General features: G+C 41.1%; 16 protein-coding genes across 30 annotated transcripts; 9 read left to right on the top strand and 7 right to left on the bottom strand.

Annotated features, from left to right (window-relative positions):
- Positions 1-9,710: 9,710 nt before the first annotated feature.
- tyr (tyrosinase) lies at positions 9,711-14,635 on the top strand. The gene is made up of 5 exons (XM_068584785.1): positions 9,711-10,538; positions 10,959-11,175; positions 11,709-11,856; positions 12,858-13,039; positions 14,096-14,635. Exons 1-5 carry the CDS (start codon positions 9,711-9,713, stop codon positions 14,341-14,343), a joined length of 1,623 nt encoding a protein of 540 aa, XP_068440886.1. The 3' UTR covers positions 14,344-14,635.
- Positions 14,636-16,009: 1,374 nt separating this feature from the next.
- On the bottom strand, positions 16,010-36,802 carry LOC137790516 (NADPH oxidase 4). Its single transcript, XM_068584832.1, has 18 exons — positions 36,698-36,802; positions 36,222-36,317; positions 31,152-31,262; positions 30,824-30,908; positions 28,662-28,759; positions 28,357-28,384; positions 27,909-27,981; positions 26,204-26,284; positions 25,282-25,441; positions 23,924-24,088; positions 23,584-23,646; positions 22,736-22,796; positions 21,855-21,936; positions 20,589-20,708; positions 20,366-20,474; positions 19,653-19,721; positions 18,103-18,203; positions 16,010-17,571 (listed from the first exon to the last, which is right to left on the bottom strand). Exons 1-18 carry the CDS (start codon positions 36,752-36,754, stop codon positions 17,451-17,453), a joined length of 1,680 nt encoding a protein of 559 aa, XP_068440933.1. The 5' UTR covers positions 36,755-36,802; the 3' UTR covers positions 16,010-17,450.
- Positions 36,803-40,258: 3,456 nt separating this feature from the next.
- naalad2 (N-acetylated alpha-linked acidic dipeptidase 2) lies at positions 40,259-53,914 on the top strand. Its single transcript, XM_068585002.1, has 21 exons — positions 40,259-40,314; positions 40,552-40,694; positions 44,324-44,435; positions 45,243-45,429; positions 46,390-46,491; positions 46,688-46,813; positions 47,115-47,195; positions 47,665-47,770; positions 47,859-47,952; positions 48,426-48,521; positions 49,045-49,130; positions 49,504-49,623; positions 49,864-49,946; positions 50,025-50,088; positions 50,177-50,244; positions 50,424-50,515; positions 50,831-50,921; positions 51,394-51,658; positions 51,762-51,843; positions 52,116-52,208; positions 53,498-53,914. Exons 2-21 carry the CDS (start codon positions 40,613-40,615, stop codon positions 53,685-53,687), a joined length of 2,220 nt encoding a protein of 739 aa, XP_068441103.1. The 5' UTR covers positions 40,259-40,314; positions 40,552-40,612; the 3' UTR covers positions 53,688-53,914.
- Positions 53,915-56,045: 2,131 nt separating this feature from the next.
- nlrc3l (NLR family, CARD domain containing 3-like) lies at positions 56,046-62,669 on the bottom strand. The gene is made up of 12 exons (XM_068585927.1): positions 62,286-62,669; positions 61,678-61,863; positions 61,232-61,324; positions 60,741-60,921; positions 60,185-60,332; positions 59,879-59,971; positions 59,040-59,392; positions 58,747-58,956; positions 58,358-58,533; positions 57,869-58,142; positions 57,204-57,416; positions 56,046-56,800 (listed from the first exon to the last, which is right to left on the bottom strand). The coding sequence occupies exons 1-12, from the start codon at positions 62,309-62,311 to the stop codon at positions 56,408-56,410; spliced, it is 2,346 nt and encodes a 781-aa protein (XP_068442028.1). The 5' UTR covers positions 62,312-62,669; the 3' UTR covers positions 56,046-56,407.
- Positions 62,670-63,528: 859 nt separating this feature from the next.
- Positions 63,529-77,795, bottom strand: numa1 (nuclear mitotic apparatus protein 1). Of its 2 annotated transcripts, none has more exons than XM_068584688.1 (24): positions 77,658-77,795; positions 77,268-77,344; positions 77,042-77,127; positions 76,817-76,890; positions 76,521-76,609; positions 76,366-76,440; positions 76,158-76,251; positions 75,846-76,005; positions 75,366-75,505; positions 75,095-75,206; positions 74,648-74,765; positions 74,216-74,356; positions 73,903-74,013; positions 69,866-73,798; positions 69,497-69,706; positions 69,156-69,346; positions 68,332-68,469; positions 67,506-67,581; positions 66,880-67,075; positions 66,558-66,694; positions 65,761-66,045; positions 64,904-64,999; positions 64,468-64,755; positions 63,529-63,701 (listed from the first exon to the last, which is right to left on the bottom strand). In XM_068584688.1, exons 2-24 carry the CDS (start codon positions 77,304-77,306, stop codon positions 63,678-63,680), a joined length of 6,813 nt encoding a protein of 2,270 aa, XP_068440789.1. In that variant the 5' UTR covers positions 77,307-77,344; positions 77,658-77,795; the 3' UTR covers positions 63,529-63,677. The 2 variants fall into 2 exon arrangements, with proteins under 2 accessions (XP_068440789.1, XP_068440787.1); XM_068584686.1 differs by having other exon boundaries at positions 63,530-63,701; positions 67,482-67,581.
- Positions 77,796-78,377: 582 nt separating this feature from the next.
- Positions 78,378-81,030, top strand: lrrc51 (leucine rich repeat containing 51). 3 transcript variants are annotated; one of them, XM_068584827.1, is made up of 5 exons: positions 78,378-78,472; positions 78,813-78,891; positions 79,146-79,351; positions 79,434-79,582; positions 80,179-81,030. In XM_068584827.1, the coding sequence occupies exons 2-5, from the start codon at positions 78,840-78,842 to the stop codon at positions 80,312-80,314; spliced, it is 543 nt and encodes a 180-aa protein (XP_068440928.1). In that variant the 5' UTR covers positions 78,378-78,472; positions 78,813-78,839; the 3' UTR covers positions 80,315-81,030. The 3 variants fall into 3 exon arrangements, with proteins under 3 accessions (XP_068440928.1, XP_068440927.1, XP_068440929.1); XM_068584826.1 differs by having other exon boundaries at positions 78,406-78,472; positions 78,736-78,891; XM_068584828.1 differs by having other exon boundaries at positions 78,441-78,472; positions 78,771-78,891.
- Positions 81,031-82,462: 1,432 nt separating this feature from the next.
- On the bottom strand, positions 82,463-85,299 carry lamtor1 (late endosomal/lysosomal adaptor, MAPK and MTOR activator 1). The gene is made up of 5 exons (XM_068584829.1): positions 85,061-85,299; positions 83,910-84,055; positions 83,752-83,829; positions 83,021-83,144; positions 82,463-82,670 (listed from the first exon to the last, which is right to left on the bottom strand). The coding sequence occupies exons 1-5, from the start codon at positions 85,100-85,102 to the stop codon at positions 82,578-82,580; spliced, it is 483 nt and encodes a 160-aa protein (XP_068440930.1). The 5' UTR covers positions 85,103-85,299; the 3' UTR covers positions 82,463-82,577.
- A 1,501-nt stretch (positions 85,300-86,800) lies between these two features.
- On the top strand, positions 86,801-89,750 carry sfrp2l (secreted frizzled-related protein 2 like). Its single transcript, XM_068584825.1, has 3 exons — positions 86,801-87,405; positions 88,187-88,267; positions 88,479-89,750. Exons 1-3 carry the CDS (start codon positions 86,811-86,813, stop codon positions 88,895-88,897), a joined length of 1,095 nt encoding a protein of 364 aa, XP_068440926.1. The 5' UTR covers positions 86,801-86,810; the 3' UTR covers positions 88,898-89,750.
- Positions 89,751-91,110: 1,360 nt separating this feature from the next.
- Positions 91,111-93,510, top strand: tomt (transmembrane O-methyltransferase). 2 transcript variants are annotated; one of them, XM_068585538.1, is made up of 5 exons: positions 91,111-91,462; positions 92,116-92,378; positions 92,455-92,651; positions 92,833-92,955; positions 93,151-93,510. In XM_068585538.1, exons 2-5 carry the CDS (start codon positions 92,117-92,119, stop codon positions 93,346-93,348), a joined length of 780 nt encoding a protein of 259 aa, XP_068441639.1. In that variant the 5' UTR covers positions 91,111-91,462; position 92,116; the 3' UTR covers positions 93,349-93,510. The 2 variants fall into 2 exon arrangements, with proteins under 2 accessions (XP_068441639.1, XP_068441638.1); XM_068585537.1 differs by having other exon boundaries at positions 91,111-91,492.
- Positions 93,511-94,597: 1,087 nt separating this feature from the next.
- anapc15 (anaphase promoting complex subunit 15) lies at positions 94,598-95,915 on the bottom strand. The gene is made up of 5 exons (XM_068585221.1): positions 95,838-95,915; positions 95,353-95,474; positions 95,206-95,265; positions 94,935-95,075; positions 94,598-94,781 (listed from the first exon to the last, which is right to left on the bottom strand). Exons 1-5 carry the CDS (start codon positions 95,902-95,904, stop codon positions 94,734-94,736), a joined length of 438 nt encoding a protein of 145 aa, XP_068441322.1. The 5' UTR covers positions 95,905-95,915; the 3' UTR covers positions 94,598-94,733.
- An 849-nt stretch (positions 95,916-96,764) lies between these two features.
- Positions 96,765-100,067, top strand: folr (folate receptor). 2 transcript variants are annotated; one of them, XM_068585434.1, is made up of 5 exons: positions 96,765-96,953; positions 98,327-98,459; positions 98,598-98,786; positions 99,089-99,224; positions 99,573-100,067. In XM_068585434.1, exons 2-5 carry the CDS (start codon positions 98,331-98,333, stop codon positions 99,845-99,847), a joined length of 729 nt encoding a protein of 242 aa, XP_068441535.1. In that variant the 5' UTR covers positions 96,765-96,953; positions 98,327-98,330; the 3' UTR covers positions 99,848-100,067. The 2 variants fall into 2 exon arrangements, with proteins under 2 accessions (XP_068441535.1, XP_068441534.1); XM_068585433.1 differs by lacking the exon at positions 96,765-96,953 and having other exon boundaries at positions 98,304-98,459.
- Positions 100,068-103,332: 3,265 nt separating this feature from the next.
- Positions 103,333-124,159, top strand: inppl1a (inositol polyphosphate phosphatase-like 1a). Of its 2 annotated transcripts, XM_068585058.1 has the most exons (28): positions 103,333-103,841; positions 109,893-109,956; positions 110,818-110,965; positions 111,053-111,134; positions 112,385-112,531; positions 112,896-112,986; positions 114,180-114,269; positions 114,865-114,963; positions 116,158-116,308; positions 117,020-117,126; positions 117,525-117,627; positions 117,827-118,023; positions 118,165-118,282; positions 118,687-118,783; positions 118,954-119,092; positions 119,175-119,274; positions 119,772-119,860; positions 119,958-120,039; positions 120,182-120,271; positions 120,779-120,892; positions 121,252-121,428; positions 121,552-121,707; positions 121,941-122,025; positions 122,507-122,593; positions 122,787-122,937; positions 123,181-123,573; positions 123,746-123,879; positions 124,031-124,159. In XM_068585058.1, exons 1-28 carry the CDS (start codon positions 103,660-103,662, stop codon positions 124,143-124,145), a joined length of 3,588 nt encoding a protein of 1,195 aa, XP_068441159.1. In that variant the 5' UTR covers positions 103,333-103,659; the 3' UTR covers positions 124,146-124,159. The 2 variants fall into 2 exon arrangements, with proteins under 2 accessions (XP_068441159.1, XP_068441158.1); XM_068585057.1 differs by having other exon boundaries at positions 122,787-123,573.
- A 3,201-nt stretch (positions 124,160-127,360) lies between these two features.
- Positions 127,361-131,496, bottom strand: phox2a (paired like homeobox 2A). The gene is made up of 3 exons (XM_068585163.1): positions 130,847-131,496; positions 129,269-129,456; positions 127,361-129,102 (listed from the first exon to the last, which is right to left on the bottom strand). Exons 1-3 carry the CDS (start codon positions 131,067-131,069, stop codon positions 128,608-128,610), a joined length of 906 nt encoding a protein of 301 aa, XP_068441264.1. The 5' UTR covers positions 131,070-131,496; the 3' UTR covers positions 127,361-128,607.
- Positions 131,497-141,685: 10,189 nt separating this feature from the next.
- Positions 141,686-171,076, bottom strand: clpb (ClpB family mitochondrial disaggregase). The gene is made up of 16 exons (XM_068585140.1): positions 170,444-171,076; positions 170,155-170,206; positions 167,322-167,408; positions 160,476-160,579; positions 158,902-159,030; positions 154,551-154,648; positions 153,006-153,120; positions 148,180-148,257; positions 145,919-145,974; positions 145,604-145,648; positions 145,039-145,200; positions 144,743-144,899; positions 144,271-144,344; positions 143,982-144,101; positions 142,566-142,670; positions 141,686-142,038 (listed from the first exon to the last, which is right to left on the bottom strand). Exons 1-16 carry the CDS (start codon positions 170,898-170,900, stop codon positions 141,847-141,849), a joined length of 2,031 nt encoding a protein of 676 aa, XP_068441241.1. The 5' UTR covers positions 170,901-171,076; the 3' UTR covers positions 141,686-141,846.
- A 3,644-nt stretch (positions 171,077-174,720) lies between these two features.
- On the top strand, positions 174,721-187,588 carry stard10 (StAR related lipid transfer domain containing 10). Its single transcript, XM_068585929.1, has 6 exons — positions 174,721-175,555; positions 182,043-182,190; positions 182,553-182,656; positions 185,259-185,379; positions 185,759-185,811; positions 186,486-187,588. Exons 1-6 carry the CDS (start codon positions 175,397-175,399, stop codon positions 186,690-186,692), a joined length of 792 nt encoding a protein of 263 aa, XP_068442030.1. The 5' UTR covers positions 174,721-175,396; the 3' UTR covers positions 186,693-187,588.
- Positions 187,589-190,294: 2,706 nt separating this feature from the next.
- LOC137790320 (arf-GAP with Rho-GAP domain, ANK repeat and PH domain-containing protein 1) lies at positions 190,295-231,958 on the top strand. Of its 9 annotated transcripts, none has more exons than XM_068584453.1 (35): positions 190,295-190,516; positions 191,075-191,146; positions 199,203-200,335; positions 203,831-203,979; positions 205,175-205,263; positions 205,333-205,418; positions 206,025-206,177; positions 206,559-206,628; positions 207,350-207,470; positions 207,661-207,845; positions 208,306-208,412; positions 209,251-209,450; positions 209,744-209,829; positions 210,261-210,443; positions 217,351-217,525; positions 217,665-217,799; positions 218,037-218,172; positions 218,387-218,489; positions 219,198-219,390; positions 219,607-219,652; positions 219,916-220,079; positions 220,449-220,661; positions 221,379-221,484; positions 221,584-221,731; positions 222,278-222,361; positions 222,505-222,582; positions 223,057-223,174; positions 223,929-224,042; positions 224,122-224,267; positions 224,363-224,445; positions 224,946-225,005; positions 227,055-227,118; positions 227,513-227,671; positions 229,114-229,151; positions 229,873-231,958. In XM_068584453.1, the coding sequence occupies exons 3-34, from the start codon at positions 199,299-199,301 to the stop codon at positions 229,132-229,134; spliced, it is 4,812 nt and encodes a 1,603-aa protein (XP_068440554.1). In that variant the 5' UTR covers positions 190,295-190,516; positions 191,075-191,146; positions 199,203-199,298; the 3' UTR covers positions 229,135-229,151; positions 229,873-231,958. The 9 variants fall into 9 exon arrangements, with proteins under 9 accessions (XP_068440554.1, XP_068440556.1, XP_068440551.1 ...); XM_068584455.1 differs by having other exon boundaries at positions 191,072-191,146; positions 227,513-227,588; XM_068584450.1 differs by having other exon boundaries at positions 191,072-191,146.
- Positions 231,959-236,563: the final 4,605 nt, after the last annotated feature.

Raw genomic sequence — 236,563 nt, 5'->3', positions numbered from 1 at the left:
TCACTGAAGGCTTTTTGCTGAGTGGGCATGTGACAATGTGTCTCCATATGCCTCTTGTTCCCGGGTGGACAGAGATACTATTTTTTGCACCTGAGCCTCAGGAAACAGGGTTTTTTCCGCACGCTTAAAGTTTAAAGCTCTCTTTTGATCAGCACTATCTGCTGGCCTGTTTTTGGAATTCTCTAAGTGCTGTTCGTGGTTCCCAGATCACATCACTAAAGCCAGGAGACACCAACACTCACAACAATCAGATTTGTCTCTTGCGTATTCTCCCTGACTGCTACAGACAATTTCCTCTGCCATTCTACCTCGAGTCCTATTAAATAAATAAGGTATGATACACAATGACCTTATCAGACAATAAAGGGTAGGAGGCTGTCAAACACCATCAGAATGTCTCGAAACCAAATTTCTGTACATGATGAAAGCCAATACCTCCACCACGGAGCCAACAATGTGTCACTGTAAACGTGCAGCTGATAATTGTTGGCTATATTGCAACATATATGCCTTATGTCGTCAGAGAGCAACGATTTCACCTGCTGCAGTGGTGCAGACGAGTTGTGACACAGGCGCCTACTAACGCTCCCAAACGAGCTCTGACCTTAAATCACTTCTTACTGCCAATGTTTTCAACACGCACTTGCAGGCTCCTCTTCCTATCCTTCTCGGTTGTCGGTTTTCAGCGACCTCGTAGTATTTTATTTATGTTTTCCCCCCTATGGCGTCTCTAAATTTGAATTCATTGACTGATGTGATACATTTTTAGAAGTGATCTCTCTCAGTCACACACACAGACACAGACACAGACACACACACACACACACACAGACACAAACACACACACACACACAGATAGAGAGAGAGTCTGGTCGAACTGGTCTCTCTCTCCAAGGAGAAATACAATTCCAGAGATGACAACCCTTTGGCATCTCTATATGTGAATTAATTGACTGATGTGATACATTTTTAGAAGTGATCACACACGCGTGTAAACACACACACACACACACACACACACACACACACACACACACACACACACACACACACGAAGAGAGAGAGTCTGGTCAAACTGGTCTCTCTCTCCAAGGAGAAATACAAATCCAGAGACGACAACAACAATGACTGGCGCAGCGCTGCATTCGTCAAACCGCAATGGGAGATCATTTGCACCGAATCAAACACACAGATTTTTTTGTCCTCCTTTTTTTTTTTTTTACAAGCGAATGGTGCAAAGCATCACAGAGACACCGTCTGAAATGAACACAGCCACAGCATGCACAGATGAAACCCCGGGTTTCTGATCCCCCTCCGTCTTCTTGGCATGACTGTCTCTCCTACAGCCCACATCAGTGCAACTGGCTGCTCTTTTTTAACTAGGTTACACCGTTACAGGATATATAACCTTAGAATGAAAAAGCAAGGGTAACTAGTCCACATATTACTGCAGGCAAGTCTCTTCAATAATACTGCAAGAACAATAGCAAATATCAAAGTGCGACAAAATCACTCTGAGCAGAATATTGAGTGGCTAGAGAGGATAAGTCTGAGGAAACGCGGCGGTCGTTCATTATGGGTATATTTCCGTAAAGTCTCACTGTAAAGCTTACCTCGAATGAATCGGTGTCTCTCTGTGGTGTCACTCTTCCCGCTTGATAATTAGGTTGCAAGTTCCTACCGCAGAGGAAAAGATGCTGCCGATAACGTGGAGCCCAATGTCAACTGTCAAACACACCGGAGCCGTCTGAGTGCCGCGCAGCCTCCGAGCTCTCCTCCGTTTTCCAGTCACGCACACCTGAGCCTGTCTCCAAACACCTCTCTCCTTCATCCCGCCCCCTTTTCGTCTCCGCTGCTCCTCCTCTCCCACAGCCCCTCACCCCGCGTGCCCTCCGCTCATCCCTCTCTCCACGCGCGCGCACACACCATCCCACCTCGCTGTTGCTCGTTTTACCCTCTCTTCCGTCCCTGTATCTTTATTCATTTATCCTCCAGTCAAGTGTGCCCTAATGTTTCCTCTCTAATTTCACTAAAACACCCACCTTTTTATTTGAGCTAGGCTCCTCTCCTCTCTTCCCTTTGGATATCTTTTCGGTCTTTTAGTTTGGATTTTGAACATTTCTTTTATCTAATCATCTTGCCATCATCTCATGTCTTTCTCCGTGATGTGGCGTGAAAACCTCGCTTGTTGGACTATTCAAGCAGACGACTAACCTAATAATAAAAATAGACCAGTTCTCAGACAACGGCCTGTTGTGTGTCTGACGTTGGTTGTCTTGCCTTAAATGGAGCATATATCTTTCCCTCAATGGAGAGAATACGTTTTTCAAACTTATTTATGATACCAATACAAATGTTTAGCTTCGTCTGACTACTTTATGATACGCACATGTGGCAAATTGACGTCAGTTTACGTTAGCTTTCATTCTTACGCAGACGTTAGCATACATTCTTATGAAGAGGTTAGCTTCACGGCGGCTCAACTATCGTCGCGTTGCTAAAGTTTGTTTCTCCCTCGATTTATGATTTCCTTTAAACTCCACTTTTCTCCCATTTTACCATCAACAAGTCGTCCACCTTATCGTTACAACGACGCCGTGAACGAGACACGAATTGACGGGGTAACAGAATTTGACGTAACACCTGTTACCGGGGTTCGAGCGTGATTCAGCCAATCGGAACCGAGTTCCGGTATCTCGTCGCTCTCCTCTTTTGTTTAATTCTAACTAATTTAAATCGCGATTTTATAGCGCTCTAATTAGCCTCTTGCCAACACAAAGGCTCCCATTGTTTGTCTTTTCATTTCCCTTTATCATACTGTCCGTCAAGTGCTCTGTTGCTCCCGATATACTAAATACAAATAGACTGATGGACCAGGAATCTAGGCGCAATTTCAGCCTAAATAGCATACTGTGTCCATGGTTCTTCTTAAAGCCTAATTTGTAGTATTGGGTAGACTGTCTGTCTTCCCTCTCTGATCAAATAGACATAGAGGTGACACCGTTTGCTGCGATAACGACGCATTGGAGGAGATCGATAACATTTGAAGTTTCATAACCATCTCAGGAGTAAAGAGCAATTAACCTAGGCTATGGTTTTACAGCTTCGCCTGGCGTCCACTTAAAAGACCCACAGAGAATCGAATCATTAAAGATAAAAATAAAATAAAAAATCAATACAACTCTAATGGAAACATCCTGCTTCACCGCAAATGTCTCCAGTCGTATATATCTGCCGGTGACTGACTGACACTGCCAGCAATGACGGTCCATTCAGGTTTTCCACGAAAATAGACTCGTTTGTGTGGCCGGAAAAAATGACAAATTAATATGGTATCGGTTGGAAACACCTTTTAGCGCTCTCCTCAACTTTCGGGATTTGTTTTGGAAGCGTGAGCGGCAAATGGGCGACACAATATTCCATTTCGAAATAAAATAAAACGCTTTTTGATTGCCTAAAATGTCGCTGCCGTTACATAAAGCTTGCAGTAGAAGGAAGGAATTATAGGACATTTAAAACAAATATCATATGTCGCTGTCAGCTTCCCAGTGAGTAGCTAGATCCCTTATCTTGCGGTATTATTTTAAACGTGATTGTTTGTACAATATGTGTCATGCATCCTTGTAGTCGCCACTTTGAGATGCATCCCCATACATGAACTTGACTGCTTTAGGATCAATACAAGCGTAATATGTTCTCTGTACTCGGTCACGCCACTGTATCGTTTCCCTTCCGTGAATGGAAAGCAAGAGACGTTACATACCTTTGCTTGCAGGACAGGTGAATGCCCCTGGAGAAACACAGCATGCCTCACGCGTCCATCAGCGCATCATGCTGTCGGTGGGTAATCTACTTTTTCACTATGGCAACAAATGAACCCCCTTGTCCTCGCTATCTCTCCCCGCCTCCAATGAAGAGGCTCTGCTGGCGTCACAGGTCATCTCTCTCTCTCTCTCTCTCTCTCTCTCTCTCTCTCTCTCTCTCTCTCTCTCTCTCTCTCTCTCTCTCTCTTAAGTTATCCTTCGATATCACACCTACCTCCAAGATACCATCTGGAGATGCAGGCCTACTGATAGAGAGTAGCCGGGGAGAAAGAATGAGAGATCGAGGGAGAGACAGGGAAAGGGGGAGATAGAAAGAGCTTTAGAGCTTGGCTTCCACTAGCCTTGGATTAATTTGCCAGCCAAATGCATTTGGGATTAGCAGACCATTAAAAGAGCATAGATAGGCTACACAAGCACACACACACACACAAACACCCCCGCCCACATACACACACACACACACACACACACACACACACACACACACACACACACACACACACACACACACAACGACATGAATTCCCACACTGCCTTTCTCACACACACATGCAGGCTGGATGTGTCTTTAGCTGATGCAGTGATAGCCTTACTAACCCTGACCTCTCTCTCCCTCTCCCTGTGTGTGTGTGTGTGTGTGTGTGTGTGTGTGTGTGTGTGTGTGTGTGTGTGTGTGTGTGTGTGTGTGTGTGTGTGTGTGTGTGTGTTAAAGCTGGAGTCAAGAGCTGGATCCTCTGAAGGACATTGGGGACCGGAGGGCCAACCTGTACCTGGCCTTCCTCTTCAGACTGTATAATTTCACAGAGACTAAAGTTGATGATGCGTTCCAGCAGCTGTCTTATCATGAAGTCACATATTCAATCAAACAGCCAGTAAAGTGTTGCATATCAGTGAACTCTGGCAAGGTATAAATGACACCTGAGCTTTTACAGTACGTGTTGTAATGTTTAAGAGATAAGATAAGATCAAATAAAATAATCCTTTATTTGTTCCGCAGTTGGGAAATTGCAGGATTACAGCAGCAGACAGGTAAAGTGCACACAAGAGACACATAATACAATAAAGCAACAAAACAAGTAATACTAAACAGTAAAAACAGTAAAGAATCCACAATAGCAGTATTATATATCCAGACAGAATAAATTGTGTTTAAACATGTATTTATATTGCACCTGTTGAAGTGATTAAAGTGGCCAAAGTGATTGAAGTGTTTTTGTGGTCTATTGCAAGCTCAGCTGGTTGTGCAGGCTGACAGCAGCAGGAAGGAAGGACTTGGTATTGATGAATCAGCATGAATATGTCCATAGTTTCCACTTCTCTCATTAACGTCACAATCAGGCTGCTCACAAGAATGCTGGAATTTCCAATATGTACTCACGTTTATCAATCTGGATTATATCTGACAATAAAAAACTAAACTAAACTTTATTACATAGTCACATACGTTTTTAACACACATACGTGACATTTGCTCTTTGCGTGTAACCCAAAGAAGAAGAGATGAAGCGCCCGGTGAGTAGTAAGTAGTAAGTAAGGGGAGTCGTGAGCCCGGGGGTTCAGTGTCTTGCTCAAAGTCACCTTGACATGCAAACTATGGGGAGACTGGGGATCGCTCATGTCATATAATCTGATTCTTGATCACATCAACTGTGCAAAGAGACTCCGACGCAGTCGCTTTACAACGCGTCGTGTGTTTTTTTCCCCCAATAAAGATGTTTAAAACGGATGAAATGCCAGAATTATCTGGGGTCCCATTTCCATGGCAACCCTTCGGTGCTGTAGTTAAACAAGCAGCGAAACAGCGTGTGTTGAAACGTGAAGAATTAGATTGGAAGGTATGATGGATGAAAATCCTCCAGTTACCGCACCGTGTGAGCGTAATCTGACAACGCTAAACAGAGTGTGTGGGCAACGGTGGAGTACATGGCGACCCCTGGTTAGAGGAAATATGATTACAGTGACGCAACCAGGACACCGGATGAAACACACCTGCACTGTGGGTGTGTGGGTGTGTGTGTGTATGTGTGCTTGTGTAGAACCAGTGTGCAGCACATGCATTTAAACATCCATAGGGTAAAATTCCCTTTTTAATACACTCCTCTGCGAATCACAAGCACAACAGAGTCAGTGTCACAGTCAGCAAATCAATTATTCAATGGCATTTCAAAAATAACAGTGGATAACCACGGTTGCCATAGACACATAGCTGATTTACAGGGTTGTCACTTGTCTGTGATATTTCTACTCTAAGTAGGACAAATAGAGAAAAAAGAATGCCAATAGAGAAACGGGGACATCGGTTATGAAACATTCATTTTCGTTTAATGTGATTCCTGCATCACGTAAAGATTGGGGCTTTAATGTCACTTTAACACTCAGATTGTGACATGTGGAAATTCACCCTCTGACATAACATTTCTAATAAGCATCATTAATTTTCTCTTTTTAACAAATTTCCCCATAGGGATCTATCTATCTATCTATCTATCTATCTATCTATCTATCTATCTATCTATCTATCTATCTATCTATCTATCTTTTTGATCTACACTTACTAAATATTACTCATGCTTTACTTTACGGCCTTAAAATGCTTACGTCTCAATACGTTTTAATAACCTTTCCCACAAGGTCGAACCAATGTCAACAATTGTCATGGCAGTCGACAGTTTGACACTAAAAGCAGATCTGTCCACCTTCTTCAACATTATGCAACTCCACTCTGCTAAAATGTTGAAACGCTCTGTAATCAAGTGAAAATGTTTTACATCCTCAGTAGATTTATACCAAACTATACAATTATCGCAAGAAAAAAAACGACATCTCCTCTAAAAAGAGAAGCCTGTTGGAATCGATGTGTGTTTAGCATGTAGTATAACATAACACCGTGGTTAATGTTTATTTATGAAGGGGAAATGCAAAATGAACGCTCTTTAATAAAGGCCATGTGGCCACAGATCCGCTGGCAGGTGGTTCCAGAGTCTGGCTGCATACAAACTAAAAGCAGCCTGACTGTTGATTGTTAACTGTCAGCACAGGTTGACAAGCTGTCACAGTGTCTCTGACTACCAGCACACCCTGAGCACCGGGACAGCACACAAACTGTGAATTCCACCGCGCAGAAATGGAAAAAAGAAAATCTGCAAAGTGCCAGTAAAAACGGCCTCTCTTAAAAATCAGAAATACAATCTATTTTAAGGCTGCAATTAACAATTATGTTCATTATTGATGCGTAATTATTATTGTACTGTGTTTTTTGTTCATTGTTCTGCACCTCTCACCAAGTCAAATTCTGTGTATGTGTAACGTACTTGACAATAAGCAGTTCTCATAAAGTTACCTTAATTAATTGGCTACTCGTTTTGTCGACAGAATATGAAAAAATGCTCATTTCAATATTTTCAGCACTCAGAGTGACGGGTGTTGATTTGTCTGATCAAAAGTCGAAAACCCCAAAGATGAGTTTACTGTATTTCTGAGCCACAAACATGTTAAAAGATGTTTCATAGAGAACAAAACTATATTCTTCTTTTTTTAACATTGGATTGAAATTGGAGAGAAAAACAACTATCTTCTTGGACAACAAGGTGCAAGTTATAGTAATAGAAACCAGTAAAATGTATCTTCCTGTGCAGAGCCGCAGGGTGGATTTTAATATGAATAATCTTTGTGAACTAAAAAAAAAAAAGTCACATAAGCAAAAGAAACACCACCAGCTGGTCAGCTCATCAGAGTGCTGCCTTCCCTCCTGTCTAATTACAATTGATGGGGAGGAACCTAAAACCATGCTGTGAGAGGGAGTCGCCCTGTGGCTGTTCCTCCCTTTCAGGCAATAAACGTGTCATACTGCCCTCTTGTGTCTGGTTGGGACAAAATAATAAGATCATTATGAGAAAGCTTCACTTCATGTCACGTGGTTGTTCAAATATTCTGGAGTTAGTGGTGTGAACTGCTGCAACCTGAGCGCTTTAAAGAAGGAGCAATTCTCAGTACGAAAGAATATCTCTATCTCTCTCTCTTTTTCTCTCTCTCTCTCTCTCTCTCTCTCAGACACACACACACACACACACACACACACACACACACGCACACACACACACACACACACTGCCGGCTCACTTGTCAGAGCAGCCCTGCAGACAGGTTTATCCTGTGATGGTCATTCATGTGCGTACTGCTGCGTTCCAGCAGCGGGATAAGCTGCACCCCGTGCCTGGCAACGGCAGCATGTGACCGGCTTGTGATCCTGAGGTTTGCGCGGATGACTTTCTGCCCGGGGCCCCAACTGTAAACTACTATAGTCTGCGGAAGCAGTGGAGAAAACTCTCACTGTCGGTCTCCATCGTTATTTCCACATATTAAAGATTCTTGTGTTGTACGGGTGACCGTCGTGCTGTGGTGAGGACACTGTCAAAAGGCCTATTTTGTAATAGGATATCGAATGAAATGTTTCTTAAGGCATGCACAACTTGTGAATTTAATATTTCACGTCAATAATGTGATCATAAGCTGTACACACAAGTAAAGACCGTGTTCTATTGCAGTCTTAAATATAAGTTCTATCAAGGGTTTCTTTTGTTCCATTTATTTTACAGCTCTGTTGTGACAGATATTACCCCTTCGCAGATGCTTTTTGGAGCTTTGTTGTTCACACACAACTCTGGTGCCATAGAATAATTGTCATTTCTTTTATTGTGAAATATTGTGTTATATTAAGTGTTTTAAATACTTTGTGATCTGACTCACCTTTAAGAGCCACATAGAACACTTGACAAGCAAACTGAAGGTTAATATTGGATTTTGTACAGTAATGAATCATGCTTCTGATCAGAAGGTCTGGTCACAAGATATTTTTTTTTTACATTAGGTGTACGTGATCCTCACATGGCCTCCCATATCTGAATCCAACTGGAAATATTATTTTTTGCCGATATTTGAAATAAAAAAGAACAAAAAGTGCAACCTGAATATAAAGTTTGTTTCACTGACAAATACATTCCTTATTTCTCATGAATCACTTTGTCACGGCCAAATGGAGCCGAACCACTGAATACACTGATCAGCACTCCTTCAATCAGAGAAGAAACTAACCTTGGCTTGACTGAAAACCCGCAGAAGGTCACTTCTGAGGTCACTGTTGTAGATTCTCGTTGATAAATCGCAGAATATTTTCACATCTCACTTTTTTTGTGTTTTAACCGCACATTAACTGCACACTTGATTGTGCATGAACTCCGGCCCAATCTTTGCCAAGGGCAGAGGGTTGTGCGGAAACACACACACACACACACACACACCACATGAGTTTCTGCCTGAGGTACAGAGGATCAGGGGCCAGCTGGTCTCAAGACAAAATTTTAGAGGAATCAAGAATATTATCCTGAGCATGTGATAGTGTGAGTGCACATTCTTGAGGATGTGTTGTGGTGTGTGTGAGTGTGCATATGTGTGTGTGTGTGCGCGTGTGTGTCTGACAGAGTGCGTGAGATCACAATGAGATCACACACTTTTCCGGAGGACGGCCCCTAAAACAGCTCACTGAGGGGCAAGAGAACAGGACTTTCGGTGTAAGAGAGCGGAGGAAGGATGTTTGGCGGCGGGTTAGATTGTGGCATAGAGAGGTAGAACGTTTCTAAACCTGCAAGCTGCGAGTCAGTAAGTTAGTCATTTACCTGAAGAGTGTGTATATTTCTCGAGAAGCCATCTCTTAATCACACTTGGTCGTGTGAGATCTGGCCTGTAGCCGACTAACTAGCAGTAACTTTATGTCAGTGACTCTACTTCTCTGTGCCACAGTTGCGTCTCACCTTTCCAGCAGCCTGTGAGGGCCTCAGGTCCTGTTGTCTCCACCTCTACAGCAGGAGTTTGCACCGTCTGACTTTTAACATGAGGTGCTTGTACGTATCGGTCGTTCTGCTGCAGCTCATTGGGACATCTTTATGCCAATTCCCTCGCCTGTGTGCCAACTCGGAGGGACTCCGGACCAAAGAGTGTTGCCCAGCGTGGGATGGCGACGGCTCAGCCTGCGGTGCCTTGTCAGGCCGTGGATTTTGCACTGAGGTGGAGGTCTCAGAAGAGCCTCATGGGCCCCAGTACCCACACAGTGGGATTGATGACAGAGAGCGCTGGCCTTTAGCTTTCTTCAACCGGACGTGTCGTTGTGCTGGAAACTACGGAGGCGTTAACTGTGGTGAATGCAGGTTTGGCTACTGGGGTTCAAACTGTGCCGAGTACAGAGAGTCAGTGCGCCGGAACATCCTGACCATGTCCCCTGCTGAGCAACAGAAGTTTACCTCTTATCTGAACCTGGCAAAGAACACCATCAGCCGTGACTATGTGATCTCCACAGCAACAAGAGCAGAGATGGGTGCAAATGGTGAGAACCCCATGTTCTCTGATATCAACACCTATGACCTGTTTGTCTGGATGCACTACTACGTATCCCGGGACGCCTTCTTGGGAGGGCCAGGGAACGTGTGGCGAGACATCGACTTTGCCCACGAATCCGCAGCATTTCTGCCGTGGCACAGAATCTACCTGCTTCACTGGGAGAATGAGATAAGGAAGCTGACGGGAGATTTTAACTTCACCATCCCATACTGGGACTGGAGGGATGCCCAGTCCTGTGAGGTGTGCACCGATGCCCTGATGGGCGGACGCAGCCCCCTCAATCCAAACCTCATCAGCCCTGCTTCAGTCTTCTCCTCATGGAAGGTAAGGACATGTCTCTCTCTGACTCTCAGTGAGTGTGTCTGTGAGCACAAACTGCACGGATAACTATGTGTAGATCTATGATCTTTCTTATCCATTATTAAGAGGCTGAAAAATTCTTTCCCCACCAAAAAACAAAGACCTTTTATATTTCGATTCCATTCAGCAGATGTGTTGTTCCGAAGCTGGGTTAGTCTCTTAATCCATTGAAATGAATGAGTTGTTTGGAAACACTTTTTTTTTTTTTTTTTTTTTTAAAGAATTCACCCTCAAGTGGTCCAGTCAGCATAAAAGATCAGAGTGAACATCCTACTTCAGAGGCTTTGTGTTCACATCCCAGAAAATGTATCTCAGACTTTGTTCTGAAATCCGAGAAACTGTGTTTGTGCGTGCGTGCGTGTGTGTGTATGTGCGTGTGTGTAGGTGATATGCACCCAGCCAGAGGAGTACAACAGTCGAGAGGCATTGTGTAATGCCACTGGGGAGGGGCCACTGTTGCGTAACCCTGGCAACCATGATACCAACCGTACGCAGAGACTCCCCACAACAGCCGATGTGGACTTCACTGTCGGCCTCCCCGAGTACGAGACGGGACCCATGGACCGATTTGCCAATATGAGCTTTAGAAACGTCATCGAGGGTAGGAGTGGTTGAATCTCACCAACACACACACACACACACACACACACACACACACACACACACACACACACACACAGACACATAATTATTGTACTTCCATGCTTATGAACTTGAACCTAATCAACGGTCTAATCTGTCTAATGAGTTTTGTCTCTCTCAGTTTACACAATGTCAGCAATACAGTCACGTGTGTCATGTGTGTGTCTGTGTGTGTGCATCCATACTCATCTGCCTGGGTGAGACACCGGGCTGAAACGGCTCAAAATGCACCCTACGACAACTGAGTAATGACATTTTGTGTTCATAAAAACAGGTTTAATTTTTGCAAATGCTTTGCTGCTTGAGGCCAGTTGTAAGCTTGAAGTATTTTCCAAGATCATGTCTCAAAAGTCACTTCAGCTGGTATCTAAGCTCAATAAGCCATTTGCTTGTCGCAGTGAGCTTGACCCCATCTATCTAAGCCATAAGAAAAGTGACACAAATATATGTGAAAGAGCTCTTGAAATTCAATACTTTTCTTTCCTCCTGCAGGTTTCGCCAGTCCAACGTCAGGTATGGCCATGTCGGGCCGGAGCACCATGCACAACGCCCTGCACGTCTTCATGAACGGCTCCATGTCCTCAGTGCAGGGCTCAGCCAACGACCCCATATTCCTGCTGCACCATGCGTTCATCGACAGGTCTGAGGAAACACACCGACACTGTCATCTGGCCGATTGTTTCTATTTACTGCAGAGAATTGTTTGATGAACAATCATTCAGGTGTTGGAAATGAAAAAGGAGGGGACACAAGTGCAGGAATAAAAAGACAAAAGTGATACAAGGACAAAAGGTTTTTAGGGTAGTGAGACAGGAGGAGGATAAATAATAAAATAAATAATGGGGTCCTGCACATATTCAGGTAGAGTTATGTACATATGTCACAGTTATTTGTCTTTATATGAATGAATGAATGAATGAAAAGTACTTTATTAATCTCAAAGGAAAAAAAAATTGTCATACCAGCAGCATCCCACACTTACAGACATAAATGAAATAAGCTAAGCTAAACACACAGATAAAATAAAATTAAATAAATAATAACAGGAACAGGGGTAACAGATATATACATAAGTAAGAAATAAGTATAAATATATATATACATGCAAGCAAATAAAATGAATACATACATATATATATATATATATATATATATATATATATATATATATATATATATATATATATATATATATATATATATATATATATATATATATATATATATACACACACATACGTACACATATACATACACACATACATACATATATACATATATATATATACATATACACATATACATACACATACACACATACCCCTGGCCCACACACACATATATACATGAGAATATATAGATACATACATTTGTTTACAGAAAGATATTGACAAAACACATAAATAAATCATACCATTGAAGTATGATATGAAGCATATTTTAATGTATAATACCTGATTGCATCTTATTAAGGAAACCTTCATATTAATATTATTCACTTGATCCTTTTTCTTATGCGACCTCCTTGATACAACCATGATATGATTTCTTGATTCTTTTAATATCTTTATCATAACAATCTTGTTCCCTCTGTTTCTTTCACTCCTGTTGATCTCTCTGTTCCCTTCTTCTCTTCTCCAGCATCTTTGAGCGCTGGCTCAGAGCCCACCAGCCCGTCCGGACCAACTACCCACGAGCCAATGCTCCCATTGGCCACAATGATGGTTACTACATGGTGCCCTTCCTGCCTCTCTTCAGAAATGGAGACTACTTCCTGTCCAACAAGGCTCTGGGATTTGAGTATGCCTACCTGTTGGACCCTGGTCAGTAACACCACGTATTTAAACTCAGGTTTACTGAAGTTCTTGCTGTAGGATGTTTTGTTTTAAGGGTAACTCTCAACTGTATTGTGACCTTAATACACGTTTCTGAAAGGGGACAATTGTGTGCGTGTACAGCACATAAAACCGGGTCATGTTGCTGGTGCTGATAGGATTACGTTGTATTGAAAGGTTTTTTGTTTACGGTGGACAAAGGTAGCTTACAAAAAGATTTAAGCCACAATACACTTGTGTATTTCTGTGATACACTGTAGAATGAGAGGCAGCAACATGAATCAATTACCATGGGCACAGAAAGTGTGTGAAACTATCTTAAAGGGCGATTGTAAAAGGAATCACTGGATGCTTCATGATTTTACTGGAAAACTATGTCTGATTGGGCAAACAGCATTTATAATTTAATAATTCAAGCTGCTTTGGTTTCAGAGAGGCTTAGCGAATATATTGATATCTTTCACCAATAGGTGGCGATTGAGAGCACAAAATTATATATATATATATATATATATATATATATATATATATATATATATATATATATATATATATATATATATATATATATATATATTCATAATTTGTCTCTTTATTACCCTCAATGTCCGTGAAGTAAATACTAAATCGCTGAAGTGTGTGTGTGTGTGTGTGTGTGTGTGTGTGTGTGTGTGTGTGTGTGTGTGTGTGTGTGTGTGTGTGTGTTACTAAGTTTTCTTATCATTTTGGTTATGATCATTTTAAGTAATTACTTAAAATGATCATAACCAGAATGAGTAATTACTTAAAATAATCATAACCAAAATGATTAAAAAAAACTTAGTAAAAAGTATACTTAACCATATATATGTACAGTATATATTTTTATTTTGTGCTCTCATTTGCCACCTATTGGTGAAAGATATCAATATATTCAAGCCTCTCTGGAACCAAAGCAGCTTAAATTATTGAATTATAAATGCCCAATCAGACATAGTTTTCCAGAAAACTGGATATATTTAAAAGATATGTTTTTAAATGATCAACATCACATCTCCACTACAGGCCAGAGGTTTGTTCAGGAGTTCCTGACGCCGTACCTGGAGCAGGCCCAGCAGATCTGGCAGTGGCTCCTGGGAGCCGGGATCCTCGGGGCGTTGATCGCCGCAATCACCGCTGCAGTGCTCATAGTTGCAAGAAGGAAGTGGAAGCGAAACCAGAGAAGGAAGAGGGTGCCGAGCTACGGAGAGAGGCAGCCGTTACTGCACAGCAGCTCAGAGGAAGGCTCGTCTTCATATCAGACCACTCTGTAACCGGAGATGCTGTTGATAGAGCGTGAATAACGATTAAGGACACTCAGTGTTTTCATGTGGCAAACGCATGAGATGAATTCTGGTACAAAATACAATTTGCTATTGATTTTTCATATTAATAATACTTAAATTGTAAAGGTATCTGTCAGATAGTTGTGTGTGTTGTCTTTGCCTTTGACGAATTTTGAGAAATTTGGCCGCCAAACTCAGTGCAGGTGAAGTGGATTTCATTGTGGGGATTGCAGCGTTTAACAATGTCTGCAACATCACAGGTTTAAACTTCATCTTCTTCTTTTTTTAAACTTTTTATTATCTAGATTTCCAGTGTTTATCAAAGATTTTCTAGTAGTTTTTACGCTTTAAGCAATAACAAAAAACCTCAGAAAGATATCCCTCATATTTTATACATTCGTGTAAGGAATATAGATAAGGAATACTTTTGTGTGACACAGACACACAATGAAAAACAAACAGAGCCATTAAGTGTGGATTACTACAATGCAACGAGAATGAAAATGTAAAGTATACAGTGCACGACAGTATTGTCTTGTGATTACTTGTACTGTGCCTTTGAGTACATTGACTTACACAAAATACTCAGCAGTCAATGGCAGCAACAGTGATGTGGATATTCTTTCCATGGCAACTTGTTCTTGTTAATTCCTCACTGACATAAAATAGAGAACATCCTGATATATAATTTAAATGAATTCATAATTTATTATTTCATTGTGTTTTACTGTAGCAAATACTGTAAGAATACTTGTGTTGGCAGTCAGGTAAACCACACATGAAATGAAATGAATAATTTTGCAGTACTGTATTTGTAATGACTGCTCAGATCGTTGTTGTGACACGTTGTTTTCCCAATAATACTTTTCATTAAAAATGCATTGTAGTAACTGAGAGGCAAACTGCCTTTCAAGATGTAATATAAACATCAAGATTCCTTTGAGAAAGAGTCTGTGAGTATATTATGTACCCCCTCAGTTATTCATTTGTATCAGTAAGAATGAACATGTATGACCAGCCACAGATTTACCTCATACAGCTCATCATGCAGTTTAAGTGTCTTTGAGTGCAAGTGTTTTACAAAAGTGGAATCATTAAACAACTTTCCAACACGCTCTCTTGTGTGTTAGCGATGGTGCTAAAGGATCACAGCGTGCCAAGAGGACTGTGATCCTTCACAAGCAAAGAAAATGCTGGTGGCGTCATGAAAACAAAGATGAATCATAAGTTTGTACATGCTGCATTAAAATCAGACCATTAAGATCTAGTTTTCTTTATGATTTTTTTGTCATCTCTTTGTTTGCAGTTTGTATGTTGATGTAATATCTAATGTAGTTGCTTTTAGGAGTCATGTCAACGACATACCTTCTGGCTAATTTCAACAAAAAGCGACTCAGTTTCACAAGAGTAGAAGTAGCTTAGTGAGCAGATTACAGAACTAAACTCGGTCTAGTTAATACCACTAAACAGTCAAAGTTGTTTGCAAAAATGTAATTGTTTCTTAAGTATATGCTGGTGACTATGAGTTATATATTTGTGATAATGTAGATTTTTTTTTTTTTTTGCCAGGATTGGAAATAATACATAATTCCCACTTTGTGCAAATAATCAATATTTAATGAGTGGAAAATCTCTTTTATTTCAAGCTTTGCCTTGTTCCTAAAGATTAGGGACAATTCTAAAAATAGACATACTGTGCAACATGTAAATATATTCAAATTTCTAATTTGAAATAAATGGTTATTACACGCAATTTAGGAGAATACTGTTGTTTCAGTCACAAAAATGGAATTATAAAAATGTTGATTCTTTACAGAGAATTTGTGTTCCTGTGTTGCCAAATGTCTTTGTAAATAATAGTTTATACTAAAACATACTATTACAGATGTGATGTCAAACTTTCAAATAGATTGTTATCAACTCACCAGTGTCCTCTTTTATTTTTACAGTTCTTGACTTTCTGTTGATATCTAAAAAAAATAAAAAATAAGGACAAGACACTTACTTTGTTGAGAAATTGCCAAAGCCCGGCAGAATTATTATTTTTTTTTTTATCACATATAAAATAACTTTAAACAATATAAATAAATTGTAAAAACAACTAACTAGGAATACTGGCTTGAGGTGTAATGTAGGTTTGCTTTGTATAAACAGGTTTTTTACATGAACAGCGAACCGAACGATGAAATGAAAACAAAGACCAATTCAAGTGTTCATTGTCCATTTTGGCTCCACACCCCTTTCCTCTAATAGGTTTTCAATACTTATACTTCAATAATCACTGCAGATTTGGATGAGTGGCAGTCTCACAGACCAATCAAATACATGGTTACTGTTCGCAGCTCAGCTACAGGAAGTGATTGTTCTCTGAAGAGGGACTGTAAAGAGGCTGGCTATAAATCCTGCTTCCATGAGTGGGGTACAGATGCTTTTTGGTCATTCGAGCTTGTTTGGTGTCAAGTAAAGGTTAAATGGTGTTTGGCTGAAATTAAAATAGTTAATGGTCACCACAATTTATTTGCCATGTAGCTATTTAAGTAAACGTTTCTAAGATGTTTAGATAAAAAACAGTTTGTCCCTGTGGGATTTAGCCCCGGTGCCCTTTAAGATTAATACCCTCTTGTTTATATTGTTATCTCGTTGTGTATTCTATTGTGGAATTGCAGGTAGACATTTTCCTTTTGCACATTTACACGTGTTCGTGAGAAAACAAATTTACTCCACAGAAGGGTGTGTCAGGGAAAAGATGAAATCCAACAGCAACTTTAGAAACACAGCATCCTGAGTGGAGAATCTGAGCAGTGGGCGGGTCTCTTCAGCTTTTCTTAGAGGTTGATTGGATCAGATGTTGAAGCTGAAGGCTTTAGAGCCGTCACTTGGTGGTCGGGCTGGTCCGTAGAGAGGAACAGTCCTAAAGATGCATGTTACGGTCTTGTCCTGCTGGGCCTTTTTGTGACTATGGGTGGTGATGCATATGAAATAATAATACAGCCCATGAATTTTCAAGTTCTTTTGGCTAGTTTCATATTATGTCAAACTTCAACGTTGCTGTTTTCTCAGTGAGGTTGAAGTGTAGAACCAGCTCTGATGTCCGCTCAGCTGAAGGACTCCTTGTTGAACTCAAAGGTTGCTCCAGAGGATCGGGCTGAGTTACACAGTTTGTGGAGAGTTCTGGAGATTCCTTTTGGTCCACAGCAGAAAACCCCGACTCGCTTACTGAAACCACAGAGAGGAAGAGAGAGAGAGAAACAGATGATGGATGTAATAATTTTATATTCTACATGGATGCGTTACCTTGCAGAGCAGCTGGATTCTCGCAATGTCACAAGATCACATATCACAAGTGTTTTTTTGTAAAGTGTTTTGTTTAGTAAGCCAGAACACGGACCAATCAGCATCCTGTGCGGAGCTATTTGAAGCTCTGGGCGGGACTTAGGTGTGTGTGACGCAACACAAAGAGACTGTTTTGCTCCAAACAACAATGGCCGCTCCTAAATAGGTGAGCATAGATGCACCAATAGCAACAGTTTATCAGCTATTTCTTTAATGAAAGAAGAGCAAAGAACGACACTGGAGGCTTCCCCCGATGGGCAAGATGTCCTTGACTGACAACACAGTTCATCCAATCACCTGCCACATATTTATTTGAAAATGCCTTTTCTCACAGTTTTAAATGACGGCTTGACAAATGTTTCTGTGTAACAAACTTCACGATGTGTCAGATTAGGACATTCACACACTACTCACTGCTTATTGGTCTTCCCAATCTCATCAAACAGTAACTTCCACCTGGGTCGACCAACCAGAAGCCTTGAGGTGAGTGGACGGTACTTCTCCTCAGACATGCTCTGGAAAATAAGGTAGAGCTGTCAACACATCGCTGGCATATTATCACTTTTTTTTTTAAGTTGATTATGTTTTTGTAAAATATAAATCCATCCAGCAGTAATTTATAAATATTATCATTCAAGATACATTTCTTATCTTCTTTACAAGAGACATCTGGCCAATGCAGCAGCAGATTGATGACACATAAAATCATATTTTTATCAGAAAAGCAGTGTTGATGTAGGTTTAAAAATCTCCGTCTGTTATGACACCAGGTTCCCCATCTGCCTTTGCCTCCAGTTCCTCTTTCATGTCTTTCTCTCTACGGCTGAACAAAACTGTGACTACAAACTGGAGAACATCTTAGCCCCGAGGCCCATTGAACTTCGATGAGTTCTTGGTTTTTAGCAAAACAAAGCAAATTCAAATACTGATGTAAGTAAACATAATGAGCTGTATGGTTGCTTACGCATCAGCCAGAATGCTACTGATGTATTGCACTTTGTGACAGTTTCATATTGAGCTTTTACAGATCTAACCCATTTTTATCTGTCCTATAGACCCATCAGACACCCGCTCCATTACGTGTATCTGAGCTCCTATAAAAAGCAGACAAGCAAATTATGGTCCAACATGTTTAGCCTGCTGGTTCAGTTTGTGTGTGAGAGACTGAAAACCCGGTAAACTCACCGTCTCGAGACATTTCTAAAGGACACGGGTTTGAGAAAAAGGTCAGGCAAAGTATTATATCGCTGTCTTTTTGTGGTCAGCAAGTTAATCCCCTCGGTCAAACCTTTTTCACAGAGCAGCTCTGATAAGCGCCAGGATCTTTCTGTACACGTGTGAGGCAACACCGAATAGTGTGATATGATTTTACTACGGCCTATATTACACACTAAGCAGGTGAGGATACTCACTACTGTACTTATTGGGTTCTACATGATCCATGTATGTCTGACATTTTGAATAAATCTAGAAGAGTTTGGCTTGAGCTCAATGACACTGGAGGAAATATTAGCAGATGCTTACAGTAAGATCAAAAATAGGCCCAAACAATTGATACATTTTATTATTTTGTTATCTAAATTATGTTTTTTGTTTACAGAAACTGAGATGAGTAAGCATTTCTGTCAACATGAGCTCTCCGCTTCTTGGTCTCTGATGGCTGTTTGAAACAAATGGTTTACGATAGACGTGCTAATGCGAAAACAATCTGAAATAATAAATATTGTGTCGTTCAGAGAGAGAACTGACAGCGACAGATAGTAAACTTCTGCAGTTTCTCTTTCTGTCACATACTGCCCTCTAGTGGGTACATATGAAAGACTGACCAACAACTGATTAAGGGAAATAAAAAGATGAACACAAAAAGCTAGACCGTGTGTTTGTGTGTGTGTGTGTGTGTGTGTGTGTGTGTGTGTGTGTGTGTGTGTGTGTGTGTGTGTGTGTGTGTGTGTGTGTGTGGTTACCTGCAAGTTATCTGTCTGACTGACGTAAAGTTTCAGATTAAAGTAGTCCGGTCTGTTTTCCTGCCAAAGCTAAAAGACAAACACAGACATAGAAACTTTAGTGTGTTAGTAGTTCTGCGATGCATGATGTCTCATTCAACACATTGATATTCAGGATAACATTTTATATGTGTTCCTTTGGTTTCTCTGATATAGGAGTGTTACAGCCAGCCACAAGATGGCATGAAATACAAGAAAAGTCTGTTAATCAATATCATTAAAAAAAACATCAATTGGACATCAAACTCTGAGGTTGAGTTATGCAGAGGTTGATACCTTAGGAGTGCTTTTTATTTTATCAATCCATATTTCTATAAAAACTGCTAATCTGCAGACTTTTGCGCTTTTTAACCTCTGACCTTTCCCTTCAGCTTAAACCTAGCAAACACACATACCTCAAAAGTCTGTACCGAGTAGATTATCTTTGCTAGTAGACTGGTTTAATTCACAGTAAAAGCAGGCGCATTTTAAGAGCAGTGATTTAGTCAAAAAAGAATGAAAAAAATGCCAAATAAGTCCTTTGTGAAGTCTTTTGACACAATGATGACATTGAAGGACACAAGAAAACTGGTAAAAAAAACAATGATGAAACTTGATCATGAAGCACAGTTTAGCTCCCACATGTTTTAATCAATATAACTTGAAGGCGATAGCGTCTTAGATGTTGTCCTGACCTTGTGGTGGAGAGCACACAGCAGTTCAGCAAACCAGTAGAAGGACTGGAGCTCCCTGCAGACCCACACAAAGTACAACCTCTGCAACCTGAAACCTGTCCAGCCGTCACTGAGGTGTGAAGCACGGAGGGAGAAAGAGAGAAAGAAACAAATTATTGCCTGCTCCAATTCTTCATCATCTATCAGTCTGTGATGTTTGTGTGTTTTGTTTTCAAAAACTCACAGCAGAGCATGCAGCACGCAGGCGAACGGCGTGACTCCTATTCCACCGGCCACACAAACACTGACATCATAGTTAAATACTTCCTCTGATGGACTTCCAAATGGGCCATCAATGTAAAGCCTGAACACACAGTGTGGACAAAAACACAAACACTCATTTGCAAATAAACATCCTGCATTTGAAATCACATAGTCTGGGTGCAGCTTGTCTGACCCACAACACACACTCACACAACATCTCTACAACAGCTGCACAATTACTTGGCATCGAAATACACACAAACACACACACACATACATAAATATATATATATATATATATATATATATATATATATATATATATATATATATATATGTATATATATATATATATATATATATATATATATATATATATACCCCCACACACACACGCACACTCCAAACCAATGCTTCTCAATTGGGGTAACCCTGGGGCTATGTGAAGGCTCTCCTGGGGGTATGTGAGATTTAAAAAATATCTAAACTATTAAAGGGACCCTTTGAAAACGTGTCAGATCCCAATGTGGGGAAAAAATATGTTGGATATCTACACTGATATGGATAGTTTAATGTCTTGTCCACGGAAGGATCTTTTGATGGAAATGCAAGTTTCAGGCTACAGAGTGCTTGATTTCATAGACACCCCGAAAATCAAAGTGAAAAAATGATGTGGCAGACTAGTCTATTTTGCCGAAATTCTATTTCTGCAACTCAAAATGCTTCTCAATATCTTGTGTGGCCCCCACGTGCGTGTATGCATGGTTGACATCGTCGCGGCATGCACCTAATGAGACAACGGATGTGTCCGTGGAACGTCCTCCCAGAAATTTGACTCAATTCATTGAAATACATTTAGTGTTAGTGGCCCGTTGAGCAAAATATGCAGACCACACTAGTTTACTATACCAGTAAATAGAAATTAACCATAACCTTTTGTGAGCAAAAGTGGCCATTGCTGCACACTTCAGCCCGCTTTATAGGAGAGGGGGGGTTGATAGTTTGTTTAGCTCTGGTTTACTGTCACAAAACAAACTCATCTCCCTCTCCATCTCTGCCTATCTCTCTCTCCCTCAAACACAGAGCAGGAAGAGCACAGGGTCAGAGGTGTGGAGGTCAAAACCTCTGACCCCTCTGTGATTCTGAGCCTTCATGAGAAATCATGTCAGCCACATCACACACACACACACACACACACACACACACACACACACACACACACACACACACACACACACACACATACTTGGGGTATCTCCTTTGTTGCACCATGGGAAGGATCTCCAAGTCCATCCTTGGTTCAGGAAGTAACAGCTGTCTGAACCGCTCTGAGGAGAGGAGAGGTTTTGAATTTTGAGGATGCACATGGTCGTAAAGATTTTTTGATGCAAACATGACTGTACAAATATTGCCACATTTAGAGACATTGTGATCATAAAAGATTAAAGGGCCAACACAAACAAACCCATTTCCTTTCCTGTGTTCTGAAAGCCTTTGTGTGTGTCTGTGTGTATATATATACAGTAGCGGGTGTCCATGGTCTTTCGACGGCCACAGTTTCCTACAGAAGTGATTACCTTTGAGTCCACTGCATACCAATGCAACTGATGCAGTCACATAAAGAAGTGCAAGATACACTACTAGAGAGGTTAGTGACTTTTGTTATTAACACTTACTTTTCTCTAATATGCTGCATGAGTGTGTGAAGTCTTTGGGTCTTTAACACAGCAAAACGTTTTTAAAGTAAAAAATATCTAAAATGTTCCTAGCTCTTTTACTGCGTGTGTGCGTGTGTGTGTGTGTGTGTGCGTGTGTGTGTGTGTGCATGTATGGCGAATACTATTTTCAACCAGACAACAAAACTGTGGGAACCATAGACAAATCATAAGACAAAAATAAATATAAAAATGTTTCTATGTGTGTGATAGTTTTTCGGAAATGCTTCCTCCTCAGAGAGACGGACAAAAGGTCTTGCATCCTGTCAACTCTTATAGGGAACATAGTGTATGTGTGTCTTTACTGTTATCCAATGCAAGCATCCCAACGTCTTTGTGTGTGTGTGTGTGTGTGTGTGTGTGTGTGTGTGTGTGTGTGTGTGTGTGTGTGTGTGTGTATGCGCCGCCCCACCAGTCCAGTCTCCCACGACTCGAAGATGGATGCCAAAAGTGTCCTTGTTCTCTGTGGGACACTGCGAGGAGTTGGAAAGCGGACTGTTAGTCACAAAAAATATAAACCACACATGTATACAAGTACAAACACTCTCAGTTGTTGGAAAGTAAAAGAAAACACTCACCTACACGTGCAGCTAACACACAGACATCCGAACACACAACGCAATAGACATCCACAGTACACAGCTAAAACTCTTGTCAATAAATCTAACAATGCATACACACACACACACACACACACACACACACACACACACATACACACACTAAGCCTTCCTGTTGGCAGACTCGCCTCAGGGGTCTGTCTGCTCTCTGTCAGTGTAATTCCCTGCCCTCCTCCTCAAAGCTCCATAACACATCAGGTATAGGCATGCACACACTGAGAGAGAGAGTGTGTGTGTGTGTGTGTGTGTGTGTGTGTGTGTGTGTGTGTGTGTGTGTGTGTGTGTGTGTGTGTGTGTGTGTGTGCGTGTGTGTGTCCATTCCTGTATGCTGTGTTGCTGGTTAGTGTGTTGTCTTCTGCTTTTGTCTCATATAATCTGGACTACATCTGAAAACATAAACAAATAACGTGAAAGAGAATATTATTGGGCGAGCAGGCTGTCATTTAAGAGCCAGCCAGCAGCAGAGGAGGGCGGGACATTGGGAGAGACAAAGAACTGCATGTTCTTTGCCGGGGGGAAGAAAGTTAAGAAACTGTAAAAACATATGTATGCGTATAGACGTGTGTGTGTGCGTGCGCGTGTCTGTGTGTGTGTGTTTGCATTGTGTCATGAGTGAGGAATGTGCTGTATAAAGTCTCACCGTTGTGAGCGTGAAGGGATGGTTCTCAAATGAAGAGACACCTGGACAGTTAAGAACAACATACTAAGAAAGACAGGGAAGAGATGCGAGACAGCAGAACGACAGAGAGACAGGGTGAGAGGATTAGAAAGGGAGCACATGGAGAGAAAAAAAAGGGGAGAGACAAAGGTGAAAGAATCGGATTAACCTTTTTACTTAAGAAACTACACTTAGTTACAGCGGAGGAATTTATGTTTACCTCAAAAACATCATATGAGTAAATAAATAGTAAAGTGATGAATCAACTGAGATGTCACAAAAACACAATGTTTGGAGATTAGGACATTTCATGTCTTCTCACCTGTCCGGGACGAGCTTTGAAGTTCTTCTTGAGCATGCGCAATTCGATGACATCACAAGGGTGCCTGATGACTGTCACTATGGTAATGGGGTCGCTGCTGCGGATGTAGCGGTAGAAACGCTCGGCACAGTAAAGACAGAGAGGACCAGACACCCAAAGCCATGTCTACGAATAGACAAAGAGAACACACAGACTTTCTACACAATTATGTTCACAATCACAAAACGCTGATAGAGGCAGTCACTATATCGGCACGTTCAGAGATCTCAGCGGTTACTTTGGCGAGTCATCGTTAGCGTGTAGCACCGTAGCATGAACAAAACACCTGATGGGCACGGCTACAAAAATAAACCCCAAATCTAGTAAGAACTGAATTGTTCGGTCTGCACCTATGTCAACGTTCACGTGGTCTGTTTCTTTCATACATCTACAGATTTAGATCTGCAAGGAAGTGGAGGAACGCACAACATCTTCCTCTCTACAGGCCAACAGATAGGTTTACAGTGTACATTTCTGCTCAGGTCCTCTGAAGTAAAGAAGGATTCTTGCTATTCTTGGACTGAGCAGCTGATAATGATGAAGTTAGTATATTACAATCTATTTTTTGGATCATTTTAAATCAGAAAACTTTGTCGACAGTGGCTTTGCAGCCATTTTGACACTATTTTTTGCTCATTTAAGTCTTCTTCTTTTTACCGAGTGAACACATCGTAATAGTCAAATATTCTTACTAAACATACAACTGCAAACCAAAACATTTTTCCCACTAGGCGGGTCATAATTAAGATCTGCCGTATCAAAAGAATACAGCATTTTCCCCTGGAAGTGTAGCTATATGTTGTATTCTCCCAACTTGTTTCACAAAGAACACAAGTATATTCATGAGAACACATGCAAAACCTTTGGACCTTTCTTTCTCAGTGTGTGGTGTTTCTGTTTCTTTTTGTTGGCAGTTACCTGTAGCAGACTAATTGCTCACAACTCCAGTAAACGCTGCAGAGCACAATTGGGGTTTAAGGGGGATTTTATGGAACCAGTTAGTTGCTTAACGACCATGTGCAAACACATAATCACACACTCAGGAAGAAACGCACACAAACACAGACCTTGATGTAGAAAGAGGATACCTGCCCCTCCTCCTCGGCACTGTACCTCTAATAAACCAACTCCCTCCAACACCTCCCAAATACTCAACACAACACTTACACACCCTCCACAACACAGACACACACTTACAAACACAAACACTGCCTTCAAAAGGCACACAAATAAATCTAAATGCCAAGATACACACAAGAGACGTAAACCGGGCAACCACACACACACACACACACACACACACACACACACACACAGACCTGGGGGTAGTGTGGCTGGAAGTGAGCCTCCGCTCCGCATCTCCTCTCTTCGTCCTCGCCCTGCTCCAGCTCCTCGACACGCTGCTCTGTGCTGCTCTGATTGGCTCTGAGGCAGCCTGGAGGGTGGGCCTCGATGTTGGTCTGATACTTCAGTGCTCCTCTGGCAGGAAAGAAAAGTCACATGGTTTGCTTTTTTAGGATAACATTTTAGGATTTCTGAGGTGTGGTTATAGAAAAATAACATTAAGTAAAGTTGAATGTTCACATGCATGTTGATCCCCTTGTATATGCCATATTTAGACATCCTGATATAATAAAATACAGACTAACTTATGCAGTTTGAAATAATATGTTGGGATCAATCTATCAAAATGTCCAACACATGCAGATCATGTGTACTAGAAACACTCCTGTAAAGTAAGTGGGACTGTGTTTGTATATTTTTGTGTGTTCAGCCTTAAACAAGAAATTGTCATCACGGAAATATCAAAAACAAATACTGCTGTTTCACATCTTCAAAGAAAAGATGCAGGCTGTTGTATGTTTTGTTGTCAAAAATGACAACAAAACATTGCAATAACAAAAAAACAGTTAGTGGAGGTATGTAAAAAGATTTCTGCAAAAAGATTTCCCATGAAAAACTGAATGAAATGGCATTTTGTGTTGAGTAAGTGACATGATATTTCAAGTAAAATGAGTCAATGTCAGAGTCTGAAGTTGCTGATGGAAATGTCTCCAGCTGGTCAGTGGGAGTTTCTTTATTTGCTGACATTTATTTATGAAGCAAACTCTTATCTTGTCTTCAGGGGAAGTGGTTGAGAGGGAGACAAACTGTACCAACGGAAAAACTCCCTGATCATGCGGAGATAAAACCACATACACCAACACACACATAGGTTTAGTGCTAAGCTCGTAGACCTACCCGACCATATGCACCATGAGGATGACGTAGAAGACAATGAAGAGGTTGTGCGTGTACCAAAAGATCTCATAGTTGGACAACCTGGGGGGGGAATAACAACATGTTTGACTATTTTTAAAGTTCTTCTAAGTCACACCTGAGATGTTTTTTAAGAGCAATAATGACCCGAAACAGATGTAAATGAGGAATAATAACATTGTAACATGATATAAGGAAACAAGAGAGCAAGAGACACAAAAAGAGCAGAGGCAACAAAAGAAGAAAGCAAGGTCAGAGTTTGTTCAGGACCAGACGCACAGACTCCCAGCTCACAGCCTGAGTAAGCAGGACATCAGAGGTCAATATTAAAGGGGTCATTCCACACAACGACCACCCGCCGAATAAACATTGCAAATAGTAGACATCATCAAACCCTGTATTGATCCTGTTTTACTGCCACTTCTTTCATGTTTGTTTTCTTTACACAAGTTTCTGACTGAGCAGCTTGGTTCAATTTAAATCAAAATGTATTCGTTCAACCCAGTTAGGTGGTCATAAACCATTGACTTTGAGCGTATTACATTAGAAAAGGTGGAGGAAATCAGAAACAAGTTCAGGAAATCTTTTTTCTTTTGTCAATTAAGGGTTCACGTAATAAAAATACAATTTATGAAAAATGGAAAAAACTTTAATTAGGGCTGGGCAATATGGAGAAAAAGAAAATCAAATTTCAGGATATGTTTGACCAAAAATATTGATATTGCGACGATATTGTACCGTTGACCATTTTACACAATGAGTTTTTTATTATAAATTATCATCAGTAATGTGGATAGGATGACTATGGGGGTAAATACAAATAATAGAACATCTGAAACTGGTGAGTTCAGAAAATGAGCATTTTACTGTAATGCAACTTCAAAAACACGTATGCCATATATCAAAAAGCTTTAAGTCTCTTAAAATTATTTTCAAAATAGCTCAATTATATCCTAATTGACGAAGAGATTTTACAATATTGATCCCGTGCAAATGGCCGTGAGTTGGCTATCTTTCCCACACCTTTAAAAAAGGGCTCATTTCATCACCATTTCCTCTGGAAAGATGAGGGTAAAAATGTAGATCCTATTCACAGAATATGTTGAGAACCTTGTGAGCACTAATGTGGTTCATATCACTGGATCATCGTGCATCGCTAAACCCAACTCTTATCTAAAGCCTTGAGTGGTCTGGAGAAGCTTCTTTTCCTCGGTTCAATTACTGAAGATAGCGAGCACTGCACACGCACAGCCCTAGCTGGGAAGGACAGAAAGGGAGAAACACACACACACACACACACCTACCTGCATGGGGGTGCGCATGTGTGACTGTGAACTAGTGTGACCTGAGTAATGACAGAGATGCGAGTGGAGCACTTAGTTAGGATTTGCTCTGTAACAGATGTCTGTTAGCACGTCTCCTTCTGAGTTCCATCCTAAATGTCTCACTCTATCTCACGAGATAAACTCAGACGGAAAGAAATGAAAGACCTGACACAAAGAGATACACACAGAGAAAGAGATGCATATGTGTAAATACAAAAGCCAAAGCTCCGATATGACTCACACAGAGAACAAACCAAAAAAAAAGGTTTTCTCCCACGCATGCATTGAGAAGACGTCACACACATAAAACGTGACTTTTAAGCCGAAGGAAGCTTTTACAGATGGTGTTGTGTTTGACCTACCGTACGCAGTAGGAGGAGGATGTGAACATTAAGAAGAGGATGAGAACCAAGAGGACTCCTGTGACTCCTGGGACTAATGAGAATCAGCCAATTAGAGAATCAAATAAACATCCTAGGACACATGCACACGTGAGACGTTTTCTCACTATGATATTTCCACATCGTTTAATTTAAATTTAACAGTAAGAAAACTTTTTTTTTTTTTTACATTTTGGGTCTACTATAACGTATTTTACCCTCTTAAGACAGCAAAAATACAGAGAAGAGAAAGACAGGACTAAACGCAGCATGATCTCCTCTCCTCTTGGCATAAAGCCACTCTAATCTGCAACACATTTACCACCTACATTGCTTCACAAGAAAAGAAAAAAACATACCAGCATACACATGCATACACACATCTTTTGTCTTTATACAATACTGTATGAGAAAGAGTAGTTCTTCTTACTTGTGGTCAAAATGATGAGCTTGGGGTCCTGGGAAGGGAAAACATGGTCCACTTACTGTTTGGTCAGTTGTGAATTGCAGGATGGATATTTCCCTCTCAAGTTCCCCATTTTGTATTCATTCAATCTTCATACAACTACTTTCGTTAAATGTTATGTACACAACTGAGTGAAACGCCATTACTGTGTTTCAGCCTGAAGGTGAAGGTAAGGTCGGGGTTGTCGTGATGGTTCTGGTTAGAGGGCCATGGTGTATATTAAATCATTGAGGGTCCAAACAAGTATGAAGTGCAAATCGGTGCCTCACCTCTCCTTTGTAGCGAGCCAAATTGAGAGCCGGAAAGTCCTCAGAGTAGCTAACACTGAAGTTGACCACATTCACCAGGTGGGCAGACACGTGTACAACTACAGAAGAAGAGAGAAAGGGTCACACAATGCTGATTAAAAACACACATTTTGGTGCACAGACACCAGCAGATACACCCAACAGCTCCTCTGCTTCGTACACACACACACACACACACACACACACACATAAACACACACACACACACACATACACACACACAGACACTTACTTATAAAGGTCAAAATGAACTGTGAGTGGACACTCATAGAAACATCTCTTTGTCTATTCAGCAGAAAGTCAGCAAAATGCTCTTCCTGACTCACTGGCAAACACACACACACACACACACACACACACACACACACACACACACACACACACACACACACACGCACACACGCACACCTCCCTGACATCATAGACTAACCATGCAGCCGTTTGACAGCTGATGGAATTAGAGGGCGTAATCATGAGACACAAGGGTCCTTTTTTCTCACTCACATCCTTTCTCACTCCCACTGCTTCCCCTCACTCCCCTTCTCTTTCTTCTCTCAGAGTCTATGTCTCTCTCTCCCATCACTGCTGTCTCTCTGTCTTCATTGGCATTTGTTTGTTGTCTAAGAACATGAGATGAAATTTAAGCTAACAGATGATGATGCATAGTTCTATTGACTCTAAGGATGGAAATGTTATTTGGTCGGTCACTCTGCTCCAGCCGGAAATATCTCAACAATGTTTGCCATGATTGTTTGATTTTTTTTTATGCCTGCAACTATTAGATGGTTTGCAAGGAAATGTAGCACATAGGATGAATCCTAATTACTTTGGGTGGATTGGCACAAAATGTTCCTCTCACTCCATCATCAGGGAACAAGATGAGATACGAGTCTGAACATTGTGAGCAGTTAACCTGCAGTTAACATTAGCATGTGTTCACATGGTCATTATTAGCATGTTAGCATGATGATGTTAGCGTTCAGCTTACATGCAAGCACAGCCTCACAGAGCAACTAGCTTGGCTGTAGCGTGGTTTGACGGTCTAAACTGCCATTCACAAAAAGACGATAATGAGAACTGTGTTTTTTGTTTTCTAAAAAGGGAAGTCCACTCCCGGGTTGAGTACTACTGTTGTACTGTTTTATCAGGGTTTAACGCTCACCTTAGTTTGTTTTGCTCTGTTGGGCCGCACTGTTGAGCTTTCTGTTGTTTTATTGCCCAGCTTTTGTTGCTTTGTCTGTCAATGCACTTTGTAAACTCTGTCTTTAAAGGTGCCACATAAATAAAAGGTATTATTATCATTATTATTCAATTGTATATCTACTGTGGTTCTGGAGCTGCTGTGTCATCTCTACATTTAGAACATAAAGGCATTGTTACAAAGACATTTACATTTACCATGCAGACAGCACATGTTGCATCATGTGAAGGATCTAGTGTTACTGGAGTTTGACCCACACTAGAAACTAAAGTTATGCTAATTGGTGTTTTGATTTTAAATATAAATTACTATTATATATATATATATATATATATATATATATATATATATATATATATATATATATATATATATATATATATTCATAATTTGTCTCTTTATTACCCTCAATGTCCGTGAAGTAAATACTAAATCGCTGAAGTGTGTGTGTGTGTGTGTGTGTGTGTGTGTGTGTGTGTGTGTGTGTGTGTGTGTGTGTGGCTAGTGCTGACTAGGTCGCCTCTCTCGTGAGAACAAGGAGTCTCGTGTTACTGTACAGATATGAAGCCAACTTCTTCAGAAAACAGACAAATGAATAAGAGGAGGAAGCCTGTAAATTAGAGATCAGGAGGACAAACAGCTGCGAGAAGCTCCCATGATGTCATGAGAGGAGACTCACAAGAGCAACAACACACATACACACACACACACACACACACACACACAACTAGACAGCAAAAACACATGACTAGCTGAAGGGACATCACAGCTGGTACGCTGAGAATGCTGAGGCAGCCTGGGTCCATTTATCCACACTTCTCACACACACACACACACACACACACACACACACACACACACACACACACAAACACACACAGTGATGCATGAAGAAATATGAGCTGTGGTGATTAGTTTTTACCAGAGAAGATGCATATGGAAACACCACATGCCACATGAAAGGTCTTGCTCTTGTCCAGCAGTCTGCGAGTCTCTCTGCTCGATACCTACAGGAGCATATGGTGTTATAACACAGACAATAGCATTATCTTTGTGGCAGGGATTCAAGGAAAATACAACATGCATAACTTAATTTAAACTTATCATCTTCCCCTTACGACATTTTACATACGAATCCTTCAACTTTACATCTTTCAAAGTGACATAAGCTAAAACATGCTCTTTTTTTAACTCAATAAACCCTTTCTTCTCATCCCTCTTTCCTCACTCCATCCCCACCTCTTTCTTACCATGTGTGTTCCTCGGACAAAGGTGAGCAGGGAGCGACACATGGGCAACAGCACCAAGCTGCAGTTCAGGTTCAGCACGGATGCAGACGCCCTGCTGATGCACAGCCCGAGCTGGGAAAGACAGAAGGAGAGGCACACACACACACACACACACACACACACACACACACACACACACACACACTTTCGTTGAAATGGGGCCTGATGCAGCCTGATAAGGGTTTGGCGGATTAAGATTAAGACTCTTGAGCTGTTCCTATTAAGATTTGGACTATTCAACGTGCACACTGAGGGCTTGAGGCATGACTTCCACGCCCCAGAAGGTTATTAAAACCATCTTTGTCCTTCTCAGTATGAAGGCTAATAATCGTTTTCCTTCATCCGTCTCTCTTCTGAGGCACTGATTTAAATTTTGTTCGGATAACACACAAAGACTAATTGTATACAAGAAAATATTTGAAATATCCTGACAGACATGTAAATTGAGAGGGGTTGTTCTATTTTAAATGTTAATCAATGAAGAATAAAAATAAAATGTTACTTCAAAGATAAGTTCAAAAGACGAGTTAATCATCGTTTCTGCTTCCTACACAAGCAACTCTCCATTTGCACTATTAAATGCAATTAAACTGCTTACAAAGACAGATATTTGAAGTTAAGCTTAATTCTTTGTCGTTAGGTCTGTAGTTAGATTTTTTTTCTTAAATGTTCCGGGCAAATTAAAGGCACAATCGGCTAATCCTTTATGCAGTGTACTCACGGGAGTACAGACAACTGTCACTGAACTCATACCGAAGAAAACCTAAAAATGTCATGATTGTGAAGTTTTAGGAAACTTTTTTTTTTGAATGCAGATTCACAAACTTTTATATGAAACTATAATAACAATCCATGCAAGGTTTTGAATCACACTGAATCCAAAAATATGTATCAGATCACACTGGTTTGTGACTCCGAGAACAAATAGCTTAAGTCCTTTAGTTGCCTCCATGAGCTGTGTGTCACAGTCGCTGCTGCTGCTCAACCGCCGACTCAGTGGACCGCACTGCAGTAACTGACTTCCTGTGGTATTTAAAACACCAGCATACCTGTGCCTTCCACCTCACAGAGTGTGTTACCTATTTTGTAGTTCTTTCAGGTGGAACTGCGTATTGAGGCTTTGATCTGACGGGTGGGGGGGGGGGGGCTTGGGCTGCACCTCATTTGTACGTCACTTTGTGCAAAAACATCTGCCAAATAAACAACTGTTAAGCATTTTCACTACATCTCAGAACATCTAAGCTGATACAGCACCTGACCAATTTACCTGAAGTGACATGGGAGCGATGTCCGCCCTGTGATCTATCTTTACAAACCTCAAGTTACAGCTCAATATTCTCAGAGGTTTTCATGCGGAACACTGGATGTGCTTTGGCGTCTACTAACCTCAGCACATTTAAACCCTTTCTTGGCAGCCTCTTTGTGCGCCGCCGGTGCTGTCTCTTCTGATTATCCCGAAGAAACTCAAACAACTAGTGTGAGGGATGAAGGCGAGTGAGTTGATCAGAGATAGAGAGACACGCCATGTGTTAAACTGTAGTCCAACATTTTAGGAGAATCTCCATCCCCAAATCTTGTGACTATTCACCTTTAACTGAAAAGGTGGTTAGTTTAGCTTCACTAAGAACAGTGGATGTGAGCTGTTTGATTACGTTGATTCCAGTGGATTTAATGGCGTTGGATTTCATGACAGTGGAGAAGAAGAAGGATACATAATCTTCTCAAAGGACTTTAATAGCACTTCTCTGCTGTCCATCTTAAGACCATTATAATAGTTTATTATTATTACCGTGGTTAGTTGAAAGTGTTTATTTTTGGTGTAGAGACTGTAAGCAAGGAAAAGAGAGGGGTATTTTATGCAGCGAAGGTCCCATAGCTGAGATTGAACGAGGCATGTTGCGGTAACGCTCGCATTTGGCTACCAAGAATCTCAAATGACACTTGTGGTTATTTTTTAACGCAGTGATTAAACAACTAATATCAAAATTGCTGCTTTTAGAATTTATTTGTGTGCAGACTTTTTTTGACATTATGGATGACTCTATGTCATACTGCCTTTATGTATTATGACTCTACCCCACAGTAAGTACAGGATCATCAACTTCACAGTGGAAAGTAGACGGCAAATACATCATTCACACGTTGATGACGGTAACAGAGGTTGTGCTGCGTTTTACGTGAATTGCCTAAACCTGCAGCAATGGATATTTTTGGGGTCAGTGGAAACAATCTGTGATGAGGAAAAGTAATATATTATACAACTGACTGAACAACATATTATAAAACAGAGGTTTGTATCACATTTTATGATAAGGGATTTATTATTTTTCGCATGTTTTCCTGCAAATCTCAAGCAACTCAAGCAAGAGTCCATTTCCATGTGTTACATGCACACAGTCTTTGCAAAATTAACCTCCGTCTTCACAAGAAAAATTTTTTAGGTTTAGGTAACAAAACCACTCTGTTAAGTTTAGGAAAAGATTGTGGCATTGGTTAAAATAAGTATGGAAGTAGTGTTTAGTACATATGAAAGTTAATTTACAATTCACTCCACATTGTGACTTCAGGTTACACGCGGGATACAGACAGCCATTTCTTAGACAAAAGGTGTGGTGTTTATCTGCCTGTCCACATTGATCTCCCTCCTATATGGCATCTGTCGCTTTTAATATTTACTTGTTCAGGGTTGTGTGTGATATGTACATATCCAAATTTTAGTGCATTACTATTTGTAGTTACATCGACGAGCAGTGTTTGAGAACAACTTTGACTGAAACAGAGAGAGGTGCAAGGCATACTGCAAGGTCTCTGAAACATAGGGATGGAGCACACAAACAGGTCAAAGTGAAAATCTACATAGAGCAAGTCAAGGATGACGCTTAAAGTCTGATACCTTTACAATAGAAACGTAGCTGGTGGCAAAACCACAAGCAGGAGATCCGATATCCTGCTCCCTGTACATCCCAAACACAGTCACACACACACACAAACACACCACACACACACACAAATATAGAAAACAAACACTAAACCATACAGGTAAATGTGATAAGGGCCTTTTTGAAGATAAATCTAAATTCCTCCTTCAACTGCAATGAAGCTTAGAAATGCATCTGAATCTTGCATGTCTACAGACACACGTGCGTGCACACACACACACACACACACACACACACACACACACACACATATAAACTGAAGCCCTCCGGCAAGGCATTCAGTCTAAGCCAGTGGCGTGCCCACACTTGCCCCTCTCTCGTCGGTGCCTCCCACCGTAAAGACAGAACATGAATAGCTCGCACATGCTGCTTTCTAACAAATATGACCCTTTCTTGTATTCCATACTAGACACAACTTAGCTGCAAAACAACTTTTATTTTGTATTTTCTTCACTGCCTGAATAGGAACACAAGACTTGAAAATTAGGGAGCAAATAGCCGGTGAATAGCAACAAGCAGCATCTGGAGCTTAGTTGACTGGACAGTAATGTCAGTGACATTTGTAGGATTTTCTTACATGCTAATTGTTTGTAAAAGTTAACCATCCATCACAAAACCTGCTCTTGTGGTAGAAATAGAAGTCTCTGAAGGCCTTCAAAAGTGTCACAAGACTAATTTGGGGGGCCAACTTAGTTACTATTTATTCTCCTTGAGTGTCACTGTGGACACTGGAATTTGTGTGGCCTTTTCGCTTTTATTTGACAATGTTAGAGATGGAGACTCGAACTGACAGCGAGAGAGAGAGAGGTTTGACATGCGACAAAGGTATGAAGGCTGTAATCGAACTGCCGTAATGTGGTTTGCGCTGCAACCACAAGGCTACCGAGGCGCTCGCCTGAAATTTAGCTTTTAAAGAAGCTCTATGTTGATGTCCTCCATCTGAACTAATAATTAACCCTCGTTGTCAAAACCAAGAATCTCGATTCATACACAATCACACACTGTGTGCACCCAAACACAGTCCCGAGTATAAATCTAATCAAGCATAATAAGTGACAACACCTGCGTGAGTGGACTACTGCCAGGTGTGTCGGGGCTTTACGAAGTTAAAAAAAAAAAGAAGATCCTTCACTTGTGCACTGGCCCGTTGCTGCCTGGATAAGAAGTGTTAAATTATTCACTCAATAAATTGAGAACTGTAATTCTAGCATTTATAAAATGTGACATGTTGCATTGTGGGATTGTGAGCAGAAAGTAGTGAACCTATGTGGCGGAGGTGAAACATAGTAACTACATAGGAAGGGAGGGGGTGGGGGGGTGATTTCAGACACGGTGTTGGTCTTTTTCATAGAAACCCTTTCGACTTATCATTAGTGAGAAAAGCACAGGTGTTACTAATAACATTAACGATGGCGTGCCATGTCAGTGTGACGGTGAGCCGGCGTGCACGCAACCAGAACCCTGAATTCAGCCATCCTTAGTTTTATTGTTTACATCTGTGCTTTCCAAAACTGTGACAAGTCAAATGTCTGCCATAAAAACTACACCAGTGTATCTAGTGGGGGTGTGTATGATGTGTCAGTCGTTATGTCTCAGTAATGATGGGTGGGATTGCATCTAACAAGCTGAAGCAGAACACTACACTTCTTTGCGCATTAGTAAACTTGAGAGCCTTCTTCTAAGGCCACCGTGTGACTTTTGGAGAATAAATTAGCACAATAAACAATATGATAATATTTTATACCTCTAACCAAATCTTGTGTTATGTTCATAATAGTTATCTAATAGTCCAAGTAGTATTGTTTGAACCTTTTCACAATTATACAGTAAAGGAAGAGGTAAACTTGCAGATAAAGACAGCTTTTTTACAGCGTTTACAGAATCAGAAAAACTTAAATAACTCTGATATCCATAACTATTTAGCTCCTCAACTCCTGTGACAATAGAAGCTACAAACCCCCTTTGTTTGAATTTTGGTGGTTGGACAAACCTTTCATTTAAATTCTGATTACAGATGACAACTGTAAAAGCATTGGGTACTGGGCACAAATAATAAATGCAGTATGCCATATGTAAATGTGTCACGACTTACCCCGAGCATCTTGTAGAGGTAGTGATACTGCTGTCCAGTGAAGTACAGCAGGAAGGTCTTCAGGAAGAGCCAGGTGTTCGCTCCCAGCCACAGCATCTACACACACACACACACACAGCACAGGATGCACAGTTTAGTCTGAGCTACATCCTTGTGTGCATTACCAGTACATAGAGACACATAGAAATAAAATAAAATAAATTCCAAACAACATGTCTAATGTTTTCTGCTGTTTACATGTAATCTTTAACAAACAATACATCCATGGCATATTATGGTTCTAGTAGGCTGTATGGATGCACCACATACAAGGTAATAACTCACTGAAGAGCATTGACAAAATAAGAGTCAATTCACTAAGTGCCGCCTCAGGATTGCAAGTTGGTAGGAGACGTCGACATCGTTTGCACGTTTTAGTTGCAGGCAAAAACTACTCTTAAGAGAGGAGCTGAACAAAACAAAAAAAGTTTCCCCACCAGGACAAAGTGCTTCCCTCCCTCGTTGGCGACCCAGCTCCGCAACGACACAACCATGATGGACTTTCTCTGGCTCGGCAGCTGCCGCAAACGTCTCCACCAAAGCGTCGGTGACGGCTCGTCCTCCTTGCGGCTCCGCGTCCGTCTGACTGCCCGTGTGCAGCGTCCACAGACCGGCCGGTGTCCGCTGCGTCCCCCCCCGCACCCCCCACCACCCTGCGCCGCTGACTGTCTGTCTGCCTCGGAGCGCAGTTTGAATCCCCCCCTCCTCCCTCCTCTCTCTCTCTCTCTCTCTCACCCTCACCTCCTCCAACCCCGACAAGTCTCAGCGGTGAGGAGCTCCGTCTGAAACAATCATCGAGCCTTCATTTGGCTCCAGTCTGCTTTACGGCAGGCCTGAGCGCTGAGGTGAGCGGCGTCGTTACAACAGAAGAAGTGAGTGACTTTGTTGCTTCTCTTTATTCGTCCCAAACAGACAGAACAATACACATCACGCCGCACTGCTCCTCTCTGTCGCTAGAGGGCGCCATGGTCTTACAATGAAGTGCACTTGTGTCCCCACCTTTTGTAGGACGTTAATCAGCATTATTAAAGCGAAATAAAGCCTTTACAACGAATCATTAAGAACACATTTGAGTATGAGTACATGTTTTATTCAGTCAATCATTACATATAATACAACAAGTAAAGCCACAATGGAATGGTAGGTAGGTATAGGTAGAAGCATAATGTGTATATATTCCTATCCTAAATTCGTATCAATTAAATCAGATAATTACTTCGATATAAAGGAGGGGGAAAAAGAAAACTATATATATATATATATATATATATATATATATATATATATATATATATATATATATATATATATATATATATATATATATATATATATATATAATTTAACTCCTACAATAGAAATAGATATGTGGAGTGCTCAGGTTGTGAAAACTCTCATTGACAGGGGAGACCAACAATGATTACTTATTTCAGGTGTTATTTAAATTGTATTAAATAACACTTGGAATTGCAGATAGGATGCCTCAGTGTGACCTCAAAGTGGCAAACATAGTATAATCAATGCTTCAGAGGGGATGATGCTTATTTTCTGACCATTGTGTTCATCCCTGATATTGCTATATGGTTTATTGCTTCGTAGATTAATAGTTTGATTTTGCGGTGGAATGAGCTACATAGCTGCAAGTGTAAGTACCTGACAAGTGCACCAAGTAGCCTAAACTGTACATGCCTGATACTGTGGGCTGTCAGCGCCACCATGTGTCTGAAGTAAGAAATGCAGCTGAAGTTGTAACGATGGAAGATCTGTATGGGACCTGATTACAAACAGATTATAAACAGATGCACACGATGGCGGGGAAAAAAACATGAAAAAAATACAAAAAGGATGTAGACACTTGTGCCCACAATAGGCAAAACAAAGGGAACCCTCATACAGCATTCAACTATATTTTACACAATTACATAGCACATTTCAAAGTGTACCTTATGAACTGACAAGTCAATCTCCCTTGAGTCTGTTTAGTGGCTGTCTTTGATCACACAAGCAGGACCAACGAATGAATTAAGCTCCAGATCGGTTATTAAACTGAGATCTGGGATTATATCGTTTCTCCAGGCCCCCGAACCAGGTCCATAAAGAAATGTGTTTCTGCGGTTGGTTTGTCACCCCTCCTTACATCTTTAGGATGAAGTAGTACGCCAACTGCAGGTCAAATCAGCCGACATCAGTGGCGGTTCTGTTCAGGCTTAACTGAGGCAAATCCTTGCAGCCATGTTGCGAGAAAGCCTAACGAGTGGAGGCGATATTATTTTAAGGCCCATAGGCTTTAAATTAAAGGTTCAACAATCACACATGGGTGTAATCTTTTTGCCATTTAGTGTATAAAGTTAACAACAGGGGAAAGGGCCAATCATCTAATCACCATCAAAGTGCTTGGCCATGATCAGGGTTCTTTCATGCTCATCCAAGTTTTTCTTTGGGATATCTGTAAGTCCTCTGGTTTAAACATGTATAATATTTAATGATTGATTGTTGTCGATGCATTGGGTTTCTTCCCGGCTAACACTTGTTGTGATAGCTCCATCCACCAATTTCTTTTGGTGTGATGTGTTTTTTTTTTTTAATTTTATGAAGTAGCTGCAGAAGGATCTGCAACCCCACGAAAGACTAACCTCCGAATCTCGTCAAACAAAACAATATAAAAGTACCTTTACTGTACTTATAAATTGTTTTAGCGAAAATATTTTAGATATGATTACATGTAAGTTTTGTGCACTTCAAAAAATAACGTTATCTTTCCCAAAACATGTATCTGAGTTATGAAAACATCGATTGAAATCAATGTTAAAAAGTGTTTTTATATTGCCAAAGGAGTGGTCCCAACATTTTCTAAATAGTTATACTGTGTTGTTAGGTTCCCAAAGAACACAGTTCAAATTAAATGAAAACCCAACTCCCCATACGAGGTCGCGGGTTTAATGAATGTTGTCTTTCCAGATACACAGCGTGTGGACAATGAGGTGGAGCTGTGGTCTGCGTCCTCCCCACATTCCTGAGGGCAGAGAGCCTCCTCCCGGCTTCACGCTCCAACCCACCGCATTGGAGCGCCGCCCTCCACCCCACACAGCTGTTCACAGGACATGGAGGGGTCGAGCACGACCACGTCCCGTTCGTCTCATAGTGTGGGAAAATATGTATGGTGAGCTCCAGAAATATACACCAGAGCTTTAACTTTTAAAGTTTAAGAGATTAAGAGTTTAAATGGGTCCATTTTGACTAGTCAGAAGTTTTAACTTTCCAAATAGAGAGTATTTCTATGATGTTGTGTCTAACTTTGATGCCGGGCTTTTGTTGGCAGAAATGGGCGTCCACATATACAGTATGTGATGAGTTTAATTTGTTACTTTAATTTATGAATAAACGCATCCAGGGCAAGTGTTAATGTGCTACTTATATGTTAGTGCCAGTAAAAACATAACTAACGTGTTAACTTGTTATAGACTGTTGAGGTAATTGCAATGTGAAACGGCTCACAAAGTAGGATAAACCAACATAAAGTGTGTTATTAGGATGTTAATCCATCACAAGTCCTCGTGTCCGCGTCGGACACCAGATGATAACTCGTCACTTTATTCTTCACCTGTCACTTTCACACAATCAATAACTTCATTCTGTGAACTTTACTTTACTATTATTATTATTATTATTTTATTTCGTAGTTACTTTTTACTTACTTGTTGCATCTGTACTTATTTACTTGCTTGTTGTATCTAAATTTGTATACTTTCATGTTGTATTATTATTATTTATTTATTTTTAAATGTTCATTGTTATTGTTGTTGTTGTTAAATGTTGCGCACCTTTCGCCAGGACAAATTCCTTGTTTGTGCAAACTTACTTGTCAATAGAGGGTTCTGATTCTGATTCTATAAGCGTAGAGGTGTCTGCAGATTCAGTATCGTTTTTAAGAAACCTTCCTGACTCCTTCCTGCACTAAATTGTTACTTTTACAGCTCATCCTTGGCTGGATTCTCGAGTCTTGGCCGTCTTGTCTCGTGTTGAGTAATACTGAGTCAGCACATAAAGGACAAAGGTACAAAATACAGTCATTAGTCTACTGGTCCAACATACCACTAATGACCAGCTCCCTCTTTGTATTCCTCTGCGACCTGTCACTCACTGCCTCTGTCTTTGCTTGACACAGAAAGTCACCTAACCCCACTCCTTCCCTCCCTCCCTTTCTTTGTCTGTCCCTCACGCTCTCCCGTCCCTCCACTGCGCACTACTTCAACAAATAACTCTCTATCTCTACCGTCGTCTCTGCATGCAGGCGTGCTCTGCAGAAGCAGCCGTGTCAGTGTGTGCGAGCCTCTCGGACGTACGGCTTTACAATGAGAAAGGAGTCCAGGGTAATTCGGTGGATCAGGTGGATTGTGATTGTGACAGGTTCGTTGTTGCTGGGCTTCATCATAGGTAAGACATAAGACAGCTTACACTGGACAGCAATACAGTACTCTGCACGTTATATCTACTCTGCTCCGAGTGTTTGTTGATGATTAAAGGAATAAGTCCCTTTATGAAAATAATGGAGGGGAGTGGACCGTGACAAGTGTACAAATGGAAGTGAGGGCAATTGCTGAAATAGCATAAAAAAATACACATCATGAAGAAATACAAACCTCAGTTTTCTCTAAATGTCGTGGCTTGAATAATTATCATCAGCCATCAAATCTACTTTGTGCCATTGCAGGTGTGTGTGTTGTGTGAGAGTTTTTAGTTAAGTGTGGCTTCAGCCGCATGGGGTCATAGACCCCATGCTGCAAGCACACTTCATGTTCTCCTGCGGGCTTATTAGTTGGAATGCTGCAAGCATTCCAACTATTGTTCTTCAAATCTTTATTAAACTGTTTCTTCTTCTATTTCTTCCATCCGTATTTTGGACCGTAACTAGTCCTTCATATTTCCAGTTACAGAAAAAAGTTCAATTATTCAAATATTCAGCTAGTTAAGGAGACGATGGCTATGACTTTTCATATTTCTGACTTTTCAAATTTCCAAATTATTAAGCTTTTTATGATTTTTTTTATAATGGGACCCAATGGGGAAATCTTCAAATCATCTCCAACTTCAAACGTTTACAGTTTCTTCATACGTTGAGCTTGAGACAATATTTAAAATTTCACATGTTGACAAAACCTTTAGCTATTAATCTACGCTTTTACATTTTTCATATTTTCTCAATTTTCAAAATTATTCAGCTTTTTATAAAAAAAAAATGAATGGTTTCCAATGAAGAACATCTTCAAATCCGCTTTCAACTCTTCAACTTCAAAAAGGGAAAGGCTCTGTCATGCCTTCAACTAGAGACACCATTCCACCTTTAAAATGTTGGCAAAACGTTTAGCTGTTATTGTATTACTCATCTTTTTGATATCTCCTATAGTGTTTTAACTGTAGGCGTTTTCGTTTTATGTTTTTTCCGCACCTTTTCTGCCTTTCTCATTATTGTGTGTTGGGCAGCTCACAGCGGTGACGTCAGACTCCAGAGCGAGGGCACTTGGCGATACACATATTTTAAACTTGCTCTCTACTCGAAACCGTATACTCTTTGGACATAATTTATAGCTCAAAACGTTGGAAATCTTGTCTTCTGCCGTAAACTGCGGTCGATAGGAATCCAACAGATAAGACGTGTTGAGGTCCGACTGAATGGGAGAGCCGGTCCGTCCCCAGCAGCAGCCCTTTGGTCTGTGCATCTACAGGCAGCAGGCACGTAAGCGGCCGCACACGCGAACGGGTCGCGCACATGAACGGCCGTGCTCGCGCGTGAACGTGTTATTATGGTCGCGTGCACGTTCGTGTGTGTGTGCGCGCGCGCGTGTGTGCAGGTCACTTTGGTTATAGACGTCAGGATGAACAGCGTCACTGACGTTCACGTTCTGAGGTTTGACGGATGGTTTTGTAGACACTCAGTAATATCTGGTCTCTCACCAACTGCACCTGTAGATCAGTGGTTAGCAACTCCGCCTTAGGAGCAAAGGGTCAGTGGTTCAAACCCCACCTGTGACAGATTTTAATTTTTCAAAAAAACTTTTTTTTTTCTTCTGTTGGACTGGACACTGTGGCGGGCCGGGTCGTATGTTTGACACCCCTGATTTAGATGATGCAGTTTTCCTTTCAACTTTTCCAATTATACATTTAAACGACAAGAATTTTCAACAGTTCAATTAAATGACTTTGAACTGTAAAATTTTAGCAGGTATTTTGCCTTTTCTATATTTTCAATAATGATTTGCTATTTATTTATATATTCATCTATTCCGCTATTTTCAGCTATATTAATATATTCAGCTATTTTTACATATATTCAGCTATTTTTTCATTTTCAAATATATTTAGCTATATTTAGCTAATTTAAGCTATATTCCACTATGTTCAGCTATATTCAGCTATTTCTTTCAAATATTTCAGCTATAAGCTTCAGCTTTTTGCATTCCAACGCTTTTTCAGCAGGAAATGCTCTTTCTAGTTATTATTATTCTTCTTATAGTCAAACCACTACTCCTCCCAGAGCGTTGCCAGCACATGCGTAAAAAATACATCGAAACGTGCGGTTTGCGCGGGAATCGTGAGGTATGACTTTTCTAAGAGATTCGCCCGGCCGTTTTCCCGAAAAATGCAAAAAACGTCAAAAACTGTCAAAAAAATTTCACGAAATGTTCGTAGAGGGTGGCGCACCAATTAACAGAGTGAGAAGAAGCGACAGAAACTGCTAAAAAAATAAAACGTATTTTGTCTTTACTCCCACAATGTTCACTCTTCATACACCATTGTTGGATAGAAACGTTGGAAATCTTGTCTTCTGTCATAAACTGCGGTCGATAGGAATCCAACAGACTCAGACGTCTTGAAATCGGACTGAATGTGAGAGCGAGTCCACCTCGCTCTGCCATCCGCCGCCATGTTAAATCTCCCTCCAAAGCCACGTCTCCCCTGAAGCTCGTACCTGATTTGTAAATCGCCCGTACAGACACATGTTTTATCGTACAGACTCGCCAGTCACAGTATCTGTTCATCAGGTCTTCCTAACGCTCAATATGCGATATCGAAGCAATAGTGGCTTTTAAAGTACCATTTTTTTAAAATAGTTTGAAAGGAGTTCCACAGTATTTAGGTCTATTAAGCTCAGCGTAAGGAAGTCCCTTTGAAGTCATCACCATGGCAACCTTTGCTCTAGCGACCCACAGGTGTTCTCGTTAGGGCAGTTTAACAGACACACAGACACTTACACACGCACACACAACACAGATGACTTCTGTCTCTCTGTCTGTTTGTCTCACACACACACAGACACACATACACACATACACACACACAAACAAACAAACACATACACACACACAAACAAACAAACACATACACACACACACACACACAACACAGATGACTTCTGTCTCTCTGTCTGTTTGTCTCACACACACAGACACACATACATACACACACAAAGACGTTTACGTGTGTTTTATATTGTGTAGTTGTCAACACTGTGATCATTAATAAGGTCATATGATATTTCATATACGTTTGTGTGTGTTCAGGACGTTCAGTAGTTTATTTCCTTAAGTCCACAGTCCAGTCTGCCTCTAATCAGTCTGCAGGCGCTCACTTGGTCACCATGACGACGGCAGCACACAGGTGCTTCATATCAGCCAATCAGTTTAACACACAAACCAACTCAAGTGCTTTGGAGGAGAGACGGGCGTCATAAACAAAAGCTATATATTGCGACGTCTTACGGCAGTAGTAGCCACACTTTCAAAATTTCTTGCGAAATTTTCTAGTTTGTCACTATTCTGACACTTTTCACACCTGCCCGCTCACTGCAGGCTCACACATGCTGTCCACAACCACAACTCCATTTGAAATGTAATTTCCACCATCATGCAAAGCAAGCAGTGAGTGACACTTAGATGGGCTGTATGTTTACCCCTTCATTGTAATTTCATCTTTTTAATCAAGTCATGAAGTCATATGGTGGTGACAATGTTCTTAAGATGACTACTATGAAGCCGTCTATCCTGCTTTAATTGTCTGTTCTGTAGGCTGGTGTGCACGGCCCCCACTTCCAACCTCTGCAAATAAAAGCACTTCCAGCATGTACCTAAAGGAACTACTGCAGGGAATGCAGCTAGACCGGATCAGACACCACCTATGGTAAACACCCCCAAACTATCCCAATTCTTCTTTTCTTCTTTTTTCTTCTTCTTCTGGTTTAACGTTGGTCAACACAGTTCAGCTCTACTTCCTCCTCGTCAGTCTAACTTCCTTCACCTGTTTACTCACCTGCCTCTGATCATTAATCAAGTCCCCACTGGACCATGGAAACAGACATTCAGCCCCACAGGGATGCGTTCTGAAGACTAGAGCGATCCCATCATGTTTTATGTAACAACTCCACCAACAGGACAAACTTTTTACTTGCATGTTTTGTTGAATAAAAACTTTAATTATTTCTTAACTGAAGAAAAGTACTTAGACTAATAGCCTACACATGGTCTGAGGTGACCAAACGCAACCAAATTGTCAATTTTATTCTGTGCTTTCCTTGATAAAACAATTTACACTTCACTGTTACTTAAATGTGTCTTATTGTGACATGTCAAAGCAACAAAAGCACATGGTTTGTATCATCAAATGAATGTTGACTGAATTCTATGGAGCTGCTTCACTTTCAGGTTGTGCATATGGCTCACTGTCATGACTTATTGGGACACTTTGCCTGGCCGAGCCAAGCAAAGTCCAAATAACCTTTGTTAGAAATGCATTTTAGATATATGGATCCTGTTGCGTTTAAGTTAAGTCAAACAACAAGAACAACAGCGTTGTATGCACTGCATAAACAGTTCTTCTTCAAAGAAAAAGTGGAGACTCTCACTTTCCACCAGGCATTCTAAAGACCACATTTTTAATGATGTAAGCAACCGCTAGCCTCGTGACTAACTGTGTACATCCGCTCCGCAGGAAATTTACACGACTTCCCCACCTGGCTGGTACAGAGCAAAATCTCATATATGGAGAGCAGATCAGGAAAGAGTGGCTGGAGTTTGGACTGGACACAGTGGAGATGGTGCCCTATGACGTGCTGTTGTCCTATCCCAACAAATCACAGCCGAATTTCATCTCAATAGTTGATCAGTTTGGCAGTGAGGTATGGCACAGAACACGGACACATGTAGTCAAATACACTCAAACTGAAAAAGAAAAACTGTGACAAAAAAGCAAAGCATGTTTTGCCCACATATAATCATTTTAACCTCCCTATATATTAGTCTTGCGAAAACCTTTGTGCTTGTTTCTGGTGTATTGATGTTATAATTTGATACACAGCTACCACTTAAATTGATTGGAAACAACCATTTGCATGCCTTGTGTTCTCAATGAGAAACTCATTTAAATGTATTCTTAAAATCAAATGATTTACCAAACTTAGTGCGATATTATCTCATTTCACCACTTCAAGCTCTTTGGTGAAATACTTAATTCTCCACACTCACCCCCCTGCTGATACCAAGTTCTTAGGGATTGTGATTTTTCTCACGCACATGAACAACAACACTAAATCAGTCCAAACCCCAGGACTACTTCAGTCTGTTTGGGGAGATAACAAAGTTGCAGCGTGCAAGGAAAGATCGCACAGCCACACACTGCAAGACAGCTCATTCAAGTCCAAAGTCCTTTTATAGCCTTGTGGCGAGATAAACCTCCCTCAGTGTGTCTTATGAGTACAAATAATGATACAGCACAGAGGCAAACAAGAGAAACCAGACCAGGGCATACTGCACAGCATTTTCAGGATTCATGATTAACATTTAGGTTTAGAACTGGACAGTATATCAATAATATATTATATCTATATTGTAATATGAGACTAGATATTGTCTTATATAAGTGTTTCCTTGTTTTAAAGGCTGCATTAAAGTAAAGTGATGGAGCAGAAGTGCACAGTAGAATGAAAATATAATACTCAAGTCAGGTAAAACTAAAGTGCAGTACTTGTGTAAATATGTTCCACCTCTGCCTATTTCCCAGCGAGTTGACAGTGGAGACATTACATATTCCAAAGTGTGTATTAAAGAGAATAAAGGGCCATTTGGTCTTTCTTTTACAGGTTTTTAACACGTCTTTAGCTGAGCCCGTTCCAGAGGGTTATGAAGATGTTTCTAACATTGTGCCTCCATACAGTGCCTTCTCTGCCCAAGGACAACCTGAGGTACACACACACACACACACACACACACACACACGCACCCACACACCTACGCACGCACGCACACGCATGCACACACAGACACAGACAATCACGATCTGGTTCACACACACTAAAACAACATAATCATAATGACAGGGGTGTTCAAAAACTTTAAACATTACTCATCATCACCAATCTGTTCTTTCTCTCTCTCAAGGGGGATTTGGTGTATGTGAACTATGGTCGAACAGAAGACTTTTCCCAGTTAGAGAAGGAGATGGGCATCAATGTTACTGGGAAGATTGTCATTGTCAGATATGGAAAAATATTCAGAGGCAATAAGGTAAGAAAGTATTGGTCTTGATTCTACGTGAAACTGCAAGTTAAAAGGATTTCAGTCAGTCAAAAATACAAACCTGAGGTGAAATGTAATGGAAGTTAACATTTAAAAAAAAAACATCTAAATACAGCGAGACATGTACAAATATTTCCATGCACATCTTTTTAAAATTTTAAGCAATTTGTCAATGTCAAACCAATCACCACTATTTTGTGATCCACGAAGACAAAAATAAGGACAGCAATGAATAACATTTTGTAAGCCATCCAAATGACTCATGTCTCTCTCTGTCTTTCTCCACCAGGTGACAAACGCCATGTCAGCCGGAGCAAAGGGAATCATTTTGTTCTCAGACCCAGCAGATTACTGTGCTGCTGGAGTCCAGGTAAAGTATTCTGCTTCAGAGCCTTCCCCGCTTGCTCCCTCCCTACTTCCAGCACCCTCAAACTATACATCCATCTTCAACCTTGGTCTTCATATTGATCTCCACTGCACAGTGCACACCTTTAAAGTGTTGTGACTGCAAATTGCACGGTTGTGATGCTATCAAGGTGACTAAATCAGTCCAAACTACCTCTGAGGTAGTTCCTGCTACCGGCTCCGTGAATTCAGGTAGACACACAAAGACTCAAAATGATGACAACATCAGAGTCGCTTGTAACGAACAACAACTACAAATGTATGAACCAGATCATGATTTGAAACAGTCGTAGATGCTATGAGCGAGCCTTCAGCAATGCAGGCCGTGATACAATCTTGAAATATTTGAATTTAGGAGACAAATGTAATCTGTGGATTTAAGTAAAGCTTTTTAAAATTAAATGAAATTAATTAAGGTGTGTGTGTGTGTGTAGTCCTACCCTGATGGTTGGAACCTACCCGGCGGAGGAGCTCAGAGAGGAAATGTTCTCAACCTGAACGGAGCAGGAGACCCGCTCACACCCGGGTACCCCGCTAAGGGTGTGTATCTCTGTGTGCTTCTACATGCAAGCCTGTAAGTGTTAATGTTTGTGTTATGTTATTTAACATTTGGTCTGTTCTCTTACAGAATATACATATAGATCCAGCATTAAGGACGGAGTGGGTATTCCCAAGATTCCTGTTCATCCAATTGGCTACCATGATGCAATTCACCTGCTGAAGTAATAATATTTTTCTTTTTTTTCTTTCTCACTTTTCCAAAATTCACACATTCAATCATTCAGAGCAGTGCTGTTTGGTCAAAGTCTAGAGCTCGGCACACAATGGCAATGATAGGATGCAGATGATTGGATAGTGTTCCCCATAGTTTAGCCTGTTAGCATGCTAACATTTGGTAATCAACCAAAAACACAAAGTGCAACTGAAGCTGTCACAAGTTTTGAAGATGAAAACTGATGGTGGTGCTGGATGAAAAGCTAACACAATTTAATCAGCAAATATATTTGCTAAATTTCATAGCAATCGAACTAATGATTGTTGCGCTAAAACAGTCTTTACCACATTAGGTCTTAAAAAGCGCTTTCTTGATTTGAATCTTGAATTCAGTGCAAGAAACAAAAGGAGATCCTTAAATCAATTGAGTTGTTTATTTGTATTTTTACCCAGAACATGTGAACTGTTTGCCATTCAACAGGAACATGGGAGGAAAGATTCCACCCAACAACTGGAAAGGAACTCTGAATGTATCCTACAGGATTGGTCCAGGCTTCACGGAGGACTTCAAGAGCCAGTAAGTGCCTAAACATTGAGCTTTTATTCCAGTTAAACAATGATTACTTGGAGCCACTTCACCTTGTTCTACCCTGATTATCCCTTCAAACTACTTTTTTCACGGTAAAACTCCCCACAATAGTTGATGGTCTCTCTTCTCCTGCTTCACTGCTGTCTGTTTAAATTGCCTCTCCACTTTTGTTTTTCTCTTCAGCTTTAATGACCCAGTGGCAAGTAGCCAACTGGCATACAACAGAGGCCCTTGTACTTCCTGTGTGTGAAAGACATACTTAGAACATTCACACACAAACAAGCTGCACAAATTAAGGATGTAGAACAGTCATTGGGTCTTTTTGTACATTTTAACTGTGGTGAAGGTTTTGTGAATGTCTGGCGCCACCATCTCCATTTCATCAAATGTGTTATTCTAAACTTTGCCTTAATTATTTTCACTGTAGAACTGAATTTTGAATGCTTCCTGAAGAACTATTCCCTTTTTCTCCCCTGTGTGAATCACCCCTTTCTTAATCTGCCTGTCTCAGGAAGGTGCGTATGAACATCCACACTAACAACCAGGTAACCCGAATCTACAACGTCATTGGCAGGATTAGAGGAGCTCTGGAGCCAGGTACACTACCACAATCCGACCGGCTTCAATCCTTCATGAAAGCTTTAAGCAACATTGAACACACGACCAACACATGTGTGAAACACTTATAATGTTAGTCTGTACGCCAATACTGAGATAATCATAATAACAGGTTAAAATAGGATGATAAGCTAATTGTATGAACTGCAGCTTGGATCAAAAGAATATTTGTGTAGTGATAGATTACTGTATTTGGGAGCATTCGTTTAATAGAAAAAAACACATCCTGTGTTTAATACAGATTCAAAGACTAACTAGTGTAAAGTTAGGAAGGAAATTCTCATAGTGTAGCTCTCTTTGTCTAAATTATCCATCAATGTGTGCTGTCGTCTCTGTGTTTGTGTGTGTGTAGACAGGTATGTGATTCTGGGAGGGCACCGGGATGCCTGGGTGTTTGGAGGGATTGATCCCATGTCTGGTGCTGCCGTGGTCCACGAAACAGTCAGAAACTTTGGCTTGCTGCTTAGTAAAGGTACAATTGTGGTGTCAATTGTCACCCTGTGTGTGTGTGTGTGTGTGTGTCTGTGTGTGTGTGTGTGTTGTGAAATGACATCTCTGTTTATGTCCTCTCGAGGACATTGTCTGATGTTTAGTTTGTTTAACACTGTACAAACCACTGAAAGGGTTGGACCGGTACCAGAATGCATGTTCTGGTGGGGTGTCCTTACAATGCCACAAAGACAAGGAGGTGTGTATGTGTGTATGTATGTAGGCTGGAGGCCTAGGAGGACTATAGTATTTGCCAGCTGGGATGCAGAGGAGTTTGGACTGCAGGGATCTACAGAATGGGCAGAGGTACACATTCACTGACCAACACCCTTGTAACACACGCGCCCGTACGCACACACACGCTGACCACACCCTTCTCTACAGGATAATGCCAAGCTGCTGCAGGAGAGAGCTGTGGCCTACATCAATGCCGATTCTGCCATTGAGGGTGAGTGTGTTTAAGGGCGGAGCTGAATATTCTCACGAAGTAGTTAGTTTTGATGTAACACAACTGTGTGGATGTATTTGATTACCAGGCATGTACACACTGAGAGTTGACTGCACTCCTTCTCTACACACTTTGGTGTACGACCTCACTAAGCAGGTGAGTGGACATACACACACACGACATGGTGCATCTGAAATTGGCTTGAGCAAATGTATTTTGTTTTTTCATGCTCAGTCTTAAGCTGTATTTATGTATTTTCCTTCCCATCTTTCTCTCCGCCTCGCCACTCTCTTCTTTCTTTCTTTCTTTCTTTCTTTCTTTCTGTTTGCGTTTAGATAGTCAGTCCAGAAGAAGGAGAAGAGGGAGTTTCTCTGTACGAGAGTTGGCATAAGAGGGACAACTGGACCGATGACCGTGATGCACCCAGGTACAATAAAAGGAAGGAAAATATAATGTCAGCAACCACAAGAACCATGCTGCAATCAGTAGTTAGAAGACAAAACGACAAGATGATTACTAATTATTCAATGCAACTGTTTGAGAAATGTTGCGGTATTGATACACCATGCAATGATGTAAAGGGACTATTGAAAAGCTTTCACTCTACTCTCTCATGTCTGTGTGGCATTGTTTTTAAAACAAGTTTTTGACTGTAACATGTGTTAGTCAATCAGTCAAATGATCCAGATATGAATGAAACAAATCACAAAATCAATCTGTGCTCCGCTCTGGTGTGTTGTAGGATCAGTAAACTCGGTTCAGGCAGTGATTTTGAGGCCTATTTCATCCGTCTGGGGATTGCTGCAGGCAGAGCCAGATACACCAAAAACAAGGTGAGACACGCTGCACTCACAGAATATCATCATTAGATTATATTGCTGTGTGTGTGTTGAGTTATACAAGTGTGTGTGTGTTTGTAGTATGAGCATACGACGCGGTGCATCTGCATCTTATCAGTGTAAATGTTTATGATACTTGTGAATTTTATAATACTTATGCCAGTGTACATGTTTTCATATGTGAGCCTGTGCATATCAATAGAACATATTTGCTAGTTTGCAATATTTGCTGTCTCTTTTTCTCTTTGATAAAGGCTTGGTCTTTGTATTTGCAACTTCAGTGTGATAAATACTTAACTTTATCTGCATTTCTGCTTTAAAAATGTTTTCATTTCAGTTGCGCTGTGCATGATCTAAAGTGATTTATGTATAATTTAAGGGTTGAGTTGAAGTTAGAGAACCAGTAGATTACTGTGAGCCTCTGTGGTGTCAGTATAACTCAGTGAATTGTCCTTTGTTCCTTCAGGAAACAGAGCGGTACAGCAGTTATCCAGTCTATCACAGTGTGTATGAAACCTTTGAGTTAGTGGACAAGTTTTACGACCCCACCTTCAAGAGGCTTCGTGCGGTGGCCCAGGTGAGAGGTGGACTTATCTTCCAATTGGCCGATTCCCCGCTGCTCCCCCTGGACGTCAACCAGTATGCAGACTCACTGGAGAAGTATGTGCAGAGCATCGCCCAGCTGGCACAGAGGCACCCGGAGGAGATGAAGCTGTATGAAGTGTCGTTTGGTAAGTTGGTTTTGGTCACTGTGTGATCAGACTAGAATCATAAGGTTTAAATCATAAAGCCAACCCGCTGACTTTTCCAATCATTTTGTTCCTATATTTTCAGATTCCTTGTTTTCTGCTGTGGAAAACTTCAGTGTTGCAGCCAGGGACTTCCATGGGCGCCTGCAGACTCTCAACAGAAAAGAGTACGAGTGTATTTAACATTTCGCATGTTTTAGGTGTCCAAACAAATGCTGAAATATGTCTGTGTGTATTTTCTCGTTGATAAATGATTTGAAACGTGCGCTCAGTGTACTTTTCACTGTACATATCTGGACAAATGTCACCGGAGACGGACTAAAAAAAACACCTCTGTGGTAGTTCCTCCCACAGTACGTCTCTAGTATTGTTTGTGCATGTGTAATAATAACGTGGATATTAAAATATGTCTCTAATTGCATCTGTATGTGTGTAACAGTCCTCTGCAGTTACGTGTCATGAATGATCAGCTCATGTATCTGGAGAGAGCCTTCATTGACCCCATGGGCTTACCTGGCAGACCCTTCTACAGGTTAGTCTCTCTCTCACACACATGCACCTACACAAAATAAATATAGAAAACCAGACAACAGCAACAAAGCAAATGAAGTTGTTTGACTTCTGTGGGATGGGAAGTTCTATCAACCCCGTCAACATCAAACAAATGTGACAAAGAACCAGATGAACCTGTACAAAAAAAAGGACATCTTGGGAGGCAAAGTATCCTGCCATCTTTGATCTGAAAAGTTATACTGCAAAGAATGTACATCACCTCAATAAGTCAGACACATGTCCATTAGTTTGAGGTAGCACATCCTCCCACCACCAGCCTCTAAAGTAGCTCAACCATAAAATGAGGTGGAGGCTGCAAGAGCTGGCACATCCATTACACATTCATTGACGGGCTGATGAAAAACGCCATTCACAAGGTTTTCATTATAAAACTGACGTAAAACTGCATAGTATTTTAATTACTGAAAATATAAGTTGACTAAAAACAAAAAACATATTTTGTATCCTAGAAGCCTGGCAACCACTTTCAAAAGTTAGTGTTGAATATCATTATTAACAGGCCTTTTCCCAGCAGACATTGACAGTCAACTACGTCTACTGCTAACAGTGGCTCTGTTGAGTGTGTATTATCTCTCTCTCCCAGTCTCTCAACCACTTTTAACCACAGTTGAGCTCTTTTATATCGACACACCTAGTTTTTGCAGCTCACTCAAAGCCGACTGTGGGAAAGATTTGTTACCAGTGGCCTCATGGGAATCTGTGTTTTGCAGCATTACTCTTCCCAAGTTCACATTTTCTCCTACATTAAAGCCACGTTTACATTCCTGTATTCAACCTATGATACATATTCTACAATAAAGTCATGGCACTAAATTCCTTCTGTTGTCTTCTTCTGACTTCCTTTGAAGCTGCATATTTAAACCCTTTAGATCTGGGTTTCCCTTCTCTTCAGTGAGCCGGTTTCTTTGCCACAGATTACTTGCACCACATCTTAATTAAGTGGTGACTATTATAAGCTGCAGTGTCTTAATTTGGCTTTAACTAGCTGACTTTAGACATTGGCTGCGGATACACATCAAAGCAGACTTTTAGGGTTCTGCTCGTGACAGATTTCAATAGATTAGAATCATCCTGCATAACTGGTACTGATACTGTTGGCGCTGCACGTAAGCCGGTTTACGGGTTTCATTAAAAATGTTTTGTTTTTTTAAATGTTTATAACCATGCTGAAAACATGTGTAGTGCCTTTACTGCTAACACTTTTTAGCTTGTTTTAAAAAAGCACACACCACCTCTCCTCTGTTCCAGGCATGTGATTTTTGCTCCCAGCAGCCATAATAAATATGCCGGGGAGTCTTTCCCTGGGATCTATGACGCATTGTTTGACATCAAGAACTCAGCTGATCCGGCGAAGGCCTGGGAGCAAGTCAAGTATCAAATCAGCATCGCAGCATTCACCGTTCATGCTGCTGCCATGACACTAACACCACCTGCATGAAGCCTGAGATTGAGCCATCTATAGATAATTATGTCATAACGCCAGAATGGAAAGAGAGGGAACACACTCTCTGCAAGACACACACAGATGGACAATCCCTGCTTTCTTAATCAGTCTTGTTCCAAGATCGTACAGAACTCAGTGGCACTGACAATATCTTGGGGCCATTACCAGAATACTATTTTATAATTTTGAATTTGAATAAAGTAATAATTTATGTTTTACAATGTGTTGTTTTTTTAATAAGTCTCCAGAAGAAATCTATCCATTCTTTGCATGTGGGCAAAAAAAAACAAACTGAAATCCTGTGCATTACCCTCTAAAGCTGGCGTACTGACAATTTTCACGGCCCACCACTGCATTACATACATATTATGTTTTACGTTACAAATGAACTTCTCAGTGTGAGGGTACCGTACAATGTGCCCATATCCAAAAGTGTAAACACACTACACATGTCTTTAGGCGTTACACAAAAAAATACACTGATTGAAGGCAGAGGAGGTATAAACTCTCGGAATTGATGCACTACATGGTCACGTTTGCCTCTCCATCCTCCAAACAACAAGTCTTCATTTGTTGAGTAAGGTTTGAGTTGAGCAAGTGGAAATATGCTAATTGAAATCCCCATGAATAGATGAGATTAATCTGCCACTAAGGTGTGCTGTGTGCACTTCTCCCCCATTTGTAAACCATTTTAGAGGTCATAGCACACTTTATCTGTCCATCACTGCTGCTCGGTATTTTTAGAAAACCATAGTTGTTTTAAATAGTTTTCTTTACGTTCAACCAACATTTACTTTACTGCAGTCTTTTATCAGTACATAAGTGAATACAAAGATTATTCCTTTTGTTATTTTAAGGTTCTGAATAATAATTTAATGAGCCAGTCCAGTTTAATATTCGGTAACAATTATTTAAAAAAATGCAATTAGTTAAAAGAAAAATATATTTTCATCCTGTCCTGATAACAGCTTTTATAACAAATAATATCCTAATCAGATGTAGATATTATAAACTATCAATATAGAGGCCTTTGCTGCCATCTGATGGCCTTTTGCGGGAGTGCAGCTTTTGATGCCCTGCAGATTCTGAATAAAGACTAGATGTGGCTCTGGAAACTAAAAGGGTCCTTTACACTATTCCTTCAAATCAGTGGTGTACCCCATGTGAAATATTTTTTTCCAACCAAGGACCCCCTGACCAGTGCAAAGCATTATTGGTTAAAACAAATGTGTAATACATATAATAATCATGGCAAGTGCCAAAATGTACATAAACGTGTTAAGGATGACCCATGACTGTAAAAGACAATAGGTACCAAGGAAATTACTGAAACCACTTACATTGTTGTTAGTTGGAGTGCAGGAAATGTAAATTAAGCAAGAAATACATTGAGAAAATTATCAGAAGGTGAGTAAGTATCCACATCCACGTTATCAATGGTCCGTATTTACCTCAAAGTATTTGGATACTCTTAGGGACACGCAGACAGTCACACAACCAATGACTTAAACATTAAGTTCACAGGATCAACTTTTCACCAAGAAAACACAAGGAGTTGCAGGATTTCACCCTTTAGTTGGCTGAAATATTTTGTATTGATGCAGAAAAAAGAGAGGGAACAACAATTTTTTATTACAAAAAGCAAATATGCACCCACACACATGATTTCAGGTAGAACTTAAAGTTATTATAAGTTATTATAATTAATTTCAAGGGAAAGGATACTCTCAGCTGACCTGAGAAGAGAGGTCCAAAAGTAGCGAAGAGCAATTGACGACCCCTATTAATTTACTTTATTTGTTTGTTTGTTTATTTTTGTCCCTTTTTGCCATTCACAATGTTTTGTCAAGTTTTTTACTTTTTCTTGTGGTTATTTGAAAAAATGTGTAAATAAAAAGTTGTTTTTTTTAAAAAGTAAGTATAATAAGTAACTTTGAAGTGGATACACCTTTGCTGCGACTTATGACCTGCAGTCGGAGCTCCAGCAGCAGCTGCTACTCCTCTGACCAGGAGCCAACACAGACAGCGCTGCCCAGGCTGGATTCCTGGAGCCACTGGAAGGAAGAGAGGCACGGGAGAACCAGCACCAGGACTGGGCGGGGAAGATCGTCAAGACCATTCTGCAGTCAAGTTAGGTTTTCGAAAGAAACACTGCCGCTTTTTGTCCACAGCGCAAAATCCACACAAAATGAAAGTTTCTCGTAGTAGCTTTAAAAAGAGAAAGCCAATTATTCACCTATGCCATTACTTTTCACCCGGGAAGCCATTTGTAAACATGCAGCACTACCTTTCATTGACAAAATGTGAACTCTGAGCTCCTCTTTGTGGTCTTGCAGATCGTCAATCAAAATAGTAGAGTAATTATTTATTGCAAACACCTAACATGGCTTCACTTGGATACAAACAGATCAGGCACATTGGTTTCATATTGCAGTATGAGGGTCACTGTTTCTTCAAGTGTTTCTCCAATCTGTTCAGTTGACGAAAACAGACAAACATATCTACATTCTTTTTTCTTTTTTTTTAAATCACAGCTGGAGAAATTAAAATCCAGAATGCATTTTAATGTGTCTGATGCAGCAGTGACATCACTGACAATGTAAACGATCAAATCATTTTTAAATCACTTTACGAAGTCTTGGTAACAGTTCCTCTCTGTTATCCATCATATCTATAAAGTGAAACGGATTATCATGACGCAAGCGGAGCCCGACTCACTCATGTTCCTGGATCATTTCTCTAAGGCTCTCCTTCAGGTTTTCCACCCGGTCCCTTTGGTTTCCTTCAGCAGTCAGTATCGCTTGTTCTAGCAGCCGCTGTACATCATCCAGTCCGACCACTTTTGGCGATTTGTGGGGGTAAAGAAACCCCTCCAGCATGTTGACGTGACAGTCCGGGGACAACAGGCCGCACAGAAAGCGCAAGAACATTTCGTAGTGGCCCAGCGGGGAGGCGAGGGTCCGCGTCAACGCACACTGCATCAGGCTTGCTGCTGATTTGGTCTGATCCTTGAATTTGAAGATCTTGGGCTTGTGCAACGCGGTATCCAGAACGTTCCTGGATTCTGTGTGAAACATTGTGAAGACGTACATAGCGGCCATGAACTCCTGCAGGAGAGAAGACGTGGGGGAGAGTTTAGGGTGAATCCTTTATGCTATGCTGGAGGCCTGGCTGCCTGCGAGTGTCTGCCAGGTGGATTTCCAGCGGCAGCCGCCGGATTTCTCTAATGTTTTCAAAGACCGAGAGATTTTTTTTTTTCCTTCAAGTTCTTATGGCCGGTCCTTCTTTATTTTGTTACATTATCTCTTGGTATTCATTTACAACATTTAAAATGTTTTCTTTTGAAAGGTTAAAATACTTTTTATCACTTGTGGTGTACATTAGCTCATTTGTTGACTACCTCTAAAAACACAAAGTGATGCGAGTCGAGTGGTTTTCAGTGTATTATTACTACAATACAGAAGAGTAAAATATTGAAACGCAGGTACAGTGAGATGGAAAGCGTTTCACCTGTAAGCTGAAGTGTGTGAAGCAGAACGTCCTCTTCCCTGAGGCTGCAGCGGGGAGCTCAGTGCTCAGACCGGAACACACCGTCACATCCGTCAGCTTCAGATCGCACTCCTTCACGTCCTCTTCAAAGAACACGTTGGTGTTCTTCTCCAGCATCTTGAAGGCCATCTTCCCAATCTTTGTGAGCAGGTTCTTTTCATCACTAGACCATGTCTGAGTGCAAAGAGAAATGACAAAGCATGACATTGAAGATCAGCTGGTAATTAGCTTCTCGACAAATGACATTTTTTAGTCACTCAAGCTGTACTTTTTATTTTGTTGATACTAAAATGTTTTATGTTTATACAGTTTTAACAAATATTGAAAGGTACAAGCTTTATAAAATTAATATTCTTTTCAGGGCAATTGTATCAGCGTGCATCAGCAAGTACAAGAGTCAATGATGTTGTATTCCCCTATTTCAAATATTAACTATGGATGAGTAAATCTGCTTGTAAAAATGTAATTACTAAAATGTAATTACATTCTAGTACCAAATAAAATATGACTAATGAATGGTTGATAGAGAAAATGTGTTTTACTTTCATACATGGAAAGATTATTTTATGCCGATAAGTCACGAGGAACTATGACATCACAATCAAAGACAGACAAATGCGCGTTACCAGTTCATGGTCCATCTTTCCACAGTAGAACTCCAGCCTGCGATTGGTCTGGATCATCATAATGTGGACATAGAATGGCGTGAGCCTGGGGGGGTGCTCCCCATAGCCCTGATAACGGTAGCAGCGCGAGAACACTGTGGCCACAAACCAGGACATCAAGGGCTGTCGAGCTAATACAATGAGTGATGGGAGGCGTTTATAATGTCGTATGATCTTCGTTGATAGCGCTGCACTGCTAAAGCGCAAGGTCAGGAATTCCTCTACCTTCTCATCACTGGAGAAAAAAGAAGAAAAAACAGGACTGAAACAGTGAAGTTCAAATGAATTTGACTTATTCAATTACATTACTGAACATAATCAAACATATTAGCAAGAGGGTAGATAGTAAACACAATGCTAAAAACAGCAGAAAATACAATAAGATACACAAAAGAAAAGGAGATTAAAACTGATGAATACAAAACCAACAGAGTACATCTGCACACACACCTAAAGCCCTGTATTTCTGTGACAATGTCTATGTATTGAGATGGTATTTGTGAGACAGCAGCTCTTCTTCCCAGGATCCATAGACGAGCACCGCGGAGCACAGTACCTCGAATGATATTCACAATCAGGACGTCAGGGTGTGCTTTGGTGTAATTGTCATTTATCACTGGAGCATTCTGAAGAGAAAAGAGAAACACAGACATATAAATAAATGCATTACTTTCTGGTAAGGGTGCTCCGATCAGGATTTTTGGGGCAGATCACTGGAAGCAGTTTATAAAGAGATATTAAACGTCATATTGTTAAGAGTAGGTATAATTCTGGCTCTAGATTTCTTTTAGTGTTACAAATGTGTATGGGTCTCAGGTGTATGTGTGCAGATGGGATACCTGCCAGTCCAGAGAGGTTTGGTAACAATCAAATGATTCCAATATGATGACACATTCACAGTCCTCTTCCTCCATGTATTTCATGCCTTTGCACTCAGGGTGGTAATATTCTATCATTTCCATGGCCGACAGATTATGTGAAAGAGGAACCTCGTTGTTTCGCAGACGCCAGAGGTTTCCGAATGAAAGTTTGAAGACAAAATGCAGATCCTGAGAAACATGGAAAGGAAATTGGTGTCAGTCACAAAAAAAGTAGTCAAAACAAAAAACAAAAAAAAAGTTTGTTGATTCACCTTATTGGCACGCAGTTCTGCCCAGTCCAGGCAGAATTTCGCCACAGAGACCGACATACCAATTCCTGGAATCCCAGTGGTCACCAATGTCCTCACTGGCTTGCCATCATCCTTCTGGAGGCGGAACAGATTGTTCACGCCCACGAAGGTGTCGGCACTGGGGACCTGGATAGGTGACGGAAGGTGGGCTCGGAACTCATGAGCGGGGTCGACTCCTCCATAACCACAGGTTGAAATCAGTGGCTCAATGTAGACTTTATTTAAACGATTCTGCTTTCCGGGTTGAGGGACCCCTTCGTGGATGATTTTGTATTTTAACATTAAACTCTGCTGCAGGTGATAGCGTATCAACGCTGGTGGTAGAGAAAGATAATGAGGAAAGTAAAAAAAATGTGGCTTGGAATCTGGATCTCACACTGGAAGAACACACTTTATGCTACACCACCTCTCTGCCTAGTTATAATAGTCTCATGCTGCTGCGAACATTCCCACCAGAAAAGATATGCCTCAATCAACCCAAAACCCTGGGTCCTATTCCTATGTCTTTTTATCAAAGTAAGGTTTTAAAGCACATGGTCGACATTTTTATTGTTCCTTTTATTGTTGTTGAAAATAAAATAAACTGTTTTTTGAGAAACTTAGGACCTGTTACACACCTACACAAATTAATAATAAAAGCAGTCTGTGCAAAGTTAAATAAATTTGGTGAAAATAGTCTGTATAGCAAATAAAAGTAATGGCAAAAGTGCAGCCACAGCATCCTTAATTAAAATATCTGAGAACAAACCAATTGCACCAATATTAGATGATGTGTTGAGATAAAACCAGAGTGTACTTGCCTTTACTGCACTTATTCTTTAGTACATCTGCCTCTTGGTTCTTCTTGATAGCTTCAAGGGTACTTATTGTATGCATCAGGGCACGATCCTGGCCTGCAGAACAGAACAGAATTACTGACTGCATTCAGTCCCGGTGTACTTCCGCTGTATCATTATTTTTCTAACAGCACATTGTACTGTGAGTGAAACAATCATTATTCCAGCTCCTAGACTTTTTAAACAATCTAGTTCACAAAGTGCTCACTCTAAATTATGAGCTCCATTTGTACCGTTCACACGGTTTGTACTATAGCTGGGTTTTCTTACCAAGTATCTCCAAGATCTTGTCCACAAAATCCAAAAGGTCTCCCTCCATCACCTGTGGTAGAGATATCTTTGGCTCCCACTGGTAAAATGACACCTTAAATTTGAGTAGGTCTTCATAGGTGAGCTCTGTCACAGCATTCTGGATGCTCTGTAGGCAGAGATGGAGGTGTAAAAACACAAGGTGACATGTTGTCCCTCAGCAATGATCTGCATACCTTTAGGGCCACTTCAAAATGCCACAAATACATTTTTTAAATCACACATTGATGTAGCATATTGACTAAATAAAAAATAAAAAAATAGCAAAACATTTTTATTATTATTATTCAACGTCTACATTTTTTTAAATTATAATGTAATAAATGGGAACAGTAAAGTTGATTTTGTGACAAATACAGTAACACTTTTATAGGAAAATGTACTATATGTGTTAATAGGTTATATCACAATCAAACCAACAGCAAAGTTGAAATGCATTACCTGGTCAAAACAAAACAACGACTTCTGTTAAGAACGGAAAATATTAGGCCCTACAGACCAACTGTGATGCGCTCACCTTGAATATATGGGGCAAGGCCTGCTCTGGGTGAAGTCGACCTGGCTGGCTGTTCTCATCAGGCTGCGTTGTGTCTTCTGGTTCAACAGGCTCAGGTGGTTCTGGGGAATGAGTCATCAAAATTTCATCTGCCTCATCATCATCATCATCATTTTCTGAACAACCCTCCAGATCAGAAGACCTGAGAAACAACAGGAAGAACGGTAAGGAAGAGCACAACAACCAGTCCCCAAGGATGACCATGATGCTTTGTCACATTTTGATTCAGGACAAACAAAGGATTCACCCATTTTGGGGGAATAGATACATTTTAAAGATATGCAACACTTGTGTAAATAAACATACTACAACTTTGAAATGTTATTTAAGTAGTTTCAGTTCATTCAAATGTTTAAATTGATTCAAGTGGTGAATTTGAAAGCAATGGATACATTTCCACTGACTATTATCATTAGTGTGTGTGAGTGTGTGCGTGTGTACGTGTCTTCCACCTGGTGTCAATGACAACAGCTCCCGGTGGTTTGGTCTGCTGCGTGGTCATGGTGTAAAGGGTCTCTGGAGAACTGGAGCGAATCATCTGCAACCTAGCAAAAGATTTAGGACAACATCTCCATGGTAAGACCAAGTTATGTTTGGAGCAATAAAGAGCCAAACCTCTAACTTGACTAAAGATAATCATGTAGACTATTGACATTTCAAGTTGATTCTCGCACCAATCTACCATTCATGAAGTTGCCTGGTGTCACGGTGTATTTCCCAATACACTGAAACCCAATAAATGCTGACATCTTGGATTTTGAACTCACTAACACATTTCCATTTGCAGAATGTGGCGCTCTCTGCACAAATGCACACCTCTGGCAGCTGTACAACTCTACTGGAACATGTCCTATGGGAAGTGTGAATAGTTGTTGAATATTTAAGACACAAACTATACCCTGTCCCCTGGTGAGTAGTCGATTCAGGTAGTACCGCCGGAAACGGGAGCTGAAAGACTTGGTCAAGCTCTTCTTCTATTTGCTCCTCCATCAGATCACTCTTCATTGAACCATAGCTGGAGGGAGGCCTCTCCCGCTTCTTCTCCTCCTCCTTATCTGCCTCCTCATTTATCTGCGTAAAAATGCTGAAGGGATGAAAAATGGATGTTAATATGAAAGGTGTGACAATTAGTTCAATAGGTTATTAATTACCTTTTTTTTTTACTGGGATACATGTCAAAAAATACATATGGACAAAATCAAAAGTCATGTCACCAAAGACCAAGTAGTTTGACAAGATGTGAAACATGTGGGCCAAAAGTGTACTAACAACGCACGTGGGTGTGATAATATAAATACAGAAATACACCTGTATAGGTAGTCGATAACCACAAACGCTGACATCATACAACGTGAGGTTGATTAACAAACAAAAACATGGCTCGTTAGCTGATGTGATTTAACGTCAACCGACGGAAGTAAGTTAACGTCTTCAGAGAGAGACAGAGAATTAAACATGGCAGGTGAACTCGACTCCGTGGCCCAAAAGCTGTGCGACGACACCCACCTTTCCACTTCAGTGTCCGGGTCCATGTCTCTGGCCGCCCGAGACTCAAACACAGTGGATTTATGTAAACTAAATCCTACTTATCGCGATAACTTTAACGTTATATTAAGCAAAATACATACATACATTCAACGTACTAACGTTTCTTTAAGATAAAGGGCGTCCTTTACCGCCGAATTTGTGATGCTAACATTTAGTTATGCCATAAGATTACATCGTGTGTTTAGGAATAAATGGCCTTGATATTAATCAACTTTTACTAGCCAAAAATAAGTATAATTAAAACGATCTTCGGCCGTCGACATCAACTTATTTCCTCTTCGTTTTGTCAGCTTTAACTTTCGGTTTCTGGTCTTTTCCTGTACCGCCAACGGCAACAGCACGACTTCCGGTCCACTTCAAAATAAAAGCATTTCGATAAAACGTTAAACGGCTCAATAATGCACACATACATGTATCAAATTACTCATCAGTTTCTAATGTGTACATGAAATATATACTCATAATCGACTTTCCGTGAGGGAGGCATTTGAGCATTTTTTGAGCATCTTACACAGCTACAGAGTAAATATCAGTGTGCGGAAACAGTTTAAACCGACAGCTTGTGCAATAAATATGCATACATATTAATTGATGCTACATTGTGGGTCTCTTATTCAGTGCCCCTCATAAAAAAAGGTGCACGGAATCTCGAGTCTATTTACACCAATCAGTAGACTGTATTTTCCTAAACAAAGTATGACCAACCACAAAAACGAAAGTTTCCTTTTATTCTGAAGGTTTTAAATGGCATACCGGAAATTTAATAGTTTCTCAATAAAAGAAGATTAAAACTTTTAGAGCATATCTATGGCTGAAAGAAACAGCAATATTCTACAAAGGTTTGTATGAATCGTAATTGTTGAATTATGGATGACTGTGGGGATCTTCTATCATCACAGCATTTTCACAGACAACTCAATCATTATAACACAAATCTCTATTAATAAAAGATAACCTGACTAAAACCAAACTGTCAGAATTAACTCAAGAAGACACTTTCTTAACCATCGGTACCATAAATCTTGGATTTGTAGAGGTAGTTGTGGGACCGTAAGGGGGGCGAACGATAATAATAATCCATCTTTGTTACAAGTGGTGGTGTCTGCATGTTGATGCCCTGACAGATGTGTATATCAAATCATGAAGTGAAGCTCTGGACCAGGCAAAGGCTCAACATATTTTTATTGACAAACATGTAAATATAATACAGAAGAAATACAATCAGATTAAGACAAGATTATGAAAAGCCCTGAAGGTCAACAATAAAAATGACACCATAGGATTTAAAAAAATAAAAGTATAATCACGAAGAACTGTAGACAATTATGAATCCAATTTGGGAACCCGTCCTCACACCTTCAACCTGCTCATCATCTGTGGAATAGAAAATATGAAAAATTGGATTAAACCATGGCTCACAGAGAAACATTTTAACACAACAAAAAATGAGTGGAAGTGGAAATCACATGCGGTTTGTGTTGTGTGACAGATGCATGTGGACCCCACATAGGTTGTTATATAAATGAAAACACCGTGACTTTTTACGGCAAGACGTGAGAACAACCAGACAGTGTAAGGAAACAAACTGCCAGTCACAAAATTACTTTAATGACCTTTCCAGAGCTCCAGCAAGATTTTCTTCCTTGAAAGACACATGCGTCTGAAAACAATTACTGAGATGTAAAAACCGAACACATTTCTTTCACAATTATGTAGTTTTGTTTAATTGGTTAGATAATGAATGAGGGACAGCCACATATAATCCACCTCTATTAGATTTAACAAATGAATCAATGCAATGTTACCAGTTTATTAGGTACACCTGTATATGTGCAGACAAAAGAGTTGGTACCGTTACTGTAAAGTAACAACCAGGCAGTTAAAGAACAATTTCAACAAATCAGTAGCACAGCATCTTCACAACCTGCTGCCATTTGATTATGAGCTGATAGAGATTGTTCATCATACTTGCTGCCTCATATGCACTTCATTTAAACAGATTTCTCACCCCTGCCACTAAACAACAAGCGGCAGGCCGGCGTTGGGGAAATGAAATGCCGACAGAAACAACTCAACCTTAACAATTATTGTTAGTGTGGCCTGTAAAAGTCTGAATGCTTTTGTCCTTGTGTGTTTTTACCTTGCGAGCGCTAGACGTCAGAGGAGACTTTGCAGACCTGCTGGTAGCTTTCTGTGCTTTGGATGCCACCTGGGGCGACTTGGAGGAGCCAATCCTGCCTGCTCGGACCACTCCAGAGTGGATGTTCTCCTGGCACTTGCGCACAGATGTCTGAGCGGGAGACTTCTTTAAACTTTTGCCTGGGGATTTTCTGGTGGAGCTGCGCAGTTTGTTCAGCCCTTTCTTCAGGTAGTTGCTGTTTTTAGGGGTGTTGTCAATACTGAACGCCATAGACTGCCTCCGATCAGCCTGAGAGAACATTGTAGGTGGAACTTAGAAAAACATGCAAAACACTCTAGATTGTGTTCCATCATAAAAACACAAATAAAATAATTTTGTCATTGTCACGGCTTCCAATTATACCAAAATTATTGGTGCGTGTGTATAATAAACTCACTGGACTGAGGGCAGGGTGAAGGCGAGAGCTTGAAGGGCCACTGATCTGGTTTCTGGGACTGAGTGGACGTGGGAAGCAGCTGGCCTTCACCTTTTTCTGTCAGATGAAGAAGAAAAAAAAGGGAGACATGTTAACAAATAAGGTTTCAGGGAGTTCAATTTCCGATTCATGGTCATTTATATTAGCATTAAGAGTAAGCTTTCAGATTATTAAGGAAATAAGAAACCAATCCAAAAGCCAGACCACTGTTACTGGAGAACGCTAACAAAAAGTGCTAGTCCACTTTTCACATACTCCTGTAACAAACATTTTTAACACTGATCACTCAAACTTGATCTTTTGGGTAGTGCAAAAGTCATGGACTTTCTGACAGGATATGATTGTAGGACTTAAAAAGTCAATTTGTATTTCTAAACGTCAAGTAACTACATTGTCAATAAGTTGAAGGAAAATAATTATGTAAAATTGTAGGCTATGAAACATCAACTTTTCTTTAGTCAAGCTAAACCATTAAAGTTCATACACATTTTGATCAATGGATTTCCATGACTTTCAACCAAAGTTCTATGACTAAACATTTTGTGAAAGCATACACAGTATACATTAAATGACACAAATGAATAAGACAATAGTTTGATTAAAAGATTAAACATTTATATACATGCCTGTATGCATGCTTATATTTTTTGTGTCTTTCTTTTAAAAGCATATTAATTATTTAGAACTCAGTGTAAATGAACATAACAAATTTCCATGACATTTTTTCAAATCTTTTGGGAATAAATTTTTGTCTCAGACTTTTCCATGACCGTAAGACCCCTGAACAAATATTCCTGTAAGTTTGAATGGGAACAAACCTCAGGTGAAGTTTGATGCATCGACAAGGTCGATGAAGCACGCTTTGTGCCTTTCAGCTGAGAGGAGCCGACAGTTTTTGACGGCAGCTGGCCAGGCATCAAAGACAGGCGGTGTGAACGGGTACTGGCAGCGACACCTGAGTATCCCGGCATGAAGGAGTGCCGATGGGAGGCTAGAGAGTCGTGCAGCTGGCCAGGCATCATGGACGCCCGACGGATTGTGTCAGATGGTTCACCCATACGGAGTTCTTCGTCTGTGAAAACGAATGTACTGCTACGGCAAGTCTAAAAGAACAGAGACAGAGAGTTAATAAAAAACAAGTGGGAAGAGAAAAAAAACTTTCAGGAAGCGCAATCAATTGTAACACTAAGTTTCATTATATTATATTTCTGATTACGGCAATATGCTGGACCCGAGGGTTAGGCCTGCATCTTGTGTAGTACCTTACTGCATTGGTGTGTGTACGTTTGAATAAGAGGCACTACATAAATTCAGTCCATTTACAATGTTTAAACGAGGAATTTGCCCAACTACTCGCTTGCTCAAGTGGTCAACAACTAAAACCATTTGAAGTTGCTGAGGGAAGTAGTGACTACTGGTGGAGAATCTGGTTTTAGGCCAGTATCGTATTTACAGTAGTGACTTACTGTATGAGGAGCTCACTGTTCGTATGTATCTTTGGTGCCACAACAATCCCCTGTGCATTATTTCTCTATTTTTACACTGTTCTGACTCCTACTATGCAACTGTATTCCTGTCATGGTCAGTGTGCATGCAAGTGTCATTCTCTACTAACTTCGGACTCCACAGGGTAGCTGCTCTTTAGATGAGGAAGGCAGGCCTTGTTCCTGGCCTGGAGCTCAGCAATCCTCCGCCAATCATCAGGTGCCCCTTCGGGCTCGTTCTCTACCCCCGCACAGAACGTACTAGCAGCTGAAAACAACGGATGTAAAAGAAAAAAAGAAGAAAAAAAAGAGTTACGTACACACCAACTGTAATACCCATCTGGGTAAGTAAGTAATTACTAGTACATCTGCCTTCTAAATGTTCACAATTCAAAGTTTAATCTCAATTTTGTCCCTTTTTTAATTTTTTTAAAGATACATCATGAAACTTACGCTGTGAATGGATTGTGCTGCGTCTGTAACCTGGAAGACCGATGAGCTGGTCGCTGGCAGAGCTGGTCATTTTGGCAGGTGTGTCAAACGGCTCCAAAGGCACGGGCCGTGCAGAGTGAGCACTGGAGAGGTTTGGTTGGGAGCGAGCAGAGGGCAGACTGTAGAAGGTCTCATCTTCACTGCTGCCTGGTGTTTTCTACGATAGGAGTTCAACAATCACTTATGGCTACAATGATACTTGAGTTGAGGTGTGGAAATGTTTTCAAAAAGGGCAATTTTAAACATTTGGGTTCAGGCATTTAAATAAATCTTTACACTGCTAGAGTGTACTGGGACCAGTACTCCCAACAACATGAAGGGTACACAGAGTTCTTTAATTACAATTATAGTTATAGCAGGATGGTTCAAACCTTGCAATGTTAAATGTAACAAATTAAGAGTTGAAATAAAGTGGGCTGAACCTTTTAAAATGCACAAATAATCCAATGTCATCATAATGACTACATTTGAAAAATAGTGAGAAAGAACCCATTGTGATTATCCAAATGTAGCGTGTGCATTATTGTGAACATGCAGTAAGTGTGCTAGTGAGAATCTTCCACCTTGGTCATGGTGATGTTAATAACCTGTGTGGTCCTGCGTCGTTTTACAGATGAAGTTGGATTTTTACAGGTTGAATCCATCTCCATTCTTTGCTCTGTCCTGAAAACCAAAAGAACTCAATAGGAGCGTATGGAGAAAACACAATAATTCTGGTTTCACTAGAATCAGGAAATTGTCTGTATAAGCTCCGAAAATGGCCTCGAAATAAAATATAAAAACACATTTTAAATACCAGCAAAAAATGAACTCTAGGGGAGCTGCAGGTGGAGTATTAGTTTCTGCATGGTTATGACCTGGAGTCAGGACACCTTTTGGGTCTTGCATAACTCACATTATTATAAGCCATACTTAAAAAGTATTCAAACAATTGTAAATCATACGTTTACGTTGTATATTGAATTACTTCTACAGTCATATGCTTTAAAAGCTGTTGTCACTAACAACTGATTATAGTTTCAGCTAATCAAGATTTTTAACTGGTCTCAAAGAGACAAGTTAAATGCAATCATACAAGTGTTTCGTTAAGACAGGGCACTTTTACATTCAGTTTGAAATATGACTTTACTGATTAAAGGTTTTGATGTCTTGAAATAATAAAAAAATACAAGGAATACAAACAAGAAAAGGCTGCCATATATAAACCCAACAATATTTTCTAAACACATGTGAGCATACTTTTATAAAAAGGTAATGTAGTTCAAAGAAGGCTGAGTAAAGATAAGAAATTCCTAACTGCAGACATGAGTGTCTTTAAATTGAACAGCCACCACTCTCACTCACTCAATGAATGAAAACAGAAAAACCTCCTAAAAAAATAAGGTGGCTATTATGTGAAACTGTGTGACATACCTGTTGATCTGTCTAGTGTTTATAGGTGTAAAATACAGGGTTTCCAGTGAGTCCGCCTGTAGACCTCTGCGTTTGGCTGCCAAACGCTCTGAACTGCGAACAAGCGGTGTGCTTGATACATCAGGCGCTGAAAGTTTTCTGCAAAAGAGTAAGAAAGAGTATTGTAAAAGAGTGCAGTCACAATATAGTCACACTTGGCCTCCGGTTTAAGATTTGATGGCTCTTCAGTGTTTACTTTGTTGGGAGCACGGGAAACAAAATAATTATCAAGGCCAAAAGACAACCTTCAGGGACATTAGGACAATGGGAACATCTTGTGAGGCACAAAGTCAAGTTTATTTGACAAAAGTCAAAAATTGCACGATTAAACAGGTAAAAAAGTTGGTTTGGTTGAATTTGTTCAATGTGTCATATTTATGGCATGAATTGTTCATTTGTATTTACTTGAACCACTCTAGAGTGAAAAACTACAATCTTTTCCTAACCTCAAAACTACACTTTCGAGGCAAGTTGAACTTATAAATGTGGCTGAAACTGAATCAAAATTTGTTTTAACATAACGAAGATTTCCTCGCATATCTAGCTGTAGCATAAATACTGGATACCGCTATCGTTACAGCCGACATACCCGGAGAGCAAACAAATGACCAGAAAATAATCCATATACCATTTCTTTAAAAAAAAAAAAAGCACAAAAAAAAAGACTAGAAAGAAATAACATTTTGAATGGATGTTTTAGTAGTATTTTGGCTTTACTCACATGATTAACTAAAGTAGCTGCAGCCCTAAAAGATGGCATGCTACTTAACTGAGAGGTGTATTACCTTGTGTTGTTCAGAGAGTCTTCCAGAGAGCTCTGGTCCAAGCTGTCGGAGCTCTTGGTTCTCGTCACCTGTGCTCTTGTGTCAACACCTGAGTGTGCAAAGGGAACCTCCAAGTAACACGACCCTGCTGCACTTCTTTCGTAACCATGAATCTTATTCTGTTCCCGCAGGTTACGGTCCGCAAAAGCCAGCTAAAAAATAAAAAGAGAACAACATTTAAGATCAGCAGCAAATGTGCAATCAAAATTCCTTGAAATTTAAACGTTTCAATGTTGTTGTTTTTAACAGTATTTTAAAGAAACAGTGTCTCTGTTCTCACGTCTCAAAAAAACATTACCAACCTGTGCCTCCAAACTAGCCACCCTGCTTAAAAGTGCCTTCTCATTGGTTTGGGCCTTGTCCAAATCCAGTTGAAGCAGCTGGTTTTCCGTGGTAGTAGCCTTTACTTCTTGCTCTTTAACCACCAAGGAATGCTTGAGTTCAACCACCTCTCCATGGCTTTCCTGGAGAAGCTGTTTCTTTCCATTGTAATGACTCACTGCCTTCTCCATCTGCGGCATTGTGATAAGAAAACATATCTTCGCATGAATGTCTTAGTTCAAACTACTTGTCTGACAACACCAAACAGACAAACCAAACAAGTATACAAATGAAACTGCGGTGCAAAACAAGTAAGCACTAAAACCAAATTGTGTTACGTTATGACCAACCTGTGCCTTGTAGTGTTCCATAGCCACCGATTTCGCTGAGAGCTCTTCCTGCAGGTCTCGCGTCAGCGTTTCAATTTCCTCTGCTTTTTCTTTCGCTTTCAAGAGTTTCTCTTCTTTTTGTTCCATTTCCAAGATTTCTATTTTTTGCTGAAGCACAGATTCGTGTTGCTCTTTAATGTGGAGCTGCTCCTTTAGCCCTCTCACCTCCTCTTTGGACATTGTGATGATTTTTTTAAATTGTCCCTTTTCCTGAGCAATCTCCATTTCTTTCTGAGTCAACAGGTTTACTTTAGCCTGAATCTGTTTTTTTGTAGTCTTCAAGGATTCGTTCAAACTCTGGACTTGGTCCTTAAGAGTTTGGATTTCATTGTGTAGCACTTGTGATTCATTACAGCTCTCGATCTTAAGCAGGTCTACCTCGCCCTCTTTAGTTTGGATTTCTTCCCTCAGTCGATTGACCTCCTCCTGAAGAGCGGCACTTTGCTTTCCAAGTGTCTCAATCTTCAAAGTGCTGTCTTGCTCCTGCTTGGCCATCAAATCTTCTTTGGCTTGAATTTGGTTCTTGGAGACCTTGAGAGAATTAGTCAGACTTTCAATCTCTTGCTTAAGCAATTCAGAATGTGTAGTGTTCTCAGTCTTTAGCTGAATCAATTGCTCGTCCTTAGCATGAATCTCGGTATTCAGCATCTTCACCACATCTTGAGATGATACCATCTGCGTCTGGAGTGACTCCATATCCCGAGTGCTCTGCAGTTGCTGTTCAGCAAACAGATCGTCGTTGGATTGTAAATCGTTCTCTGCATTCTCCAGTGAGGAACGAAGACACTCAACCTGTTTCTTTAAATCTTGTATTTCTTGATGCAACAAAGCTGACTGTACTGAGCCGTCAGTCTTCAGTAGTCTCATCTGTTCCTCTTTAGCTTGGATCTGCTCTTTCATCTCTCTCACCTCTTCCTCAGAAGATGACAGTTGCTGCTGCAGAAGCTCCTTCTCACGAGCACCATCCTGCTCTTGTTTGGTGAGGGAGTCACCCATTTCAGCGAGGTGTGTTTTTAGACAATTGATTTCTTGCTGTAGCATGTCAGAATGTGTGGCGCCTTCTCTTTCTAGTGTGGCCAGTTGTTGCTCTTTAGTATGGATCTCCTCCCTTAGCCCTCTCACCTCCTCTTTAGATATTGTGATCAATTTTTCAAATTGTCCCTTTTCCTGAGAAATCTCCATTTCTTTCTGAGTAAGCAGATTTACTTTAGCCTGAACCTGCTCTTTTGTAGTCTTCAAGGATTCGTTCAAACTCTGGACTTGGTCCTTAAGAGTTTGGATTTCATTGTGTAGCACTTGTGACTCATTGCAGCTCTCGACTTGAAGCAGGTCTACCTCGCCCTCTTTAGTTTGGATTTCTTCCCTCAGTCGATTGACCTCCTCCTCAAGAGCGGCACTGTGCTTTCCAAGTGTCTCAATCTTCAAAGAGCTTTCTTGCTCCTGCTTGGCCATCAAATCTTCTTTGGCTTGAATTTGGTTTTTGGAGACCTCAAGAGAATTAGTCAGGCCTTTTATTTGTTCATTCAAACTTTCAATCTCTTGCTGGAGCAATTCAGAATGTGTAGTGTTCTCAGTCTTTAGTTGAATCAATTGCTCTTCCTTAGCATGAATCTCTGTATTCAGCATCTTCACCACATCTTGAGATGATACCATCTGCGTCTGGAGTGACTCCATATCCCGAGTTCTCTGTAGTTGCTGTTCAGCAAACAGATCGTCCTTGGATTGCAAATTGTTCTCTGCATTCTCCAGTGAGGAACGAAGACACTCAACCTGTTTCTTTAAATTTTGTATTTCTTGATGCAACAAAGCTGACTGTACTGAGCCGTCAGTCTTCAGTAGTCTCATCTGTTCCTCTTTAGCTTGGATCTCCTCTTTCATCTCTCTCACCTCTTCCTCAGAAGATGACAGTTGCTGCTGCAGAAGCTCCTTCTCACGAGCACCATCCTGCTCTTGTTTGGTGAGGGAGTCACCCATTTCAGCGAGGTGTGTTTTTAGACAATTGATTTCTTGCTGTAGCATGTCAGCATGTGTGGCGCCTTCTCTTTCTAGTGTGGCCAGTTGTTGCTCTTTAGTATGGATCTCCTCCTTTAGCCCGCTAACCTCCTCTTTAGATATTGTGATCAATTTTTCAAATTGTCCCTTTTCCTGAGAAATCTCCATTTCTTTCTGAGTAAGCAGATTTACTTTAGCCTGAACCTGCTCTTTTGTAGTCTTCAAGGATTCGTTCAAACTCTGGACTTGGTCCTTAAGAGTTTGGATTTCATTGAGTAGCACTTGTGACTCATTGCAGCTCTCGACCTTAAGCAGGTCTACCTCACCCTCTTTAGTTTGGATTTCTTCCCTCAGTCGATTGACCTCCTCCTCCAGAGCGGCACTTTGCTTTCCAAGTGTCTCAATCTTCAAAGAGCTTTCTTGCTCCTGCTTGGCCATCAAATCTTCTTTGGCCTGAGTTTGGTTCTTGGAGACCTCAAGAGAATTGGTCAGGCATTTTATTTGTTCATTCAGACTTTCAATCTCTTGCTTGAGCAATTCAGAACGTGTAGTGTTCTCAGTCTTTAGCTGAATTAATTGCTCCTCCTTAGCATGAATCTCTGTATTCAGCATCTTCACCACATCTTGAGATGATACCATCTGTGTCTGAAGTGACTCCATATCCCGAGTGCTCTGCAGTTGCTGTTCAGCAAACAGATCGTCCTTGGATTGCAAATCGTTCTCTGCATTCTTCAGTGAGGAACGAAGACACTCAACCTGTTTCTTTAACTCTTGTATCTCTTTATGTAGTAGTTCTGACTGCTGTGAACTTTCAGTTTTCAAAACGTTCATCTGTTCTTCTCTAGTTTGGATTTCCTCATTCATGCGCCTTACCATCTCTTCAGAAGCAAACAGTTGTTGCTGCAGGGCCTCTGTCTGATGAGCACTTTGCTGCTCCTGCTGTATAAGCATATCTTTATGAGTCTGAACTTGGTCTTCAGTCTTTCTGAGCGAGTTATTCAGATGTTCTAGTTGGCCTTTGAGACCTGTAATCTCTTGCGCCAGCAATTCAGACTGTTGAGAGCTTTCCTTCTTGAGAATATCAAGCTGTTTGTTTTTTATCTGTATTTCTTTGTTTAACTTCTGAATCTCCTCTTCGCAGGTTACAATCTGTTGTTGGAGTACCTCTCTTTGTTGGACATTCTCTTGTTGGGTTTTAGACAGTAGGTCTTGCTTGAGTTGAATTTCCTGCTCAGCTTGTTTGAGAAACGAGCTAAGGTCTTCCACTTGGGCGGTTAGGCTCTGGATTTTATTACAGAAAATGTCTTGGTCATTAGACTTCTCCAGGAGTAATTTGGCAAGCATTTCCTCCTTATTTTGAATTTCATTTTTGCTGTTTTGGGTTTTATCTGTAAGAATGGAAACTTCTTTTGTGAGATTATCAATTTGTTGGTCTTTATCAGCCAAGAGAGAACTGGCAGCAGACAACTTTGTCTCAAGATATTTCACATTTTCTTCAGTCTGGAGCAAAAAGCCTTCCTTCTCTTTCTTAATTTCCTTTAGTTTTTCAATTTCTTGTTCACACGCAGCAATTTGCTGTTGTAGTTTGGTCATCTGCTCAGTTTTCTGCTGCTCAACTTGCTCAAGTTGATTCTTGAGATCCTGGATCTCTTGCTGAATGACTGCTCTCTGCTCAGTGATCTCCTTTTTCAATTTGTCTAAAATGTCATCTTTGGCTTGAATAATTGCATCAGTTTGGGCTTCCTGTTTCTTTAGGAGCTCTTTTTGTTGATCAATTTCGTGCTGATACTCTGCCAGCTGCTGTGTTTTGGCCACAATCTCCACCTCAGCCTTTTTTAGGGAGCAAAATGTGCTCTCCAGCTCATTCTTTAAACCATCGAGTTCAAAGTCAAACATTTCTCTCTATAAATTAAAGAGGAGAACACAATTAGTAGCCATCTAATTCAAAATAGATTAATTATATTTGATGAACAAGCTTTTCTGAATTAAATATAGAATCACATTACCTTTACAGGCCCCATGTTTTCTCCCACTTCTTGCTCAGTGGCCCTCTTAAGTTCTTCCTCCAAACAAGAAATCTTTCCTTGCAGGATCTGAATTTGTTCAGTTAGTAGCTCCTGAGAAACAAAGAGGAGCATATTACATTATGAAACCCTTTGAGAAGAAAGACAATTCAATACAGTAATGGAAATGTAGAATATTGATTCTAATCACGACAAAACTTGGATGATTGTTTAATTTACTTCAAGCGGATACAACCGGAATCAGAGTCAAAGATAAAATAAAATCCGTTTCTAGCATTTCTTGTGACTGATTTACCTTTTCAGAGGTAGCGTGGGTAAGTTCAGCCTGTAGCTGGCCTGTTTTGCTTCTCCACTCTTCCTGAGCGGATGCTTGGGTTTCTGTCAGCCTGCCAACTTCTGCCTCAAATATGGCCAGCTGTGAACACACAGTTCTCACCTGCAAAAATATTAAAAGAAAGCCTTTACAATCTGTACCAAGTTAAAGTTTTGATGCCAACATTGACACATGTGACTGTGAAAGGGTTATTACTCGTGTTAACCCCACTCAGACTTGCATATTCCCCAAATGTACAAGCATGTTAGTTACATCTTAGTTTAGGAGATGTTTGCTAATGATGTTAACTATTTAAAGGATGTTCAACTGGCACATGACTATTACTGATTGTTTACTCACTTCAGATGAGATTGGAAAAGAGACTGCATTGAACAGAGAAAACTTTTTCCTTACCTGGGATGAGAGTACACCATTTTCGTCTGACAGCTCATCCACTTTGCGCTCCATAAGTGAGGAGTTACTCTTGAAGTCTTTATTTTGCTTTAACATGTCATTAAGACGAACTTGTAACCTAAGATAGAAAAACAGTTTCTTTAATTACTTTCATAACAAATTCTTACTGTTTTGGACAGATTATATAATTAAATAAATCATTTCTTCAGCAAAATGTGAGACTTGTGAAAGATTATCGTATTGCTTCGAGAACAATGTTATATTTTATCAAACCACCCTTAATTTATAAGTTCAGCAGAGCTGTTACGACTTGCATTACGAATAATAATATTCGCAAACGCAAGTTTAACAAACATATTTCATGCTGTTAGCTCTGTGAAGTTTTAATAAATAAGCCTTAATTACAGCTCGACAAAAAGAAAAGAATCACCACCCTTGGATACTTACATGTCGTTCTTGGTCTGAAGCTCATTGAGCTGTTCCCTGATAACGTTCTCCTGATCATCTTCCTCTTGTTTTATTTTATCCAGGTGATACTGCAACTGGTTAATATGGGACTCTGATGAAAACAAAGTACCGGTAAGTGTAAAACATCCTTTTATTTGAAGAGAAACAAAAAACATACACGAAAAGGCAGAAAACATTATAATGCACAGAACTTTTTTTTTAAATCAAACTAAATAACAATGTTTTTTATCCAAATACTTAAATGCAGTACCTCTCTGTGCAATGAGTGCAAGTTTGCTGGCCAGCTCCCTCTCCAACCCATCTCTGTAGTCTCTCTCCTTGATCATCTGCCGTTGAACCTTCCTCAATTGAAATTTCGGTGTGTTCATAATTTCCTGCAGAGGAGACTTGCTGTGGGAATAAAAACAGATCAGGCAAGGTTAAGAATAATAGTCAAATCACAATAACAGCCAATGGATTTACATAAATGGATATAAAATGACTACCATAGCATGTACAGTATGTTCAGTATATGTTGTCATGAAATGCAACTGCACAAAGTGAGCCATTTTGTCATAGTTAATGAAACATGAAAGAATAGAAACAATGTTTATGTGAAAAACGTCTCGGAAAGAGTTTCAATTGATCAATACCCACACCAATGTTTTGATTACTGTGTACTTAAAATTGCCTTCACATTTCATGTATATGATAAACACTGTGTTGAAAACCTTCAAATTGACACTGGTACCTGACTGAGGAAGAAGCCACAGTTTGCATGTCCAGAAATTGGATTGTTTGTGTGCGGTGGAAGACGGGGGACTCGTCATCTGAAAATGACGAGACGGTCGACACATTGGAGGACGAGGTGGTTTCCGATCTCGCAAATATTTCGCGGGGAACAGGCAAATCTGAAATTTATGAGGAAACACGATTTTATACATTTTACAGCTTGCATTCTAACAAGCAAGCTGGTTCTATACAGCAGAAGGTGTGTGACACTACTGTCTCTTACTATGGTATTGCATGAAGAAATGAATGATTCAACAAATATTTCACTTACATTTCTTTGACAAATGGGCGTCCAGTCCTTTGCCTAAATAAACGCAGCCGTCGCTCTCCATCACAAAGGAACCCGTTAGGTTTGCTATCTCTCGCTAACAGATGAGTGGGAATATATATAAATTAACACAGAATTATTGATAGCACAACATGTGATGCATCTCATTGGTACACACATGACAATTAATAACAAATCAGGGAACGCTTACCTCTACGTCGCATTCCAACATGCTCAGAGTCAAGCGTTCATTCATTATGTCATGGTATACAAGCAGCAAAAGCACCTGGTGGTAACACAAAGAATGGGTGAGAAGGTGCCTTTGTTTTTCTTAAGTATTTTTAGTATTTTTATTAAGTCTTGTACCTTTGCAATTTCGGTGGTTAGGTTGATACCACCTCTTATGTTGTCCCAAGACAATGAAGTTCCTTTGGTTGAACTAAATCTGCAATCCTCTAATAAATAAATTAAAAATACAAATAATTATTATCCAAGCAATATACAACATCCGTCTTAACTGTGAGACTTTAAGAGTAAATGAGAAAAAGTGATTCTCAAGGTTTGTCTTCTTTACACTGTCTGGCAGTTGTACAGGTGCAAGAGGACACATTCAGACCACACCCAATAGGCATATTTTAAAAAGGTTACATGAAGAAACTCACTTTCCACAAAGTCTGCAATAACCTTGAATCTATCCTCAATGGAATTGCTGAAACAGGAATTGGGTTCCTTTTTCCTGCGATGAAACAAAGGTGAAACTTGAATCAAATGGCGTTTTTTTCCCCAAAAAATAAACAATAATGCTAACAGGAGAAGCATGTTTCAACAGTCATTGGCCGTTCCCTGTTTACACAAGGCAAGCATTTCAACTCATTGCTTCTACTTACAGCTTAAAAATAACTTCCAGTAGGACTTCCCCATCTTTTAAATCGGAAATAGTTACCGGTATTTCAGACAGTTTTATGGTATTGACCTGCAAAAAGATAATTTGATAAATTGGTTAGATACAATCCATCCATCTACTTGATCAAACGCTAATACAATCCATCAGACTTCAAGCTTCGCTTGAGTCAATGCATTTACACAATAAAATGCACGTTACTATCTACTCACCCAGCTGAGAAGAGCCTTAACACCCAAGTTAATGGCCATCTTGGCTGAACCCTGAGCTATCTCAAAGAGATTTCAACCTGGAAGACAAAAAAAAGAGTCTAAACAAGCGTATTAGCTCTCTTGCGTTGTCAAGCAAACGAACGAGCACATATAACGCTACATTTAGCTGTGCTTAATCACATTCACATATTGATATCCACAACTAGCTAAGATAACTTTAATTAAGTTACGTTAGTTTAAAGTCAGACCGTCGCGTTGAGCTAAAGTTAGTATGCCCCTAACATTAACCAAAATTCGTTGGTTACAGTAACGTCAGCTGTAATTTATTAAAGGCTAGTTCATTCTTAAATAGATATTTTTACAACATGTTGCTTTCCAGCAGTGACTCACCTTTGAAGACGTTGGCCTTTTATCTGTATCGTATTTATCCGTCCTGTGAAAAGACATGCAGTCCCTGCGTCTTTCTCCACGAAGCTACAGCTACGAGATAAACACAGTCGCATGAGAATCCAGACAAAATTCAAAAACGGTGGCAGAAGATTAAACCAGCCAATCCGTGTTCAGCTAAAGACGCGTCTGAAAATAAGCCACGTTCATTGGTTTAAAAGCCGGAAGTAGAGTATACGTTGCACTTGTTTTTGCGTCAGCGTCAGTCTGATGCAGCGGGTCCAACCAGTTCTAAAACTGGTGCAGACTGCCGACTCCGCCCCCCCAAGTGGATTTCGGTGTACGCCGGAGTAGAAATAAAAAGTATTTCTATCAAACGAGAGAAACGTCATACACACCGTGATATAAACAAATGGTTTTGATTAAGAAATTATTAATATTCATAGTACAGTATACATAAATTAGTGGGGAAATGCATTTTTATTGTTATCTATTTACACACACACACACACACACACACACACACACACACACACACACACACACACAAACCTATATATATATATATATATATATATATATATATATATATATATATATATATATATATATATATATATATATATATATATATATATATATATATATATATATAAACCCTCACTACAAATCCCATAATCTACCTGTTCGTTTCCTTGGAAACGCATTGTTTTCTCTTCGCCAGGTAAATGTACGCGTAGCTTGCTACCTTGAGAACGGGTTTCTGGATAACCGGAGCTGAACAGCGTGTTGCCATTATAACGTTTCGTAGTTTAGTGGTACGTATATTTTCTTGATTTTTGTTGTTCTGAGTTTGTACTCACGGTTAAATGCACTTATTGTTAGTCGCTTTGGATAAAAGCGTCAGCTAAATTACATGTCATTTAATGTAATGTATATGATAATTCTGATTAATCAGTCTCATAGCATAATGATGCAGAACCCAATAACTGCAGATAGTGTATTGCAAATCCAGGATATAGCCAATAATGTCAGCAACTTAATTATAACCAAGCTATGCATGTTTTTTTTTTCCGAACAGTTTGATTAAATTAACTGTGTGTTATGATTACTCAGTCAGTTGACTCTACAGTGATTCATCATTACGTCCTCACACAGGTGAGTGAATCTATTCCAGGTGGGAATATGTACGGAGCTCCAGTGGATTTATCCTTCAAACACATCAGCAGTTTGGAAGGTAGCACAGGTTTTTTAGCTTTCCTAGAGTACTTTTTTTTTTTACTTCCTATATTTTTGCTATAACATTACTCTGTTTGGGACATATTGTACCTTAAAAGCTGTGCATTACAGTGAACTATAGTATACTTAACATAATCATATAGAATAACTGAAGAAGACATTTTAGTATATCTCTGTAAATAGTTTGTAATGTCTAAAAATACAAACCTAAGCATTTGATTCACCAAATGAATGCATAACCAAACTTCTCAGACGCATGGACAGAGGAACCCAGCAGCAGTCTGCGACCTTTAAAGAAAAATTCAAAGATGAAGTACCTAAGCTGCTCCCTTCGTCTCAATAACAACAACGTCGCTGACCTTCACAACCTCCAGAGGACTGTAAACCACTTCCTGGCTGAGCCGTCACAGCTCGCCTGGCTGGACCTTTCATTCAACAAGTTATCACACATAGATCAAGTAAGCGTGTTTTCCAGAAACAGTCGCTTAGCTGTTTTTTCTATCACAGTAAACCTGCAACGTGTGTGTGCTTGTGTTCCAGGCTTTGTGCGAGCTCCATGAACTGCGTGTCTTGTATCTCCACGGCAATAACATTTTTATTCTGTCAGAGGTGGACAAGCTGGAAGTGCTACCATATCTACATACAATCACTCTGCATGGAAATATTATCGATACCAACAAGGCTTACAGGTTGAGAATTACCTTCAAATTTGCCCCAGACACAAGTCTTGCTTAGCTGTAAGATGTTTGTATGTGAGATACTTTCACTACTCAGACATTGTGTGCTTCTTTATTAAAACTTAACGAGAATGTGCATGGTGACAATAAGCCTCCAGTAATAATCCACAACTGCTGACAAATTCAGCACTCCCTACTGTCATACAGTAGAGGGGCAGAATGAGTTTAATAACATTGTGTCTATGAGAGGCACAAATGCTTCGCAAACACGTAGGTGCATAACAGGTGCTTGAATGCAGATCAAGCTCATATTACAGTACACAACCTAGTCTGCACAGCAACACCGTTTACAACACACACACACACACACACACACACACACACACACACACACACACACACACACACACACACACAGTCAGAGGGGCTGCTGGTTAAATCTATTCAAATGACCTGGTTTCTCATGATTCGTGGGATTACAATATATAGTATACAGTGTAGCACCAGTAAAGTGAAGATATGGTCTGCTTTCAACATTTAGTTTCACATACAGATTGTATCTAAACTATCTAGTGCACAGGCATGATTATGTATTTTTGTGCATTCAGGAATCGTGTGATTTCTGCTCTGCCTCAATTGAAGACGATGGACTTCAGTGCCGTGACACTCCAGGAGCGAGTTATGGCAAAGATTTGGCATCTGGGCAACAAACGCTGCAGAGGCAGCAAGGGGACGCTACAGTGAACGCTGGCTCGACCCCATCGTGGTGTGTTGAGACCAGTTTCACCCAATTGCCCGCGGTCCACATCCACTGCTTGAAAACCTAACATTGTGTTTCTCTGTATATCTGTGGTGAAACCAGCACTGTATTTAACTTTGAGTCTACTATTTGCAGAAACTAACATTTTTTTTAAACCCCATTTTATCAAGTGATACATTTCACTGAACCATCCTGAGATACTGGCTGTGACATATTGTAAATGCCCACACATTCTATGAATATTGTTGCAATTCTGGAATATTTTAATGGATTATTCTTTTGTAACAAAGTGGCAGACCAGTTATTTATTTTTAATGACTTTCTCTGCAGCATTATCAAACAAGCATTTCCCGTGTGGACTTAAGACAAATGTATTATGTTGAAAATCTTTAATGAATTAATTAAACCAAAAGAAAATAAAAAAAACCTTAAAACTTTTTGGTACTAGCCTAAGATATTACAAACATATTTCAGGTAGTATAACACATTTGAGTAACAAACAAAACAGAAAAAAATGCCAAGAACCCATCGGAAAAAAGCTCAAATCAATTGCGTGGTTGAAATAATCACAGCCTTGCAGATTATCCCTTTAGAGACTCCAGAGCAGCTCACCCTGTTCCCTGCACACGCATAGTCATGTGCTCTCTGCCAAAGAGCAGATAAACATTTAAAAACACAAATAAATAATCACAAAAAGTTCTCAGATCATTTTATCTGCCGTGGTACATAGATTGTTAGCGCACCCCGACTCTGCTACAATGGTTAGTTTCTGATTAATATGAACAACTCAATCATATTACAATCGGCAGCGGAAAGCTTTGTTTAAAAGCCAACAGATGCAGTCCTTAAAAGTTTTCTCGTGTTTCATAAAAGCATGTATTTATCCCCACAAGATCTTAGCCAATCCTGATCATCATGAACTCTCTCACAAAACGAGGAACTTCATACAATCCGTCATCTGTTTTTATATTCAATCAGAAAATTCTGTACAAAAGGCGGCATGAATGCATGATACCCATCACTGCAACCTCTACACACCAACCCCCTTCATTTCTGTATGCCTCCACTGCTATCAAATGTGTTACGTTCTGGGATTGTATTTAAAGAGTCTGCTAGCTTTTTTTTTGTGCGAGAAAACTGCAAGAGGACACATTACTGTCTGTAAACTCGAGAACATGTGACCAAAGAAAGCTCATTTTCCTTCTTCTCTGTGACATTAGTAGGCCCACTCAGCACCCTCCTGCTTGTGTTTGCATCCTCACACACCAGAGGACACCAGTCAAATGTCAGGTCACTCATATTTTAGCCTCAACTGGAATAACAGATTACACACTGGACAACCAATCACCAATCCAACCCATCTCACTGTCCGTTTTTAAGCGTCATTACGGTGCAATGGCAGGTTGGTTTACTGGTTCATGTTTAGGTTGTAGTGAGACATGACTCTTGGTGCAGTGTGACTCCAGATTACTGTGGGATGTTTGATGGTCAAATCTCACTAGCACACATCAGATCTATAGCATTACAATCTTCTAAATTATAATGGCCTCTTAACCCATAGACTAATTTTTCTGGCTGCTCTTTTCTACATTTTTCCCTGGGACAAAAGAACAGAATTAAAGACATATGAATGGCAAACTTTGTGTTGGAAGTTTTCCTCCTGGTAAACGGTTAAAATATCCAACCATTGCACTTGCACCTATGGTACTTGTTCCTTGCCACAGAGATTCCTAATTTCTCCTGTTACAGTGAAGATCCTTTCAAGCATGTACACCAATAGCCTATGCATTGCATCAAAAACCATACAGCTCTGTCCCACGTGAATAAACTATGCACTGTTCCATGTCATCACAGTCTGGGGGTGCCAAGTTACCCTTGTTTGTCCAAGTATACAGGCTCGGGAAACTAACAAAATATAGATACTGAGACTGTCCTGTAACCTGTGATCCACGTACAGAGGAGGCCTTGTTGTTGTACATATGAGCGCACACCCCAATGGCCCATCTACAGTCGAACGGCTTCCATTGCCCATGCTGACAATTTGTAACTGACACATAATTAAGTACACTAAAAGACAGCCATAGGGTGCAGTCCTACATTGTCTCTGTCTTTATAGCAGTTAGAGGCATAGCTAAGGAGCACAAGAACCAAGATGCTTTAATAAAGGATGGGCTGGAGGGCGAGGATGCAGAAGTGACACAGAGAGAGCGGGGTGGGAGGAACAGCGTGGTTGCCAGGGTTGCAGAATCAGGGAATGGCAAACTGGACCACTAGTTCTTCTTTAGCATCCACTTTGATTTGAGAAATTGCACTGTAAGCATAAGCTGCTATTTTGGACACCTGTAAAGAAAGCAGAAAAGTTTGTTAAGTGTGCAAAATTAATCAAATTCGCAATTTACACAGTAAAACACGACTAGTCCGCTGTGTATGACCAACCGACTCTCTTTTGAATAGGTGGACAAAAATAGTAACGACAGAAATGCATTTGATATCTCTAAGATCTATTTTCAGCCACACATTTAGTGCCACCCCCACACACTCAAATACCACACACCTACACATGTTGCATACTGTTTCCAAGTAACTCTCTGATGTTATAGGTAGCCAAAAAAAGCAACCATGACAAGAAGGAATGTGGGTGCTGGAAACACATGCCAACATATCTTCCATGTGCGCTAGTGTATGATTACCTGCTGAACATCAGAGTATGGCACCAGGTCACTCGCAAGCACTTGGTGGGGCTGGCTGGTGAGGGACGGGAGCGCGAGGGACTTTTTCTGGGGCAGAGTGTTGCTCAACACAGCCAGCTTTGTACTGAGACAAAACACAATCTTTAAGTTTAAAACAGTTTGTCACCTTGACTGTTAAGCGTCATTGCTGTGTCCTGAGAACCTGCAGTTTAATATCTGCACCTGTATTTTAGACTAAACATAGCCGTTTGGTAGAAATCTAGCCACTAAGTGTCATTGTATCTAAAGTTTAAAAGGTGAAATTCAAGCGAATAGGTCCATGTTGTTGTAATTTCTTTCTTTTTTTTTTAACCCCCCCAAGAAAATCTGCTTTTTATTAGCATTCAAGTTATCCAAAAAAGAAATCTCCTTTTCATAGGCTTTAAATTAGTGAAACATAGTATTACCAGACGACACAACACTGTAAAGCTTGATAAGGGGTACATACAGTAAACAACACAAAAGTAAACACAACATCTTATAAATTAAGAATGGCATCATTAAAGATGACTCAACAACAAGTTTTCTTTATAGTTTATAGGATACCTACTTGCATAATTAAGCAGAGTATTGAGTATTGATAACTATCTTCAGATGAGACCTACAACTGTCACATACCCTTACACAGAATACAAAACAGAAAACGGCACCAGCCTTTCACAACATACATTACGTAACTGAACCCCACATACCTGTATTGCCGAGCTTTGTCCATGTATTCATGCTGCTCCATCATGACAGAGTCGGCTGCTGACACATCAATGATGTTCCTGACAGAGCAGAGATAAAATGAATTACTGCTTTAATATCAGGAAACAAGTGCAGGCTCATCTATGGTTGCATATCTTACTGTGCCGTCTTCGTGAGGATGGACGTAAGGAGGGCCTGTTCATCCGTCCTTGCTGAGGGAACACTGGTAGTGATCCAGTCGGTCCCATTTGGGGGTTTGCTGACAGGGTTCGGGTGGGGGATCAGCGGTTTACGTTCACCATTGTCCTAGAAGAGGTCGATCAAAATTAGATTAAGTGATTAAAAAAGGTGTTCAGTTCATGACAACAAAACAAATTATGTTACAGTTGTGTAGTTGTATCAGCTCAACAACCAACCATAGCAATGAATCAGTCAACAACACAATACTTGTGGTAACACATATAGTTACACTCCTCCATGCAGACTTGCACTAAACTCAGGTTTGCCATTCTTACACACACACACACCTAAAACATAAGGGGGAAGCATCAACAAATTCACACTGATCTGAACAACAGAACTAATTTAATTTGGGTTCATCTTATGACAAAGACAAGTTACATTTTAAGAATAATAAACATTCTGGAATAACACAGACAAAAGGGGCTAGTTGTGTATTCATACTGCAACTCGTTGTGCTACTATTACGATAAACTGCATTAGAGGGAAGATATTTTGCATCTAAGCAGAACTGACTAATTCCCGGAAACTAAAAATGGCTATGGTCATATGACATAGGAGACATCAAGACCACGGTATTCAGGTCATCAATCACTGCCTGTTCATGTAACAACTGAATATTTAGTATTTTAGTGGTAATTCTGTTTATTTTCTCGTCAAACTTTTTTTTTCCAGGTAGCACCGCCAATAAGCCACAAAGTCCTGCTGATCGTAAAAGTGACTGTCCATAAATGTACTTATGTAACGTTTCGGTTTTCTTCGAAACACGTTTCTTTGCCGTCAGATCGATCGAGTTCTTCAGATCTAGGATCGTTTTTTCATCTATGTGTGAACTTCACAGCCTGCCTCAAGTCAGGCCTTTACTCGAAGGCTTTAACTAGCAAGCTAAAGCTGCTACTGAGGCTTCATAACACTTTAACGATAAAGAAAATAACCGCTTGGGGAATTTTCACAAATCAAACAAATGCATACTTTTATGAAACATGGATACTATAGGATACAATCATGGTATTTAATATACAATATCATATTTATCGGTTTTACCCGGCTAGCGGCTCGCTAACTATCTACCTCCTCTGTGGTCTCGTTCTCGTTGCTGTAACAGCAACCCATGTCCGCGTCCAAGGGGCGAAACTACACAACCCCGGCTTCCCTGCTCTCCAGTCAGAAACGGCCCGTATTTATCGTCTCCAACAATCATAAAACTTTTCTCCCGCTTGGTTTACTTATGCTTCATCTAAAGGTAGGAAGCTACTGTCAACAGCAGCTCCTCGGACGAGCTATCACATGACAGTAGCTCGGGTGCGACAACACAGCCACCACTTCCGGTATATGAGAAGCAGCTGCGTTCATCACGTGAGGGGGGAATTTTCAAACGTGACTTATGTAAAAAGAAGAAGAAAAAAAGAAAAGCTGTACGAATATTGTGCAAACAATTTGCTTCCTAAAACATATTTTAAATAACGTGATAAACATGGGCCGATATACAACTAATATAAGAATGTAGAAAACGTTTTAAACTTTATATTTTGCAGTACTGAATTGTTGCATGTCAATGTGTTCAGTGCTTTAAGAGGAGCATACTATAAACAGCATGGTTGTAGTTTGTATTGTGCTCGTGCAGTGCATATTTCAGAATTAAATTGTGTTTCATTACACAATCACAAACTAACTAATAATATTATTTTAACATGGAAGTGGATGCAACTCTGGTTCAGTCATGTCTATTTTATTGTGTTCTGTGTAATCATTGCAAACTTGATGAGGGTAAATAACAGGTTAATTCAGCTATGCGTGTAAACATGCAAATGTTTTGGTATCATATTAGTGATCAATCTAGCTGCTTATCCATATTATTTCATGATCTTGAGATAAACATACAAAACATTCCTTACTCTGCAAATCACCAAGCTCCAGTTGTACATATGATTTGCAGTATTTATGCACTGCAGTACACTGCCGATTCCAACTGCATAAGCAGTATATTTTCTCTATTTTCCTGAGAAGAGGGTAGCAAATGTAGTGAAAAACAAACTTTAGAATGCGAAGTTTGGACGTTGAAAATCTCGATTCAGCGTCCAAACTCCAGCAAATATTTGTATCAACTTTCTAACTCTAAATTCTTAATAGGCTGAGGAAAATCAAAAAGACAGAAGCAACAGGACAAGGCATGTTGGTGCAGATGAGGAAGTCTCCCTGGAAAAAGATGAAAGGGTCTCTCACACCCTCTGCCTAATTACTACAACAGAGTACTGTAGGCAGTGCTTCTCTAACACACAACAGTTACATTTGATTTCCAGTACCAAATTCCACAATCCCGAGAATGTTTTTCAAATCTCTTTATGCACCAAGTCAGCTTTCTATTCTCACCGCTTATACAGTAAACTGTAGTCTAGTCTAGTCTATTAACGTTGATCTCTTCAATTGTATTTTTCTTCATTTGAAAGTCTGGTTTCACACAGTAAATCCTATGTCCTCCAAGGCAAACAGAAAATATAAGCTACTTCTTTCTTTATTATGTTATGTAATAGCTTGTTTATATTGTAATTGGTTTTATTGTTTCTTTTTTTTACCATGTAAAATGACTTGAGTACTTTTTTTCAAAGTGCTACAATAACGACAGGTACTATTATTATATAACTTCACTGTATTGGCTTACTTATATCGACCACAGATAGATCTAAAGAAACAAACGGTATGCAGCCTGACACTCTTAAATGTGGAGGCAGGAACCAGTCTGATGGGGTGGGATGATGACTGGGAGGCGCCTGCCCTCTCATTAACCCCCCGTTTCCTGCACACCTCCTTTGTTTACACCTACATGCCGGTCAAGTCCAGGCAGAAGATCCGCCGATCCCGCAGACTTCACGCTGTTCTCGTCGGGAACACAATGTTTGTTTCCGCGCTCGGCTTTCTTTTGCTGCTTGGAGTTTGTTATGCCTCTGACACCGCGGATCCTGCCCAGTTCGGGCCACCATCGCTCGGGTTCAGTTCCTCGGTCCGCTCGGTGTGCAAACCCATCCCGAGCACCCTGTCTCTGTGCCACGGGATCGGCTACAGGCACATGCGGGTCCCCAACTTGCTCGGCCATGACACACTGAGGGAGGCGCAGCAGCAGTCGGCGGCCTGGCTGCCCCTCATCTCCAAGCTGTGCCACCGGGACACCAAGAAGTTTCTGTGCTCGCTTTTCGCTCCGGTGTGTCTGCCGGAGCTCAGCGGGCCGGTCAGTCCTTGCAGGGGCCTGTGCGAGGTGGTGCGGGACGGCTGCGTGCCCGTGATGAGCGCCTTCGGGTTCCCCTGGCCGCAGATGTTCAACTGCACCCGGTTCCCGCGTGGGACCCAGCTCTGTATCCCGGCAACCGGAGAGCAGGAGGGGCGGACGCCGGAAGAGGTCGGGCACGAGGAGGCGCTGAAAGGTCAGTGGTCTGCGAAACCCTTTTAAACATCTGTGCATTTATCATCACACTATAAGAGTATGGTCGTCTACGCCTACAGTTAAACCAATCAACGGTCTCCTCGAAATATTTGTTATATTAATAACCCATGAGAACATATACATATATATATATATGCAAGAATATATATATATATAGTTGTATATGCTATATGCCTGTTGCCTGTAGTCATTTTTATTAGGCCTATTTTAAATAAGTATTATTTAAATCACTATTATTAGCCCTATAAATTCATGTCTCTGCTGCAGTCACTTTCTCCAAGACTCTCCAAGTGCACAATACCACAGGATATAGCCAAATGTTATTTCTATGCTATAATGTATATTTTTGCATTATGTACAAATTAGTCTGACCGATATCAGCATGTCGATATCATTAGCTAATACTAGTTTGTTACAAACATATTATCACACTCTGCAGTTAGCAATACTTTGTGGTCTAGTACAAATAATGTACAGTATCTATATGTATTCAAGCATATAGTTTTTGAAAGTCATTTCTTTATTATTTTCAAATTGATTGAAAACAGTTTTTCTGTTTCTTGTACTGCTGAAACAACGGAAACATTCCTACTGAAGATCTGTGAAGTTTTATTTCCCCCAAGCCTATCTAAAAGTTGTTTTAAATGCCTTGATCCTAGAGTTTCTGCTCAAAGACAACAGTCTCACCATCTTTATGATTATTTTTTACATCCCCACTGCAGACGCTTGCAGTTATCTAATCCCCTTTTTTAACCCCCCAGGGAGCGTCATTTGTGATGCCTGCAGTCTGGCTGCTGAAGGAGAAACTGACATCCAGGAGAACTTCTGCCAAAGTCCTTATGGTGAGCCTAAACTAATGTAGAGGATGTAAGCCACATAAAACACAATTGTTGTCTTTTGAGATTGGCGCAGAACATAGTATAACCCTTTGTAATATAACTCCAATTAAAAACAAAACAGGCCACAGAACAGATGATCTAATCAAGATAGAGAGGTCGTTTTACGATGTGTCTGAAATGGCACCTGTTAACTAGCATGCTGTCTCTGTTTCAGCGTTTAAGATGCGTCTGGGCAGTGTGTCGACGGTGGGAGGAGACCGTCAGCTGGTGCCTACGGCCCGCAGCCGCATCCTGAGGTGGGCAGGGGGAGGGGCGGAGAGGGCAGAAGGGATTGGAGGCGCAATGGCCCACAGCGCTTTGTGGCTGCAAGAAGGAGGCACCTGCACTTGTCTTGGCTTAGACTCTGCAGAGAGAAACGAAGACAGGGGGTTAGAGGAAGAACAGATGGATAGAAGACGAGCAAAAGAAGAGGGAAAGAGAGGGAAAGGGCTCCAGAGTGGATGGTATCTTGCTCTGGCCCAGGCTGAAGAGGGAAGGCTGGTGCTGACTCGACTGGTGAGGTGGACCAGAGGGGACAAAGAGCTGAAGAAGTTCCTCAGGGCTGTCCTTAAACAGTCTTGTCCAGAGCTGTAGACAGAGGGTTCTCAACCTGCTTTGTAGTGGTACGCAGTGTGTAACTGCATGCTGCTAATTGTTACATCATTGAATAATGAACAGTTAACAAATAGTTCCCAATTTACACTGAATAATTCCCTTGAGCACTGCTTGTTAGATACAATGTAAATTAACCAGATAATCTGAACACTTGCCCCTTTTTTGATGAATTGCTCCTGATTAACTCTGGAAAAAAGTGGTCAATAACCAATCAAGTCTTCCTTACATACATACTATTTTGAGTCCCATCAACTTTTGCAGTCTGATGAATTATGTTACGATTCAAGTAAAATCGAGTTTTACTAGAAAATTATAATTATTATTTTTTTGTCAGTGACTAAATCTAAGACAGAGAGCTGGTGTTTCTGTATCTGATTGTAGTTACCAAATTACACAATTATTCAGAAAACGTCTCGCCAGAAGTGATGAGGCATTATCACAAAATAGTGCAAACATGACTATACTTCCAACTGGGGCAATGTTATTATTTTTGTGTACATTTGTGTGTATATAGCGGCGAGTAACCATTTAATCAAAGTCAAAGTGTTTGGTATTGATTGCAGGGTTGAGACTGATGTCATCACAAGTTTTCTTTTGACACATTTGTGGGTTGAAGCAGTGTAATTGTTGTTATTCCTGTAATGATGAAACAAATTCTTATACTACCTATCCTATCATTTTATATACATGGAGTATACATAATAAATAGCCCTGCACGTTTTATATTGCCTTTTATATTTACCATGTTGTTTCACAGCAGTCTGCGTTGTTTTTATGAGACATTGCATGTTTGCAGTCACATCAAAAGAGAAGCACTGAAAAGAAAGGAAAGAAATATGAGGTGATTAATGAATCATTTAGATCTGGTTTGGTCTCTATTTTTGCATTATGACTACTGTATTTGGTTGATTATTTTGCTTTAAACAAATTTTAATAAAGAAAATGTACCATTTAATTACATTAGAATGATACTCCACTCCACTGTTTTTGTGTGCGTTTGTGTTTTCTTGACCTTTCCATCATTACTCAGTAAAGAAAGAAATAGGATGCCACACCTGTTGCTGTTAAGTTGATATATCAAATGTCTCACACTGCTTCTCTGTGTATCACTGTCTCTGCTCCTCTCCACAGTATCGCTATTGTAAACGGCACAAGAAGCTGCCTGTGTGTCTCACCTAAAATGACAAAAACTAGTGTTTACCAGCAAGTTAAACAGTTAGTGATGTTACTGTTAGCCGCCTGTCTGTTACCTGGAAATAATTACAGGACGTGTATTGACGAGCACGTGATACCTAAATTATTCACACCTCCAGGTCTCTTACCTTTTCTCTTACACACACACCTCCATCTTTCTAAAGTGACACATTCCTCTTTGTCTCCGGCGCTACTGCTCTGCGCTCGCAAAACATTTTCGCAAACAGGTGAGTTTTTTTTTTCATGGGACAGTAAGAGAGACTTATTTTTGATTCAATCACTTTGTTATAGCATCGGTTCTGTGTGGTGACGAAAGCCTGTGGAGTCTACGGTTACAGTAGACACAGGGAGAGAGGCAACAGCACTTTCTCTTACATCTTCCACAAGACTAAAGCATGAAATATCATTCCTGTGTAGATCTTAAATTGCATAATTTAAAAACAAAGAGTTTGTCTCAAACTGTGTTAAGTCTATTTAGAATGTCGGCATTTCAGGAAAAGATCATTTAATTAATACAATTGTTGTTTCAGTCCTTACCTTTTCTTCTTTCTGTGCATTAATTAGAGACCTTTTGTTAGTCGTAATTAACTGATGGCTCATTTAACACATGGTACATTAGAGAGCCTTGATACCACAGAACGAGTTGTGGAGTCACAATTCAGAATGACAGCTGCTATGTGTCTCTGACAATTAAATCAACATAACTGACTCAATAAAAGGAATTGGCTGGACGATCTTGCAGCACTAAATGGAAGGTTGAAGCAAGGTTTTATCTTTTTGGTTCCACCAAGGGAGGCTGATTGATCACCCCGGTGCATGCTGGTCCTATACCTGCTGGTTTGTACCTACAACCAAAAGGCGCAATCAGTGTTAGCTTATTCATAAACAAATAACATAAAAAAATAAAATAAAATAAAAAAACAAACAGAAAAAGCCATAAAAGTGTATCAAAAAGACCTCGACCAGAAGGACCAGATATTGGGAGTCCAGTAGAAAAACTTTTGCGACAACCAGCAAAGCTCTTGGCGAAAAGTTAAAGGAGGAACTGGACAAGAACACTCAGTTGGAGCCAACTTTGAAACAGGTGTTGACAATAAAAAGAGCCTGGCTGAGAGGCATCACAGCCAGCCGACAGAAGTCCAACTGCTGCACACAAGAGTCAAACAGATGTAAGATGAACTGGCTAATGAAAAGCTGATCTAGCAGACTAAAGTCCAACAGCTGAAGGACGACAACAAGGCTCTCGAAGACGTCCGGCTCCAAATGAAAAAGAAGAGAGGCGTCTTTGGAAATAAGATGGGCGACAGAAAGACTGACCTGGAGAAGACGATCAGCAAAAAGCAGGCAAAGGTGAAGAAAAAGAAGAAAAAAAAGGAGAAGGTGAAAAACAACCAAAGGGAGATTTTTCAGCCGAATGCACAAAAAGACAACATGTGTCGGGGCTGAAAGGCTAGAAGAGGCTGCAGCTGATGAGAATGAATGTTCTTTTTTATTAGTCAGTAGTGACCTCTTCCTCCAAATAAACAATATAATATTATTAACAAACAAATTAAAGGTGTTAAAGTGTCAAGTCTATGCACATAAGTGAAGAGTTGAGCTGGGATTTATGAATTATGTTAAACTTAGAAAACTTGAAACTTAGACACTTTTAGTGTTTTTCTATTTTTAAGTGTAGCTGAACATTAGTATTAAAACGTAAAATGGCACTGCGATGATGAGTATAATTGTTATACTTGTACTCAGAAATGAGGTAAAGTCAAAGCCATGTAGGCCATGAGTGTAAAAACAGAGAGTAGGCCGACTTTATCAGTGAATTTCTGGTAAAAACATTCATGTAAAGGTTAATTTAAAGGCGGACATAAAGACATGTCATCCTCCCCATTCAAACAGTAAAAATAAATCTTATAAATTGATATAAACAACACACTTAAAAAAAAACAAAAGAAACATAATATAGGTGTCTGATGATTCTACTTGTGTGTGCTTTTCCTTATACAATCTAGAATGGTGTCTCCCGCTATCGCTCTGGCCTTCATTCCGCTGCTGCTGACAGTTCTTATCAGGTGCCGCTTCTACTTTGTGCTGTTCTATCGGGCGGTCCTGGTCAGGATATGGAAGGACTGTGTAACTGGTCTGACACGCGAGGAGCGTGTTTACCAGTATGTTCTGACTCACGCCACCCCTGGAGACCCAGACAGCATCCTGGACGCCTTTGATGCCTGGTGCAGCAAAGTGGAGTTCATCAGCAACATTGGGCCTAAAAAAGGTGAGAAGATAGATACCTGACACAACAATTTACCATCTGTCTACAAGGATGATTTTACAGAGTGTTTGGTGTGCAGGGAAGATCCTGGACCGGCTGCTGATGGAGCAGAGCCCTTTGACGGTGCTGGAGCTGGGTGCCCACTGTGGGTACAGCACCGTGCGGATCGCCCGGTCTTTGCCCATGGGCGCCCGGATCTACAGCCTGGAGATGGACCAGAGGAATGCTGCCATCGCTGAGAAAATAATCCGCCTGGCAGGGTTTGACGATGATACGGTGAGAGAGCAGAAACATAAAAACACTGGACATCATTGCATTTTATATACAGACAGCTTTTTGACAAAAGTCCCAAATTACCATGACAGTATTTGTTTTCACATAAATTAAGGACATTTCTATTTCATATATTGAATATGGAGTGTTATACCTTTGAAAAATTAAAAGGTATGTTCTCCAGGTGGAGCTCATTGTAAATCCATCTGATGAGGTGATCCCTCGGCTGCGGTCTGACTATGGGTTGGAAAGGCTGGATTTCGTCTTCATGGACCACTGGAAGAAATGTTACCTACCTGATCTGCAGGTGACCTGAACAAATCATTAAAAAAGGACATTTACTTATGTTTCTATGAAGATAAATATGCGATCTGAGTGTGCAGAAGCCAGTTTAATGACAGCTGAACTTGTACTTAAATAAATGTGTTATAGTTGTGATTCGTCTCACTGTTACCGCGTCAACTCCCTCAGTTACATGACGCTTCCTCTGTGTGTGTTACAGATGCTGGAGGGCTCTGGTCTGCTGGGAAAAGGGTCCGTGATCATGGCCGACAACGTGCTGTTCCCTGGGGCTCCAAAGTTCCTCAGGCACATTCGCAAGAGCGGCCTCTATGAGTGGAAGGTCCACCGGGCCACACTAGAGTACAGCAAAGGCATCAGGGACGGGATGGCTGAGCTGGTGTACCAGGGAATCAAGTAGACTACACTATTAGTCAGATGTGCATGATGGAAGTGGCGAGGGGTGAAATGTTCAAATTGTTTAAAAAGAAAATTGTGATACATCCACCTGAAAAATTGGAGCATGTTATTTTGTACTTTCTGCATATTATCTCACTTTCAAAATAACTCACTGCCAGTGCTTTCTCCTAGGTAAAACATAGATAATTATTAGAATAATGTCCCCAGTCGCCACCATTTGTCCTTATATGTCACCTATCTAATAAAAACAGAAATATCAAGAAATATGTTCAAAAATGGCTTCTTTTTTTAACAAAAATGCCAAATTTGAGAGAAAAAAGCAACTTTTTATACGCAAATTAAACTTAATTACATGTCACTTTTAGTAAATTCAGAATAAATATCCTTTATGTAGAAGTTGATTACCAAACTTGCCCTTTGGATAGGAAAATTTCACAATTGACTGAAATTATAGTGAATTGTGGACAGCATCCCAAATCATACAAATCATGAACACCAAATTCACAAACATCTTCACTAGACTGATCTCAATGGACCACTCAATCTATTCAACACACACCTCTTACTCCCATGCCACATACTGTTTTGTTTACCAATAAGAAAGTAAAAAATAAAAAAAAACATGTTTTCATCAAAATGATTTAATTTCATACAAAATGTCAAGGCTTCTGCTAATTTCAGTACAAACTACCAAAGCTTTGTCAAGAAATCCTTTAAGATAACATGAGAGTATCTGGATGGACACTGCGAGTGTTTTCATGTTTCAGTTAGCATTCTTTAAAAGTAACGTCTGCTTGTTCCTTTGACATGGATAAAAAACATAAAAATGTATTTAAATAAGGACTGATGAATTGAATATAATACTGTTTTACAAGCGTTTATAAAGGTTCCACTGGGAATATGAGATCAGTACCAGCAGGTTAGCAGCATACACAACACTATGAAACAGAATCATACTGCATGGTGAGGTATCAGTCAGTGTCCTTCATAGGTAACAAATTATTTAGCTGACTGAACTGTTGTTTGTGCTCAGTCAGCTGTTTGAAGGCTCTACGAGAGAAGTGGCACCTGACTGAAGATATGACAAGGTCAAAGGTTAAATCAAAACTCACTGACGCAAACTGCTACCTCTGTGTATGTGTGTGTGTGTGTGTGTGTGTGTGTGTGTATACCAGGTAGAAGCACTCACAGTGATGTACAACGACGTCCAAAGCCTCCACAGGCCAACTGCAGTTTGAAACAAGACACTATATTCTTATACTGTTTTCATAAATTACATTTTTTTTTTATCTGTATAACAGATAAAAGGGGCAACAGTCATGTTTTAAGTGTGGAGTAGAAATCCAGTGCCAGACAGCTTAATGGAGAAAAAAATTGTCTTTTGTCTTAAATCATCCATTGGTCTTGGTCTTGGTCTGGTCCCTCCATGTCAACCTGACAGAATGAAACAGAGCCAGATTAAAGACAATGATTAATCTGCTCTGGGAAAATAAAGGTAGCTGAAAATAAAAACAACACTTATTGTAATAAGAGTAATTTCTGTTTGATAGCTAGAAACAAAAAGCTAAAAATCCTCAATTAAAGCACCTCATTGATCTCGCCATCATCAGGTGACTCATTGTAGTCATTCATCTCATCCATGTCCTGCATATCTTCTTCATCTTCCGAGTCTTCCTCACTGTCCTCCTCATCTTCGTCATCCTCCTCTTCCTCTTCGTCATATCCCGCCTGTGCCACAGTAAAGCCAGATGACACAAATGAAGTGAAGCATCTTCCCGTATGTTTCAGACGTAGTGAAACTCAAGAGCAGCATTTTCACTCGTTGATTATATCTCAAAAGGTAACACCAGCACATTACCTCAAAAATAGGTTTCCCAATGGGCATCAGGTTGTTGTCTTTCTCTGCAATGCTCTGCAGCTGAGGTAGAGACAGAGAGCACGTGTTACAACGCGAGCATGAGGGGAGTGAGTGTTTCAGTGAGTGTGTTGAAGCAGAGGTGTTCACCCAGGTTTGGTGCTGCTGCTCCTGCTGGTGCAGCTCGGTCTCGTCCACGCAGGGTCGGTCGAGGTTAAACCACAGGGACTCCGTTATCCGAGGGAAGAGCGAGGGGAACAGCGTGGACATGTCTATTACGCGTGGGACAATAACAACAACAACAAACACGACGTTAAAACATCAAGCCAGTGTGTGCCACCGTTACACAAACAAAGCGTTCAAACATGAGTCTAACGAAAAGACACGAAGCTATAAATCATGTGTGGGACACCAACACAGTATAAAACGACACAGGAGCGATGGAGGGACACGGTATGTGAACGTTACACATCGTTGACGTACTATCTAAAGTCTTCCTGTTATTCAACATTCAAACTCTAAAATGTAACGTTAGAGTTATTCCTGCTAGTCGTCTACCGTAAAATACACATTAATATAATACGCTATTTTAATTGTAAATCATGGCTGAAGTACAGATGGTGTAGCCGAAGTACCTGCCAATCTCTCGCTCCAGCTTTCAAATTTTTTCAAAACAAATTTAACCGGAAACCCGTGGTGCATTTCCGGTGTCCTCTATTCCAGTGTCCCTGCACAATGGTTCCGCCTGGGTTGCAGCGGTAGAGTCAGGAAACAAAACATGTACTTTGGTTAGTTTGTTGATATTGATGTTAATGGTCTGTATAGTAACACAACAACTTTTTGCCAGGTACGTATGATACATATTTAAATTAACAGCTAGTAATCAACCATGTTATTCAATATATTTATGGGGAAATTTTCTTTCATTTAAGAACCTGAATATTTATTTTTGCTAAATTAATTGCATTGTCAATAAATATAAAACACAAAGGCTGAAAGTAATCAATGTGCCTTTTTTTCTTTTTTTAAGTTTTTTTTTTGTTTACAAATTACAGGGACTGAAACACAAAAATTGGTATCAAAGTCGGGCTGATGGATTAATGGAAATACAGAACTTCAAAAATGAAAACCCTGATATAAATTAAATCAAACAGTACAATGACTGATCTTCTATTTAAAAAGAAGGCTGCTGAAACAATCTATTTTTGAAAAGTTTATTCTGAGGTTTTGTAACTTCTGAGATTAACACACAAACACACACATTTGTACATGTACAAATTAACCATCCACTTTATAGTGCTTGTTATGTGTAAAGTTTTAGTTAAATCAGGAGACCTTCAACACAGATCAAGGAAAAGTTTATATTAACTACCTACTTTGTCCTGCCTTCCCGGAGGTCATAATGCCATTTTAGGCCAAATGTTAACCACATGCGTGCATGTAAGAGGGAGCAGGGTAGACCTTGAGATAAGAGAAACCTTCCTCACAGTAAGATGTAATAAAATTCAGACTATTACGCACTTCCTCTTTCTCATTCCTTCTCTCTATCTCAAACGCTCACACACACATAAGGCACTGACACACTGGCACAGACTTTGGACTTGGAGACATACACACACAGACGCCCTTGCACAGATGTGTGTTGTCTAAATCCTGTTTGGTCTTGAGCAGTGTGTTGAAGGTAACTGAACTGGGGACGCTGATTTAAAGGATCATCCTTTTAGGAAGAAATCATCACAGAATTAAACAAGGTAAAATGAATATGCTTATTATTGCTTGTAGAATTGTTCTCACTGGTCTAAATAAGGTGCTTACCAGTACAAATAAATGTATTTAGGCTGTAGAGTAAGTTTCAATTATGTTTAAAGAAAAGCCAAAATTGAAATTTAACTTTTTCTGCAGTGTTTTTGTAGTTGCTTTCCCTTGTGTTTTTTAGTCTACATAGAAGAACTTTATAGTATAAACATACAGTTTATTTGGAACATTATTTTTTGCAGTGATTGCATTTTTTTTTAAATGTTTGATAATTTGTCAAATAGTAATAAGGAAGACATTCAATGAATGCAAGATAGTGCTTTTTTAATGTTTTTTTAAGTTGTTGTTATTACAAAAGGTTCAGTATTGCATTAGTATGCAGAGCCTGAATAAGAGATGTTTTAGTGCAGTGGACTCAGTAGGCCAATGTTCATCAGATATAAAGTGAGTTAATTAAGTAAGCATTTATAGATTAACCTCATTACCTCCAACACCAATCAAAAATTGAGGTCAGAATTTTGAAGTTAATTCTTTTAAGTGCTGTGGCCACCAGGACCAAGGACAAGGAGTTGTGTTGATAAAATAACTGGGGCTGTGATCCATCCAGAAGCAACAATGTTCATAATAAATTGTACATGAGTATACTTTTCCATCTACTCTGAACTTATCATCTTAAGGATCCAAAAGACAATATGACACTAAGAAGGAGTTTATAAGTATGCTCATTCCGCCCGATACTGGGCCGCACAGAAAGAATTTTAAAAAAAGTTTTATTTTTAAAAATAACCGAATACATCCATCTGTGCGTAACCTCAGGCGGAACATCTTGACACATGTCAAGAGGTTACTTGATACGTTACCTTGAAAATGAAACTTAAAAGTGTGTTCTGGATTAAAACCAAGACAGAGTATCCTGAGATCGCCAAAAAAGCTTTGAAAACCTGCTTCCATTTCCAACACCCTGTCTTTGTGAAGCGGGTTATAAGTTAAGGAGTTCACTGGACATAAAGGTTGGGTCGCTGGACGAGAGCATGTAGAAGACGAATGCATAACACTGTGATTCGCCAGACCTGCTTGCGTGGAATCTGTGCTCCACCGCAGTCCCCAAAGTTGGTCTCATAGATTTGATTTTGCAGTGAGTAACGAAGGTTTCAGGCGAAATGTATCGAAGTAACAGTATCAGTTTTCTTTGCACAATGTAGTGAAGTAAAAGACAAAAAAAGAACGACGTTTTTCTACTTTGTTATCTACCACTGCGTTACAGGGCACATCAGACACATGGATTTAAACTTTTGACTGGTTCTGTATGTTTGCTGTCATCCTATTATTTTCCTACCTGTTGATGTATGTTAATGCCTCCCTGCTGTAGAGCCATGTGGTTTGTCCTGGCCTCGCTACTAGCCCTCTCCAGTGGCGCTCTGTCTCTGGACAAACTCAACATGTGTATGGACGCCAAACACCACAAAGTTGACCCCGGCCCTGAGGGAGAACTTTACCTTCAGGTGATGAATACAGTCCACAGACATTAAAGATGAAACAAATCAAATGGGCGGATGCTGGGAGATTCAGTTGTTTTCGTCTCATTAAAACAATGTTTTTTGCATTCAGCAGCATAAAGTGATCTCTCTTTCTCTTTCCAGTGTGCTCCCTGGAAGGAAAATGCATGTTGTACTGCCAACACCAGCACAGAAGCCCACGACGACAACTCCTACCTGTACAACTTCAACTGGAATCACTGTGGCGTCATGAGCCCTCAGTGCAAGAAACATTTCACCCAGGACACTTGCTTCTATGAGTGCTCACCTCACTTGGGACCCTGGATACAACCAGTGTGTATTGTGCTCTAAGTCTGTCTTGTATGTGTGTATAGTTGCAACACTAGATGGCAGCATAAGAAGGGCTTGTCAGGACCGTTTATCCACATCCGGAAAAAGTTGCCAATGTTTTGTTATCTTTGTAATAAAAAGAGAGCCAGCTAATTAGTCTTTGTAATGTGTCCCCAGTTTAATTTTTGGATACTTTTTATAACTTACCTGACACATTATGGCATTGCAACCGCAAGTCAGTTTTATTCTAAAGATGTATTACTGAAATGATGGCTCTCTCACACTCATCAATTATATTTGTGTAGGTGGATCAGAGCTGGCGTAAGGAGCGTATCTTGGATGTGCCTCTGTGTAAGGAGGACTGCCACAGTTGGTGGGAAGACTGCAAGAATGAGTACACCTGTAAGACTAACTGGCACAAGGGATGGGACTGGAGCTCAGGTATGTACACACACGCACACACACACACACACACACACACACACACACACACACACAAACACACACACAAACACACAACCACAGACCAGGTGGTAAAGTAAGGATTTGCTCACATTTTTGTATGTAACCACAAAAAACAAATTCACACATTTGTTTTACAAATCTCTCTCTCACGCTGTCTCTCTCTCTCTCTCTCTCTCTCTCTCTCTCTCTCTCTCTCTCTCTCTCTCTCTCTCTGTCCCTCTCTCTCTCTCTCTCTCTCTCTCTCTGTCCCTCTCTCTCTCTTTCTCTCTCTCTCTGTCCCTCTCTCTCTCTCTTTCTCTCTCTCCCTCTCTCTCTCTCCTACAGGTATTAATAAATGCCCTGAAGGCAGCAGGTGCAGGAAGTGGAGGGAGGTTTACCCCACACCCAAGTCCATGTGTGAGCAAATCTGGTCCAATTCCTACATTTATACCACCCACTCCAAAACCTCAGGCCGCTGCATGCAGCTCTGGTTCGATGGGCCAAACCCCAACATGAAGGTAGCTGAGTACTACCTGAACAACGCACAGCAAAACCAAAGCTTTGCCTTGACAGCGCTCCTTCTTCTGGCTTTTGCATCTGTGTCTGTAATGATGTCCTAAAAGGATATACTCGACCTATCTATATCACTTAGAGGTATCAATACAAATGTTTTGAAATGCTAACTTGCCTTTGTTGCTTTCTTGTCTCCTTTTGACTCGTAAGTTCAACAATACTCCCCAACAAAGTATTCTATCAAATTGATGCAGCAGAGTTGTATGTCTAGAAAAGAATAGTAGATATAGTAGAAAATCTAATTAAAATAAACTTCTGGACAAGGCATGAAGCTGACTGTATTATTGTACAGCTCTGGGATGACATTTATGTGAGTACAAACTTTGAATCAATTTAATAACCCCTACATAACATCAACCACCAGTGGGAAACAATAAAACTGACCCAGGATCTGCATTAAGGGAAAATGTTTCTCTGCACTGTGTTCACAACATCACATGACCACTCTGGGCCAGCTAGTGGTTAGTGGCTCCTCTGCTTAGTAATTAAGGAGTTCCAACCTTGTGTGTATGTATGTGTGTGTGTGTGTGTGTGTGTGTGTGTGTGTGTGTGTGTGTGTGTGTGTGTGTGTGTGTGTGTGTGTGTGCGTGTGTGTGCGTGTGTGTGCGCGTGTGTGTGTGTGTGTGTGTGTGTGTGTGTGTGTGTGTGTGTGTGTGTGTGTGTGTGATAGAGAGAGGGCGTAAAGAAAATAGAAAAAGAGAGAGAAATACTAGGGTGTGTACCCCTATATTTAAGCGTATTTTAGTGTCACATAGTCTGTGTGTGTGTGTGTGTGTGTGTGTGTGTGTGTGTGTGTGTGTGTGTGTGACTGTAAGTGGCATAAGTTTACATATGTGTACGTCAGTGCCAAGTCTGAACGTGTTCTATCAGGTCTTTGAATAAGTTTGTGATTGGCTACAAGACATGGACATAGAGGTCCTTTGCTGGTCAAAGACGAGTCTCTGATACATATTCAGCAACTTTTGTGTACTCTGCACTTTTAAAAACAAGATCTGAGATAACAAATCCAGTACTTTCGAAAAACATAACAGATGCAGCCAACATTATATCTTTAAAAATATGACCTTACCTTCTGACACATAGCAGACATGTCAAGGTTCTGCTCAATTTCTGAGGCTGATAATAACATCCTTCCTGATGATTTAGCACAGCAAGGTCAGCTGTGAATCCAAGGGCAGTCTTTCCTCTCTTGTTTCTCTGTATGCTCAAAGCTGCTCAACAAAGAGATGTGTGGATTTGCATGATCTCATTACAGTCAATTGTTAATGCCGAAGCCATAATTTATCTAACTCAAACATGAGCATAACAATGCTGCAAAAAAAATTGGGACCATACTCAAACAATACTCAATCTGAGTTTGAATAACACAAGATGTCTCAACAAACAATATTAATTTACCATGATCCCATCAGTTCACACAATGAGGTAATGTCACCTTAAACATATTTTCATATTCAAAAGGAAGGTCTCCAGACATGTTAAGATGCTGGCAAACATTACTTATAACAATAGTTTACACACTGAACAATTCAATCATGTTGTATTTGGTTGTGGAATAAAAAACATATTGTGAAATTATATAATAATACATAGCTTTATAGCTTGCTGGATAATGGACTTCATAGCTGATGTGAGGCATATATGCCAGTTTGCTTTTCAGATATACTTATGTTATATTTAGCACATACATAATAATTTAATGTCAGATATGAAAGAAAAATACAAATGATCAGAATTAATATTATATTTGATGTTCAAATGGACAATCAGTCAGTAACAGGAAGAATATCATTTCTATGTGACATCATGTGCTAAAACTAACCTGATTTTAAAATGATGAAAGCTGACTCTGTGATGTCCAGAGAGAATATGGCCTCAAGTGGCCTAAAGTGACCCTCTTATAGGTTATGTATACATAACAACATGGCCTGTTTTCTGGCCTGACCCCCAGGCACAACCTTACGAAAAATATGTTTTGGGGCTTGTAATGAACAGTACAGCCTCACTGTGATATCAGCATGTTTCAGAGTCACCAGACAATTAAGATGAAAAAGAAACTAATTGTGCAAAAGGATTTATTTTCAAGATGAATTGTAAACGTAAAAGAAGTTTTATTACATTGTCACATTTTTGCGACACAAATTTACAATCCCTAAATGCAGACATATTGTTAAGCCACATACTTTTACAGTCTTTCACAGTTAACTCATACACACAAGCACACACAGGCATACACAGTGTGATGCCATGGGCAGAAATAGAATTGGGATGGCTGTTGTCCATGTGGCTATTAATACTCAAATTTTCTGAGGTCATTGGCAACACACACAGACAGACATACAGACACACACAGACACACACACACACACACACAGGCACACACACACACACAACACACATACACACACACACACACACACACACACACACACACACACACACACACACACAACACAGAGAAATACACACACACTACCTTGCCCAACTCTCACCCTCTCTCCAAACTCAACTCTCTCTTGCTTTTATGCTTTGTGTGTTTGTGTGTGTGTGTGCATGTGTGTGTGTGTGTGTGTGTGTGTGTGTGTGTGTGTGTGTGTGTGTGTGTGTGTGTGTGTGTGTGTGTCTGTGTGTCTGTGTGTGTGGGTGTGTATCCATACCACATTTTAGGAGTCAGACTTTTTGCGGGCAACTATAATGAGTAAAATCTCTAAATATTGCGTTGGCTTTTTTCCCTGTATTTCCAGTCTGGCCCTGAAGTGGACAGTTATACCTGTAGGGTGTGTGTGGGCTGGAAAAGAAATGGTTTGTATCACTGGATTGTAGCTTGAGTAACTACAGCAGGCTGGTCTCCTCTGCGGCTGCAGGTTACATTGATATTTAAAGAGGAAAGCCAAATGGAACTTTATTAGGAGAAAAATTAACTTAAAGTTTAAGTTACTTAGAATAAGCCATGCCTCCTTTTATCCTTTTAACTAGTTATAGTATTAGACATTACACTATTGTATTATTATCATAGTAAGATGTGTTGATGTATATAAAGCATTTTAATGTGGAAGTGGATCAAGATGACACTTTTATGTCACTAACTTCTTTATACACTGTTGGGTAGTTAAGTCTATCAGAAACATAGCACTGCATTTAATTTATAGTGCAGTAATACAATACTTCAATTATTTGTTTTTGAAGGTAGTTGAGTAGACGCGTACAGCTGTACACAAATATATCATAACTGTACAATGGATGAGTAAACGTAAACACTTTCCGACACTTTTCTTTCTCACTAGGTCATCCCTTTACTTCTCTCCATCTCTCTTTTAGTCCTATCTTTACTCATCCGAATGTCCCTCTATTCCCATCCCATCAATCCCTTCCAGACATTTCTGTCAAGCTGGTTTGACATAGACCTAACCGGAAACACAGTGTGAGTGACTTTGCTCACGAAATAAAGTGTCTCAATGTAAAGTCGTCGAAATCCTGTTTTATTTCGAAAATCCTACCGGAAGTGTTGTATGTCTGTAACATATTAGTCTGAAGCGGGTCGTCCCCGCAACTGCTCCCCGGTCTCCAGTGTGGATTTACATACTCTGATTTCCGTGGGACTGGGAAGCGAAAGAGAAGTCTTTCACAAACTGAGGAAAGCGCAAATAGTGTAATTTGACAAATGTACGACTTTTAGCCCCGTCCGTTGGCTCTTTTGCGCCTTCCAGCCTTTTTTTGTTGTCGGAATAACGTTCACGCTACTTTTCGCTCTCAACTGGCTCTGGACTACTTTTCTAGTCTGGAGAGAAAAAGGGCTGGGAGGTCTGTCGGAGAAGTCTGGAAGCAGCTCGAGTTGAACCTGGTTTGAAGGGCTGTGGCCATGGCCGGGGGTGGCGGTGGTGGTGGTGGGGTTTCACCGTTGGGGCCCGCGCCGCCGATGTGGTATCACCGGGACCTGAGTCGAGCGGCGGCCGAGGAGCTGCTGGCACGGGCAGGGAGAGACGGCAGCTTCCTGGTGCGGGACAGCGAAAGTGTCAACGGGGCTTACGCTTTGTGTGTACTGTAAGTATCTCTGTCGCAGAAAAGATACGCTTGTAGGAACTCCTAAATTGTGTGTGTGTTTGTGTGGGGCCTCGTGCAGGGAGAGTCGGGGGGAGTTGGTAGTCTTGCCAACGTGTTAGTTTAAAGTTTAAGTTAGTATTTAAGCTAGCTACCTTCATCGGATCTAGTTTGTGTTGTGTTTAAGTCACTGTGCCTCGTCTGTTGTTACTCTGTCGAAGCAACACGATCTTTTTCTTTATTAAAGTTGCACATAAACCTCCTTGCATCGTTGGATCAAATTGTAACACGAGTTGAAGTCGGCGTAAGCTCTTGTGCATCGAGGTTTCAGCCAAACACATTTGTTTACTTTCTCCCTGAAGTCAGTTAGTGGCAGGGAGAGACGGTCTGCCCAGCAGTGAAACTCCAGCATGGCACACAACTTTAGGGCTGTCCCTGTCTGTCTTGTGTCTGATGTGGTCGCCTGCAGCGCCGTTTTTACAGGGCACAGAAACTGGATGGTGGTGAAGGTAAATATAAGTTACAGTAGGGCTGGTGAAGCCTTACTGCTGTTTTAATTTAAGGCTCATATAAGATCAGTGCAGTAGTGAAGCAGCTGGCTCTGCTAAGTAGTTACACATACTGTCATTCATATATATATATATATATATATATATATATATATATATATATATATATATATATATATATATACATACATATATATATATATACATATATTCAGCAAAGTAAAATGACTAATTGTACCTGTATACCAGGGCTTTTTAGATGGAGTCTGTTGGAGTCGGAAGTGATGAATCGCCCACCCTCATTTACACAATGTAGATTTTTCCATCAACCACCTCCAAACAACATACAAAACCACCACTTGCTGACTTGAGTCAAATAAACTGTACCCGTACTCTGCACACCTGACAGCAGTGGATCAAGCTTTAATACACAGACAACACTGCCATTGTGTACACTTGACAGTGACTCAGGCAAGTTAAATGAAGTGTGGAAAAGAGATGTTTAACTTGCAAATGGCCAAACTGACTTGCATGTTTACCCCCTGCCTACCACAAGTAAAACAAATGCAAAGACCACTAACTGTGCAGATGCAGGACATAAAAAGCCCTATGCCATGTGACATGGTACTCTGACATTGATTCGACCTACATCCCCTATCGGATATTTTACCCCAATGCTCATTGTGTGTTTATATACATGCATACAAGCAGCAGCCGTACACACCGTGTGTTTTGACTACCATCCTTTGTAGTTGATGACACTAAAATACATCATTTGTTATATTGCAACTGACCTCAACAAATAGTATGGTCGCTCTCATGTCAATACATTACTCCTCTTGTTATATGAGAACCCAGATTAAATAAGCCCGCATCTCATTTCTGGCCACTGGTTTAAAATAAATGATTGTGCTGAATATACATTGTCCACTCTTTGCTGGATCCATAATAATTCAGCAGGTCATTCTTTGACCAACAACATTCTTAACACCTATGCATCATCCATTTCCGGATTTATTTCCGCTGCCACCGCTCCCTGTTTACCTTTCACATTTGCATCATTTACATCATGGACTTTATTTCATCTGAGAAAGTTTCTTTCATGATACCTACAATTTGTTATGGACAGGCTTTTGTCAAACTTTGCTTGAGAAAACAATGTTACTGCCTTTTACCAACAAGTATTGCTTCTACATACAAAAAACCCCCCGGTAAAATACCATTGCAAAAGTATTACCCGATTGTCACAGATTATGTGCACTAGTGTTATTAGATATTTATGACAGAAAAAAGTTGTCTACTTTCATAAATTACATCTTTGATAATTGTGACGACTCAGTATCAACCCCTGAAGCCATATAGGAAACAATGTTATGGTCAAGCATTCGACTCATACTTGTGAACTTGTGTTGGCATTACTGAGTAAAACAGCATTTCCAGGAAGTACAGTCTGAATCCCCATAACTGCTTTCAGACGACTGAATGGCTCTCCATTTTTAGTAATGACTCATTGTGTGTCATTTTGGAGGCTCAGGATTAAAAATCATATGTAGGGATGTACAGATCTGACTTTTTCAGTCTCTGTACAGATCCGATACCAGTGTTTAATTAATAAGCGGCATGCCTCACTGTGATATTTATTGACTAAATAATCCATTATACACCAAGTAATTTAAATACAAAAGTCTTTAAAATGAACTGGAATTGCAGTTGAAGTGTAAACTTTTTTAATGCAGCAACACACAATGTGTGTATATAGTATATACACTTAAAATTGGATTGAATTGATTGTCACTAATATCTGATCCAGCTATTCGAGTCAGTACTGGCCCAATATTGCTCTCGGTAACGGTGTATCCCAAACATGTCTGTTGTCACATAATGCTTTATCTTTCCTAACCGTCTAAAGCAAAAAACAAGTCAAATGATCTGGTCGGCTTCCCCGGTAAATGTATTTGTAAATGAATAAGTTGTACTTGTGAAGCGACGCAATATATTTTTCAAGCCGAAATAATTATACTATTATAACTTTTGTAGGGTTTCAGACCAAGTCTACAGTCCTATGAAACAAGCTCATTTTAACTGCTTGAATCAGGTGACCTTTTTTTTTCGTTGATACAAGCATGCCAAGATGTTTCTTTTTACCTGAACATGCACACACACACAGACACACACACAGACACACACACACACACACACACACACACACACACATATATTTGTACTTCCCTTTTGAGGGATTCAAGAAGACAAGTGTGTTTTGGAAGTGTTTCCATTCTGCTGCTGTCTGAGAATAGACTAGTAGGAAGAGAGTTTGTGCCGGTGATTTTAAAGAATCTGTACCATCACTAGTACTGACTCCTGGGCCAGTTTGTCTTTCAGCCTTTGCCTTTCACTTCCTTCTAGTGTCATTTAAGTCTGTGGAATTTGTAGATTTTGCAGAAAATTACCTCTTTGACCAGCTTACTGTGTGTGTTCAGTAGTTGTGTGCAACGGAAGTTTATGTAAGTTCTTCAGAGCAGATGATGTTTCTTAAATAAAATATGAGTGAGCTTTATCATCCACTCACAGTGTGAATAAATAGTAAATTCTAAAATAAAAACAGCCTTCTAACTAAGGAATTTCTCTTGATTGCAATTTTTAAGGTAAACCATTTCTTTATATATTTTTATCGTACTTCTTACAGTTCTTCCTTTCAAACGTTCCTTAAATTTCTTTTCAGTGATCATATTATAAATGTGAAGAAGATTTGAATTGTGATCTAAATGTGAAGCCCATTTTACGCATCCTCATCCTAACCGTCATAATTTAATGCTAAATATCCTTCTGGAACTCAACCTTGCTGGGCCGGACCAGAAAAATCACAGCATAATAACGCATAAGTAACGACAACGTTTCTCTATGTTTAAATCTTTGGTGAAGGTTTTTAGATGATGAACTCTATTTTAAGGTGTTTCAACAAGACCAAAAATTCAGACATCAGGCCTCTGTTTATCTGCCTGGGCTCTCCTCTGTAGATTCCCTCGCTTTGTGACACGTTTGTGGCGCCACTTTCATGACGTGATCCATGTTTAACGACTTCTAACACAATAATATCAGTGCTCCCATCAATTGCGACTGTGGATCAATGGTTTGCATGTCTGTCTTATGAGCAGAGGATCAGAGGTTTTAATCCCAGCTCTGCTAATTTTGCTCTGCGGGCCGTATGTTTGACACCCCTAGGTTAGATCATTAAAATACAGGTTACCTTTTTGAAGGATAAGTAGTGTGAGAATAATATAGCAAATCTTTGCAAATTATTTGAACCAGTCAATGGAGTGTGTTGATTGGCATACAGTTCACAGTGGGAGGGTGGGCGGGACAGGACTAACCTGACCTGCTGCACTCAAGGTTGAAAATGAAGAAGAAGAACAGAGGAAGCGGTGGAACTTTAAGCCAACAGGGCAAAGTGGGGACTCAGTGGAGCAGCCATTATCCTTAACCGCGTCTATTGTTGACAACACACACATACACACACAACACACACACACATTGTATGCTTTGGGTCCGTGTCCATTCCATAATGAACCTCTCTCTCTTTCTCCACCTCCCTCTCACTGTTGTAGCTTTGCTGCTCCTGAAACAATAGTATTTACTCCACAGAGTTGCAGAAAATCGCGTCAGCTGCCAACAGGAAAACAAACGCACACAAACACTCTACTGTACACTGCAGGGACTCCTGTGCATAGATTCTGTGCCACTGGAGCCACAATGCATTGTGTTTTATAATATCACAGGATTAATTGTGGGATATGGTTTCAGAGGCCAGACTGACAATAGGAGCAGTTCATCGCACTGACTGTTTACTGCTGGGCCTTGAAAGGAAGGAACATATATTTATCAAATGTATACCGTTAGTGGGAGCAACTGCTGGAGGCATGATCTATGGAGCTATTTTTGGCAACTATCTGATAAATGTGATCTCACTTTCCTTCTGATAGTTTAGCTGGCTAAATCCTAAATCATTTAACTCTGACGCTGTGGATTCAAATCTATGCCAGCTCCTCCCCTCCCTCTCTCTTTCTGTGTGCTGGCAGATAAAGGCAAGAATACCCCCCAAAAAAGACATACAAATCTGAGCATCTACAGCAGGAATTGACGATAAGCGGCTTGTAAAAACACAATTGTCCTCAGTATGGAAATAGTCCAAAGGTTAAAACACAGTGAGTGCAATTTTTAAACGCTTCCTAATTCATTCCCGGATGTACTGGAAACAGTTTTAAATTACATAATTTTGTGCCATGTCAAACTCTCTGTCCTATCTCCCAAAACGGTTAATACATGATCTAATAGGCTGCTGGGGATATTCAGAACTCACCTAATCATCAGATTCGTGTTGATCCCTGGTTAGGCTCAAGGTTGAGAAAACCGGTTTGATGTGTTGACCCATCAAACAACAAAAGCAGGTTTATGCTATGTCACTGTGTCGGTCATGAGAAAAATCAGCAATTTAAAAAGGTTCTAATATATGTGAAACTTTTGCTCAAATCCAACATAAACTGGCCTCGCTTTTTTATGAAGGTACTTCAGTTGTACGTTGAAATTCAATCCATGTTTTAGTAGAGTGTTTAGTTGTGGTACACTGACCTGGAAGTACCGGAAAGCAGATGAGGGGTCAGGTCATGATGAATGTATCCCTTCCTCAGTTTATACAGTGTATATACAGACACATACTGTAAATAAGCACAGTAAAAGCAATGCAGCAGTTAAAACATTGAGTGTTTTGCATAGGCTGCCGTGCTTACACCTACACATTCAAACAGATTGCACATGCATCCAGTATACACATCAACAGACATTAACCACAACATCTGCCTGGCAAATTGAACATTTTGTGTCCGGTCTACTGAGCAGACACAAAGTGCGGACATGAAAATCATTAAACTCCAGCTCGTAGCTGCAGGCGTTGTAGTCACGGCTGTGCAGTAACAACGTCAGAGCATGAAACTGCAATTGGTAAAAAGAAATAAGAGCCTTGTGGTTCAATAAAACGTGTAACTCAGATTCAGAGGTTTGATACACAGTTGTGGACTGAAAGAAACGCCACGCATTCTGTGAGGGATTAAAAAAAAATACTTAAAAATTAATAATCTGTGTCCTTCATAGCTCACAAGTTATACTGTTTTTATTGTGTCTTTATTTTGTACCATCACTATAAAGATACATTGTTTAAAAGCTTTGTTCAACTCTCATTCGCTGTACTGCATTACACTACTGTAAGGATAAAGCCCACTCACAGCTGTGACGGACAGCAACAGGTTGAAGCTCTCTACATCGTTTAAACCCCCTTCACTCTTATACATCCATAACCCCCCACCCCCCTTTCTCATTCACTAAGGTCAAATACAAGAGAGTATGTACGCATGTCAAAGCGTGAGCATTTTTTTTATTTTTGATTAAATTCTAGTCGAAAAATTGTCTCTTCTTTTTCTCTCATTTCTTCCGTTGTTGTTTGCTCCGTTTTGACTCTCATTCCTTCCTCCTTTTTGTTTTTCTTTCTCTGTAGGTTTCAGAAACATGTCCACACATACAGAATCCTCCCAGACGATGAAGGATTTCTCGCTGTGCAGGTACAGAAAAAACACGCACATACATACATACATGCACGGATGCGCACACACACACACACACGCTCACTCACTCACTCACTCCACTGAGGTCAAGTGTGTGTGTGTGTGTGTGTGTGTGTGTGCGTGTGCGTGTGTGTGTGCGTGTGTGTGCGTGCGCATATGCAGCAAAAACTGTATTTGCTTCAGTAGCAGCTGGCAGGCAGAGATGCTTTTGTTGTCTCGCTCTCTCTCTCTCTCTCTCTCTTCTCTTCTCTCTCACACACACACACACACACACACACACACACACTCACACTCACACTCACACACACACACACACACACTCACACACACTCACACACTCACACACTCACACACACACACACACACACTCACACACACACACTAACAGCAGCCTCTTTGTGTGTTGTGCCCAACAGCTGTGACGTCCCCACTACCACCAGCCACATGCATGCCCTGCCTCTCTCTCCTACAGACACATATACACACACACACTTCAGACTACTCGTGTGGTCACATCACAGACATCTGTGTCCCTGCTGTATGATTTTGGGGCCTTGACTGTGACGTTAAAGAGAATATAAAAGTCTAATTTTGCATCCTGGAACTAAGTATGTTTTGGAGCAATGTTTACCAAAACAGTTCTTCCTGGTTTGAATTATATTTAGACCACTGGGTCATATTTGCTTACACAACATTACATGTGGAACAATAGGGGCCACCAGAGATTTCAATAATATTACGACTTGTGGCCAAGGAGTTTGGATGCTATTGTTCTGTTCATACCATGTAGACATTAACTCTAGTTCTCTTCTCTTGGTGTACCCCTTCTTGAATGTCCTCCCCCTCATTTCCTCTCAGACATCTCAGGGAGTGCAGCCTAAGCGGTTTAAGACATTACCAGAGTTGGTGTCGTTGTACCTGCAGCCCAGCCAGGGTCTGGTCACCACCCTGCTTTACCATGTGGACCGAGAGGAAACAGCTTTCAGCGATGACAGGGACTATTCAGGTTTCGCCAGAGCCCGTACAAGCACACTTGCATATCACTTGCACATCCTTTTGGCACATGTTAACTCTCATTTTCTGTGATTGGTAGATGGGGAGGATGAGAAGCCACCCTTACCCCCTCGCTCTGCCTCCACCTATACTCCCCCTGGACCAGACACGCCAACAGACAGGTACAACGTCCATTAAAGAACTCTCTTTGTGTCCAGTTGACAATATCAATATATAAGTGCTGATAATCAAATCACAAACCACTTGCAGAGCTTCTTAACAATATGTTTACCATGTACTACACACACACACACACACACACAGGCAGGATGTTGCTTCACTGTGCATACAATTATGTCTGCTCCACTCATGAAAATAGTATGAAGAAGTATCAGAGATTATATGACCAAACACAGATATTCTTATTCACTGTCACTGTTTCTGTTGCATGACAGAAGCACACAACATCCAATAAACATTGTTCAATATCAAACACAACAAACATTCACATGTTGATGAGAAGACACATACACAATCATTAATTAAATGATAACCTCCGCTCTTCCCCTTGTTCCCTTTTTTAAGAAACCCACATCCTGTTTAAAACCGCGTTGGTCACAGATAATGCACAGCTTTGATGAAGTGTTTGTGTGTGTTGCTCAGATCAGTGTATATTAATGAATAAAGATTAAAGCCCTCATTCAGACTATAGTAAAGTGAATTATGTGGTGAACCATTCAGATACTTCAGTTGCAGTTAAAAGTGTTTACAGGATCTAACTAAGTAACCGCTGGTAGAATTTTCTAAAAGAGAAAGTACCATAAAGTAGTGTGTTTTAATGAATTTTGTTACAGTTTCAATTGTAGGTGAAATCAACGAAGCCTTATCCTCCTTTCAGTTGAAGTTGTCCTCATTTTCCACGTATGATTCAATAAATTCAAGTTAAATGTTCATAAATGAGTGCAAAAATTGATCAGAGACCGTGAATGAACAAGACATCACTTTTTCCATTTCACTTTTAACCGTCTTCTGGTTCGCAGCATGTTAAATATAAAGTGCAAGAAAGTTTACTTCGTTTACTCGGAGGCTACAGTCTGGACTATAACAAAGGATTGTAATCATGAACAAAGTTTAAGTTGCAGAAGTTTGTGAGTCTGTGGGAGTCAGCATTCTGTCGAAGAGGAAGTGTGTGATTCTAAAAGTCCTGACTGCACAGCCGCAGTGCTCACAAACTCACACAGATATGGCTACTCTGAAATTCCTGACAGTTCTGTTTTCTGATACAATGGATGGGATTTACCTGCAAATTTGATACTCATATCAGCTGAAAAGTTAAAAGTTCATGGTAGTAATAGCATAACTAACAATACAGCGAGAATGTGCATGTGGTGAGGATGGATTATAAATACTCTTTTATTTGAATTTGTTTTAGTGCTCCAGCAGCGAATGGCCTCAGCACCATCTCCCACGAGTACCTGAAGGGCAGCTATGCTCTGGACCTCGAGGCAGTCAAACAGGGAGCCGGCTCCCTGCCTCACCTCAACAAGACACTAGTGGCCTCCTGCAAACGACTAAATGGGTAAGAAGGACGTTCCAGGATATCTGTAGATGACACATATTCCACAGACACACATTTGTCAATGCATGCGCTACACAAAGCCATTCTTTAATATACTGTCTGTACTTGTCACTAAATCATAAAAATGCACTGCCCGCAGAGCTGCCTGCATTGACTCATCTCTTGTTTTGGTCACAGTGACACATGTTGCACATTCAAACATTGCAGAGAAAATAAACTTGGATTAAATACATGTAACAAATTGTACTCAATCATGTGTTGTTATTAATCGTTTGTATTGTATTGTGCTAATCTAGTAACAATCTGATTTCTTCTAGACATGTCTAAAGGAAAAGTAAAAATCTCTTTCTGTTTTCCCAAATAGGGAGGTGGATAAGGTTCTGTCAGGTCTGGAGATCTTGTCTAAAGTTTTTGATCAGCAGAGTGCTTTCATGGTCTCCAAGATGATCCAACAGGTATGTGCATCTCTTGACTCTTTGTCGGGCATTCCTGTCTCTGTCATCCTGCTTCCTCCAACAACGGGACTCTGGCAGTAGTTAAGCCCAATTCTGCATTCCTTCTATACATTATAATACTTTTGTTAGTATGTATGTAGACCCCCCTCACCACCAATCCATGGGCAATACCCCAATTGTTTAATGACAATAAAGTTATTTGCATTCGTATCCCAGCTGTGAGACAGTTTTAATGGTTAGTCATTCTTGAACTGCTTCCTTTTAATCTTCTGCATCCAGATTGTCACCAACATGTTCCCCAACTTCCAAAATGGACACTTCTCTGTTCTCTTTCAAAATATAAACATTTGTTGTAATTCGTAGCCGTTATTACTCACATTAAACGTGATGTGTGTCACACCCATGTTAATTCAGTTTCACGAATGATGGAATATGTGACACAATGATCTTGAGCAATATGTCAATACTTCTGTTTCAACCTCGCTCACCGGCAAAGCTTCTTGTACACAGAGCAGTCAACCAGAATTAGTGGCTGAGATTCAGAAAAAAACAGGGAGAGTTATTAGAGAGGACTCTTAATGGCTTTAACACATAGTGGGACATAGTGTACACCCACACACACACACACACACACACATAGTAGTTGCATTAGGTAGTCACATATACACACACACACACACACAATGCATGGGATACTCGCATGGAGTAGTTTGTGTTTGTCTTAATAGGATATGTGCATGTGAGGATGTCTTATGTGTAAAACATTAATGATGATTCTTGTTTTTATTGCTTTGGTATGTCTTTAAATCATCATCACTTAAAAATGCTTGATATGCCATTGTGCTGCGTGTCATTGTGCTGGCATCAGTTCATAAAGCACACGCTTACACGTCAGTCTGTTTGAATACATTTAGATTCATACGTACATGGATAGACTGGTTCTACAGCCTTAGGAACAATTTGTACAACACTGCAAAGCCGGGAAATGTCTGTCTGTGGTGTATTTGCCATGCTCCACCTTTTTAGTCTTTATGAAGTGCATCATCTCAGTGTGCAATTTTTTAAATTTTTTTAATCTTGGCAGCTAAACATAACCAATCTCATCCTTTCTTGTCTTATTCACATTTAGTTCTTGTTTTCAAGCGGCTTGGTGGATATGAGTTTCTAATAGTTGTAACTTTTTCCTCCTTCAGTCGGTGAATCAGGGTGGAGACCAGGAGTTGGAAAACCTTGTGACCAAGCTGGCAATTCTAAAAGACCTGCTGTCCTCCATAGAGAAGAAGGTACACGCACATATTCAGTCATGTGTACGCACGCACCTTCACACATGATCACTTCTGCGCCCTCGTATTTTTTAACATAGCAGTAAATTTGTTGTCACGACCTTTTAAAATGTATTTGCATAACGTGTGATTCCTTGGAAAGCAAATAGAGAGGGGTACCATGTCGGTCATAACACGGAAGTCCTTGTCGTCGAGCCTGGCAGGATTATATTATTCAACTTCTTGCTTTAATCTAATTTAGAAGTACCGTTTGACCAGCTCATCCATGTTAATATTTGACACCATGTCTACCCAGACTTTGTTTGTATGGAAGGGCTAATACTGCTTGGGAAGGAAATGGCCTTGTTGCAATCAGGCTACATGTCTTGACTCGTGTGATGTCACTGACTCCACCGTCTCTGCTCCTCTTAGAAAACATGGGAAACTGCTTCATTGTTGACACCACAACTTAAGCTGAAAAACACAGTGTCTCTATTTAAGTCTTTTCTCTTGTGTTTCTGTATTTGTGTTTTTCTCATTTCTCTTTTTAATTTTTTTTCTCCCTGTTTACTCTTTTAATTGTTGTTGCTCTCCCTTTCTCTCTTTGTCCCCTCAGGCTCTGAAAGCTCTCCAGGACATGAGTTTGTCATCGCCATGCTCCCTTCCTCCTCTGTCCATGCGTCACAGCAAAGCCATCCCTGTGCAGGCCTTCGAGGTTCGGCTACGCACGCACACACTTTTTAAGATACTCAATGGCTTCAAAGACAAATTGCCCCTTTCGGACATTCAAGCGCTATTCCAGTCTTTTGTCAGTTTAATTAAGCACATTTGAATCATAATCTTAAATTTGCTCTTTCATACCGTGCTAAAACTCTTCCGGATTTTATTCAAGAAATGTCATAATAGAGGACTGGTGGTTTGGTTTCACAGAGGACAGACTGAACGTGATTTATAGTAAAACAGGGTGTGAAGTCATACATTACATTTTTCAACACACTGCAGGAAGTTTGTCAGCAAAGCTGATGTGAGACCACAGGAATGTGTGTAATGCACTTCCTGTGACATCATCAGTGGTTTTGTCATGGTATATAGTATTTGTGTCTTTCGGTATAATCGGCCAACGCAAAATGAGTTTGCAAGTGAATGTGTATAACTGATGTTTTGTCTATTCTTTTCTATTTTGTCACAAAATTATGGTTGTTTTATTTTTTAAGGAGTATATAGAGAAAAAAGTCAGAATAATAAGAAAGAGCTTTATATTAGGGGTGTAATGGTAAAGAGTGAGTATTATCAGGAGGAAAATGGGGTGTAAAGGGTGACACAGAGGGAGGAAGAGGTAGATGATTTAAAAAATTAGCTGTCAGCCAAGTCTGCATCCTCTGTGGTGACCTCCTTTTCAGCAGTTTCCTGTTGCACAGGAACAGAAGTGTTGTTAAGATGAGGAGAAAGATTTCAGGCGTGGCACCTGATTCTCAAACAGAATCTATCTTGACTTTACATGATACGTATTATAAGTATGGGTATGTGATGAACAGAAATATGTGAACTGTTATCTAAAATCACAATTAAGAAAATCAGGACATTGTCAGTGATCATCGACAGTCCTGCTTTTTGTTTTCAGATTTCTAATCTAGCTGGCTGCGTATAACTGATTTATGAGTAACACTGTTAATGCTATCAAAACAACATGCTTGTTTTATTTGTGATAACCGTACGATATCTGTGAGATATCAGGGAGAGACCGTCGATGAGTCTACTACTTTAATTTTGGAGACCCCTGGTGGTATGAACATTGCACATGACTGGCAAGCAGGGATTTATGTGGATACATACACTTTAATGCACCACAATTACTTCCCGTTTATATGAGTGTGTGTGTTTTTCATTCTTCTGATGTGATCCACTTCAGGTAAAGCTGGATGTTTACCTGGCAGAGCTGACAAAGATAGGAAAGAGTCAGAAGTACACTCTGTCTGTGGACGTGGAGGGGGGACGACTGGTAGTGATGAAGAAGGTGAAGGACAGCCAAGAAGACTGGACCACCTTCACACATGACAAAAGTAAGAAATTACACAAACACTCTATATACAATGTCCCCACTATTTTCTCAACTGTGTAATTAGTTCAGTATTTCCCCCAGAAAATGAATGAGCAGAAATCAGTTCAATAGAGGAAGAAGAAAAAAAGACACCGAGATAGCGACATAACTTGTGATCAATTGGGTTTTTTTAAACGGACTGAACAATGGCCACATTCATTACATATGTGGTCATTTTTGTGTGAAACAGCACCTCCTATACTCTTCCCCCTTTTTGTTAATGTTGTATGTCCAAAGGGTATACTCATTATATCGGACATTATTGGATGTAGTGGTCTGTATTTTTACCAAAGTAGAATTCCTCTGCTTCAAAACACTGTTGGAAAAACCCTGATTAATGTTGTAGTTTTAACTGCTCCATGAAAACTGTTTCAATGTCTCTGAGCAAGAAATGCAATGTATTTATGGATCCAAGAGTGTAATAACATAATGTTCGTTATGGTATCTGTTAGACATGCAGTTGAACAATATCTGATGATTTTATGTCAAAATGAACAACTTTCTTCCTTGCCTAATTCCTTTGTCATGCCTTTTCATTGTTCTCCTTCCTTTACTTTCACCTGCCAATCTATTATTAAATTTGTATTATTGATATTGCTTTTCCATCTGGCCTAACTCTCCCCCTGTCTTTGACCTTCTGTCCTCTGTATGTCCGTCTCTTTGTTTGTCTCAGTCCGTCAGCTGATCAAGTCTCAGCGGGTGCAGAATAAACTGGGCATTGTTTTTGAGAAGGAGAAGGAAAAGAACCAGAGGAAAGACTTCATCTTTGCTAGTGCCAAGGTCTCCCCGCACGCACACACACACACACACACACACACACACACACACACACACACACACACACACACACACACACACACACACACACACACACACACACACACATATACATTGCTTTTAATGGAACTATGTTGATATATGAAAGCAAGTCCTTTTCAGTTACTCAATTATTAAAATATACAACACATGTATTTTCAAACTAACAAGAACATATTCTGGTGTATCTCTCTTTTATCTTCGTATGTACTCTGACGCACACACAAATCTCATCTATGGATTCAGTTTCCACTGAAGCGCATTTACTCGCACTGACTGTTAGTCAGCTTTTAAGTGCTTCTACTTAAGAACAAGGTTCCCTTTTGTGGCAACTTCCACTCACTAATGTGTGTGTCTTTCAGAAGCGGGAGGCGTTTTGCCAGCTGCTGCAGCTGATGAAGAACAAACATTCCAACCAAGACGAGCCAGACATGATTTCTATCTTCATAGGCACCTGGAATATGGGTTAGACACAAACACACATTATTCTTAATATCTTTTGACTTTTTTTTCTTCTCAACATGATCCACGTTAATAGCAACACACACTAAATTATAATTTACTTTCATATAGTGTGTTCAACAATAACAATGTATGTATTTTCAGGGCTTGACATTAGTATTTTAGAAGAAAATAATGTCATAATTTGGTCATATGTCTCTAGGCTCAGTGCCTGCGCCTAAGTCCCAGGCCTCGTGGGTGTTGTGTCGGGGCCTCGGGAAGACTCTCGACGAAATTACGGTCACTATCCCCCATGACCTTTACGTGTTTGGAAGCCAAGAAAACTCTGTGTGTGATCGGGAGTGGGTGGAGTCACTACGTGCCATGTTGAAAGAACAGACAGAACTGGATTATAAACCGGTGAGGAAAGCAGGCAGAAACAAAGATTTTGTTTGGATGTCACTTTCTGTAATTATGGTGTTGTTTGAACTCATCAACTGAATTGGAAAAGAAACAATGACTAATTTGTTCCCAACTCTTTGTTGTTGTCATTGGTTGTAGATTGCTGTGCAAACTCTGTGGAACATAAAAATTGCTGTGTTGGTGAAACCGGAACACGAGAACCGGATCAGCCACGTGGGAATGTCCAGTGTCAAGACGGGCATCGCCAACACACTGGGTAAAAGCAGCACTGTGTTGAGACTTTATTCTTCTTCGCATGCTTCACTTTTTGTGGTGACAATATAAAAGGGAGATATGAACAATGGAAGCGCAGACCATTCAAACACTGACTATAATTTTTGTTAACAAAGGGACTGTTAATGGAGTTATTGAGGATTTTATTACTGCAGCTCTTGTGGTCACACAAAAAGAAGAAAACATTTAGTTAAACTACAAACTTAAGAAAAGTAAACTAAATATGTATTTGTCCCAAACTAAAAATTCCCATAGCAGTGTGTCTTAACATTTTAATGTGAATCTTTTTCTAAACAGGATTTTTATTTTTGTTTAATAACATAATGCTTGTCGTTAATCAATTACAGTTAATAACTGTAATATATTTATTTTGAATGTTTGTTAAAGGTAACAAAGGAGCTGTGGGCGTGTCCTTTATGTTCAATGGGACTTCTTTCGGCTTTGTGAACTGTCATTTGACATCAGGGAATGAGAAGATTGCCAGGTATGTACTTTATACCTATTTTATTCCAGGGTCTTGTATCTTATAGTCTTTACATTGCAGTTTTACTTTGTGATTGATGTACTTTCAGAGTGCGTCAGAAAACATTGCATTCATGACACACATTACTCACTTATTCGGCTCTTATTACCGGTGACCTTTGACTCCTGCAGGAGGAACCAGAACTACCTAGATATCCTCCGCCTGCTGTCGTTGGGAGACAAACAGCTGAGCTCCTTCGACATCTCACTGCGCTTCACACACCTGTTCTGGCTGGGAGACCTCAACTACAGGCTGGATATGGACATACAGGTGAAGCAGAACACAGACTCACATGCGCAGAATGATGGAGTGCAGCAGATGTGCATGACACCTCGTTTGTGTTTGTGTGCAGGAAATTTTAAACTACATCAACAGGAAGGAGTTTGAGCCCCTGCTGAAGGTGGACCAGCTCAATCTAGAGAGAGAGAAGAACAAAGTCTTTCTACGCTTTGGTAAGTATACCTGTGTTTCTACCAAACTTCCTCTTCCTATGTATAATGGTCAAGTCAACATCAGTTTCTAAGTCTCTCAGCCTCATGCCATTGTGAAAAACTGTGAGAACGTTTTCTTGTACTGACTTTATCAGCGATTTACTTAAATACAACCCGCTAATATTGAAAATTGCTCTCACAGCCCCTGCGTATCATAAATACTGTAATATTACAGTCAGCTCTGCCTACAAAAGGTGTCTTCTTTCTGTGGCACAAATGCAGTAAATATAACTTGGACCTGGTGTCGGGTCACACTTTGCAAAATTCAAGGGAAGAGCCAGAAGCTGTCTATCGTCTCAGTAAAACCCCCTTTGTTTTAGAATTATACTTTAATCATATCAACCTCTTAAATCAATGTGTTCTTTAGATTTGTTTTATGTTTAACATTCTGTGCGTTGCACATATCCACCAACCTGCTTGGAGTTCACATCAAAGCATGTGTGTCTACTTGTTTGCAGGGGAGGAAGAAATCTCGTTCCCACCCACCTACCGTTATGAACGTGGCTCCAGGGACACGTATGTCTGGCAGAAGCAGAAGGCCACAGGGGTATGTTTACTAACTCAAACAACATCACAGATAGACGTCTTCTAAGTCATTTCTGACAACTGATGACTGTGTCTTCTACTGTTCTTGTCTGTCCCAGATGAGGACGAATGTTCCATCCTGGTGTGACAGGATCCTGTGGAAGTCATACCCAGAAACACACATTGTCTGTAACTCCTATGGTGAGACTATCAGCAAAAAGAATCATTCATACATTTGTTTAAATTCTGTGGGGGGGTTTTGGCGCAATTTTAGCCACTGGGTGTAGTGTAATTTCACCTAAACATTGTAAAACCTAGACTAATATGTTGTTTTGTTTGTCAGGCTGTACAGATGATATAGTGACCAGTGATCATTCCCCTGTGTTTGCTACCTTCGAGGTGGGGGTGACCTCCCAGTTTGTCTCCAAAAAAGGTACTAGTAAATTGAGTCAAATCCTTGTTTAGTTTCCTCTGTTTAGTTTTGCTATCTGTCCATCTTTTTTTTCACTTCCGTTCTTGCGCTTTTTAAGGAACTTCATGATGATTTGTTAGTTTTTCAGCTTAAATCGGGACAGCTTTTGTGTCTGTAGTCTGGTCAATGGGCTGAACAGAGACCAGAAAGAGGAAATGAGTTGAGCTAAACAGAAGAGGGAACAATGCAGCACCCTGTGGCTCATTCTCATTTATACTGCGTAGCATTACAGCTTCTGTTTTAAGTTAACTAATGCAACTGAATGCCAGTTATTAAGTGCATAATATTTAATCGTGTCACATTCATGGTCTGGTTTCTGTCTCACCGGGGTTTTTCTTTTAAATTAACAAAATGTCACATTTACAAGTAAATTACTAAATCTGTTCTTATCCTCTGAAAACACTATTCTGCGCCACCTACTAAGGTCTCCCCGGTCTTCCTCCCTCCTGGTCACCTGTTTCTCTCTAGGTCTGCCAAAGTCTTCAGAGCAGGCCTACATTGAGTTTGAGAGCATTGAGGCCATTGTGAAGACGGCGAGCAGAACCAAGTTTTTCATCGAATTCTACTCCACGTGTCTGGAAGGTGAGAAGAACTGGCTTGCACCTTTGCAGCATCTCACGCTGACAAAAACCCACCGGGGAGTTACAATACAGACATGGTTTCTGTAACACCTAGTAGATGTAATAAAAATTCCATCTGTTTCTTCTTTTCGTATCCCACTCCCTCCCGCCCTTTCTCAGGCAGTCAGTATACCTTCAAGCTTGAATCCATTTTTGACCTGCGCTGCATCCCCACCTTTTGTCCGCCACGTACTTTTTTAAATGAAATGCGATAGAAACATTTTCCTTCTCTCCTTCCCACTCCTCCTTCCAACCTTGTTCCTTTTGTCCTCTCTCCCGTCCCCAATTCCCTGCATTTCTCTGTCTCTCTCTCACCTGTAGAGTTTAAGAAGAGTTACGAGAACGACAGTCAGAGCAGCGACAACGTCAACTTCCTGCGTGTAGGCTGGTCCAACAAGCAGCTGACGACGCTCAAACCTCTTCTCTCAGAGATCGAGTACCTGCAGGACCAACATCTGCTGCTGACAGTGAAATCACTGGATGGATACGAGTCCTACGGTATGAAGAGAGTGTTTATGTTTGTGATGAGGCTGTGTAAGTCTTAAAGTGGACTTTTAGTCTGACAAACAAACATGTGTGCGTGTGTGTGGTTGTGTGTGTGTGTGTGTGTTTCCCTGCTAGGAGAGTGTGTGTTGGCTCTGAAGTCTATGATTGGCAGCACATCACAGCAGTTCCATACCTACCTGTCCCATCGTGGCGAGGAAACAGGAAATATCAGAGGGTCCATGCGGGTCAGAGTGCCTTCTGAAAGAATGGGAACCAGGGAGAGACTCTACGGTAATGCTCTGTAGATGTAAATGAATGCTCATAGTCTGTTGTATTCTGCAGACACACTAGAAACTTCAACAGACACCAATTAAAAGGAATCGGTAAACCTATCCAGATAAGAGGAAAGATCTAACTGAAGCAGTTGAGACATATTACAGGACTTTTAAGCTTCAAGACTTTGCTGGTGTGAATTTATCAAATGACGCAGTATGTAAACTGCTGTTTTTATGGTTGTATTTCAGAGTGGATCAGTGTGGACAAGGATGAGACGGGTGGACCTAAAGGGAAATCCACTTTGGTATCCAGAGTGGGACATGAATACGTCAAGTCAGTACACTCTACTTCTTTAGTTTTTATAATATGCTAAAAGTAGAATATTTTCATAACATTTGTACACATCTTTCAGATGAGATTATTCGATACACCACATTGTATAGTATATTGGCATGATTCAACTTAAAATGAAAAGAAAAACAATTGTAGACTAATGTAGAGATCATTTTTTTCTGGAGTATTGTTTACAAAAGTATTTTGTCTGTTAGTACATCTTTATTCAATTGAATACATCTAAAATAATATCTGCATGTTGCATTTAGGAAATAATCACAACGTTGGAATGAAAACAAATAATTGATGATGTTGGTCATTTGCCTGTTGAAATGTTGGGACTCCACATTTGACCTTTCATTGAATTTGATTGTGTGCACTTTTTACTTGGAATGTACATAAAAAGACCTTTCTGAGTCCTGATGAATCCTCCCTGTGAGTCTCACACCAGCTGACTGTGTATGATGTTCTCTCTGTGCAGGCCATCTGTAGTTCGTAAACAACTTGGAGAGCTGGGAAAAGTGAGTGAGGAGGGAGAAAGGAACATCAAGGAGGAAACTACTGCAAGGTAACGCCCCATTAAAATGGGTTATACACACTGACCGGCAAATACACATATTCAAGATAACCACACAAAAGATCCAACCGCTTTGATACATTTTTTTATTTCGAAATATCGACATAGGATTTTTGATACAACATCAAGTGAAAACCTTGAAACATAAAAGGCAAGCTATGTTCTTTCTGTGTATTTTTTAAAGGCCTAAACAGGAGGCACCAGACAGTGATCCAGCCATCTGCAAAAACAGCTACAATAATCCTGCTTACTACATCCTGGAGGGCGTTCCCAATCAGTCGGCAGCTGCTCTTTCGCCTGAGCTTCTTCCGTCTCCTACATCGCCAAACCCCCAGGTAGCTAAAGCCCCTCCTCCCTCAGCTGGAGCTCGAACCAAACCATCCTATGTTGCCTCAGGACCCTCACACCCACGGAGGACCATGATGGGGCACCCGGTCCGCGCTATTAGCGAGGAGGGCTCCTCAGAGGACGATGGAGGCGTTTGTGTGGCAGGAGCGCAAGGGGGTGTTGTTGGAGCAACAGTTGCAAGCACACTGAATCGACCTCCTCCTGACTTCCCCCCTCCTCCTCTCCCTAAGGGAGCCCTGGAGATGGTTGTAGAAGCACCCTTCTCCAAACCTCGCCCTCTTTACCCAGACCTAGCTGAGGTCAGGATCCCAGCAGCCAGTCCTGCTGCTCCACCCGCCCTCGGAGAGGGTTTTAGACGAGGAGGAGGAGGAGGAGGAGGAGGAGGAGGAATGGGAGGAGGGGGAGGAGGAGGAGGACCAGGGGCGTTGGACGACCAGTCGTGTTCTGTGCTCCAGATGGCAAAGACGCTGAGTGAGAGCGAGTTTTCTGGGCAGCCTCCACGCGCTCCGTCTGCACCGCCGCCTCATAGAGGGCAGCCGATGGGTTTAGGTCTGGACGCCTGCCGCACATTCCCGCCCAGAAATGCCATCACAGAGAGTATTGCAGAGGACATGCCTGAGGAGGTGAGCAGTCAATTTAAATTAACACTCAAAAGGAGAAATGTAATACTTTGGCATTTAGTGAAGTTGTGGGTTGTTTGGGTATTTCTTTTTTCAGGCGTGTGAGTGTGGTGACGAGCTGCTCTGTTTATACAACAGTTTTTAGCTGATCCTGTGTTTCATTTCTCCTGCACAGGCACTTTGGGGCAGCAGTAGTTCATCTTTGTCTGTTGGGGAGTCATCGGTGGCGGAGTGGCTGCAGAGACTGGGACTGGAGAGATATGAGCAGGGCCTTCTACACAATGGCTGGGACGACCTGGAGTTCCTCAGGTACATACCCTCACACCCATTAAGACCCTTGACTCATGTTCTGGTGCAAAATAAAAGATGTAGCTCTTAATCCTCTCTACTCTCATCTCCAACATTATTCTTTTAATTAAATCATTGTTTTTAAATTATAATAATTGTTGTTTTTTTTCAGTGATATTACTGAGGAAGACCTGGAAGAGGCGGGAGTGCTCGACCCCGCTCACAAGCAAATCCTGCTGGAGAGCCTGAAGCAGCAGCAGCAGCAGCAGCAGCAGCAGCAGAAATAAACTCTTTAAACTGGTCAATGACTGGTCCAACACGGCCTGGTACCACACCAGGTCCCAAGAGGCCAAATCTCAGCTGAACTGAACTGATCTGAGCTGGAACGTGCCAATTGATGCCAAACTGTGCCTTCGGAGAGAAATTGCACTCCCATTTGTTCTTTAAAAAAACACTTAGAACCACCATCTTTTTCAGATGTACTGTATGTGTGTTGTTGTCGATGTCGCAGAAGTGGCCTTATTTAAAGAGAATCCTTTCGGTCCTTAAAGTGACACTACATGTCCTTCAGCATTTAAACCTAGTGACAAGATGCAGGATGAGATAACATTATTTTTCTGGCCACACAGGTTTGGAGATATGACTGATGCCTTGATGTTGAACCATCACTTCTGACCTGCAGGGTCAAGCTAGCTGTAGAGTTGTTTTTTTTGTCTTTTTGTAAATCAAGAGTAAGTTTGCTGCTCCTCGGAAGAAGAGATTTTCAAATTTAAAGCAAAATTAACATTTTGTGGGAAAGCAGAGTCTTGTCTCAGTTTTCTTCCCACTAATGGTCACATTTGGGGAAACTAGATGGGAATTGTTAGAGAGCGTTGGAAGTTATTGTCAGCACACAACTGGGGAGAGGAATGCCCTCGCTTCCGTGATGAAGGCGGACAGGAAGTGGTGTCAGGTTAAAGTGAGGTCAACTTGCAATTCTCAAGTTTTTGAGGATGTTTGGGCCACTCTTGTTTAAATGGTAGGAATCATTGTCTTAGTGTCTCTGCACATATTTATGTTTTGTTTTTTTTTTCTTTAAGGATAAAGGGAATATGGAGCAAACCAACCAAACCAGTCCCGGTGAAGCTAAAAGTGCATATTTCGCCGTGGTACAACATTCAACCGTTAGCCATCATCGCCCCTGATGTGTTATCCGTTCACATTCAGCACTCACATTTCAGCTTTTTTTTCCTGATGCTTGCTGATTGTGACAAGTTGATTCTTCTTAGAAGATGAGATTTTTTTTCAGAAATCTGTTAACACTGACAAATGAGTACAGAAGGCAATAATTTTTTTTACACATGGTAACTTCTGAAGGTTATCCCACACATTTATCATTTTCACACTGTAATTGTCTGAGGACATTTAATTAAAATTCCTAGAAGAATGCAAATCTTATTTTAACATCATAACACCAAGGCTTGATGGGCTTGATGTCACATCTTTCATTCATTTCTATTTCAATTGTTTTAAGTGTTCACAGAATTGGTTAACATAGTGAAATAGATTAATTTATGATAATGTTCTATAGACAATTATCTACTCAGCAATCAAACTGTCATTGTCTTGGAGAAACCATTTGTTCCTGTAATTCTGTCTGGAGATGTTGGTTATTTTGGTTCACTAGAGATATTTGATGTCACATGTCGCCTTTCATGTTTCATTAAAAACAAAAAAAATCAGTTTTCTGCAGGATTTAAACTGTATGTTGTTCCTCCTGTAACCAGCAGATGGAGCTGCTTCTCCATAAACCTCATTAGTAGGTTTGATGCTGACTGAAAACCTTGTGGAAAATAAGACGCAAACAATTCATATTTCATGAAAGAAGTTGGTTTGTTTATATATTGTTCTTGAGCGGTTAACAATCAGAGTTAACTTACCTGTTAGTGTTCACAATGTCTTTATTTGTTCTTAATTTAAATCCTGCCTCCTCTTCTGCCTGTAAGACTAGAAGCCAAACATATAAACCAGTTCATAGTTGTGTTAAGAGATGCCGATGTGGAGATCTCTAAAATGAAAATGTGTTGTTTCATAATTGGGACTAAATATGTTTGTTGCAGATTCATTCATATCGTTCTCTCCTAAAAAAAATTGTACACAAAAACGTCCTTGAATTATGTTGCTCACACGCAACCACCGCCATTTTTGCTTGTGTTATGTGTAATCCAAGTTGTCTAATATTCTAACAGCTATAATGCAGAGAATGAGGATCTGCTGTTTAGCCTCTCAGTGTTCTCTTGGTTGTGTGTGTGTGTGACTGTGTGTTTGTGTGCATGAGTGAAAAAGAGAAGCACTGTTGTTGTTTTCTCTGACACTCCATTTTATCTTGTTCCTTCATGTAGTCACCTCTCTTTGTGATGTTAAGTTAATGTAAGTTGTCCATGTAATGTTTTTTTTGTTTTTTTCAATTAAAGTCTAATATCTTTATATTACAATCTACAATCGCTCATTCTCTTCTTTTTGTTTGTCGTCTGCAGGGAAAGCTGAGAGGATGAAACTGTTATGGTCCGTGAGCTGTAGACCTGCCTCATTTAAGCACAGGGGGAAGTGTGTACGGTAAAAGTAGCATAAATGAGTCATTTTGTTGTTTTTTTGACCGGGGTTTAAGGCTCTTGGACGTTCAGTGTTCTTAAAAACAGCTTTGTTGGTGTCTGAGGTCTGCACATATCACACAACGTTCTCATCACACATCACACACAAGAAACCAGATCATTAAACGCGTCACGTAGTGCTTCCATAATGTAGATTTATTAGAATATTCAGAGTAGTGCTATAACTTCTCATTCACTAGAGCTTCTGTCGATTCATAGTTTTCATGGACGTGTTGGTCTGTGAGACAGATGCTCCGCAATGAAATCAATCTGTAAAGCAACATGAGGGAAATAAACAAAGGGCTACCTAATATTTATATTACTAATTACGGAATGTACAGTCACAAAATTTCAGGAGCAGTTCAAAGAAATGTGTGGGTTTCCTCACTGACATAATAACAAATATTAATAAATACATGTCCCCCCCACCCCCTTTTTTTTGAGTAAATATCTGGAGTTAACCCTCTTTAAAAAGTCGGTTCTGAAATCACTCTTGTTTCAGTGATTTGATACAAAATGAAATAGAGGTGGTACACAAGCAAATTAGCGAGTTGAGAGAAAGTACAAACGGCTGTTTTTTTTTACTTCCTAATTTTTGCAAAAGAAACATGGAGGTAAACAAGAACAGAATTGAGATATTTATGGACATACAATAAAAAAAAAAAAACTCCAACTGCCTGCATATCTATCTCTCTCTCTCTCTCTCTCTCTCTCTCTCTCTCTCTCTCTCTCTCTCTCTCTCTCTCTCTCTCTCTATATATATATATATATATATATATATATATATATATATATATATATATATATATATATATATATATTTTGCCACCATTTATCCAGCTTGTGTGTTGCATTTCTGACAAAGATTCTGACAAAGACCCATATTTGCCGACTGTGGGAGCGTGAATAGAAAACACTGAGAGAGCCAGAGTGTGTGATGAGTTGTTAGTCCGCTTAGAGTTCATACTACAGAAGCAACAAACTCATCCGCTCCCTTCAGTCCTGCAGGAGAATCATCAAGCAAGTTCTCAGTGACAAAAGTGATGAACCAGTCGTACCATGAAACCAGCAGTACAAGTCAGTAATAATTAGATTGACGTGTGTGTGTGTTACACTCTGCTCTTTGTATAACTACATCTTTACACCTCTCTCCACCCAAAGAACAGGGCAGGGAGCGGCCGGAGCCTCAAGTTCTACCTCTACTTCCTCTCGCTGAGTCTGAACAGTGCCCCCTGTTTGATAGAGAAAGGCATGATGGGACTATAGAGCGTAATGGAGAAGGGGGGGGTCACATTGAGGATGAGAGTCAGGGAGTCAGGCCTTGATACAGTAAAGAAGGAGGGTTAAGGGATGAACTGGGGAGGTGTCTGGTCTGGACCCGGCTGCTCTAATTGGATTTTGGGGTGCTCTGCTCTGCTCGGCAAAGAGATTTAGGGGGGGACCCTGTTCCCTTCTGGTGGGAGTCTGTGTGTCTGGGCGAGCTTAGAGGAAGTTGTGCTTGAGGGGATAAAAGTTTGTTTGTTTTGTTTCCCCAGCAGAGTGTGATGGAGCGTGATGTTTAGATTTCTGCTTTAAAGCCCGTACCTGACCGCCATGCTCATCAGGGCATGTGGGAATGTTGAGTTCATAAGTGGGCAAGAAGGGCCTGAAAAGAGACTGCGTGAATGTGGGCATGTCTGATGCATTTGTCAGTCAAAAGCAGTTGTGATTCGGCGACACACAAACGTCCTTTTGGTGTTTTACTTCTGCGGGGAGCGATTTCTTGTCAAACTGCATCGATTTGAGGGTGAAAGGGAAGAAGAGTCCCAGTCATTGCAGGCAGGAAACTGACCATGTCCAGAGTTTTTGCAAGTGCAGTTGCATAAAATGTTCAGTATTGAGAGATGGAGACCAACCCTTTGACTTTATTGTCTTAGCTTTGGATCAGTTTGACAGAAGCGTGTGAGGGTTTTTTTTTTTTTTTTTTTGGAGAAGGACCGAGGGCCTCCCTGAACTACAGCCGACTACACCAGTGAATTCAGTGTTATAATGGATAAGTCCTGACTCAGCAAAAGCTAGAAACTCTTCACTGTTCCAGTAGACAGCACAATGTTTGTTTCTCATCTTCTCTTCCTGTGCTTCAGAACAGGTTTGTCTTGATGGAGGGGTTGGGTTTTCTGTGGAAGGAGGACAGGACTCCAGCGAAGGGCCCGGTCATACTGTCCGCCGGCTGCCAGGCCTTCAGAATCTCCTGAGTCTGGGCCGCCGGCTGGGCCACGGCCGGGTTGGACGGCCCCAGGCTGGACCAGCTCGGCGGCTTCAGGCCCTGGAGGACCGGAGAGCTGGAGGTGTTGATGTAGCCGCTGTTGACCGGAGCCGGGCTGGGACTCAGGCTGGCAGGGCTGCCCAAGTTCCCATTGGCTGAGCCCGGCAGGGAGGCCGTGCTGTCAGGCGTGGGGCTGCAGGTGGATTCTTTGGACTCGTCATCATCAGATGAAGACCTCATCTCTCCGCCCTTCTTCCCTCCAGAGCTGCTGCTGGAGCTGCTGCCCGTCGGGCCGCCAGAGTTGTTGGCTTTGGCGTTGGCTGCACGCTCCTGCTTACGAAACTTGGCACGCCTGTTCTGAAACCACACCTGTTAAACACAGACAAAGGTCAAATTAATATGTGAGTAAAGACATGGAATGGGACACTTTAATAGATGTCAGGTCACAGCCACAATGAAGTAAATAGACTCAGGCTGAAAGTGTATATTGTTTTTTTTTTTAGAAAGCAGCCGTTTTAAAGCTTGTTTCCCTCACCTGTACCCGCGCCTCGGTCAGGTCTATCTTGAGCGCCAGCTCCTCGCGGGTGTAGATGTCCGGGTAGTGCGTCTCGGCAAAGACCCGCTCCAGCTCCTTCAGCTGGGAGCTGGTGAAGGTGGTCCGGATGCGCCGCTGCTTTCGCTTCTCGTTCAGGCCGGAGGGGTCCGAGAAAAACTTGTAAGGGACTGTGGGGGAAATGATGTCTGTTTAGTGGAGGAAACATTTAAAAGGGTCTGACACAGCAGAGGATCCGGATTGTAACGGTGCGGAGAGGCCCTGCGTAAATGGATCAGGACTCAGGACCCTTAGGATAAAAAAATAAAATAAATACAACGCTTAAACGACGTTATAATCAACAGTTTTTTCATTAACAACCGACTGTATTTGTACAGTGGGCATGTGGTTTGCGGAAGGCGGATTAATTTATTGATACACTGATCGCATTGTGTTCAGAGCCGAGGAGTTTGTGTCATCGGCCAAATTAGAACAAATCGCCGAAAAAGCAACATCGGCCTCACAAAAGTGTTGCATAAACACCAACATTTTTTCATTTGTATTCTGTTTAACAATAAGCGTGTTTCTGTTTTATAACGGGAACTGCGAGTGTTGCGCCTCGTAATAGGCCTCCATGAACAGGTTTAAGGCTTAAACTATAGGTTATTTTATATTATATGTTTGCATTATTTAGTTTTTCATGTATTGCATTTATTAAATGTTTTAACATAAAGCAAGTGCACCTTAATTAGTAAAATGATGTGGTCAGTTTGCAACTATTGGTTATGTTGGAGTCATGTTTTTGTTTGTCATAATAAGCTTTATAAAGCGTTGTTAGTTCTGTAGAAATCGAAACTCCTAAAATCGAGCGGATCTTACTGCTTGAAGAAAAGAAAGGGACAACATGGATACATTCATCAATTGGACACAATTCAAGCAAATTCATAATTCCACACCCACATAATTGTTCTGTTCGGTGGGCCCATTGCCAACAAGTCTCCGTGATTTGTCATGCTTAATTTCGTTTCTTTTAATTATGTTTTTATTATCAATATTATGCATATTATTTTAGTTACCATTATTTTTAATTTGTATTATTATTAGTAGTAGTATTATATGAGCCTATACACGTGTTTCTAGGCTATTTGTAAATGTGTTTTTTTTATAAACTATTGTTTAATTAGTATACAAATACAATGTTTGACCTTTTTAAAAAGCTCTTGTCATCATTAAAACACATTACCTGTAAATCCTTACATTGCATGCAAATATTTTGCAAATTATGCAGTGATTATAAATCAGGAATACATTCTATTAAAAATAAAGTCCATGTAAAACCATGTAGGCCTTAATCTGGAGATAGGTATCAGAAACGAAAAATAGAGTTGTCAATTACATATTTTCCTTTCCCCCCCTTGTTTTTGAAATGTAAGCAGCGTGTCAAGCCCGAGAAAACGATGAGTCGACTAAATCTCAGCCCTATAGCTTCTATAACCTATATCTATAAATATGATCCTCTAATGGACATCATCTCATGACGTGTGTCCCAGCAGACCTCGGCAGGAGTGCGGCGGGCCGTACCTGAGGAGTACGGGGTGGGCTGGTGCTCCCGCAGCGCTCCCAGGGTGCAGCTGGCCGTGCTGAGCGGGGTGCAGCCCGGGTTGGAGAAGGGTCCGCTTCGGATTGGGTTGTACTGGAAGGAGCTGGCCTGGCTGCAGGAGCTGAAGTCCGCGTAGGCCGACGCTTCCATGGCCGCCATGCAGGAGTCATAGGAGTTCAGATAGGAGTAATCCATTTTATACATGGAGAGGAGCCGGTGCAAACACCGGTCTGCGAGCGAAACACGGCGAGGTGAAAACTCTGAGCAGAGAGAGAGGAGCTGCCGTGTCTTCAGCCGCCTTTTTGTTTCAGAGGATGAGAGGAAGATTGTTCAAACCAGTCCGAGTTGCTCTGTGTTCCCCCCAGCAGCTCCCGGGACTGTTGCTTCAAAACTCCTGTCAGCTTTTTTTTTTTTTATATCTCACTGTCACGCGGGCTGCTTTTCTTGTTTCTCGGTAAATAATCCAGATGTTTTCTCCTCTTTGTGGTTATCTACAGCTCTTCGCTGTCCTCCTTCTTCTTCTGGACTTTCTGCTGTTCCGGGCTTTGCTCCCTTGGAGTTTGTTCCCTGCACTGCAGCTCGCTCTCTGCTCTCGCGCTCCGTGTGACAGTGCGCTGCGGCGCGCGCGCTGTTTATAATAAACTTGGCAGAGCTGCGAGACAATAGCGAGGCGGTGGTCTAGTTTCCATGACAATGCCACCAGTGAGTGAGCGTGGACACGGACGCCCTCCCTCCTCCTCTTCCTCCTCCTCTTCCTCCTCCCACCGCTCACTGCACCGCCCACGCGCTCCAGAACATCGCGAGCTCGCAGGTGTCAGTGGAGTTAAATCATGTAAAAAAAATATCTATATATGTATAAAACTACAGCTTTTATAAATTAAAAACTGTTGAAATGTTGGTGCTTCCTTTACCGGACGCTTCTAATGCTGGTGAGTCAAGTTTTCTCAGCTCACATGAACAACAACAAGCGTCAAATCTTGCAATTTCCTTTTGAAAGAATTGCGTTTTTACGAGTTAAGACATGTAGGCTAAGGAGCAATTTTAAGCCAAAACTGGCACTTCTATAGTCCCCAATGAAATTAGCCTAAAATATGTGTACTTGTACTCTTCCCCCTCTACATTGAAGGACCGCTCGAGCTATAATTCAGCCTGGAAAGCAGCAGTACAGCCTTTTTTAAAGTATAAACCTAAACCTTTTACTTTGAGGCAGAAGACTGACTGATCGGGACATTTGGGGATGGGACACCAGAATATGAATGTATTTGATAAAATATCACAAGATAGGTCCAAACTAAATATAAAGGAGCAATATTGGAATTCTGTCCGATATTGAACGCATCTTCAAGAAAACTCAGGAGAGACATCGGTTCACTGTTCTGGGAGAGTCTGCTATCTCAATATGCTTTGCGATTGGCCCTATACGAGTAGTTTATGCCGCAACTGTGTAATTGGTATCCTATTTGCATGTGACTAAAATGCATCTCATGGGCAGGTGCAGCTCGAGCCCCAAATAATGCTACGTGCAGCCGGTCAGTCACTGACCCACAAACGGCTCGTGGAAACAACTGCAGCTCGGCCACAGAAGTCTTTATGTGGTGCAAAACGTCCAGATGTGACGGTGATTGGTGAGATTAAAAGCTTTGATTTGATTCCGATCACTTTTACGGAGATGTCACCAGAGTGAGCGTCACTTTGATGTATAGGACTAGAGAGGGAATTGGCTGCGCGGAGACAACTGAGCAACCACGACAGGCTAACCATAAACGCATTGACGCTTCATAAATTGGTTTAAGTTTATTGTTCGGTGTCATACAATGTGATAAGTCGTATCCCACGCGGCCCCCATCACACACACGCGCACGCACACAGCAGAGACTTGAAACCGCAGGGCGCGCGCTCCACGCAGTCTCCAAATCTGCACGGCTGCATTCAAACTCTGTTCGTTAAATTAACAGGCGTTTTATTAGCGGATACATTTCACCAAATAATACAACCCACAAAACCAAAATTACGTTTTACGCGCACGCGAGAAATTAATTAAGTTTGGCTAGTGTGTGCGTCCGCGCGCTCAGAAGTGCGCGCTTTTATCTTGACCAGAGGCAACATGATGCTCCTTGATGTCATTAACTCAGTAAACACGTGCGCGCATGCGTGCTTTCTCCGCGCTGTACTCGCTTAAACTACAAATAAGTAGAAATAATACGATTTGTTTAAAGCGTTCATTGTGTGGTCGGTGAGAGCTGCTGGATGTTCGGGGCGGGGCTGCACGCGCAGCTGCTGTTGATACAGTTGCAGTGCTGATTGAACGAGTCCGAGGCTTCTCCAGGCCGCGCACGAGAGGTCTCTGTTTAGGAGGACACATGTGCCATCTTCCGTCTGAATGTAAAGAAACACATCGCTGAATATCATAGAATACATCATTTACGATGCTGAGTAATTGGACATGTCCGGACAGGTCCAACGTGTTCTCATTATGATGTCATCCGAGTTGTAATTTTGATGTTGCAGACTTATTATGTCTTGTTCTTTTCGTAATAAACGTCTGATTCTGGTCGAATGTGTCGTTTGTGTTCATGGTACCTGATTATTTATGCAAAAATGTTAACGTTCCGCTGCAATTCAGATAAATGTTTTTGGTGCATTTTATACACCTGCCCACCCGAGAGATAATGACAATAGGCCTCGATGCTTGAGACCCAAAATGCTCCATGTTATTGAATATGGGCAAATAGGGTCTAAACACCACAGATACAACTCGCCTTTAGTTTTGTGAGTCATGTGCACACATGTGACCAGCCCACATGGATTTATAAGACAATCATAAACCGTTGAAGTCTAAAATGAAGGAAAAAAAGTGCCTTTTTTTATGAACTCAAATAAAATGTGGCAATGCTGCAACACCGATACAGAGTTCCGTGCGATCCCTATAAGCAACTTAAATGAACATAAACTGGTGATTCAACCAATCAGCGTCCAGGCCTGGTGGGTTCAGAGGTGAGTTTACCGAGAAACTTAAACCGTTTCAAAGTTAAACTCTGCAGGCTGTTTCTGCCTCGCAAAAAAAAGAGCAGCCATGAGGGACCCGAGTTCTCCTGCATTTTAGGCATTTCAACTTTAATCCCTTCAAAGACGGGACCGGTCTCTTCCAGGCCACTAATCCGCTCTATAGTGCTCCAGCTCAGGGGGACACTTCTCCTCTGGGGAGGCTTTAACTTTGGACTTTTACATTCATGGGGCGATTTGACGGAAACAGTTGCGGAGATCTTTGGCATTCATGACGTCTGAGTCAACAGAGGGGGACACAATGGTCCCCTAGAGGCTCCTGAGGGCCCCTGAGAGAGGAACCCCGACTATAGGGATTATGGGCCCATGGAAGACTGGGTGTATTAGGGGGAAATCTTATGGGCGCACTTAACATAGGCTGTCCGTTTCTCATCAAAGTTATGATTGAGTTAACATTAAAGGATCAGTTCACTCTTACAGTGATCAGTGTTTGTTCTTGATTGAAAAAACATGATCCAATATTGAAACAATAGGCATTTAAGTCATGAACAGCAAGTTCGTGTATGGGAATAACGAAGGAAAATATTTATCGCCAGTTAAAAATATATAATTACAACAAAGCTCATCGTATTTCTCTGTAATTTGTCGTTATGTTTTCCTTTATTATGGGCTCTCTCCTCAACAACAATCGGCCTTGTTCAACGTTCCTGATGCATCATGAATACGGGTGGACATCCTGACCTAAACATTTTTGCTGAGAGACATTTTTTCTGCACTGTGGTTGCAAAATGTATTATTCTTATTAAAAAAAAATATTCTGCACTATAGGCCGTATATTCACAGCCTGTCTGTCCGAGTTTATTTCAAGCCCGAAAGGGCCACGAAACATTTGTTCCCTCTCTGCTCCCGTCTTCTCTGCCCCTGTAATTGTTTGTGATGGTCTTCCACCCCGAAGACGCCGACTGCAGAGCTGCATGCAGATTTGGCCTGATGGACGCCAGCAGTCTGTAGCACAACTCGTGTGTGTCAGGGGTGCTGTGGGTGGAGGCACCGGTCCCCGTGATGGATGGATGGCTGGATGGTCTTGATGGAGAGATGGAGAGGTGTATGGATAAAGACGGGGGATAAGGGATGAGTGAAAGATGGGACAGCGGCGACACATGGTGTAAAGAAAAGCTGCGCGGGAGGCCCAGCCCGGTATCTGTCCCGTGACACGCGGCGGTGGTCTGACACCCAAGTGAAGCTGTCAGTCAGAGAGAGAGAGAGAGAGAGAGAGAGAGAGAGAGAGAGAGAGAGAGAGAGAGAGAGAGAGAGAGAGAGAGAGAGAGAGAGAGAGAGAGAGAGAGAGAGAGCTCTATCCATCATGAAAGCTCAAAGAACAACATGTGCCGAAAGCCGTTTTCCTGCTTTTGTAAACCGATGCAGTTATTGATCCTCGGGTCTGGATAGCGACCCTCCTCTTTGTCAAGATGCGTAAATTAGCTTACTACGCATTTACGTCATTGTATTTATATTTCATGTAGAGTTGATTGAAGTCGGTGCCACTGGTCCGATCGTGTCGAGTCAAACTAAGTTTACATTCCATAATATGAGCACACGTGTGATGGCTGCTGCAATCAAGTGCAACCAGAGGACAAAAAAAAAACAAAGAGAAGCCAGAAAGGTGCATTGACCTGTGTTGAGTGTTTTGAGTCTGCAGTGGAGACTCCACCCTCCACAGTTGCTTGATCCCTTCTGAGATTACGTTTGAGTAAATGTGATAAAGCTTTATTACAAAAAAATCATTAAAACGGCTGCAATAATTTGAACGAATATCCACATTTCTGTCTTTTAAAATCCCGTTAAAAGTCGTGATCAGTCGCAGTTCTTCTGTTATCAATAAATTAAAATCTGATTTTAATGTAGTTTATGCTGTCAGTTATTTGATGACCTTCATATAGTTGTCCATGAATTCAATTGACAATTAACATTATTTGTAACCCAAATCTTCTCCTTCTTTGATTTTGTGGTTGAATTGTAAAACCTAAAACCCATCACGATGTGCATGAATATAATAGGAGTCTGTTTTCGTTGACTGCATCAAATGAGTCCTTTATATTGATAATGTCTTTGCCACCTGTATCTATTTTGCTTGCGTGCAAAATACACAAAATAAATATCTGATTAAATTATATTTTTAAAAAATTCTTATTTATTCTTATTATTTTGTATTGTCGTCCATAATATACTTTAGATAAATTCATTTATAGTTTAAAGTGTGGCATATATTATTAACGCATAGTTTTAGATATTTCCGAAGATGAATTATTATATAATCTAATTATTAGGCCTGTACTTTTTTATTTGCTGCAACTTCCTCCTTCCCTCTGCTGACTAAAGCCACCAGGCCCGTGTGCAGCAGCCGAGCAGCTGGCTCTCCACCTGCAGTGTCACTAAAATGTGTCGTGTCATCGCCCCTCTTAAGATCCTCTTCTCTCGGAGGTGAATTTGATTGCGCATAAAATAAAATCAAAAATCACAGAGCTTGCCGTTAACATCGGCCTGCGTCTTTTCCAGCAGCAGAGGCTGGCGGTGCATTTGATTTGCCCGGTGATGGATGAGAGACGGCGCAGGAGGGAGGGGCTGCCGGGCCAGCGGCCGGGGGTCCCGTCGGCCTGTCCCAGCATTTCAATCCCCAATTACCGGAATGTACCGTGACGCTCCGGCTCGAGACGACGGCGCGCATCTAACCGGGTTAGAGACGGGAGCGACAGCCCTCCGTGTAGGAGTTACAGTTAACTCTTCACTCAGGTAGTGTTGATACATCATCAAAATCAGCACCGGCCCGTAAAGCCTCATTTACAGGAGGAAAATAAAAACAAACGCATTATAATATATTATCTTCAGCCACACGGTTTCCTTTATGTGGTTCATAGTCGCAATCTGGGACAAAGGGCATCACATAGGAGTTGTTGAAAGCGTTATGCAGCATAATAATAAATAAAAAAAACGCCAGAAATAGCACAGAGGCGTTCCCGAACCCATCAGATCACTCTGAAGAAAGGTCTGGAGTGAAATCGCTCTTTTAGAATGAAATCTCATCATATTGCACCAATTCTTCATGTTCAAAATCTTCTCATTGGGACCAATAAAAGCGACCGGAGATAACCCACTGTGGCACAGGAGAGCGTCATATCTGCCCGAATACTCAAATGAGTTTAGCTCAAGTCCAGATGGGCCAAAACATTGAGTCAAAGAGCCACTATAGTTATGATCAGATCAAAAACGCGAAGTGCAACACAGCCTAATGAGACGAAATAATTGTCCAGCACAGAGGCTCATCAGGCTGATGTCCTGTCAGTTGCCACAAAATATGGCCATTCATTTTAACCCATCAAATTACACTCACACTAATTTAAGTCCACTCTAGCATCAATTCAACATGCACTCGTCAGCCGGAATATGACGCAGAGCAGCTGCGGTTATTCACATGCTGCGTACATCTCCCCACTGCGGCACCAGACCTGTATTATCCTAATGGATAACGGCATGTTACTTAAAAAAGAAGCTTTTTAGGATAAAAAAAAAAAAAAACAGGTCCCAGGAGACTACGGTACACACACACACACACACACACACACACACACACGCACACACACCACAGCTGGAGCGGCGAGGGATGGCCGCGCGCAGGAGAGCTTCTCCAAACACGCTAATTAGATCTCGAGCTCTGGCCCCGCGCTCTGAAAGCAGCCCAGCGGCGGGGCGCGCGGAGCTGTGGAAAGTTAATTGAATTAAATTCCCTCTAAACTAATTAGGCTGCAATCTGCCACGCGAGCTGTCCCTGAGCAAGGTTCGAATTAGGCGGAATGGATTCTTTCCTTTTCTTTAAAAGAAAGGATGGCAGACTGGTGTGTTTTCGGTGGGGTCCTTTATTTGTCTTTTATGCTAATTCTCCCGGGGGAAGGGACTGTCACGTGATTGCCTTGCGGTAACCGGCGGACTGCATCCGGTTGTGGCCCCCTGACCGTCGCTCCTTCTGTCCATCCCCGCACCAAAACAAAGCCACTGTAAAACCCGCATGCGATGACACGAGAGCCTCGAAGTCTCATTTGAGAAAATTATGCAAAACCAGAATAAAAGCCTCGCGCGGGCTGTGATAACTGCGCTGGAAGAGGAGCATCTTTAAAGCTGAGAGGATTGAGGTAATGGAGGGGAAATCGATCGCTTTCCTGGGGGAGCACAATGAGAAGGGGAAGGAGAGGGAGAGATGAGAGGAGTGCGGAGGGACACGGATGAAAATCCCCCGTTAAGAGCAGGGACAGATATGATAATGGGAGAGCCTCCAGTCGTCGTTCATCATTCACCACCTCCACCTGGCTGCTGCACCTCCCTGAGCTGCTGCTGCTTCTGCTGCTGCTGCTGCTGCTGCTGCTGCTGCTGAACAGCAACCAAAATCAAACACACCCAAACTTCTTTATCTTTTTATGAACAGAGAGTATAGTATTCAATACATGGGCCAGATCTCACACATAACTGCAGCATGTAACACATTTAAACACACCCTGGAAACTCATCAATAATAATGTCAATGGACACAATACTGTCTCCAATCTGATGTAAGAAGAACAGTTTGACTCTGCGGAGTCATTACTTACGAAACTCTTGTGCTCTCTACTGCTATTTTTCATTACTCTGGGCGTTGTTTGCATGTACAGTTGGAAGTACAGGGATGAGAAGAGATAAGAGGAGGAAAAGACGGCGAGAATGAGGTCCCAGTCTGGACAAAACATCTGGTTCATGGTCTGCACCTTGAACCTAGAGGCCCCACATGTTTTTTTTATAATATGATTGATTACAGTTTGCTTAGAATTTGTGCCACCAACATGTGATCTCAACAAAGGCCATGCCTTATTAGCTAATCTGTGATCAGGAAAGACATTCACAGAAAAGGAACAACATATACAATCTTGACTTGAATATGACGTTATTAATCAAACATTTCTCCCATCTTTTCTCCCATTTTCCTCCTCCTGCATGTTTGACCTTTCCCATCTCGCTCACATCACTGTTGTGCTTCTCTTGCGCACCATGAACTCTCCTCCATTTGCATCAGCGGCTGAAAGAGACACACCAGGACAAAGAGGGACAGACACAGACAGACGGAGGGACAGCAGAGGAAGAGGGAGACGGACTGAGAGTAAAAGGTGGAGGAAAGAGAGAGAGAAGCTGAGGATGGGGGGGTTGAGCAAAATGTAGCGAGATAGAGTGAGAGGGAGGTTAGGACGATGGAGGGCCAGGTTTCTGTTTCTCCATAATCTAATCAGAGAAATGGCAGCAGTCAGAAATAGCCTGACGGACAGACTAAGAGCCTCTTCTCTCTCCCCTCCTCCTCTTATTCTTGTCTTCTTCCTCGGGGAAGGTAAATGGATATACACACACACACACACACACACGCCAGCTTGACTTCCTAAAACCATAAAGTGCAGATGTGTTCGAGGGTATAAGAGACGGGGGGAAAAAAGCCTTGCGGTATCACAGCAAAACCTGATCTACTGTCCAGATGCAGCCACTTCAAGAGTTCCACTTTTGAGAACGTCTCCTGATGTGTTGCTCCTTTGATCAGCTGCACAAAATGTGGACATTTTAATAGTATTTGACAATTTGTTTACAGTGCAACTTACAATTAATACAACCACAAAGTGAGCTGAGATTCAGAGTGGTTGGCCGACAAATAAAAAGAATACTTTCCCCTCTTCTCAGTTACCAGGAAGTACACCACATTATCAGACCTTTGGAGGACCAAGCCGTGGGCATTAAGAACGCTCAAAGTATAATGCGCATGAGATGCACTGGGTCGATGTTGGAAGAAAACTGGGGCGCAGCTAACGGTTATTTTCAGATTGCTTCAACTATTATCTTTCCAATTACTATTTTAGATACTAAAATATCAGAAAATATGACAAAAATTTGGCCCATTGTAAGTCGCCAGAGCCCAAAACATCATCTTGAAGCTGCATTTGACGATTAGCAACACAAAGATGTTTAATCTACAATAAAAGACAACAACAGTTAATTTGCTGAAAACAGCTAATATTTGTACATTTTTGCTTGAAAACCAAATTCATAATTGATCATTCAAATTGTTGGCTATTCCTTTTGTGCTGACCGATCATTTCAAACCCACAGAAAATGACCGTGGTGTTCATACTGCAAATCAACAGGGAATGACAGCTGTGACTGCAGATGTGTGTGAAGCCAGCTAAACGTGTGTGTGTGTGTGTGTGTGTGTGTGTGTGTGTGTGTGTGTGTAGGTGTGTTGTTGGGGGGTCCAGGAGGAGCACAGTAAGAGTGAATGTGTCTTTTTCCTGCATGCTAATTCCTCCCTATAGGGAAGACATTCCTGCAGGGTGTTTGTGTGTGAGCGTGTGTGTGAGATGTGTTCTACATTTCTGTAGCATTTAGCGCGCCGCATTCCCTCCCAGCGTCCGACACAGACCCCCACACAGAGCAGAATTCCAAGGAAATTCCCCTGTCATGTCGTTTCACAAGGTGGACAAGCGTTATTGTTGCAGAATTCCCACCCAGGCACTTGCCTCTCTCTCTCCCTCTCGCTCTCTCTCACACACTCTCACACAACCAAATCCATCAGGAGTGTCAGGGCAACACAAACAGAACAAAAAACAAAGGAATTCCCTTTTTGTTGTGATGACTTTATTTACACGGTGGAGGTTGGGACACCAGAATTAGAAATGTAGCTTGATTACATTTGGCGCCTTTTCAACATGCTGTTTAAACATTTATGAGACAACACTTTGAATATTATTTCTCTATGACACTGTACAGCACACGCGGTCGTGACAGACGAGACTTTTTTACATCAACATGCATCAACAGACACAATTCACAAGGCAGTTTTATTACTCATCATTCAAATGAGCTGCTATACATTTGGTATTTCTCCACTTAAGCATTCTTTACTAAAATGAAATGAATAAGCAGGTGGTGTTTATGAACATTTATCAGTGAAGCTCTGCTGGTGTGTGAAATGTGCATGAAAGTGAAAACAGGCGACAATCTGAGGCAACGTCTAACTATCTTTGGTCATTATTAATATTCTCTTCTCCTTCACAGCCAACGGACAAACTCAAAGTGGCTGTTATTTGTCAAATTTTGGCAAAACATTTCTTTTTCTTCTTCAACCAAATTACTTTTTGAATATTTAAACAAAAATAAGTTTAGCAAAATAAATAAATAAATAAAATTCTTCTATCACTATCCATTATTATTTTTACCATTTGACAAACAAAACCCCTTCTGCGTCCACTGTCACATACACCTCTGTTTATTGCCGTTCACTTAACAAATATATATATATATATATATATATATATATATATATATATATATATATATATATATATATATATATATATATATATATATATAATAAATATTAAATCATTTGTCTGTTTTCAGCATTTTACACTATAGAGTGGACATTAATTTCAACACTACGTCACAGCTAAGTTGATCAACAGAAGGCGTCTACGAACTTAAAGATGCAAAGCTTTTGTTTCAGCAATGATGTCGCACGCTGGAGCCTCTTTGATACCTTTGCAACATGCCACACGTCTACACTTCAGACTGCGTGCACAGCTCATCATATCAGTCCCAGCTGATATGAAAGTCTGTTGTAGCATAAACTTTAATGGTCAAGTAGGCTGACTTAATACACTGTTTACAGCACACACCGTTGGCAGATATTGAACTGCATATTGCGGAAAAGTTGGCATGTAATTACTGCATGTGTGTACTGAAACAGAGAGGCAGTGATGTCTTTTATCAAAGGTACTTTTATTGGTAACATCCATCAAGAACCATCCTTCCTCCTGACACTATGATGATGATGATGATGATGATGGTAATGTGCGTGTGATGAAAGTAGTGTATGTGTGTGCATACATATCTGGTTAAATCCTCTGTGTTCTGTGTTGTGCTAGTGATCCGGGCTGAGCGGTGGACGGATGTCCAGCTTTCTCGATGAGCTGTCCTCCCCGACCACCTCGAGGCGCAGACTGGGCGCGCTCCGCTCCTCCTCTGATTGGACGGTCAGACGCAGCGTGCAGCCTTTGGGCAGCAGCTCCTGCTCGTAGGCCGCCGCTAACTGGTTGACGACCCGCCGCTCAACCTGAATGACGAGTGACGAGGTTAGCGGTGAGGCCGTTTAGAAAGCTTAGTGTACCGACTGAAACGTCTTAGTTTTTGCATTTGGAATAATGTGTTACTTTATTCATATAAATGACAGTCATAAATGCTCTATTTGTTATTGCAGTTATTATTATTTAGTCATTGTTCCCTGCTGATAGGAGGCTCTTCTGATTAACTGACTGATCGTTTAGTCTATAAAATGTCAGGAAAAATGCCCAAACCTGCTTTCTTAAAGCCAATGTTAATGGCAAACATTCCAACCAGTTATATAACATTTTACTAACGTCATTGCTGAGATCTCGGCGTCACACCAAACCTGACCAGTTTAAACATGTCATCTTAACCACTTATTTGAATGCGCACAATAACGTGAAGTTTACAACCTAAACTTGCCCTCCTGGTCTGCTGTAAAGCAGAGTCGATCTACGTATATACTATCATTTCAAGCCCTTAAACACTTTGCAGACACCCTGGTGTGGCACCGAGTGTGTCACAGCACCTGCATACCTCATGTTTGATGGAGCGTGCGCCGTAATGCATGTTATACCCGTCCGCCAACAGGTCCAGAACCGGGTGCTCCCACTGAAGGTTTATGCCGTGGCGCTGTTTGGCCTATTGACAGGGAAGAGAAGAGGTTAATTGTTTGTGCTGATATTGGCCTCCAGTAGATAAAGAGTATCATAAACAGTCAAATCAGGAAGAGTGGATACTGGAGAAGGAGACAGAAAAATCAGAGGCAGAGAGGAGATACTGTCAAGCAGCATGGCTGCCAGTGCTAATCAACAAGCCCTTAATGCGTTTTAATCAAACACCAGTCAATAGTAGCGATCAGAGCTGCTCATTTAGCTCCTGATGTTAACACTCCATTCAATAAATACAGTGTCATGTTTTACTCCAGAGATGGAACCGCTAATATTACAACATTACAAATACCATATTAAAGGCAATAATGATGGCACTAAACATTTAATGTATTCAATGTAAGTGAGTGACAAACAAAGGGCTCATGGGAATTCTGTAATAATGAGATTTCTGCTGTGAGCTCCACTGCCACATTCAGACAGAGACCAGTTATTATGAGACATGAACACTTAAAAAATTAAAGGTAACAGAAACAATGACAAAGAGATGTGCACACACGCACACGCACACACAGACACACACACACACACAGACAAAAGAGATAAATGCACAGAGTCATGAGTCAGGTTCCTATGAGCTGCCTGCAGGGTCCATGCTGGCTGTCAGGACACCAGATATAATATTAATAATTAAATATTGATGAAGGCTCCACATGTTAAATACTGTAATCACATTATAGTGAGTAGTAGCGGCACATAATATTGATCTGCTTGTTTTCCTGCACAGCTCAGAGGCTGCAGGATGAAGTGGGAGGGGCGTCGAGCCCGCTGGAGGACACCCATGATATAAATGAAGTCGGCTTGGGCGATACGACGATATTGTTTGGCCACGCTAACAGAACGAGTTTCAGTTATGCAACGCCTATTATGAATTTTGCTCCACGTACAGTCTTTCTCTTTTGTTTCTTGCTTTCTCTAGGCTTCACCGCATTGTTGTAGCATATAAAAAATAATTATAATTTGAATGTCAGCATTGTGAATGAACCTTTAATAGTAAAAGTAAGCATAGTAATTACCCACGTGTCTGACATATCCGCATATATCCCAGCATGCTATTGTGTGTAAAATAGCACTTACTGTCGATACATTGTGGCCGATTATGGACATTGTGAAATGCATATCTGGTCCCTCTCGCACTTCAGTTTCTTATTGGACAATATTTTGGTATATCGTTGTTTTCTTCAAGCAATATTGTCAGTAGGGAAATTTCAATATCGCCCAACCCTAAAATGTTGGGTGCTGCAAAGACGGTGAATTCCCGTCCCTCCACATCGCTACGTACCTTCTTGGCCCAGAAGTTGAGCTCTTTGCTGACCAGCTGCAGGAGCTCTGAGTGACAGAACGGCAGGAAGTAGACAATTTCATTGATCCGACCCAGAAACTCGTCCCTCCGATAATGAGCCTGGAGAGGAACCAAACAATCAACAATTAAAACTGAAGCCTCTCGAGCCAATTACAGTACACTGCTGTCGAGAAACAAATATATAAACGGCAACATTTCTTCAAAAGTACAGCAAAACAGTGCATTTTATCTGTGTGTGTGTGTGTTTGTGTTTGTGTAACCGAGTTACCTTCAGGATCGGTCGTATCACGGATTCTTTAAACTGTCGGGAGATTTTGACGTCATCACCTTTCTGTACTTCCTCTGCGAAAAAATCACAACGTCAACAATAATTCAAATTTTTGACTTTAGTCACCTGATGGCTCGATATGTCTTTACAGTGTTGCGGCAAATTACTACAGTTTGTGCGAACATTTTGAAAATGTTGATTCAAATAGTTTTGCATGACACTGATAAGTCTTGACTTTAAGTTTGGATTATGTGACAAACAAAATAATTTGACCATCCACGCCATGTAGTCACGCCTTAAACTACAGCAACTGATACAAACTGAATCAAAATGGCCGCGTCAGAATGGGTTTTAATGGGTTCCTCCTGCAGCAGCAGCGTACGACGTACAAACAAATGCAAGACAGTGAGAAGGCTGCTGCTGCTCATGGAGATTGCATTTTTTAAGTACGTATGTATTGCGCTTCTCTCACCGAGGTTGTCGGCCAGCTTTCTGCGGCTGATCACCTCAGCTTCCTCGCGAAGCTGCAGTGCATGCTGGGCGATTTCATCACTTGCAATGTTTGACGTCATGATGAAGATGGCGTCTTTACATTCAATGGTCTTCCCCTTACCATCTGTGAGGCGACCCTGAGACGGGGGAACAGCGGGGACGTTAGATAAATCAATGAACGTCACAAATGTTAATGTCTTATTAAACAGAAACACAGGATGAACGTAACTTCAGGATACAGGTGTGATATCTGCGCTCATGCGTTTGAATACACACCTCATCAAAGAGCTGCAGCATGATAGTCAGAACATCCGGGTGGGCTTTGTCTACTTCGTCGAACAGGACAACGGCGTTGGGACACGCCTTCAAGAGCTTGGTAAGCTGACCCCCTTCCTCGTGTCCCACGTATCCTGGCGGGGAGCCAATGAACTTCGCCACCTGAGAGATGAGGGAGAGAGGGTGCACAAAATAAGTTTAACAAAAATCTTTTTTTGCCAGGAACACACTTAACCTAAAAGAGACTGACATCTTTCAAAAGTGAAATGATTAGATGTGGTTCAAGAGCATCGTAACAAAACTCACATTCACTGATTAAATGTATCCATCACCAAAGCTTCACAAAATAGTGCAAAAACAGCATTCATTTGGGTTTATGTGTCCATTATGAGAACATAAATGGGAATAATGCAATGTATCGGTACCAGTCATCTGTAGCTTAATTCCTTTAAATGAACAAACCTCTCCCAGAGCAACACACTCCACAGAGGAAGTGTCACTCACACACTTTACCCGCTTCCTGACTTCACACTCGTGCATTTGGAGCAGGTAGAAAATGTCTCACCTCGTGTTTTTCTTGGAACTCGGACATGTCCATACGGATGAAACCCTGCAATCACACGACGGGTTAATAACCACAACCTGCTGCCGTATCGGTGTGTCTGTGCTACTGATAGTTACCATGGAAATCAACACAAATTGAATTCTCTGTCATTTCTTCCAGGCGGGAAGAGACGCTAAATGAAATGGCTGCTTTATATCTATAAGAGGACCTGTTTTTCTCTCTCCACCTTTTGACACTGGTGTGTGTGTGTGTGTGTGTGTGTGTGTGTGTGTGTGTGTGTGTGTGTGTGAGATCATCTGATGCTTCAAAACATACCTTCTTGACGTCCTTGTGCATGTAGCGAGCCACTTGTTTGGCCAACTCTGTCTTTCCTGGGTCACACGACATCAACCAGAACAGAGACATGATGTAATTATTTAGCCTCACACAGGAACAACCGTGCCTCCATTTAAATATTTGTATAAAAAACAGTCGCTGCTTTTTTGGAATACATCAGTATGCAGAGATTTTATGAAAACAAGCTTATTCATTTCAGACAGGAGGATGATCGCTCTCCTTCCCTAAGTGCTGGCCTCAGTCCCAGTGTCTCCCCCTGCGAAGCCTTCAATCATCTCCTGCTCTCCAGAAGCACACATTATGTTTGTCGCTAAAATATTCTGCATATAAATGCTCATATGCGATATTGATGTCTTGTGTTTGGTATGCGTATGGGTATGATGATCGTGCGTGTGTGAAAGACTGTGTGTCTTGTTGCTGTGTTTAATATTGATGTCTCATGGCCACTGTTTGTCGCTAAAGGCAACAGAGAATATGAACGCCGTCTCTCCTTCATCCATCTCTCTGGTCTGTCATCTCACCATCTCCCTCTTTTTTAGCCATCTATCTGGCCCTTAATATCCCTCCGTCTCCTTCTTTCCTTCACCAACACGCGCGCACACACACACACACACACACACACACACACACACACACACACACACACACGGACGTCGTCTTGCAGCTGTTTGAGGACATGTGAGCTTTTCTCACACAATGCACACGTTCCCTTTTTTAAAACGACTAAAAACATTTTTTTGAGACCGAGAGTGTCAGTGTGGATCTGTTGTAGCAGGAAAAACCCAGACAGAATTTAGACAGTCTCACTTCATCCCCACCATCCCCAGTGGATATCTTTAATTGAAACCGCTGTAGTGTTGGTCTGAGACTCTCAATGTGGTGCACCAGCAAAAGGTTTCCTCCAGTGTTTTAAAGTGCAATGAGCTGGTTTTGACAGCTGGTGCACCCAAAGCTCTACGAGCTGCAATAAACTACGGATTAGGAATGGATGTTGCTGTATAAAGCCAATGCTGATCAATTAAAAAATGATTGGTTTGGATTTGATTGGTCCTGAGTCCCACACACACTTAGTTCTGAACTTATGCACAATGAACCGCTTTCGTAAATGTGAGCGTTTATTTGTTGTTTGCTGGACTTGACATGCTGTAGACCAGCAGTTTGTCTATGAACATCTTTATAGATTTTGTGCGTCGTGTATTACTGTGTATTCATTTACACGCTTGTGCTCACATCAGATACTAGCCGGGTTCATGACCTCAGAATTGCCGCCCACATCACGCATTTTGTCAGTGATTTCAGATCGTCTGTAGTTTCCCTGGTTGGAAATTGATGGATGATTATCTTTATTATCCCCTGAAGGAAAATTGATTGAGGAATGAGCGAGCCAATCACAGTCTTTGTGGGCGGGACTACATCCGGTGACACAGCCAAGCTGTTCCCGAGTCAGACAGGTTGTGACAGTAAAATGTTACAGAAGCCGTTAGTAACTGCTCATAAAAACGACATGTAACCATACATCCATAATACAATGTATGATCTCATTCTTTTCCAATCCAAGCTATTTTTTAAATTGCTGGTTTATTGTAACAGGGCAACCGTTGTTCTTTTTCTTACTACTACCCACATTGTAATGATGTAAAGTACCCTTAAATAAAATAGTTACCCAATAGTTAATACTAAACCAGCTAACTAGCAAACGTCAGCCAGCCAGCCTCTTACTGTGCCAACTGTAGGAATAATACACAAGCTAGATTAAGTAGGCAGTCTTTGAAAAACATATCCACTCAGATTTTTGTGTTTAATTACTCAAATACAGTCCCTCTTTTTAAGTTTGAATTCAAATCTTTATAGAATCAGGACCCTTGCAATCAATCAATTCACGAGGTAGATATGCGAGACGGTCCAAAATACTGGTTTAAAGTCTTATTTTACTGCACACGGTAAATAATGACACGTGGAGACAAAATCCCTGACGGACTACTTAGTGCCCTTGGTTGTGTTTACATGTTACAGTGTGACTACATGCTTTTGTTGTCTTGTGTGTTTTGTTTCTTTTGAAAATCGGCAGACGGCCAGGAGGAAAATACACTCTGCAAACTTCAGAAACTTACTCAAGAGTTCTGTGTGTTTTGGCAGATACTTTAAGGACACTGAAGAGGTTTTCTTTGTTTGCGTTGCCATTGTTTCATAAGATCAAAAGAGAGGGAGAGAGAGAGAGGAGCGGGATGAGAGTGATTTACCGATTCCTGATGAGCCGAGGAAGAGGAATACGAGAGGATGCTCTTCGTCGTACCAACCATTCTCCTTCCTCCTGATGGCTGCAGAGACAGACAGAGGGAAAAAGAAAAAGTAGGATGATTATTTCAGTCATTTGCATTTGTTGACTTTGCTTTTGCACTGAGTATTCCAAGTTTCACGCGTCTGAACCGGGTTGACCCGGGGGCGACGGGTATCCCAGAAACGATAATAAAAGAGCCAGAGAGCAGGGATGAGAAAAGGGTCAAGACATTTGGTGGAGAGGGGGGAAGAAAAGAAGACAGAAGAGAGAAAACAGAGCAAGAGAGCAAGATGAGAGACCTCCAGAAAGCTACCCACGCTGCCTCTCTTCCCCCCTCAGTCAGTGGGGCCATTAGCCAACAGTAATTGTGTTAGCCTCCCTGGCGCGGCCATGGCGAAATCAGTTTAGCATGGATCGCAGCCTCACACACACACACACACACACACACACACACACAGACACACACACGCTTGCTTAAAGAGGAGTGCCTACCCAACCCTGCCATCACCCCAGCAACCACACTCACACACATACACAAAGACAAGATGATGAGGTGGATCGGAGGGTAGTAAAGAGTGTATTTGGCCCGTGGTTTCAGCCACTCCACGAAGAAGCAACCACTGGCACAAACTCATCCAAATTCTGAAGCTGTTGAGAAGGCCCGGGGCCGAAACCAGAGCCCGGATGACCAGGGTTTTGCCAAGAGGATAAAAGTAAACAACGGCTTATTGGTTGCTTTGAGCAACAACAAAAAAGCCCTGTTAGAATCCACCGGCAGGCCGGAGCCTAAATGTCGAGGGTTCTCGCTGTGTTGGTGTGGCTTTCTTTGAGCTTCCAATCTCTAAATTGCTCATAGCGATGTCTGTCATTGTTCTGCGTTTGCCTTGAGAGACGGACTGGCCCTCTGTTCAGTGTCACCATGTGCCCCACCTTTAGGAGCTGAGAGGCCCCATGAGCAGGTATATAAAATGGGTGCATGTATGTCGGGAAAGTTAGCATTTAAATCATTATGAAGCTGACACCAAAGCGCCCACAGTTCCCTTTAATAGCTGCCCATCCGCCTCAAGACCTCTCAGTAGTACTGATGCTGGCAGACATGCTGGGGTACCAACACAAGTATTTATTTACCACTTGTACATGATGCACAATCATTCTTACAGTGCGACATGATCCTCTGTAACAAATACATTTCCCTTTTCTTCATTTTTAGGTAACACACGATGATGTGACCTTTCACCTTGCTGCTTGAGGTGCATCAGAGTCAGTAACCTAAAGTCAGCATATCAACGTCTATCAGCTTTGGTTTTGCTTTAGATTTGAAATGTGTTCAACACAAAATATTTAATAGAATCATGCCGTTTCTACTATAACCATCAGCCCCAAACCACATCAAACCAATGTTCATTTTCATTAAACATGAACTAGGAGTTGTTAAGTACAGCCAAACAATTCATAATATATTAATGGTAATTTATTATAGGCGCTAATTAGATTTTTTCGAGCCGGAAACAACTGTTTGTAAGACAATGAGGAGTAAAATCTATCTGAGAACTGTTAGCTTCGAGCCGCCGGCTCGGCTGTCGCCATGTTGAGAGCCGAGTGGAGGCAGTCGATGAAGTCCATGGGGAGGAACTTTAATATATGTCTGCGATTAAGAATTGCAATTTTCAATGTTGACAACTGTGATAGGACCACCTGAGGTCAACTCATTTTAACCTGATGCAAAACATGCAGCCGCGTGTGACCATTTCTTATACAACTGCCATGTTTTCTTCTCAACATGTCAACTGTCCAAAGACACAAGAGTTCTCAGCAAAAACAAACTATAGTTAGCTACACAGTTGGTGATCACGAGCGTGAATAATGCAACGAGTGGCTGGAGAACAGTGCGGCGAAGTTGCTAAAGTAGCCAAAGCTACAGTGTGTCCTGTCAATCGTTTACCAACATGTCTGTGTGTGATGCAGTGAAGCTGAAATACCTCACGACAGACACCAGATCTGAGTGTTAAACTGGCCACTAATAGCCGATAATCATAGAGAACAGATGCTTGGCAGGGAGAAGATGAGGAGCGGCAGAATGAGGGAGGCAGAGAGATGACATGGCAGGGAGGAAGACAGCGGGAGGAGCGAAGATAAGGAGAGAAAAGAGGAGGATGTAGAAGGAGATAAAGAGGGGAAAGAGAGAGGAGTGATGGAGATAAGGAGACAGAGAAACAAACGAGTGTGTCAGAGATGGACACAGAGATGAATAGTGACAAGAGGGGCTCCAAAGCTCTGTGTGCTTTATCTACGGCTGTGTGAATGACAGCGTAACCTTCTGTTTGTGTTTTAGCTGATTGAGACCGACTTTGACAGAAGGGCACATTGACATTTCTCAGAGGACCCTGACGACAACAACAAGGAAGGGAAGGAGACACAAAACAAATGAAAGCTCTCTCTCTCTCTCTCTCTCTCCCTCTCCCTCTCCCTCTCTCTCTCTCTCTCCTCTCTCTCGCTCTCTCATTGGGCAGGTCTGGTTGGCTCTAACATGATTACAGAGGGATGATTCTCCTCAATAACTCTTAGCCCTGAGAGCTAAACCTGGATCAATCTAACCTCCTTCCTGTGTGTGTGTGTGTGTGTAAGTTAGTGTATTTGTACTTGGTGTGTGGTTGTGTATCTCGCTGCAGGCCAGCTGTTCGTCATGAGGAGTTTGGGTGGAAACAGACGTTTTAGAGTCATGACAACACACCGAAAATATGGAGAAAAACAAACAAAGCTATTTTCTAATAGTATAATCATTGGCGGATAGAAATACATTTGATTATCAAAATGTAGGATATCTACAAATATTTTTTTGCAGTTTGTCATAATTTATCAAGAAAAAAAAGCCAAATATTTGCTATTTCCCACTTATCAAATGTGAGGATTTGTTTTTTTCTGATTCATGTCCTTGTTAAGTAAATATTTAAATCTACATTTTTAAATTGGAATAAGCAATTTAAGAAATATAGGGAGAAAGTTAAAGTGCTGACATGCAACAAAGGTTTCTTCCCCTGTTTTTTCACTACATTATTATATAAAAAACTCATGATATGTAGAAAATATATATTATTGCACGTGTATCTTCTGCGATTACATAATCTGGTCGTGTGCATGCTCTCTCTTTATCCGTACATTCTCATTTGTTGTCTCCTTATCTCCAGTATGTGCCTTCCGCTCTTTCCCGGTCCATCTCCTCATCTCTCCTTCCCCTCTCTGACTCTGATAGTTTGGCTCATTCCTGCTCGGCTCATCTTTGCAGTAAACATACACAGTAGATAATGTGTGTTTTTGAATATATCTTTGCAGATGGGTCCCCTGTCTGCCTCTTGGCCTCTTTTAGGCATCATTCATGTTCTCTTGCTCTCTTTCAGTGTGTGTGTGTGTGTGTGTGTGATATATTCACTGTAATACTTCTCAGAAATCAATAAGTTGTTTCTTTATCACTGTGGTGACTTTTTTTTATAGCGTTCAGGACTATTTGCCTTGATAGCAACAATCATTCATCACCTTGCCAAAGACTACAAGTCCCACGATTGCCTCTTCCTTCATTGACTCCCAGCAAAACAGACACTAAACGCTCAACCATTTGTATTTGGCTTTATGGACAAATATAGCTTGTATTTGTAGTTATGTATTGTTTTTTTAATGAAGTCTGGAGGCACAAATCCAAGTTGTTCTCCTGTTGGTTATAAACTCTGGAGTGTTTGCTCTCACCAACACATTACATATTATAATATCAGTTTCTGGCTTGGGGAGCGAGTTGATTATTTTCACAAATCTGTCTGAGATCATAAAAATAATACACAGCCTCTTCCTTCGCTGCAGAACCCTACCTGAACACACACACTCTCTCTCATCTGCGGATCAATACATGGCCTCCATGGATGCCTGGTGTAATATCAGCTCTTTACTGTCGGCTGTGTTATTGTGCTCTAACTCATCCTCCCTCCTCTTCTCTATGCATTACACTCGCTCTCTTTGTCTTTCTTTCAATGCTCCAAGCTTTCTGCTTCTCAGCCATCTCCTCCCATCAGCTCTCCTGTTTTGTCTTCCATTGTCTCCATTAGTTTTACCCCCCTCTCATCTGTTCTTCTCTTCCGGTCTCAATCACTTTGTCTTCCACCTGTTCAGCCCTGACTCTGTGTTTCCAGGAAGGGAGATGGACGGCACAGCATGAAGGAACGATGATGGAAGGATGCTGAGGGCGGAGAACGCAGAGTGGAAGCAGGAAAGGACGGAAGGGTGAAGGAGAAAGAGTGGGTGTGATGAAGATCGAGGGGTAAAGAGAGAGAGAGATGGAGGGAGACATTGATGAGAGAAAAGGGACGAGAGACAGAGAGGGGGAGGGCAAAAAGGGGGAGAGGTCTGTAGTATGTCTCCTCTCTCTGTAATCGTGTTAACTGGCGGCTCCAAGCCTGGCCTCTTCAGCTGTCTCTCACACACACACACACACACTCACACACACACACATACACACACACGCACACACACACACACACACACAGCACCTGTGTATGCCTGACAGACAGCTCATTCATCACAATTAACCAATTACAGCCTCCGCCGGTCTGTCTGAACCCGCCTACTGTGGGAGGGAGGGGAGGAGAGGAAAAGGAGGGGAAAACAGAGATATGCTGGAAAGAAAGGAAGAAAAGCAATGTGGAAGCAAGGCCATGCATTCATTTATGTCCACTTGTTGTTTTTGTGTTGCATCAATGTGTATTAGCTGCATATGCAATGTTCCGTGCGTGTGCATGTGTTCACCTGAGGCCACAGTATTGATGGCCCCCTCCTGTCCGATGATGTACTCCTTCAGCCTCCTCTCCAGGGGGAACCGCCGCCTCTCCTCCGCCTCCCGCCGAGCCTGCACCTCCTGGAACTAGATGGAGGTAAAGAACATACAGATGAGACCGTCAATGAATGAGGAAGAGGAGGGAGACGTATCAACAATCAAAAGGGAAAGACAAGAGGACATTGACGAGTTTGCAAGTCTGCCCTTCTTTACTCCTCTCTCTTCATCATTCTTTTTTTCCACCTTCACAGCCTTAGAGTGAATGAACAAACATTCAAACATAGGATTGTTGTACAAAGCTATGACCGAAAGCTTCAAACTCCCTTCTAGAAGCAACAATATCGCCGTTTCTCCCTTTTTCCCAACAAAAAGGGTTGTGTTGTTTTTCAGTTTCTCTACTACTCCCTCCTCTTTAACACACTCTACCTCTCTATCTGTCTTTGCCTTCATTTCTCAGACACACATTTCCTATTTTCTGTTGATTTGATCGCTTTTCTATTTCTTTCCCTTTATCTCCACATCTTATTTTTTTCAGTTTATCTCCTTTCTTTTCTGCAGCCACCCCATGACTCATTCATCCTCTCCTCTTTGTCCTCTCAGACTCCAGGTTTTCACCCTGCAGTGGAGCAGGCGGTTTATTCTCTCTCTCCATCTTGCTTAGTGCTGGCCTGCTGTCAAGCTGGTAGATAACTATGGGTAACTCAAGTTTTATTTAAGAAAACAGCTGATCCCACATCCACTACTATAGACCTGTGAATTACCAAGAGCTGAGCTGTGAGGGGTCCCTGCACTCATTGTTCAGTTAAAACGTAAGCAAGATCACCCTCAGTTCATGTTCACATTTTAACAATTGGAAAAAGAAAATGTTACACAAAGAAGAACTGATTTATTTTACACTTTACTGATGGCATTCTTAGTGTGTTGCCAAACATTTTTGTTTTACACCTATGTTAATGCCTTTACTCGTGCAAAAAGTACTGAATCCCATGTCAGTTTGATGTGTTTTAGGGTCTGAATAAATACATTATTTGATTAATATATTCTAGACCAAATACTTTCATCAATACTGTGTAATATTTTGGAGATGGCCGTTTTCTGACTGCCTTCAGAAGATACAACATTTCAAAACATTCGACTGCTGCAAGTTTGTGCGTTTTATCTAGTCCCATATAACAATCGAATATAAAGTATAATATATAATCCAACTTTTCTTCAGCACGTTTTTAACCCCAGTTAACCTCTACCAGCTTTCACCACTCCAATACCCAATAGCACCCGTCACTCAGTCAGCAGACAGACACAGACCTCCTGAGGAGAGCGAGTCTGTGTGCATGAAGGCAAGTAAATCACACAGATGTCTCCTGAGTGAAGAGCGCCGAGTCATCCACACACGGCGACTACAGTATGAAAACATCTGTGTGCCTGGAAACTAATGATGTACTTATTGCTGGCTCTTTCTGCACAGCTGGTACGGAAGATCCAAATGAGCAGTGTGTGTCTGTACGAGTACGTCATACCTTGCCCTCAAACTCCAGCAGTACTGTGCTTACTTCTCCCTCTTTAGCATAGGACCGCGCTGTGTGTCCCACACCATTGGTCTGCAGGGGGTTGGCACCTGTATGCAAGCACGCAACACACAAACAAAGACAGGTTTTAAAGACAGACAGTAGGAAAAAAAACATAGCTACACAAAAAACGGTTTGGAATTTTACAACAGAATGACATTTCGTTTTTGTGTGTGTAAAATGTTTTGTATAGTTTTAGCTGCAAGTGCTACAAGAACATGCACAACACCTCAGCGGGAGGGTTAACACATGGATGGAGAGAGTGAGGTTAGGGTGAGAGGTCACGTGGGTTCAGGGGTCACCGAGACTATGTGCAGTGAAGCAAAAGCGCGATGCAATGACCCTGTAGGGGGTTTCATATCTGCAACGCGTGCCAATAACACATGCTTTGACCCCCTACACCCGCACACCAACACCCTGGATTACTATGCAATCTGTACGCTCTGCAGGTTGTTGGGGCCATTGAGGCACACATGCACACACACTTCACGCAGCTGCAAGGGTCAAACGGAGGAAAAACCTAGTGAGACAGATCTTTAAGGCGTCGGAGTGTAAATGAGGAAGAGCCACATCATCACAGCACATGTGAAGTGTGCCGGGACTTGTCAGTGAGGATGGTTAGCGGTGCCTTCTGCCCTGACCTCACCACACATGCCTCGACATGAGCATGTGAACGTTTCCATCGCATCAGTTACAAAGACAAAAACAAAATACAATAGAGAATGGAATAAAATGAAAACTAAAGTGACACTAAACACACAAACAAAAGGTGAAGCTGAGGTAAGCAGTGGATTCACGACAGCAAACACAGGCCCACTACCAGGCCATGGGTTCAAACCTGGAGACTTTTCTGGGAGTGACCAAATTGTATCCATGGCACAAACTGTCAAAAACTCATGTACTAAAACTGTTTTACTGTTTCTCTTTTTTTAAGTTGTCAGACCAAATGTTTAACTAAACATTTGGTCTCCTCCTCTCCCTGTGTGTTGCTGTGGTTCATTTAAATTGGCTGCATGACTTTTCCTTTTCCTAGACTTCTTGTAGTTGGCCTGAAAACTGTGTAAACTCACTGGAGCGACATTAAACGTGTCACTTTAACTATAGTTGGCTGGGAATACATTGAAATATCTTTAAGAGAATACAAGAGGATTAAACAAATCTGACAAATTATGACAATACTCCTTGAAGATATGTAAAATGTGGGTCCACCGTATCCTTTCAGCTGATGAAGGCAGATATTTGTACCAAATCTGAAAATGATGCATAAAAACCACATCAATGGCCACTGTGGTGAATGTTCAGGAGGTTGAACGCTGCATTGAGAACCAGATGACCCATCTGAAGTTAGTGAGCAACAGACAGGAAGACTGTAACAGAGTATGCAATCATTAAAGGTTGGACGATCCAATAGCTCTGAGCACCGACCACAGAGACTAATAATCACTGTGATGATTATCGATAAACCCCTACATTTTGTGACCTGCTCACAAAGCTATCGATCCTGACAACTATACAACACAACACCCCCACACACACAAAAACATGAGGGAGGAAAGCAATAAAGTATCCCCCTCCTCCCCCCACCAACACACACAAACGGAGACAGACAGACATTGGACATAATAAATAGCATCATTTAGGGCTTTAATATCAGGCCAACCCTCTGGGCCATAGCCCTTTATAACAGGATCAACACACACACACACACACACACACACACACACACACACACACACACACACACACACACACACACACACACACACACACACACACACACACACACACACACACACACACACACAGGATCCCTTCATTAGGAGTGCTTTAGTTATGCCTATTAGGAGTCCCCTCCTCTTTCCTATTTCCTTCTCCCTCTCTTTCACTGCAGCTGGTGGGAGAGAGCCCCTGCTGGTCTTGTGTGTGCGTGTGTGTGCGTGTGTCCTTGTATCTGCATTGTGTGCGTCTGTGAACATGTGTGTCTCTTCTGGCCTCCTACCACCTACAGAGCTGTCCATTACTGAGTGCCTGTGGCCACGGCCTGATGTGGAGCCTGGGGAGGAGCTAGGGATCCTCCGCAGGTAGGGTGAGGGACTGTGGGGCGAAGAGAGGCCCGAGGGTGGGCCTGGAGACTGTGATGGATGGAGATGCGAGTCTCAGGCCGGCTAAGGCCAAAAGAGCAAACCCGCGGCTGGTAGACTAACATGGACGCACAGAAACACAAGGGAAATAACAAAGTATGGGATACACACAACTCTATACAGTTCTCCACACATTGGGCACATACATAAAGGGAAGATGACCCTCAATCAGAGGACACACACACACACACACACACACACACACACACACACACACACACAAACAAACACAAATCCACACAGATGTCCTGAAGCGGTTGCAGTTTATAAGGTTTTTTGTGATGATGTAAAAAAAAAAAAAGATTGATTGGACGCGACAAGGAGGAATTGGATTAAAGGAAAAAAGACGGTAGAAGTGACAGAAGCTTTGTCAAGAATAATCAAATGCATTAAAAATGTGTATAAAAGGCTTTAATTTTGCTCCCATTCACACAGACCCACACATGCACATGCACAGCAATGTGTTGGTGATTGAGAGTGTGTGACGTCGTGACTGTTATTGGCTGTGATGGTGGCGCCAAACCAGCAACGGCCCAGTCGGGCGAGCAAAAACCCACCCCGTCTTTAATCTGATTGACTTAAAACAAATGTCCCTGCTTTGTGAAATTTCTTACCTTTTTAATTCAAAAATGCGTCTGCAGAACATTTGATTGAGTTAGACGAAGTGATTTGTTTAAGCCTACAGAGTGCTTACTGACGCAGGGGTGAGACGGGAGAGACAGGCAGACAGAGCTTTGGATGCACCATCCATCATAAACATAAACAAGACATTAATACTAGCTTGTGTGTGTGTGTGTGTGTGTGTGTGTGTGTGTGTGTGTGTGTGTGTCTTTGTGTGGTGATGGAGGTTAGGGCGTTTGATCCAGAAAAATGTGATTCTCTTTTTTAGATTAAAAACATATCAGCCTAAAAACGCAACAACTACAAATGTGCGCGTGCCAACTTAAAAATATCAAAAGGATAAAAGCATACATGAATAGATGAATATTTTTTGGTTCATGAAATGGAGAAAAGCTCACACATGCACTCACAAAGACATGTACGTACATATACACACTCACAAAGACACACATCCTGTGATTGTGGAGTTACCCCAAGGGCACGTTCTGTGTGGAGGTCAAAGTTCAACTAGGACTAGCTTGTTTAAGAGCCGCTCGCCTGGATACTGAGGGGGGGATTCTGCCCTGAGGGTCCATGAGTGAGGGACTGTGTGTGTGTGTGTGTGTGTGTGTGTCGGTGGAGCTGAGTCAACGACAGGTGCGAGTGTAATGGGGGTGAATGGAGAGGGGGTATGAACAAGTGATCAATTTCAAATGAGCTTTGTAATACCGTTTATATTACTCGGGGGGTGGAAGCGATAAGATGATGATACATGGAAAGCTTTTTAAAGCTGAAGGCAGAATGAGAACCATTTAGTTTGGATAGCAAACATTAAGGTAAGGAGCTTGGCATGGGCCCTTACGCAATGGGTACTATAAATCACACACTAAAATGAGTCATTTTGGGGCATTTTGTAACAATACAGAAACAGTCTTGTGCTATAAAAGCAGAATGTCAGACCATATGAAAGCCAAGTGGAGTGGCAAAATGTTTTTTCACCAGAAATTTAAAATAATGAGAAAATGAGCGACGGCCTGAGTTTTACTTCAATGCTAAAAAGTTTGAATTGTTTTAAAGTTAAAATGTGATGGGTCTCTTAAAAAAAAACAAACAAAAAAAAAACTAATATATTTGAAACTTGAAAGCATAGCCTAATAAACAAGGTAACATGTCAGTTAATATATAGGTTAATATAAGGCCTAACAACAAATACAGATAATGTGTTGTATCACTGGGACGTCTTCAGGTGAACAACATAACTGAGTTCTGTCAGTTGGTTTTAGTTGAGTTTTAGTTGAGACTGACAGAGTTCAGGTGAGCAGTTTTCTCTCATGACGGACTTGATTTATCTAAGCAGTGGACGCAAAGATCCTCCATACGACATAATTAAATCAAAAATATGAACTATAGGAAAAGAACACAGATCCTAAAGAGGTCCACGTTAAGAGGTTCAACTCATACCGTCATGATGTCCAACTGCAGGCTACGTGTAGCTATCTGAACCCTCAGAGGTCCCGTGTGGACTCTAAAGTGGGGTTCGGGGTGGTTGGGGTGTAACTTACCGGCCTCCAGCAGCATGCGGACAGTGCGCGGGTCATCAGCCAGTGTGGCGTAGTGGAGAGCTGTGCAACCACGGAAGCCAGCCCTGCTGCTGAGCCTGCTGCTGAATTCATCCTCTCTGGACACAAGAACTGTGGGGAGCGACAGACAGATACACGGAGAGACAAGAAAGAACATGCGTTGGTTCACAGAAGAAGAAGGAAAAGCCTGCTGGGTTAGTGAACTTCAGATTCAAGCATGTTGTTTCAACGAGAAAATTAGACAAAAGAGACAAAACTGTCAAAGATGGAGATGGGAAAGGCATGACTCCAATCTGGTATACAACCAAAACTTTGTGGAGCTGAAGAGATGAGTATGATGAATCAACAACTGACTGAAATAGTTTTGAGTCTCTAAATCCGGAATAACTTTCTTTAATTCATTTAAAGTCAATAGTAAGGCCCCGGAAATTGTGACAATGATAACACTGCAGACTACAAAATTGTCTTTCCTGTTTCCAGCGTTGGAAGAGTTGTTCATTTTCACAGATTTAAGCTCAACTGTCCAACGTAATTGGAATAATGCGAGTTGTGTTTTAGGGTCTCCTTTGCTGTGCTCCTTACTAATAATAGAGATAGTCTATCATTCTCTCCTTACTTCTCTTTTTCATAAGAGCACTCATCTCGTGCCACTCCTCTATCATCTATTTTTTCTGCCTCCTTCCTCTCCTCCTCGGTATCCATCAATTCTTTTCATCACTTGCACCCTCTTCCTCCCTCCCCACTCCCTCTATCCCAATAACTTTGTCTCATCCATTTCCTGACTTCCTCGCCTCTCCCTCCCTCATCATACCACCCATTTCCTCCAATCCCTTCCTCCCTCCTTCCTCCCTCCCAAGATCCACATCTTCTTCCTTCTCCTCCATCTTTAACCTCCCCCTCACTCCATCATTACTGCTCTCTACCTTCTTTCCTTCCCCTCACTTTCTTTCACTGCCTTCCTCCCTTCATTTTCCCTTCCTTCATCAGTCTTACCCTTCCTCCATCCATCCTACACTTTTTCTCCACCTCTCCGACCATCTCTCTCTGCAGTGTTTCTGTGTGTTTCTGTGTGTGTGTGTGTGTGTGTGTGTGTGAGTGAGAGAGAGAAAGAAAGAGAGAGACAGGGCGGGATAATCATAGCTAACCCAATAAAGCGTCGCACAGGCCCCCCTAGCCCATCCATCAGCGTGCGTCTGGGAAACGCTTCCCCACGCTACACCGGCCCCACGTGGACCCAAACCTGACAGCCATATAAATGTCTGCAATATACATATCCCATATAAATATGTCTGCAGAAACCCAACACAGACTGGGGGGCTATAGTGTGTGTGTGTGTGAGTGAGTGTCTGTGTGAGTGTGTGTGTATCTTGTCTGAAGAAAAACAAATAAAACACACACTACTTGTCACAGAACATAGAAAACAAATAACACGGAAGAAATGAAACATGTACATATATGCAAATCATTATGCAAATTATAATGTCTCATAATATCTGGTTCAACACTTTCATATGTGTAATATAGCAACCACACACACACACACGTTCCTCTTTTACCTTCCAGTGAGTGGATGCCTTGCTCTCGTGAGGTGTCGTAAACGTTGTTGAAGTGATCTCCGATGTTCGGGTCGGCACCGGCTTCCAGCAGAACCTTCACCACGCTGGAAAACCACAACGGACACACATTTAAAAACATGCAATAATCCAGCCAAGAACTTGTAATAAATAAATGCCCATGTGTACACAGACCAAGCCGTTCAGCTGTAAGAAATATTTATTTAAATCCAGCACTCCTTGAAAACATAATCAAGCTTACGAGTCGGAGATACGGCTAAAATCTTCTATCATAAAATATGTACATTTATATTGTGATATAATCAACATAAAGCAATTGTTCTGGGAGGACAATTAAAACATGTTTTTTTTTTTAGATGAAGTATTTAAGGGTCTCCGAGTTTCTGGTGAATTAAAAACAAATAAAAGTTCTTCATCACATTTATGCAAAGACTTTGTCAATCTGATATTTTCATAAAGCAGTGTTCCTTTTAAGAACAGTGCCCACTATGGCCGAATACAACCAAAGATACCTCGGCATAATCATCTCACAGCATGTACTGTCAAATTGATCAATCCTAATTCGGACCCTCCTGTTTCCTAAAAACACATGCACGAATGTGTCACAGCACCTAAATATGTATGTCGGGTGACAGAAAGTATGCAGACTTGATTAAAGACTTGCTCCCTTCACGTCACCAAACACAACTTTGACCCTTTAACAAAGTTTCTCCCATCTTCACTTGAAAACAAACGCGCTCAATGCAGATGTAAATATCTAATTACTCAATTTGCCGTGGCTATTCCCCCTGATTCACTTCCACTTCTTGTCCGCCCCGTTACGGTGGATACACTCCAATGCCCGCTTCCCTCCTTCACTAGACAGTAGTCTGCTTTGTAACATGTACATATGTGTACACTGAAGGGGCAAGGGTCGGGCCTGTTTCCGGCGCCGTCGGGGGAGGGTCTGTGTGTTCGGAGCGTACCACCCTTCATTGGAGCGTACCGCCTCGTAGAACAAACGCCAGTACCTCGGCAACACCACTCACTGTGACCCGACGGACATTCCGGGTACCGTCTCTCCGCCTACAGAACACACTCACTTTACATTTACCACCATGAACGGGTGCGACGGCTTTGACTTTGAGACGCGGGCATGAAGACGGACACACACAAAACCTCCTCGGCGGGTCTCTGCCCCACTGAGAGCGAGAACGGGGGCGATGGCCGAAACATGAACCCTGCCAGTACGCTGCCGGCTGCCATTAAACCTGTGACTATGTAATGCTGCCTGGGAGGCAGTGATGGATCATCTCTGGCTAAATGGTTATGGCAGGAGGCCTGAGAGGGTTTGAATGGAGAAAAAAATGATTATTCATGGGAGGACGAGGTGGACTTCATTTATTTTTTTTAGCTAACCACACTTGACCACGTAACCCTTAAGGTGCACACATTTTAAAAGGTGCGAAAAGTCTCAGCAACAAACACTAAAGTATGGATTTAAAATGCCAATCTCAAGATATTTAAACAGTACAAACATTTATTGAAAACATTAAACATTTTACTAACAGACAGCGGCAGTAAAATATTTGAAGCATGTTTTAATAAATGCAACCAACATTTGATTTTTTTTTTTTTACTCAAGATGAATCTGTAATTTCTTCAGAGAATAACTTCACTATAAAATATTTATATCCCAGAGCCTGAGGTGTTGTATTCAAATCGCTTGTTTCATTCTCCCAACAGTGTGAAGCCAAACATAGTTAATCTAGTATTAGGTTAAATAAAGCGTCACATCTTCACATTTGGGAAACTGGAACCAGCAAAAGTCTGGCTTTATGGGCTTAAAACAAACTGTCACTAGATTGCCAAACTGGTCAGTGATCAATTTATCAAATAATCATTCCAGCTCTGAATCCGTTTGTGGGACCAGAACAGTCCCAGGAATTGCAGTACAGACTACCATCCAAATAAATGACTCCAGTATATCAGAATAACAACAAAAAAAAAAACAGAATAGGAATGAGACAACATTTTCCTTCGTCACCACAAACATAATTCAAACTCCAGCAGACTTTGGGAGTTTGCGTCGTCACAAGCGTGTTCCTGTGGGAGAGCGAGGCTGAGAACAGCCTGGCCAGGTCTTTGTGTCTGACCTTGCTGAGGGGGTATAAAGGACTATCAGGGGGTCCCCCTTTGTTACTGTATCACTGTGGCTGGGGGCGGCAGGGGGGCCGTGACCCACAGAGGGCTCTCCTCTCACCCTTGCAAGCACTTCTACAAACACATCGATGCATCCTCCGAGACACATGCAGACACACACACACACACACACACACACACACACACACACAAACTCAAGCTATGGCTGGTCACACGAGGCTGGGCAGGACTGTGTGAAGAAATGAGACGGCCTGAAAAAGGGTTAATGGCATCAGAAAGGTAAACACGAGGGGATAAAGAGGGAAAAACTGCAGAGGGGGGGAGGTGGAGGAGAAGGAGTGGCTGAAAGGAGGCAAGTGTCGCGAAAAAAGATGAAAGAGGGAGATTTAATTATACAGGACAGCGCTAAAACTAATGAGCTTTTGTAAACGGTTGATAGTTTTACTAATCAACTGATGATCAAGTGGCTAACTTTATTTGGGACATTTAGGAGGAGAGTTGCAGCACTAATTTGAGGCCAAACTGAAGGCATGCGGAGGTTAATTAGGTTTAACTCACATTGTCGAGGAGTGGGGCAAAGTTAAGATTTCAGACTTCCTAATACAATCTTATAACAACGTCTGTAAATTACAACATTATTTTACTTTTAGTTTTATTGCAAATTACATTCACTTCATAATGTGATACGAGTTTGAACTCGAGCTGAGAGGGAGAGTCAGCATCTTGCCGTCGAAGACTTCCGACAGATGAAACAGCTAAAGGACGTTCTCCCGGCTTAACCACCATCCGGCTCCTGTATCGAAAGCTCGAAATAGTGACAACTGGTTGGGTGCTGAGGCGGGTAGACTACACCCTCTCGCTCGTGCCGAGGCTGGCCACCAGGTGACTGGCGTTGCTGCTGGGGGCCGGTGTTAGTTTCCCATCCTGGCCCGGAGGGAAGACAGGAAATGGACACTTCCGTCTGTCCTGGGCTATAATAGACACCTGAGCCGAACTGACCATCCATGTCTCTGACCACCTGGCCCAGACGCTGGACCTCACTTGACCTCATCTCACCTGGTGCACACCTGGGGTCAGATAGATGCCAGGAGGAGAGGTTCACTGCACTGTTTTTTGAGTCCCGCCAAATAACCTGATTGGTCACAATGTTAAGTTATTAAGCTGTGTTTTCTTTATACATTTTCTTCCTCAAAATACCCCTCTGTTATACCTGAGGTTTCTTTCACTTTTTCCCTGTTAAAGGTATTTATGGTCTTTACTTATCAGAATCGAGGGTCTGAGGACAGAGGACAATTGGGATATTAGAAAACCTAAAGCACATTTACGTTGCTATGTTTTGGTGTGTAGCCATTTACACCAAGGTATGTAAATGGCTACACACCTCGAAATACCCCTTGGATGGGCCACATCTGTATTATGGTTATGAAAACCCCCATCACTCTATCAAAGATAGATAGAGAAGAAAAAAAAGAAAATAACGACAAAGATGAAATGCACGTTATTACATTCACTTTGTTCAAAGCTTTTTTCGTCACACTTGAGAAGGACATAATTCTTGTCGAACACATAATTGTAAGCTGCTAATAACATGTGTGACAGATGTGGTCTGTAGCACACCTGCTCACATACCTGTATGAGGTCTGGGCCACACCTGCACACATTGTATTCCTTCATCGTGATACTGCTTCTTAACATAGAGGACTTACCGGTTTGTTTTCTTGAAGGACAAACATAACATTCCCATCTTCTCCAAATGGCCTTCCCTCTGCATCAATCTTTTTCTTCTTGGAGTTTTGTGGATTATTTGTCGATCATTTTCAAAAACGCTGTTTTCTCGCGGTAGAATGCCGTTCATTAGCGGGTCACGAAATCAATATGCATTGTGGGAAATATAGTATGGTGATTACTATTACTACTGTAAAGCAGCATAGACTTTAATTTTAAGATGATTATATGCCTTTCAAGCTGTCGTGGGCCACATACAATTATGTGGCGGGCCTTGAGTTTGACACCTATGCCTTGGATGGTTACTTGCTCCGTGTGTTTTTTCCCCCATTCCTCCAAAAGAAAGTCATAATATACTTTACACAAAGCTGCCCGTCATGGTGTATAGTCATCAGGAGGACAACTCAACATTATCACGTGCATTTCTTTTTCTACAGCTTAACGTTTGAAGCCAACAGACCAATTACAGAATTCCTAATTGTTTTAATTCAAAGGCCGATGCTCCATGAAAGCATTTAGGAATGTTGATTATTAAATTCAGCTCATTTGAACCCTTTCTCTATTTCTCTGTTAAATTAAAGTTCAAGTCCAACTTTTCACAGACATTACTTATTTAATATTATTCATATTTAATATATTAATTATCCCATTGTTGCTATTTAGATTTACAATACAAAAAAGGTTGTTAGTGATCCTGTGGTACAGCTGAGGAAGTATTTATGAATGGATATTACCAGTGCCCACCTGAGGGAATATTGTTTTGGTGTAGTGTGAATGATACACATGAGACATGATGATAAACTGATTAGGTCACTGCACCCGGCTGCTTACCATCACAATCATTTTGTATCGTGACCAAATGATGAGAATATTTCACTCGGAGCTCTCTCTGATTTCCACCACTATTTAGTCTAGCTAATCCCGGTGCCAAACCCATAATCCCACTCCACATCACTCTCTCTCCACATCAAAACTATTCTCCTCTTTCCCAACGAGCCACTCATCCTCTCGCTCCATCATCCCTCCGCTTTCCCTCGTTTCCACCCTCTCCTCCCTCCTGCCTGCCGTGGAGTCACTCGGCCGACAGGTCGGAACGGTCAACAGGCGTTACACTCGGCTGAGCGCTCATTGTGCACGTGAATGCGGCGAGGGAGGGATAGAGGGAGAGAAAGAGAGATGGAGATGGGTATTGTGTGTTAAAGAGTGCAAATAGAGGGCCAGGCCCTGCGCCTCCCTGATTTAGCCCCACATCAAAGCTAAGCAAACACACCCCCACCCGCCCCTGATGTCTCACCCTTTCATTCTTACACACACACACCCCTCTACTCCACCTCTGATTCTCTCACACAGCCGCACCTCGACCTCGAAACACCAGAGAGGCGGCCCGAGTCAGTGGACTCCACAGCTTCCACTGCGGCAAAGTATTCTTGAAACACAGTTATCACTTCTGGTCCAGATGAAAATATAAATACAATGTGAGGGAGGGGGGTGAAGTTATTTAACAATAAGATCCATGGTGACATTCTAGCTACAGGCGCGACCTTGTCCGTGAGTAATGTTCCCGGTGTTTTCACTTAACGGCTGCAAATAAAGTTGTGTGCGACTGAGTAATAGGCAGTTGGCCTGTAAGATATTTGGTATAAACTCCCCTTGTCTGTGGGCGTGCGTTCACACATGCATCCTCACTTGTGTGTGTGTGTGTGTGTGTGTGTGTGTGCGTTTGTGAGACATGTGTGACGGATGTGTGTGAACCGATGTTCTGTCTTCCCTGCAGCAGTGACGGCTCACTGGGGGGTTGGAAGACGGGATTAAACACAGAGGAGTGTCACTGCCGCGCTGAGTTATAGCACTCATAACACACACACACACACACACACACACACACACACACACACACACACACACACACACACACACACACACACACACACACACACACACGATCATATTTGTCTGAAAAGGAGTTACAGACCAGACAGTGAGTAGAAAGGAGTGAAACAAACAATTATTTTGATTAACAATTCATATTAAAATATTTTAACAATTGATTGATTATCGGTTATAAAATGGCAAACAATGTTCATCAAAATGTCCGGGTGCACAATGTGACGTCTACAAATCACTTATTTTAATAGATACGATTCACAAACGCTTAGAAGCAGCAGATTCTCCCATTTAAGGAACCAGCGAATGTTTGACCTTTTTTCTTGATTAATGACTTGAACCGATTCCCAAAATTGTTGTCTGACAACTAATCGATAAAGCGCCTCAACTCTTTAATAACTTCACAGAAATATTTAAGTATCAGCAACACATGAATATAAAATGCAGAAAATCTAAACTGTGAAATGAAAAGACAACTTAGTCACTACATTACTCAGTCAGACTTTAAATCAAAGTCACAGTCCTCAATCTACATGGAGCAGATGTTTCCATCTAAGCTGCATTATTAATTCAAACTATCTTACCAACTTCAGGAGGCAGCAACTGTAACCCGGAGATTTAACGTAAGCTCATTTTAAGCTATTTTCATATTGAAACTTCACATAATGTTTCTCACGGGCACATGAGGCCCTTAAACAAAAAAAGAAGTGACCACACAGTCCTGAAAAGAAGAAAAAAGCCCTGTAAATTGGATTTGGCCCGGCCTTAACCTCGGCCCCTCTCTGTGCTGTGTGTGCTCTGGGGGCCAGGAGGCTAATTTAATTTGTTGGACAGAGAGATGGGGGGAACGGGGAAAGACCGTCTGTCAGTCTGAAAGTCGCACTTTGCACTTCTGAAGACCTACTGTAACAACTAGAGCGGGGACTCGGACCCCATATGCTCACACACTAACTCATGCAGGCAGCTGTACCACACCAGAACGCCTACGTATGCTCACCAGGGAGAAAACACATGCTCGGTGGGTTTAGTCGGATGACACACACACACACACACACACACACACACACACACACAGACCTGTGCTGCCGGTTCATGACAGCCACCATGAGAGCGGTCCAACCTAGTCGGTGGCGGTGGTTGGGGTCGACGCCCTCTTTGACCAGCCTGATGGGGAGAAACAAAACGAAAAAGTGGCTATAAATTAACATCACCAATAACATTGACATATTGTAGCGTGCGTCTAAAACAAGTGTCCATATCGTCGAGGTGTCGACAGGATTGTTGGAGTGTATCGTTAGCACGGTATCTCATATATAATGATGCTTGGATAGAGATGGCAGCTGCTTGTGCGTCTCAAAGACCTGCCTTGTTAGACACTCCAGCATGAAACCACTGCGAGATATCTTTGTCTTCATCTGAGGCCACACACTTGCTCCTTGACCAGTTAATGTGTCTGTGTGTTTAAGCCAGGTGTGTGTTGAGTTTTCTGCCTGAGGGTATGACATCAGGTACTGGAGTGCCACAGTCCTTATACGTGTGTGTGTGTGTGTGTGTGTGTGTGTGTGTGTGTGTGTGTGTGTAAGTGATCGGCCCGTCATCTCATGTGCTGAGCAGGCAGACAGTGTGTGTGTTTACAGTCAACACGGTGGCCTCTGTCTGGTCTGCACTCAGCTCTGATGCTCTCTGGCTCATGTATGAAGTAGAAGCTTTACACTATTCACCCGAGCTGTTCAGGGAACTGAGGCGCTCTTAGCGCCTTCATGTCACCAGACGGTAAAGTTAAAGAAGAGACATCGTGTGGGGTCAGAGCTTTTGTATTTCAAAACTGGACAGAAAAAAACCTTATAGAGGATCTGTGCCGCGTGAGGATGGGGAGGGTTCAAGTCGAGTAAATCAAACTACTATTTCTACAAACAGAGGTGAAACGAAGCTTTGAGTGACATTCCAGCCATTTTTGGGTCCATTTTCTGGATATTTTGATGTTTGAATCTAACAAACCTGCCCTGGAATTAAACTTGGATATTATCTAGCCAAAGTTTCCTTCCAATGTGGCAATGAAACGCAACAGAGTCAAGAATATCTGTCGACCCGGCAATGAAATCAGACCTTAAAAATGGGTTTAACAACCTGAAAAAAAAAACCTACCGGAACCCTTCTTTGTGGAGCCTGCTTTGTCATGATCAAGCCTGGCTCTCACGAAAGTACATCAACTCCATGCACACCTTCCAGTAGTAAAATGTAAACTCAAGAAGATTATATAATGATATAACAGTTTGAAGCATAACTGTCCATCCTCTCCACTGCCTCTCAGCAGACACACCCTGACACTCTACCACTTCTACAAACTAAACCAAAGCACTTAACACATCTGTGACCTGCTGACTGTCTCGCTGCACTCTCACCTACACCATCTGCCACATAGGCACAGGTAACCCAAGCCGGCAAATGGAGACACACATGGACAAACACATGAACGCCTGAGCTCATATTATGCCAAAAGACACACTGTACACTCACACGAGCCTCAGTTTAACGCACACTCTCACGGTTATTGCCCAGAGGTGAGCAACACGACTGACAGGAAGTCCCACCATCCACCAATATGATGCATGATGCGTTTATCTGTACTTTATGTGACCAAAGGTACGACTAATGGTACATTGCAGGCTCTTACTGCATCACGAGCAGACCTTCCACAACAGATTTTAGGATTATGGCCTGTGAGGACAGTGTGTTTCCTTGTGTCGGTTTTCTTAAGATTTGTAATGTAATATTATCAGCTGAACAGACGGGACCTGGAAGTACTTTAACCTTTTTGGTTTGCTTTGGTTGATCGTCTCGGAGTACGCAGAGGAATTCTATCAGACTCAGAGCAGGCGTTTTAATCTGCCAGTTAGAAAAATAAATAAATAAAGGAAAGAAGAAGAAAAAAGCTTAAAATCGGAGGGAAGAAAAAATGAACAAATTGGAATGGAGGTCTGAGTGGCCGAGTCCCTCCTGCAAACACACTGATGGTCCTCTTCTTCCGCCTGGTGGTCACTGGTGGGACTACAGCTACCGGTAACATAACTGAGTTTTCACGACAGCAGATGAGTTTGTAGAGCAGGTCCCGTGTGCTGTATTCACTGTGATGTAGTCACGGCTATGGTATCTGACTGACACTAAAAAGCAGAATATTAAGGATAATTTACAAAAATAGTGTGTATTTAAAAAAAGAAGAAGCATGCCCTCTTCTTTCTACTGACTAGACACCATTACAGGTCGACAGTTACACTTTACAGCAAAGATCACTTTAGATAGAAGGAACTACTCGTGGTCTCTTCATTCACGTAAATTGTAGTCCAGGCGGAGAAAGTCAAAATGATTGTTTATTGTCAAAATTATGTCTGCCTTAATGGATGATATGTCTACACAAAACAGTGACTCGATCAGCAGGAATATACCGTAGTTATAAAGGCCAAATAAGTCAGTTTAGAACAGATCATCCCAATTTACAGGTTCAGCTCAAAACCCTTTCTCGGCAGTCCACTGCCAACATGACAAATAATGGTAATATTTCTTCTTCTCTGGCACAAATACAGAAATAAAATGCAAAAATCGGCAATGTCACATGATTCATCATTATGTATTGATTGTATTCATACTCTATTTAACATCTACAACCCTCCTAATACTCTTGGTAGCCTCCTCGATCATGTGCTTTAAGGACGCTTCTACATGTTACGGTGATAGGACGTGCTTTTGCAAAGTGTTGTCGTGTGTACAAATCTTTCAAATATGTATTTGAAACATAACATGTGTGTATAAAAGTGTACAAAACCTACATACTGCGCACACAATAGGAGGAATGTGTATTCAGTAAGACTGTGATGTGTGTGTATGAGTGTATGTAGGGAGTGGGGGGTGTTACCTGGCCACATCTTGAGAGTTATTGGTCCTCGCTGCCTCCAGAAGAGCATCACCTTGTTATTGTAAAAAAAAAAAAAAAAGCAGATGCAGAAAACATTGAACAAGAGAAATACAGAGAACTTTATTACACATTTACAATGTGACAATTCTGTTATTAAAGCCAGAATCCACTTTGTCCTCAAAAATGTTATCAATTAACAACATCTTCTATATAAAGTCATGAATCCCAAACAGACAAAACAATAACACTAAGTCAGACCACACAATGACTTACAGCTGATGAAGCCTACCTTTGTTGTCAGAATCTTTCTTAAGGCAGAAGGCCACTGCCGCAGCAGACAGTACCCCGACAGAGGCCCCTCCTGCCCGGCTGGCTCCTCCACCTGTCCTCTGGCCCCCACCACCACCACGGCCACTGCTCTCCTCCCAGTATTGGTTATTGTTGCGCCCTCTGCTGGCCAGCGCCGCCCACGAGCCGCGGCGGTTCTCCAGGTTGGACAGCCATCTAGGGGCGAGATGGTGGTACTGCACCGAGGGGCTCACAGCGACAGCAGCGGTCTCTTCAGCTAAAATCCCCCTTCTGGAGACACGGGATGTGGACACGATGGGGTTGCGGTTGATCTCCGCAGGTGTCTCGCGGACGCCCCGGCACGCGGCCCCTCCCGCGCTGGTCTTGAGCACGCGGCTGCACGGCGACAGGCTGCGCGACCTTCGCGCGATCAACCTGGTGGGAATAGATGATAACATGGCGATGAACTCACCGCGAAACAAGCGTGGCGTGAATCTTCTCAGTCTGCGAGTTCGTCCAGAGAGAAACGGGTGCGCTGCAGGCCGGTGTAACGATGCAACAGCGGCTCTATTGCCTCGATTCACAGGCAGCTACTTACAACCATGGAGAGGAAAACAACCGCTCGTTGCGTAGCTAGATGTCACTAGAAGTGCAATGCACTCTGGGAAACGTTGTTTTACTGGAAACTTCTGTGTCCGGCGCTCATGGCGAGATGTAAACCTGTCGCACACTTCCGTGTTCGCTTAAATCATGAATGTGCAGGGGTATAACTTATTTTAAATCCCTTCTCGATACACATTTTTATAGAATTGCTTTTAATAAGTGATGTCGTCCTTTTATGTCCCTTCATGCAGTTATTTTGTTCCCCTGTATTTGTTTGTTTTATTGATCTGTCTGTTTTCTATTCCATTTGCTATTTGTTGTTATTTGTTTGGTTGTATTGTATTGTATTGTATTCATTGCCTTCATGGTATAATCTCTTTCGCCTCCTGTTTTCTTAAATGTTTACCTGTAAGCTGTTTTGTATGACTATGCTTTGCTTCTTTGGGGAGCACTTTGTTAATTCTGTTTTTTAAGGTGCCCTATAAATAGAGTTATTATTATTATTATTGTTGTTTGTTTTAACTATTTTGATTTTTCTATTTACAGGATCACTGTCGTGCATTTGGTTCATCAGTACAAAGCAGCACAGCTGGCCTTTAGTTTCACATCCCGGTGGCTGTATTCACTGCATCAGACAGAACAGAGCTGTTTAGGATTTCTGGTCCTTTCGTATAGATATCTACACGAAAGGACCCGATAATAGCACCGCATACACACAGTGACTTACATTTGATGACACAAGCAGTTGTTTTGTTACTGTACTTTTTCTTTGATAGTTCACCACCAGAGGGTGTCAAAGCACAGTGCTGTATTAAGAGAATGAACTGGTTATTCTGCCTGCAATTAGTAAACTGACAACACAATTGCAGACTAAGAGAAAGAGAGACATTGCAACCAAAATAATATGCTTTCATTTCAAGACAAAACTATCAAATCATTCTTTACTTCACTCTTCTTGTCTTCTCCCAGGTGGACTCAGTCCTTTTATTTCACTTAAGTAGGCCTGCCTTTCTCACTAATCTGAAGATGCACCTTCTCCACCAACGTGAACACACTTTGCTTAGTGTGTGGGGTTTTGTTTGTATGTGATCTGCCTTGTAGTAACTGCAAAGAATAGAGAAGAGGATACAAAGGTAAGTAGTTGTGGAAAAACCTGCTAAACTTGTATCAGTTTTAGGAAACACACGCCTAATTACAAAAGCAGCATTGTTTGCATATTTGCTTGTCCTTAGAATCACAATGAAACTGAATTGTAAGGGTATGTTCTTTGTGTTTTTATAAATGTTCCTCTTTAAATGTGATGCTTTGGCAGACATCAGTGAAGAAAGGCATCATTCAACCTTTTAAAGCAATGCTATATCAGTAAGTGAAAGCAATCCTTTAATTTAGCAGCAGGAATGGTGAGCATGGATTATTCAGAACTCTGATAGTACTGCTTGGTGGTGTTTTTTCATCTAGCAACTTGCGTTTGAAGGGGTCACCATAATGCAATGTATTCTAGGAACAATGTTTTGCCATTTTCGTGTGACTGCAATACAAGTCAAACCAATCTGACATTATACAAGTGTATAGCCTGTAATTTATTAGATGGGTATGTTGAGTGCTGGCAAAAAGCTTACTGTGGCTCACCAGGCATGAATCACAGAGGACATTATGCTCTGCCATCCTAAATCCACTGGCACTTTTACCAGCACTCCCTACATTTAAATACCATTGTGGGTTGTCTGCTGGTCACGTGTGTTTTATTGGATAAATATAGAACGCTATTCATGAGAAATGTCCCCTCTCACTTGCCTGTCCCAGGAGGTTAGAGGTCATGGTCAGCAATGGAAAAACTTGTTGCTATTACAGGGTTTATATTGTAAGACAGTTTCAGTCACACAACAAATATGTATTGCACCTGTGCAAAGAAAGAGGAAAAAGTCCGTGCTTGCAAAAAGGTTTCACACCCTGAAAGAGGTTGATGCGTACAGTAGGCTCACACCACAAAATTAAACTTTTCTCATAAATAGCTTGCATGGCCAATGTTAGTTTTTTCTATTTTTACACAAATGTGTGATTTTACTTTTAGCTTATTTGAGCCTCAAGCTGTCGTGAGAACACCCACAGATCCAATTTAATGACTGAGGCCAACAATGAGCTCACACATTCCAAGATGAAAGGATGGTAAGCGATGGGACTGAAAATTACAAAAAGATGGACAGCCATGCAACCAGAAAGAAGGAAGAACACTTACAAACATATTGCATTATAACAAACGTAAATGTGTGTCATTCTCAGTATGCAAGTTTATAATTGACGCAGGAATGAACAGTTCACAAGGAAGCATGGCCGAAAAGTGAACACTTCCAAATAAGCTACACGTCAGCTATCAGGAGCCATGTACACCCCCACTGCTTCCTGAACTAACTAGTTTGCACACACAAAAAAAAGTGTGTGATAGCACGAGTTGCGTTCAATTCTGTCGTCAATATGAAAACGAAAAAACAGAAGTGTATTGCATGTTTAAACTGGAGAAAGATATACAGGTCATTTATTATTTTACAATCACACTTGAATAAGTGTGTGAAGTGACCAGTCAGTGTTGTCCCTACTTGGTAACTTTAACTCTAACAACATGAACAAAACCATAGGCCCATTCTCTCTGCTGCTATTCTTGGGTCAACACGTAACTAGGTCATTTTTACATTTAAAAAAAATACCAAATGTTGCTAAACTTTCATTACAGACCTGAGTTCAAAAGTTGTGTGACATCTTCCAGAATCTTTACAGAAAGAAACCGTTTTATAATGCTAATTTGATTATTTTCTCTGTACGTCACTAGCACTATCAACTTATTTTGGCTCATAGGCAAACAAAGCTCCCCAAAATGTTCTCGACAACATTAAGCCACCGCTATAAAGATTAGCCAGTTGGTTTAGTGTATTTATTCAGTTGCATTAACATTGTGTGGTTTAGCATAATGTCATGCTAACACAATATAACTACAGAGCTGTAGGCTACTGTGTTACTCGGCAATAATAGGGTGACGCTACCGGAATGTTACCTTCTGTTTCTGATTAACTTTAATTGGCTAAAGAGGTCAAGCTAATCATATTGCGCCATAACGCTTTAACTGGGTTAACACTCTGTTGAGAACGCGACATTTAAGTGAAGTGGGTCACAACAAGGACCAACCACAATGTGAAGCGCTTTTTACTGTTAAGTAAAGCAAACACATACTGTATCAAAAGGCTTTGATCAGCTGCCGAGGTTATAGTCCCTACATGCAGTCTGTGGTCATAGCCAGGCCAGCAATAACAAGTCATAAGCTCTGGCCCGTACAGATGTGGCATTGAATGTCTTTGTTGTAATGGCCAGCTGTTTTTCAGTATATTTCAGCCATTGTGTCTTTCTAAAAAGGGTCACATTAACCACGTTAAATACATATAGGAATAGACAGTACTCTATATTGCAAGTTTTCATTCGGCTATAACTTTACAAATAAAGTTTACAGACCAAAATATCCTGGACAATGCATAGCTGAGAGCTTTACGTGTAGCACCTGAAGGCATCACAGGGAGGCGTTTCCATTGTAGCTGTAACTGCGTCGCTTGCCTGCACAGACTGATTTCTCCTACTCTTCCCCCTCCTCCTCCTCCTCTTCCTCTTATTTCTCACCGCATCTCCCCCACCACCTGCCACAGCAGCGACGCAGCGATGGAGAACCTCCGCGAATGATTACAAGCTCACGCAAGATTTCAATTGAGAGAGGGAGAGAGAGAGAGCGAGCGAGAGAGAGAAAGAGAGAGAGGGAAAGAGAAATAAAACACAAACGAGTAGACAGGTAAAGAAGGAGACGTGGAGATAGAGAAACGGAGAGACGTGCGGAAACAGAAACATATGGTTCGTCTGAAGAGCGGCTGTTTCTGTGGACTGCCTAACCGATCTGAAACTTATTCAACCACCGCGATCCACTCAAAGGCACATTTCATTTCGACACTTCTTCGCATTATTCCTTGTGCGTCTTCTCACCTGCGCGAGACTTCGCGTATTCACCTCTGTTTCATTAGTTTGCACAGGGTGGATTGCGGTTGTTGCACCTCCCTGAACGCGCGCACGCGCACACGCACACACACGCACACACACGGGAACACATTGGTCATCACAAGACGCGGTGCAGCCCACAAAAAGCTTCGTGAGAGGAGGAAATTGAATTAGACAAATCATTCCTACAGAAGAGGAGGACCCGAGCGGCTGGCTCTCTGCGTCCCTTCATTTCCCCGGCTCGCCGTGTCTCCTCCGGGCCCGCCAGGAGTCTCACAGACTCCCCTTCTCTTCTCCTCTCCACCCTCCCCTTCCCCCGGTAACAATGTCTGGACAGACTGTGACCATCCCGGACGACCGGGCGTTTGCCAGCTTCAAGGCGGAGTGCCTGTGCGAGGAAGGCTGGAGCGTGAACCACAACAAGGGGGGCATCACGGTGTGGACCCAGGGTCTGGAGGAGGGAAAGTCCATCCACAAAATTAAGGTGAGACTGTTTCACCGCCGCACAGGGACGAAGCAGAAGAGAGGGACAAGTCCTTAGCATATGTTAAAACAAAGTGTACATTTGATTTATATTTGGAGGAAAGAAACGGACTGTACTGTATAATCCAGGTGGCAGGGGACCTTTGCTAAATGCCCATGTGATGAAAACTGCTGACAAGCTTTAACTGCTCTTTTTGCTGCATGGTAGTTGCAGAGACTTCTACAACACACGAACAGCTTATTGCATTTCAGAGAAATGTAGTCAGATGACGTGGCATATTATATGCTGTCCCTTTTTATAATCACACAAACAAATGGGTGTAATATTCCCAATATGATGCTAATGAATGAATGAAAAGTACTAACAGTGCAACTGTAAAAGCCTGCAGCATGCAACTTTTTTGTAACATCACTGTTTGGTGAACACATCCTGTGTTAGATCTGCTCATCTATTTATACACGTGTACAGTGGCTAAATTGTGAATGTATGCCTGATGCACACCATAAAAAAGCCCCAGTAATTTAGAGAAGTGAGAGCCTCAAGAGTCAGGTTTTCTTCTCTGGGGACTAGACTCCATTATCCTCTGCTAGTGAAACTATTTTCAAGTCTCTACCCAAAAACATATGAGGTAGTGTGTTGAGTATCATATTTCAGCTTACTTTGTTGACTTCAAATTGGTTTTGCATACAATTTTTTTTTTTTTTTTTAACACAGCACATGGAAGTGAACAAAAGCTTAAATGGTGCCATAAACAATACAACTGTCAATGGCTGGAAAGAATAATCAATAAGCTGTTAGTCAATAGACAGAAAAGGTATCAATAAATTCAGTTACAAATTGAAAGTTATTTGGTGGTTACAGCTTCTGCGACTTTAAGGATATGCTGCGTTTCTCTGTTTTAAAATGATTAAAAACATCTTTGGGTTTAATGCCGAAAATATGAGGGGTTAAAGACATAATTTTGGGCTCTTGTAACTTGTGTTGGTCGTTTGTCATGTTTTGTTGGTATTTATGATTAACCAGCTCGAAAACGTCACTCGAGTCCAGTTTGAGATTAATTCAGTAACACACGTTACAGTATGGAAAGTAGTTCCTCCTTTGTTTATTTAAGCTAATGTGAAATAACTTGGTTATCTAGTCAAACCGCAGTCGTGGCAGTTTGTTTCAAACGTGAATGTTTGCGTTGGCAGTCGATGTGGAGGCAGGAATGACTGCATCACTTTAAGATGTGGAAAAACTGCTGTGTACAATCTAACACAGTCTATTTGATCCTGTCATTATTAATTATTTATTAGTGTTCCTGGACAGGGACCAACATGAACAAAACTAATTCAGCACATTTGTGGCATGAACATATTTGAATAGGAATTGATGATTAAAAAAATGTGCACACACATTAAGATAATTAAAATATTTTAATAATAATTAAATATTTAAAGAAGATAAGGGGATGTATAGTGTATGAATGTATAACAACCTACTTAGAGTTGAGGATTCATACATACTTAGGTCATATATAACTACTTGAATAACAGGTGTAAGATTTTCATTCAAACAACATGGACAGTGTGCCTGCAGTGATCATCTAGCCACCAAATCTATTAGCAGTTGGGGTTGACAGCCTGGAGTTAAACGTTATTTCTTTGCTATACGTGCGATTCACATTGTCAGTTACCACTACAGTCTCCACTAAGCCTCAGACCTGACTGACTGGCCATGCAAGCTTAACTGGCTCAAAATCTACTGATCTAACATTCTGATTACTGTAATTTTACACTGGGATACATTGGCCATTGGGTAAACGTGTGTGTGTGTGTGTGTGTGTGTGTGTGTGTTCCTGCTGATATATCCGGGTCCGAAGAGTGGGAGGAAGGCACCAGGTGTTTACTTTGTTAAATAAAGTGGAGTGTGTGCAAGACAGGGTGTGTGTCTGTTCATGTGGGTGTGCAAGGGCCACAGCAGCAGAGGGATTTCCCCAGCCCCCGTCTATCTATTGTATCTGTCCCTTTGAAGCGGGGTCTCTCTTTTGCGTGTGTGTGTGTGTTTCTGTGTGCATGATTCCTCAGGGTATGTCCCATGTGTGCCAAAGGAGAGGAGTATCATGCCTGCATCAGCTGGGTAATACGTGTGTGTTTTTGTGTGCGTGGGTCCGTGCAGTAGTTCAGGACAGGTGTGTTTCCTCGGGACAGCTCTGCAAACAGAGAAAAGTAGAAAGTGCACACAGACACACATTAGGAGTTTAAATAGGGCTCATATCTATACCTGCCACTTTTATCTTTATGTAAATTTGACAGTTACAGGAGCTTTATTTTGCTTGGTTACATTATTCTTTGACTCTTGCGTTCTTTCAGTCTCATACACAGAACGAGTTTTTAACCAAACTCTGAGATTGCACAAGTTTATTTATTCCTTCTCACAAAATGATTACGTGATTCTAGTGATGGGGAAATAAGGCAGGTGTTGTGTATAGATCGTTTGTGTGTGTGTGTCTGTGTGTGAGTGTGTGTAGGGAGGGAGAAGGGGGGGGGGGGGAACATGCAGCAATGCCACAGATACTGCTCTTCTATTTATAGATGAAATAAAAGCATGCTGATGAATGTTGAGCATTAATAGGAGAGAGAGAGAGAGAGAGAGAGAGAGAGAGAGAGAGAGAGAGAGAGAGAGAGAGAGAGAGAGAGAGAGAGAGAGAGAGAGAGAGAGAGAGAGAGAGAGAGAGAAAAGTCTGGCAATCATCATTATCATTAGCAACCTAATTATCATCAGCCCCGTTATCTTCCTTGCCGGTGCCATGTTCATCAATAATAACGTTAGGTTTCACAGTGTAATCACAGCTGTGACCGTCCAGATCATATAATTTATCAGCATGTGACTCCACACACAATGCACATGCACAATGTGTGGGTGTGTGTTAGTGTGTAGATGGTTTTTGGTACTGTGATAGTTTGCAAAACTGTCGGACTGCCTCTCTGTCATGCACACATACACACAAACACACATGCATGCATATAGTGGAGACTCCCCGGGTTTGCTTTCTCGCTACTGACACACAGGGAAACCCGGCTCTGAATCACACGTCAGGCACTCTTCCATTTCCTTTTTTTTGTGTTCGTAATTGTCTTCTGCAATCATGTATCAGCAACCAGAGGAGCACACAACAAGAGTACGGAGCAAGGAATGGAAGACAGTGGCGGGGAGTTGGTGAAGAAGAGTTGGTGAGACAGGGAATAAGGAAGAGGATGAGTAGTAGGCGGCATGGGTTGGATGTGCAAAAGTCAGAGGACATGGGTGTTCTTTTGAGTGGGCAGTGGGCGCAGTGTGAACTCGGACCTGCCATGCAGAAAAGACTCACCAAACCATACGCACACGTATTGTTTGTCTACCTACATGTGGGCCTCTTTGTCTCCCTCCGTCTCTGCTTCGTCTCTCTGAACTCCCTTTCACTCGCCTCTATCTCCGTCTCCTTGCTTCATCTGTTGACTTCACTGAATTAGTGTATAATAAAATTAGGCACCCATGTACTGAGCTGACTGTAAGTCTTCATTCTGCACTGAATGTGTTCTGCTCCCTCTCGTTCTCTTCTTTTGCCTTTTTCATTTGGTCGTCCTTCTTCCTTCTACTCCGGTTTCAGTTTGCCTGTGAACACAACACATTCTTTATTCTCTCTGGTCTTTGCTGACCTACAGGTCCTCTCCAACCTGTCTACGCACGGATATCAAATATACAATCATTATTTGCGCATGGTTGCCTTTTGTAGAAATAATCCATTGCAGTGTTTTTTTTCTTCTGTTGAGGCAACAAACATGGCTTTGGCAAAGTATATTTTGAAAACCCCATCATACTATATATACTGTATGTGTTGTTGTACTTCCAGTATGGGGAGTTCTTGCTGCAGAGCAAGAAACAAGCCTTTCATTTGGTAACAAGCAAAGCGTCAGCAGTAATCCCAATGCATTATTGTTTCCCTGTAATATTCACTCAGTCATCTCTGGGTAATAACAGAATATGTGTGAAAACGTTGAACTACTGTCTTTAATATTTTTATTTTAGGTACATCAGAATCAGATGACCTTACGTTTATAAATGACATTTGAACAGTCAATACATTATTTTTTTATAATCTTCCTCATATTCTAGTTTATTAATTACAGTGCTGGAAACTTTACTTAATTACAAGTTTGTATACGACAAAGTCCCATTCACACACTGATGGTTGGAGCTACCATGCAAGGTCGACATCAGTGCCTAAGACGAGCCTAAGACGAGTGTGATTGGTTAAAAGAAATACAAACAAGCCGGAGTGTTATTTCCCCTATAGCAGTGTTTGCAGCCAGACCTCTATTTTTTAGTGCTGATACAGTTTATGGAGACCGGTTTGACTTTGCAAGAATTTTTTTTGTATGCCGCCTTATGGAGGTGCAAATTCAATTATACTGCATGTCTTAGCATCAACGCCACATGTAGTGGTGGTGTTGTTCTGGACTTGTCATTATTCTAACTATAAAAGGCATCATGAAAATAAACTTAATGGCATAACAGCTGTATAGGATTGTACAGGTGTACCTCACGGCCACTGAGTGTCCACGCTTGGATAAATACATCAACAACAGTGTAATTGATCACATGCAGCTTTAGTTGTCAGATAAATTGATTAGAAGTATAAAAATGCAGGAATTTAAACACTCAAGTAAAGCAAGTAATCTAATGAAACATTTAGTTTTATTTCTGTCCATTATGGTTCCCAGTATCTGACCTCAAAATCATGGGTTCACAGAGACTAAGTGGACAGTTTGCATTTCACTTAGCTCTTTCCATTTCTATTATTTTACAGCGAGGCTGGTTGTGAAGCGCTGTGAGATTGTGGCCATGGCTACGTAAATTAAATTTAATTTGACTGCAGCAACACGTTGGCATAGCTCTCACAATGCTTGAATTTAGGAGGGAATAAAAAAAATGTCTTGAATAAATGGGTTGGAAGCCAAAATGAGATGTTGAGATTTAAAATGATATCTGGTCTCAGGACAATTACGTCAATTCATTTGGGGCTTTTCTAACATGGTGCCCTTTCTGTGTGTTTAATTGATAAGCCTGATAAGCAAATAGTAATATGCTAAACTAAGACGATCAAAGCTAAGATGTTAGCATGCCGACGTTAGCACCACTGTGCCTAAACACAGCCTCACAGCTGTTAGCGTGGCTCTCGACCCGTAGTCATGTTATAACTTATTTTACTCTTTCATAACAGAATTAAATTGAATTAAAGGCTTTTGCAGATATCATATCTGAATCAGCACTTCAGATAAAACATTTTAAAGTGAAAAGTGCATATTTTGGGCTCTTACACCAAAGAGCGCTCCATAGCCAGACAGAGTAAGGTTGGTGATCATTTTCTTTAACTGAGGCCTCAGCGATCAGAAGTTTGAACTCCCCTGGGCTCATTCGTAATGGGAGTTACAATCGTTTGGGACAGACACCCACCCGCAGTCAATTTATTACTCATTACCTCTTCTTTTTTTTCTTTTGGGCCTCTCATAGTTACTCTTTATGCCTCTCATCCTCCATTGTTCTGTCCTTATTTGTTGTTCTTATGAAGACTAATTCCACCCTGGCAATTGTAACTGTAGTAACGGCTTCACTCGAGGGCTGCAGGCCTCTCTTTACGCAGAGTGTATGTACAGTGCCATCTACTCCAAAGCTGACGTCGGCAGGAGTCCCTTATGGTTTCATTAAAAGCTGTGACACACTACATCACACTTGTTTCAAATCAACAAAAGGATGCATAAACAATTGAGTCTTCTTTGATTCTGCTTTGATACGTCCATATCATTTATGTGAAGGTTTTTTAAACTAGATTCTAGGACGTGAATGGCCTCTAAAAATCCCTCACTGTCACCTTCACAAAACCATTTGGCAGACTGTGTCTGTGTGTCTGTCTCGATCCTATCGTGATGGTGTTGTTTTCCATTTAAGAGTTTAGATCAGGTAATCACACGTCGGTCGTGGCTTTTCTCTTAATGTTTAAAAAAAAACAAACTCTGACCTCTGACACCTACACACTCTGACCACCTTAATCTAATAATTTACACAGTTATGCCCACAGTTGGGTGTACATGTGTCTGTGTGTTACTTTCAACCTGAGTGTGTCTGAATTTATTGGTTCTGTTTGCACATCAGATTAATATGATTGTGGATTCATGTGCTCGTCTTTGTTGGGTTTTACCAGAGTTTGTATTTGTGTCACACCCTTTATTGGCGTGAACAGCGACAAACTCTACGGCTCTGCTCAACATTCACACTGTACTTTACTTTACATTTATAGAATAAAATCTTGTTTTTCTTACTTCCGACCCCACATAAGAGCTAAAAAAAAAAAGATGCATGATTGCATGCGTTTTGTATTGTAAACACAATAAATCAGAATTAATCAATGGTTTACTTAATTGCCTGAAAATAATCATTCTGTCTCTTTCTGTCTGTCTCTTTTTTTCAGTGTCGGATGGTGTGCAAGGACGTGTCAGCTGAGATCATGTATGACGTTCTCCATGATATTGAGTACAGAAGGAAATGGGACACAAACGTCATCGAGACCTTCGATATCGGGAAACTTACAGTCAATGCAGATGTTGGTTACTACTCGTGTATGTCCCTCACTCGAGTGTAAACATAAGCTGTTCACAAAAAGCTTTCATTTGTCACTAACATGATTAAGTGCTGTGAATGGAAGCACACACACACACACACACACACACACACACACACACACACACACACACACACACACACACACACACACACACACACACACACACACACACACACACACAGGCAATCAACAGCAAAAACACAAAATGACAAACTTTAAAAAATAAATAGAAGTACACACACGAGACTGAAGGACATTGGTACACAAAACACCCCCAGGTGCTTAGCGCATGCTCAAAGTTCTAAGTTCAGCTCGAGTACAATGTCTTTTAATCACATTTATCTTGTATTTGAACAGGGAAGTGTCCAAGTCCTCTTAAGAACCGCGATGTCATCACGCTTCGCTCCTGGCTGCCAATGGGAAAAGATTACATCATCATGAACTACTCTGTCAAACATCCCGTGAGTGCAAACTTACACACACTTGTACACATCAACTTATGTGCAGAGCTTACACATGCTCAGCTGAGGCCCTGCTCATTCTCAGAACTCTGTACATGTATGTTCAAAGGCGCATTGTGAAACGTTGATCCAGTTTAGCGAGCTTAAGGGCGTTGGTCTGGATGAGAAGAAGTCCTTGAATATTTGTGGAAAGGTGTGTTTCTGTCAGTCATTTAACTGCATCCAGGAAGTAAAGAGAGCTTGGCACCTTTTCAAAGAGAGAGCCCCCTCATACCTCCTGCTTTTAACTGTGAGAATGATTGATGTACTGTGTGCTGGCACTGCTTCACTTTTAGTGTTGGGTAGTTAATTTGATTCCGTTGAATACATTGTGTTTTAGTTCTAGTCCTGCTTTTTAAGAACTTGAGTAAAACAAACAGACTGATTACAGAACGCTGAGTGACTTTGAGTTTGGAATCAGGCCAGGCACCTCCGGCTTTTACTTTGGCTGTTTGTCTATGTTTCTTCTTCAACAGGAGGAAGAGAACAAGAACCATTCTGTGTAAAATCTGGTACTCGTCACCTCTCTCTCGGGCTGCAAAAAACGATTAGTTGCGTTATCGTTTCGTCTTCCAATTATTTTCTCAACTCGTATATTGTCCGGTGTATAAAATTGCAAATTGATATGTTCTCAAAGACATTCAGTTTATTATTATATTATGAGGCTAAGAGAAGCAGAAAATCCTCACAACTGAGAAGCTTGAATTATATGATAAATCACTTATCATTATAGTTATACTTTAGTTATAGTTTACAACTTTTTTCTTTCTCATTTTCATTTTCTTCTCTGGCTCTCTGGCGTTTCTGTCTGTATGTCGCTTACTCAGTTTTGTTCATGAATATAATGTTTACAAAAAGATAAGAACTCTCATGTGACTCAGCTGTTGACTTCCGCCTTCTGCATTCCTGCAATAACAAGTGGTTAAGAACATAAGACACTGTGTGTGTGCGTGTGCGTGCGTGCATGCGTGTGTGTGTGTGCATGTGTGTGCGTGTTCCACGTTTGTGTGGGCATGGCCGTGTGTTTGGTTAGCCAAGGTCACTCTATCACTAGAAGTTGAGAGCCTGACTTGTGGAGTGCAGCTTAAGGGATCCTTAGTGGAGTGCTGAGTTTACACAACCACCTCCAGGAGTTAGTCCTCTTATACTGTATACTAATATTTGACACTAAATGAATCTGCATTCTTTCCCACGGTTTTTAATCTTATATTTGCACAATTCTTTTTAGCAATCATCCTTTTGAGATTTGCCACTGCCCCATCTAACTTGTTCTTGCAATAGGGGTCTATATTTATGTTAGTGCTACAGCTAACTTCTGACTACTCAGTTGATCTACTTTTGAGCACCTTTTTCTAGCAGCATGGCTCCAGGTGCAGTGCTGTTATTGGATGGATCATGGAATTTTGTTTCCAGAAGATGAAGGCCACTAACTTTTGAACAATACCTGCAAAACTATTGACATTCCCATCAGCCACAGCTGTTCTTTGTGATGCTGACATAGTAAACTCAGACGGTGAAGATGGTAAACATTGTACTTGCTAGACATCAGCAAGTTAGCATTGTCATTATGAGCATATTAGCATATTGGTGTTATCATTTAGTTCAAAGGAACGCTCTGCCTACAGTAAGTGCGGCCTGATAGTGCTGCTAGCATCCCTGTAGATGCTACTGTATGCAGTGTTGATTCATCATTGAATATATAAAATGACAAGAATAACAAGTGTCACAACAGCCAAAAGACACAAAGTTAAGTAAATGTTCTGTCGATCAACTCATTTCTTATTGTGACTGATCATCAGGTCGGATATGTAGTTTCCTGGTAAAGCGGAAGTGTCAAGACTGTAAAAAGACTGACCATAAAGTCATCGCTGATTTCTAAGAAACCTGTTGATGTATTGAAAGCTGTCACGGTAGTGTCAGCAGAAATCCATACAATGTAGCCTACAAGTGAAGGTGGAGTCACAAGACATATGAGTTAAATAGTTGAGGAATGATAAATCAGTTGTGTGAAGTTTTCCTCTGAAGAAGGTTTCCTGAGCTGACTGCTGCTCTGTGTGCTTCTTAACTCTGCAGTTAAGAAGTGGCCAGCAATGGAATATTCGGCCTTTACGACAGAGGAGTGTGAACTGAATTTGCATCTGAAATTTGACTATGAAGCAGAACATCTGATTGATTGGCAGCAACAAGAAGAACACGCAACATATAAATTACCTCAGAATCCTAATGCTAAATGCAGGGTAATGCTAACCCTGCACAAAGTTGTCCAACCATTGGACAGATTGACAAAAGGAGCTTACAACATTTCTTTTTATTTCGTGTGTGTGTGTGTGCGTGTGTGTGTGTGCATGCGTGTGTGTCTCAGATACATAATGAATTAATGAATTAAATATGAATGATTTTACAGGGTTTCTTCAAGCGTGATGCATGCATGCCCTGAATATGAATGAAATGTTCCAATACAAACCTTTATGTGTACGTTCAAATAAACATAATTTCAATTGAACTGAATTTGTACAGCCCAATCACACAAATCACACATTTGCCTTGTTCATTGCCTCTACAGAAATACCCTTCTAAAAAGGACAAGGTGCGCGCTGTGTCCATTCAGACTGGTTACCTGATCCAGAGCCAGGGACCAACCAACCTCTGTACCCTCACTTACATGGCCCATGTAGATCCACGAGGTAACTAACACACACACACGCAATCAACAGCAAAAACACACAATGACAAACTTAAAAAATAAATAGAAGTACACACACGAGACTGAAGGACATTGGTACACAAAACACCCCCAGGTGCTTAGCGCATGCTCAAAGTTCTAATGAATGATTCATTCTCCTGCCTTTATGTCAATATGAGTCACCATAGTAACCATATGAAGGACATAATCTATTTCACCCTGGTGCCTGGCTGCCTATTTCATCCTGAATGACATGATATGTAATAAAGAAAACTTGAAGTCCCTCTTATATATATCCCCCTCCACACTCCTGTTTTACATTCTCTGTCAATCTCACACTTTTCTCTGTTTTTCTCTGTTCTTGCTGTCTCTCGTTACAGGTTCATTACCCAAGTGGGTTGTCAACAAGTCTTCCCACTTCCTTGCTCCCCGCGTAAGTCTTTTGCAGATTAACACAGATTCTGTGAGTGAGTTGTCGCTTTAGTGACGTGTTAATACACAGGCGTTTATAAAACCAACAATCAACAACAACTAATAATCTCTCCTACACATTCCAGAACTGTTATATACTGTTCCAGACTTATATACTGTTTCATACTGTTTTCAGTATTTGTTTGTCTGTTTGAGGGTGTGTGTGTGTGTGTGTGTGTGTGTGTGTGTGTGTGTGTGTGTGTGTGTGTGTGTGTGTGTGTGTGTGTGTGTGTGTACTTGTTGGAATATGGTAAAGGTTCTCTGGAGAGCAGCCTGTGGTGGAGCAATACCTTGATGATAAAATGGCAAAAGAAATAGCAGCTTAGCAAGACGCACACGTCACACTGGAAATAACCAGGCTGATAACTTCAACACAATAAAAACAATAATAATGTCATGTCTCTGCCTAAAATTCTGATTAATTTATAATAAAAATACAGTACATTATGTTGATACATGAACACGTTCACTTTTTTAAACCAATAGTATGTCATCTGAGCATTGAGCAATTATGAATATTGGCACTGCATTCAACTGCAATCATTTCCTTTTATGCTAATTGTTAATGATCAATCAACAGGTCTATACAAAATACATGTTATCTTACCTTTGTAGTTCTATTTTGTTCTTTTTAAGGCGATGAAGAAGATCAACAAAGCCTGTTTGAAGTATTCAGAGTGGAAGCAGAGACACAACCCTGGCTTCAAGCCCTGGCTCTACCCTGAACAGACTACATTGCCCAGCATCCCGCTCTCTGAGCTCAGCATCCAACATGCTGAGAGCCTGGAGAATATTGATGAGAGCTCCCTGGCTGAGACACAGGAGAGAGAAGACAGCGACTAACGCATTCTCACCCATACACACACAAACAGCAATGCAGGGTTACATGCATGCCCGATACACATCCACAATTACACTTATGTATATGTGATTCTATGTTAAAGTAGGTCTATGCATATGCTGTTGCATATGCAGGCATACTAACAGGCACATGTATATAACCATTCATGCCCATAGACTCATACTTGACCAACTCCATCTCAAACTTACATTCATAATGTATGACCTTATACATGCAACATAGATGCACTCACAGATACACACCCACGCACTCACAAGAAAAGTACTTATGTGTATAAGTCGGTAAAGTCATATTCGTTGTAATCATGAAGACAGCTGTTAGTGTGATTTCATGGCCCTTTAAGGGAAATCAAAGTTTTCTAACCAGGACCTATGCATTTTATCGTAGCAAAATATATTCTCAGTAAGATTTACTGTTGAAATGTTTAAAGACTAACCTGAAAGTGGACAACTAGCTCTGAACAAATTCAAATTTGAAGAGTGGATTTCCGATCAATGCCCCTTTTTTTATCAGTTACAATCTATCTAGTGTACATCTCAGTGCTCCCTCCTAATGATCATGTACACACATAGAGATACGTCATTCATTTAAACTAAATGTAATGCAATCAGACAAGTATACACACCCCGAGTGTCATTCTACCCATGTTGTTGCTCTGTCACTCATTATGTGTCTCCATCACATTTTGTAAGCACATAATAAATATGCAGGTGTGCAGAAGGCAGCTGGAACCCCCAACCTGGAACCTTTTCATACACACACAAACACACTTACAGATTTTACAGACATACTGTCTGCTACTCTAAATAAGAGATGTATGAATGTATGTAGAGTTTGAAAATTAAAAACATATTCCTACAAAGGTTTTCAAATTTCACTGGTGAGCTGAGTCGTTTTTTTTCCTCTGTGTGTGCGTTTTACATGCGTCAGCGCCTCTGCTCGGGTCTGATGCCGCAGGTTTGCATGCTGATGCTCAACTATGGTTGATCTGCTCCCATTTGCACATTGCGTCAGTGACACACACACAAGAGCATTGATCATGACATACAACCTATTGATGATCTTTTTTTTTCCCTCCTGGAAAGTGTGTATGTGTGTTTGTTTGGTTGCATGCTCCCATGCGCTCGCATGTGTGTAGCGTTTGTGTGCGCAGTGGCCTAGATGAGAATTAGGAATCCCCCAATCTGTTGGCATGGCAACTCCGTGATCGACTCAGCACCAAAGGGAGACACAAAGCGGGGAGAGCTTTCCTGTCACAGAGGAAGTGACTTATTGCAGGGTGTCTGCCTCTTCTTCCCGATGTAGGGTCGGACTGAGAGCACAAAGCTCAATGCACCACATGCACGAAAGCTACAATTTCTCTGTTCCCGTGGAAATATTTGACGACATGACACGTCTTGCGTAACACGTACTAACACAGTAACATGCCTTTGAGTAACATTAAAGACCGCATTAAACATTAAATACACAAGATGAGAAAATCATTTGAAAGTCCGTGGATCTGTATGAGTCTCTCAGTGTCCCAGTCAGAGGTGCATAGCGTGTACTGTATATGCTAACCTCATGTTTTTTTTATTTCGCATGTCATCTTCTCTGACGGTTCCCTTTTTGCAACATCCGCCTCTGCGTATGCACCACCTAATAAATTATGAATGATGAAGGAAAGAGTGATGCAAAAAGGCACGAGGTGTATCCAGCTCCAGTTTTTTCCTACTGCTGCATTGACTGTTTATCCCTCTGCCTTTGTTCATAATCATCCATCCATCCTCAGAGTCTTAACAAGGCCTCTTACTCACACACACATCATCATCAACATCATCATCATCATGTGCATGTATGTGTTTATCAGAGGAAAGGGCTGCATGAGCATGAGTGTGTGAACTGTGTGTCCCGGTGGCATCCCTGTATTGTCTTCCACCCGCCTCCGCAGCAGGGGGAGACGTACAAGCAGCACGACGGCCGGCATCCCTCTGCGTGTGTGGTTCTGCATATGTGTCACACTGCCACCCACACAGCAACCAGGCCCTCCATGGCTGATAGCCTGGTGATGACTCATCACCACCCCACCGCCTCCTCATCTCCTCTCTGGCTCCTTCTCACTCCACCTCTTGTATTCTCCCCCTACTCTGTTCAATGTCCCCTGTTCTTTGTTTCTTTTATATGTCCTTCCATCTCTTCATCACCTCATCCATCCTGTCATCGGCTTCCCATCCATACCTCACTTCTCCTTTGATTCTCTTGTCTTCTGTTTTCTCTTCCGCTGCCTGTTTTATTTTTTCACTCTCCTCTTCTTTACTTTTTCTTCATCTAGTTATTTGTTTTCCTCCATCTATTAACATCTATCTCATCCAAAGTCTCCAATTTGTTAATCCCTCTTTTTACCTTTCCTGCTTTTTTCACCTCCCTCCCATTTACCTTCAACATTTACTCCCTCCATTCTCTCTGCCATTTCTCATCTTCTTAGTCACCTGTTCCTTTCATCCTTATTCCGTCTTGCATCCCCTTACTCAAGCTAATCTTTCTGGCATTGTCCCATGATCTTTACCCCGGGTCATAAATAAATTGAGTGACACACTGCCGAGTCACTGACTTGTCAGAGGGTCAGTGTAAGACAATGTTCATCCCGGCTCCAAAAGATAATACCCTTTTACTCATTGACTGTGAGAGACAACAGAATGAATCGCATATGTGACACATAAACACAAAGCCCAAAAAAGAATAGACATAATTCCCCTTCAGCTCCCCCTTTAGATAATAATATTCTAATTATCTTCTCTTTTTTTTCTTTTTTTTAATGTGATGTTCTTTGAAGTTCTCTCAGTCTCCGAGGCTCAACGTTGTGATGGTTAGTGGTTGCCCTCTTGTGGTTCCTATAAGACCTTACAACTAACAAATCAGCAGCCTTTCTAGTTTTAATACTGATCTGAATTTCCCGTCACCACCACCTCTTATACAAATTATGTATTTTCCTGGTAAGACTGCAATAGAAATCGCAGTAGAATATAGCTGTTAATACCACCTGCTGAGATCATGGAAAGGAAACATATGCAATTAAGTAGTCATTTGGCTCAAATGCTACAATAAAGAGTTTTGTTATTATTTTAAGATAAAAAGTATATAAATCAGTGAATTCCCCCAACCAAATCCCCAAAAATTAAAGTACAAATATTGAATTGTGTGCTTATTTGTAAAACGAGTTAGCCAATACATTTGCTCTCCAAGGAAAATTAGGTACAGTATAGTGTGTATTGTGTACATTGTGCGGTTCCTCATGTAATGACTATGTGCATAATCAACTGTCAGTAAACGCTCATCATGACTACTTTCCAAGACATTCCTTACAGTTTGATTTTCAGAGGGCATATTATGTACAGTATATACAATTGTGTGATTTAAGATTCTTGTTAGTGAGAAGTAAGTGAAATATTTAAAGGGCATTTGCATGAAAACAGACTTTGTTGTCCAGTCTTTCTCAGTGGTCACATGACGGTCGTACGGAAGTTTTGGCCAATACATTGTATCAATGTAGCCATAGAAACACCGGAAAAACATAGTTGTTAGCCTTAAAAAATAAAACGCCGCAACCTTAAATGACAATGTGTGATATGTATTTTGAAACGCATAGCCGGAAATGGTTAACTTCCTACACGCGAGCTTTACACTGCCCGTCGGCGAGTCGTTGCTGCCACTACTTTTCATCCGTGTGAAAAATGTTGTCCACTATTTCGCGTCGCAGTCGCTAAATTCACCTCAGGAGCAAAGACCCCAGCACATTTCAGTCGAACGCTTTTAAAGACTTGAAAAGGTAAGTGAGGGACACGAATTTCAAACTTTTTTTTTTTTTAAAGACAAACTTTCCCAGAACAGCTGATAAGAATAGACGCTATCTAAAGACCATAAAGCACAGAAAGATTGGAGTTGTTAAAACGGATAGCGTGTCGCGTTGTCTTGGTTCCACTCGCGCGCTGACCGTTAGCTCGACCTGCTGCAGCGGTGAAAAGAGCGTTTAACGTTTCCATATTAAAATCTCACCAAAACGTTTATGAATAGTCGTGTCGACAGCTCCACCCTGTTCAACTTTTTAGATTTATGTTACTAATTAATGTAGCAATAATGCCCGACCTTGGATAGTTAATATTAACTCGTTAGATGTTGTTTTTAAGTCGTGGGAGCGGAGAGGAAATGGGACCGCCTTCGACGGGGTTGTTTATCCCCAGTGGAATTCGTCATTTTTAAGCTGGATGAAGCATGGATCGATTGACTATTTAATATTGATGGTTTTTAACCAGACTTACACCTGTGGGGAATATAGTGTATCTTATGGCTCTTTTCGCCTCATTGTGATTTGTGAATGCGTTAGCAGGTGGACGTGTGACAGGTGGACATATAAGAGCATTTTTAGACTGAGAGCAGAGATTTCTACACTTTTTCTGAGGTAGGAAACATACACTACAGCCTAAACATCTAACTTACAGTATATTACACGAACCAACGTTGCTACTCATGGATGTTTATTTCTGCTTTAAAATAAAATGTCACAGTCTATATCACACACAAGCGCAGAGCTCTTGTGTGTGATATATGTTGAGAAGTGATAAGATGATATCAATAGTAACACTGTTTGAGTATGCCATCAGATAAGCTGTGATAGTTGTTCTAGGTGTATTTACTAATATGATCTGAGGTGAGTAGTTGCAGGGGGAACTTGGACTTTGAAAAACAGGACATGTTTGTGCAGTTCAGTAATCTCTTAACCATAATTCTGGAAGTAATGATGTCTGTACTGTTTGAACGGATACCATTCTGCTGTCCAAAACCAAAGCTAAAAGAGTCGCAGTGCAGCTAATGTAACTGTATTAGAGATGTTCAGCACATCTGTTAACCAGTTTATTGCTCAAAGGGCAACACAACAGAAATACCCATATGCCCATGAGAGACTGGCAAACGTAGCGATCAAGCAGTATCACAGCCCTACTTACCCTGTTTTGTTGTTAATGTTGTGTTGTTTTGTTTAAGGTACGGATATAAGTGGGATTTTTGTGAGACCAATTAATAGAGGCGCACTATGCTCAGTCGAGCCAATTCATATCTTGTTTTGGATGATTTGTTCTGGATATATGCTCTGAATTATTTATCGGCCCTTAAGTTGCAGCTGGAACTTTGTCTGTCTCTTCCCATCTCTATCTCTCTTCATCTCTTTTGTGTCTTTTTCCCCTCTCTCTCTCTCTCTGTTTCCTTCTCCGTCTGTCTCATACACTCACATGATTACTCGCTTCTGAATCACTCCATACTGTAGTGAGAGGAAGAGTATCTTACTCGTTCAGAGGACGGAGTGAGCAGCCTGGTGGTAAAATGACACAGAATGGCTAAATGGAGAATCCAGTTGTGCAAGAAGTTATATCTGGAGGCTGGGACTAAAATCACATTAATTAAGTTTTAAGACTACATTTTCAGAATTCAGTGATGAGTTTGTACTACGGATGCACAGATTCAAATGTTTAATCCCGATACCTGGGTTTATTGGACCAATATCTAATATCCGTATGAAATTAGTTTGACGTGGTAGAACTTATTTCATTTTTTTCCCTTTACCTTTCCATCCCAATTGTGAGTGCATTACTTTTAAAACACACACACAGTCAACCCATATGCATTATACATTCATGACTGATATCATTTCCAGTTTTTGTTGTAAGTTTGTGGTGCTGTTGAATAGAAAATCTAAATTAGGGACTAAATATTCAAAGCACTTTGCAGTTCCTCAACATTTTGTCAGATTTCTTGGTCCAATTTCTTGTCCAAGAGATTCTATGATGAGGCACTGTTTTTAAAGCGGTCCATATGGAGATGTACATGGGTGATAATTTCCAACATCTGGGTTTACAGAGTTGGCTCAAGTCTATAATCATATGTTGTCAGAGAGTCTACACTTTAGTTCAGGCTATAAGCAAAAAGGGACTTCATGAAAATGACTGTGTGAATGTAAAGTCAAGGGAATAAAACAAGAAAACCATCCATTAATATCCTTTACATTTCCTGCTGCAGTGACTTAGGAAATAGGCAGTTTCCTACCTCTAATATCTAATATCAGCTCACGCCCACTATGGGAAGGAAACATCATGACCCATGGAACATGATTTAAGTCTAAACCTTGTGTTTTTGTCACAGGCCGATACAATTGGTCATTGGTTCAATGTGGTCGATTTGGTGGGTTACCATGGGAAACATCCTCCTGTGACATGTGCTCACACACACACACACACACACACACACACACACACACACACACACACACACACACACACACACACACACACACACTTGTTCACTCACGGACATTGTTCAGATGCATTCCTTTACTGGCAGGACTGAGTCACCATACAGTTCTAATTGAAAGTGGGCTGAAAGCAGCAGTATGTCTAGTTGTGTGTTTATGAGTCATGTTCCATGTGTGTGCGTGTTTTTTTTCTTTTTCGCCCCGTACATTTTTTTTAAGGTTATTACCTTATATATTTGAGGTTCTAAGGAAAATTATTCTCTAGTGGCTACCCATGTAGCCACTGTTCTTGTCTCGGAGTAGCATAAAGTGAAGTTGCCTATAGGCAAAATGAAAAGCTAAAGGTACGCTACCTCCAAATTTCATTCAGTACCTGTTGCAAATTAAAATTGTGTAAGCGCTAATGAGACCACTTCATCCAGAATATCAGTATAACTAATGATGATAGTGTGTGTGTCTCGGTACACATATAATTTACAACATGACACTTGTGCAATGCGGTCAGTGTTTGCGATACACTGAGTGGGTATGTGTTAAGGAGAAATATAGTATTGCCTTTCAGCCAGTTTACAGTCATTTACACTGCATGCAGTGTAGTTTCCATTTACAGCATACTGTATTTCTGCTATCTAAGTAAGTAGAATATTTGTTTAAGTAGATGTCTCCGTATAGATCTAAACATTGTGTTGATATTCATGGATACATTTCTTGATTGACTGATGATCGCTTTTGCATAGAAAACTTGATGTAGGACATTAAAGAAATGTAAGAAATGGTTTAACATTGTTTACTGTGCCAGTAGCCAACATTTTGTTATTGTGATGATGCAGGTTATATCTGTTCATTCATAGATTAATGTCAACCTTTGTTTGTTAAGCACCCTGTATTTCAATTTACACAAAAGGCACTATATAAATAGTTCAAGTTTTGGTGGCAAGAAGTTATGGCAAGCACTACAAAGACACATTTTGTGCTATGTACCCAGTGGCACATTTTCTTTGAACTATGACTGATATTATTAAACCTTCACAGCGGTTGGCGCTACCTCAGAAGTTATATACCATTCCATACTGGTAAGTAACTATTGGCAACTAACTCGAGGCAGGTAGAGCAAGGCAGGTGCATACGCAGCTGACATTTTATGTTTGCAGCTATCGAAGTAAGGACATTTCCAACGCAGGGGAACCTGTCACATATAACTTAGCTTTCCATTACATTTCATTTAGCTGATGCTTTTATCCTCAGCGACTTACATTTTTGCTCGATACACTGTAGACACTGGAACGGGGAGCAATTATGGGTTAAGTGTCTTGCTCAAGGACACAACGACAGTGATGAGTGGCACTGGGGTTCGAAACACTGATCCTCTGATTGAAAGACGTACATGCTAACCACTGAGTACTTTCCGACTACATTTAGGCTAACATTGCATGCACCATACCCAAGCTATTTTATCGTACACCCATCCTAGCGCTCTTCAACTATAGATCAGAAATGAAGTGATGTAATATGCACAGACTCTGGCAGTGGAGTTAGAATAAAGGTCACAGTCCTACCTCGTCATAGCAGATAGCTTAGTAAAAAAATGAAAACGGTTGAGGATTATTTTTTTTAGCCTTGTGACATACAGCACACTTTTAGTTACACTATGGATAGTGTAACTAAAAGTGTGCTGTATGTCACAAGGCTAAAAAACCTTTTCTTAAACCTTTCACATATCTTTACTGTGTTGCATGAGAGCAGTAGATGAGGCTGGTCATGTGTTTTTGGTGTCAATACAATGCTATGTTGTTGCCTCATAATAATAATATATTAATGTGAGATAAAGTTTGTTAGACATCTTACTTTACTTGTTCTGTTTTCACTTAACATAAATTCGGTCTAAGAGGTAGATAATGTAGCGAAGGACAGGAAGTAAAATTGAGCCCGATGTCAGTCAGCCTTGATAAGCGCAAAGAGAGAACATTTCCTGGCTATCTGTTTATTATCATGTGTCAAATTGTGTTTATTAAGCACCCTGTAAATTTACACAAAGGGCACCATAGTTCCAGTTTTGGTGGCAAGATGTTATGGAAAGCACTGCAAAGACACATTTTGTGCTGTTTGTGTGTCAAATTGAAAAAGGGATATGAGTCTGAAACACAATTTCTGAGGCCCCCCCTGCCCTTCACACACACACACACACACACACACACACACACACACACACACACACACACACACACACACACACACACACACACACACACACACACACTGTTATTAGGTGAACACTTGTTTTAGAAAGTGTTACCAAATTTGACCAATGGTCCCCCACCGTGTGTTTCCCTCGTGTCGTGTGTGCATGTGTGCGTGGTGTGCCTGTGTGTCTGAACTTTCCTAGGCAACATAATGCCCCATTGTGATGGCAGCACAGAGGCCCTGTTATTGGTAGCTTTCTGAGTGGGAGGAAGGAGTGCAGAGAAGGATGGAGAGAGTGGAGAAATAAATTAATTGAAATGTGCAGAGAGCAAAATGCTAAAATAAAAGCTACGGAAAAACGAAGTTAGCAGGGGATGAACAGATAAACTGACTGTACAAAATGTATAAAGCAGCCACAGCGTTCAGGTGAAAACTTTGTTGATTTCCGCGGACAAAGGAATGTTGACAATTTTGAAAATATGCTTGTTTGACATTTCACTGACATTATCATTTTTATCTCTCTGCATTGAGTACAGACACAAGATCCAAGTTGTGTTTTGCGGAGCGAAGCACAAACACAGGAAGCAGGTCTATCAAGAGTAAAAAAGAGTCAGGTTTTGTTCAGAATTCGGACAGCTGACAATATAAATCTGAGACGCATAATTTACAATTCAGGTCCTTGATCAACCAAAGGATGTGGGCCATGACAGTGGGTCTTTTGGATGATGAACCTGCACTTTTTATTTCTTCAAAGTGAGGTTGTTTCCATTACTGAGACCATAACTAAAGGCGTGTTTGTTAGCTGTTTGGCCAGAAAGTTTAAACTAATTGAAGAACGTTTAAATACTAGTGGTAAGATGGGGTTTTCTTGTATATCATATCTAAGTGTTCAGTACAAGTTACAATGCTGTATATGTAAACACATTGAATGACTAGCAACATAGTAAATAAATGCTCCATAATACCTTCAATGCAGTTTTTACCCGATAATGAAGTTTTGAACGTTGTGAACCTTTTTTGCTGCAATATTTATATGAAATGCAAAACACAAATGTGAACTTACACATCGAATATTTTTGGCTCCTTTGTGCTTAAAGGATGAGTGCTAGATGTTTGTCGTGTACTATGCTGCAAAAAGGTTTAATGAGGACAATAAACCATCTATTCTAAAGGTTTATTCCGATGCTTAGAGATAAAATGTTCAAGTTTATTAACCTGCCTGTTAACCTGCCTGTCTGTTGCACAAAATCCCAATGTTGTAGTAAAAAATAAAAACTGCTGCACATTTTGTCACCTAAAAAGTTATCTGACATGATTGTATCTTGTCACGCCGCTATTGCAGCAGACTCTTCACCTAAAAACCATTGAACAGCTGCAGACTGCAGAACTCAGCTGCCCGACTGGGTGTTATTCAAAGAGAACGGTTTTCATTTGTATTTCTCACCCTCTATATTAGCATTTAACACTTGTGCCTCTTGATGTCACACCTATACACATGCCAAATAGACCAGGCTGATTCAGGGCTTTTCTGGACTATTGTGCTGAGGGGAAATGTGTCTCTGGTCAAAGATGCTGAGACCTACTGAAATGTGTGCATATGTTCAAATGTAACATTTTGACTTTTGTGTGTTTAATTTATCTCTCCATTAACGGTAAAGAGCAATCACACTAATTTCTGGTGTTTCTAAGTTAAGTTCCTCAATCCAAAAATAGGAACTGCATTTGATCACAGTGTAAGATTCACCATGAGTCCTTGTGCTCTGTGGTCTCTGCCCTGTCAGAGGAAACTTTTGACAGGAAATGTAATGCCATCATTTTAACATACATATGTTAGCACATCTCGGACTGGATTGCGTGGGTTACTGTGTGCTTGCTCAGCCTCCTCCAACCTCACTTCTAGCTCCCAAATCAGGTCCATGTAATATTTTAAATGTTGGCTATTTTGCGTAATCTGTTGCCGTCTTCAGTCAGCTGCTGCGTCTTTGAACTGCAAAAACAATGTGCTGTCCGCTTCTGTTTGTTTCACCATTAAAGTTCTAAAATGAATTATGCCAATTAAAAGTTTTGTTAATAGTAACATTGATTGTTTGACATGACATCATACATACATATTAATCAGCCTGATTCCAGTGTAGTTTAAGCTGTGTAGTTTCTTAAAAAAAAAGGCTTCCACTCTAAAATGTGTGTTTGTGTTGACGAAAGACTGTTTGTGGCTGGGAAATGAGCTGCTTCCCTTGTGGTCAAAAACACTAGGCAGAGATAATTTGTTGCTAAAAAAGTCAGTAGGTGTTAGATTAATGATTTTGACAGCAACAAAATGCCTTTTGGACGTATGGTCCAAACAAATTATACTGTCAGAATACATGTTTGCCGACTGTTTGTTGTCAAAGCTCTTGTTTATGTATCACTGCAGTCTTTACTGAGCTATCTGTTGCAGTCGAGTAGGTTTACCACATGTGACTGCGGACAGTTAAGGCCTGGTGGTGTGACTCACCTGCAAAGCTTAACTCAAATCTCAAAATTTCCAAAAGAACACTGTCAAGATATCCAATGTTCATATCCTAAACATACTGCATTAGAAAACCATAAACTTGAGTGGATGGCGCGTTACGAAAGTGCTAACGAAAAGGGGTCGGGAGGCATTTTGGGAAGCCAATCTTGAATCCACTTATGCATCTTTCAAGTGTGTGTTGAGAGATGTTGAGAGAATTGGGGGAGTCTCTGTGAACGTGCGGTGTGTGCCAACACGTGCTGTGTCAATTACACTTCCTCCCATAGTGTCTGTTGTATGTTAGTGCTACGGTACTGACTGCGTGTTGGCTGCTCAAAATGAATAACATATTTAACTGTATAATAAGTAATTCTAAAGATGTGTGTTTTTATGCTTCTACAGCACTGCAATTAGTTAAATAGGGGAATGCTGCTCTTAAATAGGGAATACAAATCTAACAGCAGTTTCCTTTTATGACACTCCTAATCAAATATGATCTGTGCAGTGACCTATTTGTTTTATCTGTTCACGCTGCGTATGGACACTAAAGTAAGCAGGAGTAACTTGTTGCTAGGGGATCTTACTGCCGAGGCCTTAACGCAACTTCCCCTTTTACCGAGGTAGTAGTCACCTGACCTGACAACAGTTTATCACACACAACTGTGATAGTTGACACTACGGTTTACAGATTATAAATATGGCCAGCTTTAGGATGTAAACTATTAATATATTATACATTTAAAGGACCAATATGAAACATTCACAACATTAATATAGCTGAATACAACTGTTTGTTATGTACAGACATAGTGATGTAATCAGAGAAGTCACTCTCCCTATGTGTGTGTTGTTATCCAAGCTTCTACTTTGTTGCTTTTAGTGCATGTTGTGCCCTGCTGCTTAGCTCACGGCCGTCACACTGCACTGATCTCAAATGCCAGTTAATGCTGATAACGCAGTCCCGACCAACAGCGTCGTCGCTGCGAAGGCGTAGCCCCCATCCTCCGGTTCACCCTCTGGTAAACACTTCTTCATGTTTGCTGTACATCCTACTGTCTGCAGTGTTGACAACATTAGCTACAAGCCACAGGCTCAGGCGTCGCCTGGTTGATTTAATCACCACAATTATTTTTGTACCTTTCGGACCACAAAACATTTCCCAATGCAGGATTTCTAAAATTAGTATAGTTTGTAGGAAGTATTTTTTTTTTTATCATCATGTCTATAATTGGACCGATGTGACATGCAATGATAATATTTGAGGAAGTAAAACAAAGTTTTCAGTTCATCAGGACAAAAGAGAGACCATCTTGCGATTGATCACACCAAATGCCAAAAATCCAAAAATGCCCACATCGTTCCTGCAACAGTAGATGTCTCATTGACTACATTTTTGACACAATGACTCGCACACAAACTCACAAGGTGAAAACAGTACCAGCGGCGCTGTCCTCTCTAATGAGATTATCTATTGAGAACTTATGAATGCTTTTCTTTAATTGCTACTATTGAAAACTGTTCATGTTCTTTTCTCTTCCACAGGTTGTCTAAGCCATGATCTGAGGTGTTAAATTCTACGTTTTCTCTGTGGACAAAACAGACTTGCCCTCCCACAAGCTGCACTCGCACACATCCGTCATGTCTCAATCTGAACCCTGTTTAACTGTGTGGGACTGGTTATGTGTTCTTCGCCTGGAGCAATATTCTGAGGCCTTTCGAAGCGCCGGGCTGGCAACATTACGACAATGTCGCAACCTCACACCAGATCAATTAGAGCGGATGGGCATCACCCTGCCGGGTCACCAGAGACGCATCCTGGCTAGCCTGAACAAAACACATGGTAACAGTGACACACAGACTGACACTCACCTTGTACAGTCTGAGAGAGATCAGAGAGTGGAGGAAACGGGACATGCAAAAGTGTTGCAGAGAGAGAGACCTGTGCCTATCCCGGTGGAAGAAAAACCTGTCCGAAAGGAAAGGGAGAAAAGAGATGGGGAGACATTGCGACCATTGCCCCGGGAAAGAGAAAAACCAGTGCCCAGAGAGAGACAAGTGCCCAGGATTAAGGAGGAAAGTGGAGAAGGAGGCGAGAAGAAGCCAGTTCCTGGACAAAGACAAACTGCAGTTAGAGAAGGAAAAGAGGAAGAGAGAGATGAAGAAGTAGATGGAGAGAGAGAGAAGCCTGTGCCCAAAGAAAGGACGAGGTTTCGCTTTAGTGCTCTAGTGGACAGTGACCCCAGTCCACTTGTCTCTCCAACCTCTGACACCTCCTTACCCCCTGTTCCTCCACGAAGCATCCTCAACTGTCCTCCTCAGCGCTTCAGCTCTCCCCTCTGCCCCTCACTTCCTGCTCGAGCTCCTGCCTCCCCCAAACTGGACAGACATGCAGATATAGCCCCACCTGTACATATCAGATCCCAGTGTTCCACCCCGACCTCAACCCCCACCAGCATCCCGACCCATACACCTCTCCACCCTCCCAACTTCCTCTCTGCTGAAACCCGTCCTCAGACATTAGCTATTCACCCACCTGCTCAGCATTTGGGGAGTGATGGAGGAAAAATAACTACATCCGTCTCCCCCACTGCTTCCCACAACAATGAAATAAATGCTCCACCTCTCCCACCAAAAGTAGGGGTGGTACCTAAAGGCCTTCCACCAATCCCACACCGGTAAGACTATTATTATTTTACGGATGTAGCTATTAATGTTTGAAGTTTGCTTAATGGCTTAGAATACTTGTTTATTTGTGTAGATATCTTTATTCTGGTCAGTCACTCAACCCTGTTTTTAATTGGGCCTTTCTGCCAAACAGGAAAGGGTTTATGATTTTAGTTTTTCAGCCTCATTAAAGAGTGAGTTTTAGGAATATGCTGTTCCCCTGAGTGTGTGAGGGTGCTCTATTAGAGGCAAAATTACAAAACTTATGTAAAGGGATGTTAATATGTGTTGAGAGTTATATTTACTTAAGAAAGGGTCAGTAATCTACCCTCTGGCAATGTTTGTTGGTTCTTGGAGGATTGTGCTGCCACCTATTGGACACGATGGAAACGTGCAAGTCTTTTCAACTTTCATAGCAGTCGAGACACTAAAACCTTTATTGGGGACTTTAAAACACTTCCTGAAACTAAAAGGCCAAAACACTTTACCTGATGGAGTGGACCTAAAGCTCAGTGGACTTTTTAAAAACTGAAATATTTGAACTGGATTCGCTGAGGGGTTTTCTATGAGCAAATTGAGCTGTGGAGCTTTGGTCTGTTTTGTGGTTGCTTGAGCACATGTGTGTGTTATTTTTCAAAGGCTCTGTGGTGACCTTGTCTCAGCTCGTATATTCTTACATTATATTTAATATCCTGTTTCTTACATGGTTTAAATGAGTCACACAGGCATTATTGTCTTTTGCCTGTTTTGCTGTTTGTGCACATTGATGTGTTTTGCTAAATGTGTGTCTGTAAAAAGCACCTAATAGTATCCTATGCTCTTTTCGTTGTGTGTCCCATCAATAGTTCGGCTTTGAAGTACTATGAGCATTGCAATCAATGCGTGTTCTCTGTGTTTTAAAGGGAAACTAGCTGTAGGAGAGGGAGGAAGTTGCAATGGAGAACAACACTGAGCGGTTAAAACACACAACACAACACAAAGTTCTGAGTTTCACAGGGAGATGGAGAGAGTGACAAATAAAGAGAGAGAAAGACAAAAGGGATTTGTTGCCAGGACTTAACGTCAGGCTTTTTGTAGCCTCTATTCACATTCTCTCTTATTGCTTTCTTGTTTCCTTGTCAGTATGCTTCTTTGCACTTCATTGCACTCGCACTTCTGGTTAACTGGTCATTTCCTCCTCCTTACGCCCCCACCACCCTGTTTCCGATGTGTATGAGTGTGTGTATGTGTGTGTGTGTGTGTTTTTTATACATTGTCGTATTTTCATGGAAGAGGACTTATTTTGAACATGTTGCTCTGGGTAAGATTGATACTAATGATTTCGCTCCTATTTTTTTAGTCGGCAGTTGTTTTTATCATGCACTCTCACCTTCTAATCCCCTCCTCCTCACTCTGTTCTGAGCCAGCGTTTTAAACAAGGAAGCCTTTCTTTATTGCTGTGTTCAGGATTTCTGCTGTTACACTTATTTTCAGTGAACCGGAGACTCTTATTTTCTGTTAATAGAAATGTTGTTTTGGGAGTTAAGTTAAGGGGACAAACACAGGTATTCGTGTGTTTCCTGTATGCCTGTGGAATACAAAACCAGTAAAATGCGTTTTTGCAAAGGCATACCTGGCATGTAGAAGAAAACTGCTCTTAGCTTAATTATTGTTGTTCAAACAGAGGTTATTACTCTGGTTATGTGTCACAGTATCGAAGAGGTGGTCTTAAATACCAAACTGCTACAATGTCTTTATTTTTAAGTGAAAGAAAGGAAGGCCATGCAATATACACATATATGAACACCACCATTAAAGGGTCTGTTAGATGTTGTCAGCTGACGGGGATAAAGTGTTGCAATTTGCCCAGTATACGTTCACATGAACACAGTGTGGGCGGAGAGAGGAGCGGTCATTGTTTCTTCTGCCTATTGTCATCTATGAGGTAGCAGAGGTCCGGTTAAATATAGCATCGAGCTAACGGCCCCTCACTCAGCACTCTTACTCTGAGAAAAGGGAGTAACTGTGTCAATGAGTCAGCTTCCCGTCATTATGTATTATCTTCTGGTCCATTATTAAACGAAGGGAAGGAATAGAATATGTGTTTGAGAAATTTGCCAGCAAACTTTTAAGTATGCTTTGCTACTTCATAAATTATCTTTCTCTTTTACAAAAAGTACAAAAACTAATTTATGTGTACATTGGACATGTAGGTATGCTGACCGCTAATGCAGCCATGGTATTACCACATTAAAGATGCCTCTGCACAACAGAACAGTTTTTTCTGTTTGTTTCTTAATTTTTGCCTTAGGCCGTCCAAGCGCTAACACGGCTTACTGTAACAACTACAAGAGGTGAAGTACAGTTGCGTGATTGTTTGAGCTTCGCTGAAATGTTCTGTTCATTTGTCAAACCTTTATTGTTGTGACTGTTGTGACCACCAAGTAACTGCTTTCTACTTGTGTTTCACTCTGGCATATTTACTTGTCACTTTGTTTCCAAACAAATCTTCAGTTCCGAGGTTCACATTTTCACTAGGTTTGGTGGTCTCGAGCTGTCTGCTGTAATATGTGACCAGTATCTGTGATGTCATTGCAAGGCTATAAAAGCTGATCATTATAATAATTCACAAGAGAGGGAGGATTAAAGAGGAACTTTCACAATGCTTGATGCATAAAAACCAGGCCTGTGTGCTCACTCTTGAATTTCCTGATTTTTGAGTGTAGATGTCTTTATGACTAACAAAAAATAATATATATATATATATATATATATATATATATATATATATATATATATATATATATATATATATATATATATATATTAATACTATAACTTCAAAATATACTATATTGAGTGAATACATTTTAGCCTTTAACAGAATATGTATAACTTAAGGATTTGATATCATAACAGTGAAGTGTGATTGTACGAAGGATATTGTAGATTATAAACGGGCCATTATTAATGGGCAAAATTGGTACAGAATACTTGCACTCATGTGTTGTGTGTGTGTGTGCTCACAGCGGAGCCAGAGGTATGCTGCATTGACATGAAGAAAGGTTCTTGCAAGATGAGGCAGGTTCAGACTTGCTTAAACCAGAAGTGGAGGGCGAGAAAACAATCAGAAAGTCAGGAGCAGAGCAGAGGGACAAAGGTTTGCCACAGCACAAGGATCAATTCTCATACCACTGAAGAAGACAAAGCAGCAATCAATAATGTGAACTGAATCAGGGTGCCAGAGTCATTTTTTGTGTGTCTTTTTCGTCATGCATTTTATAGTTATCACTATTAAGTTTGTTGCATGCAACTTTTTTTGTAGTTGGTGCCGTTTTTTTAATAGTTTTCAATATGGAATTGACAAGACAACACAGAAGGGGGATGTCAAAGGAGGACGGGCTTTCTTTTCTACAGAGGATGCATCGTGGGATTTTCGCCCAATCTCGAATTATCATGGGGACTGAGGAGTCCTCCCCGGTTGTCCAAACCGCTGTTGACCTGTATTGTGTCTCTTTATCCACCAGCTCCTCACCCACCAAGCTGGCCACTGATGAGATACAGAAAGACCAAACTCCACAGGTCCCTCCTCGCATTAGGACACCCCAAACTGCAGAAGACGCACATCAGCCGGCCCTACCTGCGAGGAGATTAACTCAACCTGCCTTTGAGTCCAGTAAGTAGTATAATCAGTATATCGTTCTTGCAAAAAATGTTGTTTTTTATGTCTTGATTGGATAGTGATAGTTGAGAGAGGGAGTGAGGTGAGGAACAACATGCCACAAAGATCCTCAGCTGGATTTGTACAGGGATTCATGGTCGGTGTCTTGACTACTCAGCCAAAACAAACTAAACATTATATTGAACCTACATTTCTGTGTGGTAAAGATAGGGAATACCTATCTGACTTTCATTACTTTTTGTAAATATCTGGTCAAATGCTGCTGAAATACTGTTCAACTAAAGTCTGTATCAGCACAGTATTTCATTTAACATGTTCATAAATACATATTCTTGTCTTCTTGTTTATTACTCAAGTACCAGAATTTGTAATTAAATTGGCAAAGGGAAAGTAGTGTTCTCACTCTAATTGTAATTGTCATTCCCATTACAGTATAGAAATTAACTGGGCTGTGAGTGTCTAAAACTAAGTAATTTAATAAAACTAAAAAAAGAGCCTTGGAAATGTTAACTATCCTCCTAAAAATAAAAACTGAGGCCAAGAACACTGCAGCCTTCACTTCAAATCCCACCTTATTCATAGCAAGTTGACATGATCTATGCTTGATGTCTCAGATTTCTGTTCATGAATATGTGTTTATTGAACAGCTGTGAGTTGGCGTTATGTAACAGGAGGTAAAGTTTTTCCAAATTTTTCTGGCTCCCGTTATCCTTAAAATAGTCGGTTGTTTATTTTTTTCAGTGTCGCGAGATGCATTCAGTATGATTTTGAAAAAATGGAAAAGCTACAATCCACCAAATATTTAAAATCAACCTTTTTTACGTTGTCTATTTCTCATTCAGGAAGCACAGGGGACAATAATTGTTCAAGTCAGAAAACAGTAGTCAGCCCTTCACACTAAAGGCCGTGTGTCTTGAACAAGATTGATGTTCTGCATTATGGTAAATTGAGGCTTGTACTCAGGACGGATTGTTACTGTTCCATTGACGAAAACCAGAATTTAATATACTGTTTGTAATATATTTCTCTTTTTTCTTTTTTTTTGAGCGGATCATTATATTCTGCATGTTCATTTTGTAAACAATGTCCACGTCTTCAAGTTTTCTTTGCAAACCGGACCTAACTAAACAAATCAACTAACTAACTAAAGCAGTTAAACTCCGTTTGTTCTCACCGTATACTCCCTCAGGGTTGGATTCACTCGATGATTGTTCTGATGACTACGAGGAACCAGACTTGTTTTATCCTGGTGCTCATCGAATAAACACACCAGACAGGGTAAGTGAGAGCGTTTTACATACTTCTTCTCCTTCTCCTGCACAATGAATGATGGCTGTGTCCTCATAGGATATGTCCCTGCAAGTGCCTGTCCAGGCAAAAGGATATTACAGTTCTTTGTACAGTGATGATGAGCAGTTGGACGAAGATGATGAGTGAGTATCAACACAAACCATGAATACAAACGCACTCAATCAGACAAGCAAAAAAAAAAAAGAGCAACCACAGAGAGAGATTTGACCCCTGCAATCAGTACATCACTTAGCATGGTAATCAGCATATAGCTTCAATGTATGACTGGGGTTTTGAGTGCTTATCAGTTAATGGATATCTTTGGTTGTTTTACTATAACTTCAGTTAATTTTAAAGCACACTACTTAAACTGCCAAAAGGTTATCTGTCAATGTTAATATTACATGTCTTACTAGTATAGTTTGAGGCCTGCCTTTTGGGAGGGTTATCATTATTCAGTTTAGAAGGTAATTATGAAAGTAATGGAGAGCGACACTTTCTTGACAATTTATGTCATCCACAAATTATTCAAGCTCTATAAACAAAAGTGTTATACAACTTTTAACATTTTTAATTTCAAGCGCATTACCTGGCATGCAAAGGTGTAGAAAATAATAATAATAACATTTTATAAGATTATTATAAAATAAGATGTACGATTATTATACAAACTTACATTTCAGGTTTTTTTTTTGTTTATATTACTTACTAAGTATGTGTGTTGTTGTGCTTATTTCTTTGAACCTAAGTCCCAGTCCATGGCTGGATGAGGGCATGGGAAGTCTGGCAGGGAGTGTCTACCTGCCAAAGAGTGGCAGACGGACATTAACCACTAAAGACGACAGCTCTCAGCATGCTGCTGTCATTAAGATGGGCTGGCTGGACAAGAATCCACCTCAAGGGTATGAATGACAACATATACACACAAGCTGAGGTCGTGCTACTTAAATGGTATGAAGTACCTAGTGTGTACATTACATTATCTTAATCTCTCTTAAAACACAATGACATCAATACAAAAGGTCAAGGTATGACTTCAGAGCTGTTTATATTACTTGAACAAATACAGCTATACTTTTCAAGGCGTTCGTTCTATTATGTATGGTTTGCATGGAGTATTATGCCCGCCATTAATAACGGCAATAAAAAATCATGCGGAAATGCTTCGCACTACTGCCCAGTCTGTCTATGCAAAGGCTATATCCTAGTTCCTCTTGTATTACATTAAAAGGAGTTTGTACTTCATTCTGAATATATGTTTGTGTGTATGTTCTTGTACACAGGGCCCTTTATTATCAACGACGATGGGTGAAGCTGGATGTTGACTATCTGAGATATTTTGACAATGACAAGGTAACAACAAACATGTACAGTAACTCCATCACATGATCACACAGGACACTATTACTGGGAATCCACATCACAAGCAAAATGTGAAAAGCACACTAAGCGTCGCTAAAGCCGTCAGTCTGTTCGGTCCACACCAACGCCGACTTCACGTCTGTCAGAACCAGCTGTCAGCATTTTGGCCTCTGAGGATCTGAGGACAGCAGTCAAACTGTTACCATTCATAATGGTTTTAAAATGGACTTAAGTTGGCTCCATGTATACATATTGTATTTATGGATATATTTAGATTTGCTTTGTCCACCCAACTGTAGCGAGTAGGGAAACTATGCCTATAATGAAACCATAAAACTGCCTGTGTTTGTATGGCGCTTTACGAGGAACACCAAGATGCATAATAAAGGGTGTGTTCTTTGATGATGTGCTTCACTCACACATATTTTCTATGAGTCATTCAAGTGATGGATACTTCTAAAAAAGCCCTTTGTGTGTGAATTCTCCCTTGAATACACTGATGTATCAAGACTGCCTTTCCTGCTCTCTCAGTCTGTTATGTGTTTGTACTATGTTGGATCTATTTAACAGAGGTTTGTGTGTGTGTGTGTGTGTGTGTGTGTGTGTGTGTGTGTGTGTGTGTGTGTGTGTGTGTGTGTGTGTGTGTGTGTGTGTGTGTGTGTGTGTGTGTGTGTGTGTGTGTGTGTGTGTGTGTGTGTGTGGTCTGTTATAGGAGGTGTATTCTAAGGGGATCATCTCTACTGCCTTCATCACTAATGTAACCAGTGTGGGAGAGCTAAAGTTTGAAGTCGTCACAAACAACCGAAGGTTTATCTTCAGGGCGGAAAGTGAAGGTCTGTCTGATCTGATTTGTTTGGTCATGTATGTGTGTGCTTACACACATAAATAATAATGCATGTCATGGTTTCTAGGATTCCATGTGCATATATGTTATGGATGTACAGTATCTTGGCTTGCATATATTTATGCATGCATATTTTAATAAACACGTTTATTCATACATGTTTTTGTACCTCCATCCAGTCGAGAGAAGCGGCTGGGTGACTGTACTGCAGGACTGCACCAGGGGGCGCCATCTGCGCAGCACCATGAACCTTGGCTCACCGCTGTCCTCGGATTTTCAGGGCTATCTGGAGCTCAGAGGGTTACGCTCCAAACTTTATACCGTTGTAGCCTCAGATAAAGTGTTCCTCTACAAAAACATTGAGGTAATGTGTGTGTGTGTGCGTGTGTGTGCGTGTGTGCGTGTGTGCGTGTGTGCGTGTGTGCGTGCGTGCGTGCGTGCGTGCGTGCGTGCGTGCGTGCGTGCGTGCGTGAAGATGACTACAAATCACATAGTAGTGTCGCCTTATTTTGCACAACACTCTATAGGTGTGTGTGTGTGTCTCAATTTGATGGATCACAGGGTTCAAATCAGCTTTCTTTATTTCGTCACACAAAACATTTTTGATTTTATGAAAACAAGCTTTTCATCCAGTGTTCTACATGTTTATTAAATTTACATAATCATCTTAATTAAAGGTTCAACTTGCAGTTTCTTTTAGCTTAATCCACATTTAATGAAACAGTAAAGTTAATTTCATAAAGCAACTTCAAATAATATTTTAAACAAAAAGTTTAACAGACACTCACTCAAAAAAAATACATCCTTGTTCTTTTTTCTTTTAGGACTATCGTTTAGGAGTGGGTATTACGTCTATTGAGATGAATGTAGGAAATGTTAAAGACACAGATCGCCGTGGCTTTGATCTCACTACGCCTTACCGCATATTCAGGTACTGCATATACACTACAATGAAACACGCACACACCCACACTTAAACTCTTGCTCTGTATGTGCACTTTGTGTCTGTAAGTATTCTCTGCACAAAATCTGACTGATTATTACTTTTTGTATGTCCACAATGGATTTACATTTCTCTAAAAGGATTTAAGTGATGATCATTCTTCCTGGTAAATCATTGCCTAAGCTCGACTTGGCGCGAGGATATTCAGAGGAAATAAGATCTTGTTGTTATACTGAGAACTCCCATCGTCCAGCTCTCCTCAGCTGGACATCTTTGAAGAATGTGAAAAGCCCTTCTGATGTGTGTCAAGCAGAGTGAGGGAGTTGTGTGCGCACACAAGTGTTTTTGTTGGTGTGGTGTGTGGTCTTTTGGCTGACAGCGCACACTGCCTGCAGTGCAAGGGCTCACCATGACAGGATGGAGAAATCTAAAAAGACTTGTATATTTGAATAAGGGTTGGACTGTGAATCATTTTGTGCCTTGCTCTAAGTGTACATCTTTGCTACTTGTGTGTGTGTGTGTGTGTGTGTGTGTGAGTGTGAGTGTGTGTGTGTGAGTGTGAGTGTGTGTGTGAGTGAAGGACAGAGACTAATGTGTTGGACAGATGAAAAGAGGAAGAATTCAGACATGCGATACTGCGTCAGGCCACAAATCCGTCTATGGTTTCCAGTCTTTGATTCAATTATTTTTAGTAAAACAAGAACAGAGTAAGAGTCAGCCGTCAGTGGGCTCATGAGCGTAAGGAGACACAGAGCAAATGCAGGCGTTCTCGTTTCTATTGCCTGGTAGTTGTTATCAGCATCATAATGTTTGTTTGTCTGCGTAGCTTCATCGCAGAATCAGAGCAGCTACGAGAGCAGTGGGTGGAGGCCATGCGGGTTGCGATAGATGAGGCGCTGTCGAATAGCGAGGTCGCAGAGCGGATCTGGGCGGAGCCTAGCAACAGTCTTTGTGCCGACTGTGAGGCTCCCCAGCCGGAATGGGCCGCCATCAACTTGTGCGTGGTGGTCTGCAAGCGATGCGCAGGTTTGTGTTTGTGGGTTTTTACATTATAGAATGTGATTTTTTTTTTCCTCTAAAACAAAGTTTTAATTTGTTTTGGAGTATCACTTCTTTTACATGTGTTCAAAATATGCTTAGTATTATACAGAGTATATATTGATTTTGGCAATGACATGACAAATATAAATTAGCCTGGTGTAAGAACTGTTGCATGGTTGCTGTAGAATTTCACAGTACTGTGACACGGTCTGTTTGTACTTTAACTTCAGTGTGTTTGTGTACGTGTGTTTTTATTTATTTTTTTAATTTTTTTACAGGAGAGCACAGAGGACTGGGTCCTAGCATCTCAAAGATTCGTAGTCTGAAGATGGACAGGAAAGTCTGGACAGAGGAGCTTATACAGGTACACACAGACAAAAGACTAAAACATCTTTAATAATGTAACGTATACATACAATGTCCCTACAGTGACCTGAACTGATTTGATGATGCAATGCAGTCTAATATAATTGCCCTGCAGTTATTCCTTATGAAGCACAGAATGTGAAGTTTGTGGACACTGGGTCACGGGTTTGGATTCAACTCTGTGGTCATTTCTGAGGCAGTAGTTAGTGGTGAAATTACATTATATTCCCCACCCTACACACATGAGGGTAGAGAATATTAGCAGCTTGGTCCAATATAAAATCATGAAAATAATAATATAAAAAACGTACTAGCATACTTGATAAACTGCACGGTGTATATGGTCAGACAACACATCTTAACATCTTCATATGCTTTCTACTCTCCTCAATGTGGAAACATTTCTCCTAACCCCCACCTGTGATGCAGGTTTTTCTGTTGCTGGGCAACGAGCGAGTAAACAGCTTTTGGGCAGCTAACGTCCCGCCAAGTGAAGCTTTGACACCCTCGAGCTGCAGTGAAGAGAGACGGCGCTTCATCACCAACAAATACCGCCAGGGCAAATACAGGAAGTACCACCCTCTGTACGGAAACCAAGGAGAGCTCAACAATGTAAGTTAGAGTTACTGCTTTAAATTGTTTGCTGTTGTGTGTGTTCCTCTAACATTTGGATATGATACATACACTGGTTATGGAGATTTAATTTACAAAACCACATTATGGAGATCCCGTCAGTCAACAGACCTTGGGAAAGAGAGGTTTAGGGAGGAAGGTTGGTTTAGCAACCCGCTATGACTAAATTGTCTCTTTAACCAATGACGATTACTTCATTTATTTATTCGCTTTGGTGCATGTAGTAATAGTATTGACTACTCCCTTTGCACCACAATACAGTGTCTCCTTTAAAAAAAAAATCCAGCAGCTGTGTGCATATTTCTCATAGTGTCACAGGCTTAGTTGTTACTGTATTTTGGGCGACGTATACACACATCCACTATCCATCTGCATGCTTGTTATTTAGACCTTGACTAAGACTCCATGATTAAAGAAGGGACCATACTTTCCTGATCCGTTTGATGATTGACAGACAGACCAAAAAACTGACTTTTCCAGTGAAACCAGTTTAACAAAACACATTTAAATAACAAGTGAGTCTCTTTGTGGAAATGTATATTTTTGTGTACAATGTTGAACTAAAGGAGAGCATTTATTATTGTTCAAGCACACGTGAAAGCACAAATCTTAAAAGGCTAAAAAAGCAAGTATGTATGTTTCCCCTTTCCAGCTATATTTATCACTTCAACTCAAAGTGGGGCATTCAAGAAACTGTTTTGAATTCACTGCAGTTAGAGTTAAACGCTGGTTCTTGGATTGAAAAAGTTGGCTGAATCTCGTAATAAGTCCAAACAAAAATGTCAACTGACATTCAGAATTGAGCAAAATTAGAGTAATTGGGGTGATACTTTATTTGTTTTAAACTGTTGTGAATTCCCAGCTTGCTGCTTCTGAGTCATCAGTGTTTGCAAAATATGGACAGTGGCCTCTATGTCAGAGAATTATTACAATTTAAGTCAGGAATTACAGAACCTGAAGACAACAGCCCTCTCAAAATGGACATCAAATATGGTCTGTGCTTGGGCCCCCGTTCATGAAAGAGCTCAGAAAGTGCATCCCTCCGCCCTGAAAAAAAGGATTAACTTGGTCAGTAAAAGTCAGAAATAGGACACCTGGGAACAGTTTCTGAATGGCGAGAGTCTGGGGTTTTATATTGTGCCTTTGCTGCGCTCCACTGTGTGCGCGGAATGTCTTAGTGTGTCAGACCCTGCTAGGTCACTCATTAGCTGCTTAACCCACTTACTGCAAACAATGTCGACCGCTCACAGACGCACTGAGTATGTGAGTGAGTCAAATTCAGCACCTGACTAAGTTCTGTTTTTCCTCCCTTAAGCGTTCAAGCTTGTGTGTGAGGGATTCACTGTGTTTGGGAAGTGCAGAAGAAGACAAAGGAAGTGTTCTTGTTGTCATTCCTTACACACTAATCATCACTTGTTTTGGTCTAAAGCCATTGTGTTCAGCTGCTGGTCCTCCCTTCATTTGGCCTTCTATGTTCCTACCTTCTGTCATTTTGAGTTCAGAGCTCCCCCTCATTTCAAACGGATGCTGCTCTACCTGTTGGTTTAAATGAAAAAATACTTGAAGTTCCTCAGCCCTGCGTTGCTACCCTTTCCACTTGGGTGTGCCTTAAGAAATAATAGACTCTGCCATCGTTTTGTGTTACCGAGCTCTTAGTGGGACAAGGCATTGACAATAAGGCAGTGTGTTCGAGGGTGAAAAGGAGGGAGAGAGAAACATAAATGTGTACTGTGCGAGTACTACTGGAGTGTCTCTGGCTCACATCCAGGTTTGTTGATCAAGTCATGGAGTTTTATCCCCACGGCTCTTGTTTTTCCTTTGCTTTCTGAATGTGACATCATTACACACTGCTTCAGCTGGAATGTGCTGTAACTCCGCCTCTCCCTCTCTTCCCTTCCTCATTGTTTGCTGCGACTGCAGAAGAAAGTTGATCTCTTCACTTCTGGCTCCTTTTCTTCTTTGTAAGTTGCTGGTATTCCTGTAACTTTCTGCCAGACTAAAGCGTCACAAACTAGTTTTTCTTTGGTGCATGTGCAACCTTGTTTGTGTGTGTCGAATGGCATTCGATCCGAGCAGTGATAGGAAAAGGAACTGAAAACTTACAGGTAAGGTTGTGTGTGCTTGTGAGCGGCAGGACTAGTGAAAGTATTTGTTTGTATTCATTTGTGTGTTTTTGTAGTGTGACTATATGAATGTGTGTCAATGGACTTTAGATCTCTGATAGCATGCAATCTCAGCGTTATAAAACAAACTCATAATTGAATGTGTTTGTGAGTCAAAGTTTTGTCTCAAGGCTGCTAAACTGCTGCTGTAGCCCTAAGTGAGCAGATGAGTTATTGTGTGTATGATTTTCACTGGGAGTGGGCTGAGATATGTTAACATGCATATTAATGTGTGTGTGTGTGTGTGTGTGTGTGTGTGTGTGTGTGTGTGTGTGTGTGTGTGTGTGTGTGTGTGTGTGTGTGTGTGTGTGTGTAGGCATGTTTCTGCCTTTTTTTGTTGCATTTTTTTGGTGTGTGTGTGTCCATGTGTTCTCTGTGTAATCAGACATATACGCTCACCTCCATCAATGGACATCATTGTTTCTCTCCCACGGTCCCGTCCTGCTTTGTGTCCTCTCCCTTTTGCACGAGGTAGTCAACTGTTGATGCTTTCCACAGTCTTTCGTTCATTAATTGGGTTTCAACATAGTGTTAATCCCAAGTGTGTGTGTGAGAGAGAGAGAGAGAGAGAAAGAGAGAGAGAGAGAGGGAGAGGGAGAGAGAGATAAAGCGAGATAAAGCACACAGAGCTTTGGATCTAAAGCAAAACTGTCTGCTTCAGATTTCAAAACCCATTCACCATTTTAGTCATGAGCATCAAGTATGAGTTAATATCCTCCCACCGGGTCAACCACAACCAATAACTGATCCCAGTCCTTTTGAGCTTCTGTTTGTTGTGTCTATGTCAACGTCATGCTGGTGACAACCAGCATTTTTTATTTATTATAGTGAACACAGCTGGGAGGAAGTAGTACAAACTTTTTATGGGCTTGTTTTTGTGATTTTATAGTTATGGAAAGTGGCTTCCAGAGAAGTAAAGCTTCATCTCTTCTAACATTTTTTCATTGTTTTCTGCCAGTTCTCATTCTTTTGCCTCATCTCGTCTTGTTATTCTCACATTCACACTGTAGTATTTTAGGTCATTAATTCATGTCAATTGTACAGGGAAATGGAATCTTCTTTCTTCTTTTTTTCTGAGTTATTTTCTTTTTCTGTCTGTCTGTCTTTGTGTTTTTCCGCATTCATTCTTCTGTTCCACTGCTTCATCTGTCTGGCTTTTTACCTCCTCCCTCTCCATGTACACTGACCCTGGTTAGGTAATGATGGAACATATGTGAATAACTTTCTCATCTGGATTTAATATGTGGACGTGCATACACACATGTTTAAATGTGTGTTGTTGGCTGGACATTTGGTATGTGCTAAAATAGACAAAGTGGAGTCTGCTGCATGTGTGTGTCAGTACATCGGAGGTCTGGGTGTATTATATTCAGTTTGTAGCCAAGTACAATTAGCCTCTAATTAATGTGTCCTACTAAAATGCTTTCATCTTCCTTTCACAACATTTCCTTTTTTCTGTGCCTCTGATCTCTTTCTTTTCCTCCATTTCTGTCCAAAGTAACTGCAGAGGCCAGATGGAGGCCTGTGTTTTTAGACACACCCAGATAAAATCTCTCTCTTGGGAGATTTGGTAAGATTCTTGAATCCCCTTCTCTTCACTGTGTGTGTGTGTGTGTGTGTGTGTGTGTGTGTGTGTGTGTGTGTGTGTGTGTGTGTGTGTGTGTGTGTGTGTGTGTGTGTGTGTGTGTGTGTGTGTGTGTGTGTGTGTGTGTGTGTGTGTGTGCGCGTGCGTGTGCGAGACTCCTTATTACTCCCTGTTTCATAGGCAGCAGATGTTGGAGGGTGTGAGGTTTTCAAACACCCATTTCCTCCTTGTGCCTTGTTCTGATTGGTGCAACTCTCTGTCAGAAGGCACACGGTTGGCTATTGATTCAATACAGGACACTGACCTATACAACATGGCCTTCATATGTATGTCCATATGGGACAGACGGCTAGTCATGTTAATTTTACTGGAACACACACACACAGTTATCAGGCTTAGGTACATGACATCACAATGTATTTGTTTCTGAACATATTTGTGTTTGTAGCCCAGTTACACAACATCATGATTTGGATCGGCTTGTAGCGTTGTGGCTATTGTTAGCCCGCAGGGATTGATCTGAATTGTTGACTTCTAAAAGCTAAACAAGAAAAATAGGTCAATCCGATAGATAATGGGGATAAAAAAAGAGTCAACAAAGTTTGCAGCAATTTTCTCTCATAGCCCCAGTGACATGGAGCAACAAATTCAGTCAACAACATTAATTCAGTTCATTCTCATGGGGAAAAAGTAGTTTGCACAAAAGTGAAGCAAGAGACTGTAAGAAGTGAGTGGAGTAATGCAGGAGAGATACCGTAAATTGTGTCTCTGGCAAAGGAAAAGAGAAAATGGGATGCCATATCGAAGCTGAAAAAGGTGGAGACCCAATCAATCAAACTCACCAGAGGGTTCAGCACCCTGTCGAGCACATGGTTTTCCGCCGATCCAAGATGGTGCTATAAACATACTGGCAACTGTTCAATGTTGTAGGTATACAGACTGAATTAAATCTTTTGCACTCTCTCAACTCGATTTGTTGTTGCCTCGCTCAACGCTGCAGTCTGCTGGAATGCTTCTGATGCTGACTACACATGCACACAATCTTTGTTTTCATTTCCTGATTTGATCATCTGAGGCAGTATCGGCCCGATATCCAAAATCAGTAGTATTGGATTGGTACGCCTATTCCAACGTTGCAAAAGGAACACTTTATTGTTTCCCCTTTTCACTTCTTCACTCTAATAGAAAATCCCAGTATACCTCTGTGTCATGCAAGTGGAAAGTCAAAAATCTCTTTAAATATCAGTTCGGTTTTACCTTGCTATGAATATTTACTATCGTCAAACTGCTGTTATAGTTAATAGTTTATTAATTAACTGTCTCTTCATTGCCTTCTTCAGATTGTACTGCACAATATTGCTTTCAATAGTCTCAATGGTTCACAAGCATTTTTACCCATAAAGAATGGATGCTCCAATGAATGGATGAATGTTTTTTTGTGCGGGGATATCTTGTGCAATTTAAATCTTTGTTAAATGGTGTGTTTATGTGTGTGTGTAGAGGCTCAACAGTGCTTAAGTAGAGGAGGGGTTCTGTCTGTGGGTGCGTGTGTGACAGAGTGCTGTGGAATTTCTCGTGTGTGTGTGTGTGTGTGTGTGTGTGTGTGTGTGTGTGTGTGTGTGTGTGTGTGTGTGTGTGTGTGTGTGTGTGTGTGTGTGTGTGTGTGTGTGTGTGTGTGTGTGTGTGTGTGTGTGTGTGTGTGTGTGTGTGTGTGTGTGTGTGTGTGTGTGTGTGTGTGTTCAAATTGAGCTCCTCAGCTGTAAAAACACTGCATCCTCTTCTCAGTCATAACATTTCATATTCTGCCTGCCCTCCTTCCGCTGTCTTTACAGTATCTAGACGATACTCTACTGTCTTTTGACTTTTTTTTGGTTTTCTATATTTAGCAAATAATTGTTTTTCCAAAAAAACATCGAGTGTGTTTATTTTCCACCAAATCTATGTACATTTCCATCTTAATTTTTGTTTTCGGTCAAATGACTTCATGTTGCGCATTCAAATTGTGTAATCGTCTACTTGGATATAGTGGAAATACAATGGATACCTCAATAGTTTCTTCAGGGAAATGTAGCGCTTCAATACCTCTGAATTACAATTTGTGCATTAATTGTGCAGTCCCACACAAAAGCTGTGAAAGTTATCAGCCAAGTTAGCTTTTCATCTTCTCTTAGATCAGGGTTCACTTCACTTCTGTTCCTTTTGAAATGAACGGTTCATGGGGACTTACAGACTAATCATTATAAAATGGCTCCAGGCTTCTTTGTTATTCAATCTTGATTAAATGTCCATATAGAGGATTTAAAGTGGACTGCACAATTGGCACAAGACTTAAAATAATTGAGAATAATAACCTCTACAGGTTCTATAAATCCCCAAATAATTACTTGAGTTTTTTTATTTTTATTGATGGTACAGTATATTTGTTGAAACAATAACAAAAAAAGACAACATTAACTTCCACTTGGTAAAGTCCCAGCAGTGTTGACAGGTACTCGCCCATGTAGAGTGAGGATGCTTATTACACTGTTGGTGGTTGTGGATCAGCCGAGAGCCTGCTGGAGGTTTTAACACACACACATACAAACACAAAAAAACACACAGACATACACACTGAGGTTGACCTCAGCTGTTTCCCTCAAAGCTGACAGAATCCCATGACAGGATTAAATCCAGGTCAGCAGCTGCACGACCACATTGCAAAAGTCATCAGTTTAATATCAGTTTCGTATCTTTCTTACTCATTTTATGTCTTTCTTCCCCATTTTTACTGCAGCTCTCATTCCTACCATGTTTCTTTTTCCCTTGTAACTTAATTGTACTGCAATAGTGTGTCTTTAGTTTAACAGGTTAAGATTTTCTAGGTTCAGTGAGTAACGCAGGTTAACTATAAAAGGCAATTTCAGATATTTTTATTCTAGTCAACCCCCAATAATATGCTGATTTGTCTTGCTGCATTCATTCGGTTTGATTTTCCCGTCACTGAAATGGTATCTTTACATCTAGTATTTGACGTAAGTCTGAGGGGAGCATTCTGTGCACTCTGGATTTCATTGCAAAAGCAACACATCTCTGTCTGTTATTTTTGTACATGAGGATTTAATTGTGTTTTGATTTTCTCTTGCTCTCCCCTTTTCCCTAGGCTCTTTGTATAAATGTGCAGTGCAGCGATGTGCTGGAAACGTTAAGCTTGGTTTTCTGCGGTGCAGATGTGAACTGTTCAACTGGTATGACAAGTTGGCCCACTGCTCTCTCCCTGGCCATCGCACACTCGCAACTCTTACAGGCTGAGTTAATAAGCCACAATCTCAACACAGGTACAGTAGGACTGCACATGCACATAACACCTTTGTTTGTCATTCATCAAATTATTTATCCAAGATGTGTGACAGATATACTATCTGGGTTGTCATTTGATATCTATACTATTACTTTTGTTTGTCTGTTTTCCTGCAGAGCTCCCGCGGTCAGAGGTGATTGAAAGCATGGAGGCACGCCACTACTCAGCACCACCTTGTGTGTCTCACAATGGGTTCCTGTTCAAGACTGCATCCATGGCTCGGGCTATCACAGAGCGCAAGGGCAAAGAGGGTATTCATGTCAACCAATTACCACTAACACTTACTTACACTCCTGCCTAAAGTAACAAAGAACACAAATACTTGAGACACTGTGTAAAGCCTCTTTCTAAACAAAGTCATGCAGTAGTTATCTACACAATTAGTGACAACATGCTGTAAACATACATGACTACAGTGTCTACGGATGCCATTTATATTACTATCTTAATATTATGCTTTGTCAATCCTTACTTGTCCCTCCATGTAGAGTTCAGTCGTCGCTGGTGCACTGTGAACGATGGCACCTTCAGCTACTATGAGAGTGACAAAAACTCGAACCCTAACGGTGCTTTGAAGGCTTCAGAGATAGTCTGCTTGGCTGTTGACGCACCTGAGAGACACGGGTATACACACACACACACACAAACTGATTCATTTTACTCTTTGTATTAAATTACAAACGCCAGTAATAAGAAAAAATACACAGAGCTAAAACTGAAGTGAATTATTTACAATGTATGTGATGAACATAAAGATTGCTTTTTGATTCAAAGTATTTTTCTTATCTCTTTTCCTCCTGTTTTTCACTTCCTCCTAACCTCTCTTCTTAACACTCAGGTATGACCACACCTTTGAACTTTACTCGGAGTCAGAGCGTCTCTATCTGTTTGGCACTGATGACCGAGATGGCCACAAGGAATGGGTCAAGTCTATTGCCAAGGTAACCGCCAAATACCTATTGGGTTTTAGACACACAAACCCTTTTACTTTCTCTTTAAGGTGGACCCTTACACAGGGAAGGTATTTTTCTGTCGTGAAATTGGAGAGCTCTGATAAGTGGAAGGTGTGCAGTTCCAGCTAAGCTGAGATGGGAAATGCTGCTTAGTGGTCCGGAGAGAGACAGCTAATGCTGACTTGTTTCCTGTGCCACTTAACTTCCTTCCGAACAGCACTCTTTACAGCTGATGTCATTGTCAGCAGCATGATGATGTGCAGCAACAGTTACTTTGACTGTCTGCTCTGCAGAAACTAATGAAAGTGGATGTTGCAACGCGATTGTACACAAAATGCTGCAATTATTATAAAAACAATTGAATTTACACCAAAGTGATGCTGCTTCTGACAAATTTCATCTTCTGGCTGATACTCAACACAGAGCATCATACAAAACATAAATGCCAGGATGGTAGATTGTCCTTCTTCACATCCGTGGCTCCAGGAAGTCTAGCCACAAAGACAGCAATTCCCTTTGCAATCATTAAAATACTGTACGGGAGTTTTAACCAGGATATTTAATTAGTATCGTTTTTTTCGCAGAGGGGTTCAGTGATGCACAGACTGAAGTGGGCAATCATCATCAAAAGAGAAAGCAAACAATGATTAATGTGCATTGTATTAAAAAGCCATAATGTCCCTCTTTTTATTGTAGAGCTTTATCCCACCCAGTGCAGAGCCGCTACTGAAGTTGGCTTTTGAGCGGATTGGGCGGCTGAAATGTAAAGACGGCTTGAACCTGCAAACATCCAAGGTTGGCTGGTTTGCTCTAGTGGGCTCCACACTTCACGCCTACCTGGACGACAGCCAGGAAGAGGAGATCCAACTCCGCAAACTAAATGAACTCTGTGAGTAAGACGCATGTATGCAAACTGCATTCCTCACTGGATATGTAATGTTATCTGTACACACACAGGGATGATTGACAGAACAGTCATTTAGAAATAAACATATTCGAGTGTTAAATATAAATGCTTAAAGGACAGACGTACTGTAAAGTTTACTTGGTCTAAAAGTATTGCTAAGTGAAATAATGAGAGAACCATCAATGTATGTTTTTACAGCGATTCAACAAGACAACAAGGTGCTGGTTCTGGTGGAGAGAGGCAGGTAAGAGAGAGGAGATTGTTTAGAATAGTGATACAATGACTTCACAACCTGTCACACAATGTAAAGCCACTTTATACAGTGTGCATTCGAGTAATGTAGATCTTTTTTTGATTTTTACGCTGAATTATTTCAGGTCTTTTCTAAATGCCCCCCCATCCTTACTCTATTTTTTACCATTTCTTCTTCACTTGCTGTAAGCCATTTTTTCTTTTCTTTTTTTTTGTACCACTTTTCTTCTCCCCTTTGTGTCTCTCTTTATTCAGAACGCTGTACATAGAGGGAGAGAGGAAGTTGGATTTTTCCGGCTGGTGTGGTGCCATCCAGGCGGCAGCGGGGTGTGGAGGAGACACACTAAGCCAGCAGCAGCTGACAGAGACAGACATACCTGTCATAGTCCATAGCTGCATCGGCTACATCACGCAGTGTGGTGAGAGATACATATCTTGTCGGGCATTTACATCACAGGAGTCTTTATACCAGTACGGCAATGTGCTTTTAGGATTTAGCCTTCAGAAGCCAAATGCATCAGCAGTGTTTGGCCAAATTAGGTCTAGTTTTGAGGTGAAATAATGAGTGTTTCAAACTTTCTACAAAGTTTAAATTTGTATGAGTTCAGTTTATTTCTGAATCTGTAATGGACCATATCATTTTTTCTGTTGAAATTAAATATGAATGCTGGATGAACAAGGTTTTTTTAATCATACAATGGTGTTACAGTTTGTATTTTCTGAGAGGTTCAGTAGAGACATAGCTGGGGATTATAAAATAATCTTGTGTATGCTTTTTTTCCCCCTAGGGTTGACCTCTGAGGGAATATATCGTAAGAGCGGTGTGAACTCCCGTGTGACGATGCTGTGTGAGAAATTCCGTCAGGATGCTCGCAGGGTCCATCTTAGAGAAGGAGAGCACCAGGTGGACGACGTCTCCACCATGCTCAAACGCTTCTTCAGGAATTTGGAGGAGGGACTGTTCACATCAGAGGAGGCGAGCACCTGGCTCAATGCTGCTGGTAAGATTCCCAAGACTGTTGCCGTGCCGTCTAGTCACGCTGGGATTTGAGGATGTGATGGTTCACAGATGTTTCTATTTGTTTTTATTCTTCCATAAAACCATGGCTATCCAGGTGGATTGTATATTTTCAACATGAGTTTTGGAGGTACTGTAAGACTTCCGCTGCCACTCCAATACAATGGCGCCGGACAGTTGTAACAATTTAAGGGATTATTTTCTACATTGCAACTTGTCCCAACAGACTTAACATTGTTTTAGTGGCTAAGTTTTACTTCCAGAAAGTTTGGAGAACTGTAATCTCTGGAGTGTTCATTATTTAAACAATACAGGAAACATAATCGAAGCAGAATGATTTCAGTTGCCAGATCATATTTGCTGGAGATTTGCTGCAGCTAGGTATCAAGTATCACCTTTCTGACACCTGTTTTCAGACAAAACTCCATACAAACCTAAACTTGTTTCCATGTCAGTTTACAAACATGGCTTTTGGGTCAGAGCACTACAGTAACTCTATATCAGGAGCTTGTCACTTAACTCTTCTTGAATCTTTTTTTTTTTCGTCCCCCCTCACTGAATTTGTCTAATAATATCATATCCATCTATCTCTCTCTCCCTCTTCTTCTTGCTCTCTTACACTTTCATCCTGTACCTTCCGTCTTTTCCCCATCCCTCCTGACACTTCTCTTTTCCTTTCCATCTCTGTCTCTTACTGCAGCTATTCAGGATGAAAGCAAGAAAATCTCCCAGTTCAAGCTGCTGTTGGACAGACTGCCTTGTGTCAACAAGGCTACACTACAAGCCCTTATCAACCACCTCTATTGGTGAGAAACAAACACATTTAAAATATATTGTACCTCAGTGCATGTCTTTGTGCATATACCAATGTATATTTTCCCTGCAATTTTCTTTTTTTTTTTTAGTGTTCAGCGTTTTTCTGAGCTGAACCAGATGAACCTCCATAACCTGGCCATAGTGTTCGGTCCCACACTGTTTCAGAGCGACGGAAAGGACACAAATGCTAGCCGTGCCATAGAGGACCTCATACAGCACTACACATTCATCTTTGAGGTCAGACTCACTGCTCACTGTTGGACAGAGGGATGACAGGAGGGTAAAACAAATTTGTTCTTGAAGCTGATTTATTTATATAAAGTGATGCCATCAGTGAATGGTGAAGTGAAGAGTGCAAAAGGTTGGGATCATGCCATCTTATATTTGTTGCAAGATTACGCTCCAAAAAAGCAGAAAAATGTACAAAAACTTGATTCCAGTCTTATATTTTTCTTTTATTATAATCATTAAATTACTTTGTGTTGATACAATTAACTTCTTATAACACATTTTTCAGAGAAGCAGATGAGAAAACTAGAAGAAAGTTGTGAGATTGAAGAAATGCATAGTGATGGGAATGCCTGTCTTGATCTTAGAATTAAATCCCTGTAGCCATTGTCAAAAGGTACTAACTTCCCATCTACAGAAAGCCGAGAATGAGTAAACAAAGAGGGTTGAAGGCCTGGTGGGGATTTAAAGATTGGCATGATGCTGTCATTAAAGTATTATGTCAGTTAATAGTTGATTTGTTGTTTGTGTGATTGTGTTCATACTTGTTTGCAGGTGGATGAACAGCAGCTAAAGAAGCAGCTGGAAGAGATCAGTCTTATCATCAAAGTGCGAGAGAAATCTAGTCCAAACTTTCCCGTGAGTCACACACACTCGCACAAAAGACTCTCCGGTGCTGTTTGAGCGCTTATATGCATGCACCTGTTTGCTACAGTTGGGCATCTTTGCATTTTATTTTTTGTTATCCTAATATATGTGTGTGTGTGTATGTACTCCCACAGAGTACTGAACCTGGAGGGCACTTCATCTGTACAGTGTACCTGGAGGAAAAGAAGGACACAGCAGAGCAACATGTCAAGGTGACCTGGACTTCACCAGATGACACAATAGGCCTAATGCACAAAGTAATATAAGACTAAATTTCCAAATATTTGTTTTTGTATCCTCGAATTCTTCTTATTTTGTTACGACTCATTGGTATCTGGGATTCACAAATGTTCTTACTGTTGCTCTTCTCTCAGGTAAGAGAACATTTCACAAAATGGTCAAGAGCACTCTCACTCTAGCAATATAAGGGAAAAAAACTCAGTTGACAAATTGTTGTATGTTTTCGAGTAATTATAATTATTGGATTATTAAATATGGGGGCTAAAGAAATACTATTGGTCCATTGGTGTCATCTCTCCAAGTTTTGGGCATGTGCCAGAGTATTTGCATACAACATATTACAAGTCCTTTATAGTTTTTAGGGTATGTCATGATTATAATAAACAACGTTGCCCTTTGTAAAAGAGAGTAAGACTCTGGAGTATCTGCGTTACTTATATCCTCAGATCCCTGGTTCTATGACGGCAGCAGAGCTGACCTGTGAGATCCTGGACCGCCGAAACATCCGAGTTAAAAGCAAAGACTACTGGAACTGCTGGGAGGTCAGCGACAAGGAGGAAATGGGTGAGGAGGATTGAAAGGCAGAGGGGTTTTGCATTTAGATGTTGATGCAGATGATGTTTTTCCCAATGTACAGATAGGCTCTTTTGGTTAGAAAATCAACATGAGTTTGCATGCAAAATAACATGAAAAATACAAAAAGGCCTGAAGCTAACCAAAAACAATGACGCAAAACTTGTGAAGTGCCTTCCACTCAAAACGCAGCATGACCTACTCAAAGTGACACCAAATCCCAGAGGCAAGAAGCTCATTGTCAACAATGTGACTGTGTCGTGGTTTGTTTTGAGTCTGGCATGTATGACATCTGGTTCCACACCCAGAAGCCAGGAGATGGCTTATCTAATGCCTGTAATTCACTACTGATTTGGCAGGTTTCCTATAGACTGGCCATTAAACAAATCTGATTACAGGAAGAGAAGGAAGAATGATAGAGGGGAAAAGAAGAGTATTAGAAAAAGTACGGGTGGGGATTCTCTCTGTTACTTGTTTGATACGTTTTTTCTTACAATAACAAAGATATTTTTATCTTTGAAGGCATGCGTCAAAGCACAAACTACTTGCAAGGATGAAAAGCAATGACACTTTGCCAAATCAGCATTCCATTGCTCACTGAAGTAGAAACACAAAAACACAGCCTAAAACCATGGATCTTTGTCAATTATGGCGCCAAGGGCTCAAGAGCTGTTTGTCTAGAGTCGATCAGGTCAATAATTTATGGATACTTAAAATTCTTTCACTGCGTTGTGTGTCCCTCCAGAACGTCCACTGCACTATCAGGAGCGAGTCTTACCCATCCTGCACTCCATTGGCACCGACTCCCATCTGCTCATCAAGAAACACCTCGCTATGGAAGCGATGATGCTTTACCTGGGTAAACGCACAAACCAACTTTCTAAATCTTTGCATTGTTCTCATCCACGCCTCTTTAATCTTAATAATCTGCCCTCCAGCCAGTAAAGTGGATGCATCCAAACATGGGATGATGAAATTCGGAGAAGAGCGAAGCATCTTGGGATTGGGACGGAGCGCTGGAATATTCCACGACCGATATTTCATCCTCAATTCCAACTCTCTCAGACTGTACAAGGAAGTCAGAGTAAGATTGACAGATTTACTGAAGAAATGTGACTTTGTCATTTTCTTGTCCCATTCTTTCACGAGCTCTTCACTCTGTCTCTCTCTGTCTGGCAGAGTAACACTCCAGAACGTGATTGGGCAGTAAAAAACCTTAGGGTCTACATTGGTATTAAAAAGAAAGTCCGTCCTCCTACATGGTGAGTACATACATTTGGCACTGATGCCACTTTCTGTCCTCACAATTACCGAGTGGCAAAGCAGTCTTTGTGTGATGTGAATATTAGGAACATAGACTACTTGCTGAAATGTACGAGCCTTATTGCGGTCTAAACCTATTGGCAGAAAAGGAATGCGTAATTGCACTTCTATAGCATTTAAGAATACAACCATTTCTTTTTTTTCTGGATTATTTTTCTGTTTAATAGAACAATTTTTTTTTGTTGAATTAAAAAAAAGGGGTTTTTTTTTAATGTAAACTTTGTTTATCAATCTCTACTGGTATTTATTTAACTAAATTATGCATCCATTGAATAATACAAATGAACAAATGTAAAAATAAAGAATAAAATATCTCATGTTGACTGGTAAAGAGAATAACCACTAGGGGCCAGACTTAGCCCAAGTATATGAAATGCTGAGACATTGCTAGTTGTAATGCTGTTAAAATAATTTCATCTTTCTGTCTCTTTGTTTCTAGTTGGGGGCTGACAGTCCTGTATGAGAGTAAGAAACAAGAGAAGCAAAAGAGACAGCAGTGGTGAGTAGATCTCCAGTTCTGTACGTACTACATTTTGACCTTTTTCATACACATAAAATATACAGCTGTCAGCCAATAGTACTCATAGCTCAGGCCAGTCCTGCTCATGTTGTCAGTTTCAACAAGCACACATGGTTTATTACCAGCATTTTACTTTGATTTTAACTATTTTCCCTCAGTATGGCAAATAGAACTGAAGTTATGAGTTTTTTAAATCTTTAAGAAATGTGGTTCTTGCTGTGCTACTTAGAGCATCATACTATATTACAACACACTACTGCCACTTTCTGTCTGTTTGCAGTAGAATGCAGCCTTCAGTGCAAATTTATTCGGTCATTCTGCTGTCCTTATGTTTAGCAGGCACTTCAATTTTTCCCTTAGTGGCAGTATAATTACATTTTTGATTTGCATGGAAACATAAACATTGTTAGAAAAAGCTTGCAGTTTTGCTGCAAGCAAAAAAAAAATAGGTCAGGTCACTGCGTGAGTGTTTGAAGAAGGGTGGGAGGTTGAGCGGGTTGTGTGTGAAAGGTCGGTTCCACCCAGGAGGGAAAAACATGTACACCTGTAACTATGCCTCTATTCTAATCTGTTCATACATAATATACATCTGTCTGTGTGTGTACATCGGTTGAATATGTTGCATGCTCTGTGTGTGTCCATGCGTTCAAGTTACAGTGGGCCTCTACTCTGTCAACAGCGGTAGACATCAGCACTGTTGTAATGGGAGTGCTGTTCTCGTCACGCTGTAGGCAGTATCCTCTCTTGGTCACGCTCCATCGCCGTGTTGGTCACAGTAAAGAACACACCTGAGCGGAAGAAACACACACAGAGAGAGAAAGAGGGAATGTGGAAGAAAGATAAAGAAGTCAGAGGGAGAAAGTGGAAAGTAGAGAGGCAACACGTCACAGTGAAGGGGAGAAAATGTATACCAAGTAAGAAATTCTGCATTGACTTCAGACGAATGCAAACTTAGTGAGGAGTGGTTGAGATAAGGCCGAAAGTCAAATTATGGAAAAAACAGATGAGAATGTGCCCATGTGGCTCTCTCTCCCAATCTTACTTACCCACCTGCACTTAATTTCGCTTAGTTTTATCCTCTTATTACTTCCATCCACTCAAAACTCTCGTGTTCATTTTATCAGCACAGTCTTGCAGTCGCTGCACTTATTAAGCTACTTCAATTTTCAGAACATTATGTAAATTTTATTCTGTTCCTTTTATAAAAACCCAAGATGATAATGAGCAGCATTTATTCTTCTGCAGCTGATAATGTTCTAAATAAGCGGCCCAGTTATTTGCATAGAAAGTAAATGTATTGTAGGACATTACTAAATACTGCACTGTAGGTATGTGTGATAGAATAGTCTCTGTCCTGTTTTGAATCCCAATAAGCACTAATGAGCTCTGTTGGCCCTAATGAGGCAAACTAGAGAGATAGGGAGGACCTGTGTGTGTGTGTGTGGTGTGAGTTAGCATGTGTGCTTAAGCTCTGGACTGTAGCTAAATTTATGTCTGCTATGCACACTATACTGTATCCTATTTAGTTCTTCAGTCTGTATCAGTGTTTTGTTGTGTCTCAGTGGAGGGCCCTTGAATAATTGTTGTAGTCTAAATCTGCTCGTAACAATAATCATTGTATAAATAAAGCCTATTTATTCAGCACCATAGCATCGCTAATGACTCTGAGGGCGATGTGACGGCAACCTGAGTGGCATAAGATATGCACGCACACACAGACATTACAGCGACACAAATACACTTTTCCCCCACACAGGCACGCACACCGAACGCTGAAGGTCCTAATCAGCGTTTCTTTCTTTGTTGGGAGTTTAATTTAGGATTCACACTTGGTGTTTACGCTTGTGGCGCTACCACCGGGCACCTTAAGAGACAATGTGTCAATATCTTTCTCTTTCTTCTGGTTTTCATTCCAAATTTCTCTCTCTCAATGCCTCTCTGACGTTTTCTTTCCACACACACACACACACACACACACACACACACACACACACAGCCTTATTTTAACAGTCCTCCATTTATTTGCAGGTATCTCTGCTGTGACTCCCAGTCAGAAATGAGGGAGTGGTATGCAACTTTCCTCAGTATCCAGGTGCGAACGAACGAACACACATGAACACACACACACGCGAACACACACACACACACACACACACACACACACACACACACACACACACACACACACACACACACACACACACACACACACACACACACACACACACACACACACACACACACACACACACACACACACACCTGGAATTTGTTGCAGTTTGTTTCCACTAGCCAATAATTTTTAAGGCTAATCTTACTGCAAAGTTTGTTGAATATACTTCAACAGAACCATTTAAATAGCACATAAGATGCTGATGTTACATGAATATTTCCCATAATCTGTTGATAGGATTGCATTAATGTAAACTCTCCTCTTGCTCCCTCTCTTCATCTCTCCCTGTGTTTGTGACCACTCCTCATTAAAGTACGATGGAAATGTGTGGCCTCAGGACGGACTCCAGCAGACACGAGTGAGCCGCGTGTTGCCGGATACGCGTCACGGTAATGTGTCACTGATACCGCTGCGTGGCAGTGAGAATGAGATGCGGAACAGCGTGGCAGCTTTCAGCCAAGACCCGCTTGCTGTGAGTGAACCTACCAATCACTGGGACTAATCTAGACCAGGAAGCCCAGACTAAAGCAACTGGCATATCAGAGACATTCATGCTGAACAGGTAGTCCAGACCCTCAACCCTGATCCTCACCCAAGAGATGAACAAAATTGCACGGGCCAAGTGCTAGTACTATCCATTTGTAGGACAAAAAGCTCCTCAGAATTCTACTTCATTAAAAACATTAACATTGAGTGTTGCTTTCATATTTGTCTTCTCATTGTAATTTACTTCTGCCAAAAGGAAGACAGGAGTTGGGGGTCACATCTGTGCAGTATCAATAATCTCTGTTCCATGATTCATCTTTGATTTATTCATCATGACAGGATCTGGGTTCTTAAACTGGCTGTTTTGACGAAAAACAGACTAAAGGGCGCTTCCTTGAAGTGTTTTCATTAGCCCATTAGCCTATATTACAGGACTAGTGAATACGTGATCAGATTATGTCTGCGTTGAAAAATGTTTAAGAATCCAGATGAGGGGAAGAGGAGTAGACTGCAGCATCTTCATATTGTGTGTTTGGATTGAGAACCAATAAAACGAAAATTACAACAAAGGTCATTCTGTTGAGGCTCTGCTAAAGCTTTGCAAAATACAGAAACTAAGGATAAAACATTTAAAGTAAACTCATGGCCACAGGCAAAATAGGGCCGCTAGTCAACATTATGTTTCACAGCAATGCTTCTGGCATATCAGCTCAGAGTTATGTACTTGGCAAGAGTTTGACAAGCATCACCACTGTAAGTTTGTTGGACTACATTTCAAGCATACTGACATTAATCCAGACCTCTTCAACAACATCCATAACACCCTCTCCATCTGTTTTCTTATTTTCATAAAGAAATTGAGTGCAGCCATCCAACATAATTCACTGTGCACTCAGTCTTGGTGGTATGGGACCAAATGTCCACAACATGATGATGCAGCCGTCTCCTTCTGGTGTTTCTATAGCCATCACAGGCCTCTCATTGTTTGCTGCAGAAGCACGTAATAATTCAACACAGTCTGCTGTTACTTCCATTGTCAAAAACATAATTACAGGGTTGTTGTGGCCATCCAGATAATTTTCTATTGATCCTTTTCTTTTCAGTGTATCAACTTGATAAAAAATAATATTTATAGTGTGAGAGGAGGTGTGATTGCTTTGGCAATGTTGCGGCAGCAGGAGGTAGTGGTGTGTGTGTGTGTGTGTGTGTGTGTGATGACTCTCGAGGTTGACCCGATGATGTTTGTTGTGACTTTTGACTGTTGATATCACACATTCACCACATCTTTTTGCTTTCACACTTCTTTCTCTAGACGTACCATCAACACCTGCTTCCCTCTTAATGTCTTTCACCCTACATTTACATCTTGTCCTATGTCAATCAGTTGTCACCTCCCTCTGTTTTACACCTCTGCTGTTTATATTTCAGCTTTTTAGAGATGTTCGATAATGGTCGATGCAAGAAAGGTAAGACAATTTAACATTTACAAGATACCATTTTCAAACTAGATTAATTTTGATTCACTTCTGATGATGAACACATAATGAACTTTGGGCTATGGGCCAGTTATGACACAATTAATGGAGGAAATACTTAAATATGATACTACTCTAAAAAAAGTGCTGCTATAGTTCATCATTGACTTTGAGTAGTATGTAGTGCTGAAATGATTAGTCGAACAAAAGTAATAATTTGTAATAAAACATTTCAGTTATTTAGCAAAAATCTGCTTGTTACAGCTTCTAAAATGAGGGATGCTACTTGTCTCAGTTTCATATTTGTAAGTTGATTATCTTTGGATGTTACTTATAAGTTTAGGAGTTGGTTATGTATAATAAGTGTGATATTCGGTTTCACGTTTTCGTTCGTTTCATATGTTTTAATCTGTTTTGTTGTTTGTTAAAAACCAAATGATGGACATATTAGTTGTCAATAAAAACAATACTTTGAAGTGCCAGTATGTACATATACGCCCACATTTTGTCAGCAGCCTTAGAGACACGTGTAGTCTGGAGACAGATTTTAAGCTTGATGTTTTAAAGGAAAAGTGTGTCATTGGTTTTAAATAAAGAGGTGAAAACTGTTTGTTTCAGTTTGCTGTAATCGATTACAACTCACGTACAAATTAATATAAATTACATGATGTGATAGCACTGATTTTAATTCTGGATTTCTGTTCTTTTAAAGGGCAGACAAGTCTGAGGACCTCTGAGCATTCCAGTGATATCATTCTTCGATTGTAAGGGCCAGAATGATGGACACCTGTACTGTATGTGGATTATGACCTTAGACTGCCATCTGCTCCTTTTTTAAATATGAACTGGGCTAAAATGTAAATGGACAAACATGTAAAATATATCGTCTACTGGCCTCCCCGCACAACAAAACCCTTCTTGACTTGATGTCCACTGGGAGCTGTGGCATTCAAAAATCAAAGAGTGACAGTTTGAAGGACTAAGATGGATGTACAGCAAGTCTTCGCCCAATGCTCAGCTGTTTCTGTTGGTCAGTGGCACGTGACTCTAACACTGCATTGCATTATGGGATGGAAGCATGAAAGACATGCTGAGAGAAACCTTAATTTCTTCAATGCATTTCAGAAAAGCCTTAGTGGAGTTGTTCTCGGCACTAGCGTTAAATGCTTAGCTCTTTTTTTATATGGGAGAATAAAGTTTATTGACTTGCAGTAATAGCTAAATCAGATTTATAATGTGATGTTTTTAGCTTTTATTCTGAACTATTGCTTACCTGCAGTTCAAAATTGAACAATTGCTATTGGAAGCAAGGCCGACGTCACAGAAGACGGTGACCCGATTCTGCACAGAGCTGAGAAATGACAAGTGACGGATATGTGTCTGTTATTCTTATTTTCCTGTACTTTGTGCTCACAGCCATTTGTCTGCATATGTGCACATCTGGTAAAATAGGTGAATATGTCTGTGTGCCAGTTTTGTCCGTTATGAAATTGTGTTCAGCCCTGGTCTGATCAGTGGTGTCCACTTCACACACTCAACGCTGCTTTCTATGCGTAGCTTGTCATTAACCAGAAGTATTTATGAAGTTTTACATTATGGATTAGTTATTCTAGTTTGTTTATCAAAACAGGGTGTAGAAGTTCAAGTGAAAGACCTGGAAGCACAAAAAAACTATTAAAGTGCATTATAATCTATCATTCTTCTATTTGAGTTCAAATGTTAATATATGTTTTGTCAAAAAGGAGAGTCATGAGACAATCTGCATTAACTGTGTTAACCTGTCAACGGTTGCCTTACCAGCTGCCTGAGCTTGCCCCGCTCATCTTCACCTCCTTGTAGAGTTGCGCATGTGCCACCTGTCGCTTATTTCGTGCTGGAAATATTTCTTATTTATTTGGACAGCAGAGGACGCTGTATGCTGTGCTGTAGAGAGCTCCACCTCTGTTGCTGAGATGTCATGCCTCATAGACAAATGTTCATTTTTAACACTGTTTTAAGCTCTGTGTGTGCATGTATGTACGTGCGCCGGCAGCTGCCCTCCAGCATAGACCCCTGCAGGAGAGAAGACTGCTTTATTCATGTTTAATTGTTTGCAACATTGAACCATTTAACACAAATTGTACAAATATTAGTTTCAAATATTAATCACAAAATAATTATTTTGATTTAGACCTTTCTAATCTTTAAGCTCTGTCAAGTTGCACGGTTCATTAAAACGATCAACTTTACGTCCCACCACAAACTTTGGATTGATTTATGGGACCACAGAGTGCTTCATTCTAGAGATGTGTGATATGAAGACAACAATCAGCAATAACTAAACGTAACTATCTAAATCTCTTCACAGTACAATCTTACTCGGTTCACAGTGTCTTATGTAGCTTCTTGGAGACACTTAGAGGTTTTTCTCTTTTTTTTTACAGTCAGCTGGCAGACAGATTTCCAATTGTCATTTTCTCCATTTTTTCCAGACACAACCAAGTATATTGTTACCCCTCTGATACTAAAAGCTTTTTAATTTTTGCGATAACTGAAAATAACTGAAGCCATGTTGGAAGAATACTTTGTCACTTATTTTCTGTTTTATATTTCAAACTAACTTGGGAGACATTTCTAGAAATATTTTCACATTACCTGGCTCAACCTCCTTCATAGATTGTTTTACGACACTGAATCATCAGTCAAGTAGAAAAGTCCTGAGCATGCCGGTGTATTCTCTGTCTGCCTTGTTTCTTATTCTGTTACTCCACCTTTTAACTGATTTTCCATTTCCTAAACTCAATAAACGCATTCAGCTAGTTGTGTATGCATGTTGTGTCTGAACATGCATATCATTATAATGCATAGTCATACAGTTCATTTTACTCTTGCTAAAGGTTGATGCCCTCCCGCTCTGCTTTGCCCTCTAGGTAATCTACTTGTTATTCTTCAGTTACTTTTATTAAATTCATGTAAGAACACATGCACAGTCCAGCTCAAATCTGCCCCACAGGGTAAGCTAGGCTACGAACGCGTACACAGCACTTTACATTTACATAGACTACACACACACACATATATAGGGGCAGGAACTTTTCAAGGCCTGCAGGCTTCATGACAATGTCATGCTACATCTGTAAAATGGAAGCCTATAGATGTGCTTCGAAGAAAAATGTCAGGAGGGTGGGGTACAGTGATCATAGGGTGAGCCCTGAGGGGGTCTTCCTGAGGAGGTTTGTGTGTGTGTGTATGTGAGTCACGGTGGTCCACCAGCTCTCTGTTCATTCTTCTAAGCAGAGCTGACATATCAGGGTCACTATGTACCTCGAGACACACACCGCTGAGCCCCGCGAGGGAATCACACGCAGGAAACCTTCACGATGCCGTTCATACACACACACACACACACAGGGCACCCACTGGGGGAAGAACACTAAAATGGCCTTTACTACATAGGTCAGAGCAGCAGTTGCATAAAGCAGAGGGATGACGACAGATGAGTGCGGTTCAGAGCAGGGCCATGAATGGAAGACGGAGATAATGTTCAAAATGAGGTGGCAACCGCCGGGACCTGCCAGCCAACGGCAGCCCACCTGCCAGCTCCCAACAACAAAAATGAACTTTCATTGTGTGCCACAAAGTCTAAAACGGACAAACAACCGGAGGGACAATGACAGTCACAGGAATCTGGACATCCACCTGTGTGAGCCAGTTTCCCTTATTTCCACACGGTGCACACAGCAAGAAGGACAGCGTGAGTGCGGGCCTTTTAATTTGGTCCCCACTGCATGCTGTGCTGCATCAGCAGACAGAAACCTCTTTAATGTTAAGTTCAGGCTGAAACGGTTCAGCAATGAAACGTGTGTGTGCTTGGGTGCATTGTGAAAGACTGCTGTCATTTTCTGCAGGAAGATACAATGCACCTCAAGTACATTCTCAAAATATTAGTCAACCAGCAGCTAATGCAGCAGGAAAACACTGAACATTAGTACGTAGTGTAACAAGTATTTTGTGCTTTTCAGTTAGCATTTTGATACATTGCAACGATGTTTATATTTCGTACATTCCACTCAATCCATGTTTTTGCATCAAACTGGACATAACTGCAGCAAAATATTTATATTTGTGTGTCTTTTCTTCCCACATTCCATTTTTACTAAACCGTAATCCAGGAGGAAATGTGAAGGGTTTGGCCGCTTCTGTTCTCAAGACGACCAGCAGTTGTAATGGGTAAACGCACGGAGGCCAATACATTTCCAGTCCAGGTGCCCCACCCGCTCTCTGCATGCGGCAGCACACCATGAGCTGATTGACTATTTCTTCTATTCTCTCATGAGTCACAGTTATCCAGAGTGAACCATTTTGGCATTTTGAAGGTGGTCTAGCTATGGCAGTTTGGGGTTTAAAGTGAAGGAGCTAGGTTTGTGTTTTGACTTTGGGTCGGTTTGACAGTTAACTTGACTCTTTGATTGCTGTCTTACGACTATTCCTCCGCCAAGCCCTGTCACACCGCTTTAAAAAAGGTAATGAGCAGGGACAATTCGTTCTGTTGATATTATTCTGTAATTCATGTCAGATTAACATTTACAGTCATTGTCAATTGTACCAATTTATACTGTGTTGATTCTTACGTTAGTGTTGAATCTCTTCTTATTCTCTACCTTCAGCAGTCTTTAAAAGGGGACATGTCATGACGACGCCACTGTTTCAGTGCATCTGGGTATCCGGTGTGTTGAAAACACTAACTGTGAATTAAAGCAGTTTTTGTGGGCTGCCGAGTCAGAAAAATGCAATTCAACAAGCCATTCTCAATTGGTCCTGCACAATTAGGCTTATAAGAATGTACCGCCACTCATCAGAGTGCTTCCACCCACGACTTGGAATCTACCTTTGCAAAGGCTACGACTGCACCATATTTTCCTAGAAAGCCAATTAGAGCAGACTGAGTTTTCAGGATGGGGGGGCTAAAAAAAAAAAAACTGTTTCTAAAATTAAACATTCAGACAGAGTGAATACACATTTATTTAGACAAACGGCGTGTAAACATTATCAACAGCGCTGAACCTGAAAATGTGCACCATATGTCCCCTCTAAAAGCAAACAAAGCCCTGACTACAACAGGAATGATTTGATATTCTCTTCAACGTGTATTAATCATGTACTCCAGCTATCTGTGGCATACTATTTTAACCTACAAATCTTATTTACAGTCATGCCTTGTGTCCTTCATTGCACCTTTCCCTCCACCTGCAGTGTTGAGCTGCATGGAGCATCAGTCCAGATTTGGATAATCACTCCACCTCCTGCAACTTTTCCCTCTGCCAAAAACCTGCTGCCACCCACTAATCACCACTGATGTGCTCCAGCTTAAGGCTGCAGGTTATAATCGATTGGACTTTGTTCAGTTCATATTCGTTACACGTTTTGTCCTTTTAGAACCTAAACAAAATCATTTCACCTTCAGAAATCGTCTGCTGTGTTGTCGAGGAAACCAGCCAAGCAAGCACTGATTGCATCGAAGGTGTTGATCCCTGCAAGGATCAACACCTTTTGTTCTTTGTCGTGCACTGAAATCTCGGATAACTTGTCATTTAGATTAAAATAATGAAATGTGAGGGCTCAAAAACATCACAGCTGCTCTGTCGTGTACTGACAACATATTTAGGAGGTTATGCAGAGAAAAGAGGATGTGACCCTAAAGTTAAAAGGTCAACTCTGTCCCAAAGGCACAATGTGTTACCTGTAGATGTTATAGTAGTTGGGTTTCCTGACTTATGTGCAACCCATGTTGAACACTTTTGTCCTAATTTTCTGTTGTCTTAATTGTGGCCTATATTGTCTATCAATGAAATGGAGGTCACCTCATTGAAAGGGCTTTTGAGATTGATTAACAAAGGCCAGGAGTCACTTTAATTTTACCATCACAGGAATGCCTGAACAAGACGGACAAGAAGAAGCAGCAGCTTGAGAGATGAGAGGGAAGGGAGTTCATCCCAAGAGACTCTGTTGGTAGTGAGCGAAATACTGATGCAGAAATCAGCCAAATGATGTTTACATAAGACCGTAAGTCATTTATGCAGCAGATAATCACAAACTCCTTCAGGTTAGCAGCCAGATGCAAATTATTGATTTTAATGTTCATAATGTACATGTTTACCAATCAAAGGCACAGTGTATTTAGACTCACGTGTTGTGTTAACATAAATAAATTGAAATGGCACCAACAGACCATCACCAACCTTAAACATTGCAACACTTATGGTCCACTCATGTATATTTGCTCCTAATGCTGGCTGAAATAACAGCAGATGAGCTGCAGGATCACTGGAAACACTATCGGTCCAAATGTCAAACACAAATATAGCAGCAATTTTGCAAACCTATGCAGAAATAGAGCCTATAAAAGCTAACTTGTTGCTTTTGAAGGCTCTCCACAACACCTATGTTCCTGGATGCTACGCTTTCATCATAGCTGGAACATCTTCAGATAGTTCACAGTAGAGCGATACGGACAGGAAAACATGAGACACCATGTTGCAGTATGATTTGAGTAAGAAACAGTAAATTCTATGTCTATCTATATATCTATATCTATATCTATATATCTATATATATATATCTATATATAGCAGGACCCCCCCCCCCCTCACACCAACCTTGTGTCCTAAAAATTATGTTCCCTCAGAACTAATATGCATTTTCAATTTTGTTTGGCTAAAAAAGTATTTTCTGTGTGATCTGCTGATAAATCACCACAATATCCAGAATAAACTGGAGTCAGAGACTAAATACCGAACAAAAGCTTTATTAATAAATAGGGCTAAAAATATTCAAATCAAAAATGCACAAACCAAAAGTAAGTCTTGTGGTACTTAAACTGCACGGTCAGAGAGAGAAGGGCGACAGAGCTACAGTAAATAAATCACACAAACAATATAGAATATACTCAGGCACAGCAAACCAACCAAAATAACACAATAATAAAATGCCGATGTAAAATGGCTGCCCTGTCACTCGGCCTCTCTCCTCAGCCCAACACAAAAACCCACAAGCTCAAATCAAACATAAACGGCCCATGCTCAATGAATATTTAAAAAAAGCGACATGTAAATTATAAAAGGTCTGGGAAAAACAAAAGCTCTTTAAAAACAAAGAAAGAAAGCATTACAACAACACATTACAACATACTTAACACAGTAAAATCATGTTTTCAAAACCTGCATCAAAAGAAAAGAGCTCACCAAATTAGTCTCCACATGGCTGGCCTCAGCTGCTCTCAGGTGTGCTCGCTATCAAAGGCGCAGGTGAGCTTCCCACACCTTTTTAATGGCCCTGCCCCCCTGCGCGGGTCCCACATGTCAGGCTGCCCATGGCCTGCCTTACCACATATGTTACTCATACAAGTATACCTTGACATACTTGAC

Source organism: Clinocottus analis, unplaced genomic scaffold (assembly GCF_023055335.1).
Source record: "Clinocottus analis isolate CAN_PGR_092001 unplaced genomic scaffold, fCliAna1.0.p SCAF_2, whole genome shotgun sequence".
Classification (NCBI taxonomy): domain Eukaryota; kingdom Metazoa; phylum Chordata; class Actinopteri; order Perciformes; family Cottidae; genus Clinocottus; species Clinocottus analis.
The sequence above is the reverse complement of the archived record's forward strand: the minus strand, read 5'-3'. Positions and strand labels throughout refer to the sequence as shown.

What these genes read in the sequence shown, in the direction of transcription:
- tyr (XM_068584785.1), top strand. Translation starts at nt 9,711, where the DNA reads ATGAGGTGCTTGTACGTATCGGTCGTTCTGCTGCAGCTCATTGGGACA. An exon ending in CAGTCTTCTCCTCATGGAAG is followed by an intron (nt 10,539 to 10,958) that starts GTAAGGACATGT and finishes GCGTGTGTGTAG; the next exon opens with GTGATATGCACCCAGCCAGA. An exon ending in CTTTAGAAACGTCATCGAGG is followed by an intron (nt 11,176 to 11,708) that starts GTAGGAGTGGTT and finishes TTCCTCCTGCAG; the next exon opens with GTTTCGCCAGTCCAACGTCA.
- LOC137790516 (XM_068584832.1), bottom strand. Translation starts at nt 36,754, where the DNA reads ATGGTTGTGTCGTTGCGGAGCTGGGTCGCCAACGAGGGAGGGAAGCAC. An exon ending in TGCGTGCTGCATGCTCTGCT is followed by an intron (nt 20,475 to 20,588) that starts GTGAGTTTTTGA and finishes TTCACACCTCAG; the next exon opens with TGACGGCTGGACAGGTTTCA. An exon ending in GTCAGACAGATAACTTGCAG is followed by an intron (nt 18,204 to 19,652) that starts GTAACCACACAC and finishes CTTATTTTCCAG; the next exon opens with AGCATGTCTGAGGAGAAGTA.
- naalad2 (XM_068585002.1), top strand. Translation starts at nt 40,613, where the DNA reads ATGAGAAAGGAGTCCAGGGTAATTCGGTGGATCAGGTGGATTGTGATT. An exon ending in GATGCAATTCACCTGCTGAA is followed by an intron (nt 47,953 to 48,425) that starts GTAATAATATTT and finishes GCCATTCAACAG; the next exon opens with GAACATGGGAGGAAAGATTC. An exon ending in TGGCTTGCTGCTTAGTAAAG is followed by an intron (nt 49,624 to 49,863) that starts GTACAATTGTGG and finishes GTATGTATGTAG; the next exon opens with GCTGGAGGCCTAGGAGGACT.
- nlrc3l (XM_068585927.1), bottom strand. Translation starts at nt 62,311, where the DNA reads ATGGACCCGGACACTGAAGTGGAAAG. An exon ending in ACTACTCACCAGGGGACAGG is followed by an intron (nt 61,325 to 61,677) that starts GTATAGTTTGTG and finishes ATCTTTTGCTAG; the next exon opens with GTTGCAGATGATTCGCTCCA. An exon ending in CAAGATCTTGGAGATACTTG is followed by an intron (nt 59,972 to 60,184) that starts GTAAGAAAACCC and finishes TCTGTTCTGCAG; the next exon opens with GCCAGGATCGTGCCCTGATG.
- numa1 (XM_068584686.1), bottom strand. Translation starts at nt 77,306, where the DNA reads ATGGCCATTAACTTGGGTGTTAAGGCTCTTCTCAGCTGG. An exon ending in TATTGCAGACTTTGTGGAAA is followed by an intron (nt 76,610 to 76,816) that starts GTGAGTTTCTTC and finishes TTTATTTATTAG; the next exon opens with AGGATTGCAGATTTAGTTCA. An exon ending in CTTCAGACCAAGAACGACAT is followed by an intron (nt 74,766 to 75,094) that starts GTAAGTATCCAA and finishes TTTCTATCTTAG; the next exon opens with GTTACAAGTTCGTCTTAATG.
- lrrc51 (XM_068584826.1), top strand. Translation starts at nt 78,759, where the DNA reads ATGATTACTCAGTCAGTTGACTCTACAGTGATTCATCATTACGTCCTC. An exon ending in AGTTATCACACATAGATCAA is followed by an intron (nt 79,352 to 79,433) that starts GTAAGCGTGTTT and finishes CTTGTGTTCCAG; the next exon opens with GCTTTGTGCGAGCTCCATGA. An exon ending in GATACCAACAAGGCTTACAG is followed by an intron (nt 79,583 to 80,178) that starts GTTGAGAATTAC and finishes TTGTGCATTCAG; the next exon opens with GAATCGTGTGATTTCTGCTC.
- lamtor1 (XM_068584829.1), bottom strand. Translation starts at nt 85,102, where the DNA reads ATGGGTTGCTGTTACAGCAACGAGAACGAGACCACAGAGGAG. An exon ending in AGAACGAGACCACAGAGGAG is followed by an intron (nt 84,056 to 85,060) that starts GTAGATAGTTAG and finishes GACCTCTTCTAG; the next exon opens with GACAATGGTGAACGTAAACC. An exon ending in ATCCTCACGAAGACGGCACA is followed by an intron (nt 83,830 to 83,909) that starts GTAAGATATGCA and finishes CTGCTCTGTCAG; the next exon opens with GAACATCATTGATGTGTCAG.
- sfrp2l (XM_068584825.1), top strand. Translation starts at nt 86,811, where the DNA reads ATGCCGGTCAAGTCCAGGCAGAAGATCCGCCGATCCCGCAGACTTCAC. An exon ending in GCACGAGGAGGCGCTGAAAG is followed by an intron (nt 87,406 to 88,186) that starts GTCAGTGGTCTG and finishes TTAACCCCCCAG; the next exon opens with GGAGCGTCATTTGTGATGCC. An exon ending in CTTCTGCCAAAGTCCTTATG is followed by an intron (nt 88,268 to 88,478) that starts GTGAGCCTAAAC and finishes TCTCTGTTTCAG; the next exon opens with CGTTTAAGATGCGTCTGGGC.
- tomt (XM_068585538.1), top strand. Translation starts at nt 92,117, where the DNA reads ATGGTGTCTCCCGCTATCGCTCTGGCCTTCATTCCGCTGCTGCTGACA. An exon ending in CAACATTGGGCCTAAAAAAG is followed by an intron (nt 92,379 to 92,454) that starts GTGAGAAGATAG and finishes TTTGGTGTGCAG; the next exon opens with GGAAGATCCTGGACCGGCTG. An exon ending in CAGGGTTTGACGATGATACG is followed by an intron (nt 92,652 to 92,832) that starts GTGAGAGAGCAG and finishes TATGTTCTCCAG; the next exon opens with GTGGAGCTCATTGTAAATCC.
- anapc15 (XM_068585221.1), bottom strand. Translation starts at nt 95,904, where the DNA reads ATGCACCACGGGTTTCCGGTTAAATTTGTTTTGAAAAAATTTGAAAGC. An exon ending in AGCAGCAGCACCAAACCTGG is followed by an intron (nt 95,266 to 95,352) that starts GTGAACACCTCT and finishes TCTCTACCTCAG; the next exon opens with CTGCAGAGCATTGCAGAGAA. An exon ending in ATGATGGCGAGATCAATGAG is followed by an intron (nt 94,782 to 94,934) that starts GTGCTTTAATTG and finishes TCATTCTGTCAG; the next exon opens with GTTGACATGGAGGGACCAGA.
- folr (XM_068585433.1), top strand. Translation starts at nt 98,304, where the DNA reads ATGTTAATGCCTCCCTGCTGTAGAGCCATGTGGTTTGTCCTGGCCTCG. An exon ending in TGGGACCCTGGATACAACCA is followed by an intron (nt 98,787 to 99,088) that starts GTGTGTATTGTG and finishes ATATTTGTGTAG; the next exon opens with GTGGATCAGAGCTGGCGTAA. An exon ending in GGGATGGGACTGGAGCTCAG is followed by an intron (nt 99,225 to 99,572) that starts GTATGTACACAC and finishes TCTCTCCTACAG; the next exon opens with GTATTAATAAATGCCCTGAA.
- inppl1a (XM_068585057.1), top strand. Translation starts at nt 103,660, where the DNA reads ATGGCCGGGGGTGGCGGTGGTGGTGGTGGGGTTTCACCGTTGGGGCCC. An exon ending in CCAGTTTGTCTCCAAAAAAG is followed by an intron (nt 120,272 to 120,778) that starts GTACTAGTAAAT and finishes GTTTCTCTCTAG; the next exon opens with GTCTGCCAAAGTCTTCAGAG. An exon ending in GTGGGACATGAATACGTCAA is followed by an intron (nt 122,026 to 122,506) that starts GTCAGTACACTC and finishes CTCTCTGTGCAG; the next exon opens with GCCATCTGTAGTTCGTAAAC.
- phox2a (XM_068585163.1), bottom strand. Translation starts at nt 131,069, where the DNA reads ATGTATAAAATGGATTACTCCTATCTGAACTCCTATGACTCCTGCATG. An exon ending in GCCCACCCCGTACTCCTCAG is followed by an intron (nt 129,457 to 130,846) that starts GTACGGCCCGCC and finishes TTTCCCCCACAG; the next exon opens with TCCCTTACAAGTTTTTCTCG. An exon ending in TGACCGAGGCGCGGGTACAG is followed by an intron (nt 129,103 to 129,268) that starts GTGAGGGAAACA and finishes TGTGTTTAACAG; the next exon opens with GTGTGGTTTCAGAACAGGCG.
- clpb (XM_068585140.1), bottom strand. Translation starts at nt 170,900, where the DNA reads ATGTTATCATCTATTCCCACCAGGTTGATCGCGCGAAGGTCGCGCAGC. An exon ending in GAAAGATTCTGACAACAAAG is followed by an intron (nt 170,207 to 170,443) that starts GTAGGCTTCATC and finishes TACAATAACAAG; the next exon opens with GTGATGCTCTTCTGGAGGCA. An exon ending in GTCATGAACCGGCAGCACAG is followed by an intron (nt 160,580 to 167,321) that starts GTCTGTGTGTGT and finishes GTGGTTTTCCAG; the next exon opens with CGTGGTGAAGGTTCTGCTGG.
- stard10 (XM_068585929.1), top strand. Translation starts at nt 175,397, where the DNA reads ATGTCTGGACAGACTGTGACCATCCCGGACGACCGGGCGTTTGCCAGC. An exon ending in AGTCCATCCACAAAATTAAG is followed by an intron (nt 175,556 to 182,042) that starts GTGAGACTGTTT and finishes TCTTTTTTTCAG; the next exon opens with TGTCGGATGGTGTGCAAGGA. An exon ending in GGCCCATGTAGATCCACGAG is followed by an intron (nt 185,380 to 185,758) that starts GTAACTAACACA and finishes CTCTCGTTACAG; the next exon opens with GTTCATTACCCAAGTGGGTT.
- LOC137790320 (XM_068584451.1), top strand. Translation starts at nt 199,299, where the DNA reads ATGTCTCAATCTGAACCCTGTTTAACTGTGTGGGACTGGTTATGTGTT. An exon ending in ACCAAGGAGAGCTCAACAAT is followed by an intron (nt 210,444 to 217,350) that starts GTAAGTTAGAGT and finishes CCTTTTCCCTAG; the next exon opens with GCTCTTTGTATAAATGTGCA. An exon ending in CCGCAAACTAAATGAACTCT is followed by an intron (nt 219,391 to 219,606) that starts GTGAGTAAGACG and finishes ATGTTTTTACAG; the next exon opens with CGATTCAACAAGACAACAAG.